At 39.9% G+C, this 259,204-nt stretch overlaps 2 protein-coding genes and 1 long non-coding RNA gene across 11 annotated transcripts; all 3 read left to right on the plus strand.

Annotated features, from left to right (window-relative positions):
* Positions 1–3,213: 3,213 nt before the first annotated feature.
* LOC114501971 (40S ribosomal protein S27-like) lies at positions 3,214–3,407 on the plus strand. The gene has a single exon (XM_028518760.2). It carries the CDS (start codon positions 3,225–3,227, stop codon positions 3,381–3,383), a length of 159 nt encoding a protein of 52 aa, XP_028374561.1. The 5' UTR covers positions 3,214–3,224; the 3' UTR covers positions 3,384–3,407.
* Positions 3,408–33,139: 29,732 nt separating this feature from the next.
* Positions 33,140–228,040, plus strand: TMCC1 (transmembrane and coiled-coil domain family 1). 9 transcript variants are annotated; one of them, XM_028517818.2, is made up of 7 exons: positions 33,140–33,347; positions 48,318–48,570; positions 69,893–69,948; positions 73,458–74,157; positions 206,126–207,060; positions 221,538–221,673; positions 224,066–228,040. In XM_028517818.2, the coding sequence occupies exons 4-7, from the start codon at positions 73,585–73,587 to the stop codon at positions 224,378–224,380; spliced, it is 1,959 nt and encodes a 652-aa protein (XP_028373619.1). In that variant the 5' UTR covers positions 33,140–33,347; positions 48,318–48,570; positions 69,893–69,948; positions 73,458–73,584; the 3' UTR covers positions 224,381–228,040. The 9 variants fall into 9 exon arrangements, with proteins under 9 accessions (XP_028373619.1, XP_028373620.1, XP_035886657.1 ...); XM_028517819.2 differs by having other exon boundaries at positions 33,204–33,347; positions 73,886–74,157; XM_036030763.1 differs by having other exon boundaries at positions 33,235–33,347; positions 48,315–48,570; positions 73,886–74,157.
* LOC118501624 lies at positions 93,200–96,381 on the plus strand. The gene is made up of 2 exons (XR_004904260.1): positions 93,200–94,460; positions 96,301–96,381. It is a non-coding gene; the product is annotated as an uncharacterized LOC118501624 (long non-coding RNA).
* Positions 228,041–259,204: the final 31,164 nt, after the last annotated feature.

The following is a 259,204-nucleotide window of genomic DNA, read 5'->3' on the forward strand; positions in this document are numbered from 1 at the left end:
GGTGGAAGACCGGATATGGACTGGGGGTCTTGTGTTTGCCACCCGTGCTGTAGACAATTATAACACAGTGGTAAGTATTGTGTGTGTAAACATACCTAACACAGAAAAGGCACAGTAAAATATACTATAAAAGATACAGTGCATATACATTGTAGGTGCAAAGGCAGGGCTAGGAAGGGAAGCGCCAGTTGGAGAGAGCGAAGAGGTCAGGAGGAGGGAGAGTGACATGGAGGAAAGGAGAGTGAGTTTGCACTCATGAGTGTGCATTGGTGTGCAAGTATACAGGTGGGTGTGCAAGTATGCGAGTGTACAGGTGAGTGCACAGTGAATGGATGGCATGCTTTATTTAAAAACCACACAGAACTAGCAGTAAATTCAACATTGTAGTGAGGTACAGCCTTTTCTTTCAACATTGCCAACAAATCTTTTGCTTATAATCCATTGTAATTTTTTAAAAATATATTTTATTGAGTATGGTATTACAGTTGTCCCATTTTCCCCCTTTTATTCCCCTCAGCTCCACAACCTCCTCCCACCAGCATTCCCTCACCTTTGTTCATGTCCATGGGTTGTACATAAAAGTTCTTTGGCTTCTCCATTTCCCATACTATTCTTAACCTCCCTCTGTCTACTTTGTACCTATCATTTATGCTCCTTATTCCCTGTACCTTTTCCCCCATCCTCCCCTCGACCCCTCCTCACCAATAAACCCTCATGTGATCTCCATTTCTGATATTCTGTTCTTGTTCTAGTTGTTTGCTTAGTTTTTGTTTTTGCTTTTTAAAGGTTCAGTTGTTGATAATTGTGAGTTTGTTGTCATTTTTCTGTTCATAGTTTTGATCTTTTTTTTCTTAGATAAGTCCCTTTAACATTTCATAGAATAAGGACTTGGTGATGATGAACTCCTTGAACTTGACCTTACCTGAGAAGTACTTTATCTGCCCTCCCATTCTAAATGATAGCTTTTTTGGATAGAGTCATCTTGGATGTAGGTCCTTGCCTTTCATGACTTGGAATACTTCTTTCCAGCCTTTTCTTGCCTGCAAGGTTTCTTTTGAGAAATTATCTGGTAGTCTATGGGAACTCCTTCGTAGGTAACTGTCTTCTTTTCTCTAGCTGCTTCTAAGATTCTCTCCTCTTTAATCTTGGGTAATGTAATTATGATGTGCCTTGGTGTGTGCTTCTTTGGGTCCAACTTCTTTGGGACTCTCTGAGCTTCCCAGACTTCCTGGAAGTCTATTTCTTTTGCCAGATTGGGGAAGTTCTCCTTCATTATTTGTTAAAATAAGTTTTCAATTTCTTGTTCTTCCTCTCCTCCTCTGGAACCCTATGATTCAGGTGTTGGAATGTTTAAAATTGTCCCAGAGGTTGCTAAATCTCTCCTCATTTTTTTTGAACTCTTGTTTCCTCACTCTGTTCTGGTTGAATGTTTATTTCTTCCTTCTGCTCCAAATCATTGATTTGAGTCCCGGTTTTCTTTCTTTCACTGTTGGTCTCCTGTACATTTCTTTTCATTTCACTTTGCATAGTCTTCACTTTTTCCTCCATTTTGTGACCATATTCAACCAGTTCTGTGAGCTTCCCAATTACCAGTGGTTTGAACTCTGCATCTGATAAGTTGGCTTCCTCTTCATCACTTAGTTCTATTTTTGGAGCTTTGATAAGTTCTTTCATTAGGGCCACATATATATTGTTTTGTCTTGGCACACTCATTATGCAGTAAGGGGCAGAGCCTTGGGTATTCACCAGGGCAGGCAATCCACATGACTGCATGGTGGTGCTGTATGTGGGGGAGGGGTCTGAGGGGGAAAGTGGCTTTCAGTCACTTCCCCAGCTACCCACAAGCAAATTGGGCCCTTCTGGTGCTGATTCCTGGGTGGGTGGGTTTGTGTACGTTCTAGGACCCTGCGAGTCTCTCCAACAAACTCTCTTGTGAGGCTGGGAGTGTCTCCTGCCACCTCAACCTGCTCAGATTTTTACAGCTAGAGGTTTTGAGGCTTTATTTCCCTACACCGGAACCCTGGGTTGCATGGTTTGTCTCACTTCCCAGTTGTTCATCCCACTTTATCTGCACAGAAATGTGGGACCACCTGGTCTGCTAGCCACCGCCTTGCCCACTCTGGCCCTCCAGCTGCCGCCTTGCTGTGCATCCTCTGTGCGCAGGCTGCCCATCTCCATCTCTCCTACCAGTCTGAATGAATGTTTCTTTTTTAATCCCTTGGTTGTTGGACTTTCACATAGTTTCATTCGTCTCCAGTTCTGGTTATTTTTTGTTTTTAAATTTGTTGTCCTTCTTTTGGTTGTGTGAGGAGGCAAAGTGTATCTACCTACGCATCCATCTTGGCCAGAAGTTCCTATAATCCATTATAATCTTATGAGGCTACTGTTGTATATGCAGTCCATCATCAACCAAAACATTATGTGGCATATAACTGCATATATGTATATATGTAATACATGTGTGTATATATTTATATGTGTGTATATGTGTGTACATATATATCTACACACACACACATATATTTATATGAGAGAGAGGTATTTCTCATAAGCAATGGGCTCACATAATCTTGGAAGCTGGCAATTCTAAAATCTGTAAGCTGGGCTGGCAAGCTGGAGATCCAGGTGAACTGAAGTTCCAGTTTCTGTCCGAAGGCCACCTGCTGCAGAACCAGGAAGAGCTGGTGTTGCAGGTGCAGTCCAAAAGCCATCTGCTGCAGAATTTCCTCTTGCTCAGGGGAAGCTGACCTTTTTGTTCTATTTAGGCCTTCAGCTAATTGGATGAAGCTCAATCACATTATGAGGGCACTCTGCTTTAATCAAAGTCCCCCAATTTAAATGTTACTCTCACCCCCAAACACTCTAACAGAAAGACTCACAATAGTGTTTGATCAAATATCTGGGTACCCCGTGGCCCAGCCAAACTGACACATGAAATGAACCACCACACCTGGGGATAATCAGATCCAAGTTTGCACCAAGGGACAGAGGTAGAGCTTCCTCCGCTGCATTTTAAAAAGACATTGGGAGACAAAATAAATTTTTGTGATTGTACTTGTCAAACAAACTCAAAAAGAGTCTGGAGGCTTTGGCTAGAAATAAATGAAAGATTTACTCAAGGGACTTAGGGTTTGCAAACTACAAACACTAGGTGAGACCCAGAATGTTGTTAAGAAGAAAGGGGGCTTCCCATTAGTGACGACCTCTCTACAACATGCCTCTTCATGGATGTGAAATGCCCAGGATGCCATAAAATCAGCACCACCTTTAGCCATGCACAAATGACAGTCCAGTGTGTTGGCTGCCCCACTGTCCTCTGTCAGCCCACAGGAGGAAAAGCAAGGCTTCCAGAAGGGTGCTCCTTCAGAAGGAAGCAGCACTAGAAGCACCTGAATCAAGATGAGAGGGGAACCATCTCAATAAACACATTTCAGATTTAAAAAAAGAAAGGAAAGCTGAGGGTTCTCATAGTAAAAAAAGTGCATTCTTGAGAAGGATCAGTCCTGCATTCTTAGCCTCTGGATGGTCCAAGATGGTAATCCTCCAGATAACCAGTGGCCTGGATAGTGGGTGTCAGGTGGTCTGGGTGTGTGAGCATTCTCTCCCTAGTCCTTTGGGGATAATCAGAGGGTTATCCGGAGGTTTGATGTATATCCAGGCATTGATGCAGAACTAGAGAGACCAAGAGTTCCCCAGAATAGTTTAAACAAGAATAGGGTTATTTCCTCATTCCTCAACTTAGTTGATTTTAGTAATTTAGCAGCTTGACTTTAGTGACTCCATTTAATTTCTTCCCTCTATTCTTTACACCGGAGGTGTATATTGCTCAATGTATACCTCTTACTTGTGTTTTTGTCAGGAAATGGAGAGGGAGAGCTGCTCCTAATAGGAGCCCATTTCTTTGGTGGCAGTAGAGTTACCCTTTGGGCAAAGATTGCTCTTTTGTTTGGAAAAGCATGTCACAGGGCTTTCTGTAAGGAAGTAAGGATTCCCAGATGCTGGCGAGAGAACAAGGGATTCCGTGTCAGGTCTTCCTACTGAAGTGAGAGGCAAAGGCTGAAGAGAGAAGCAGCAGGGGGGTGGAGGGGGGTGGCAAGGGCAGGGGCATGGCCAGTGCAGAGGTAGCTGCTGACTGGGTTTCACTTTTCCTTTCACTCCCTCAGACTTTCAGCAAAATCGTGTAAGAACTTCAGCCTAGACTCCGGTTACTTGAAGGAATTTGGGGAGAAGATGTGAGAAGGTCCGAAAACCTCCGGCAGGGCAGCCCAGAGCAGCAAGCAGGTCAGAGGCAACTGGTGAATGGGGTGGGTGGACAAGCAATTATTCTATTAATAATCACTCTGGGACAGCAGGTGTCCACTGTATGTGCGCAACTTTAGCTGTCGTGGGGCGGGGGTTGGGGTGCCGTCAGGGCCACTTCAGAGGAGTGGTGCCTTGGTGTCCAGTGGCATGGAAGGGCGCCAGACTTCGGAGAAGTGGCGCAACATGGAGGTTAAGTTTGTTCTCTGGAGCCAGACTGCCTGGTTTGAGTCCTGACTCTGCTTCCCACAGCCACAGGCAGGTTAATCAATCTCTGTGACCTCCATTTGCTCATCTGCGAAAATGGGCTGTTTGAGAATTAAATGAATTAATATTAGAAAATGTTGAGAGTAGAGCCTGGAATGTAAATGTCTGTTAAGTAGATCAGTGGTACCAAGGTAGGATAGGTTTGGGAAGCATGGCCAGTAAGTTCGAGAGGGTGGATGGGAGGAAATTCCTGGCTCCCAGATGAAGTGTTTGCAGGAGTGCCAACCCCGTCAGGGGTCCTGGCTTTGCTCCTGTCTGCTGAGAGAAGAGGGAGCAAAATAAATCAAAGGCTGTTTAGATTTTTCTCAGTCTTTTCTTCCCCTTGCTGGAGTTATCAGGCCAAGCAGAGGTCATTTCATTTTTGTTTTTCTCTAATCTGCTTCCAGCCCATGGGCAGGAGCATAGAGGCCTAAAAATACCCTGAGCTGCCAGGTTAGATCACTTCAACCTCTGGCCAGCAGGCTGCCTGTGCCTCTGCTCAGCACTCTGTCCGCGGGCTGGGTTCACTAGTAGCTCCTGGGCACCCCTTCTCCCCTTGGAGACTGAGAGTGGAATTAGGAAGGACAGAGCCTAAGATATGAGGCAGATACAAGACAGAACGAGGCCCAGCGTTCTTCTTTGTGCAGATGGGAACACTAAGTCCAGAAAGCGGAGGCTTTGTGGTTTTCTGAGCTGAAATGCCTGCCCCTCTGCCTCCTCCCCAATTCTATTCAAAGTTCTTATCTTGAAGAAAAACTTCCAACGATCCAGAGGAGAAAATGCCCTGGGCTGGGAGTCCAACGGTCTGGCTGTAGTCAGGACCTAAGAGGAGTAGTGGGCCAGTCACTCCCCTCTGGGCCTCAGTCCCTTCATCTGTAAAACTGAGGGATGTGGCCTGAGGGGTTCTGTAAAGATGTGAGGGGGAGTGGCCAGGAAGCTCTGGGTGGACTGAGTCCCCCTGAGAGCTAGCCCTACTTCACCCAAAGCTCACCTGCTTTCATCTATTTTCTGTTCTAGGTTTTATCTGAGAAAGAGTTGCTACTAAAATAGGAAGAGAGGTTTCAAGGGTGTGAAGGTTCCTTCTGGTCCCCCACAGTCTATGACAAGCTTCAGCTGCCATTACACCCCGAGTTATACTATATGGTCATCTGCCCTAACAGCTTGCTGTTCCCCCTAGCGTGTCTCACTCCCAGGCTTTTGCATATGATCCCTGCACTTGTCCACTTTCTCCACCTGCTCACCTAGTGAACTTCTGCTCGTTCTTTAAGCCACACACAGCTCAGGTGCCATCTCCTTCTGGGAGCCTTCCAGACCTTCCTCAGACCTGCTTAAAGGCCTCCTTAGGGCTGCCACACTTTCCAAACTCCTTCCTAAACAGCACTTAGCCCCTCTGTAACTGCCTTTATACTGTCTATCATTAGAGAATATTCTGGTTTAAATCCCAAGTCTGCCACTTCCCAGGTGTATGACCCTGGCAAGTGACTGGGCTCTCTGTGCTTCGGGTTCCACTTCTCTGAAACAGTATCAGCAAACACGGAGCGGTGGTTGCTCTGTGCCAGTCCCTGTCTTACGCATTCACTCATTTAATCCATATAACACTTCCGTGAGATTGGTACAAAAACCCTTTATTTTATTTTGCTTTAAAAAATGAGAAAACTGAGGCACAGAGAAATTAAAGAGCTTGCCCAAGGTCACGTAGCTTATAAGTGGCGAGGCCAACATTCACACCACACAGTCCAAATGCAGAGAGATCCTACTGCCCTTCTGCAGCCACACACCTCAGACGGTGCAGTGAAGGTGACATGAGTAAAATACATGTTGCTTGACACATACAGGGTGGGGCAAAAACAGATTTTCAGTTGTTTAGATGGAAAATAATATAATAACTAATGTATATAATAAGAACAAACTCTGTGTTTCACGTACTCACAATTGTAACCCTACTTTTGCCCCACATATACTAAGTACTCAGTAAATGCTCATTACCTGTTTCCCAGGGTCCCCTTCTTTGTCACTCAGTGCTTAAGGATTTAAATCTAGATATATAAAATAGAAACAAAGCATATTTTATAGTTTTTTTTCTTATTGTGCTGTACCATTTACTATGAGGTCTGTCCAGAAAAAGTCCAGCCATTAATATAATGAGAACAGTTTGTGCAATATCAATGTAACCTGGCAGCAAAGGAGAGTGGACTGGAATGTGCATGTGTGAACAATGACGACTTCACTGTCCTAGTCAGTGGGTGCAGTAGATGCTATTGAGTGAGCACATGTACTGTGTGGCTGTGGCATTCAAAATGAACGAGTAGACCAACTAATCTGCATCCAATTTTGCATTAACATTGAACATTCCTCTGTAGAAACTATTCACATGATTCAGAAGGCTGCTCCTATGGGCCGCTGGTGATCGGCAGCTTCGTCATGACAATGGGCCCATTTGTGCCTCACATCTTGTGCAGAGGTTTTTGGCGAAACATCAAATCAACCAGATGACTTAGCCCCTTTACAGCCCAGATTTGGTATCCTGCGACTTCCGGCTTTTCCCAAAACCATAAGCACCTTTGAAAGGGAAGAGATTTCAGGCCATTGATGAGATTTAGGAAAATACAACAGGGGAGTTGATGGCAATTGGGAGAACTGTGTGAGGTCCCAAGGTGCCTACCTTGAAGGGGACAGAGACATCATTGTCCTATGCACAATGTTTCTTGTATCTTGTATCTTCTTCAGTAAATGTCTCTGTTTTTCATATTGCAGGGCTGGATACCTTCTGGACAAACCTTGTATAGTATAGGATCACTGCATGTCAAAGCTAGATAGGACATATGAAATAATTATAATATAATAATGGGGACTTAAGATGAATACTTATTATGTATCATTGTGCTAATGCAGTTTTAAAATAGATTTTACTTTTTACAGCAGTTTTGGGTTTCATAGCACAGCTGAGTGAATGTTACAGAAATTTCCCAGATACCTTCTACCCCTGCCCCCACCCCAAACTAACCCCACTATCAACATTCTCCACCAGAGTTGTACATTTGTTATCATTGATAAGCCTACATTGACACATTGTTATCACCCAAAGTTCATAGTTCACATTAAGGTTCACTCCTGGAGTTGTACAATCTATGGGTTTTGACAAATGTATAATAACATGGATCCACCATTATAGTATATAGCATATTTTCATTGCCCTAAAATCCTCTGTGCTCTGCAGATTCATCCCTTCCTGCCCTTAACTCCCAGCAATCACTGATCTTTTACCATCTCTATGGTTTTGCCTTTTTTAGGAAGTCATATATAATAGTTGAAATCATATAATTATATAACCTTTTCAGATTGGCTTTTTTCACATAATAATAGGCATTTAAAGTTCTTCTATATCTTTTCATGGCTTGATAGCTCATTTCTTTTTAGTCTTGAAAAATATTCCATTGTCTAGATGTACCACAGTTTAAGTATTCATATTCACCACCAAAAGGATACAACATATAATATCCTGGATGGGGGTGCATTACCTGAATTTAACCATGAGGAAACATCAGACAAATGCACCTTCTAAAATAATTATATTTTATTCATTATGCTATTACAGTTGCCCCAATTTTTTCCCCTTACCACCCCCCCAGAGATCCTCCCCACCACCCCACTCCCTCAGACAATACCCACATCATTGTTCACATCCATGGATCATGCGTACATGTTCTTTGGCTCCTTCATTCCCTGTTCTTTACTTTACATCCCCACGGCCATTCTGTAACTACCTATTTGTACTTCTTAATCCTCTCACCTCTTCACCCATTCTCCCCCACCCCTGTCCCATCTGGCAACTATCAAAAAGTTCTCCTTATCTATGATTCTGTCCCTGTTCTTGTTTGCTTAGTTTGTTTTTCATATTCAATTGTGGATAGATATGCATTTATTGCCATTTTATTATTCATAGTTTATGATCTTCTTGTTTTTCTTAAACAAGTTCCTTTAACATTTTATATACTAATGGTTTGATGATGATGAATTTTAGTTTTTTCTTGTCTGGGAAGCTCTTTATCTGCCCATTGATTCAAAATTATATCCTTGCTGGGTACAGCAATCTTGACTGTATAGGTCCCTGCTTTTCATGACTTTGAATATTTCTTGTCAATCCCTTCTAGCCTGCAATATTTCTTTTGAGAAATCAACTGACAGTTTTATGAGAACTCCCCTATATATAACTAACTTCTTTTCTTTTGCTGCTTTTAAGATTATCTCTTTATCTTTAACCTTTGGATTTTGATTATGATGTGTCTTGGAGTGGGCCTCTTCGTACCCATATTGTTTGGGACTCTCTGTGCTTCCTGGACTTGCATGTCTATTTCATTCACAAAATTGGGGAAGTTTTCTTTGATAATTTTTTCAAATAGATTTCCAATTTCTTGCTATTTCTCTTCTCCTTCTAGCACCCCTATAATGCAAATATTGGAATGCTTGAAGTTGTCCCAGAGGCTGCATACACTAACCCCATTTTTTAATTCTTTTTCTTGTTGTTGTTCTTTTTTAAAGTATTTTTTATTGATTGTGCTATTATAGTTGTCCCATTTTTCTCGCCTTTACCCCCTCACCCTGCAACCCCCTCTCACCAGCATTCCCCCACCTTAGTTCATGTCCATGGGTCGTACATATAAGTTCTTTGGCTTCTCCATTTTCTACACTATTCTTAACCTCCCCCTGTCTATTTTGTACCTACTATTTATGCTTTTTATTCCCTGTAACTTTCCCCCCAATCTCCCATCTCACCCTCCCGCTTATAACCCTCCATGTGACATCCATTTCCATGATTCTGTTCCTATTCTAGTTGTTTGCTTAGTTTATTTTTGGTTTTGTTCTTTTTAGGTTCAGTTGTTGATAGTTGTGAGTTTGCTGTCATTTTACTTTTCATAATTTTGATCTTATTTTTCTTAGAGAAGTCCCTTTAACATGTCATATAATAAAGGCTTGGTGGTGATGAACTCCTTAAACTTGCCCTTATCTGGGAAGCATTTTATCTGCTCTCCAATTCTAAATGATAGCTTTTCTGGATACAGTAAACTTGGATGTAGGTCCCTACATCCATTTCACGATTTGGAATACTTCCCAGCCTCTTCTGGCCTGCAAGGTTTCTTTTGAGAAATCAGCTGGTAGGCTTATGGAAACTCCTTTGTAGGTAACTGTCTCCTTTTTTCTTGCTTTTAAGATTCTCTTCTTCTCTTTAAGCTTGGGTAATGTAATTATGATGTGCCTTGGTGTGTTCCTCCTTTGGTCCAACTTCTCTGGGACTCTCTGAGCTTCCTGGACTTCCTGGAAGTCTATTTTCTTTGCCAGTTTGGGGAAGTTCTCCTTCATTATTTTTTCAAATAGGTTTTCCATTTCTTGCTCTTCCTCTTCTACTTATAGCACCACTATGATTCAGATGTTGGAATGTTTAAAATTGTCCCAGAGGTTCTTAAGCCCCTCCTCATTTTTTTGAACTCTAGTTTCTTCATTCTGTTCTGGTTGAATATTTCTTTCTTTCTTCTGCTCCAAATCATTGATTTGAGTCCCAGTTTTCTTTCTTTCACTGTTGGTCTCCTATACATTTCTCTTCATTTCACTTTGCATAGCCTTCACCTTTTCCTCCATTTTGTGACCATATTCAACCAATTCTGCGAGCTTCCTAATTACCAGTGTTTTGAACTCTGCATCTGATAGTCTGACTATCTCTTCAAAATTTAGTTCTTTTTCTGGAGCTTTGATCTGTTCTTCCACGTGGGCTATATATATATATATATATATATATTTTTTTTTTTTTTTTGGTCTCAGCGCATCTGTTAGAACTAAAGGGAGGAGCCTTAGGTATTCACCAGAGTGGGACCCACGTGGCTGCACTGTGGCACCATATATGAGTGAGGGGTCCGAAAGGGAACAATGCTGCTTACTCAGCTCTTGGCATTCACTTCCCTCACTACCCACAAGCAAATTGGGCCCTTCAAGTGCTGATTCCTGGGTCGGCGGGCTTATGTATGTTCTAGGATCCTGTGGGTCTCTCCAATAAACTCTACTGTGAGGCTGGAATTTTCTCCTGTTGCTTCAACTCTTAAAGATTTTTATAGCCAGAGGTTTTGAAGCTTTAGTTTCCTGTGCTGGGACTCTGGGTTGTGTTGTCTGTCTTGCTCCCCAGTTGTTCACCCTGGCTTATCTGCATGCAAGTGCGGGACTGCTCAGTCTGCTGGCTGCTGCCTTACCTGGTCCAGTTTGGTCACCTTGCTGCATGTCCTCTCTGTCCCCCACTGCCCATCTCTGCCCCTCCAACTGGTCTGGATGAATGTTTCTTCTTTAATTCCTTGGTTGTTGGACTTCCATACAGTTTGATTTTCTGACAGTTTTGTTTGTTTTTGTTTTTTAAATTTGTTGTCCTTCTTTTGGTTGTATGAGGAAGCAAACTGTATCTACCTGTGCCTCCATCTTGGCCAGAAGGTCTTCTTCTTGTTCTGATTAGCTGTTTTTTGCTTCTTTATGTTCCAAATCATTAATTTGATTCTTGGCTTCATCCACTCTATTATTGTTTCCCTATAAATTATTCTTATTTCAATTAGTGTATCTTTAATTTCTGACTGGCTCTGTTTTATCTTCTTGAGGTCCTCACTAAGTTCCTTGAGCATCCTTATAACCAGCGTTTTGAACTTTGCATCTGATAGATTGCTTATCTCCATTTTGTTTAGTTCTTTTTTTCTGGAATTTTAATCTGTTCTTTCATTTGGGCCATGTTGCTTTGTCTCCTCATCTTTCAGCCTTCCTGTGTCTGTTTCTATGTATTCGTTAGAGCTGCTATGATTCCCTGTCTTGGAAGCATGGCCTAATGTAGTAGGCGTTTTGTAAGGTCCAGTGGCACAGCCTCCCCTATCACCCAAGCTGGGTTCTCAAGGTTGCCCTTTGTGTGGACTGAGTACACACTCCTCTTGTAGTCGAGTCTTGATTGCTGTTGTCAGGTCACTGGGAAGGATTTACCCAGGCCAGCCAGGTACAAGGACTTCCTGTGACCACTGACCACTGCCCTCTGCCCTCTATGGAAGATCAGCTGTGTAGAAGCAGGGTGCTGGTGCTCCTACATGGTCTGTAGCTGTCTACTGTGTGCACAGGCTCCTGGGTGGTATAGGCCAAGGTCAGCCCTCAGTTGGGTTCTTCCCAGGGGTCACCCTGAATGAGCTATATAATCATCAGAGATGGCTGCTGCTTGTGCTTGGCTTGGAGAATCCCAGGCAAAGCCAAACTGTGAATCTAGGCTGGCTGCTGCTATTGTTGAGCCTGGGGCCAGTTATCTGGAGGTATGGGGACTGAGAGCTGTTGGATATTGAGGCAGGCTGGTGCTTGTTTGATAAGATTTAGGAAGTTGAAGGATGAGCCAAGCCCAGCCATCTGTATCTCAGGGGATCTCCCAGGTGGGGTAAACAGAGTTAGCCTGGTTGATGGAGTCTCAGATATGGCACCCGCCTGCTGGCTCTGTGGCTCTGTTGGGGGAGTGTTCAAAAAAGGGACAGTGGCTTCTGCCTGCCTTTCTCTCTGGGAGAAATTGTCCCTCAGCTCCTGCCTTGATGCCAGACATTTCATTTCCTCCCTGTATGCCACTGGTGCCTTTCAAGCTGCTACCCTAGTGCTTGCAGCTCAGAGAGAGTGAATCTGAGTAAGACTGTGTGTGGGTTCTTTAAAGGGAACTGCCTGGGACTCCAAACGCTTCTTCCACTGAGTCTATCCCTGCTGGTTTTTGCAACCAGAAATTATGGGTCTTATCTCCCTGGCACTGGAACCCTGGGCTGGAGAACATGGTGTGGGGCTGGGACTCCTCACTCCCGAGATATCCCTCGTGAATTTTTATCCACCACACATGGATGTGGGGACAAGCCCATTCCTTGTCTCCACCCCATCTACCAGTCTGGATGGATATGGTTTCTTTAATTCTGTAGTTGTCAGACCTCCATTCAACTCAATTTTTGATGGTTCTGAGTGATAGTTGTTCTATATTTTAGTTTTAATTTTGATGTGGTTGTGCAAGGAGGAGAGCCATGTTTACCTATGTCACCATCTTGACTGGTAGTCCCACGTTTATTATTATTATTATTATTATTATTAATTGAGAGAGAGAGGGAGAGAAACATCAATTTTTTATCCATTTATTTATGCATTCATTGGTTGCTTCTTGTATGTGCCCTGACCAGGGATAGAATCTGCAACTTTGGCCTATTGGGACAATGTTCTAAGCAAATGAGCTACGCAGCCAGGGCTCTGACAAACCCACATCGAGAGACTTTCCATTAAACAGTTGGCCTGCATTCTTCAGTAATGACAATGTCATAAGAGATAAGAAAAGGTTAAGGAATTGTTCCACACTAGAGGAGGCTAAAGAGACCTGGCATCTACTAACTTAAAAATTAGAAAGCCTTTAAAAGTGAGAGGCAAATAAGCACTTATTTGAGATCAATAAGGATAACTATTCCAGAATCATTAATTCAGGTGTAAGTCCAAATAATATCTGATTAGGAGACAAAGTCAAAGGGTATTTATGAGAAAGGGAAGGGGAACAATTACATCAATAGAATGAAGGCATTTCTATTAGTGCAGATAACTTAACATGGTGATATTAATCCTAAATAATGTTTTGAATTTTCAGTCCAGTAGTCATCAGTCCAGTAGTCATAATAAATGCTTTCTCATTATCTTAGAAAAGTTTTTAATTTTTCTTTTTAAGAAACAAGCTTGCTTAGGCCACATACAAAGGTTATTTTGTCCTATATTAACATTCCAAGATTTGAGACAAGAGGTGTGTGAGGCAGTTCCTCTGGCCTGGAAATTCTGGCTCAACTTGAAAATGGCTCCATTTATACTATTGTTTACACAACTAATTGCAATTCGTGCTCCTGGCACTTGGCACTGAAGGGGGGGAATCTATAGGGATACTGAGACAATTGGCAACATTGGGATACAAACTGTTGAATGGGAAGTATTGCCTCAAATTTACTGAATTTGATAACTGCATTGTGCTTGTGTAAGAGAAAATCCCTGTTCTTGGGAAAGACAGCTGAGAAGAGCAGAGCGGCAGAGTGAAGAGTAAAGACGTATGCAAAGTATTCTTCAGTGGTTGAGAAAAAAAGAGAGAGAGAGAGAGCAATGACTAAGTAAATGTGCCAACATGTTAGAAACAATTGAATTTGGGTTCAGGTATACAGGAGTTCTTTGACTTTTTCTTGAAAATATTCTGTAAGTTTGAAATTATTTTCAAAATAAGAAGTCATCATCATCATCCCCAAGAACACACAGCTGCTGAGGGTAGAGCCGAGATTTAAATCCAGGCTATTTGGGCATTCGGGGACTGCTGTCTCTCCAATCAGTTAACTCCATCAAACCCATTTTACAGAGAAGGTCACTGAGGCGCAGAGAGGGAAGGGGGTTTACACTTGGCTGTGACTACAGCTTAAGGAACAGTCTCTAGGATCCCAACCTGGTGAGCTTCCAATTCTCTGTTGCACCTGTCCTGTTGATAGAGCTTAGTGTCCTGCCTGGAGAAGGGACCGGTGTTTCTCTGGAAAATCCTCTGACCACTTTTGAGCTGGGTGGATGTCAACAGTAGGACCCTGCTGGCCTCCCTGGATCCCTGGAAAATGGGGATTGAGAAGGTTGTGTTTAATTGGCAGAGTAGCCAGACCAGTCCGCATGAATTAAATTTTGCCCTTCTCTGTTCCACCATTGTCCACCCTGCTCAGCACCGCTTCTTTTGGGAACAATACCTCCTTCGAGGCCGTATTCCTTTCTACCTTCTAATCATCATGTGTTTCTGGTGGGTGTTGCCTGTCACAATGTCCCATCCTCTGGCCAGTTGATTGGTATAGGGGTGGGCATCAGACTCGGAATAAGCCAACCAGAGCCTTCTCCTGAGATCTTCTGGACTGGATTTAAGGGAAGCAGGATGCAGGCATTCTGGTGTGAGGCTATTGTGTGTGGGGCTCAGCAACTGATGGCAGCCACATTCTCCATCATGAGGAGAAAACTGGTCTGACGCAGTAAAGCTCAGAGAAGCAGAGAAGAGAAAAAGTGCCACGGGGTCCGGGTGTCTCTGAGGCCCTGCCATTTCCATGGTTATGTTTTGTAAATATCAGCATCCTTCCAGTACATTGCTGTGATTTTACAGAGGCCTATTTGCTTTGGATTTCTAGCACATGGGACCAAAATAGACCAATACACCTGAGATTCTGACCACTAGCGATGCTGACCATGAGGTTCCAGCATGGAAGTTGTCAGAGTTCTGTTCTCCCAGAACTGACTACACTTTTGGCTCTGCTTAGATGGGGTGGGGACCATGGGAGTTGGCACTGAGGACTTATCCCACTGGCAGCATCTGATTCCCAGGGAGGGCCATGGTGCCAATACGATGATCAGGGCCTTCTGTACTCACACCTCTACCTTACCCACTGCGCCTCCTGGAATGTGGCCTTGTCTTACCCGTTTCAGGGTGAAGGCCAGTCAGTGAGAGGAATATGGTTTATTGGGTGTCAACAGAAAGGAACATGGGTTTTCCAATGCATGGGGGTTGGCACCCTACACCCCACACTGTTCAAGGGTCAACTGTATTCCTTTACTCCTCTGGTCATTTAATTAAAACTCATCAAGGCTCCCCTCTGAGGTTCTTGATGGGAGGCAGACAAGGAGTTAGGGGAAGTCTTCTATGCCAAGATAGGAGATTGGTCACAGGTCTTTACTCCTGCCTAAAATTTTAAGTGAGGTATAAATTACATGCAATTAAACACACACATCTTAAGAATATAGTTTACTCACTGTGTAACCACCACTCAAATCAAGATACAGAACATTTCTGGTACCCAGAAAAATTGCTGCGAACCCCTTTCCAGTGAATATCATGGCCCCCACCCCCTCTATTCTAAACTACCTCAATCATCATAGCTTAGTTTTGCCTGTCCTTGAATTTCCTGTAATGGAATCACACAGTATGTGGTCTTCTGTGCCTGGCTTCATAATATTGAGGGTGTCTAATCTTTCATACTGGCCCCAACACTCTTGATCTTCATGGTACTCCTATAATAGCTAACATTTGTTAAGTGCCTGGCACTGTTTAAAGTGTAATATAATATAAATATATATATATTTGATATAAATATATATATATTTGACCCTTGAACTACACAGGGTTGAACTGCACAGGTTCACTTATACGTGGACTTTTTTCTTTCTTTTTTTTTTTAAGATTTTATTTATTTATTTTTAGAGAGGGAAGGGAGGGAGGGAGGAATGGAGGGAGAGGGAGAGAGAGAGAGAAACATCAATGTGTGGTTGCTGGGGGTTATGGCCTGCAACCCAGGAATGTACCCTGGCTGGGAATCAAACCTGGGACACTTTGGTTCCCAGCCCGTGCTCAATCCACTGAGCTACGCCAGCCAGGGCTGACTTTTTTCAATAAATATAAAATAGGCTCTCTATATCCCCAGGTTTTGCATCCATAGATTTCCAACTGTAGATTGAAAACACTGTTTTTGATCCACGGTCAAATCCACAGCTATAGAGCACCAACTGTATACATTGTGCTATACCATTTTAACTTCAGCACCAGTGGATTTTGGTATCTGCAGAGTCCTGAGGGACCAAGTCCCCGAGGGTACCAAAGGATGACTATGGTTAAATTTTTGGAAAGTCAAAAGCTATACATGGATTTTCAAATGCATGGGGGTTGGCATCCCAAACTCCCATTGTTCACAGATCAACTGTATTCATTTACTCCTCACAATATACCTATGAGGTAAATACAAACAAGGGACCTGGGGCATGGAGGGGTGGGGTAGCTTGCCAGAGGCACATATATTGAGGATGAACTGGCAGAGTTAGGACTGGAAGGCAGGCAAGCCACCTGTAGACCATGCTTTTATCTAGGAGGTAGGTCTCTTATGGATTTAAGGACTGAGAGAGGCTAACTAGGCAGATCTGGTCTTCAGAAGCTCAAATGGGATAACAGAAGTAAAAATGTGTTAAAAAAATAAAAGGTTGTACAAATATAAGGCAGGGTCATACTTCATTTAATATAAACAGAATCGTCATTTATTTGTTTCTTAATCCAATAAACGCTTACAATCATACCTCATTTTATTGTGCTTCACTTTATTGTGCTTCACAGATGTTGCACCACAGACCCTCCCCCAGCAAAAAATTACAACTTGCTTTTCTGTGGTGGTCTGGAACCAAACTCCCAGTGTCTCTGGAGTATGTCTGTATCAAGCAACCTAAAAATGTGAGTGGGTTCAGAATGACAGAGACAAACTCTTTGATGGCACTCACAGGCCAGAGAGTAAAGCAGATGTTTAAAGGGGAAGTTACATGTATGTTGGGCTAAAAAACGGAAACCTCAGGATGCTTTGAGTGTTTGATAGAAGCTGACCTTGACTATGCGGTCAGGGAAGGCCTCTTTGAGGAAATGGCATTTCAGCTGAGATAGAAAGGTCAGCAGAGTTGAAAAGGAAGGTGTACCAGGCACCAGAAATAGCAGAAGCAAAGGCTCTGAGGTAGGAGAGAGAAACCAGCACAATAATTGGAAATTCAGAGCCACTAGCATATGATAACACATTATAGTACAGCAATTACTTGTCATCCTTTCACAGAAGTAAAATCCCCTACGACAATTTCAATGCTGACTTGTTCCAATATGTGATTGTCACTTCATGACAGTCTTTTTTGCTCACTCTGGACCTTCATAATTTTTTACTAAATTTTAATTTTGTGAAGCTGCATTTTCTACTGGTTATTTATATTAGCAAAGTTAAACACATACTGAAACACAGATTATTTGGAACTGTGATAAGTTATTACTATAAACATATTGCAAGACTTTAACAGAAGTTATGCTAGATTTTACAAAACAACTAAAGGTTTTTATTTCCTCTGCATTCATTTACCATCAACAATATCACTAATATTCATTAATCAATTCCAAAGGTAAATTTTAACAGTTGTTGCAGTTCACGTTCATTTTAATTCTTCAAATTACATGCGTTATCTGGTCCAGTGCTTTTCAAAGTATAATATGCATACAAATCTCCTGCAGCTTATGTTACATAGTAAAGACTGACTGAGGTGATCTGGGACAGGGCTGAGATCCTACATTTTTAACGAACTTCCAGGTAAGCATTTCGAAGAGTAAGGGTCTATCAATAGATTAGAAGACCAAAAAGATCATTATTTTCTTTCAGTATTGTAAACTTTAATTTTTAAAGATTTTATTTATTTATTTTTAGAGAGGGAAGGGGGAGAGAGAGAGAAACATCAATGTGTAGTTGCCTCTCACATGGCTCCCACTGGGGACGTGGCCTGCAACCTAGGCATGTGCCCTGACTGGGAATCGAACCTGCGATGCCTGGTTCGCAGCCCGAGCTCAATCCACTGAGCTATGCCAGCCAGGGATAAACTTTAATTTTTAAAATGACATTGCAGTTCCCAATGTAGGCTAAAAAAGACTATTGTTTGTTTGTTTGTTTGTATGTTTGTTTTAGAGAAAGGGGAAGGGAGGGAGAAAGAGAAGGAGAAAAACTTTGATGTGTGAGAAAAGCATCGATTGGTTGCCCTCCCCCACAAATGGGGACCTGACCCACAACCCAGGCATGTGCCCTAACCAGGAATCAAACCGGCGACCTTTTGCTTTTCGGGACAACACCCAACCCACTGAGCCACACCAGTCAGGGCAAAAATAAATTGATTTTAAAATTTGGTTTTGGATTCTAGATGTGTTGTAATATTTGCAACCAAACTCTCTTTTTTCCTAATATTTTCTATGTTGGAGAAATTGAAATCAATGTCAAGAGACTCTTCAACTAATGTAATTTATGTAATAAATTAATTTTTAAGTGAATTACAGTTGACATTTATTATTATATTAGTTTCAGGTGTACAACATAGTAATTAAATATTTTTATAATATGAAATGATTACCATGATAAATCTAGTTTTATCTGTCACCATACAAAGTTATTATATTATTGACTACATTCCTGATGCTGTACATTACATCTCTGTGACTTATTTATTTTACAACTATAAGTTTGTACCTCTTAATCCCCTTCACCCATTTTGCCTGTCCCCCCTGGCAACCACCAGTTTGTTCTTTGTATCTACTAGTCTGTTTCTGTTTTCTTTTTTCTAACACAGCTAATAATAAGTGCAGATACTAGCCATCCAACTCTGTACAGAGGGGCTGGTCTCTATTGTGTATCTTTTAGATTTGCATTAAAACAAAGAAAATATTTTCCAACTTTCTTATTTTATTAATTAATTTATTTACTTTTAATTTATATTTTAAACTTTTAATTGAATTTATTGGGGTTACATTGGTTAATGCCTGTTTTGTTTTGTTCATTTATTTTGTTTTTCAGAATCCACATGTATGTGAAATCATACAGTGTTTGTCTTTCTCTGTCTGACTTGTATCACTAGCAAACACCTATAGGGCCATCAATGTTGTTGCAAATGGCAAGATTTCATTCTTTTTTATGGCTGAGTAATATTTTATATGTATTCTGCAACTTATTTTAAAATTAATACTTTATTATTTAAAGAACCATCTAGTTTTACTTAAAATAATTTCTTAATTCCTTTGAATTTTTGAGAGCATTACGTACATCAACATTTTTTTGTATATTGAATTTTCTGTATCATTTTGCTTAAACCATTAATTTTATTTAAAGCAGGGGTGTCAAACTCATTTTCACCGGGGGCCACACCAGCCTCACGATTGCCTTCAAAGGGCCGAATGTGATTTTAGGACTGTATAAACGTAACTACTTCTTGACTAGGGGCAAGGAACTTGGCGCTGCTGCTGGGTAGAAACAAGATGCTGGGCTGGATTTAGCCCGTGGGCCTTGTGTTTGCCACCTGTGATTTAAAGACTCATGCCAAGTCAGTACTAAGGTAATAAATTCAGGCATGGATATGTTTGAAAGTAGAAATTTGTCTGGTATTTTAGAACCCATTTTCTTTATTGATCTCTTCATAAAAAGATCACTGTATACCATTTGTAATTGAGTTTTTACAGGTATGATAGTATCAACTCAATTTTCCCGTCACCTATCTATCAGTTTCAAATTTATATTCAGGGTATTCAGTACACCCAAATGTCTAACTGAAGCTGAAAAGCAATCGTATAGTTCTTGGAAGATATTTTTAAAATTTGATAATGTCAAAGGAGATTTTGATGGCATTGTTCACCATCAAATTTAAAGAACGCTTAAAAAAAGAAATATAGGACTTCTGGCAAGATGGAGGAATAGGTGGACGTACTGTACCTCCTCGTACAACCAAGATTAGAAAACCAATAATTTACAACAATAATTTACTATCAGAATAACACCGAGATCCAGCAGAGGATTTATCTGAATGGAAGTCGGGCAGCCAAGAAGTTGAAGTAGACGCGTTCATCCGGACTGGTAGGAGAAGACGAGCCGGGTGGGTGCGGGGCTGGCTCGGGTCGGCGGAGTGCGGAGGTCGGGGGAAGGTTTGGCGCGAAATCGGCGCGACAGCCATCTGGGGCGCAAGAAGGCAGCGGTGATCCCTGAGTACGCAAGCTGCGGCTGGCAGACCCAGAGGGGTAGCGATTGTGGACCAGGGCAGAACTCACGGCCCAGAAGCCCAGACAAGGGTCTGAGTCCAGGGGAACGGAACTACCGCCATTGTTTGCTCCCGCCCCGCTCCCGCTCCCACCCCGCCCCCACTTATAACGTCACAATCTAGCGACTGGGGTGCCCAGCCCCGGTGAGCATCTAAGGCTCCGCCCCCCACCGTAACTAGAGCAACCAGATCGGAAAAAAAGGAGAGACAGGGGGAAAAAAATAATATGTTTTCAACAGAGCAGATCAGTCCCCCAGGACTCATCCTTTTGAGCGACCAAGAATTAGCCAATCTATCAGATGCACAGTTCAAAACACTGGTGGTGATCAGAAAGCTCACGGAACTGGTTGATTTTGGACGAAATTTAGATGAAAGAATGCAGATTACCATAAAACAGATGCAGGAAGACACGCGGAGGAGAGCCAATAGTGAAAGGAAGGAATATGAGTCTCAAAACAATACAGTGGACCAGAAGGAAGATAGACTCAACCAAGCAGGAAAGCATGATGAAATAAGAATTCAAAAAATTGAGGAAAAGCTTAAGAGCATCCAAGACACCTTTAAACGTTCCAATATCCGAATTATAGGGGTACCAGAATCGGAAGGGGGAAAGCAACAGATTGAGCACGTATTTGAACAAATAATAAAGGAGAACTTCCCCAATCTGGCAAAGGGAACAGTCTTCCAAAGAAATCCAAGAAGCTCAGAGAGCCCCAAAGAAGTTGGACCCAAGAAGAAACACACCAAGGCACATCATCATTACATTAGCCAAGGTAAAAACGAAGGAGAGAATCCTAGAAGCAGCAAGAGGTAAGGGGACAGTCACCTACAAAGGAGTTCCCATCAGACTGTCAGCTGATTTCTCCAAAGAGACCTTACAGGCAAGAAGGGGCTGGAAAGAAATATTCCAAGTCATGAAAGACAAGGACCTACACCCCAGATTGCTCTATCCAGCAAAGCTCTCATTTAGAATGGAAGGGCAGATAAAGTGCTTCTCAGATAAGGTCAAGTTAAAGGAGTTCATCATCACCAAGCCCTTATTTTATGAAATGCTAAAGGGACTTATCTAAGAAAAGAAGATAAAGAAAAGACATGTATAGTAAAAGGACAGCAAACTCACAAATATTAACAACCACACCTAAAGCAAAACCAAAAGAAACTAAGTAAACAATTAGAACAGGAACAGAACCACAGAAATGGAGGGTTAGCAGCAGGGGGGTGGGAGGAGGAGAGAGAGGGGAAAAGGTATAGAGAATAAGTAGCATAGAATGTAGGTTGAAAATAGATAGGGGGAGGGCAAGAATAGTATGGGAAATGTAGAAACTAAAGAACTCATAAGTATGACACATGGACATGAACTAAAGGGGGAAATGTGGGTGGGAGGGGGGTATAGGGTGGAGGGGAGAGAAGGGGGGAAATGGGACAACTGTAATAGCATAATCAATAAAATATATTAAAAAAAGAAATATAGAATGGTACATAATTTTTTCAAAGATCTTCTATTGCAGTGTTACATTTTGCACATATACTTACACTATTGTCATAATTCTAGCTTCTCAAATTATTTTTGTCAAGTTCAGTGTTTGTAACTTTTAAATTAAAATGTAAAAATAATCTTTCTTCATTGTGACAAAAATCCCTCAGAATGTTCACGTATAGAAATATTTGAGTTTAGAAATCTATAAATCTAATCATAATTATTACCTATGCTATATACATACATTAGATTTTGAGCCTAAAATAATGAGTAATGTTTAGTGCTTCTTACTTCATTCCAAATATTTCTTTTATAGCATCTTCTAACATTTTAATAAGTGAGTTTTGTATTTCATCCCCAGAGTAATGTGTAAATAGTTTTTTGGTGTTGATATTTGATTTCTGTATAAATGTTCTGTCATGACATATACACCCAAGTGAATAATATTCCAGTTTTCACACTCAAAATTAACTGTTATCTGACTGGTATATATTGCCTCTCCAAGAATAGAATCATTTATAAAATGTTTTCAATATTTTTTCCACTTTATATAGTGTCTGTTCTGCAGCACTGCTTTTCACTATATCCCATATGTCTCTGATGTCCTTTTCTGTTTTTACACCTTTTTTCTTTCTGTGCTTTAATCCAAATACTTTCTATAAGAAAACACAATCCACACATATGCTGCCTACAAGAGATCCACCTCAGAACAAAAGATCTATACAGAGTTAAAGTGAAGGGCTAGGGAAAAAATGTTCCAAGCAAATGGACAGGAAAAAGAAAACTGGGATAGTAATACTTATATCCAACAAAATAGACTTCAAAACAAAGGCCATAAAAAGAGACACAGAAGGACACTTCATAACAATCAAGGGAAGAATCCATCAAGAAGATATAAATATTATAAACATATATGCACCCAACATAGGAGCACCCAAATATGTAAGGAAATTTTTGGAGGACTTCAATGACAATATAGATAGCAACACAATTATAGTAGGGGATTTTATTTATTTTTTATTTTAAAAATATTTTTTTATTTATTTTTAGAGAGAGGAGAAGGGAGGGAAAAAGAGAGGGAGAGAAACATCAGTGTGCAGTTGCGTCTCACATGCCCCTACTGGGACCTGGCCTACATCCCAGTCATGTGCCGTAACTGGGAATAAAACCAGTGACCCTTTCGTTCTCAGGCTGGTGCTCAATCCGCTGAGCTACACCGGCCAGGGCTCTATAGTAGGGGATTTTAACACCCCACTGTCAACAATGGATAGATCTTCCAAACAAAATATTAACAAGGATATTATGGAACTGAACAATGCATTAGCTCAAATGTAGTTAACTGATATATATAGGCCCTTTCATATTAAAGAAGCAAAATACACATTCCTTTCATATGCACATGGAACATTTTCAAAGATAGATCACATGATAGGACATAAAACAAGCCTCAACAAATTCAAGAAAATTAAAATCATATCAAGCATTTTCTCAGACCACAAGGGCTTGAAACTAGAAACCAACCTTGACAGAAAAATTCAAAAATATCCAAACTCATGGAGACTGAATAGCATGCTATTAAACAATGAATGGGTTAATAATGAGATCAAGGAAGAAATCAAAATGTTTCTGGAAACAAATGAAAATAAATACACAACAGTCCACAACTTATGGGACATAGTGAAGGCAGTCCTGGGAGGGAAGTTCATAGTGATACAGGCCTACCTAAAAAAGATAGAAACATTTCAAATAATAAACTTAACCCTACATCTACAAGAACAGGAAGGCAAACAACAAACAAAGCTCAGAGCCAGTAGAAGGAAGGAAATAATCAAGATCAGAGCATAATTAAATGACATAGAGATTAAAAGTACAATTCAAAGGATCAGTAAATCCAGGAGCTGTCTCTTTGAAAAGATAAAGAAAATTGAAAAGCCTTTAACCAGATTCATCAAGAAAAAAAGAGAGAGGACCCAAGTAAATAAAATCAGAAATAAAAGAGGAGAAATTACAACTGATACCACAAATACAAAGGATTGCAAGAAATTAATATGAACAACTATATGCCAAGAAATTTGAAAACCTGAGTGAAATGGAAATTTCTAGAAAAATATAACCTTCCAAAACTGAATCAAGAAGAAGTAGAAAGCCTGAACAGACTGATAATAGCCAGTGAAATTGAAGCAGTATTCAAAAAACTCTCATCACACAAAAGCCCTGGACCAGATGGTTTTACAGCAGAATTTTACTAAATTTTTAAGGAAGAGCTAACTCCTAGCCTTCACAGATTATTCCAAAAAAATCAAAGAAGAGAGAAGACTCCCAAACTGTTTTGATGAGGCCAGAATCACTTTAATCCTCAAACCAGACAAAGACACAACAAAGAAAGAAAACTACAAACCAATATTGCTTATGAACAGAGATGTTAAAATCCTCAGCAAAATATTGGCAAACTGCATCCAGCAATATGTTAAAAAGGTCATACACCATGATCAAGTGGGATTCATCCCACAGATGCAAGGATGGTACAATAGTCACAGATCAATAAACATAATATATCACATAAACAAAACAAAAGACAAAAAACACATGATCGTATCAACAGATGCAGAAAAACCATTTGATAAGGCACAGCACCCACTTAAGATAAAAACACTCAGCAAAGTGGGAGTACAGGGAACATACCTCAACATAATAAAGGCCTTATATGAAAAACCCACAGCCAACATCATACTCAATTGGCAAAAACTAAAAGCTTTTCCACTAAGATCAGGAACCAGACAAGGACATCTACTTTCACCACTTCTATTCAACATAGTATTAGAAGTCCTAGCCACAGGGGTCAGACAAGAAGAAGAAATAAAAGGAATACAAACTGTAAAGGAGGAAGTAAAACCATCATTATTTGCAGATGACATGATAGTGTATGTAGAAAACCCTATAGACTCCACCAAAAACCTACTTGACCTAGTAAGTGAATTTGGCAAAGCAGCAGGATACAAAGTCAATATTCAGAAATTGAAGGCATTTTTGTATACCAACAACAAAATATCAAAAACAGAAATCAAGAAAAAAATCCCATTTGATATAGCAACAAGAAAAATAAAATACCTAGGAATAAAGCTAACCAAGGAGGTAAAAGACCTGTACCCAGAAAACTACACAACACTGAAGAAAGAAATTAAGGAAGACATAAATTGATGGAAACATATACCATGTTCATGGATTGAAAGAGTTAACATCATCAAAATGTGCACACTATCCAACACAATTTATAGATTCAATGCAATCCCTATTAAAATACCAACGACAAAAAATAAAAAAAAAACACCAATGACATATTTTGCAGATATAGAACAAAAATTTCAAAAATTTATATGGAACCATAAATGACCCTGAATAGCTGCAGCAATTTTGAGAAAGAAGAACAAAATAGGAGGGATCACAATACCTACAATCAAACTATATTACAAGGCCATGGTATTCAGAACAGTCTGGTACTGGCATAAGAACAGACACATAGATCAATGGAACAGAACAGAGAACCCAGAAATAAACCCAAGTCTCTATGGTCAATTAATATTTGCCAAAGGGAGAAGAAGCATAAAATGGAGTAAAAATAGCCTTTTCAACAAATGGTGTTGGGAGATCTGGACAGCTACAAGCAAAAAAATGAAACTTGACCATGAACTTATACCATATACAAAAATAAACTCAATATGGATAAAAGACTTAAATATAAGTCATGATACCATAAAAGTTCTAGAGGAGAACATAGGGAGGAAAATCTCAGATATTCCCTGCAGCAGTATTTTCACTGCTATGTCCCCTAGAGCCAGGGACATAAAGGAAAGGATAAATAAGTGGGACTTCATCAAAATAAAAAGCTTCTACATGGCCAAAGAAAACATCAGCAAAATGAAAAGGGAACTGACCACATGGGAAAATATATTTGCCAATGATATCTCAGACAAGGGTTTGATCTCCAAAAAATATACAGAACTCACATGACTCCACTCCAGGAACACAAACAACCCAATTAAAAAATGGGCAAAGGACCCAAACAGACACTTCTCTAAGGAGGACATACAGATGGCCCACAAACATATGAAAGAATGCTCAGCATCACTAGTCACCAGAGAGATGCAAATTAAAACCACAATGAGATACCACTTCACACCAGTCAGAATGGCAATCAAAACTAAATCGACAAACAAGAAGTGCTGGCGATGCTGTAGAGAAAAGGGAACTGTAGTGCACTGTTGGAAGGAATGCAGACTGGTGCAGCCACTATGGAAAACAGTATGGAATATTCTGAAAAAACTAAAGATGGAACTGCCTTTTGACCCAGCAATTCCACTGCTGGGATTATACCCTAAGAGTCCTGAAACACCAATTCAAAACAACCTATGCACCCCAATCTTCATAGCAGCACAATTTACAATAGCCAAGTGCTGGAAGAAACCCAAGTGCCCATCAGTAAATGAGTGGGTCAGAAAATTGGTGCATTTGCACAATGGAATGCTATACAGCAGAAAGAAAGAAGGACTTCCTACCCTTTGCCACAGCGTGGATAAATCTGGATGGAGAACATTATGCTAAGTGAAATAAGCCAGGTGGTGAAAGATAAATACCATAAGATCTCAACTATAGATGGAATCTAATCAACAAAACAAACAAACAAGCAAAACATAACCAGAGACATTGAAATAAAGAACAAACTGACAGTTACCAGAGGAGAGGGGAAGGAAGATATTGGGGGAAAGATGGGAAAGGGTCATCAAGGTACATGTATAAAAGATCCAGGGACAAAGCCAAAGGGGAATAGAATTGAGAGTGGGAGGTGGGAGTGGGTGAAGGAAGGGAAAGTGGTGATGGGAAAATGAAGGCAACTGTATTTGAACAACAATAAAAAAAATGATTAGTAGGACTTCTGGCCAAGATGGAGGCATAGGTAAATACACTTGGCCTCCTCACAAAACCAAAAGAAGGAAAACAACAAATTTAAAAACAAAAAAGAAATAGAACTGTCAGAAAATCTAACTAGAATGTTGAACTGTATGGCAGTCCAATAACCAAGGAGTTAAAGAAGAAATATTCATCCAGACTGGTAGGAGGCACAGAGATGAGTATCCATGGCAGAGAGGATGTGTGACAAGGCAGTGGCTGGACGACAGGGCAGGTAAGGTGGCAGCTGGTGGACCCAGTGTCCCACATTTGTGTGCAGATAAACAGAGAGGAACAACTGGGGAGTGAGACAGACTGTGCAACCCAGGGTTCCAGTGCAGGAAAAGGAAGCCTCAAAACCTCTGACTGTAAAAACCTGTGGGGGTTGTGGCAGCAGGAGAAACTCCCAGCCTCACAGGAACATTTGTTGGAGAGACCCAGAGGGTCCAAGAAAGTACACAAACCCACCCACCTGGGAATCAGCACTAGAAGGGCGCAATTTGCTTGTGGGTAGCAGGGGAAGTGACGGGAAGCCACAGAGAGAGCTGAGCAAGCAGCATTGTTCTCTCTCATATACCTCCCCCACATACAGCACCACAATGCAACCACATGGGTTGCCCCACCCTAGTGAAAACCTAAGTCTTCACCCCTTACAACGTTAACAGCTGTACTGAGACAATAAATAAATAAATAAATAAAAATACAGCCCTAATGGAAGAACAGATCAAAGCTCCAAAAAAAGAACTAAGCAATGAAGAGATAGCTAACCTATCAGATGCAGAGCTCAAAACACTGATAATCAGGATGCTCACAGAAATCGTTGAATATGTTTGCAAAATAGAGGAAAAAGTCAAAGCTATGAAAAGTGAAATAAAGGAAAATGTACAGGGAGCCAACAGTGACAGGAAGAAAACCAGGACTCAAATAAATGGTTTGGAGCAGAAGCAAGAAATAAACATGCAACCAGAACAGAATGAAGAAACAAGAATTCAAAAGAGAGAGAGAGAGAGAGAGGGAGAGAGAGAGAGAGAGAGAGGCACTTAGGAACCTCTGGGACATCTTTAAATGTTCCAACATCCGAATCTTAGGGGTGCCAGAAGGAGAAGAGGAAGAGCAAGAAAGTGAAAACTTATTTGAACAAATATGAAGGGAAACTTCCCCAGTCTGGCAAAAGAAATAGACTTCCAGGAAGTCCAGGAAGCTCAGAGAGTCCCAAACAAGTTGAACCCAAGGAAGCACACAACAAGGCACATCATAATTACATTACTCAAGATTAAAGAGAAGGAGAGAACCTTGAAAGCAGCAAGAGAAAGGGAGACAGTTACCTACAAAGGAGTTCCCATAAGACTATCAGATGATTTCTCAAAAGAAATCTTACAGGCAAGAAGAGGCTGGAAAGAAGAATTCCAAGTCATGAAAGGCAAGGACCTACATCCAAGGTTACCCTATCCAGAAAAGCTATCATTTAGAATGGGAGGGCAAGATAAAGTGCTTCCCAGGTAAGGTCAAGTTCAAGGAGTTCATCATCACCAAGTCCTTATTCTATGGTGTTAAATGTTAAAGGGACTTTATGTAAGAAAAAAAAGAAGATCAAAACTATGAAAAGTAAAATGACAGCAAACTCACAACTATCAACAACTGAGCCAAAAAAAAGCGAAAACAAAAACTAAGCAAACAACTAGAACAAGAACACAATCACAGAAATGGAGACCACAGAGGGGTTTATCAGCAAGGAGGGGTCGAGAGGAAAATGAGGGAAAAGTTACAGGAAATAAGAAGCATAAATGGTAGGTACAAAATAGGCATGGGGAGGTTAAAAGTAGTATGGGAAATGGAGAAGCCAAAGAACTTATATGTATGACCCATGCTGGTGGGAGGTGTAGTGCAGGGTGGAGGGGAGTAAAGGGGAGAAAAAATGGGGCTACTGTAAAAGCATAATGATGTAAAAATGATTTTGAAATAACAAACACTTTCTGCTGTTTTTCAGTTGACTAACCTTCTGTTATGCTATTTTTAATCTGCTACGAATCCCATCAAATAAATTCTTTAGGGAAATTTTACTAAGGTATATTATACAAGTAATAAACTATACCTATTTAAAATATACAATTTGACAAGTTTTGACATATATACACACCCATGAAATTGCCACTATAATCAAGATTCAGATAATTCTCATCACCCTTCAGGGTTGGTTTGTGCCCCTTTCCCTCTCATCTCTTGTCTCAGGCTGTTATTATATATTACTTTGCATTTTCTAGAATTTTATGTAGAATTGTACAATATGTATTCTTTTTTTCCCAGCTTCTGTTGCTCAGTGCAATGATTTTGAGATTCACCCACGTTGTTGAGTGTATTGGTAGTAGTTTGTCTCTTTTACTTGCTGAGCAGTAATCCACTGTGTGGATTTAACCCATTTTGTTCATCCATTCACCTGTTGATGGGTATTTGAGTTGTTACTAGTATTTTGATACTGTGCATAAAGCTGCTGTGGATATTCTTGTACAAGTCTTAGCGTGGACATGCATTTTCATTTCTGTTGGGTAAATGCTGATGTTATTGTCTTTTTGAGGTGGCAACTTGGCTAAACTATAGTTCCAAGTTATTCTACACTGTTCAAAGCTAACTTAAGTGTTGCCTATGAAAGCATTTTTGTAGATATGATTAAAGTCCATAATGAGTTGACTTTAAATTTTTTATTTCATTGACTGATTGATTTTAGAGAGAGAAGAAGAGGAGAAGGAGAGAGAGAGAGAGAGAAAGGAGAGAGAAAAAGAGACATCAATGTGAGAGAGAAACATTGAGCAGCTGCCTGCCATACGCACCCCAACTCGGGATCAAATCCACCACCTAGGCGTGTGCCCTGACCAGGAATCGAACCAACAGACTTTTGGTTCATGGAACAGTCCTCCAGGCAACTGAACCACACAGCCAAGGCATAATCAGTTGACTTTAATAAGGGAGATTATCCTAGATAATCTGGCTGGGCATGATTCAATCAGTGAAACGTCCTCAGAGGTGAGGCTCTCCTGAAGGAGAAATTCTGCCTTGGGACAGCAGTGTCAGTCAGCTCTCCTCTTGACTTGTAATTGCATAAATCAATCCCTTGAAATAAATCTTTTATTATATAATTCCTACTTATTCTGATTCTCTGTTTGAACCCTAATGTAGATTTTGGTACTAGAAGGGTTCTAGAGGAACAGATTCTTAAGAATGAATTTTTTAAAATTGGTTGTGGGTATTCTTGAATTGGTTCTCTAACCTGGTTTAAAGTTACTAATGACTCTATTTCCAGGGGTGCCGAGGGCACTGGTAGTCCATGGCATGATGAGGCATTGGATACTCCTAATCAAATGCCTATAGAAGGCGAGGTCATGAATGACCATGTATTTTAATATTTTAGTCCAGCTAAGGAATGTAATGGGTTTGTTGGTTGCCCCTAACTGAAGAAAGAAAGTAGAGAAGGAAAAGGGTGAGCTCAGAGCTTCAAATTCCCAGCTCAGGCTATGCACAGATGACCTGAAGGCTTCTATTTCTGCCTTGAAAGAAACCTTTAGTGCCATTATTTCTAAAATGAAACCCAGAACCTCATTCTGAAAGTGGCTAATAGAGATTCTATTTCAAGTCTTTGGCAGGCCCCTATACATGAATCATAGCACAGACATTTAAGATTTTGAAGCAAAGCCCTGCCATTCTCTGTGATAACCACTCTTCTTTGTAGAAACAGCTTTTGCCTTGCTACTGAGCCTTAGTACATACTGAACTCATAACCATAAGTCATGAAGTTACCATGTGATCTGAGCTACCCATCAAGAACTGGGTGGTGTCTGACCCACTAAGCTATAAAGTTGTGAACACACAGCAGCACTCCATTATCAATGAAACTATATTTATAGGATTTGGCTTGAATGGGTTCTGAAGGCATAAGTAAGTTGTACAATATGAGGAAGTGGCCCAAATGCCCATGGTCCCTACTCCTGCTACATTATCTTCCCTCAGCGCACACCTATACTCTCTTGGGGCATTCTCCATGACTGAGGAAGAGAAAATCCAGCCTTATTTAACAGCCTGGCTTATGATGGTTCTACACAATATGCAGACACTGGTTAAAAATAAACTGTTGCAGCACTACTGCCCCTTTCTGGGATATCCTTGAAGAAAAATAGTGAAGGAACACCTCCCTGTTGGCAGAACTTCAAGCAGTGCACCTGATTGTTCATTTTATCTGGAAGGAGAAATGGCCAGAAGCTCTGCTGGTCTAGAGGTCTTAGTTCCAAAGGAAGGGATGCTTCCAACAGGAGACACAACAACGTTTCTGTTGAATTGGCAGTTCAGACTGTCACCTGGTCACCTGGGGGCATCTCATTCCTGTGTGTGTGTGTGTTTTAATGAAGGTGCTTTTTTATATAAAAAAAGATTTTGTTTATTTATTTTTAGAGAGGGGGAAGGGAGGGAGAAAGAGAGGTAGAGAAGCATCAATATGTGAGAGATATATTGATCAGATGCCTCTGGCAAGCCCCCAACTGGGGACCTAGGCCACAACTCAGGCAAGTGCCCTGACTGGGAATTGAACCAACAACCTTTCAGTTTGCAGGCCAGCACTCAATCCACTGAGCCACACCAGCCAGGGCTCATTCCTTTGAATAAATAGGTAAAGAAAGGAGTTACTGTATTGGCTGGTGTGATTAGTCCTAATTACCAAGGAGGGAATTCAATTGCTACTACACAGTGGAAATGTATTAATAATAGTTAACTTCATAGCAGAGTATTAAGTTACAGAATGTCAAAATTGGAAAGAGAAGATCAACCAAGGTCTTGGCACCCTCTTTTTGGGAAAGAGTTAAGCATTTCTGGTTGTGTGTAGGTTACTTGTATGTTAGGTAGATGTATGACTTTGTTTATTTGGAACTTAAATACAGTTAAGGGAATGTGTAGGAGTGGGACTGCTGGTTCATCAGTCTTTTTAATTTTAGCAATCCTAACGAGAATGTAGGAGTAGATCATTGTTGTTTTAATTTGCAAATCTCTGGATTACTAAATATGTTGAGCATCTTTTTGTTGCATATTGGCCATTTTTGTATCTTCTTTGGTGAAGTGTTTACTAAAACCTTTTTCCCATTGTTTTATTGGGTTGTTTGTTTTATTATTCAGTTATAAAAGTTCTTTATATATTGTGGATACAAGTCTTTTGTCAGACATATTGTTTCACAAATTTCTCCTTCCTATCTGTGCCTTGCCTTTTCATTTTCCCAATGATGTCTTTCAAAGAATAAAAGTTTCAAATTTTGATGAAATTACCCTTATGAATAATTTCTTTTATGGTTCATGCTTTTTATGTCCTAAGAAATCTTTGCCTACCTCAAGATCACAAAATTTTTTTGTTTTCTTCTAGAAATTTAAAGTTTTAGTTTTAAGTTTATTTTCCATTTTTGTTACATTCCTCAGGGGTCTTCTTCAATGCTCCTGAGATCTATAACTGTATCTCCTATCTACTTCAAATATAACAGTCAAACTTGCCACCTCCCAGGCCTTCACTCTTCATCTAATAGATCATCAAGTTCTGTCCATTTTACTCCCTAAAAAGTGGTCTTCTCTACCACCACCAGTTTACCTTGCCTTAAGTCTCAAATCCTTACCACAGTTATTGCCTACACCTCCCCACACTCACCCTCTACTCAATTCTGTGGTCTTCCAGTGCCCCATTCTGGCCATGCCAAGTTCTCAGCCCTTGAACCTAACTATTTCCTTCCAAGGCAGCAGCCCTCAGATTCCAGCCTGAACACCCTTGACTAAATCAAACTCTACCACCCCACCCCCACCTCCCATACAGGTTCTCTTAGCATCATGTACTTACTTCTCAGAAAAGATTGTACTAATTGTAATTTTTAATTTTGTGTGATTGTTCGTTTAACGTTTCTCTTCTCCACCAGATCTAACTTCATGAGGCCAGGATCTGTTTTATCACCACACTGTACTCGCAGTAACTCGAACAGGGCCTAGTACAGGGAGGAAGCCTCAATACATCAGTGATGAATAAATAAATGAATTAGGAAAATAGAACAAAAAGGTTTAGGTTGATGACTGCTTGTGGTCCCTTCAGTGGTAATACTGGATGCGAAATAGTAATAGCCTCTGCCGTTTTCCTAGCAGCAGATGGAAACCTGACAGATCACAGAAGAAATGAAGGCCTTTGGATTCAAGGTAGGAAGAACAGGTGTATGATTCGGAGCGGCAGCCAGAAATCCGCTCAAACCTGCATTGCTTTGAGCCCTCACTTCCCAGAAAAAGGGGCCGGACCACAGGAGCTCGGTTCCTGGAGCTTTGGCCAAGTCCAGCCACACCTGCAACTGCCCAGCTCTGCTGCCGGGAGACCGCGAGGGTGGGCACTCGGGCTGGGGGCGGGGCCACGCCTTGGGGGGCCTGTTTCCGCCCCTCTGCTGCGTGCGCGCGCTCGCCTCAGACCCGCGCGTGCGCTGCTAGCCGGGGGCGGATGTTGTGGGCGGTGGCGGCGGGCGCACGCGCCGTCGCCTACTCAAGCCGGTTCGCGCTCCCGCGCAGAGCTGAATCGACGGTGGCGGCTGCAGCGGCGGCTGCGGCGGCTGAAGTGGCGTGGGGGGAGGGCCGGGAGGGAGGGTGGCTGGGGGGGATGGACCCGGCGCGGCGGCTGCAGCGGCAGAAGCCGGCGCCTGAACTCGAGCGACGGCGCTGGCGGAGACGCCGGCTGCTCCTCCCCTCCCCGCCGGTGAGTGAGTGCCCCCGCCCTGAACTCTGGTAGCGGCCGCGTTCCCTCGCATTCACTCGCGGCCCCTCCGCGTCCCTCCGCTCCGGATGAGGAGAGTTGTGCGGGGGAGCGTGGCCTGGCGGCTCTGTCGCCTCGACCCCGGCCTCCTACTCGAGGCCTGGAACGGCTTGGACCCTCAGTTGTCCCCGTTCGGGGCTTAAGCCCTGGGCCTAGGACTTGACCCGCCCCCACACCCGCCTCAGCATCCCTCCGGGCCTTTTTCTTTCCCCGCTGGTTCCGCTGTCATTTTGACCCTGGGGTTTCTCTCCCCAACCCCCTCTCCTCGCCCCCTTCCCAGCACCCCATCTCCAGGTCTGCGGAGAGGGAGGGGCGTATGAGGAGTTGGGCCGAGGCCCGAGGGGCTGTTTGGGAGCTAGCTTTGGTTGGGGGGTCTGAGGTCCTGTGAGCCCTCGCTTGGCCTGTCCCCAGAAGTTGGCCACTAGGGCTCAGCCAGTGCCACCTGAAACCAGTTTTGCACCTTTTGTTTTGATTTTGAACTTGTTTAAGGGGAGGAGTGAACCTGCTGTACTGGGATCGGGAGAATAGGTGGGAGGCTAGGCTGGCTGGGTTCTGAGTGCCTTTTATTAACCCTTTTAGGAAGGGAAAATGGGCCCCTAAAGGGCCAGAAATCCATTTACAGCTTGCAAATACCCCTTTTCAGCCTAAGCAAAGGTGTGTGTAGTTTTGTCCAGTGGTTAGTTTGATTCATTCCTTAACAACATTGATGGTGAGGACCTCCCCCCACCCCCCACCCCCCACCCCTTGAATCTGCAGCAGAGTTTCTGAAGGCAGCCCACTTGAGCTGTTGGTTAATTTCCACCCCCCTTTTTTGGTGACACCTTATACATTAGTCTTGGTAGATCCTTACCCAATAATTTTTTAGGGTGCTTTTTCAACCTGACTTCTCACAGAGGAAAGGAAGATGAACACATAGACACTAATCCAAAATGGATGCTATAAGTCTGACATACTCATCAGAGGTACCTGTACCATAAGCATTTCTATGAAAGGGCTGATTTCCTAAATTAGCTAATTATTTTTTAAAGGCATCCAGGGCTTAAAAAGCAGGTAGCTGTTTTAAAATAAAACAAAACTTTGGTTTATGTTTTCTGATCAGTATCTTGAATTTTGGAAGTGACTGTTTAATTAAATCCTTGTTTTGGAAGTACCCATGTATAGAAATTGTTGCAAAGCATGGAGGAAAGAACCTTATGAAACTGTTAATGTGTTACTGGCGAGATTCCTCCAGGAGGTAGATAACAGTTTTTCCCCACTGTATTAGGAGAATGAGTATCCAAAAGGTGATAAATATGAAGGGATTAAGAAGTATACATTAGGAGTTACAAAATAGTCATGGGGATTTAAAGTTCAGCATAGGGAATATAGTCAGTAATACTGTAATGACTGTGTATGATGCCAGGTGGGTAATTGAATTATCGGGAAATCACTTTGTAAATTAGGTAATTGTCAAACCACTATGCTGTATACCTGAAACTAACATAAAATAATATTGAATTGTAATTGAACTGTTTTTGTCAATTGTAATTGAAATTTTTTTAAAAGGTGAGACTCCAGTTTTGAGTAGGTAGTAGTTTTACTAGTATCATATAACAAATGATGCTTATAGATATGATTTTCAACTCAACAGTACCTTGTCCTCTACCAACAAAGTTGGCTTCTATTTTTTTGAAATCACACACCCAGTATCTGGCTAGTATAGAAAGATTAAAAAGCTGCTTCTTATTTGTGGGTGGTAACCTTTTAATTTCCAAAGAGTTTTCAGCTGTTTACAGAGTATATTGCTGATCAACAACACAGGAAAATTTTAGATATTAGAAATCATTAGCGTGTGATCTAGATCTGTTAAAATTATGCGCATTAAGATTTGGCATGGTATGGGTGCTGTGTACAATGTGTAGGAGATGAGGTTTCTCAGAGTATTTGCATCTTAAGGTAAATAGCATAGTCAGCCAACAGACTGTTTTGACACCTTGAGTAGTTGAGACAATCTTTTATGAGTGCACACACACCCAAACTAGACAATTTGATGAAGAAACCCAATGATTTGGGCTAGTTGGTAACCACCATTACTCTAAGTTGTTTTCTACTAGAATATAGCTTGCAAGAACTATATTCCTCTCTCCTGCAAGAGGGTTGTTTGTTTTTTTTTTTTAAGATTTTATTTATTAGAGAGAGGGGAAGGGAGGACAAAAGAGAGGGAGAAAAACACCTCTCATGATGGTTGCCTCCCTTATGTGCCCTGACTGGGTCGGAACCCACAACCCAGGCATGTGCCCTGACCAGGAATTGAACTGGTGACTTTTCGCTTTGTGGGATGACACCCAACCAACTGAGCTACACTGGTCAGGGTCTGCAAGAGTTTTTTATGCCTGTCTCATGTATAAAACCTGTCATGACTGAGGACTAAAGCTTAAACTCCTTGATGAGGTTCTTATGGATCACTCATTAAATTATTCTTCAAATATTTTTGAGGCCTCAATTTTTGTTTCACGATTTCTTCTAAGTACTGGGCCATAGTGGGGGAACAAAGCAGACAAAGGTCCCTGCCCTCATGGAGCTTTATTCTGTGTGTGTGAGAATTAGGATAACAAATAAGCAAGTGGACAAGATAATATTAGGTAATGCTAAAAAGTCAGCAATTAGCAAACTTTTTCTGTAAAGGACCAGAAAGTAAATGTGGGCCATATATTCTGTTTCAGCTACTCAGCTCTGTTGTTTTAGTGCAGAAACAGCCACAGGCAATATAAACAAGTTTGTCTATGTTCTACTTAAACTTTGGATACTGAAATTTGAGCTTCATATAATTTTCCCACATCAGAAAATATTCTTTTTTATTTTTTCAACCATTTAAAAATGTAAAAAACATTTTTACTTCATAAGGCCATACAAGAATGTGGGGCAAGCTGGATTTGGCCTGCAGACTGTAGTCTGACCCTTTGTAGAAAAAGTTTGCTGACTCCTGATATAAAGTGTGAAGAAAATAAAACAAGCTGATGTGATAAGTGAGTGAGTGGTTGGGGTGATGGAGAGGCGGCACTAAGGAGAAGATATTTGAATTGTGGCATAAAAGATGCAAAAGCTTTCCTAGCAGATGAAGCAGAAAGTGCAAAGGTTTACAGGTGGAAGTGAGCTTCTCCTGTGTTCCCTAGCCTTGAACTTCCCCACATACCATGACATTTTTTCCTTTGTGTCTTTTCTTTTTATTGTGTTGTTCTTAACTAGGTTGTCTTCCTCCTGTCTACCCATAATAGAATCTAGATTTGGAAGACATCTCAACCTACCCACCTACTCTTTAAAATGTTCTCAGTGATTTTTCAGCCTCTATTTCAACACCTTTGATGACAGAAAATTTATTACTTTGAGGTAGCTTATGCTATTTTTAGGTAGCTCTAATTGTTAGAGTGTTCTTCATGTTGTTAGGAATCAACCTCTCTACCTCTTTCCCATGGTGCTACCTACAGGGAGTAAGTCTGCAGTGGGGTTGCACCGCATTCCCAGGATTGGTTGTAAAGTCATTGCATGAGACAAAAATCATGTTGAGATGAAAGCTATACTTGAAAATCCCTTACGTTGCTTAAAAAGTATAGTGTGCATGATACATAATTGTATATCATTCTTATGGACTCCACAGACTGAGAGCCATTGAGCTTGACTGAAGGAAGGAGCAAGAGGAAATAAAGTATTATGTAGATATGTAGGCCTTCTAACAATTTTGCTTTTTAAAACATCTGTCAAATCCCTATCAGAGTGGTAGAGGGTGGAGAATTTTAATGTGTTCCTATTTCCTTACAGGGTTTATTTTGTTGTATTTTTACATTAAGCCTCTATTACATTAATAAATGTTTATAGATGTGTTGTGAATATTAAATAAGATCATATATAAGGAAGCACCTGGCACATGGTAAGTGGTTAATAAATGCAGGATTTGAATCTAAATTTGTGCGTCATTGGGCTCACATGCACACTGTCCTTTGGAAAGTTGCAGAGAAGAACTAGGCCACCTGCTTCCTGCCTTTCCAAATTGACATTTCCTGTTGTGACTCTACTGAACAGCTGTCACTCTCTGTGTCCTTGAGTGGTCGCATTTTAGCAGAGGTCAGCTAGTAAGTTAAATGGATATATATGATGTAACTCTTAGCTCTGCTTCGTGGTCTTTCAGGTATTTGAACATTGCTAATATGTCTCCCATTGAAATCTTCACTTTTCTTAGAGCTAAATTTCACTGCTTTTAGTTTTTGCTTATTTCTTTACCCTTCTGGCTAGTGTAACTGTACCAATTTATTGGTCCTTTTACTTTGATACCCTGAAGTATATTCAAGGTACACACACTCAAGTTTCATCTTCCTGATGAAGTCTTCCTTCATAATTCTCTACATTCTCTGTATAGTGGAACCTTGGTTCTTAAACTTAATTTGTTCTGGAAGGCTGTTCAACAAGCGATTTGTTTGAAAACAATCTTTTTTTCTGTTAGAAATACTGTATCAGCATGAAAGGTCAAGAACTGTTGTTTTGTTAACTGAGACATTTTTTTTCTGTGAACAGCGTGGTCAAAAACCAAATTGTTTGAGGTGGGAGACTTTGAGAACTGAGGTTTGACTTTATTTCCAATATATTTTTATCTGTATATCTCAATTTAACATTTCCTTATTCTTGTATTTTATACTTTTTCATGAGCATTTGTCTTACCTCACAACAAGACAACAAGCTTATCGAGGGCCAAAACCGTGTTTTAGGCATCTTTTATGTCCAAATGCACTGAGTAAAATTTTAGGTAATGTAATAGATCATGAACACTTTATAATTAAAAAATAAACTTTTAAAATAAAATTTTAATTTTCGAGCTCTTAGATTTGCTGAATTACTGTGAAAATAGTACAGAAAATTCCTGTCTCACACTCAGTTGCCTTTATTATTAACTTCTTACACTAGTGTAGTACATTTGTCATAGTGTACCAATATTGATACATTATTACTAAGTCTGTACTTGCTTCAGAGTTCCACAGTTTTTTCCTAATGCCCTTTTTTGGTTCCAGGATCCCATTCAGGATGCCACATTACATTTAATAATTATGTCTCCTTAGCTCCTTTTGGTTGTGACATTTCTCAGACTTTCCTTGTTTTTAATAACACTGGCAATTTTGAAAATAATTGATCAGGCATTTTTGTACAAAGTCCTTTAACTGATATTTGTCTTATGTTTTTCTAAGGGTTAGATTGAGGTAATATGATTTTGAAGGAAGACCTCAGAGGTAAAGTGTCATTCTTATCACATATTGAGTACATATTATTGATAGGACTTAATAAGTGTTAATGTTAACCTTGATTACCTAGCTTGAGGCAGTATTTGTTTTCTTCACTGCAAACTACCCTTCTGTTCTTACCTTTCTGTACTCTAGAATAAAGTCACTACGCAGAGCCCACACTTAATGAGTGATGCTCTACCTCCTTAAGAGTGGAGTATCTATATAAATTTCTTTGCTCAAATTGTTCCGTTTTGGTCATTGGGAGCTTTTTCAGTTGGCTTCTATATTCCTTCCCTTTGACATACTCCAATGATTATGTGTGTGCGTGAGTACTTTTGTTTCTGACAACGTAAAATGCTTCTGGCTCATCTTTTGTGATTGGTCCTTTTTCCAAAGAGCCCTAGTTCCTCTTATTGGAAAATGGTGTTAGAAACCAAGATCTGGGTGCTAAATGTGCTAGTTGCTACTAGAATATTGTTGCTTACATGGTCTCTGAGTGAGGTAGCAAGGAGATACAAGTGTATATGTTAACCTGTGTGTATACATAATATCTATAAATAGTTCTGTAGGTAACCGTTTGTCTCTCTAGTAAGCTAAACATGAATTCATTCTGATACCTCCAATTCTCATTCCTTAACACATTGATCATTCTAACCTCTTTCACTTTACCAGTAAGAAATTGGCCATCCATTTACTTATTTCTTCAAGTCCAGTATACATCTACAGTGGTTTTAGAATGGTAAGTCTGTGCCCCTGTGGGAAACAGCTACGTATATCAACTCGACTACAGTGCTCATGGGTTCTTTGTTTTCTCTTTAGTTTTACAGACTCCACTCATTTCCAGCATTACCTAGGTCAGCACCATATTCTTCTACCTCCTCTGTGAGGTGGTTTCATATTTGTAATAAATTCAGATTGTTTTGTCACATTCATTCCATGCTGTCCCTTAACTTCTTAAATGATTATATAAATTTACATACATTGTTTATTCTTTGTGCTTTAAATTTATATAGGTTTTGACAAATCTTTAATATATTCAACATTACAGTATCATATAGAATAATTTCATTTCTCTAAAAAATTTGCGCCTCACCTATTTAACTACCTCCCCCCACCAGCCCCTGACAACCACTGATCTGTTTGCCATCTCTACAGTTTTGCCTTTTCCAGAATACTAAATTTTATAAAGTATTTTTTAAAAGCACTTTTTTTTAGATTTCATTTCTTTATTTTTAGAAGAGGGGAAGGGAGGGAGAAAGAGGGAGAGAAACATCAATGTGCAAGAGAGAAACATGCATTGGTTGCCGCTTACACACTCCCAGCCAGGAACCTGGCCCTCAACCCAGGCATGTGCCCTGACTGGAAATTGAACCTGCAATCTTTTGGTTCACAGGCTGGTGTTCATTCCACGGAGTCACACCAGCCAGTGCTTTAAAAGTATTTTTTTGAATTATTTTTAGGAACACAACATTTTGTTAAGTAGTGGGAGATACAGGCACCCACTAACACTTGGAAACATTTTTGTATTGAGGTAAAATTCACATAACAAAATTCATAATTTTAGCCATTTAAAATGTACCATTCAGAGGCTTTTAGTTCCTTCACAGTGTTGTACAACGACCACCACTATCTAATTGCACAACATTTTCATCACTCCAGAAAGAAACCCCATATACATTATGCAGTTCTTCTCATCAAACCTTGGCAATCATTGGCCTGAGTTTTGCTCCTACGGATTTGCCTATTTTGGGCATTTCATTTAAATGGGGTCACATATGGCCTTTTGTTTCTGGCTTCTTTTACCTAATGTTCTTTAGGTTCATCCATGTTATAGCATGTTTCAGTACTTAATTCCTTTCTTATGGCTGAAGTCAGTGAATGGATATACCACATTTTGTTTATTCACTCATCAGTTGATGGGCATTTGAGTTGCTTTCATTTTTTGGCTATTGTGAATATGCTGCTATGAACATTCATATGTGTTCAGTTTTTGTTGAACACATGTTTTAAATTCTCTTAAGTCAATAACTAATGTATTTTTTTGCTAAATTTTATTTTATGTTGAAAAGAAAGTTACACAATGGCTTATTTCGGGTAAAGTCCTGAAAGAATGCTACTTTGTCTTGGCATCGGTGAATATTGAAATCACACAATTTTCCCATTATAATTACAGAGTAAAGAATTTTTGGTCCAGATGGGGTAACAGTAGGTAGCCTTCCCCTAGAATTCTGTTAGAGGAATATCCTGAATTATGTTGTATATTGTTCAGTTACCTTTCTGAGAGTAGCAAGTAGTCTTGCACTACTGTGAAGCTGGATAAGATCTGCTTGTGGTCTTAAGGAATCTCTGTCTGAATTATGTTCCACTTTATGTATTCAGAGGGATAGTAGGCAGTATTCCCATTCTGTAGTCTGTTTGCCATCAGTGATACTACCGAGGTTTTCTTCCTACTAACCACATTCCCTCTGAGGTTTGGACTATAATGAATTGGCATTAAGTATTAGTGTTTTCTTTTTCTTATGTTGGCACCCAATCCTGAAGCTTTGTTTTGCAGTTACTGCTTTGATACCTTTGCTTTAATTAATTTGTTTTCCGCAGGAAGACTTGGCAAAAGTTTTCTTCTTTTGCCAGTTTAGAGAAACCTGACCGAATTTGTTTAAACCTAATGTTTTTCAGACTTCTTCAAAGCAAGGAACAATCTTTGCTGTCTATTGCTTACTTCTAAGTGACTTTAGAGTTTCCTGGAAGCCATGGAAAATAGATAAATTGTATATTAACCACCATCATACTTTATCCCAAGTATTTAAGGGTTTATGTAATAAACACGGGGCTGGAACCAGGATTTAAATTTTACTTTTCTAAAAGACTCACTATTACTGGACAACTAGTTTGTATTTGGGCCTCTTTTTATAAAAAGATAATATTGACTTCAACTTACAGGAATGTTGTGATGGGAAATGTGTTCTAGTAAGGTATTTTTTTTAATATACAGACATTTGGGAGGATGTATGTATTATGGAAATACTTGTTAAGTGCTTTTTTCCTCCATTATTTTAATAATGTAGATGAATTTGCCATCTCATTATAATAAAAGCCTCTGTGAAGTACTGTATGTGTAGTCTATTCACACCATTTTCAGTATTTTTTTAAAGATTTTATTTATTTATTTTTTAGAGAGGGAAGGGAGGGAGGGAGAGAGAAACAGAGAAACATCAGTGTGCGGTTGCTGGGGGCCATGGCCTGCAACCTAGACATGTGCCCTAACTGGGAATCGAACCTGCGATGCCTGGTTCTCAGCCCATGCTCAATCCACTGAACTACGCCAGCCAAGGCAGTATTCTTAATTTTTCCATATAGTTCCAGATTTCTACCTCGTACATTTTCCTTTTGAATAAAGAAGTTCTTGCCCTGGCTGGTGTGGCTCAGTGGATTGAGTGGCGCCGGACTGTGAGGCAAAGGGTTGCTGGTTTGATTCCTAGTCAGGACACATGCCTGGGTTACGGGCCAGGTCCCCAGTAGGGGGTGCATGAGGGCAACCACACATTGATGTTTCCTTTTCTTTCTCTCTCCTTTTCCCTCTCTAAAAATAAATAAATAAAATCTTAAAAAGAAAATTCTTTTAACATTTCTTATGTAGGCTTGCTAGTGATGAATCTTTTCAGCATTTGTATGTCTGCAAAAGTCTTCAATTTGTCTTGATTTATAGAAGTTATTTTTACTGGTTATAGAAGTCTAAAGCCTAAGTTGACAATCATTTTCTTTCAGTTCTCTGTCTTCTGTCTTCTATTTTTTCCATTGAGAAGTTGGCTATCATTCTTGTCTTACCCATTCATTTGCAAGTAGACATTTGGGTTGTTTCCATGTTTTAGTTATTGTGAATATTGCTGCTACAAACATAGGTGTACAAATATCTTTTTGAGATCCTACTTTCAATTTCTTTTTAAGAAATGGATGCCGTTTATTTATTTCAGAGAACAATTTCTTTTTTTTTTTTTTCTTAGAGAGGGAAGGGGAGAGAGAGATATCAATGCATCAGAGAAGCATGGAATGGTTGCCTTCCGTACATGCCCAGATGGGATATAGTATGCACCTGGACCAAGGGTGGGAGAGAGTTTTCAAACCCACACCCTTTTGGTTATGGGATAATGCTCCAACCAACTGAGCCAAATTGGTCAGGGCCTGCTTTCAATTCTTTTGGCTCTATACCCAGAAGTGGAATGGCCAGATCATATGGTAATTTTATGTTTAAATTTTGAGAAACCACCATACTGTTTTCCACAGCAGCTGTACTGTTTTGCATTTCCACCAGTAGTGCATAAGGATTCCAATTTCTTCGCATTTTTGCTAATGTTGTTATTTATTTATTTTTTAATAGTGATTATCCTAATGAGTATGGGGTTGGTATCTCACTCTGGTTTTGATTTGCATTTACTTAATAAATAGTGATGTTTAGCATCTTTCATATGCTAATTGGTCATTCATATATCTTCATTGGACAAATGTCTATTTAGGTCTTTTGACCCTTTTTTAAATCTTTAAATCATTTTTAGTTTTCAATTACAGTTGACATATACCTAATTATATCAGTTTCAGGTGTATATCCCAGTGTTTAGACATTACATAACTAAGTAATCATCCCAATAAATCTTGTACCCATCTGACACCCTACATAGTTATTAGAATATAATTGACTATATTCCTTATGCTGTACTTTACATTCCCACGAAATTCTGTAACAACCAATTTGTACTTCCCAATCCCTTCACCTTTTTTACCCATCCTCCTAGGCCCCTTTCATCTGGCAACCGTGAAAATGTTCTCTGTATCTATGAGTCTGTTTTTGTTGTAATCGTTAATGTATTTGGCTTTTTATATTCAATTATTGATAGATATATATTTATTGACATTTTATTGTTCACATTTTTTATCTTTTTCTTTTTAAAGAAGACCCTTTAACATTTATATAATACTGGTTTTGTGGTGATAAACACTTAGTTTTTTCTTCCCCAAGAAGCTTTTTATCTGTCCTTTGGTCCTAAATGATAGCTTTGCTGGGTAAAGTAATTTTGGTTGTAGGTCCTTGCTTTTCATCACTTTGAGTATTTCTTACCAATCCCTTTTGGCCTGCAAAGTTTCTGATGAGAAATCAGTTGATAATCTTATAAGAGCTTCTTTACAGGTAACTAACTTCTTTTCTCTTGCTTTTACTATCTCTCTTTGTCATTAACGTCTTGCATTTTAATTATGATGTGTCTTGGTGTGGGCCAGTTTGGAATCATCTTGTTTGGGACTCTCTGTGCTTCCTGTCCTTGTATGTCTATTTCCTTCACCAGGTTAGGGAGGTTTTCTGTCATTATTTTTTCAAACAGATTTTCAATCTGTTGCTTTCTCTCTTTTCCTTCCAGCACCCACATAATACGAATGCTGGTATGCTTGAAGTTTTTTGTATATTTTTTAAAGATCTTATTTATTTTTAGAGCAGGGAAGGGAGGGAGAGAAACAACAGTGTGTGGTTGCCTCTTAAGCGTCCCCTACTGGGGACCTGGTCTGCAACCCAGGCATGTGCCCTGGCTGGGGATTGAACCTGTAACCCTTTGGTTTGCAGGCCAGCACTCAATCCACTGAGCCACACCAGCCAGGCCTCTTTTTTCTTTTTGCTGTTCTTACTGAGTGTTTGTTGTTTCCTTATCTTCCAAATTGCTGATTTGATTTTTGGCTTCTTCTACTCTACTATTGATTCCCTGTAAATTATGCTTCCTTTCAGTTAGTATATCCTTCATTTTTGACTAGTTCTTTTTAATGCTGTTGAGCTTCTCACTAAGTTCATTGAGTATCCTTATAACCAGTGTTTTGAACTCTGTATCTAGTAGATTGCTTGTCTCCATTTGGTTTAGTTCTTTTTCTGGAGTTTTGTTCTGTTTTTTCATTTGGGACATTTCTTTGTCTCCTTATTTTGGTAGCCGCTTTATGTTTGTTTCTATATATTAGGTAGAACTTCTAGGTCTCCCAGGCTTAGTAGACTGGCCTAATGTATTGGGTTGGCCAAAGAGTTCATTAGGTTTTTTATGTATGATGGCTCTAGTAGTGCTTAGTTGTCTTTAACTTCATTTGAAACAATTTTGTTAGATTTTATTGTGACAGCTGTCATATCAGTGTGCATTTAAAAAACATCAAAATTGGTGAATTTTTGTGCAGCTATTTTAATATCGAAGATGAAAGGAATTATGCAACATTTTTGGCATATTACAGTTTATTATTTCAAGAAAGGTAAAAACAACTGAAACACACGAAGAAGGTTTGTGCATTGTATGGAGAAGGTGCTATGACTGGTGGAATGTGTCAAAAGTGGTTTGTGAAGTTTCTTGGTACTGTTGCCATTTTGGCCAAATAATTCTTTGCTGTGGGCGATGTTTAGCAGCACCCCTGGCCTCTACCCACTAGAAGCCAATAGCAGGAGATAGCCAATATATTCATAATGTCCAAATCAATAAAGTTATTCTTGGAAATGAAAAATGGGTCTTTTTTTGGCCAACCCAGTAGTGGGTGTCCTTCCTGATCAGTGGCACAGCCTCCTTGGTTACCCAGGCTCAGTACTCGAGGTCCATGCCTATCCTCCTGTATGCTGTGTATATCCTCTTGTAGTTGAGCCTTGATTGCTACTGTCACATCAATGGGAAGGATTTATCCCCAGGATAATCAGCTGCAAGGACTGGCTGTGACCACTGACCTCTGATGACTGTGGAGGATCAGCTGGGTAGGGGCCCACCCCACAGAGCAGGTCTTACTTTACTGTGGTTCTGGTGCTCACTGAATCTATCCCTTGAGTGTGTTGTGTGTGGAGGTGGTTAGGTGGTGATGCTTTGGCATGATGTGAAGCTTTCCACTGGGTGTGCTGGCTCTTAGGCCTCCCAGGAGGGGCAGGACAAGGTCAGCCACTACTGGGTTCTGCCCAGAGCCACCTGGCATGAGCTACAAAGCAACCTGCAGATGGCTACTAGTTGTGCTGGGCTTGGAGGTGCTCAGGTGAGGCTAATCTGTGAACTGAGGTCAGCAGTGGTAGGGCCTGGAGACATTTAGGAGAGGTTATGAGGTACACTGAGGCCAGTTGCTGCCTGTTTGAGAGATTTTAGGAAAATCTGAAGCATGAGCCAGGACTGGAAAGGACATGGGTGGGCCTGAAAGTTGGCAGAGCCTCTTGGAATCACCAGTTTGGGGTTAAGAGTGTTAGCCAGGGTGGTGGAGACCGAGATACGGTGCCTGCCCTCTGGGATGTTGGGGTAGGGTCTCAGAAAAGGAACAGTGTCCTCTGCCAGGACTTCTCTCTGGGAGAAATCTGCCCCTCCAGCTCTTGACCTTATGCAAGACAATTCGGTTCCTCCCTGTATTTCCCTTGTGCCTTTCTAGCTGATACCCATCACTGGAGTTCAGAGGGAGTGAGTCTCAGTAAGTCTGTGCCCAGGCCCTTTAAGAGGAGCTGCTTTGGACTCCAGAAACCTCTTATTTCCCTCAGCCAGAAGTTATGGAGACTTCTCTTCCTGGCACTGGAATCTTAGGATGGTGGTCCTGGTATGGGGATGGGACTCCTTGCTTTTTAGGGGGTACCTCCATGGCCAAGATATCCCTCCTGGTTTTCATCCTCCACACCTAGGTGTGGGACCAGCATGTCACATACTTCTGCCACTCCTACCAATGTTGATGTGGCTTCTGTTTTAATTCCCTAGTTGTAGGACTTCCATTCAGCCAGATTTCAAGGAGTTCTGAATGATGGTTGTTATATGTAGTTTAGTTGTAACTTTGATGTGGTAGTGGTAGGAAGCAGGTACAACATTTATCTATGCTGCCACCTTGCCTGGAAGTCCTCTGCCCATTTTTTGAATTGGGTTCTTTTTTTTTATTTCTTTTTTTTATTTTTAAATGTTCAGTTCAGTGTTTTGTTTTGTTTTAAGGTTTTATTTATTTATTTTTAGAGAGGGAAGGGAGGGAGGGAGGGGGAGAGAGAGACACACACACACACACACACACACACACACACACATCAGTGTGTGGTTGCTGGGGGTCATGACCTGCAACCCAGGCATGTGCCCTGACTGGGAATCGAACCTGCGATGCTTTGGTTCGCAGCCCATGCTCAATCCACTGAGCTACGCCAACCAGGGCGGGTTGTTCATTTTTTTGTGATTGAATTGTAGAACTCCTTCCATATTCTGGATAATAATTACTTATAAAATACATGATTTGCAATTATTTTCTCCATTCTGTATTCCTCTGGCTGCTTTTAATATTTTTTCCCTTATGTCTGGTTTTAAGCAATTTGAATTTGATGACTCCTAGGTAGAGTTGTAATTTTCTTCAGGTTTCTGCCCCTTGTGTTTGTTGAGTTTCTTGGAATTTTGGGTTTATAGTTTTCATCAAGTTGGAAATTTTTTGGATATTATTTTTCCAAATCCTGTCTTCCTTCCCTCAAGATTCGAATTACACATGTATTATTAGCTCTTTGAGTTTGCCCCATAGCTCAGTGATGCTCTGCTCTTTTTCTCCAACTTCTTGTATTCCAGGTTTCATTTTGTATAGTTTCTAATCTTATGTCTTTACATTTCACTAATCTTTTCTTCTGCATTGTTTTATCTGCTGTTAACCCCATCATTGTATTCCATTTCAGCCCACTATATACAGTGTTGGGCAAAAGTAGTTTTACAGTTGTGTTGTGCAAAACAGTTTATTCTTTTTTTGTATGAATATCGTCTTTTATTTTTAAAGATTTTATTTATTTATTTTAGAGGGATGGGAGTGGAGGGAGAGAAACATTGATGTGCGAGAGTTACATTGATCGGTTGCCTCTTGCATGCCCCCAACTGGGACCTAGGCATGTGCCCTGACTGGGAATCAAACCTGTGACATTTTGGTTCACAGGCTGGTGCTCAATCTACTGAGCCACACCAGGGCAAACAGTTTATTCTTGTGTGTGTTATTACTTATTAATTATTGTACTTTACATATGAACAACTGTAAACCTACTTTTGCCCCACCCTGTATTCTATAATTTTCAGTTTGGTGGAAATGCATCGATTTGGCAGGTATCAAGAAATATTGCCTTGTTTGCCCCAAAGTATAACATTCCTAAATCTGTAAGATATCTAACAAGAGTACACAAAGCCACCCAATATATCACATTAACTTTGATGTCCCTTCATTTCCACATTAACTTTGTTTTTCTGCCAGACCCCAATTTATATTTTTGTATGGTTATTCTATATATTCTGCTGACATAGACATCTTCATTAGTAGTTACACAGTATGTGTTTTATAAGGCACCAGAGTGCTTGGTCTATTTGGCAGACTACCTAATATTTGTGTTTGTTTGTATGATATGATATGACTATCATCTTACTATAAAAATATGAAATAGATTTTTATATTTTACTATACTGCTTCTTTACATTAATCAGAGATCTGGATCACCTGCTGAAGTGTACCTTTCACTGCTGTTGTCATTGATAACCCCATTGTCAGTTGGTCAGCCCACTTGTATTTACCTCCATGTAATCTGTTAATGTTCACCAATACCAACTTGAAAAATTTCAAGACTGATGACTGGTGATTGTTTGCCAGCCAGTCATTTGTATTCAGTAGTATTTCTTTTCCTTCTCTTGCTCCTTTGTCCCAGCAGGTATTGCTATCTCGAGAAGACATAACCACAGTTAGTACTTTCTTCAGATGCTGACACTTGGTGAACAGCTGCTCTTGATAACAAGATTTAGAAGACACAGTCTCCATCCTCCCACATTGGATCTCTTTTCATATGGATCTTCTATTTCTATGTCTTTTTAAAAAATAACTTCTTGGGAAACATTTTGGATTACAACTTTTCATCCTCATCTATGCAAAGAAAAGGAAAGCTGTTGTGCTGGGATTTTGAGGAGGTATGTTTTTTTTCTTTTATTGCAAAATCGCATCACTTAGGCATGGAGAGAAATAATAAAATAATGTTACAGCCTTGATTCTTTCCTCAGTAGAGTTCAGTTCTCAATTCACTTGCCCCATCTTCTTTTCTATTCTCTCTTTTTTCTAGCAATTGTCACAGCTTAGTAAGAACTTTCTTGATGTACATTATAACAACTAATTAAAAAATATTTTTTTTCTTTTATTGATTCTAGAGACGGGGGAAGGGAGGGAGAAAGAGAGGGAGAGAAACAACAAGGCGAGAGAGGAACATCTATCTGTTGCCTCTCGCATGTTCCCTATCAGTGGACTGAACCTGCAACACAGGCATGTGCCCTGGCTGAGAATTGAACTCACAACCTTTTGGTTTGCAGGATGATGCCCAGCCAACCGAGCCACACTGGCCAGAGCTATAACAACTAATTTCTTAAATTCCTCCTAAATGTCATTGGACCCTGGGTTAGACTTAATAAGTAACAGGAAGAAAATTGAAGTTTTATTCCTCGAGTTGAGATGTGACTTTATTGAACTGAGTTTGTTCTCATTCTGCATAGATACTAAATGGTTTGGGTAAGTTTAGTATCTTCAGCATAATATATGGCTTTATGATTTTATAGTCTGTTTCAGTACTATTTGCAAGAGGAGAAATGATATTGTAGAAATAACAGACTTCAGTCTCAGTTTTGACATTATTGCTATCATGCTTTGACAATTAAAGTATATTTTCTCACCTCTAAAATGGGCTTTTTGTTACTTGCTTGACAAAGACGTCTAGGGATTGTTGAGGATCAGATGAGAAAACTTTGTGTAAAAGACTATTTTGTTGCTATACAGCAGCAATATTCAACTGGTATGCTGCAAGAATTTTTAAAACATGCAATACCTATTTTGTCAGGGACGCTGACCTCTGTTCCCTTAGATTGTCAGATAAAATAATGATAACAGCCAGCACAACAGTAGTCCAGTGTGAATGCCCTGTCTGAACCATAAATATATAGGTCATATAATAGATGTGCATCTTATTGGTCATGTTGCATAATTAGGTTGTGTCTGATTGGTTAATATGTGGTGTCAGAGATCACTATATACAAATCCAGGCACCTGATTTTTTTAAAAAGTAACTTTGGAGCTAAAAGAGTAGGTAATTCCTTTTTTTTTTTTCAAATCAATCAAAATTATGCCTTTTTTTGTCAGGTTGGCAAAAAATACATATTTTTTTGGTGTGCCACAGAATTTTAGTGATTAGTTTTTGCTTGCCATGAGGTGGAAAAGGTTGGAAGTCTCTGATATAAAGAATTGTTTTTGCATTGTGGAGAGCTGTAAAGCATATCTCTTAACTCAAAGACTCAGTTTTTATTTTTGAAAACTTTTATGATACAGTCCCATCATGAATCAGATTTTTAAATTTCTATCCTTAATCATTGGTGAACAGTAGTGTTTACAGTGCCTAAATAGGGCACAGTATATTTTAAAAAGTAGATTTGTTGAATGTGATGCTGAGAAAACATCAGTTTGCATGGTAAGAACCCATTTTACTCAGTCTATTGGATAGTGTTTTGAAGAGAAACCTTATTTGTTTATTGTTTTATGCATTTAAAAATAATTGAGTCGGTACTGGGGAAGAAAACTGACAAAAATCTCTGCCTTCATAGAGCTTATTTTATATATCATATGGGGAGATAGACTAAACAAGATAAGTATACATTCAGTTTTTTAACCTATAATGACAATTTCTAATGAGACAAATAAAAGTAGGAAAGAGGAATAGGGCATATTGAGGTAGGGACCAAGTACTCACAGCCAGCCTCATAGATGAGGAAACCTTTCAGTAAAATCTTGAGAGGTGAGAGGATATAAGAGAAGAGCATTCCAACCATAGCAAATAGCAAGTGCAAATGTCCTGAGACATGAAGCTTGCCTGAGGAATGGCAAGGATTGAGGAGGATGGGTGCTTCTATTGTGTTGCCTTATGCAAATACTTTTCAAACTTTTATATGCCAGTAAATAACCTCAGATGTTCTTGTTAAAATTCAGACCAGTAATTTTGTAGACCTGAGGTGGGGCTCATTTCTGATAAACTCCCAATTGCTGCTGATCCTGTTGTTCCTTTTCAGGACTTAAGCTGAGTGAAACGGAAAGTGAAATGGAAAGTCTTTGGAGGGTTTTGGGCCGTGATACGATACGACCTGATTTCCATTTTGACATTATCATTACTCTGGCTGCAGTGTTGGATAGACTGGTGGTGGACTGGGCAAGGGCAAAAGCAGGAAAAGCAGTTAGAAGGCTATTGCTGTAATCCAGGTGAGAGAAGATGACAGTTTTCATTAGGGGTGGCAGTGAATACGGTGACACATGGTCCAATTCTGGATATATTTTTCAAGTAAAGACAGCTAGCTTTGCTGATAGATTGAATGTGTTTTGGAAAGAAAGGAAGGAGTTAAGGACAACTCCAGGGTTTTTGCTTGAGTTTCTGGAAGAATGCCACTGTCGTTTATTGAGATGGGGAAACCTGATAGAGGAACAAGTGTGGAGAGAAAGAACAGTAGCGTAGTTTTGGATATACTGTGTTATAGATGCCTATTAGACTTAGTAGAGGTGTTGAGTAGGTAGTTGGGGTTATGAATTTGGAATTCAGAAGAAAGGATCTGCTAGAGGTTTACCTCTTGGTGGTGGTGTCAAACAGATTGTATTTAAAGCCAGGAATCTGGATGATATCACCAAGTGAGTGAGTTGAAACAGAAGAGGTTGAAGAACTTTAGTTAACCCTGGAGTAGATTAGAATTTAGAGGTCTTATATTATTATTTTTTTCAACAAGGCATATCTTTTTTTGTTGTTTTTTTCTCCTAATCCTCACTTGAGGATATGCTTATTGATTTTAGAGAGAAGGAAAGAAAGGGAGAGGGAGGAAGAGAAACATGGATATAAGAGAGGAACATCTCTTGGTTGCCTCTCATATGTATATGTCCCTAACCAGGGCCGAACCTACAACTTAGACATGTGCCCCGACTGGGAATCAAACCCACCACATTTCATTTTATAGAACAATGCTCCAGCCAACTGAGCCACACTGGCCAGGGCACAACAGAGCATCCCTTAAGGCAAGTATTTCAAGGGCATAATTTAAGACATATTATCCTGATTGTTGTAGAGTTTATAATTTTATAATAAAAAATAAAGCTGACTATAATGTAGGAATATATGTGTTAAAACTAGTTTTCGTCTTTAGCTTTGCCACTTTTTGTGTGCCGTGGGAAATTTAATTTTCACATCTTCTGTTAGGAGCAGTATCTACATTTTAGACTTATATACCCTGGAAATAATTTATCTTAAGCTTAGAACCTGGCATAAAGATGGTACATAGGTGGCATAAGTGAATGCTAATTATTATTAGTACTGTTTTGCAATATTGCTTTAATTTTGGGGGTCTTCATGTGGGGCAAGTTAAATTGGGAGTTTATATTAACAAATCCATTTGTATCTCCGAGCTTTGGAAATATAGACTAGGAATTAACTACTGGTGTGTGTATTCTTTTTCTCACACCACAACCGATTGTCCATTTCTGTAACACCAAGTGAGTGTCTAAACAATTCAATTCAGTTCTGACTCTACCTGTAGTTAGTGTTGGATCCTACAAGTTTAAGGGCTCAGTTCCACAAGACTGCCCCCATTGTAGATACCCATTGCAAGCCCTGAGCCACCTGTAATTCACAACAAATTTTGGCTTCTCTATAAATTTGGGGTTCTCATGACCCCCTTCTCAGGTTTGATAATTCTCTAAGATGACTCACAAAACTAAGGAAAACCACTTTACCAATGTTTACAGGTTTATTATAAAGGATACAACTCAGAATCAGCTAAATGTAGGAGATGCATAGGGAATGTATGGGAAGTTTAAGTACTCATCATCCAGAAGCTTTCTGAACTCCTTTGTTTTGGGGGTTTTTGTGGAGGTTCTATGAACTAGGAATGATTGGTTAAATCACTGGAGTTTGCTATTAACCCAGTCTCCAGCCTCTTGGGCTTTCCCACATTGGAGGCAGGGCATGAAAGTTCTAACCTTCTACTCATGTGCTTGGTTCCTCTGGCAACCAGCTCCCATTCTGGAGCTATCTTGGAGCCCACCAAGAGTCACCTTATTAGCATAAACTCAGGTATGGTTGAAAGGGATTTTTCCGGATAACAAAAGACTTATCCCTCAGGAAATTCTAAAGGTTTTGGGAGTTCCATACAAGGAACCAGGGACAAAGACCAAATATATATCTTATTATACCCCACTACTATTACATAAAACCAGATCTTGTTTTTAGAGCAGAGGGCTGAGTTCAGAACATCAGTGTTGAATTCCCTCTAGGTCATTGATATGTTTCTTTATTGGGCCGTGGTTTTGATTCTTGGTAATGTAAATAACATTTGTTTTGAGATCTGTGGATGAAAGGTGCCATTGAAACAACTAAATGCCATATTCCTGAGTGGTCTTTATCAAATTTCAGTATTGTTTCTTTTTCTGCCTAGACTTTTGTCCTCAGATGGCTGTACTTTAATCCTGTGACAGAGCTAATTCTTTAGTGTGATGTGACAAAAACAGATCATTTTCCCAACAGGATAAGGCTTATTTTTCTTAAATGATTGGGTCATGAAATTTGGGTAGAGATGTCTTTTGGTCTTGTTCTTCTTAATGGAGGGAGAATGAAAGGGAGAGAAATATGCATGTGCCAGAGAAACATCGATCAGTTGCCTCTTGCACGCCCCAACTGGGTACCTGGCCCACAATCCAGGCACGTCCTGACCAGGACTCCAGTCAGCAGCCTTCCATTAGTGGGACGGTGCCTAACCCGTTGAGCCACACTAGTCAGGGCCATCGTGTGCATTTTTATAGCCAGGACAGGAAGGGTAAATTGTTGGGAATTCCAAATCCTTTCCTGCTTTAAATTTTTTTTCTCTGCTTATTTTAACATGCTTGTTAGACCCGTGGATACTGTCTTGTCCTAGTGTAGAAATTTGCTTAGAGAAAATTTAAGTTTTAAATGTTGAGCATCTATGGGAAATATCGTGGGACACAAGAGTGGGCACTTGCCTGACATAGCATCTAGCACTCAGTAAATATCTGTTGCTTTTTTAGGAATTAGAAGCTTCAGTTCTAGCCTCTGCTATCAGCTACCTGTGTGACCTAATTAGAACCTCATTTGTCATCTTTAAAATGATTAGAATCCCTTCTAGCTCTGATTCAGTGACTTAGTTCATTCTCAGCCCCCTCACCCTCTTTTTTTAAAATTTAGTTCCAGTATGGCCTTGAAATCAATTTCTTGAAAAGAAATACATAGTCACTGGATAGGCTGAAGGGCAAGTGTTGTGAAATAACCCACTCTCTGGCTTCAGTTATTTGCTTGGCCATGTGTTCTTTCTTTACTCTGGTAGAGTTACCTTAGATTTTTCTGTTTGAACTAGTTTGCCGCTAGATACTGATCAGTGAGCACATTTCTTAGCACCTACCCAAAGACTATGAAGTGGGAGCTTCATGAAATGACTGATCATTTTCCAGTCATGTATATCCCTAAATGGCATAATATGCAGTATAGTTCAGGTTTGGAAAAGTAGTTAAGCTGTAGTTTTTTTTAAAAAATGTTTACTTGAGCAGGTTTAGAAAAAACTGGCTGGTTAACCAAACTTTTTCAAAATGTTCATGTATTTTCCTCATGTTTTAAAATATGTCATGTTTTGACAATGAATGTAAGCATATTGAAGAAGTATAATATTAGGATTGTCACATTTCTAATCTGATTTTATTTAGAGTTTGCTTAATATCTTTTTGTAGCTAGACAGATTTGCATTGCCTTTCAAATATTTTAAAGTAACAATTGCCTTTTTCTCTTGTACTTTACAAAAATAACTGTTTCTTTTCCACGGTTTTAGTAATTAGCCTTTTGTTTCTTGTGGTCCTGAAATGAGATGATAGACTTGGCCATTTAAAAAGTAAAATCAACTTAAATTTAAGATTGATGTCAATATTTACTGGTCCCCAAATTTTTCTAAATGGTCTAATATTTGCTAGTAAAGTGAGAAACAAAATAATGTATATTTTTTCTGGTATATGGCAATGCGGAGGCAAAGGAGGATTAGAAGGCCACAAATCAAGGATACGTATTCAGACCTGCAATTGAGTTACTAAGTATTTGTTGAATGCCAGCTGTGTGCTTATTTCTACTGATTTTTTAAATTTTAATTGTCATTCAAGTACAGTTTTCTGCCTTTCCCCCCACCCCAGCCCAAACCCCCAGCCCTCCCCACATCCCTCCCATCCCCCCCACCCCCATTATGGTCCATGTGTCCTTTATACTTGTTCCTGCAAACCCTTCACCCTTTTCCCCTGAAATTCCCTCCTGTCTCCCCTCTGGTCACTATTAGCCTGTTCTCAATTTCTGTGTCTTTGGTTGTATTTTGCTTGTTTGTTTGTTTTATTGATTAGGTTCCTGTTAAAGGTGAGATACATATGGTATTTGTGTTTCACCACTTGGCTTATTTCACTTAACGTAATGCTTTCTAGTTCCATCCATGCTGTTGCAAAGGGTAGGAGCTCCTTCTTTCTTTCTGCTGTATAGAATTCCATTGTGTAAATGTACTGTAGTTTTTTGATCCATTCATTTACTGATGGACACCTAGGTTGCTTCCAGCACTTGGCTATTGTAAATTGTGCTGCTGTGAACATTCGGGTGAATAGGTTCTTTTGGGTTGGTGTTTCAGGGTTCTTAGGATATAATTCTAGCAGTGGAATTGCTGGGTCAAAAGGCAGATCCATTTTTAGTTTTCTGAGGAAATTCCATACTGTTTTCCACAGTGGCTGCACCAGTCTGCAATACCACCAACAGTGCACTAGGGTTCCCTTTTCCCCACAACCTCTGCAACACTTGTTTGTTGCTTTGTTTATGATGACCATTCTGACCAGTGTGAAGTGGTATCTCATTGTGGTTTTAATTTGCATCTCTCTGACAGCTAGAGATACTGAGCATCTTTTCATGTGTCTCTGGACCCTCTGTATGTCCTTCTTGGAGAAGTGTCTGTTCAAGTCCTTTGCCCATTTTTTAATTGGGTTGCTTGTCTTGGAGTTGAGTCGTGTGAGTTCTTTATATATTTTGAAGATTAACCTTGTCTGTGGTATCATTGGCAAATATGTTTTCTCATACAGTTGGTTCTCTTTTTATTTTAATACTCTTTTCTTTAGCTATGCAGAAGGTTTTTATTTTGATGAAGTCCCATGTGTTTATTCTTTCCTTTATGTCCCTTGCTCTAGGGGACATAGCAGTGAAAATACTGCTGCATGAAATAGCTGAGATTTTCTTGCCTATGTTCTCCTCTAGGACTTTTATGGTGTCACAACTTATATTTAAGTCTTTTATCCACCATGAATTTATTTTTGTATATGGTATAAGTTGGTGCTCAAGTTTTCTTTTTTTTTTTTTTTTTTTGCATGTGGCTGTCTAGATCTCCCAACACCATTTGTTGAAGAGGCTATTTTTACTCCATTTTATGTTGCTGCCACCTTTGTGGAAAATTAATTGACCATAGAGACTTGGGTTTATTTCTGGGTTCTCTGTTCTGTTCCATTGGTCTGTCTGTCTGTTTTTATGCCAGTGCCAAGCTGTTTTGATTACAGTGGTCTTGTAATACAGTTTGGTATCAGGTGTTGTGATCCCTCCTACTTTGCTCTTCTTCTCAAAATTGCTGCAGCTATTCCGGGTCGTTTATGGTTCCATATAAATTTTTGAAGTGTTTGTTCCATATCTGTGAAATATGTCATTGGTACCTTAATAGGGATTGCATTCAATTTGTAAATTGCTTTGGGTAGTATGGACATTTTGATGATGTTAATTCATCCGATCCGTGAACATGGTATATGTTTTCATCTATTTGTGTCTTCCTTGATTTCTTTCTTCAGTGTTGTATAATTTTCCGAGTACAGGTCTTTTACCTCCTTGGTTAGGTTTATTCCTAGGTATTTTACTTTTCTTGTTGCTATATCAAATGGGATTTTTTTTCCTGATTTCTACTTCTGATGTTTCATTGTTGGTGTACAAAATTGCTTTTGGTTTCTGGATATTGACTTTGTGTCCTGCTGTTTTACCAAATTCATTTATTAGGTCGAGCAGTTTTTTGGCAAAGCCTATAGGATTTTCTGTGTACACTATCATCTCATCTGCAAACAATGCCAGCTTTGTTTCCTCCTTTCAGATTTGGATACCTTTTGTTTCCTTTTCTTGTCTGATTGCTGTGGCTAAACTTCCAATACTATGTTGAATAGAAGTGGTGAAAGTGGACAGCCTTGTCTTGTTCCTGATCTTAGTGGAAAAGATTTTAGTTTTTGCCCATTGAGTATGTTGTTGACTATAGGTCTCTCATATATGGCCTTTATTATATTGAGGAATGCTCCCTTTATTCCCACTTTGCTGAGTGTTTTTATCATAAATAGGTGCCGTACCTTATCAAATGCTTTTTTCGAATCTATTGATATGATCATGCGATTTTTGTCTTTGCTTTTGTTTATGTGATGCATTATGTTTATTGATTTGTGAGTATTGTACCATCCTTGCATCACTGGAATGAATCCCACTTGGTCATGGTGTATGATCTTTTTAACATATTGCTGAATTTGGTTTGCCAATATTTTGTTGAGGATTTTAATGTCTAGGTTCATCAGCAATGTTGGCCTGAAGGTTTCTTTCTTTCTTGTGTCTTTATCTGGTTTTGGGATTAGGATGATGCTGCCTTCATAAAAAGAGTTTGGGAGTCTTCCATCATTTTGGATTTTTTGGAATAATCTGTGAAGGATAGGGGTTAGCTCTTCCTTAAATACTTTGTCAAATTCTCCTGTGAAACTGTCTGGTCCAGGGCTTTTGTGTCTCGGGAGTTTTTTGATTACTGCTTCAATTTCGTCTGCTGTTATTGGTCTGTTCAGGCTTTCTGCTTCTTCTTCATTGAGTTTTGGAAGATTATATTTTTCTAGAAATTTGTCCATTTCATCTAGGTTTTCAAATTTCTTGGCATACAGTTCTTTGTAGTAATTTCTTACAATTCTTTGTATTTCTGTGGTGTCAGTTGTAATTTCTCCTCTTTTATTTATGATTTTATTTATTTGGGTCCTCTCTCTTTTTTTCTTGATGAGTCTGCTTAAAGGCTTGTCAATTTTGTTTATCTTTTCAAAGAACCAGCTCCTGGATTCATTGTTCTTTTAGTCTCTATGTCTTTTAATTTTGCCCTGATCTTGGTTATTTCCTTCCTTCTACTTGCTCTAAGCTGTCTTTGTTGTTGTTCCTCGAGTTTTTGTAGGCGTAGGGTTAGGTTGTTTATTTGAAACGTTTCTGTCTTTTTTAGGTAGGCCTATATTACTATGAACTTCCCCCTCAGGACTGCCTTCATTGTGTCCCATAAGTTTTGGGTGGTTGTAAGTTCACTTTTGTTTCTTTCCAGAAACTTTTTTATTTCTTTCCTAATCTCATTCTTGACCTATTCATTGTTTAATAGCATACTATTCAATCTCCATGATTTTGAGTGTTTGGGTTTTTTTTCTTGGGGCTAGTTTCTAGTTTCAGTCCCTTGTGGTTGGAGAAAATGCTTGATATGATTTCAGTTTTCTTGAATTTGTTGAGTCTTGTTTTGTGTCCTATCATGTGATCTGTCTTTGAAAATGTTCCATGTGCATTTGAAAAGGATGTGTATTTAGCTTCTTTGGGATGAAAGGCTCTATATGAGTCAGTTAAGTCCATTTCATCTAGGGCATGTTCAGCGCCACATTATCTTTGTTGATGTATTGTTTGGAAGATCTGTCCATTTTTTACAGTGGGGTGTTAAAATCCCCTACTATAATTGTATTGCTGTCAATATTTTTCTTGAAGTCCTTCAAGATTTTCTTTATGTATTTGGGTGCTCCTGTGTTGGGTGCATATATATTTACAATGTTTATGTCATCTTGGTGGATTCTTCCCTTGAGTTTATGAAGTGATCTCCTGGGTCTGTCTTTATGGCCCCTTTTTTGAAGCCTCTTTTGTCTGGTATCAGTATTGCTACCCTGGCTTTTTTTTTTTCCTGTCCATTTGCTTGGAGAATTTGTTTCCAGCCCTTCACTTGTAGTCTGCATAGGTCTTTTGTTCTGAGGTGGGTCTCCTATAGGCAGCATATATGTGGGTCATGCTTTCTTATCCATTCAGCTATTCTGTTCTTTTGATTGGAGCATTTAATCCATCTACATGTAAGGTTATTATTGATAGATACTTATTCATTGCCATTTTTTCATACCTGTGCTCCTCTCTCTCTCTTTTCCTTCCTTGCCTTAAAACAGCCCCTTTAGCATCTCTTGCAGAGCTGGTTTGGTGGAGGTATATTCTTTTAGACCTCTTTTGTCTGGGAAGCTCCTTATTTGGCCTTCTATCTTGATTGAGAGCCTTGCTGGGTAAAGTAGCCTTGATTGCAGGCCTCTAGTTCTCATTATTTGGAATATTTCTTGCCACTCTCTTCTGGCTTGGAGCATTTCCATTGAGAAGTCAGCTGCTAACCTTATTGGGGCTCCCTTGTATGTTACTTCCTGTTTCTTCCTTGCTGCCTTTAAGATTCTCTTTTTGTCTTGGAATTTTGCCATTTTAATTATGGTGTGTCTTGAAGTGGACCTCTTTGGGTTCCTCTTGATTAGGACTCTCTGTGTTTCCTGGATTTGTGTGACTTTTTCTCTTAGCAATTAGGAAAGTTTTCTATCATTACTTTTTCAAACAGGTTTTCTATCCTTTCCCCTTTTTCTTCTCCTTCTGGTATCCCTATTATGCGGATATTATTACATTTTATGTTGTCCTGCATTTCTCTTAATCCCTCTTCGTTCTTTCTGAGCCTCTTTTCCTTTTCTTGCTCTTTCTGGTTATTTTTTCTACCTTGTCCTCCAGCTCACTGATCCAGTCATCTGTTTCATTGAGCCTGCTTTTGATTCCTTCAGTGTTCTTCAGTTCAGAAATTGTATTCTTCATTTTCTCTTGGTCTTGTTGATAGTTTCTATTTCCTTATGTTGATATAGTTTCCAGTGAGTTCATTGTAGTTTCCCTGTAGTTTTTGGTAATTCCCTGTGAGCTCATTGAACTTCCTGATAACCATTACTTTGAACTCACTATCTTACAGTTGACTTGCCTCTGTTTCATTTAGCATTCTTTCTGAGGCTTCCTCCTTTCCTTCATTTGGGGATTGTTTCTTTGTCTTCCCATTGTTTGTGAGACTCTTCTTGTTAGACTCTGCTTCTTACATTGATCTGTTCTGACTCCTTGGGTTTATGGTGTGAACTTCTGTGGTAGAATACCTGTGAGATTCAGTGGCGCAGTCTCGTTAATCTCCTGAGCTCACTGGTCTTGGGCTGTCGTTTATGTTGGCTCTCTGTATATCTTTGGGTTTTGATTGTTGTTGGATCTTTCTTTGGTGGGTCTTTCCCTCCAGCTGGTTAACTGAGTATCACTCCATCCACTGTGTCTTGTATTCTGTTGTGCAGGTGTGGACAAGTTGTGTTGAAGCTGATTCTTCTCTGTGTACAAGGTTTTGAGGCTTCTCTCTTGCTCTTGTTCAGTTGTTTGTTGTGGGTAATTTCTCTACCTTCTAGTTGTATTTCTAGATTGGTCCTGGATTGAAGTTAGTGTGGCTTCTACTCCTTCCTTCACCTTCCTCCCAACACAATTCTTAATCATGTGGCCAATTCAGGAACGTAATTATTATTTCGATATCATGTCCCTCATTCCATGAGTGAAAGCCTGAGGCTCAGAGAGGTCAAATAACTTTATTTAAACATCTGTGCGCCTGTAAGCAACAGAGCTGGAATGCAGGCCTGTTCTTACAGTATTTGCTGATGCTCTTTCACCATGTGGCCATTTGAGTCTGTGTGCTCATGATTGTTATGAACTTTGATATGACACCTCTCTTCAAGAAGCTTCCTTTCCGAAGGAGCTCCTACCCTTTGCAACAGCATGGATGGAGCTGGAAAACATTATGCTTAGCAAAACAAGCCAGTCAGTAAAAGACAAATACCATATGATCTCACCTTTAACAGGAACCTAAATAACAAAACAAAGAAACAAGCAAAATATAACCAAAGTCACTGAAATAGAGGACAGGCTGACGGTGATGGGAAGGGAGAGAAGAGGGAATTTAAGGGGACAGTGGGAAGGGTTCACAGGAACAAACCTAAAGGACTCATGGTCATAAGCTAAGGGGAGGGTGGTAATGGGAGGGAAGTGGGGAGGGTGGGAGGGGGGACTGGATTGGGAGTAAAAAGGAGAAAACTGTATATGAAAAAAAAGAAGCTTCCTTTCCAACATAGAGGAAAACATCTAACTTTTGAAGGTCACTTAATTTGTATTATGGAAATTCAGAGAAGGGAGACAATAGGTGAGTGCTGAAATGGTTAGAGGTGAACTTGGTCTTTGACCTCTATTTGGATAAATGTTGGAAAAAAGGGGTAACATTACAGGTTGAAAAATAACATGAATGGAAAGCATGGAGATAAATTAATCTTATATTGTACGTTTCTGCATTGATGAGACTAACCTATCTTTCTCTTGATGTTTTGAGCTTAGTTTTAATTAAGGTCAGTTTAAGATGTAAAAGGATGGATTTGGAGAGGTACGTTATTACCCCCATCCCCCTGCCTGCCAATTCATAGGTAGAATGAATTGGAGGGGGAAGAGACTTGTGCATAGGTGAGGACAGTTGGAAGGATCATGTTGTAATCCTGGAATATGGTCTCTCAGTCTATAAAGAACAGTAGTTTCATATTAGTATTAGCTGTACCTTCAGTTTACTGACTCTCCCTGCTTCCTGTAAATTTGTTTATAATTAGGCTCCATTGGTGATTTCTTCTTTCTTTTTTCTTTGTATGTTTTTGTTGACTGGTGTGACTTTTTCTTATTGACTTGTGGCTTTTTGTCCATTAAGGAGGTTAGCCCTTTGTAAAATGAAGTGCAGATTAGTTCTTATTAATTTGTCTTTTGACTTTGCTTATGGTGATTTTTGCCCTGATATATGCACGCACATGGACACACCATGTATGTGTGTGTATATAATTTAAATTATATGCACATATTTATATGTAATTTAAAGTAAATATATGTCATTGCTTAAAAGGCCTCTTCACTTTGTGATAATAAAGTAATTCTATTCTAACAGTTTTAAGATATTTTCCCACCACATTTAAATATTTGATCCATTTATAATTTATCCTATGTAATGTGTAAGATATAGATTCAGCTTTTTTTTTTCTAGATAGTTTCTTGGTATCCCCAACTCTCTTTCTCTTTTTTAATCATGGTAAGTTTATTTAATAATCATTTCCCTGTTTCTTTTTTAAAATATATTTATGCTATTACAGTTGTCCCAATTTTTCCCCCTTTAACCCCCTCCCCCCGACCTGCCCTCCACTCCCATAGTCAATCCCCATACTGTTGTCCATGTCCATGGGTCCTTCATATGTGTTCTTTGACTAATCCCTTCACCTTCTTTCAATAAGTCTTTGCCTCCACCCGCGCCTCTTATAGCTGTCAGTCTGTTCCATGATTCTATGCCTCTGGTTCTCTTTTGCTCATTAGTTTATTTTGTTCATTAGATTCTTCTTATGAGATCATATGGTATTTGTCTTTCATCACTTTTTATTTTTCAGTTACAGTCGACATACAATAATATACTAGTTTCAGGTATATACCCCAGTGACCAGATACCACATAACCCACCAAGTAATAATCATCCCAATAAATCCTGCACCCATCTGACACCACACATAGCTACCAGAATACCATTGACTATATTATATCCTATGTTGTCCCTACATTATACCCTATAATACTATACCCTAAAGGGTTTTTTTCTAAGTTTGATGAGAGTATTTGCTGCATTTCACATTCCCATACCCATTCCCTAACAACCAGTTGTACTACTTAATCTCTTCACCTTTTTCACTCATCTTCCTGATCCCTCTCCCATCTGGCAACTGTCAAATGTTTTCTGTATCTATGAGTCTGTTTCTGTTCTGCTTGTTAGTGTATTTTGGTTTTTTTTTTTTTTTTCAATTCAACTGTAGGTAGATATGTATTTATTGCCTTTTTATTGTTTGTATTTTTTTATCTCTTTTTCTTCTTAAAGAAGACCCTCCTTCAACATTGCATATAGTACTGGTTTGGTGGTGATAAACTCTTTTAGCTTTTTCTTGTCTGGACAACTCTTTATTTGTCCTTTGATTCTAAATGACAACTTTGCTGGGTAGAGTAATTTTGGTAGATCCTTGCTTTTTATCACTTTGAGTATTTCTTGCCACTCTTCTCTGGCCTGCAAAGTTTCTGTTGAGAAATCAGCCTTCAGTCTTATGGGAACTCCCCTGTAGGTAACTAACTGCTTTTCTCTTGATGTTTTTAAGATTCTCTCTTTTATCTTTAACCTTTTGCATTTTAATTATGATGTGTCTAGATTTTGTTTGGGACTCTGTGCTTCATGTATTTGAATGTCTATATCCTTCATCAAATTAGGGAAGTTTCTTTCATTATTTTTTTCAAATAGATTTCCAATTTCTTGCTCCTTCTGTTCTCCTGCTGGCACCCGTGCAAAGCTGAAATGCTTGAAGTTGTCCCAGAGGCTGCTTACACTATCCTCATTTTTTAAAATTCTTTTTTCTTCTTCTTGTTCTGACTGGTTGTTTTTTGCTTCCTTATGTTCCAAATCATTGATTTGATTCTTGGCTTCATCCACTCTACTGTTGTTTCCCTGTAAATTGTTCATTTCAATTAGTGTATCCTTCATTTCTGACTGGATCTTTTTTATGTGTTGAGGTCTTCACTGAGTTCCATGAACATCCTTATAACCAATGTTTTGAACTCTGCATCTGATAGACTGCTTATCTCCATTTTGTTTAGTTCCATTTTTGGAGTTTTGATCTGTTCTTTCATTTAGGCCATGTATCTTTGTTTCTTCATTTTGGCAGCCTCTTTGTATTTGTTTGTATGTATTAAGTAGAGCTGCTGTGACTCCTGTCTTGGTTATATGGCCTAGTATAGTAGCTGTACTACAGTGGCACAGCCTCCCCTATCACCCAAGCTGGGTACTTGAGGTGTGCCCTTCTTCTGGGCTGAGTACACTCTTCTCTTGTAGTTGAGCTGTGATTGCTGTTGTCAGGTCAATGGGAGGGATTTATCCAGGCCAGTCAGCTACAAGGACTGATTATGACTATTGACTACCAACCTCTGTCCTCCATGGAGGATCAGCTGTGCAGGAGCAGGGTGGTGGTGCTCCCATGTGGTCTGTAGCTATCCACTAGGTATGCAGGCTCTGGGGTTTCCTTGATGATACAGGCCAAGGTCAGCCCCTACCTGTGTTCTGCTCAGGGCAACCCTTTGTGAGCTATAAAGCAGTGTGAGATGGCTGCTACTTGCACTGGGCTTGTGCTTTGATATGGCCTGGCTGGCTGCAAGGTTGCTGCCTCTAGGGCCTCACAGAATGTGGAAGCCAATGTCAGCTGCTGCCTGTGATCTGGCTTAAACTACATAGTGGTGATCTGCAAATGACTGCTACTTGTTCTGGGCTTGGAGGTGCCTGGGAGAGGCCAAGCTGCAAACAGAACCCACTGCCACTAGTGCTGGGCCTGGGGCCATTTAGCAAGAGGTCTTTGGCCTACCTACACTAAATGCTTTTCTCATTTGGGGTTTGTGAATCTTTGTGATATATTAGGATAGTCTGAAGAAGAAAAGGCCACTTGTATGGAAAAGTCACTGGAAGCTGTTTTGAGTGGGCTTGAAAGTTGGATTGGGTGGGGTCTCAGGATTACAACAGTGGAGCAAAAGGTAGTAGATTGATGGATTCTCAGATTTGGCACCTATCTGAGCCTGCAGGGGCAGGGCTCAGTAAAGGAACATTTTCTGCCACCATTTCTTTTTTTGGGAGAAAGTTGCACCTCCAGCCTTTGCCCTAAAGCCAGACAAATTCAGTGTCTCCTGTATGTCTCTGTTGCCTTTCAAGTTGCTGCCCCAGTGCTGGAGCAAGGGTCAGAATGAGTAAGTCCATTGAATAAATTTCTCCATGGGCCCTTTAAGAGAAACACCTGGGACTCTAGAAGCTCTCTGTCTCAACCTCAATCCCCACTGATTTTCACTGCCATACGTTATAGGGACTCATCTACCTTGCACAGAACTCTGGACTGGGGTGTGCTGGAAGTCTTCAGTCCTAATGTAGGGCTGGGCCCCCTCACTCCTCATGGTCGTCCTCTGAAGCCAAGGTCCCTCCCATTTTTTAACCACCATGGATGTGTATGGGATCATCCTGTTTTGCATTTCTAACCCCCCCCCCCCCCCATCATTCTTGTCATGGCTTCTTTTGTATATCCTTAGTTATAGGACTTCTGCTTGGTCAGATTTCATGTGGTTCTCAATGATGGTTGTTCTGTAGTTTAGTTATAACTTTGATGTGGTCCTGGGAGGGTGCCAGTACTGCATTTCCCTACTCTGCCGTCTTGACCAGGAGCCTTCCAGCTTGCTTTGTTTATTTATTTGTTTTTGTTGAATTTATTGGTGCTACATTGGTCAGTAAAACTGTAAGTTTGAAGTGTACAGTTCTACAATACATCATTTGCACATTTGCTGCATAATTTATCCCTCGTTTACTCTATTCCACCTGCCACCACTTCCCTTCCCTCTGTAGCTTTGCTTTTAAATAGACTATCCTCTAGATATGCTGAGTAACTAGCCTCATACACATCCTCCTCTATCATTTGATTTTTGTTTCCAGGAGAAAAGAGGATATATCTTCACAGTTAACAAAGGAGTCTAGTTTTTAGATTATAGGTCACATCAAAGAAGGAGCTATTTTGAAGGTTAAGAGCTTTCATTCTTGGTAGTTCTTGAGCAAAGTCAGGAAGCTAAAATAAAGGATTCAGTGCTGTACTAGCTCTCTCCTTAGACTGGACTTTTGGGGTGCAGATAAAAACTTGCAGGTTTTTAAAAGACCGTGAGTTTTATTAGAAACAAAATAGAATGATCCAGGACCTTTCTTGTAGATACCCTTCAGGAGTGAGAGAAGATGAGGGAGGCAGGGAAGACAATGTAAAACTACCAGTGTCAAGCCTGAATTTAATTTTTAGGTTCCTGAAAATGAAGTTAAATTAAAAAATCTAATGTGGTATACAATCTGAAATTATTCCTATATTTGCATTATATGCATAGGATTCATAGGTCTCAAACATTTCAATTATTTCCCTGTATGTACAGATGGATCTAATATAAACTCTGTGTAGGTGCTAAATGATGGGTAATCCACATTCTGTATATCTGTTATACAGGATGTATGTACATCGAGAGACCTATACCTGTATCTTCATTTGGTCCTAAATTCATGGTCATGTTGTATTTACCTGCATTATTTTCTAGATTTTTAAAAATATTTTATTTATTTATTTATTTTTAGAGGAGAAGGGTGGAAGAGAGGGAGATAAATATCAGTGTATGGTTGCATCTTGTGTGCCCACTACTGAGGACCTGGCCTGCAACCCAGGCATGTGTCCTGACTGGGAATCGAACCGGTGACCTTTTGGTTTGCAGGCTGGCACTCAATCCACTGAGCCACACCAGCCAGGGCTATTTTTCTAGATTTTTTTTGTGTATTTTTCATAGATACCCTATATTATACCTTATAATACTATACCCTAAAGGATTTTTTTCTAAGTTTGATGAGAGTATTTGTTGTAAGTAGACGCAATGAATGTATCTTATTATAGTCTGTCTGTTCCTAATTCTTTCACTGTCACTGTCATTATACTTTTCACTACATATGCTATAAATGCCCAATGTATTGTTACTGCTTTAAACAGTCATCTTTCTGGGCAGTTAAAAATATGAAAAAGAAAATACTCTATTTTGCTTTTATTTATTCTTCATTTCTTTGTTTAGATCCAAACTTCTGACCTGTATCATATTCCTTATATCTGAAAAACTTCCTTTAATATTTTATAGGGTGGATTTGTTGACATTGAATTCTCTCCTCCTTCTTCTTTCTTCTTCCTTGCTTCTCCTCCTCTCCACCCCCACTGCCCCCTGGTTTGGGGAAGTCTTTTTCACTCATGAAGGATATTTTTACTGGATATAAAATATTGCTCTGGGTTTTCCCTTTGTGCTATTTCTCAGAGTGAATCTTGTCTCTTGCAGCTGTATTCCACTGTTAGTTTTGCTGAAAGCTTGTTAGCATGGTAGTGAAGAATGAGGGGAGTTCTCTGATGATCTGTTAAGCTTCAGATTTAGGCAGGTATTAGAATCTGGGTCTTGAAGTGTAGCCTTCACAAGACTTTCCACTTCACTGCTGGGGTGGAACTTCTACCCTTCTTTCTTTTACCCAACTGCATTGTCTAGGATAGGTTTTTTAAAGCCCTTTGTTAGCCAAGATTTTTAAAGACCTTTTAAAGGTCCTTCCCTCCTCTGCATTAGGTTATTTTTACTTTAGAGAGATAGTGAAGATTGGGTATGTCAGTCTCCTTTCCTCTAGCTGTAGTAGGCTTTTTACCTGTGTCCTCAAGGTACAGGCCTTGATGAATTTTTCCTTGAAAATTAAGCCTTTTATTCCATAGGGACAGAGGGGAAGTAGCTCTGGGTTGATTGGCATTTGGCTGCTGTTCCAGTCTCAAACTCCGCAGGGGTGGGTGAGGACTGGAACAAGGGGCTTTCTTTGATTTCTCCCAGATTCTAACACCACCTGCATACACTCATACATTAGAAAGCCCTTTGAGGTTCCTGGAGGAAAAGCCTGTAATAGGGTGGGAACTCTTGTGATTGCATCCTCCAGGGACTTCACATTCTCATGTTAGCCCATATTTAGTCTCCTGCAATTTGTCAAAATTTCTGGTTAATATTCCTAACTGCAGTGGGATTCATCCATGCTCTTGTGACTGTATATCCTTTAGTCAGAGAGAAGGCTTTTCTTCCTTCAGGGTTTTAGATGGAGCCACTGTGTTGCTCCATCTTGGCTGTATTGCCTAGCTAGAGGTTGGGTTAGGAGAAAGTAGGGGAATGGGAGAGTGATTCCCTCCACTCTCTTTAAACCTTAGGAATACACATTGTGGTCGGAGAATAACTTGTGAGACTTAACTAGGACTCAGCATATGATCAGTTTTTATAAATGATCTTTTTGTGCTTGATAGAATATTTATTTTGCAATTACTGTGTACTTGTCATATGTCTTTTTAGGCCCAGTTTGTTAATCATACTATTCATATCTGTATTTTATTTTTGCCCCTTTTTTGAGTCATTTGTTCTATCAACTACTGATAGTAATTTCCTCATTTTGCTAATGGATATTTTTCACTTGTAGTTCTGCTAAGTTTTGTTTTACATATTTGAAGGCTATATTATATGAATATGGATCTTAAATTTTTATATCTTTCTAATGAAGTATACATTTTTATCTTGTGAATTATACCTCTATTAATGCTTTTTGCATTAAAGTCTACTTTGTGTACTATTAATATAGCTAGAGCAACTTTAGTTTGTGTTTGTATGACTTTTTCTATGTTTTTTATTTTTAGGTATGATTCTTGTAAGCACCATAATAGTTGAATTTTGTTTTTTTATTTTAGATTTTTTGTTTACTTAATATATTTTTTCAATTGCAATTTATATTTAATATTATTTTGTATTGGTTTCAGATGTACAGCATGGTGGTTCGATGGTCATATACTTTACAAAGTGTTCCCCCTCATATTTGCAGTACCCATTTTATTTTTTACTTAGTATAATAATTTTCGTCTTTCAGTCCAGTTACATTTTTTTAGTATTTTATTTATTTATTTTTAGAGAGGGAAGGGAGGGAAAAAGAGAGAGAGCGAGAGAGAGAGAGACATCGATGTGCGGTTGCTGGGGGCCGTGGCCTGCAACCCAGGAATGTACCCTGGCTGGGAATCGAACCTGGGACACTTTGGTTCCCAGCCCGCGCTCAATCCACTGAGCTACGCCAGCCAGGGCCAGTCCAGTTACATTTAATATATTACTGGAATATTTGGATTTTCATTTGACATCTTACATTTTGTTTTTTATATGTTCTACTTTTTTGTGATTGTGCCTTCCTTCTTTTTGGGTTTATTTGGGTATTTTAATTCTATTTTTACTTTCTATTAGCATAGCAGTTATGTACACTTATACTATTTTTAAATGTTACCCTAGATATCAAAACATGTATTTTCTTTCTTTTTTGAAATATGGAAGTTTTTTTAATACATAACACGATCATAAGGCACAAAATTCAAAATATACAAAAGGTTATATGATAGAAAATCCTTTCTCATATCTGCCTACAAGCCCAGTTCTCCAGATAACTCAAATATGAATCCACCAGTACAGTCATCTGGCCTCTTTACTGGCCCCCCAAACATACTGTATTTATTGCTCTCTAAGATGAAAGTCTTGGTTTATATCTTCTTGCTTATTCACCTTATCCTTCAAAGCTCAGGTAAAGTCTCTTTCTCTTTCATAAAGTTTTCCCAAACAAATCTTATCTTAACTGATCTTACCAACTTCTGGTGATGATTGCAGTTTATTCACCCATTTTAGCATTTGTGTTATTTTGTGCTGGTTTCTTTAAGTTTAAAGTATGTAAATCTTACTTGCAACACTAGATTGTGAGTTCTTTGAGGGCAGGATAACATGCCTTATTTGGTCTATAGAATGCTGAGCACATAAGCAGATGGTCCCCAAACAGTTGTTGAATTAAATTGCTTCTCTAGTAATGGCTGTCAGAAGCTAGTTTTCCAGGAAGATTTCAGTTTTGGTGCATCTTGATTCTCCATTGTTCCTGGTAGATAATAGTTTTTAGAGTTGCTTTTGAATGCAAAATTACAGGTGCAGGATTGGAAGCCACTTGAAAAAGTGTTTATAAATTATTGTTTTTTATGAACTTGTTTTACATTTCATGTTACTTTAAGATTAGAATTAATAGAATATCCACTTCTAATTCCATATCATAGTGTAAAAATCTTCATTGCTACTTGTGACATGTGCCACTTTCTTTTAAGTATTGACAAGTTAATATTCTTTTTTTCCGAAAATATCTTTTTTGATTAAAAATTTTCTTAATCACATTTTTGAAAATGTGATCAGGAGTTAGAAAGTATTGAAAAGTTAGAAAGTATTAAAAAATATTGGGAAAATTGTCTTACTTTTTATCAGTGAAAGATAAATGTTAACATTCTATGTATACTCTGTTTTTTTCTGTGTATATGTAATAAGTTCTCCCCTCTAAGTTTCTCACTTTTTAATTATTGATGTTTGCTTTTCAGCTTTTCCTAAAAGGATTCCTGTATTTGTTAGAAGTGCTTGAGGAAGAGTGATAAAGGCAAGTATCCAACACTTTATAGTCAATGAAATAACTTAGTTCATAGCCAAACAAGAAAGCTTTGGTTACCGTATCTATCAAAAAGACAAAAAAAATTGGAAAGAAAAACTTAAAGGAAAAAAAAGAAAAAGATTTTCTGTATATTTTAGTATGGTTTTTACAACACCCTCATAAACATTTCACAGATTTTAAAAACATAATTTTTAACTTTTCTGATATTAATTTAGAACAACTAGTTTCTTGAATATGAACTTATGGCATATTGTATCTTTGGCAATACTCTTGTAGAAAAATTGTTTAAAATTCTGAGAGTGTAACAAAGTTCATTTCAAATGCCTGGTCTGTTGGTGGCTTTTTCTCCTCTTCCCCCTTTTCACTCCTTCCCCCTACCCCCTTTCAGCCATGTCCTTCTCTTCCTTTTTCTTTCCCCACTTCCTCTGGTTTACTCATAAGAACTCTCTACTTTCAGCAAAGTTGAGTAAATAAAAGAGAAGCTGACATTTCCTTCTTACAAAAGCACACTTACTTTGCAGTTGAACTTGTGTTAAAACCAGGGGTCTCAATATTTTGGGAATTTTATAAACTGAGCAAGAGTTATTATTTGTTTGAATTTTATAGAAGAAAATAAGGGATTCCTAAAAAACTTTGCCAGTGTTGAATTTCTTTAGTGCCTGCGTTTTTACTGTCAACAGTTTTATAGAGTAAATTATTACAACATTACTGTCTTTGGTATTTTTGGCACAGCATTTGATCTTCCATAAAATTTGGCTTATCTTGAAAGGTGGCCTTAAAGATTTTCTGTTGGCCTACAGAAAATTTTAGCAAGTGTCAAAATTTTGACCATATTTCATGTTTGTCACATGTAGCAGATGATAGCTACAAGTGTAAGTACCAGATTATATTTTATTATCAATGCAGTAGGTTGTTTTTTAAAATTCTTATCTTACCACTTGATGTTTCAAGTTCAACCTGGGGTGCCATGTTAGGTAAGCCTCTGCTGGTTAGTATGGTTATGTCTTGCCTTTAGAAATCCCAGAATTCATTACTGTTCTACTACGTAATCGTTGCATTTGTGTGGATAGCCTGTGCAAGCTTTGGCTTGGAGATTGACATCCTATTTCTAGGTTTTTCTGGAATGCTGGCATATCCTTGTAATCAATCAAAACTTCGAATTATATGAAAATAAATGATGTCCAAATGCTAGTGAAATCTCAAATGAAGCTATTGACATATAAAATGTACCATATTTTTCATGAAATAAAATGAGAAGCAGGTGGCCACTGATTAATTTATAACACTGTCCAAAGAAGTAAGTTTGCTGAGTAATAAATTCCTTATCCCTTTATATATGAGACAAGTAGGTTTTCCAACTAACCTTGACATTGTTTCTTTATTCATATTTTTTACTCTCATGGGAGATATTTACTTTATATATTTTACTTTGAAAAACAAAAAGAAAATCATATTATTAAGGTAATGAAATACAAATAAGGAAAAAAGTAAATTACTTCCTCATTATTAGCCTGATGCTTTTACATCCTCCCTTCTTCTTAGGGTCTAAATAGCCCAGTGCAAGAAGATTTATTGATGTACAGTGTTACTGGATTATTTTGGTAAATTTTCCCCGAGGAGCTTAATGTTTTACATAGTGGAAATAATTCAATAACTATCCATCTGTTCTACAAATTCATGAGGAAAGATGAAGATAATTAAATACATACACTATAGCAACATTTTTGTCCACAAGAAGCCCCAGAAAAATCCAGTGGAACCCAAGACAGTCTTTAGTCTAATAAGGATTAAGGGTTTCTTTCTTGGCTTTCCTGAAGAAAAAAGGAAAAACAAGCAGTATACAGTACAGTCGGGGAAAGGGTATGATGGGGTTTTAATGTGGCCATAAAGAATTTGAATGAAAAGTAGTGAAATTTCCCATTCTCATGGCTGCTACTCATTTACCTCATTTTGGAGCAAAGAATTTTGTGGTATTTAGAAAGAGGAAGATACTAGTGAGAGATGTTATCTTTTACTTTGTCACATTATTTATGCTTCTGAGTCACAAAGAGGTCAGGAGATGGGGAAATAGGCATGTAAAGGTATGGACAGCAGAGCCGCAGTGACAGTGCCCATATACGTGGTCAGAAGGTCTTCTGAGAGTAGTTACCAGGAAGAAAGCTCTAGCGAGTTTGCATTCCTGTCCCTCTGAACTCAGTAGTCTTGAGTCCATTGGGAACTTGTATATCAGGTAATTTATGCCTTCTAGATTATTATTTTGGCAAGGAGATCTCATTTCCCCAGATCATAACCACCATAGTGCTTTATTGATAGTGACTTAGATTGTTCAAAGTACTTGGTAGTGTAGGGAGTTTTAAAGCCCTTTGGGCCAAAAAAATTGAGGGAAAATATAGACATAAATAAATTTTTCCTACACCGTATTTTGTCCTCTCTAGCAGGTTCTATGCATTAATGCAATTTTTTTATATTTGCAGAAACTCCATATAAAAATAAACACTTTCTATTATGAAAAACCTCATGCCTACCATCTCCTTGCCTCTCTTTTTGCATGTGATTTCCGTAACCATGACGATTATGCTGACCTTACATTTCTAGGTTTCAACTTTCTTTTAATTTCCTGCATTTAATATTGGTGCGTGGTTGCTATCTGACCTTTCTTTTCCTCTACTCTTTCATTAAACCGTGTTTACTGTGTTACTTCTTTACTTTTGAATTTTTGTGGATATATGGGAAGCTTCTGTCAGGAATGATACTATTCAGAGAAAGAGAATTCTTAGAAATATCTTTCCTTGATAGCTGGTACCGAGCAAAGTCTCTGAAGACAGATGGGATCATTCACTCATGTGGTACCAAAAAGTCATTTGTGCTTCAACAGATAATTCAACTTACAAGATTTTACTTATATTTTCTTATTGAAAGAGCAAACCTGTCACCCATAGTTACCAGTAATCTTGATGAATATGAATAGTAACAAGAAATTCCTTTTTTCCATAAAATCCACAAACATTTAAGTTAGGATATCTACTTATTATTACTGTTTGAATTTACTGAGTTCCATCATATGGATAATTAACTGTGGTTATGAATGAGAGGAATTAAATTGCCTCAGCAAGACTATATGTATTGAATTTTCTGACCTCTCTTGATTTCCCAAGCAGTGACTATTTGTCAACTATTTTGGGGGGTTTCCATTGTTCCGATATTCAGTTCTTCATACATTGAAACTTGTAGGGATTTTTTTTTAAACATTGCTGTTTTCATTTCCTATGTACTTGTTTTGGAGTTTTTTTTCTCCTGTTCTAGGAAATAATCATTATCCACTATCTAGGAAACTGTTCTTTAATCCTCTGATTAAAGATTGCTTAATGATAGTGACTATTTGTTTGGCTAGTGGCATGTTTTTCTTTGTTTTTACACTGGAGTTTCTGCATGGATTTATAATCTGAGGTTTTTTTTTGTTTTTTTTTTTTGTTTTTGTTTTTGTTTTTTAACATTAGATAGGCATGAAGCCTCCGTCTCACAGCCGCATGTGTAGTTACTATTGAAGCAAATGTCTACCTAATTTGACAGTCTTGCTGTGTTTAAAATTTTTTGAGTTTGCAAATAAGCTTATTAAGTCTACTGATGGAGCCTTCGGGCAGTGAACAATTTTATGAGGACCCTGATCCTGAAGGCAAATCCCAAGATGCAGAGGCCAGAAAGCAGACAGAATCAGAACAAAAGTTGTCTAAAATGACCCACAATGCTTTGGAGAACATTAATGTGATTGGCCAAGGCTTGAAGCATCTCTTCCAGCACCAGCGCAGGAGGTCATCAGTGTCTCCACACGATGTGCAACAAATTCAGGCAGATCCAGAACCTGAAATGGATCTGGAAAGCCAGAACGCTTGTGCTGAGATTGATGGTGTCCCCACCCACCCCACAGCTCTGAATCGTGTCCTGCAGCAGATCCGAGTGCCGCCCAAGATGAAGAGAGGGACGAGCTTGCATAGTAGGCGGGGCAAGCCAGAGGCCCCAAAGGGAAGTCCCCAAATCAACAGGAAATCTGGCCAGGAGATGGCACCTGTTATGCAGTCTGGCCGACCCAGGTCTTCATCTACTACTGATGCTCCAACCAGCTCTGCTGTGATGGAAATAGCTTGTGCTGCTGCTGCTGCTGCTGCATGTCTGCCAGGGGATGAGGCACCTCCAGAGCGGGTAAGTCTGTTAGAGTTTCTTTTCCTGTTAACGTACTGTTCTTTGTTTCTAGGATTCTTCAGTTTTTTTCTTTGGTAACTAAAAAGAGAGATCTCTGCAAGAGATACCTCAAAAAAGTTGTGGTAAAATATAGTTTCCATTTTTGTTAAATAAAGGGGCTGAATAATTATGGCAGCTAATATAATTATATTTCTATTTGCTTCCTAATATATTGCTATCTTTTATTTTACCCCTTTGCTAAAACCTTCAACATTCTTTATGTGCTCTTTATGTCTTAAACTCTCAATTTTATCAGAGGAACAAGGCGCTTTGTTTACTGTTGTTTTGGTTTTACACATGAATTGGCTTTCTTACCTTAATGAAGGTGATGGCTCAAGTTCTAGAATCTGGGTGTGTCTGCCTAGTGTGGAAATATAAATTGCTTATAATTTTCATACACACTGTACCATTCAATATACATTTTGCTTTCTGCAATAGAGTATATATCCATTCTTTTAATTTACTTCTAAACAGTTATTGTGGGGTTTGCCTTGATAGGAGAACTAGGCATAACAAATTTAGGGAGAACTCTTTCCATATAACTCTCACCTCTCAGTTATAGTTAGTTAAAGCACAAAGAAGAAATAGTTCTGTTAGGGTTTGAAAACTCAGGTACATGTAGCCAGGCAGGAAGTAAAAACAAATAAACTCAAGTGTAATGGGTCTTGGAGAAACAGAAGAGTCCGTGCCTTGTCTAAAGGGACAGTGTCTTCTTAGCTTTAGCTGATTGTTGTAATTTAGGATTGTGAGTCCAGTCTTGCCAGGGCTTCTAATTTTTCAAGAGAAACTTGAAAGCTTAGGTGAGTAACCTCTTTGATTTTTAATATATTATGTTATACAAGTCACACAGAACACATTTGTGGGCCAGGTCTGCCCTGTAAGTCACCGCCTTGCTATCTTTTGGCTTTATTTTATGTATTCCTTGAGGTTTGTATGCTAGTCAGTCACTTTCGTTCTATGTCAGTTCTGTCACACGTAAGTTATTTCATTGGAATTTTAGCCTGGAAATTTAATCTAGTATTGAATCTAGTATTGAACCTGGGTATTGAATCTAGTTTTAAACTTCTACTACCTAATTGTGACTTTAAAAATAAACAGGTAATGGACAGTAAATGACTTTAAGAAATTAAACCTGTCAGAGTAACAGATTCACTAGAATAACAGAATCATCAGATTAATGATTCACATAATTAAAATTTAAAAGTATAAATGAGGAAAAGTAGCATGTATTTATGTGTGTAATGGGAATCTTTGAAATAAAAAGGACATTTGATCATGGTTTGCATAATCTGGTTGGCAATAAAAACTAACAATGCAACTATATTATTTGCTTAATCCTTACCAGAGAACATTAAGTAATTCTGGGATTATAAACTTTTATGTTAAAAAATATAAGTAAAGTATATTTTATGCACTTACATATTGTTTGTTTTAGAAAATTTTATAGAAAGAGAGCCAAAGGTGAACACTTTTTCCTAAAATTGTTTCTTTAATGCTGTTTGTCAACTTTACTGACATACAGTAAAACTCAATAATTTTAAATGTGTAATTTGATTAGTTTTGAAAAATGTATAGTCATGTAAAACAATCATGATATAGAACATTATCATACCCCAGAATTATTTCTCATGCCCCTTTGTAGCAGTTAGTCCTCTTTTCCAACCCTTAGCCTTTGACAGCCGCTTACTGGCTTTCCTATCAATATTGTTTTGCCTTTTCTAGAACTTAATATAAATGGGATCGCACAGTATAGTCATTTCTGTTGTTCACCCATATTGTTACACTATTCCTTTTTTATTGCTGAGTAGTATTCCATTGTGTATCTACTTGTTTATCCATTCACCAGTTGGTGGTGGTTTGGATTATTTTTGTTTTCTGGCTATTATAAATTTAGCTGCTATGAAATTTTGTATATAGGTCTTATAGACATTTTCATTTCTTTGAGTTATATGGTAAATGTATCTACTGTTTTTACCCACAACAGTTTTGACACCAAATGTGTAGGGTTTTTTTACACCAGCAGCCAGTTGTGACACCAACTTGGTGTCCCATAATTCAGTTCTGACAGTAACTACCTGGAGTTAACATAGATCCCACAGGCTAAGGACTCAGTCCCACAAGACTGCTTCCACTTCAGGCATCAGTCACAAGTCCCATGTTGCCACCTGTACCTCTGACCAACAGCTATGTATCATGTGTTTTCATGACTTCCTCCTCAGGTTGGTAATTTGCTAGAATGGCTCACAGAACCCAGGAAGACACTTTACTTCTTTTACAGGTTTATTATAAAGGATGCAACTCAGGAATAGTTAAAAGGAAGAGGACAAAGAGTAGGGAAGGGAGGAGGTTGGTGGTGCACAGGTTCTGTGTCCTCTGGGCACATGTGTTCACTAACCTGGAAACTCTCCGAACCCGGACATTGAGGAGTTTTATGTGGCAGCCTCATTACATAGGCCTGGTTGATTAAATCATTGCCCATTGGTGATTAGCTTAGATTTCCAAATCCCCTGTCCCAGAAGTTGGGAGTAGGGATGACCATCCCTCTAATCATGCCTTGGTCTTTCTGGCTACTAGTACCCATGTGAAATCATCTCACTAGCATATAGAAGTTACTCTTACATTTACATTCTGCAGATTCCAAGGATTTTAGGAGCCCTGCCAGTACATGTTTAACTTGTAAAGTGACTACACCATGTTGCATTTCTACCAGCAGTGTATGAAAATTTCAGTTTTTTCATCCTTATCAGTATTTGGTAGTGCCATTATTTTTAAACTTAGCCATTCTAATGCGTGTGTAGTGATATTGCTTTGGGGTTTTATATTTGTGTTTCTCTAATGACATGGAAAGATTATGGGCAGCATTTTTAAATGTAGTTTATAAAGATTGGCTAGTGATTTAAAAGAGATTATTTCTAAGAATTGATGTGAATTTTTCTTAGATGTTTAAATTATCTGACAGAGATCTTCTGAATTAGAGTAATCATTTATGCAAAGTTTGCTGTTTGTTTAATAACATTAAATATGAAGAACCTAGTTCTTAGAGTTTTATTGATTTTTATTTATAATTATCAGTCTGGGAAATAAAGCTCACGTTATTCATGTGTAAGAATCAGAGTATAGTATAGCACCAATTCTGATTTATAAAATTTGACAAGTCTAGGTATAGAAGGCACTATGTTTTGGTTTGCTTCTTAGAAACATTTAGATGATATTCTCTTTGTTAGGTTAGGTTCATTGCTAGGACCTAAGTACTATACTTACCTTCTTAGCCAACATAATTTGATACCAAATAGTTTCAGTTAATCAAAAAGTCAGTTAAAGTTTTTATTATTACAAAAACTATCAAAAAGTCAAACAATATATACTTTGAGTATTTTATCTGACTTAAAAGTAAGGTTTTTCATTTTTAATATGCTAATTGAACTTCTGTACCTTTCTTGTACTCGTTGCATGGACTGCAGTTTCTAGTTTTAATTTTTATAAAGTGGAGTGATAACCTAATGACACTTATGAAGCAATATGGGGTAGGATCTTAGATTTTAATAATCTCTTGAAATGCCTAACTCACCTTAAGTTAATTGTTCTTAAAAATAACATGCCTTTATCGAGTCTTTTCAAACTACTTAACTTAGTTTTCATAGATATAGTAGCCCTGTTTGTACTTGATCTGATTGGTTTATATAGTATTTTATTTATTTAAACTTTGATTATAATGAATATTACTAAAAAACTGATGTGGGAGCAAGATGTATGTGGAAGCACTAGCTGTGAACATTAATTGTCCTATGGACATGAAGTCCACATGTCTTTCAGAGCAAATGGAGAGTGTAAGAATAATGTGGCAAGTCGGTTAAGTGAAGATTAGTCTAGAGAGCATCTACTCTGCTGTATCTTAGTATGTGAGATTGTTTCAAATTCTAAATATTGACTCTTCTATTTTAATATCTTTTTCCTTTAACTCAAAAGGCTGAGGATGAAAATGTTTTAATGCTGGTAATAAACATTTAAGAATACTGCTATTTCTATACCATTTGGTTAGTAGCATTTTACAGACTTGTCTGTGTTTGTGCCCTTGTACACACAAAACCCTAAGACTAATGTTCAGTTGATTTTTTCCAATGTATCCTCTGTGTTTGAAAGCCACCTGCTTTTGCCTCTGCCACATAACCAGTCTAGCTTTTAGAGTAAATTCTTGGCCCTTAAGTTAGATCCCATTTTTAAAAATTACAGATTTGGCAAATATTTATTTGTGCCTAATATGTGCAAAGCATGGCTTTGACCTAATGATAGAAAGGGACCTGGTTGAACACAAAGGTTCAGCATTTCCTTCCTTTTCAGGTTTACTAATGTCAGGTTTTTTCCCCACAGAAAAATCTTATTGATGCATCCAGTCTGCTGCAGTACTTGTATTAAAGTGTTTTCATTTCTTACAGTAAACGTTCATATATGTACTTAATAAATAGATGTCATATATATCTGAGGCCAAATTACATCATTTAAAGGATCATATTTATTATTTTTACACAGATTTTATTTATTTATTTTTAGAGAGGGAAAGGGAGGGAGAAAGAAAGGGAAACATCAATATGTGGTTGCCTCTCACACGCTCACTTCTGGGGATCTGGCCTGCAACCCAGGCATGTGCCTTGAGTAGGAATTGAACCAGCAACCCTTTGGTTTGCACACTGGCACTCAGTCCACTGAGCCATACCAGCCAGGGCTAAAGGATCATCGTTAAATTCACAAAGGCAGATTTTTTTTCTATAAATACTTTTTGATATGAAAGTTAAAAAGTTAAAATGTTTTGAATTTGAAAGAAGTATGCTCAGTGCAGAAAACTTTGAAAATACAGAAAAGTAAAAGAAGAAAAAAATAAAAATAATTACTGCCAATATTTTGGTGTGTTTTTCATTCAATATATTACTTATATATGAAAATATGTAGAAGAAAATTTAAAGTTATTTTTCTTTAGTTTTATTAAGATTAACATTTAAAATAAACCAGGATATTATTAAATGCACAACTTTGTATTTTTTTAATTAAAATTCTATCATGAGAAATTTTAGATATTCATAGATATTCTTTATAGAATTTTACTGATTGCATAATATTACAGTATATTTTGTTATAATACCATAATGTGTTAACCATTTTTATATATTGAGTTGGAGATGGAGAATGAAAATATTTAAATTTCTGATGTAATTTCCTTTCCATAAAACAGTATATGAAATATTAATCAAGAGATATTTAAGAGTACTTAGTTGGTAGTGATGAAAATGATAGCTACTTATATGGCCAGTAGTGTTGTGTTTAAATGCATTATGCAACTTTCTCACTAATTCTAGAATAGCCCTATTTTTTGTATTTTCTCTTTTTTATTGGTGAAATAGCAAGGGCAGAGAGAAGTTAAGTATGCCCATGGTTTCCCAGCTAGTGTGTTTCCCAACTAGATTGTTTCAGAACAGAAGTAATAAGTCTAGGCCATATTTATTTTGATTATCTAGGTTTTAATAACTACTATATGCTAGTTACTATCTGATTCAGAAAGTACTCTTACCTACTATGACAATGTGTCTTCATTTTTATAAAGTGGACATTGGTCTAAGTACTTGCGACATACAAAGAATGTACAGGAAATAGTATATGTTTTTCATTCTGGACTTTAAAATGTTAACAGTTTCATTTGTATGTATAAAATGATAGAACAATCAGCTATTGGCATTTAATTTATGAAAATTGAGGGTTAGCATTTCACACGTAATATGTTCTTATTTTAGATCCTTCTGTCAGATTTTTAAAAATGACCACCACATAACATTGTTTCTATTATACTTACTGTTCATATTGAAAGTTCTCCAGGGTATCTGAAAACTCTAATCCTAGACTCAGTGAACTTACAGTCTAGTTAGTGATATGGCAAGCAATATAAAACTATGTATATGATAAATGGTACAAACAAGTTGAGAAGAGAAAGATCATTCTGGGTTGAAGTGAATAAAAAGTTAGGAGAGATGGGTGCTTTGATTCGAGTCTTGCAGGAGAAATAGAACACCAACATGTGAGATGTGAGGGGTAGAAGAAGGGGTTGCTTCAGAAAGGGGAATGATATGAGCCAGGAAAATTTATTGGGGTGTTAGAGTGGTCAAAGAAGCATGCATGCATATCAGCCTGCCTTGGATCCTTTTTGGAATGAGGTAGGGCATAAATTTGCCTCTCTTTTTCATCTCATATCATCTGTTCAACATATTTGACTAAACTTATGAGTGCCTGTTATATGCAGGATATCCTGAAAAATGCTGTGGCAGGCATATAGGTTCATAACACTTGAACCTAGTTCTTAAGATTTTTAAGCTAGTAGGAAAGATGCACATAGAGAAAATAACACGAGAATTTTGATAAAGCAGTTTAACATGAATTATTTTACTTGATCTTGATAATTCTATAAGATGGCAAGGAAGGTTCTTATTGTCATTATTTCACAAACTAGGAAACATGAGTGATGTCAGCATCATACAACTTATAAATAAGGGATGAAGCTTTTGATTTCTGTAGGCTGCTTCTCTTTCTACAGCACTGTTTGCAATATTATACAGGATGGAATGTGATAAGTGCCACAGACATAAGAATGTATTTAGGAGTAATTAATTTTGTTCAGAGGAATCTTTGAAAGTTTTGAAGGAGGGGCTTCAGGATGTTGTTGTGGGTAATAGGGAGTAAGTGTATAGTCTTAAGTTGAAGACTTCGGGAATGAAACTAATTAGTGTTTTCTTAGTAAACTTATACTTTTTCAAAGTGTATTTATGGACTTAAATGATAAGTCCATAAATACACTTTGACATTTTGGCAGATGTATTGAGAGGCCTTGAACTGTTCCATAGGGCTTGCAAGACTGGTGCCATGTATTAGCTTTATAGTCTTCCCATCACCTACCAGGACAACATTTTGCACACAAATACCTTATGCAAAAAACAAAACCAAAACATATTAGGGTATTTATTGAATAATGAACAAATCATCTTCTCTGTTGACAACTTAAGTGTTGTGCTCTTTGGAGTTTTAACCATAGCCCATACCACTCTTTTTACTCCTTTGTGATCTTAAATGTTATCCTACTTTCGCTTCCACCAAATTTTGATCTCCAGCCTGACCAGTCAATCCTATGATCCTCAGAATTGGGTAACTATCTTTTGATTGTCTGCATAGGCATTCATACTCACCGTTTCCAAATTTAAACTCATTATCATCTCTTGTAATGTCTTCTAGTACATTCTCTATCTCAGTTGTTTTTAAATTTGAGTGAATACAGCAGAAATCATTTAGCACAACAGTTGAAAACAAGCTTTGCATGCCCCACCCCAGAATTTCTGATTTAGAAGGTCTGATATGGAATCCAGAAATGTAATTTTTAATCTTAGTTTTTTAAATTGATTTGAGGGGGTGGGTAGAGAGAAAGAGAAACATCAATTTGTTGTTCCACTTATTTAGGCATTTGTTGGTTGATTCTTGTATGTGCCCTGACCAGGAATTGAACCTACAACCTTGGTGAATGGGAAAAACACTTCAACCAATTGAGCTACCTGGCAAGGGCTAGAAATATGTATTTTTTAAAAATATAGGCAGTAATTTTTTAAAATCCTCACTTGAGGATTTAAGAAAAAAGAGGAAGGGAGAAAGAGAAAACATCAATCTGTTCCCCATTACGTGCCCTGACCCCGGGGTTGAACCCACAACCTAGGTATGTGCCCTGACTGGGGATTGAACCTACAGCCTTTTGGTGTTATGGAACAATACTCCTACCAACTGAGCCACCTGACCAGGGCTAGAAATATGTATTTTTAATCAAGGCCTCAGATGATTCCAGTGCAGTCAGCCCATGAGTTTGAGAATCACTAGATATGACTCTCTGGAGCCACCAGTCATCCAGGCTGGCAGCCTGAGATTTTCCCTGACACCTTCCACTTTTCACGTCCATGATCCCCAAGGTTGCCTTATTCTCCATTTTAAAATTGGTGTCCTAGTTTGGGCCTTTATTCATCTCATTGCCATTTTAAATCCTTCATGCTGAGAACTATCTAAAATACAAAATAATTATACTTTTCCATGGCTTAAAAACCATTCACTGGCTCCATCATCAACTGGGGAGTAAAGAAAGTTCCTTTAAATGACATGCAAGGCCTTCCATGACTTAGCCTTTATGGACTTCTCTACCTTGTGCCACTTTCTCCCTTATATAGCAACTAACACTTATTTTCCACGTTTTTTATTCTTCCTCTTTTCACATTTCCATATTTTGGTCTATGCTTTCATTCATTTATTCAGCCAATATATATTGAGTATTTGATAATGCTAGTCATTGCAGATACCTGATGAACAAAACCGGATATGATCCTTACTCTCATGGAGTTTGTAATCAGATGGGAACCTGTGTTAAAGAAACAGTCATTTGAACAAATCTAAATTTTCCAGCTGTGACAAGTGCTACTGGAGCCTTTTATAGGGACATTTGATCTAGTTAAGGAAGTTAGGGTAGTCTTCCCTGAGGAAGTGACAGAGATCTAAATGATAAGCTTAGGTAATTAGATGATAGAAAGAGAACTGCATGTTGGAAGGCCCTAAGATGGGAGGTAGTTTTCCAAGTTGAGGGGTAGACTGGCAGGTGGGTGTGTGTGTAAGTATACACCAGTTAAGTCTGGAGAGATACATAGGAAGCATATCAAAGGTTTGCAGGCAGTATAAAGGATTTTTTCTCCATCTGTGAGGAATGATTACCATCAAAGCGGTTTAAGCAAGGGGGGAAATACTAACTTTGTGATTATAAAGTATCACTACGCTTATAGCATAGAGAATGGACTGGAGTCGGTTCAGATCGAACGCAGGTAGTTGAGTCAGAAGGCTGTCATATCAGTACAGGTGAGATCAAGTCCCAATTTGGATCAGGAGAAGTGATGGTGGAAATGGAGAGAATTACGTAAGGGCAAGGGTTGTCTCTTAATCATATTTGAAGTCCCCATACCTAATACTTTTTGCCTTTGGTTTATTTTTTTTCAGTGAATTAGTGAGAGTAGGAGACATAGGAAGTAAGAAAGGATGTCTAATTAGTGAGTTTGAGAATGTACATGGATAAATTTTTGAAATGGAGTAACATTCCTTCAATCATTCATCAATATTTATTAAATACCTTTTAAGTACTAGGCAGTGTTCTAGCTAGATAGGATACATCAGAAAACAAAACAGGCAAAAATTTTTGCGCTCATGGGCAGAAACAATAACAACAAATAAGTTGTATGTTATATTGGAAGGTGATAATTACTATGGAAAAATTAAAAAAAATAGAGTGAGGTATGTTCTGAGACCCCCTTACCCCCATGGACACCTTGAAACCATGGATAGTAGCAAACCATATATTACTCATATACTATGTTTTTCCCTATACATACCTATGATAAAGTTTAATTTATAAATTGGACACAATGAGATTATTAGTGTAACAATGACTAATAGTAAAATAGACCAGTTACAACAATATATTATAATGAAAGTTATGTGAATGTGGTCTCTCAAAATATCTTATTGCACTGTATTCACTCCTCTCCTTGTGTTGATGTGAAATGATTTAAAAACTCCTATATGATGGGGTGAAGTGAAGTGAATGATAGAGGCATTGTGACCTGACGTTAGGCTGTTATTGATCTAATGATTTCATCATGCTACACTCAGAATGGTGTACAACTTAAAATTTAAGCATTGTTGTTTTTTTTTTTACTCCTCATCCAAGGATATGTTGTTATTGATTTTAGAGAGACAGAGGAAAGGGAATATGGTGGACGGGGGCAGAGACATCAATGTGAGAGGAAAACATCTGTCGGCTGCCTCCCTTACGCACCTCAACTGGGGATCAAACCTGCAACCCACTCATGTGCCTTGAACGGGGATTGAACCCACAACCTTTTTGTTGTATTGGATGATATTGCAATGAACTGAGCCACCTAGCCAGGACTAAGCATTGTTTATTTCTGGAATTTTCCATTTAATATTTTTGGACCTCTGTTGACTGAGGGGTAGCTGAAACTGTGAAAAGCAAAACCATAGGTAAGGGGGGACTGCTGTACTGTAGTTAGAGATGAGATGAGGGGTCACAAGTAGCCAGATCAGGTATGGCTCCACGGGCATTGTAAGGACTTTGGCTGTACTCTGAATGAGATGGGGGTCATTGAGGTTTTCAGCATAGAAGTGACATGTCACTTGTTTTTTAAGAGGATCACTCTGGCTGTTGAGCAACCAGTTAAGAGTCTTGCAGAATCTAGGCAAGAAGTGATGATGACTGAAACCAGGGTCTTAGTAGCCTTAAATCGGAGATTTCAAACAAAGAGATCAAAACAAGAAATTGACAGTGGTCAGTTTGAGTGATCAGAGGTCCTGATAGGATTTCCCCAGAAGGCATGTGGAATTTATTAGCAGTATAACAGTATATTGCACCAAGAAAGGGGTCCTCTATGAGGAAAAGAATCCTAAACCTTGATAAAGATTTTGTTTATTTTTTTGAGAGAGAGAGAGACAGACATCAGTGTGTGGTTGTCTCTTGTATGCCCCCAACTGGGGACCTGGCCCACAACCCAGGCATATGCCCTGACTGGGAATCGAACCGGAAGCCCCTTGGTTCACAGGCCACCACTCAGTCCACTGAGCCACACCAGCCAGGGTAAGCCTTGATACAGATTTTATGCAGCAGCATGTTTATGCTTAGAAGAACTACTAAGTTATTGCAACAGAGGCTCAGTGAAAGAATCTTAAGATATAAACTTGAGGTTGCTATTGAATACATGTTTTTACGAAAATAGGTTAGAAGTAGGCCATGTTTTGAAGCAGTAAGATTCATAGTCGTCCAGAAGTCAAGAGTATATTTCATGGTAAAATTGAGATTATTTAAGGTAAAAGCTTTGAAAATGTCAATGTAGTATGTAAATGTGCCACAGTATTAGGATAGTGTTAGTGTTTAAAAATACAGTGATAACGTCAAGGGAAGACATGTATGATAGAATTAGAGGAGAAGGGAGATCTGTGAATTTAGAGTAGGTTTGGTTTCCTTAGGGTTGTACAATATTAGAATTGTGGTTTTATGGTGAATCAAACTTTTAAACACTCAGATTACTTGTAACATTATAAAGTCAAATTTTATAACTCACCCTCAAAGAGTGGAAAAAAATTGTTTCACTAAAATTGGTTTGATTATAATGGAAAACAGTTTTGTTTTTTAAAAAGGGTTCTGTTCTGGATTTACCTTTACTAGCTGAATGATTTTAGGCAAATCATGTAACTACCTATGTGATCTTTATTGTTCCTGCCAACCATGTTCTTTGAGTCTGATGTGGAATATGAAAAATTGGTACAAATGAAAGTGCAAACCTGGTTAAGTGTACCGAAAGCTTTCACGGCAGTATCTCAGTTTACCTGTTCTTCTGTTATGTCTTTTATGAATCACATGGGACCAGAAATGTTTTCCCCAGTGTTTGTTCACACATGTGTTAAAATGTTTACTAAATGTTTGATCTAGCATTGTTTTAGGTCGGGGATTTGCAAACCTTTTCTGTAAATAGCAATAGTAAATATTTTTGACCATAAGATCTCTCGCAGCTACTCGGTTCTTCATCAAAAGCATGAAAGCAGCTGCTCACGATGTAAACCCAGCTGCCCTGGGTTTAGCTGTGGTGGACAGTATCTGAGCTGTAGTCCATACTTTGCCCACCTCAGTTTTAGATAAGAGCTGCATATAAATTATGTTACAGCCTTATTCTCAAAGACCTTACAGTCTTGTCAGGGTGGCAGGATTTACCTAAGTGGCAATTAAAGAAGCAGTGTGGTATAATGAAGCCCAGAATCCAGAAGCCTGCAGTTTTAGATTCTAAGAATGTCTTATATCTGTTATTAAATATCAGGGTGACCTTAAACAAATTAAATTCTTTAGATTTCATTTCCTTCAAGATGAGGTCATTGTACTAAATAGTATTTAATGTTACTTCTAATTTGAAAATTCCACAAATTAAACTTGCTGTACTTCCCAGTCTTTTTCATGACACACATAGAAAATTAAAATATCTGTACAGCATAGCAGGGTAAAGTGATGATTATGTTCACAATCAGGTAAGTCGTTCCCGTCACCCCAGGCTCTGCTCAGCTACCTGGAGGGCTGAGATGATCGATGTCTATAGCACACTTATAATCCATTCGTAGCAGTTAAAAGCTTTGCTAGAGAACAAAATGTAATCAGATGTTAGTGAAATGAAGGGCAGAAGCAGTTCAGGAAAGGGAGAGCCAAGTAGGTCAAGTTATTAGCAGGGGCTTTGTAGAGAATATGCTCCTTGGAAGGACGATGAGGCACAGGCAGTGCAGATCTTCATCATCATAAGACAGTACAATACATGCAAATGTCAAGTTTAAAAATAGCTGATATTTGCATTAAAAACAAACAAAAACAAAAGAAAACCCCAGTTGTGAGCCCCCGGAGAGCTAGGACCTTGTGCTAGTTACCTTTATTCATATCTCACATAGAACCATCGAGCCTAACCAGTATGAGGACTAGTAAGAAATTAGAGGAAGTAATGAAAAATGAAATTGGAATAGTATATGATTATATATAGCTGTTTATTAAAATTTCAGTTAGTTTGCAGTGTCTTTGATTTAGCATTTGGAATGTGAAATTAATTTGTATGATGTGATCGGATGTAGGGAGCCCTCATTACAGATGTTTAAAAGGGGTTTATATATTGAAAATACATTTGATTTTTTTTAAGAGTTATGTTCAAAATGGAATAAAATAGGAAAAAACAGTTAAGGTACTAGAGAGCTGAGCTAAGTTACTGTCATGTAGTAGAATCATCCACCAACGTATAAAAGAACATTCAATTGTTTATTTCTATGGGAAAAGACGTTTTGAATTTCACTGTTAGAAATGGTTTATAGGTTCCCAGGCTAGGCCCAAAATTCCATTCCTCCAAAATACTATACATTATTTCACAATTACAGTGCTAACTATACAGTAATATAATACCAATCAATGCTGTTTAGTAGTCTTATTTTATAAAATAGTAACAATGAATGAATTTTTTTGCTATGAATTCTAAAGGAAAGAAATAAGTGTAATTAGAGGGAAATGAGAAGATATATGCAAACTTTGGAAGCTTAAAGGAAAGGTTGACATTAGTGATCCTGGTACCCTGTTAAGGCTACTATCACCTCAGAGCCCACCACGTCCTTTTTTGTTTGTTTATAAATTTAGAAAAAGGAGAATACCTTTATTAGGCTGCATTTAGGGAAGTTTTGTGGGTTATTTGCAGTTTGGACCGAGGGAATTTTTTTTTTGTAATGTTTGGCTGAATCTGGAAATTAAGAGAAAAGAAGAAAGGGTTGGAAGTTAGAGAAAAAAGGCAGGTAGGGTAGAAAGGAAGTAGGATTATTCTTCACCAAAATTCTCACTTTTGGTGGCTAAGAGCCCAAATGTTAGGATGATTTTACACCGAATAGGCTGAATCACACTTGATAGAATCATGGTTTCCAGGTCTGCACGTGAATTTTCCACACAGCCGAATTGGATTAGCTGTGGGCAGGAGATGGGAAAGGCACAACCTGTCAACTTTCTCGTGCACTGGAGGTCCTGTGCAACACGGCATCGGCTGCTTGCTTTATCTCCAGGCTGGCGCTCCAGAAGCAGGTGTGGGAGGAACTTCGGACTACTGTTTCCACTGGCCTGTAATCTTCACAAAGTGGAATTGAGCCAGGCCTGCTTGGAAGGACTTCCCACGTAAAGCCAGCACTGGAAAAGGCACACAGAGCTTTGTGCCTGCTGCTGTCTGGAGTTCATCTTTGAAGTATCTCTCAAAAACCCACTCTTTCTTCTTCTTCCCCTGCTCCTTCTTGTAAGATTTTATTTATTTATTTTTAAAGAGAGGGAGAGAAACATTAATACGAGAGGGAAACATCAATCGATTGCCTCTGGCATGCACCCTGACCAGGAACCTAATTCACAGCCCAGGCATGCACCCTGACTGGGATTTGAACCAATGACCTTTCACTTTGTGGGATGGTGCCCAGCCATCTGAACCACACCGGCCATTCTTTCTATTCTTACTCAGTAACAAATAATTTGTAGTCTTAGAGTTTGTGGATTACCTAGAGTTTATAAATGAGGGACTCTGCCCTCCATGGTAAATCACAGCAAGATGGTATCCTGCTTTGTTCAAATGAAAGAGAAAGTTCTAAGATTGAATTAGTTGATCTGTGAACAAAACCAGAAAGCTCATGAGTACTGTTCTCCCAAGAGGGAAGAAATAAAGTGGTAGGAAGGATAGTTCCTGTCTCTGACCACCAGGTGGTGCCATAGGCCAGAATCAGTAGGCAGAAGGGAGGCTATGACAGCCCTACTAACAGAACGTTGATAAATAGGGGATTATAATTTGAGAAGTAACTAGTACAGGAGAATATGGACTGGATTGAGTACAGTGACTGTGGTATAGTAGTACCAGATTTTCAGCCTTTTTCATTTTATGGCCCACATAAACAAATTACTAAAATTCTGCAGCACACCAAAAAATTACCTTTTTTTTTTTGGACAATCTGACCAAAAAAAAGGTATAGTTTTGATTCATTCACAGTGGATAGCTATTGTGGTGTTCCTTGTTGTCTTTTAATTATTTATTTATTTTTGACAGCCTGAGGAAAAAGAAGTTGGTGTTGCATATTTTAAAAATTCTTGTGGCACAACATGTGAAGATTGCTGTAGTAGTAGATGCTCTTTGTAAATATTGAACTGAATTGGTAAACTGTGCATGTGGAATAAACAACAGAAGCATCGGTAGGATTTAACTGCACTGTTAGAATAAAAAAATAAAGGTAAACAAAAGTTAAAATCCAAAGATTTCCTTGGGAGAGTTAGTAAGAAAACGTTCATTGTTCCACAGAACAGGTGAAAAGTTGTAATTTTTTAAATGAAAACCAGAAGATATCTTTATTTTCTGTATATTTAGAATAAGTTAGATAGGTGATAACATCAAGGGAATATTTTATATCCTGTCAAGGGAATAATATAAGACTAGGAAATGGGACTAAGTAGAGATGAAGGTATATTTTGGCTTTGTAGTTTTCTCTATTAAAAGTACTTTATAGAGCAAAACTTGGTTACCAAAGCATGTAACTTTTAGGTTTTTATTGGCCCCAGCTCAGAGGTCCAGAATGTATGTTTACTTTAATATACAGGGTGGGGCAAAAGTATGTTTACAGTTCTGAGTATGCGGAACACAGTTTATTCTTGTATTATTATTTATTAATTTTGTATGATTTTTCCATACAAACAACTGTACCTACATTTGCCTTGCCCTATAAGTATATGTTATGGCCCAAAAGATATTATGATTATCCTTGTTTTAGGAGTAAAATGGAAAGTACAAGTAGGGTGATCTTGACATTGTTAAATCTGTCATGTGAAGTTGATAATCATAGGGATGCTTCTTAAAGTTTTTGGTTGTTTTGTTTTGTTGTTGTTTTTTAAACATCTGAGTTACACATTCTTTCTGTTCCAGGCAGTGGTTTTTATGATGAAAGCTGAATATAATACAAAGTCAAGTTCACTTTTTAAATTTAACTTCCTTTTCCTTTATATTTTAAAATAGATACAGACCATAGAATAATTAGACCTCTAAAGGAATGTAGTATGTGACCTAAATTCCCCTTTCCCCTTTGTATACTTTTGTTCTGTGTACTTTATCAGTAGCCTTGACCCTTAGGAGTAAGGGGAGAGAATTTGGCATCCAAAGTCTACTCTTTTGTTTAACCAGGACAGTGTTACAGGGTCTTCTTGTTTTGTGACTGTTAGCTTCCAGAGACTCATAGGTAGATAGAAAGATAGACAGACAGGAGGACATACCAGGGTTACGTATTATACAAGGTAATCATTAGAACAGATTCATTTTTTCTTTCAGAGATCATAGTACATCATTTTATCTCAAGAAAGATGACTTTGGCAAGTTAGCACAATTTGGATTTAGTAAGTATCTATTAAAAATTGACTTATTTTGATGTTATATCATCATGACCTATGATCTTATCTGTCAGTGGAAGCAGACTAAATTTCACTTTCAAACTTTTATACTTCAGAATCTGTATATGTGCATTAATTTATTTTTCATTTTATATATAGGTTGGTTTTTGGAAATATCTTTTTCTTTAATAGAATCCTTTTACATATAAAATGATGCTAGATGTTTAAAATCAATCTAATGACAAATCTCTTTGCAGAAAGAATTAACAAGGACTTGTTGGTTTATAGATTGTAAAAATATTCATATTTCCACCCAAAGATTAAGTCTAATATTATTAAGAACCGACAAATACATTTTGTTTATTGTAGTAGCATCTTGCTGGGATAAGGAACCCTGACACATTGCAAAATTGCAATAATGAGGAAGCTAAGAATTAGGAAACCTTGGGTTACAAAATGAGTCCCTTGCAACACAAATGATTTTCAGCCAGTAGAACACTGGCTGTTGCCAAATGATTAGCAAAAACTCAGAGAGATAATTCTGATCAAACTCCTCATTTTACAGGTTCAAAGATGTTAAAACCTGCCTGGGGTTATATAGCTGATTTTGAGTGATACCACGGATCCCTGGGTTACCTCTGACATGTTCAGCATTCTTGCCTCTTTACCCTGTTGACCACTTCAAAGGATTGAAGAACACCGTTTTTGTCAGGGGACAAGAAAAGGGGAAAAGAAAGTTTTTCCCTTTTGCAAATATTGGTAACTAGATCAGCTTGTTCGAATGAGAGCAGTGACAAAGGCTGATTTTATCACTACTTCTGGTTTATTTTCTCTTTTGGGGGGGTGGTTCTTATGTTATTTTTTTAAGTATCTTGGCCTCTTTTTCCAAGGAGTAGCAGTGGAAATAAAATACTGTAATGATTCCCTAGTGTTATTTTAATACTGTTCATCATTAAAATATAAGCAGTGACATTCTGGATTCTTGATATCTAAACAAAATAGTAAGAAAAAGGAATAATTATTTACAGTATCTAAGACAAGGCCTCTTCTGTTTAATGAGGTAGCCAGTTAAATAAACAACCTCCATGGAGTTATATCTGCATCAGGAGGTTGAGGGTGGGTGGAAAAGAGAGCTCAGATTAAAGTCTCACACTGACCACAACATAATGTTGCATAATTATAGTTAAGAAAGGGGAATAAAGGTGAGAACCATCCCTGTATCATTTTTCTTATTGCCATAAAATACCAAGATGCCTTTAGAATATTGAATTTTACTGACTAATTTGATAACAGAGAATCTTTTCCACGTGGTTGGTAGTAATCTTGCAAGAATGTTTTGTGGAAGTGAATTTGTTACAATATCATTATATGATACTGAATATGTAGTATATGCAAGACATGCATGCATGTGTGCACATACACACACATGCATATATGTCTTGCATACATTATATATTCAGTACCGTAGAATGATATTATGGTATTACATGCATGTATATGTAATGTAATTTAAGTTTCATGTCAGCTTTTTGAGGTAGGTCTAATCTCCATTTTTACAAATTAGATAATTAGGGCTTAAGGAAAATTTTAAATTTACCTAGAACCAGAGAGCTAGTATGTGGCTGAGTCTAAATTCTTTACTCATTCTACTACAGCACAGACGAGATGCCTCAATATTGTAAGTTTTATCATGTATTTAGTGGGAAAAGTGTAATATAGGCAGAGAGTGTAGAAGATCTTAGAAGGACCTAGGCGGCCAAAAAGTTGGTAACCTGTCAACTGGTTGGAAGATACATCTAATAGACTAATTTTCCTAAAACACCTAAGAAAAAAATTAAATACTTTGCCTTAACAATTAAAGCAAGATTGAAACCCTAAAACTCATTCTTGTAGTAGAAATTAATGAAGTAGAAGTTTAGATAGAAGAAAATAAAAGTTTCCCTTTGCTTTCCATATCTGTTTTCAAAAGGCTGCAATGAAATTGCTAGGAGTCCAGAAGTCACCACAGTCTTCCTACCCTCCAACTCCAAATAGTGCTATAAAGTAGGAAAAGAGAGGTGAACGGCTGATTTATCCTTGTTTTTAGGTAATTTGACTGGCAGATCATCTGGCAGTTAGTAGCAATTATTATTCTGTGTTTTTGGTTATTTTTTCCCTGCTGGAACATTGTCCTGAGAAAGTTACACTTTTTTCTGAGCCTTTTATTAACACATTTTTGGTTGGGAGGGACTTCTATAATCATTTTATTCAGCTGTGTAACCCCAAGTGGTTATCTGGCCTTTCAAAGTCTTTCAAAGAAGGCCATTCTACTTGTGGTTGCCTCTGTTAGACAAATCGAACATGTAAGTGGGACCCCCCCAAAAAAAGAAAACCGGAATTATCTTCTGGAGGGCAAGCCCCTTGTAGTACAGGCTTCCCATGTCAGGTGAGTGTTCTAGGAACCCATCTGTATCAGTGTACCAGCTGTCATTGTATTGCAAAAGACTGCATTTGGCTTCAGTGAAATTTTTTTTTTTTTTGAAGACTTTCAGCACATTTGCCCATTACATGATGGAAAAGCTACTGGGAAGCCACTTGGGTGGGCCCGCTGGTTGGACGGGGCAAGGTCTCAGGGAATCACCCAGGTGGGGTGAACAGTGTTAGCCAGGTTAATGGAGACTCAGGTATGGCACCCGCCTGCGCCTACACCTGTGAAGGGATGACTCAGCAAAGGAATAATGAATGGCTCCTTCCAGCACATCTGTCTGGGAGAAAGCTGCCCCTTCAGCCCTTGCCCCAAAACCAGACAATTCAGTTACACCCCTTCCGTCCCTGGCAACCTTTGGAATTGCTGCCCCAACGCTGGAGCTCCGAGTAAGTACGTTCCTTAGCGAGTAAGTTCATGCGTAGTTCCCTTAGGAATGCCTGGGACTCTGGTAATAATCCTCTGTTTCACTCAGCCACAGTCTCCACTGGTTTTCACAGCCAAAAGTTATGGGGACTTTTCTTCTGGTACTGGAACCCTGGGCTGGGTGGGGGCCTGGTGTAGGGCTGGGACCCCTGGCTTCTCAGGGGGGACCTCTGCCGTCAAGATTATCCTTCCCAATTTTTAACCACCATACCGGGCTGTTTCAAATACCTGCCCCATCTACGAGTCTTGAGGGCACTACTTCTGTCCAAACGCACATTTAAATAATTACCTTATCATAGTGTGAGAGTGAAATATCTTAAATACAGTTTTTTGGCTTAAAAAAACTCACCAGAGGCTTTCCAACATTAAATTTGTTTTTGGTGATTATAGATTGTTCAGGGCCCAACTGTACATTTCTTCTATGCAAAAGTATGACAGCGTCCAGATTTTCTACTCCTTGGAACTGCTGTTTGTTACAAGGATGCAAAACAAGTGAAGAAAACAGTTACCCAATTTCGTTATTTGTAAGTGTGATTATTTATGACTTGAAATATTTCTTTGTTAAGTTTCCTTCCATTTTCCACATTCCTTGGGTATCATACATTGGCCTTACATAATTTGTGATAAGTTATACCAAACACAGACTTAAGCAGTAAATACTTGTGAGATTAACATATCCTTCCTAGGCATGTTTGCCCAGAAGACTTTAGTGTATTAAGTGATCTTGCTTAAATTCCTCTGCATAACTATGTAATTCAGGCAGTTATCTATTGTCAGATGTTTAGTGTTGTGAGAATGGGAATAAAGGTTTTATGATTTCCGTTGTAGCTCAGAGGAATTTAGGCCACAGTGTAAATTACCTGCCTTAGGTCTGCATGCTAGTTTGTGGTATGTATCCCTTGTTTTTTGCTCATAGTTCTGTATCCTTATCCTTAGTGTATTGATACAATAATCAAGACTAGCTTGACTTTTACTTCTTGTTTTTATCATTGTGAGGGTATGTAGCTCTAGTGTTTTGCTATGTTTACTAATGAGTGATTGAATCATTGGCCTATGGTGATTTGAATGCAATCCCTAGTTCCTCTGTCCTTTCCCCAGGGGCAAGGTAGAAATGAAAGTTTCAATCCTCTAATCACCTGGTTGGTTCCCTTGGCAACCAGTCCCCATTCTTAGGTTACCTAGGGGCTCTCCAAAAGTTGCCTCATTATTGTAAATTCAGGTGTGGTTGAAAAGGCATTTGTTATGAATAAGGCAACGACCATGTCACCTTTATACTCTGAATATATTTCAAATATTATAACAAAATATGCCTCTATTGTTCTTACCCCTTAGGAAATTTCATGAGTCTTAGGAATCATTTTTTTAATATATTTTATTGATTATGCTATTACAGTTGTCCCATTTTCCCCCCTTCACACCCCTCCACCCTGTACACCCTCTCCCACCCATATCCTTCCCTTTAGTCATGTCCATGTGTCATACTTATAAGTTCTTTAGCTTCTACATTTCCCATACTATTCTTATTCTCCCCCTATCTATTTTCAACCTACATTCTATGCTACTTATTCTTTGTACCTTTTCCCCCTCCCTCCTACTCCCACTCCCCTGTTGCTAACCCTCCATGTGATCTCTGTTTCTGTGGTTCTGTTCCCGTTCAAGTTGTTTGCTTAGTTTCTTTTGGTTTTGCTTTAGGTGTGGTTGTTAATCATTGTGAGTTTGCTGTCCTTTTACTATACATGTTTTTCCTTTATCTTCTTTTTCTTAGATAAGTCCCTTTAACATTTCATAAAATAAGGGCTTGGCGATGATCAACTACTTTAACTTGACCTTATCTGAAAAGCACTTTATCTGCCCTTCTATTCTAGATGAAAGCTTTGCTGGATAGAGTAGTCTGGGATATAGGTCCTTGTCTTTCATGACTTGGAATACTTCTTCCCAGCCCCTTCTTGCCTGTAAGGTCTCTTTTGAGAAATCAGCTGACAGTCTGATGGGAACTCTTTTGTAGGTTACTGTTTCCTTATCTCTTGCTGCTTCTAGGATTCTCTCCTTCATTTTTATTTTGGCTAATGTAATTCTGATGTGCCTTGGTGTGTTTCTTCTTGGGTCCAACTTCTTTGGGGCTCTCTGAGCTTCCTGGATTTCTTGGAAGTCTATTTCCTTTGCCAGATTGGGGAAGTTCTCCTTTATTATTTGTTCAAATACGTGCTCAATCTGTTGCTTTTCCTCTTCCCCTTCTGGTACCCCTATAATTCGGATGTTGGAACGTTTAAAGATGTCCTGGAGGTTCCTAAGCTTTTCCTCGTTTTTTTTTTTTTTTGAATTATTATTTCTTCATTCTTTCCTGCTTGGTTGTTTTTTTCTTCCTTGTGGTCCACTCTATTGTTTTGAGTCCCAGTTTCCTTCCCTTCACTCTTGGTTCTCTGTGCATCTTCCTTCATCTCTTTTATGGTAACCTGCATCTTTTCATGTAATTTGCGCCCAAAATCAACCAATTTCGTGAGCTTCCCGATCACCAGTGTTTTGAACTGTGCATCTGATAGATTGGCTATTTCTTGGTCGCTCAAAAGGATGAGTCCTGGGAGACTGATCTGTTGGAGACATCTCTCTCTCTCTCTCTCCCCGCTTTTTTTTTTTTTTTTTGGTCTGGTCGCTCTTGTTACGGTGAGGGGCGGAGCCTTAGGTTGTGCTCTGGGCTGGGCCCCCCAGTTGCTAGATTGTGACGTTGTATGTGGGGTTGGGGGCGAGTGCAGGGGCAGGAGGGAACAATGGCGGTAGCTCCGTTCTCCTGGGATCTCAGTCCTTTCTATGGGATCCTGGGTTGCGCGCTCTGCCCTGGTCCACAATGCCGCCTCACTGGGTCTGCCAGCCGCTGCTTGCGTACTCAGGGTCCACCGCTGCATCCCAGAAGGCTTACATGCTCCTGGTTGCCTTATGTGCCCAGTTCTCCCCGATCCGTGTGCCGCAACCCGCGCGCCACGACCCACACCCGTTCCTCCTCTCAGCCCCTCCTACCTGTCTGGATGAAAGGGTCTACTTCAACTTCTTGGCTGTCCGACTTCCATTCAGATAAATTCTCTGTCATTTCTGGGTGTTATTCTGGCTCTAAATTGTTGTTCTAATCTTGGTTGTGCGTGGAGGTACGGTGCGTCCACCTATGCCTCCATCTTGTCGGAAGTCCCCCGAGTCTTAGGAATCTTAGGAACTATGACAAAGGAGCTAGGACAGAAGACCAAAATACACACATATTATAAATCTCAGTATTACATGGTCAGTATGAAAAATATCAAAAGACGTTCTTTTAGTGTAATTTGAATATTTTAAATATATATTTTCCACATATACTGTATTGTTCTTGTTAAAGATTTTTACCCTTATGATTTTTTCTTCCTGTTTGTATCTTACCATTCACTGTCTGTGGCTTCACAATTCTGTATTGTCCTAGTACCATTTTTGAAATCACAGCTGGAAACTCTGAAAAGCATTCCGACAAAGGAAGACTGAATTGTGACATTAGGCCAACAGTAAGCTACAAGAACAAAGAAGTTAAGGAATTAGTATTATTTCAGATATGTGTCTGTTTGCTTAGTTCCTTAGAGAATTATTGAAACTAAGAATTCAGAAGTCATCTCTTTCTTTTCAACACAATTAGAAGTGTAAAACATTCCACTTGCTTGTGAATATTCTATTTTTAAGTTTTTGTGAAGTTTTCATAAACTCATGCTATTTACCATCTTCTTGGGTTCTCAGAGCTCTGACAAACAAGTATTTTCTTCATATCTAACCCAAGGAAAATTTATTTTAATTTTTATGTTTGTCACATATTATAAAACATTTTTAAAAGCTACTATAAGGTTCTAATAACCTGAAGTCTTTATCCTACTTCCCCCTTCCCTCAAGCAAGCCATATTTAAACTTTTAACTTTTTATTCTGGAATCTATCTAAGTATTTTCTAAATATTGTGTGTATGCTATATTTTTCTGTTTTAGATATCTGTTGGTTTCTTACAATGAAGGTAATTATTTTAAAAAAGATTTTACTTATTTTTAGAGAGAGGGGAAGGGAGGGAGAAAGTGAGGGAGAGAAACATCAATGTGTGGCTGCCTCTCATGTACCCCCTATTGGGGACCTGGCCCACAACTCAGGCATGTACCCTGGCTGAGAATCAACAGGCAACCCTTTGTTTCACAGGCCAGCACTCAATCCACTGACACACCAGCTGGGGCTGGAGGTGATTATTTAGATCTCTTATTATCTCTACTGCCCACATCTCACTAATTTTAGTTAACCTTCAATATACTGTTTATGTTATGCCAATGCAAAATCTTTACAACTTGCACCATATAGTATATCGTGATAACATTTTCCATTTTATTCATTTCTGTTGTCTCTGGAGTTAATTGCTCAATTTTTATTGTTCTATATAGCTATAATTGGGTCATCTTCAAATTCTGAAAGAACTACAAATCTTTTTCAGAAGATTATATAAAGACTTTCAGAAACATCATGTGGTCTTATCAGTTTCATCTTTTTCTTAGTGATACATCTCATGGAGCCCTCACTTCTCCTTTGGCCTGAATTGATTGCTCCACGCGTCTGTTGCATACCACTTGTCCTGAGAGTCCTTCATCTGTTAATAAATACCAGGTCTCTGTTTCCTTGGTTTCATGTCATCTTCTCTATTGGTTCATTCCTTTCTTTTCATGAAGCACATTCTCCAGGAGCTTATGAAAAAGGATGCATGGGAGATAATGCCCATTTTAAAATATTTTTATTTTACTCTAATATTTCATTATTTTAATACTTCATTGACCAGGTGTGGAATTTTAGATTGGAAATGTCTTTCTGTAGAATTCTGTAAAGCATCATGTCTTTAATTTCTAGCTGCTAATATCGCTATTGAAAAATTTGGTGCCATACTGATTGCTTATCTTCTGGGTAGCACCTGTTTTCCTCTCTAGTATTTTAAAAAGTCTTCTCATTAGCTGTGTTGTCCTGAGGTTTTACAATTATGTGCCTTGGTATGAGTCTTGTTGGCACTTGTTGGGCTGAGTACTTGTGGGTCCTTTCAATCTGGAAAACTTGAAGACTGGATCTGGAAACATTAGTTTTAGAAAACTATTATATTAATTTTTATTCCATCAAAACCCCAAAATTTATTTTCTCTCCACCTCCCACTAGCCTGTCAAGTGCTTATCTGACTGGAAGAAGGCTGGTTTTGTATCAAATTTTTTATTATATAATATTTATATAAAAATAAATTTTATTTATGTATGCTATGGCACTACAATAAACAAGAATGGGAACATTATTATATCCAGAGGTGGGGAAAAGTAGGCTTACAGTTGTGAGTACATGAAACATAGTTTATTTTTGTATTATTTATTAATCATATTTTCCATATGAACAACTGTAAACCTATTTTTGCCCACCCCTGTATGTGATTCTTCCAGTGTACAGAATTTTGCATTTCATTCACTTTTTTTTTTTAAGATTTTACTTATTTTATTTTTAGAGAGAGGGAAGGGAGGGAAATAGAGAGCGAGAGAAACATCACTGTGTGGTTGCCTCTTGCGCACCCCCTGCTGGAGATCTTGCTGCAACCTAGGCATATGCCCTGGCTGGGAATTGAACCAGCGACCCTTTGGTCACGCTCAGTCCACTGAGCTACACCAGTCAGGGCTTGTGCACTTTAAAAACAGTTGGTTTTACTTCTTCAGGAGCTTTAGAAAATGGTTTTATCTATAGATTATGTAGTCTTCTGTGACTTTATTTTTATGCAAAAATGTTTCTAAGATTAATCCATTTTATTCTGTGTAATTGTAATTCATTTATATTTATTTAATTTACTCCCCCACTTATATTTCTTTTTTTTTTTTAATTACAGTTAGCACACAGTTCCCCCTCCCCCCCCCCCCCCCCCCCCCCCCCAAATTTCTGTTCTCTTGTTGTTAGTCAGAGATTGGATCTCCTAACATGACCTTTAGTTTAATTTTCTTTTTTTTTTCCCTTCCCTGTCTCTGTCTTTTATTCTCATTTCTGGGAACTTTTCTTAAAACTTATTTTTATCATTCTAGTAAATATTTCCATTATATTTTTCATTTCTAAGTGTTTTTTCCTCTTCTGTGAATTTTCTTACATCCTTTTCTTATTTAATGCATTTTGTTTTCTTTTGTTTCTGAGGATATATGTATTTTTTTGTTTTCGATATTGTCTCTGTCTCTTCGGAGTTTCTTTTTTCCTGGCTGTTTGTTTTAGTCTCTCTCTTTTGTTATAGAGGCTTTTCTCAAGTGTCTGTTTATCTATCCATGGCTTTCTTTTCACATTTGAGGGAAGCTTTAAAATGCTGCAGGAAGCTGTCCTTGGTGTGGGGGGTTGTAGCTTGATGGTTTTTACTGTAGAGTAGTTGGGCAGAGACCCTCTAGACTGTAGGCCCCTTCCAGTTGTCAGTATCTGTAGGTCTTTTCTTCTGTCAATTTTTCCAGAGGAGTTATTCAAGCTCTTGGCCTTGGGGGTTGGTGAATGATGTTGGTGGTAATAAAGCTGGTTGTCTGTGTTCTAGAAGACTAAGAGGAAGAGGACAAATTCTCATTTATTAGTTTAATTCTCTGTCCTCAGGATGTGACTTTACCCTACCCCTTAATTATGTCTGGAATCTCTCAGTCTAGAATCCTTCTGGTCCCTGGTTTCAGTCTCACAGAAAGTCAACTTCTGGACTGATCTCCTTGCTGTGTGTTAGAAGAATGACGCTGATCTAACTACTCATTAAGAACTTGAGCCATTCCTTCTGTTTTCAGGCTTTATGTCTCTTTTTTTAGAGTAGCCCCTGATACTTCCAAGTCCTGACCTTTGTATAGTTTTGGCATAAATTGGCTGGCTTCTTATCAATTTCCCCACACCATTGCTACCCTGCCAAGCACTTATCTGACTGGAAAAAAACTGAAAGCTTAAGTCATTTATTACTGGACCATTTATTTTTCACTTTCCAAAGTTCTCTATGCCTTTGTGGATATATACCTTTCATTATACAGTTTTAGTAGAGAGCCAAGATAATAAGTTCAGTCCTTCATGTTTAATCCATTAATTCTCCTCGAAGGAAGCTTTTATTAGAATAGAAAATTCGTGGACTTTTGATATAGACTTTTTTGTCCCTAAAGTCTTTTTTGTCCCTGAAGTAGGAATAACAGAAAATTTTATTTGTATTCCTCTTTTCCCCTCAGCACATACAGAGCCTATTGAAATAAAGCGAGCCACTGTTGTGAAAGAAAAAAGACAAAGGACTAGAATCCATTTGTTTCTTCTTATAGCCACTGAAAGAATAGCATTTCTATAGCAAAATTACTTTTGAGTTATCTTCTGTCTCAAATTCTCTTTGCTGAATAGCTAAACATGGACTTCATTCTTTTTTTATTGGCCTAGATTGTCATGGACAGAATAATCTTTTTAAAATTTGATTTTAGATATTAAAGCTTAGTCTTCCAATTTTTGATTTGGATAAAGGGAGCCTGGATTAAGTTTGACTAAACACTGATTTTTTATTAGTCTTACACTTAAATATAACATCGAACCATATGAAATTGCCAATATTTGAACAGTTTTTTGACTACAAAAATGGTAATTTTATATGATTTAACATGATTTAAAAGACATCAACAATATAGTTAATAGACCCTTCTGTCCAATGAAAGAGTCCATTCTACAGTATTCTTGGAAATATTGGGGGTTTGATTCTTCGTCAGGGAACATACATACGTAGGTTGCCAGCTTGATCCCCAGTCGGGGTGTGCACAGGAGGCAACCAATAGATGTTTCTTTCTCATATCAGTGTTTCTCTCTCTCTCTCAGCATTACAAAACATATCCTTGGATGAGATTTTTTTTTTTTTAAGATTTTGTTTATTTTCAGAGAGAGAGGAAGGGAGGGAAAAAGAGAGAGATACATTAATATGTGCTTGCCTCTTGCACACCCCCTACCAGGTGTGAGGGAACCTGGCCTGCAACCCAGGCATGTGCCCTGACTGGGAATCAAACAGCAACCCTTTGGTTCACAGGCCCATGCTCAATCCACTGAACTACACCAGCCAGGAATAGATGAGAATTTTTTAAAAAAGAGCGTGAGGGGAGAGTTGAAGTTCCTGTTCAGTATAACCACTAGAGCTACATCAGGGTTCCTGTGATATCCTAGAAGCTACATACTGTTAAGCTGGAGGCTGTAAGTTCCATGGAGTGCCAATTAGATGCAGGATGCCTGTGAATTTGTACACTAATGCATACTCTGAGCACCTGTTTGGCTGCCAAGGTATATGTATCTGTGGGGGATTCAGAAAATATCAACTTAGTTGAAATAACATTACTTAACTTTATTTACTTTGTATACATTTTTCATATGTTTCCCTAGGTTAGTTAATAATTGAGCTTTAAAATTATAATATGGTTATCACTGAGGTTTAACACATTGTGGAAATAAAAGGTACAATAGCATAAAGGATGAAGGGAAAGTTAATAGAGTTAAATTGTTACTAAGGTCTTGGTTTGTTCGGAATGTCGTTAAAGTATACACTGGTAAGTTAACAGTGTATATTATAATTTGCACAGTAACCTAAGGAATAACAGAAAAATGTATAATAGACTAATATAAGAGATAAAATAGAATATTAAAAATGCTTGATTCATAGAAAAGAAAAAGAAAACATGGGACAAAAGAAACACATTTCCCAACATGCAAGATATTGTAGAAGTTAAAAAATAGGAAAAGATAAGACCATGGAACACTAAACCAAAGAAAGATGATAAAGCTATGTTAATATCATATTTGTTAGGTGTTGAGGCTAGATACTAAAGATAAAGAATGACATTTCATAATGCTAAAGTGGTTCTCTCAATAGGAAGACATGGCAGTCCTAAACAACCTTCTCTTGTTACTTGCTTTACTCACCATTCATATGTGTGGTCTTTGGGTCTTTTGTCCAGTGTTATCATTTGATGTCATTTTTCACTGCCTCTATAGAGAGGTTTTTGTAGTCTGTGAGGGCAGAGTTGTCCTTGTGCCTCTCTGGCTATGGTAATGCTCGTGTTCAACATACTCTGCGCATTGTAAACAATGGCATGGGATACTGCTTGAGAGAACAAAACTTGGACTTATAATTACTTCATTTAGTGTTATTTTTAATGTGATTATTGTTCTTTTATAAATGCCAGGTGTGAGAAATAAAATTTAGATGAGGGCAAAGAATTTGATTATATTTTAAAGGATTATTTCTTAATATTGTGTGCTAATGAGTAAGGTATTATAAAGCACAGATCAGAAAGGAGCAGCTCTTTGTTCATTTATAAGGATTCTTGGCAATAAGCCATTTTGGGGGGGTATTAGGTCTTTAAAGCTCTGCAGTGATGTGTCATTGTCAAAACTCTTCATTTCTATCTGGAGAGAATGCTCTATTATTTAGAGAATATTTCAGTTTTCTGGAAAAAGACAGCTGTTGGTGGATCTCCATGTGTAAACGCAAGAAAAGGAGTGGGTTAAGGAAACAGTGCTGAATCCAGGGGCATGCTTGGAAATAGAAATGTGATTAGTTTAACTTTTTGAAAAATCATAGTAAAATACACATAACATAAAATCCACCACTTAATTATATATTTAAGTGTACAAATTTATTAGAGTTAAGTGTATTCATAAGGTTGTGCAACACAGCTCTCCAGACTTTTCATCTTGCAAATCCGAAACTCTATAACCATTACAGATCTCTCCCTTTCTTCTTTTCCCCAGCCACTGGTAACCCACCATTCTACTTTTGTTTCTATGAATTTGACTACCTTACCTAGCTACCTCATATAAGTGGAATCATACAGTATTTGTCTTTTTATGACTGGCTTATTTCACTTAGCATAATGTCCTTAAGGTTTATCCATTTTGTAGCAGGGAACTCCTTCCTTTTTAAGACTAAACGATATTCCCTTGTATGTATATAACACATTTTGTTTATCCACTTATCTGTTGATGGGTACTTGGTTTGCTTCTGCCTCTTGGCTATTGTGGATAGTGCTGCTATGAACATGGGTGTGCAGACATCTCTTTGAGACCCTGCTTTTAATTCTTTTTGACCTATGCACAGAAGTGGGATTGCTGGATCATGTGGTACTTCTATGTTTAAGTTTTTGAAGAACTGCCATACTATTTTTCCACAGCAGTTGCATTGTTTACAATTCAATCAACAGTATGCAAGGGTTTTAATTTCCCTATATCCTTGCCAACACTTATTGTCTGTATTTTTTAAATAATAGCAATTCTAATGGGTTGAGGTGATATTTCATTTTTTTTACATGTTGACATCAGATTTTTAAAAATAATTTTTATTTTTTAAATTATAGTTGACATACAACCTTATATTAGTTTCAGGTGTACAACCCAGTGATTAGACTTTTATACAACTTACAAAGTGGTCACCCCAATAAATCTAGTACCCATCTATCTCACATCATACATACCTATTACAGTATTATTAACTGTGTTCCCTATGCTGTACTTTACATTCCCATGCCTGTTCTATAACTACCAATTTGTACTTCTTAATCTCTTCATCTTTTCCACTCATTCTCCCAATCCTCCTCCCCTCTAACAACTGTCAAAATGTACCCTGTATCTATGAGTCTGTTTCTGTTCTACTTGTTCATTTATTTTGTGTTTAAGATTCCACATATAAATGAAATAATATGACATTTGTCTTTCTCTGTTTGACTTAATTTCACCCAACACAGTATCCTCTGGGTCAATCCATTGTTGTTGCAGATTGCAAGATTTCATTCATTTTTTAAAAATGTGGAGTCATATTCCTTTGTATATATGTACCACTTCTTCTTTATCCGTCACCTGTTGACAGACACTTAAGTTGCTTCCATATCTTGGCTGTTGTAAATAATTCTGCAAAGAACACATGAATGCATATGTCTTCTAAATTTAGTGGGTTTTTAAAAATATTTTTTATAAATATTTCATTTATTTTTTAGAGAGGGGTAAGGAAGGGAGAAAGAGAGGGGAATATCAATATGTGGTTGCCGCTCATGTGCCTCCTACTGGGGAACTGGCCCACAACCCAGGTATGTACCCTGATTGGAAATTGAACCAGCGACCCTTTGCTTTGCAGGCCGGCACTCAATCCACTGAGCCACACCAGCCAGGACTACATTTAGTGTTTTGAGTTTCTTCAGGTAAATACCCAGAAGTAGAATTGCTGGGTCTTTTTTTTGTCTCTTGTTGTAGTGTTTGTTTTAAAGTCGATTTTGTTTGGTATAAGTATTGCTACCCCAGCTTTTTGTTGTTGTTGTTTCTATTTGCATGAAATATCTTTTCCCATCCCTTTATTTGCAGTCCCTGTGTGTGTGTTGGTCTGAAGCGAGTGTCTTATCCAATGAGCCACCCTATGTGTTTTGTATGAAGCATTTGATTGATAGGTATTTATTTATATCATTTTATTTATTCATATTTTTTATTTTATTTTTCTTCTTAAAGAAGCCCCATTAACATTTCTTTTAATACTAGTTGCTGGTGATGAACTCATTTAGCTTCTTCTTGTCTGGAAAGTTCTTTTTCGGTCTTTCAATTTTAAATGATAGCTTTACAGGGTAGAGCAATCTTGAATGTAGGTCCTTGGTTTTCATTACTTTGAATATATTGTGCTAGTCCCTTCTTGCCTGCAAAGTTTTTGTTGATAAGTCAGCTGACAGTCTTATGGGAGCTCCCTTGTAGGTAACTGTTTCTTCTTTTGCTTTTAAGATTGTCTCTTTGTCTTTAATCTTTTGCATTTTAACTATGATATATCTCGGTGTGGCCCTCTTTGGGTTCATCTTTTTGGGATTCTGCACTCCTAAACTTATATGTCTGTTTCCTTCACCAGATAATGGGTGTTTCCCATCATTATTTTTTCAAATAGGTTTTCAGTTCCTCACTTTCTTATCCTTTTGGTACCCCCATGATGTGGATGTTGGTGTGCTTGCAGTTGTCCCAGAGTCTACTTAAACTATCTACATTTTTTTGGATTCTTTTTTATTTTTGCTGTACTGATTTGGGTGTTTTCTGCTTCCTTATCTTCCAAATCTCTGATTTGATCCTCTGCTTTATCTACTCTCCTGTTATTCTCTGAGATATATTCTTCATTTTAGTTATTATATTCTTCATTACTGACTAGTAGTCTCTTCGATCTCTATTTTTTCCTCTCTCCATTTTTATGTTTCCTGTCTCTCTGTTGAAGTTCTTAACTAAGTTCATCTACTCTTCCCCTAAATTCAGTGAACATCCTTAGAACCAGTGTTTTGAACTCTGCATCTGGTAGCTGGTAGATTGCTCTTTGTTTAGTTCATATTCTGGAGTTTTGTTCTGTTCTTTTATTTGAGACATATTTCATTTTCTCTTCAGTTTGGCTTTCTACCTGTGTTGTTTTGTATGTATTAGGTAGAGCTGCTATGTCTCCTTGTCTTGGTAGAGTGGCCTAACATTACAAATTACATTACTTTTGTATGTATTAGGTAGAGCTGCTATGTCTCCCTGTCTTGGTAGAGTGGCCTAACATTACAAATTACATTACTTTTGTATGTATTAGGTAGAGCTGCTATGTCTCCTTGTCTTGGTAGAGTGGCCTAACATTACAAATTACATTACTTTTGTATGTATTAGGTAGAGCTGCTATGTCTCCTTGTCTTGGTAGAGTGGCCTAACATAGTAGGTGTCCTGTAGGGCCCAGTGGTCAGCTGAGCTGGGTGTGCTTCCCCCACTACAATGTTGGCTGGGTGCACTTTCCTGTTGTAGTTGAGTCTTGATTGCTGTTGGCAGGTCAGTTGAAGGGATTTAACCCCAGGCTGATTGATTGTGAGTTCTGGCCACAACCTTAGCAGAGGATCTGCTGTGCTGGGTCTGAGCCCACAGAGGGGGACTCAATTTAGTGGGGCTCTAGTGCCTAATTAGCTTACCCTTTAAGTGTGCTGCTTGTGGAGGTTGTTGGGTGGTGCTTTGGCATGGTGGAGCTGTCCATCAGGCACACTGGCTCTGGGGCCTCCCTGAAGGTATAGGTCAAGGTCAGCCACTGCCTGTGCCCTGCCCATAGCTACCCAGCATGAGCTGCAAAGTGATCTGTAGGTGGCTGTTAGTTGTGGTGGGCTTGAAGGTGCCCAGGAGAGGCCAAGCTGTGAACCAGGTTTGGCTGCCACTAGTGTGGGGCTTGGGGCTATTTAGCAAGATGTACCATGCAGAGGCCAGATGCTGCATGTTTGGGTATTGTGAACCTTTGAGAGATTTTAGGAAAGTCCATAGATAAGCCAAGATAGACTCTATGTAAAAGACACTGGAAGCAGCTTGGATGGGCCCCCAGGATAGGTTGGGCAGGATCTTAGGGAATCACCAGGGTGGGCTGAACAGTGTTAGCCAGGTTAATGGAGACTCAGATATGGTGTCCACCTGGTGGTTCTGTGGGGGAAGGGCTTAGCAAAAGAACAGTGGCTTCTGCCAGCACTTATGTGGGGGAGAAAGCTATTCTTCCAGCCCTAACTTGACAATTCACTTTCCCCCTTTATGTGCCTTTCAGTATGCTGCCCCAGAGCTGGAGCTCAGAGCAAGTGAGCCCAAGTAAATTTGTGCAGACCCTTTAAGAGAAACACCTGGGACTCTAGAAGCCATCTGTCTTACTCAGCTGCAATTTCCCGCTGGTTTTCACAGCCAGAAGTTGTGGGGACTTCTCTTCCTAGCACTGGAATCCTGGGGTGAAGGGCCTGGAGTGGGACTAGGACCCCTGGCTTCTCAGTGTAGACCTCCCATAGCTGAGATATCCCTCCCAATTTTTAACCACCATATGTGGGTTTGACCAGCCCCTTTTGAGTGTCTCCCCCTTTTACCAGTATCAATATTGCTTCTGTATATTCTTTGTTATAGGACTTCTGCTCAGCTGAATTTCAGGTGGTTCTGAATGATGGTTGTTCTGTAGTTGAGTTGTAATTTTGATGTGGTTGTGGGAGCATGCAAATACCAAATTTACCTACTCCACCATCTTGACCGATGTCATTTTGGTTTTTTATGCATTTATCTGATGTTTATTGATGGTGAGCGTCTTTTCATATGCTTGTTGGCCATTTGTATACCATCTTTGGAGGAATGTCTGTTTTAGTTTTTTGCCCATTTTTAAAATCAGGTTGGTTATTTTGTTATAAAATTATAGTTCTTCATATATATACTATTTTGGTCATTAACCATTTATCAGATACATAATTTGCAAATATTTTCTTTCATTCTGTAGGTTGCCTTTTTCCTCTGTTGATTGTGTGATTTACTACACTGTTTTGATTATTGTAGCTATGTGATATATTTTGAAATCAAGAATTGTTAATCCTCCAACTTTGCTCTTTTTCAAAATTGTTTTTGTTATTTGTAGTCCTTTGAGATTCCATATGAATTTTAGAGTGAATTTTTCATTAATGTAAAAAATGCTTTTGGGATGTTGATAGGGAGTTTGTTGACTCTGTAGATTGCTTTGAGTAGCATGAATATCTTAACGATATTAAGTCTTCTAATCCACAAACATGGGATATTTTTTGTTTTTTAAATTTTTTATTTATTGATTTTTAGAGAGAGAGAGAGGATAATAGAGAGAGGGACAGGGAGAGAATATTATCAATTTTGTTCCACTTATTTATTCATTTATTGGTTGCTTCTTAATATGTGCCCTGACCAGGGCACAGAATCAAACCCACAACCTTGGCATATCAGGATGACATTGTAATCCAGGTGTCCCCAACTCACAGTCCGAGGCCTGCTAGGAACCAGGCTGTACAGTAGGAGGTGAGCAGCGGGTGAGCAAGCCAAGCTTCGCTTGCATTACCACCTGAGCTCTGCCTCCTGTCTCCCCTCAACCCTGTACCCCGCCTGCCCCTGCCCATCCCTGGACTGTGGAAAATTGTCTCCATGAAACTGGTCCCTGGTGCCAAAACGTTTGGGGACCACTGCCAACTGAGCTACCCAGACAGGGCCAGGATATTTTTGCCTTTACTCATGTGTTCCTTAATTTCTTACAGCAGTGTTTATAGTTTTCGGTGTATGAGTATTTTTCTTGGCTAGGTTTATTCCTAAAGATTGTATTGTTTTTGATGCTATTTTAAATGGAATTGTTTTCTTAAGTTCATTTTTGGATTGCTTATTATTTTTACTCCATTGAAGTCATCTGGTTGAGGACTTAAATCCATTTAACTCTTATTTTTTTAATGTATTTTATTGATTATGCTAGTACAGTTGTCCCATTTCCCCCCCCTTCATTCCCCTCCACCCTGCACACCCTCTCCCACCCACATTCCCCCCCTTTTAGTTCATGTCCATGTGTCGTAAGTTCTTTGGTTTCTACATTTCCCATACTGTTCTTGCCCTCTCCCTGTCTATTTTCTATCTACCATCTATGCTACTTATTCTCTGTACCTTCCCCCCCCCCACTCCCCTGTTGCTAACCCTCCATATGATCTCCATTTCTGTGGTTATGTTCCTGTTCTAGTTGTTTGCTTAGTTTGTTTTTGTTTTTGTTTTTGTTTTAGGTATGGTTGTTAATCATTGGGAGTTTGTTGTCATTTTACTGTACCTGTTTTCTATCTTCTTTTTCTTAGATAAGTCCCTTTAACATTTCATAAAATAAGGACTTGGTGATGATGAACTCCTTTAACTTGACCTTATCTGAGAAGCACTCTATCTGCCCTTCCATTCTGAATGAAAGCTTTGCTGGATAGAGTAATCTGGGATATAGGTCCTTGTCTTTCATGACTTGGAATACTTCTTTCCAGCCCCTTCTTGCCTGTAAAGTCTCTTTTGAAAAATCAGCTGACATTCTTATGAGAACTCCTTTGTAGGTTACTGTTTCCTTATCTCTTGCTGCTTCTAGGATTCTCTCCTTCATTTTTATTTTGGCTAATGTAATTCTGATGTGCCTTGGTGTGTTCCTCCTTGGGTCCAACTTCTTTGGGACTCTCTGAGCTTCCTGGACTTCCTGGAAGTCTATTTCCTTTGCCAGATTGGGGAAGTTTAGTTCATCTTTATTATTTGTTCAAAAACTTTTCCACTTGTTGCTCTTCCTCTTCCCCTTCTGGTACCCCTATAATGCGGAACATTTAAAGATGTCCTGGAGGTTCCTAAGTCTCTCCTCATTTTTTTGAATTCTTGTTTATTCCTTCTTTCTGTTTGGTTGTTTCTTTGTTCCTTCTGGTCCACTCCATTGATTTGAGTCCCAGTTTCCTTCTCATCACTATTGGTTCCCTGTGCATTTTCCTTCATTTCACTTAGTTTAGCCCTCATTTTTCATCTAATTTGAGACCAAATTCAACCAATTCTGTGAGCGTCCTGATTACCAGTGCTGTGCATCTGATAGGCTAGCTATCTCTTGGCCGCTTATTTGTATTTGCTGTGGAGCTTTGATCCATTCTTCCATTTGGGTCTTTTGTTTTTTGTTTTTGTTTTTTTGTTTTATCGCTTCTGTTACTTTGAGGGGTGGAGCCTTAGGTGTTCACGAGGGCAGGTCAACCCAGTCACTGTTGTGACACTGTATGTGGGGGCAGGGGCCAAGAGGGAACAGTGGTGCCCACTCTGCTCTCTGTCAGATCCCAATCCCCTCCACCGCTTCCACCAAGCAAACTGGGCCCTTCTGGCACTGATTCCCATGTGGGTGGGCCTGTGTACGTTCCAGGTCCCTGTGGGTCTCCCCAGCGAACTCTCCCATGAGGCTGAGAGTCTCTTCCTGCACCTCAACCCCAACAGGTGTTTTCAATCGGTGTTTCAAGGCCTTAGTTCCCGGTGCTGGGACCCTGGGCTGCGCAGCCTGTCTGGCTCCCCAGTTTCGCCTGGTTTATCTGTGCTAGAATGTGGGACCACTTGGCTAGCCAGTTGCCTTGCATGCAGTGCCTCACTTCACAATCCCGCCTCGCTGGGTCTGCCCATTGCTACCCCCCCACCCGGGGTGTGCCAGCCGTGCTTTGGTGCCCAGGGTCCACCCAATGCGGTTTTGTGCGCCTGGGGTGCCTTGTGTGCCCGGTGCCACCACTTTTTGTGCTGCGACCCCTCTCCACTGGCTGTCCAACTCTGCCTTGCCTACCGGTCTGGATGAATGTGTCTATCTTAATTCCTTGGTTGTCGGACTTCCATACAGTTCAATTTTCTATCAGTTCTGGTAGTTATTTTGTTTCTAAATTGTCCTTATTTTGGCTGTGGGAAGAGGCATAGTGTGTCTACCTACACCTCCATCTTGGCCAAAAGTCTGACTCCTATTTTTTGAAATAGATTTCTTTCTTAGAGCAATTTCAGGTTTACAGCAAATATTGAGAGGAAGGTATAGACTTCCCATATACCACCTGCCCCAACATATGCATAGCCTCCCCCATTGTTACCATCCCCCCACGGGAGTTGTACATTTGTTACAACTGATAAATCTACATTGACACATCATAATCACCCAAAGCCCAGTTTTTACATTAGTATTGTACATTCTCTGTGTTTGGACAAATGTATAATGACACGTATCCATTATTAGAGTATCATTCAGAGTATTTTCTCTGCTCTAAAAATCCTTGGTGCTTTGTCTGTCCATCCTATCTCTAACCCCCAAACCCTGACAACCACTGATCTTTTTATTGTTTTTATAGTTTTGCCTTTTCCAGAATGACATAGTTGGAATTGTGCAGTATTCAGCCTTTTAGGATTGGATTCTTTTACTTAGTATCAATAATATGCATTTACGTTTCCTCCATGTGTCTTCATGGCTTGATAGCTCATTTCTTTTTAATGCTGAATAATATTTTATTGTTCGGATATACCACATTTTATTTATCCATTCACTTACCAAAGGATATTTTGGTTGCTTCCAAGTTTTTGGCAATATATATCTGGGCTCAAGTTTTTATACGGGTCCATTTTAATTATTTCTGAATATCTTGTAGCTTTTTTTCCCCTTTATACCCCTCCATCCAGCACCCTCATGCGCTCAGGCACTCCCCCCAACATTGTTCACATCCATGGGTCATGCATGTAAGTTTGTTGGCTCCTCCTACTCTGTGGCTATTCTGTAACTACTGTATTTTGCCATGTATAATGTACTGCTATGTATAATGTGCGCCCATGCTTTTGCCCCAAACTTTCAGGAAAAAATCTTTCATTTTAATTTTTTAATTCACTTATTTACCTATTTATATTTAGAAACAAAACCAGTTATCATATTCCAGGGTATTATATTGCATATGGATATAGTTATTGCTTTCTAGAGTTACACTTCAACACATAAGCATAAATAAAATAATTAAAAACATTTATATAGATACAGAATTAGTACTACCAATGTATAATGCACATACTTATTTGTCAAAAATTCAGGCAAAAGAGTGCACATTATACATTGACAAAATACAGTATCTATTAGTACTTCTTAATCTCCTCATCTCTTCACCCGTTCCCCCACACCCCACTCTCATCTGGCAACCATCAAAACCCTCTCCGCATCCATGATTCTGTCTCTGTTCTCCTTGTTTGCTTAGTTTGTTTTTTAGATTCAAATATTGATAGATATGCATTTTTGCCATTTTATTGTTCAAAGTTTTGATTGTCTTGTTTTTCCTACATCCCTTTAACATTTCATATAATAATGGTTTGGTTATGATGAACTTCTTTAGTTTTTTCTGGCCTGGGAATTCTTTATCTGCCCTTTAATTCTAAATATCTTTGCTGGGTAGAGCAGTCTTGGCTGTAGGTCCCCACTTTTCATGACGATGAATATTTCTTGCCAATCCCTTCTAGCCTGCAGTAGTGCTGGGCCTCAGGCCACTTAGCAGGAGATACAAGGACTGGGGTTCAAGGAGGCTGTCTGTTGCTTGAGAGGATTTAGGAATTTGGTGAAGCATGAACCAAAACCAGCCATTCTTATGGGGAAGTCTCTGTTAACAGTTTACAGTTTAAAGGTTCAGGTTTTTAAAGTAGAATAATTATTCAATTTACAGAAATATTTACTACTTGAGTATTTTAAATAGTGTTCTCTTTTTTAGCACATTTTAAGTTATAGAAAATAGGAGGGCGCATGATATAATGGAAAAAGCAATGCAACAAAATCTTTGGGGGGCATTTGCAGTTCTTTTCCTTCTCTATAAAAGTGTAGTTCATAGTGTATGATACACAGTAACACAAAACTTTAACTTCAGTTTATCTTTAAAATGTATTTATAGAGAATTTTAATAATGAAGCTAAAACAAAGGGAGTTTTCCAGCAAAATTGGGATGATTATTTAAATTTCGTAAGTATTCATCCAAGGTACTTGTGATCTATTTTTTTTAGTGATAAAGCAGAAAACAGTATAGCCCTAGTTCTGTGAAACAAACATATATATGTTTATACATGTGCAGGAAACCATACAGTAAAGATAAATTATTAGTGTTCTGTCTTGTGTGGGGATATATACAATGGCTAAAACAAAGAGAATAAAATAATATTTTCTCTTTTTTTCTACACAATGAAGAAAAACTAAAACACAGTTAAAAGACCACTTCATAAATATCATTTGTGGCAAAATATATTGGGGTTGTGGCCAACATGTTAAAGACAGGCTTTTGTTTTGTTTCTTCATTTCTTTCCCAGTTTTACTAAGAACTGTTGCCTGTGGTAGAAAGCAGAAAACAACTTAGTGATTGATGTTTCGGTCTTCTTTAGTCATGCCCAGATCAAGGTTCTTAATGTGGTGTCTATGGATGAGCTTTAGGGGAATCCATGGGCCATTTGGAATTGCATCAAAAAGACTGTATATCTATTCATGAGTTTCATGTGTCACTTCAGTGACTGAGTCCATAGCTTTTAACAGATTCATATTTGTGTCATGCACTATTTTAGATCATTCCAAAAAAGGACTAAAGAATCCCACAGACAGCTCTTTGCTTCCACATGGAGTGTAAGAGTATGATGTGGACTTTTGGTCACAGACTGCTGAAAATGACATTGTTTACTTGGGTCCTAGAGTAATAAGAGAATGATTTCAGAGTTGTTGATTTTCCTCTGGGTTATATACTTCTACCTTTCCTGCTGTTGTTTTGAAACTTCTGACCTTGATCTACTGTTTTCATCCAAAAAGCTACCACACTCCCTCAAAATGGAAAAGAAAGGATCTTTTCAGTTTTTTATCATGATTTTTAACAGATTTTATACCTTGTAAACAATTAGTTTTATCTTTGTTTTTAATACACAAAAAAAATAAGTATGTTTCTTCTATAATGAAGGCATCATCCTTCTAATCCATAAGTCTTTGTATGTGTATATGGAGTTGAGGCTTTATATCCTACTTAGTTTATGATTAATACCTAATGTGTATTGGGCCTGTGGACTTTTGACTTTTTTTTTTTTTCCTAATTCCTTTTATTTTCCTCTTTCCTTTTGGGAGATGGGTACAGTTAGAAAGAACCTTGCAGCAATGATGTAGGATTCTGGTTACTTATCAGAAATGTCTCCTGTTTATGTTTAAAGGCAATATGTCTTTTTGTAAGGAATTTCATTATTTCCACAACAGCATCTCATTAATTCTTCCTGCATTCCCAGAAGTTTTCTGAGTACTTGGTTTCATTCTCTGTGGGGAAAAAAATGGAAGTGTACTGGTACTCTTACCATTAAAAAGAAACAAACCAAAAAATCTCCACAGAACTCAGGTTATCTGCCAATGTACTTTACACTTAGGATAAATTTTAATCAGTTTAAATATTAGGTTACATCTCATACTCTGAACCTAGAAGTTAAGGAGTCTTCACCTTCCATTATATTTTTTTATCTAAAAGTTTTTTTAGCTTTGGAATTTCATTAAATTATTTAGTTTTGTTCACTCTTTTTCCATTTAAGGTTTTTTGGAATAAAAATTTTATATACACATTTTGTTTAAAGTAATTATTTTGGAGCCTTGGCATCCTATTCGTTTGAATTTGGTATATCTTTTGTATCTTCCTAAAGCTGTGTGAAATACATGTGTCATATTTTAAGTGAATTTTTAAAAAGTGTACATGATATTTGGTGATAACTGGAAACCAGTAGTATGTGATGTGAACATAATTGAGAATAACTGTTTCATAAAGGTCAATTTTTTTTCCACCTTTTTTCACTTTTCTTGCCGGGGGGGAAAAGGTATCACTGTGTAGTTTACTCATAATAACATTGAGGATTTAGAGAAAAGAGCCTTGTTTTACATAACTGAACGTTGGGATATTACACGTATTTCACAGGGTTATTTGAGAAATCAATGGGATAACAGATGTGAAATGCCTAACACACCAATTGGACATAGTAGGTTTATTCCACCAAAGGCTATATGCAGCATAAGATGTAATCATGGTCGCAGGGAATTGAGAGTCACTGGAGCAGGGAAAAATTAATCACAACAAATTCCACCGTGGTCAGTTATTCATTCAGAAGTAATGAACAATTTAGAGAGAAGCATGAAGAGTGCAAAGTTGCATTAAAATGAAGCTTTATCCTTTCGTTGGTTGTCTGGAAGTAGAATCAAATAGGAAAAGGCTGGCAAATGACAGCAAATTTTTTTTTTATCTTTAGAACTGCCCTCACAATTGCCATTTTTCATACTTCTTTGCTTGCATTAATTTACTCTGAGCTGTTCCTTTTGTGAAGATTTTTTAAAAACTACATTGTTCTAATGAGAGAAGGCAGCTTTAATATGTTGAACTTCCTAATGAAGTTGAAGTCACCCTTGAAGTATGCCTGTCTGCACCTGACATTCCTTCCTCGGGCAGGACCCCTCCCTGTGAATAAGAGGAAAGGCTTGGCCAATTACCATAGACAAAGCCGGACAGCTGCCGAGCCCAGCTGGGAGGAGTTTCCTTCTCTGAGCCAAGCTGGTACAGTCTCGGGGCAAGGGGGGTGGGCTGTTGCCAAGTCTTTCTGTTCACACTGCCTCACCCAGTGGATTACCTGAGTTGGAGGTGGGAAAAGGGATATTGCTCTTTGCATGAGATCCTCCTCCACTGAGAGGACTTTAGGGTGGGAGGAATTGTTGCAGTTGCCAGTTTTCTACTAGAGGCAGAAGCTTTCGGAGCCCTTGCACCATTCCTCCTCCCACACAGACCAGAACATCAGGTCGGTCGTCCCAGGAATCGCAGGTGGCACCACAGCGGCATCCTGAGATAATGGTTTGGTGGGAAGGGAAGGGGTGGTCCTTCTGTGTGGACCCCTTACGGCTGACTCACAGGAAGTGCTAGCAGAGCTTGGCAATGGGTGAAGCCGCTCCAGGATTCCACCCCTCCCTGCCTCGGCCGGCCCGCCCTCTCTGACAGAGGCTTTGCAGTATCTCCCCATAGAACAATGAAGTGGTTACAAGTCTGTTAAGACTCTCAAGGAAATTCTTTGGACTACTATGACAGTCTTCAAAATGTTTTGCCACCGACTTTTCCAAGAAGCTGTTTTTTAAAACCTCGTCCCTTCGTGGATTGCTTTGTCTGAAGATTGCTCAGGGTGACCATGGTCCAGCGCTTTAGCCTCAGGAGGCAGCTATCCAAGGTGGGTAGCTTGGGAAGCTTTGTGTGTTTGTTTAAGGGGAAACTCACTAGCTTCGGCATGGCTTCCTTTTTCTCTATAACTATTCTGTCAAGCCTGCCTTCCTCCAGCGTTAAGGAGGGGCTGGGGAAGGAAGCGCTGCCTTTTGTTCTTTCCTCTGACAGACACAAAGGTTTAAGGCTGACTTCACTGGCAACCCCAGACTGTGTGCCCCTAATACTAAAGCTGTCATCTTTGAATACGGAGGAAGTTGTGGTTTGCTTCTCAAGTACAATTTCTAGAGGGTATGCTTGAAAGGCTGAACAGTGGGTAAAAAGTGCATATTTAATTAGCAGTTAATCTAGCAGCTTGTTGACCAAGATGAGAAACCTTATTGGTCCGTGGAATCAGTGTTTTCATACAATATTTAGTGTTAAACTGGGGAGAAGTACCATAAAATAGTTCAATGTGCAAGACCCACATGAAAATGTTAAAATGAGTGGTTGTATTAAGAAACTTGCATACTTAATGAAGGAGTGTATGAAAAGCAGTAACCATAGGCTCACAAGTCAATTTTTACAGAGTTCTGCTTGAAAAATGGGTTTCCTGTGTGCAGCTTTGGAGTGGGGGGATTTTTTTTTTTATCTAAGAAAATTAAACAAAATTTTTAAATAAACTAAGCTCTTTTTGAAGAGGGGCTGCTTTTATGAGCCAGCCCTGGCAGTGCTCAGCTTTTTCTTGATTCAGTCACTGAGCTCTCTTTTTAGCAAGTGCAGAAACTAGTTTGGGAAGAGGTGTGCTGAGAATTGAGCTTTATTTCAAAAACAATTTTATTTTTTAAAAGCTCTATTTTAAAATGTAGCAGTTGGTGGCTAAATTGTGTCACAGTTCACTCCCTGTAGACAGACACTTAAACAAATAGTAAATCAGTAGTCATTCTTCACTTCCTTGGTTGTTAGTCAGAATTGTTAAATCCTGAAATGTGTTATTATCTTAAGGAAAACCTTTAGTTACTCACAGGTGACCCTCAGCATAGAATGTGTGAATTCAACCAAAAAAGAACAAAGCTCTGGCCTCCATCCTCACGTCAGATTGCATCTCTTTTCTTGGATCTCCAAGCCCAAGAGGAATTCCTTAGGCATATTAAATAAATTTCACTTCTTTTTTATCCCCTTACCAGCTGGGGAGGGAAGGAGATAGGAAGACCCAAAAATTTCTCCTAAACAATAAAAAATGACTTTAGTTTCTCCTTCGACATCCTCTAATTCATATATTTCGTATGTGTAGTACATTTAAAGTGCAGAAGATGTGTAGATTGTCAGGGCAGTGACATCTCTGCACAAGCGTGTACGAAATAGTTGGGAGCCAGGTGATGATTTTCTAATAAGAAAATTACTGCATTCTAGGTATGTTACTACCAGAATTTCTCTCCAATTACTTTTTGAACTTTACTCCTTCACTCTATATTCTGTGTATTACTGTGATTTATAGAAAAGATAACTTTTGGAGGAGTTAGGAGCACATCTTCTCTGTAACATGAAGAAATAAAAGATACATTATATAAAAACACTCAGAGACAGGTAACCTCTTTTGGTGTTTTTTTTTTTTATAACATCCCTCTGCTCCATTCTAACATGTTTGGGGGTCCTGTACTGGAGGACTAAATCTAAGGAAATTTGTTTTCTGTCAAATGTTCTTAACATAGTGTACAAGTATGTTTAGTAATGAATTGGAAAAAAATATTCTTAATTGTTTCAGTCTGTTTGTCACTGAAATATGAGGGAAACCAAAGTCATGTAAGGAAGTTTTTTAATTGCAGTGAGTGCACCATGCCTGTCTTCTGCCTTTTTCCGCTAAATCCATATGTTACCTGAAAACAGAGGACTTGTAGTATCCCAGTATGTGGTATTTCTGGCACACATTCAACACTCATAGGAGATTGTTTGTTTGTTTTTTATACAGTTGAACACTGTAATTTCATATGATTCCAGCTTCACTAACAAGTTATTTTTGCCAATAAATAATCTTCCCACAAGTATAGAGTGGGTTTAAGATGATCTCATATTCTAAAGCAATGGCCTGTTTGGACAAAAAGAAGTACTCATGTGGTCATCTTTAAATTCTGTTGGAAAATTTCTGAAAGAAAATATTTATGAATGTTTTTAGTGTTTTTAAACCTAGTATCTAGTTTAGATACTTTTATGTTAAATTTGACAGCCATGTTTAGTTACACTGGATATTTTCCCTAGAATAGTCAAATGATTCTACTAGGCCAGTGATTTTCAACCAGTGTGCTGCAAGAATTTGTAAAACATGTGGTACCTGACTATTTTGTCAGGGGCAGTGACCTCTTTTCCCTTAGATTGTCAAATAGAAAATGACAACAGCCAACACAACAATAGCTGTCTGGTGTGAATGAATCAAAGTGATACTTTTTTTTTTGTCAGATAAGCAAAAAATATATTTTCTGGTGTGCCTCAGAGTTTTAGTATTTAGTTTATGTGTGCCATGAGATGAAAAAGGTTGAAAATTGTTCTGGGATAATGGATGTTCACATCTGAAATAAATAAAAAGGAGGAAGTGAATTAAGGGATAAATAAAATTTTTAATTTTAAAGAGAGATGCTTTGTTATTCTCTTTGACTAGATCCCAGTTACCTGACTCCCAGAACTGACTCTTTACCTTTCATTTTAAATTATTTTCTTCCTGTATAGTTTTCTCACATGTGACTTCTAAGATACTCACTAAGGAAATCCTTTTCTTTCTGCCCTAAGTCATCTGCATAAGCCAGCCAAAATAGTCTGAAACCTGACAATGTGGACATTTTATTAATTCTCCTAATGATCCTTCAAGTTAGATGGTATCACCTTCATTTTGTCATTAAAGAAACAGGTTCAGAAGAGTTTTTTGCCCAAGATCAGCAGGAGGTAGAGAGTCAGGTTCAAACTTAGGTGTAACTCCAAACCCATAGTTTCCCCACACCAATTGCCCTCCATAAACTTCGGTATATTAATCATTTTACTGTTGTGGTCTCTGATATTGCTTCATATGTTTCTTCTGGAGAGCGGGCCCCTCATAGTACAGGTTTCCCCCTACTAGAAGTATTCAGGGACCCATCTGTATCAGTATACCAGCTGATGTTGTGAGAGGCTGCATTGGGCTTCAGTGACTTTTTTTTGAAGACTCTTTCAGTGTGTTTGCTCATTTCATGATGGGTGATTTATGAGTGCACCTGCACACACCATGCTGAGTGTTCAACAGTTTTTGACCAAAAAAACAACATGACCCCTGTGCCCTACCTTCCCTACCTCACCCCAAGCAACTCTTTTTGTTTCTGGAATGAAAATGGTCCTCAAAGGGAAACGTTTTGCTGAAGTAGAAGAGGTGAAACAAAAAACAGCAGAAGCACTAAGAGGCATCAAATCTCTGAGTTCAAAACTGTTTTGAGCAGCCCTGGCTGGTATGACTGAGTGGATTGAGTGCTGGCCTGCAAACCAAAGGGTCTCCGATTCAATTCCCAATTAGGGCACATGCCTGGGTTGTGGACCAGGTTCCCAGTATGAGGTACGCAAGAGGCAACCACACACTGATGTTTCTCTCTCTCCCCCTCTTTCTCCTTCCCTTCCCTGTATCAAAAGATATGTAATATGGAGAGTAAATTGAAGGTGACTGAAATTTAAACATGTAAGAATAAATACACAGTTTTTCATAAATAAATTCTGGTTTGGGGGAGTCCCCTCATATTTGATAGTGTCCTATTGTTTGGTATCAGCTTGGTATCAGCCTAAGAAACTTAAGATTCAGAGAAATGTTCATCATAATTTGAATTCTTAATAAAACTGTTTTTTCCAAAAGTAGTTTCCTTTGAATTTCTACCTGATTGCTTTTGGTTTCATGACCTGTGATAATACACATGACTGGCTTAAGCTTTCTGTGAATATACAGTGTGGGGCAAACATAGGTTTACAGTTCATATGGAAAATAACATAACAATAAATAGTAAACTTTGTGTACTCACAATTGTAAACCTACTTTTGCCCCGTCCTGTTTTCTTACTAGTAAAAAGAATAAGTATCTCTTTATTTCCATTTTAAGTAAATTATTAATAATTAGGGTTTTGTTAAAGTATTTTGATGGCTAAAATGGTAAATTTATGTATATTTTACCACAATTTTTAAAAAGTATCTTGAATCTTTTAACAATAAGTACTGTATAGCTATAGAAAAGTAGTATTTTATATAATTAACTCAAATACATAGATAGGCAAGGGAGTCAGTACCAGATGGATACATTTAAATAATAAAAATGTATACACCATCTCTTTTTTAATTTCTGTCTTTATTTAATTAATTTTCTCAAAGTTACTTCAGACATCAACTAGCTTCATACTTGGAAATATTTTTTATATTTATGTTTTGCCAGCAGTTAAATGTTAAATCTTCCATTCATCATTACCCTATTTTTAGGAGGCTTAAATTAGGTAGTAGTGTCATCAGCATTATAGGATCATTCAGATCTACTACATAACCAAAAAGGAAGACTGATGTCTTTCCTTTGTCGTATGAAATGAGACCCTTAGTAAGATGAGTTATTATATTATTATAGATGTGGTAGGGATGGGAAGGAATAGAGAATGGCATATTCCTATTCACATATATTGGCAAAAATAGGTTAAAATAGAGAAACAAATTTAGAAATATGTGTATTATAACTGAAATATTTTTGTGATGTTGGTATAGTGTGAATTTTTAAAATATCAAAAAGTTACTATAGATCTGAGAATGAATATATCTTCTTCTGAGAGAAGATAGTTAAATTTACTTAGAATTGTGTTGCTTTTTTGTTTTTTAAGTATACAACTATTATTTGGTGTTGTTTGAGTATCATTTTCTGGAGAGGGATGACTGAAACAGATGATTCTTTGAAGTTGAAATATGATTACCATGGGCTATTAGTTTTTGAAGATCAGTGAGCTTATATACTTGAAATGCTTTGAAAAGTATAAGGTACTATATTAATTTCAGAATTTAAGGTGATATTTTCACTACAGGTCCATGTCATAAGTATTCTTGAAAAGAGGTGATTGTTTTTAAAACTATACTGTTGAAACACACTTAGGCCACAGCGTCTGCCCCTGGGAAGAGGATGTGGGAGACTTGATTTGGAGGTGGGAGTGAACTCACTTTTTATTGAAACTTCACGATGTAGAAGTGAATTTTAGGCTCATTCTTACTCAGTGAAAACTGTCACCAAAATTTGCTTAAAGATTAGTGATTGGAAGATGATATTTCTGGGCTTGGTACTTTTTCCCAACCATCCATATTGTTCACAGATTGAAGATAATCTGTGTGTGTAACACATTAGTTTGTGGTGTAGAATTACTAACCCTTTAAATTCTTTAAATGAACCTCTTTGGAGCAAGTTAACACTACTACTCTGAGAACACATTCTGGGACCAGTGTATAAAGGCAGGAGGAACACATTTCACTTACTGTATCTATATATAGAATCTGCATGTAATACTTAATAATATTCTGATTTGTTCTTAATCCTTTTGGCTTTCATAAGAAAATGAAAAGAATTTGTTCTTTTAGACACCCTGGCTTAGTTGCGACTTAACCTCTCCTATATACCTGGACCTGTGACAGGATCCTGCAAAACATGTTGAATAAGAATAAAATAATACAAATAGAACTTGCCTTGTGGTAACACAGGAAATCTCAATTAAATCTTAATCTGTTCCATCAAATTTTACAAGAAGCAGAACACTTTGTCTTTACTGGAAATTTCATGTTTGAAAAGAACCCTTATTAAAGTCAGCAGTATCTAAATCCATGTTAAAGTCAGCGGCATCTAAAGTCCAAAGATAGTACAAATAATAAACATTTCATAGCCTTCCTTTTCATTTAATAAAATTTATCTCAAAGGTGTTTGTCACAAAAATTGAGTAAACCATGGCTGGATATATCTTAGGACAAGTAATTTGACCTCTATGGAGCTTTCTTTGCATTTGAAAATTGTTGTCTAGGATCCCTTCAAAATCTGTCTAGGATCTGTTGTGTGTGGGCCAGGTTATAGTTCTAAGAAAATGACTTTAGATAGCAAACACCAGAGAAAACATCCAGTTTTATATTAGGAGGGATCTAATTTTATATAGTCGTTCTTAGCAAAAGTGAATAAATTCATAACTTCAGTGGAGCTTAATTTCTAGCCAGTTCTGATAATTCAATTTGAGAATAGCAAGTGAACTTAGTGAGTTAGTCATACACTTACTATATTAGAGTCCAGGTGCTGAGAAGTTACACATTTCTTCTACATCTTCCTTTTCAGGAGAACATTTGAAATTCCTCTATGAAAATAGACATTCCTGCCAATGGAAATTGACCTTACATGCAACATGAACTTTTTCTTCATGTGATGTTACATTGGAAGCCGTGTCCGTTTTCTTAGACAAAAACCACTCCTCATACTCTTCAGGAAAAGTTAATCATACTGGGAAGATAAGAGACGTAAAAAAGAAAATAAACTTTTTATTTTTATGAAATTAATGATAAGTAATACACATTTTGAAGAGGGAATTAATTCCTCCTTTGAGCCTAAGATGGGTTTGAAAAGCCCCGTAGAGGAAGTGAGATTTTAGCTGGACCTACAGGATTTAGATCAGTGCTTCTCAACTTTTCCTTTCCCTGACACCCCCAATATGCCCCAAGAATGTGACTTAGGATCAAGGTGGTAGTGATTTGGGAGGTGACTTAAAAAAATACCTCACAGTCTGATGTATACTCCTGGAGGAACCTCATTCCTTTGCAAACCATTGATTTAGATGGAGGACATGAGGAAAATATTACAGCAAATGGGGCAAGATCACCAGATATGTTTTTGTTGAGAGGGAGAGGCATGTCACACTTAGTATCACATTTAGGGAGTTATTTAGGGAGTTCTAATGTGAATATCCTTTCAAAATCTAATCTAAGAGTTAGTTTATATTTTCTTTGGGGAAATTCAGCAAGGTAATGGGGGTTGCCAAACTACATGCCTTATCTTCTGTGGAGTGAACAACAGGATAAATCTAGAAAACACTCTTCTAGATAGTATATGTGGGCTGTTTAATATTACTTCTTATATATGGAAATTTAACTGCAAAGTTCCAACATACTTGTCTAACATTTTTTTTGTCTTCTAATAATTTGAAGATGGATATTGAAATGATATAAACAACGAGTATAACTGCCTGTTCTCTTTTTTGGTGCAGTGTGTGTGTATATGTTGAGACTTAAGAAACTAGTCACAAAGTTTAGTCTCAATTAACAAATTCTCATCTGATAAAATTGGAGGTGTAACCTAATATATTTACTATCTGTTCAGTGGTGAATGATTGAGTTTTGAGTCTTATGAAGTAATGTTATTGATCACTGTTTTCAAATCACACCCAACCATTGGGACTTCAAGACCTTTTAGAGGATATAATATAAAGTGTATATATGAGGTCTGTCCAGAAAAAGCCCAGAGAACGATTTGCTGACATCATGTAACCTGGCAGCCAAGGAGAGAGGACTGGCATGCAAGAATAATGACATCTTCACTGTACTAGTCAGTGGGGCAGTAGACGCCCATTGATTGAACATGTGTACTATGTGGCTGTCACATTTAAAATGACTGAGCAAGTAGAGCAACGAATCTGCATCCAATTTTGCATTAAGCTTGAACATTCCTCCATGGAAACTATTTGGATGATTCTGAAGGCCACAGCTATGGGCAGCTGGTGATTGACAGCTTCATCTTGACAACATGCCCATTCATGCATTACATCTTATGCCAGTTTTTTGGTGACACATCAAATCACCCAGGTGGCTCAGCCCTGCTGCAGCCCACATTTGGCGTCCTGTGACTTCTGGCTTTTCCCAAAACTAAAATCACCTCTGAAAGGGAAGAGATTTCATACAGTCGACGAGATTCAGGAAGATACAATGGGGCAGCTGATGGCAAATGGGAGAACTGCATGAGGTCCCAAGGTGCCTACTTTGAAAGGGACTGAGGCATCATTATCCTATGTACAGTGTTTGTTGCACTTTGTATCTTCTTCAATAAATATATCTATTTTTCATATTGCATGGCTGGGTACCTTCTGGACAGACCTCATATATTCTAACTTGTAGAGAAATTGGAACATAGTAAATGGAGATAGTAGGTTGTGTATAAAGATAAGTACTGCTTTATTTCCTACTATTCTTTTCTTTATCATAGCATTCAAACTGGACCTCTTCCTTGCTGTTTTTAAAGTGCACCACAGTTCTGCCTTAGGTCTGTAGTGCTTGTTCTTCCTCTGCCTTTTTCTTCAAGTACCTGCATGGATTGCTCTCCTACACTCAAGATCTCAGCTTGGAGGTCATTTTTCAGCAAGGCTTTGACTGATTTTTTACTTTAAAATACAAAACCACTTCCTAAACACACACTTTCCCCCAGCATCCATTATCTCCTGTCTTCAGTTTTTTCTTTCTTCTCCTCCAGTATATTTATCATCATCTCATATACTATATTTCTTGTGTTCCCTGTTTCTCCCCAGCTAAACTTTATGAAAAGGACTTTTATCTATCTTGTTAACTTCTATATTCAGGAACATAGAATAGTGTCTGGTACCTGGTAAGCATTAAATAAATACTTGTTTAATGGATGATAAGTGGATCAATAAATCAATGTTTCTCTCTGTCTCCTCCCCCTTCCTCTCTCTAAAATCAGGTTTTTAAAGATTTTATTTGCTTATTTTTATAGAGAGGGGAAAGGAGGGAGAAGAAGGGAAACATCAATGTGTGGTTGCTTCTTGAGTGCTCCATGCTGGGGACCTGGCCTGCAACCCAGGCAGTGCCCTAACTGCGAATTGAACCAGTGACCCTGTGGTTTGCAGGCCAGCACTCAATCCACTGACACACACCAGGCAGGGCTAAAATCAGTTTTTTTTTAAAGTGGCTAATATCCTGTCTACTTTCTTCCATCTGTTCCCATACTACCTACTGCCAACATCCTCACCTCTAGCTACTTCTAACTAACCCAGCTTCCTTCCTGTTACAGAGTAATCTCATGTCTTATAAAACTCATTATTCACTAGACACCAAATAAATATTTATTTAAATCTCTGCTAATATTCTTTCTCAGATAACAGATAAGTCTAAAAATCAAAAATGGCAATAAACTGGCAGCCTCACTCTTATTCTTGAATTATAGGTATCCACATTTCTAAACTAATCTTGTTGATGTGATGAAAAGAGCCAAGAGCCTAGAAATAGAAACCCAGAGTTCTTCTATTCTGTATAATTTTAGACAAATACTTCTCTGTATTTCAGTTCCTGAATCTTAAAATGACAATGATATTTACACTTATTGTCTCAAAGGAACAAGTAAACAATAGATGTGACTGTTTGAATGGTATTTAAAACTCTTAAATACAAGGTAATATTCCAGACCGCATTTTACAACTATCAAGTACTTTTAAACAGTCAAAGCCACTAAGTGGCTTTCAGTCCTTTTCTTCTGTTTGGATACATGTTGGAAAATAGAGTTCCACCCCACATCCCAATTATATAAAGCTCTGTGTCAAGGAGTGATAACCTACCACATTTAATAAGTGCTATATCTTATGAAAAAATAACACAAAATAAATTCTAGAACTGTAGTGACTTGGAACATTTGCTATATTCTGACTGAATTTTTCTAGAGTTTGAGATTTAGGAAATTGTTTTCTATTGATTTTGTCATTTAGACTCCTGCATAAATAAGCATCACTGCTTGGAAACATTTTAATGAAATTTCCTTTCTGTTATTCAATGAAAAAACATTTAGATATTTAGATAATAGAGACTGTTAGGGATCTAACATCTTTCAGAATCTTGAACTGAGAAAAGGAGTCATACTTCATTCATCTGAAGAGAATAGTACTCAGTATTTAAGTTGTCACTGGATTTGACAAACCTAACCCAGTTATCGTGTTAACAGTACGAACATGTTTGTGTTTGACTTGGTGAAGTTTAAAATACATATAGTGGTTTTAAGAGCCACTTTGCCTGTTTGTTTGTTTTTTTTAAGTTAAGGGAAAGGTCAAAAGGCTGCTATAAAATAGCTTAAGGGACAGTCTAAGTGGAATTCCCCATTCTAGTTTCAAAATCAGCTGACTATTTAGACGACTTTTCATCTTTTATCATTAAAGTTGTCAAGGATAGTGCTTTAGCTGATAAATGTAAGCTCTTTCTACCAAAGCTTCCAACTGTTTCCGGTGTCTATCCTGAAATAAAACAAAAAAGGAAGTAACATACCATAGCTCATATAATAAACAGTTTTCAACAACCACCTAAGAAGTCATAGAAAAGATAATGGCACACATGCCCAAGAGATGCCCCTCTCCCCTTTTTCCAGTTCCTTCTCCAGTAAAAGTGTTCCCCAAAAGAGTCAAGAAGGACTAAGCAGTGAGAAGAGACAGTTGTGTCTCTGAGTACTAGTCTAATTTTACCTTTGAAGACTTGAAAACACAGACCATTGCTTTGGTAGTGTTGTTAATTTCACCTACATCGCTCCTTTGCATATGCTTTGCCAAGGTCTCTACTGTCTTCCATATTGCCAAGTCCAATGATGAGTTCTTAGTTCTCAACTTGATTTTCAGCAACATTTGGCATGTTGGTTGGCCTATCCTCAGTGAAACACTGAATTTCTAGTATCTTCTTTCCTCCCTTGTTCTCTTGGTTTTCACTCTTCTCAGTTAATTGCACTTCCATCTTTCAGGCCCCAAATCTTTGAGTCATCTTGGAGGCCTCTCTCACTCTCAATGTGTCTGCAGGTTCTGTTGGTCCACTTTTAAATGTATCTAAAATTTGCCTATTTCTGGTCAATACCATCCTCTTTCACCTGTATTTTTGGATTAACCTCCTAACGAGTCTCTCAGCATCCACTCTTACCCCAATAGAATTATCCTTGTCACAAGAAACAAGCCAGATGGTGTCATTCTTATGGTCACAACCGTCCAGTGTTTTCCTTTTTCACTAATTTTTAAATGGCCTTTTGGGCCCTACACAATTTGTCTGTCTGTGAACTGTTCTGACCCTTGCTCTCCTCTCCCCCTCATTCTATTCGAGCCACACTGGCCCCCTTGCTGTTCCTAGAACATACCAAGTGTATTCCTTCTTCCCTCAGAACCTTTGCCCTACGCCTGGAACACCCTTCCTCCAGATAACTACCTATGTCACTCATTCGCTCATTGCTTTGAAGTCTTTGCTTAAATGTCATCTTCTCAGATGAGTTCAATGAGACTTTCTCTGAGCATTCTAAAATATAAAATTACAGTATCCCCTTTAATTTTTTTTATCTCCAGAACCTATTACTTTCTAATATACTATAACTCTAATATAATTTACTAACTTATTTTGTCTGTTCACTCTTCATATCCCAGACCAGGAGTGTAAACTCTTGGACAGTTTTTGTCTGTTTTGTTTATTAATGTATCCCCAGAACCTAGAATATAGTGGATGCTTAGTTCCTCTTTCCTGAACACATGAGTGAATCATTTATTTGAAAAAAAAAAGTGGAAGGGGAGAAAGCCATCCCAAATTAAGACTATAATATTCCATGGAGCATTGTATTTCACTATCAAATAGGAATCTTAGTGTTGAACTGTTTGGAAGTGATTTCATCATTTCCCTTGTATGTAACAACAACAAAACCCTAATCTTTTGCCTAGTCTTTATTTTTAGCTTATTTTTTAAATAAATAATAATCCCTGGAGATTTCTTCTTACCAACAAGAAAAGTCAAAGTAATTCACATCTCGTATTCTGTTTGATTCTATAAAACAGAATAAATGTTATTTTTCCAGTTTGTATAAGATTTCGATATTTTTATAACTGATTTTAGTTAAACTTAATAAGACATTAACATAGAACTATCTCCTGTTTTGGTAGCAGATACCAAATTCCTTAAGAAGCCTCAATTTTAGTTGAGAAGTCAAGCACAAAAAAAGACAAAACTAAGTTCTAATTAATTGAAGTGAAATATGGGCTATATACTGTTGTGCTCTGAGAACTTAAAGGTAAGCTAGGAGAGCTTGAAGGAGATGGGCCTCTGTAGATAAATGGGCGGAGAGCTAGTGAGAGAAGGGGAAACAAAGAATCAGTCCGAAATTGTCTGTTTTCTTCTCTGCAGTATCCCTAGAACTTGGAAGGGTCACACACATGGTCTGTTTACTTACCAAATGGATGAATGATAATGAGAGCATAGTGCCCTACATGATCATGAAGACAGCTAGGCCAACAGAGTACGAGTATGTGCTGGGGAAAAAAATGTACAAAGATGTTTCCTGGAGTGAAATCTGGAGTGTTTCAATGCCAGGATAAAGATTTCAGGCCAATTTGGTTAAGTGTTTGCAGTCCAGCCCATGTCCCAGTAGGACTTTATGCAAGGATGAGACTGTAGCTGCATCTGTACTGTCTAGTATAATTCTAGTTTAATAGTCACTAGCCACATGTGGCTGTTGAGCACTTGAACTGTAGCTAGTATGACTGAGAAACTGATTTTTAAATTTATTTAATTTTAATTTAAATAGCCACCTGTAGTTAGTGGCTACCATATTGAACAGTGCAAGGTAATATTGGGTGGTTTGGAGACTGAGCAGACTAGGATTAAAAGAACAAATGTAAGCCCTGGCTGGCGTAGCTCAGTGGATTGAGCGCGGGCTGGGAACCAAAGTGTCCCAGGTTTGATTCCCAGCCAGGGTACATTCCTGGGTTGCAGGCCAGAACCCCCAGCAACCGCACATTGATGTCTGTCTGTCTGTCTCTCTCTCTCTCTCTCTCTCTCTCTCCCCTTCCCCTCCCTTCCCTCCCTAAAAATAAATAAATAAAATCTTTAAAAAAAAAAAAAAGAAGAGAAGAACAAATGTAGATTTTTAGAGTAAGCCAGCCATTAATAATGAAAAGGAAAAATGACCATTATTTAGAAGGAGGGATCAACAGAATTTAATAATAATCAGTTGAAAGGTTTTATTTTAAGCCAAGACTGTGGGTAATATGGAGTAGAATTGTTAAGAAAATGGAAATTTGGAACAAGCTGAAGGGTGGTTTATTGGTTTGGATGTAAGTTCAAGTATGGAGTATGTCTTTGGTGACCGCCTGGCTAAGGAGCGCGCTTTTTTTATTTGGACCTCGGAATTTGGGGTTCGGCCCGAGCCCTGGTGGTGGTCTTGTCCTTGCCTCCTGACTACCGGCCGCGTTTTGCAGCCGTCTACCGGCCTGCAGGTGGCCGTTCGTGTCAGTACCAGAGCCCTGAAAGCTGAAGACTGATGAATTTCAGCTATAAATTTAGAGGATTGTTTTCTAATCCATGCATTTTACAAATAAGGAAAGTGTTGCTCAGTCATGTAAATTAAATGCTTAAATACACAACTTGTTAATTAATGTCAGATTGAGAGCTTGAACCTAAATTCTGCCAACCCCTTCAATTTATTGCTTTCCCATTGTGTTGACAAAACAGTAAAATCTTACTGAGAAATGTTAAGTTCAGTAGAGTAGGGTGGAAGCTAGATAACAGAGTGATAAGAAAGTGGTATATGCTGTGGAGAAGTGGAAATGGTAAGGGTGGGCAGCTTCCTTTGAGAAGCCTGGCAATGAAACGAGGGAATGAAATGAGATACACTTGGAAGAGGCAGTAAAATCAAACCAAAGTTTCCTTGGTTCAGAAATATCATTGAATAAATTGTTCTGGCATGACAGGCAGGGATGAAAGTGACAAAATGTTATCTTCCTCTTACTGCTGCCTAGAAAGATGAAGCTAATTGACTCGAGAGTATAGGGCATATCATCGTGGAGCCGAAAATAGCCCTTAGATCTACTGAAACTATTTAATGTCCAAACCTTTTGACTGTGTGTGTATGCAGGAAAACTCGTGTCTTAATTGCACATTTTTCTGTTTTGGTTTAAAGTATAGATTGCGTGATTGGCATTTTACTTGAAAATTTATGACTTTAAATATTTACTTTTATCTTTAGGCTGCTTGATTTGCTAAGATATAAAAGAAATTCAGAGAGGCATGTCTTTAGCAGGAAGACTTTAAGTAGGTTCTCTTTATATTTTTTAATTACCTACCCCCTCCCACTCTTTGAGGACATTTATCATTATATTAAAGAACCATCTGTTTTGTAAATTAAATGTGCCACAAATGTGTCAGGTATATCTCAATAAAGCTGGGATGGGAGAAGGAGAAATCCTGATTCCTCTACACCCTAAAAAGCTACCAGAAATAATACTTCTTTTATATCTTTAAAATATGTGATATTGGGGACTTCCGGCAAGATGGAGGAATAGGTGGACGCACCGTACCTCCTCGCACAACCAAGAATAGAAAAACAATAATTTACAGGCATAATTTCACTCAGAATGTCAGAGGATTTATCTGAATGGAAGTCGGACAGCCAAGAAGTTGAAGTAGACCCGTACATCCAGACTGGTAGGGGACGATGAGCTGGGTGGGCGCGGGGCTGGCGCAGGTCGGCGGCACGCGGAGGTCAGGGGAAATTTGATGCAGAATCGGTGTGACAGCCATCTGGGGCACACACAGATGGGGCACTGGGGGAACCAGTGGGCAGCGATTCCAGACCAGGGCAGAGCTTGCGGCCCAGGATCCCAAGCAAGGAAGTGTCTGAGCCCAGGAGAATGGAATTGTCGCCATTGTTTCCTCCCGCCCCTGCCCCTGCCCCTGCCCCGCCCCCACATATAACCTCACAATCTAGCGACTGGGGTGCCCAGCCCCGGTGAACACCTAAGGCTCCCCCCTCACCGTAACAGGAGCGACCAGACTGGAAAAGGAAAAATAATAATAATAATAATAATAGGAGAGAGAGGGAAAGACATAAGATATGTTTCCAGCAGAACAGATCAGTCCCCCAGGACTCATCCTTTTGAGCGGCCAAGAAATAGCCAATCTATCAGATGCGCAGTTCAAAACACTGGTGATCAGAAAGCTCACGGAATTGATTGACTTTGGGCGCAATTTAGATGAAAGGATGCAGTTACCATAAAAGAGATGCAAGAAGATACTCGGAGGAGAGCCAATAGTGAAAGGAAGGAATCTGAGTCTCAAAACAATACAGTGGACCAGAAGGAAGATAGAATCAACCAAGCAGGAAAGCATGATGAAATAAGAATTCAAAAAATCAAGGAAAAGCTTAAGACCATCAAGGACACCTTTAAACGTTCCAACATCCAAATTATAGGGGTACCAGAAGGGGAGGAGCAACAAGTGGAAAAGTTATTTGAACAAATAGTAAAGAACTTCCCCAATCTGGCAAAGGGAACAGTCTTCCAAGAAATCCAAGAAGCTCAGAGAGCCCCAAAGAAGTTGGACCCAAGAAGAAACACACCAAGGCACATCATCATTACATTAGCCAAGGTAAAAACGAAGGAGAGAATCCTAGAAGCAGCAAGAGATAAGGGGACAGTAACCTACAAAGGAGTTCCCATCAGACTGTCAGCTGATTTCTCCAAAGAGACCTTACAGGCAAGAAGGGGCTGGAAAGAAATATTCCAAGTCATGAAAGACAAGGACCTACATCCCAGATTGCTCTATTCAGCAAAGCTCTCATTTAGAATGGAAGGGAAGATAAAGTGCTTCAGATAAGGTCAAATTAAAGGAGTTCATCATCACCAAGCCCTTATTTTATGAAATGCTAAAGGGACTTATCTAAGAAAAGAAGATAAAGAAAAGACATGTATAGTAAAAGGACAGCAAACTCACAATTATTAACAACCACACCTAAAGGAAAACCAAAAGAAACTAAGCAAAACAACTAGAACAGGAACAGAACCACAGAAATGGAGGGTACATGGAGGGCTAGCAGTAGGGGGGTGGGAGGAGGAGAGAGGGGGTAAAGGTATAGAGAATAAGTAGCATAGAATGTAGGTTGATAATAGATAGGGGGAGGGCAAGAATAGTATGGGAAATGTAGAAGCTAAAGAACTCACAAGTATGACACATGGACATGAACTAAAGGGGGGGAACGTGGGTGGGAGAGGGGGTACAGGGTGGAGGGGAGTGAAGGGGGAAATGGGACAACTGTAATAGCATAATCAATAAACTATATATAAAAAATGTGATATTGGAACGGTAATTTTTGGGAAATGGTAAATACAGGTGATGAGAATGCAACCTGGAGAAAGAGGAAAAAGTAAGATTGTTAAGGACCCAGGAGATTGTTTTATATTATGGTTGTTAGTAGAAAAAATTATCTTAAGAGACTTCCTTCACTTAGCTCTATGTGGAAAATTAAATGTTAAAATATAAGAGATCTTTTAATTTTGTAATGATGCCTTAGCAATAAGATTAGACAAGGGAGTTTAAAGCTGGAAATTACATCTTGGTGTTTAATATCTGCTATCAACTAACTCATCTCTCAGAGCATGTGACCCCACTCTCCCTTAGTTTGCTGTTAGGTAGTCTCTATATTATGGTAGAGAATGTTGTGCTTCTGCTGTAAGTCATTGAATTCCAGATGAGCTGCCAAATCAAGATGCAGTTATTTAATGCAAAATTTTCAAGAAAAAAAAAAACCCGTAAGTTATAAAACAAAACCCAGTTAGGATGGATTTAAGCTGTTTTAATAATTGTTTTTTAAAGGAATTGTTTTTTTCTCATATTACTTGAGAAAGTAGTGTGCTTCTGAAAATTACGCTGTTCTACATGAAGATCAGATATTATGAAATTCAACCTATATTGAAAAAAGAAAATGAAAATTATCTTTGACCTGTTTCATCAAAGAGTAAACAAAGGCACACGCACAGATGCATAGTGATAAAATCATGAGTAGGATATGTTGCTTGCTTTTCAAATTCATGTTCTTTTGGCCTTAATATTAAATGTAAACGTTGCTTTGTGTTTAAATTTTGAATTGGTTAGTTTGTATTCCAGAGCCCAGTCTATTCATATACTCTACTAAAAAGACTGTTTACCTAAGAATATTGAGAAACTTAAATGTTATAGTTTGTTTTTAGAATAGTTAGGTTTAGAAGAATGTGCCTTGCTTACTTTTTGCTTGCTAAGCAGGACCTTGAGCCCTGCTGCCCACATGTTAACAAAAGAATTAGCTAGTCTGTTAGAGAAGAAGAAAGAGAGCAAGGAAAATAATTTTCCTTTGGCCAGAAGATAAAACTGGAGCCTTGATAGTTAGGATTTAGGCAGCAACTGAACAGAGGGAAATCAATGGAAAGTAGTGTGTGCTGGTAGGAAGGAGGCATTTGGTTGGGGTTTGGATTGCAAGGCATGCAAAACAAAGGTTCCTGTTGGTTGATGGTATTTCAGTCTCATGTTCCCAGTTGGAATTTAAGTGAGAAATACTGTGGTATTTTTCTCTTGTTGAGTGTTTCTGAGGAATATATGGTCTTCCAGCTCCTTCCTGCTTTTGTTTATTTAAAAACAGGTAAACCTCTTTGCTCTCATTGAGATAACCAAAGAATATAATCTGACAGAATAAAAGCACAAAAAATGAGATGTAACTGGCCTGTGATACTGTGCTAGTTTTAGAAAAGTCAGAAAGTCTTGTTCTGGAATAAGATATGCCGACTAGCTTGTTTTGAGGGGGAAGCAGGTATGAGGTCTTTCTCTGAGTCATATTTGGGGAGGTGGGGAATAAATGAATAGCTGTGCACTGAAGTGAGTCTGTTGGCCTATTTTAAGTCAGTTAAATGCTTCTGTGCCTGTGCTGAAGCCAAACTGGAATCTTGGGAAAAAACCTTGAGATAGTACCTTTCAGTAGTTTCCTCTTAAAGAATTCCCCTTTTGCTTGTTTTATATTCTCAGAATACATATACATTTTTAAAATCAGTTCTCCTTGAAGATTACTATAAATTGCTTTATAGCGTGCTGTTATTTTTTGTACTTTTTTTTCATCAGGGAAAGATCGTTTTAGTAGTAGCTGTGATTTATTGGGTGCCTATTGTGTTACAGATATTGTACTCAGCACTTTATGAACAAGATCTCATTTAGTCCTCTCGGCTAGTTAAGATTCAGATTGAGACTTGCTCGTAGCACATTTAGAGAAAATTGTATTAGTCTTTGAACATTCGTTAGTGTTTGATCTGTTTTCTTGTTTAATTTTATGTCCCATCTAACATAGTTCCCTGGCACTGGTAAGTACTTAATAAATGCTTGTTGGACATATATCTGACTTTTTTGACTACATACTTCTTCTTAATGCTGAGCTGCTTTTCTGAGAAAGCATGTTCTTCTACAGCATCCAGCACTTTGAGATTTTCTGCTTTTTCTCATTTTTCTGTGGCCCTTCCTCTTCGGGTGCCCCTCATCCTCTGTTCATCCTCTGTTAGATGTTACTGTCCCTCTCAACACTGGTGTAAGCCTTCTTTTATTCTCTCTATACTTTCCATGGGTAATATCTATTTCCTTGGCATCATTTGCCATTCACATGTGGAAGATGCCCAAATCATATCTCCAGTTGAGATTTTCCTTCTGAGCTGAGCTTCAGTTCTATTCATTTTATATTCATTTACTTATCTGTTAATTTATTCAGTAAACATTTATTGAAGATCAACTCTGTACCTTCTACACAAAGTATAGCAGTGAAAAAGATAAACAGGGTTTCAGTTTTCATGGAGTTTTTATTGTAGGGAATAAACAAGATTACAGATTCTGGTGTTATGAAGACAGTAAATCAAGGTAATGTGATAAAAGTGGTCAGAAAAGGACTCTCTGAGGTGATGCTTGAGATGAGATTTTAAGGCAAATAACAAGACTGTGTGTATTAAGGGTAGGGTGGGATGGGGAAAGAAGGGAAGTGGGAATAGTTTCCTAGTCCAAAAGTTCTAAAAGCACAGGAGAACTTGACCAGTGCAGGTAAGATGATTGAAAAAGATGAATAAGGGTGCACATCCTAGAGAAAGTTTTTGGCTGTGCTAAGGAATTTCATTTAATTCTAAAATTCAGTAGGAAGCCCTACTGAATTAACATGATCCGATTTATATTTTTTAAAAGTTCATTCTGGTTACAGTATGGAACTAGGTAACAGAAGTAGATATACATGAATTCTATGGAGGGACATAATGATGTTTTGCAATAGGGTGGTTAACAGTGAAGAGGTGGACAGATTTGTGCTGTATTTTGAAGATGGACCTGACAGGATTTGGTGATGGATCAATATGGGAAATGAGAAAAAGATCCAGTTGCCCACTTCTGGAATTATCATAGTTGCCCAATATTTAACATGGTCAAAACTGAACTCATCTTCCCCTTCCTTTTCTTTTCCTAAACCTAGTTTTTCCCCAGTGTTTTCTTCTGCCCCTTCCCCACCCGAGGACATTTTTTCATTGCTTTTAGAGAGAGTAAATGAGAGAGAAACATCAAACTGGTTGCCTCCCATACACACCTGGTCTGGGGATCAAACCTGCAACCCTTTCAGCTACAGGACAATGTTCTTGATCAACTGAACCACAGTGGCCAGGGCTTCCTCACTGTTTCTTATTCAGTGTTTACCCAGTTGCTTAAGACAGAAGCCTAGACATTATTCTTCAATTTCTTGTGTTCTTCTTTGTATCCCCCCAACTTTAATAAAAGTCATTAATTCTATTTCCTAAATATCTCTCAAATAGCAAACATTTGAATGCACACATCTTCGGCCCCAGTGTCACACCTAGATTTCTGTAGCAGTCTTCCAACTGGTCTCCTTGCCTCCTGTAGCATTCCCCTTATGTAATCCATTTTGGATGCTGCAGACTGATTTAATTAAGGGTTTTCTCTCCTGAAAATTCTTCATTGGTTCCAGCAGGATAAAGTTAAAACCCCCTTAACATGATCTGTAGAGATTCTTTATGGCCTGGCCTCTGCTTACCTCTTTAGCCTTACCTCTCATCCTTCCCATCATTCCTATCTACCACCCACACCAAATTACTGTTTGTTCCTCAGTGAGTCATGCATGCTCTTGCTGCTCACTCCTCACTACCTATCCCCCAACAAACAAGCAAACACACAAAAACTCCTGAATGTCCTTGGGTTTCAGTTTAGATGTCATTTCTCCAGAGAGACCTTCTGACCCACCTAAGTTATTGCCCCATTTTGTGTTCTCTTAGCACCCTGAACTGCCTCCCATAAGGGCATTATCTCAGTATTTTGAATTGTCATTGTTTTCCACTACACTATAAGCTTCACACTATCTTCCATTATACTTCCATTTTCTATGTTACTAATATACACTAGTATATTAAGGTGGTAAGAAAGGTAGTATATTAATAGAACATTCATAGCAGTTATAGATGTGATAATTTATTCAGCGACTGGCATTTTTATGGAAAGAATATTCAATATGTATAGTTCATAAATAAACGGATACCATTGGCTAAATAGTATACTGATCACTGCCCAAAATAATGTCTTATTCTGGAAGTGTTACTCTCAAAGACTTTTTGACATGACCCCGGAGTTCTTACATAATCACAAAAACCAAGAAAGTTTTCTCTCCAAACCTAGAGTCAGGTATCTTCTTTCAAGGAGACCTGGTTCCTTTTAGTGAGAAATAGTATTTAGAAACAATTTAGAACACTGTAAAGTCTTTGCTGTTGAGACAGCTAAAACAATTTAATGTTTCTTTGTAGTTCTGATATACAAAGTATAGTAAACATATGTCTTAAAATCACCTGAAATAATTCTCTTTTCTGTATTGTTGATAATACCAACTTGATATTGTTGGGCTTATTTGTTTCATTTTACTTCCTATAGAGTTTTTTCCATTCTGATTTAATTTGATTTATAAAACATTTATGTGGTTCTAAAGTCAAATCTGCAAAACAAGGTACTTTCAGAGAAGTCTAGCTTCTTTCCTAGTCCCTTCCACCTATTTCTTTCTTCCCTCCCCTCCACTAATAATTTGGGGTGGGGGGATGGGGGGAGAGCTCTTGCTTTCTATTTTTTTAAAAGCATAAATAAATGTGTAAATATATTCTTATTCCCTCCCCTATCCTCTCTTTCCCACTCCATCTCCCTTACTCCTCCTCTCCTCTTCTGTCTCTCATGCATACACATTCCTCAGAAAAAAAGTCAGCATACTATTCTAGTACTTTTTTTATTGATATTCTCAAAATCTCACTATCCAGAGACAATCTTCATTCCTTTGTAAAGATGCATGATATTCTGTTATGGGATTAGACCATAGTTTATTCCACCAGCTCCAGTTTTTAGGACATTCGAGTTGTTTCCAGTCTTGTGCTGTTACAAACACTGTTGCAGTGAATAGACTTACTTTTTTTTTAATATTATTTACCAGTGTGTGTTTGGACTAAGTTGCTGGAAGTGAGAATAACTTTGCTAGATTCTATGATATTTTCTTCCAAAGACGTTTTACTAGTTTGCATTCTCACAATGCCTGAGAGTGTTTGTTTCCTCACTATCTTACCAACATTTGTGCCAGCCTAATAGGTCAAAAAAAAATTATTGTGAGCAATGTTGAACATCATTCATATGTTTATAGCCATTTGTATTTCTCTTTCTATGAGTATTTGTCTTTATAGGGTTATGGATTATTGTCTTTATATAGAAAGGATAATCATTTTTCTTGTAAATAAGTTGTAATTTTTTTGCATGTTTAATATTTTCTTGTCTTATATGTCTCCCACACTTGAGTGTTTCTAGTTTTGTAACTAAAACGTCTTATAAATCTGTACTTTCTTATCTGTTCCCATTAGCACTAGCTTAGTTAGGCCAGCGTCACTTCTCACGAGAGTTACAATAGTTTAACTATTTGTCCCCTCCATCTCCAACTTTGCCTTTTCCAAACCTGTCTTTCCATACACCACATAAATCTTTCTAAACTATGTCTCTTGTAGTCTTTCCCTTTCCATACAACCTTCAGTTGTTCCCTCTGTACTCAGTGAAATTCATACTACTTAGCTCATTGTTAAGCTCCTTCATGACTTAGTGCCAATTAGCCTAACTTCATCACCCAGTTATCCTAATGTTCAGCTATACCTAAGTGTTTATTGTTTCCTGTACAGACTCCATATTTGTCCACTCTGTTTTTCACTTAGGTTTTTCTTACAGCCTGGATCACTTTGTTCTCCCTTACCTGCACAGCTCACCGCCAGCCACCTTATCCAAATCTTATCCATTCTTTAAGCCAAGAACAGATGCCTTCTTCCTATAATACCTCTTCTTTATCATTCCCACAATTCTCATTAAGGTCAAGTTGATTTCTGAAAGTATTCTAGTTGGGGATCATTAAAATTAAGGAAGTATTAGAGAGATGGCCATCAGAGATCCAGAGATTTTGAAAACATATATTCTGGTAGTATCACATTGATAGAAAACTGGTAGCACACACATTTTCTTAATTGATTCAGCTAATTTTCCAATGGCAGTGTCAATGCTATTTCTGTTGTCCACATCTCTTCATTTTTACTACAGTAATAATTGTAGTTGCTTAGGGGACCAGAAATTCTATTTTAGTTTTAAACTAACTATACTCTGTCTTTTTCTTCAAGTATACAAATATGCATTGCACATTCAATTTTACTGTGTAGAAACCCTAAGCCCAAATTCAGAGTGTAATTTCCTATGGATTTGGGTACATTTTCACTCTATCTAGATTCTTTAAATTGATGAGGTTTTAAAATTAAAATCTGTAGCTTAGGAGTGTTTTGATAGTGTTTAAAGTACAGTTGACCCTTGAACACCACAGGTTTGAACTGAGTGGGTTCCCTTACATGTGGATTTTTTCAATAAATATTATAAATGTATTCTCTTCCATATAATTTCTTAACAATATCCTCTCTAGCTTACTTTATTGTAAGAATACAGTATATAATACATATACCACACAAAATATATGTTAATAGACTGTTTATGTTATTGGTAAAAATTCTAGCCATCAGTAGGCTACTAGTAAAGTTTTTGGTGAGTCAAAAAATTATACATAGATTCTTAACTGCCGTGGTGGGGAGGGGCAGTGTCTGTACCGCTAACTGCTTTCAATTTGTGTTGTTTAGGGGTCAGCTGTATTATATCAAACCTATTCTTAATGCCTAAATAAATGTATAGTTTTTGGTCTTTTATTTTTTTATTTTTTAAGTATGGTTTATTGATTATGCTATTACAGTTGTCCCATTTTTCCTCCTCTTTATTCCCCATTGCCCTGCTTTCCCCCACTTAGTTCATGTCCATAGGTTGTACATTTAAGTTCCTTGGCTTCTTTCCTATACTATTCTTAACATCCCCCTGTCTATTTCATACCTACCAATTACGCTTCTTATTCTCTGTACCTTCCCCCCCATTCTTCCCTGTCCCTGCCAATAACCCTCCCAGCGATCTCCATTTCTGTGATTCTTTCCCTGTTCCAGTTGTTTGCTTAGTTTGTTTTTGTTTTTTAGGTTCACTTGTTGACAGTTGTGAGTTTGTCATTTTATTGTTCATAGTTTTGATCTTTCTTAAAGAGATCACAGAGATCTTAGATAAAGAGATCAAAACTTTAACATTTAACATTCTCTTTAACATTTCATATAATAAGGACTTGGTGATGATGAACTCCTTTAACTTGTCCTTTTCTGGGAAGCACTTTATCTGCCCTTCCATTCTAAATGATAACTTTGCTGAATAGAGTAATCTTGGTTGTAGATCCCTGTATTTCATTACTTTAAACACTTCTTTAATACTTTAGTCTTGGGTAATTTAATTATGAGGTGTCTTGGTGTGTGCCTCCTTGGATCCAACTTCTTTGGGACTCTCTGAGCTTCCTGGACTTGCATGTCTGTTTTCTTTGCCAGATTGGAGAAGTTTCCCTTCATTATTTTTCAGTTAAGTTTTCAATTTCTTGCTCTTCCTCTTCCCTTTCTGGCACCCTTATGATTTGGATGTTGGGACAATTTAAAGTTGTCCCCAGAGGTTCCTAATCTCTCTTCATTTTTTTCTGAATCTTCTTTCTTCATTCTGTTCTGGTTGAATGTTTCTTTTTTTCCCTTTGTTCCAATCATTGGTTTGAGGTCCCAGTTTTCTTCCCTTCACTGTTGGTTCCCCTGTAGATTTTTCTTTATTTCACTTATAAGCCTCACTTCTTCCTTTATTTGTGTCCATACTCAATCATTTCTGTGAGCATCCTGATTACCAGTGTTTTGAACTCTGCATCTGAAGGTTGTCTATCTCCTTGTTGCTTAAGTTCTTTTCTGGAGCTTTGATCTGTTTTTTTCATTTGGGCCATATTCTTTGTCTTGGCACACCTGTTATGTTGTAAGGGGCGGAGACTTAGGTATTTGCCAGGGCAGGGCAACCCACTTTGTTGTGTTGTGGCACTGTATGTGGAGGAGGGGTCCAAGCAAGAACAATGCCACTTGCTCAGCTCTTGCCCCACTTTCAGTCACTTCCCCTGCTACCCACAATGCAAATTGCACCTTTCTAGTGCTGATTCCCAGGTGTGTGTGTACTTTCTAGGATTCCATGGGTCTTTCCAGTGAACTCTCCTATAAGACTGGTAGTTTCTCCCCTCTGCCCCAACCCCCCACAGTTTTTACCACCAGAGGTGTTGCGATTTCAGTTTCCCGCTCTGGAACCCTGGGTTGTGTGGTCTGTCTAGCTCCCCAGTTATTCCTCCCAGTTTATCCACACTCATATGTGGGACCGCCTGGTCCTGCAGCTACCTTGCCGCATGTCCTCTCCACCCCAGCTGCCCCTCTCTACCCCTCCTCCCAGTCTGGATGAATATTTCTTCTTTAACTCCTTGGTTGTTGGACTAATGTACAGTTCAATTTTCTGGCAGTTTGGGGTTTTTTTGTTTTTAAATTTGTTGTCCTCTTTTGGTTGTATGAGGAAACAAAGTGTATCTACCTATACCTCCATCTTGGCCAGAAATCTTCTGGTCTTTCATTTGATTAGACCTGAGGTGATTACAGAATTCTTTGGAGCCTCCCAAAATTGTGTTCAGACAAAATTGGGTGCTTGTCAATGAAAGAATGTTCCTCTTTAATAATATAAGGGAAGTAAAAATTTCATTTGCACTAAAATGTAATGCAGGATAGGCCCATTTGAATTATGACAAACATAATAAAGTGAGAAAGTAAAGGGTATGTTGGCTAAAATAATCTTTTAGTAATTGTAACCTTAGAAAGACTTTTTAAATTGCTGAAGGAAAAGGGTAGACAAATATTTTCATTGTGTCTGATCTAGGCAGAGTTTATAATTAATTATGAAAAGCATTTAAAAAAATAATTTTGTTATTTTTACTGCTTTTTTTAAAACCTTTTCTTTTTCTTTTTTTTTTTTTTAAGATTCTATCCATTTATTTTTAGAGAGGGAAGGGAGGGAGATAGTAGAGAGAGAGAACCATCAACGTGCAGCTGCCGGGGGCAATGGCCTGCAACCCAGGCTTGTACCCTGGCTGGGAATCAAACCTGGGACACTTTGGTTCCCAGCCCGTGCTCAATCCACTGAGCTACGCCAGCCAGGCTTTTACCTGCTTTTTAAATCCGTATAACTTATGTGCCATAAGAAAAGAAACTTGGTTTTATTCTTGGTTCATTTTTACCTCTGGTTAAGAATAAAAATGTAAAACTTCACATCATTTTAGATGCCAGTGTAAGAACAGAAGTGTATGAGGCCTAAGCAGGTTGCTTTATGAAATAATCAGATTTGACACAGTTGTGAAGGACTTGAAGAAGAAAGAACAAAATTTCAGCTTTTATCCCCTCAGCTTCCACTTGCTTTGTCTCTCAAACTCTGTCACATCCATTACTGTCACTTATCTTTCCTCCCCTACTAGACGTGAACTCTTTGTGAGGTCAAAGCTGAATCTCACTTATCTCTATATCCTCAGTGAATACAAGGATAAATCTGGAGTCTAATCTTAGCCATGCTGACAAGCTTCTCTTTTAACCCTAGGCTAATCATAGTATAACTGTTTATGCCAGTTTTCAAAAGAATTAGAAAATCATAGTCTCTTGGAGATGGAAGAGACCGTAAAGGTTACATAATACAACCCCTTATTTTACAGATGAAGAAACCTTGCTTGCCTGGCTCTTCAAAATGTACACTAGAACTAAATAAACAAGCAGTGTTATAATTTTCCCCTGTAGGATAGAGTTAATTTCATTTGGGACTAAGTTTAAAGTCTTCAGTCAGATCTACGTTTTTCATTGCAATTTAGTTCTCAAATCTCATTTATGAACTAGAAAAAAGAATGGATGATTTAAGTTTCTCAGGGCAGATGACAATAAGAGGGTGAAAGAAACATCTAATCAGTGGGATTTATGATAAATAGAAACCAAACACCTAGATCAAGTTGCTTAAATCCTTTGTCTCTCACCAGGAATTTCTCGCTAACCTAGTTTTTGTTTTATAATAAACTCGTGGATTCATTGAAGTCCTTATCTAAATATTGGCCAGGTGGCTCAGTTGGTCGGGAGCATCATCCCCTGCACAAAAAAGTTGCAGGTTTGATCCCCAGTCAGGGCACATACCCAGATACTGGGTTCAATCCCTGGCCAGGCACATAGGGGGAGGCAGCAGATGGATGTCTGTCTGTCTCCCTCTCATTCTCTCCCTCCCTCTCCCTCTCCACCCCACTCCCTCTCCATCTTCCCCCTCACCCCCTTTCCTTTCTCTCTAAAATAACTACATGTATCCTTTGGTGAGGATTTAAATAAATGTGGGCATTTAAATTGATTTTTAGAGAGCAAGAGGGAGAAAAAGGAAGAGAGAAAGAAACATCAAATTGTTGTCTTACCCATCCATGTATTCATTGGTTGATTCCTGTATGTGCCCTCACCAGGAATCAAACCTGCAATCTTGGAAATGGGGACAGTGCTCTACCAACAAACCAACTGAGCTACCCAGCCAGGGCAATATGTAGGAGACATTTTAAAAATGATTTCAGAAGTTGTTTGGATTTGGGGACTGTAAAATTTTTTATTTTGTAGTAAAATACTGTTAAACTGGCTTATGAAGGAGAGCTGTGTCCTGGCATCTACTATACCTGGCAATTTGAATTATTTACTTATTTATACAATTAGAAAGTGATAATTTGCTTTTCAAAAGAAGGCTTCATTTTTAAAAAGCATTCAAATGAAGTACTTATATATGCTACAAGATAGAACCTTAAAAATAAATGAAAAAAGCCAATCACAAAAGACCACACATTACATGATTTCATTTATATGAAGTATCCAAAATAGGTGAGTCTATAGGTTAGTGTTTTCTTAGGACTAGGAAGGTATGGGGATACAGGATGATGGCTCAGGGGTGCAGGGTTCTTTTTAGAGATGAAGATGTTGATTGTGGTGACGGTTGCACATTTCTGTGACTATACTAAAAACTACTGGATTATACACTTTTATACAGGTGAACCATGTGATGTGTGAATTATATCTCAATAAAACTGTCTTTAAAAAGCATTTATGAGCCCTGCCAGTGTGGCTCGGTTGGTGTATCATCCTATAAACCAAAAAATCTCAGGTTAAATTCCTGGGACCTTAAGTCACATGCCTAGATTGTAGTTTGGTTCTCGGTCAGGGTGTATGTGAGGCAACCTACTGATATTTCTCACATCAGTGTTTCTCTCCCTCTCCTCCCTTTTTTCTAAAATCAATAAGCATGTCCTCAGGTGAGGGTAAAAAACAAAGTAATAAAAATTAAAAATGAAAGGCATTTATCATAATTGTTTAGGGAACATTATATCATCTAAATACCATTTTATTTTTGGTAACAGTGGCTGACATTTGTTGATAGCTTATTACGTGCCAGGCATTGCACTAAATTCTTAAAGCCTGCCTACATGTTCTTATATTAGGCATTAGTTTCCATGCAGCCTTTCAGCAACACAGTCATCTTTATATTCTCCAAGCATATTATCACAGAGCCTTACAGATGCCAAAAACTCCAAATATTTGAATGAATGGCTGTGTATGTTAATGTATGAATGAATGAATTTAGCAGTCTAGCATGGCATCTGAGCACATCAGGGTATTGCTTTCTCCTTATCTTTGTATCAGACTACTCTCAGACTCACTAAGCAATTCTAGATTACATATAGGGATTGGTGGTTGTATCAAATAGAATTTTTCTGACTTTGTCTTGCCATTTCCATAGAAGTAAGGAAACAGAAGGAAGAGGGGGGAATTTACTGTATTGTTCTCCTTCTCTTTGCTTCTTTATTTCAAGAAGTCAGCAACTCATCTTCAGCTTTCAGTCTATATTTACTGTTGGTAGGAGTGGTTTGATCTTCCTGCAGTCTTCTAAAGAGAACACTAGCCCAACAAATTTGACTTAATGTAGTATTTACAATAGCCAAGTATCTGTTGACAGATGAGCAAAACGTGGTCCAAACATACAAGGGAATATTATCCAGCCTTTAAAAGGAAGGACTTTCTGATACATGACACAACAGCCTTGAGAACATTATGCTAAGTGAAAAAGCCAGTCACAATACAGTAAAAATATTCCACTTAATATGAGGTCCCTAGAGCAGTCAGATCTATGGAGACACAAAGTAGTGGTTGCCAGGAGTTGGGGGTAGGGGAAAATGAGTTGTTTAATGGGTATAGAGTTTTAGTTTTGCAGAATGAACAAGCTCTGGAAATCTGTTGACAACAGTGTGAATATGCTTAACACTATTAGACTGTATGTTTAGAAATGATTAAGATGGTAAACTTTATGTTATGAGTTTTTATCACAATTTTCAAAAACTGAAAAAAACACCGACATACACTTGTTAATTTGGGAGGACACAACATGAAATCTTTTGGAAAACTAATAGATTAAACCCTGCTAAATTAAAAACAACCAATAAAGTAAACTCTAAAACAACTCTTTAATTACATTTCAGAGAGGCTCACTAAGCAAAACAAACCATTGTCTTTTCAGTGAATCTGCTTTTTAGCCATGCTTTTATGCTAAAGGTACTGGGAAATTATTTTAGATTCTTAAGAAAGGGGGAATTATAAAAGTTATCTTTGAAGATGTTAGCTAGAGGTCAGTAAGAAGGAAGAATTAGAGACAGTTCATAGAACGAGCACCCTAAGCTGGAATAGTAGTCTAGGGAAGCTTCAGTGAGGAGTTATTTGCAATGGTTCTTAAAAGACAGGGTTTAGATGGAGAAGAGGCAATTGTATAGGTGGTTGGTGAGAAGTGACAGAGACAAGTGAGGTACAACTAAGTAAGACAAAATTTAAACACCTGGATAAAAGATTTCAATTTGATTGTAAGCCTGAGAGATTCTAAATAATCATCATAATTAACATTTACAGAATAGTGTCATGTTCAATATCCTGTGGGAGGAAAGCACTCCCACTGTACAGATAGGGAACTGGAACCTCCTAGATCTAGACAGCAGATCATGTTAGGCTCATACAGCTTTGAGCAGTATGATGTAGAACAGGGGCGTCAAACTCATTTTCACCAGGGGCCACAACAGCTTCGAGGTTGCCCTCAATCCCTCTAACCCCATCACCCAGCTCCCCCACCCCACCCCCAGCAGCTGCCATCTTGCTCTCTGATTGCATTGTCTATGGCTAACATTGTCTGATTGCATTGTCTAGGACTCTCCGATTGTCATTGTCTGATGGCATTGTACTGTGTTGAATAACAGTGGTGAAAATGACATCCCTTTCCTATTCCTTATCTTAAGGGAAATTCTTGTAGTTTTTGTTCATTTAGTATGATCTTGGCAATGTGTGTGTCATACATGGATGGCCTTTATTATATTGAGGTATGTTCCCTCAATTTCAACTTAGAGTTTTTATCATAAATCGGTGCTGAGTTTTATCAAATTCTTTTTCTGCATCTGTTGATGTGATTGTGTGGTTTTCATCCTTCATTTTGTTTACATAGTATATCACAGTTTATGTATCATAGTTTATTGATTTGTGGATTTTGTACCAACCTTGCATCCCTGGAATAAACCCTACTAGATCACTATGTGTGATCTTGTCAATGTATTGCTAGATCCGGGTAGCTATTATTTTGTTGAGGATTTTAGCATTTGTTCATCAGGGATGTTGCCCTATAATTTTCTTTCTTTACAGTGTCTCTGTCTGGTTTTGGAATTCAGTAATGTGGGCCTCGTAAAATGAACTTGGGAGTCTTTGTTCCTCTTGAATTTTTTGGAACAGTTTGAGAGGGATGGGTGTTCTTGAATGTTTAGTAAAATTCACCTGTGAAGCCCTCTGGTCCAGGACTTTTGTGTGTTGGGAGTTTTTGATTACTGCTTCAATTTCAGTAGTTCTAAACTGTCTATTCAGATTCTCTGATTCTCCTGATTCAGTTTTGGAAGATTGTATGTTTCTAGGAATTCGTCCATTTCATCCACAGTGTCCAATCTGTTAACATGCAGTTGTTCATAAAATTTTCTTACAATCCTTTATATTTCTAAGTTCCTTTCAATGTAAAGTTAGATTGTTGATTTGAGATTTTTCATGTTTCTTGAGGTATTCATGTAATGCTGTGAATTTTTATCTTATGACTGCTTTCTCTGTGTCCCATAGATTTTGGGTTGTTGTAGTATCGTTTTCATTTGTTTCAAGGTATCTTTTGAGTAGTTCCTTAATCTCCTTATTAACCCATTCATTGTTTAGTTAGCATGTTACTTAGCCTCCATGTATTTGTGTATTTTTCAGTTTTTTTTCCTTATGATTCATTTCTAGTTTCATACCATAATGGTCAAAAAAGATGTTTGATAAGATTTAAATCTTTTTCAATTTATTGATACTTGTTTGGTGTCCTGACATGTGGTCTATCCTAGAAAATGTATGTGTTGAAAAGAATATATATTCTGCTGCTTTGGTGGTGAAATGCTCTGAAGATAGGAATTAAATCCATCTGATCTAGTGTGTCATTTAAGGCCGCAGTTTCTTTGTTGATTTTCTATCCTGGAAGATCTATATCCATTGATGTCAATGGGGTGTTACTATCCCCTACTATGACTGTGTTACTGTCAGTCTCTCCCTTTATATCCATGAAGATTTCCTTTACATATTTAGGTGCTCCTATGTTGAGTGCATATATATTTACAAGGGGTATATCCTCTTGTTGGATTTCCTCCTTTATCATTATGTAGTGTCCTTCTTCGTCTTTTATTGTAGCCTTTGTTTTAAAGTCTGTTTTGTTCCATATAAGTTGCTGCCCTAGCCTTTTTTTTCCCCCATTTTTATTTGGATAGAATATCTTTTTTCCATCCCTTTACTTCTAGTCTGTATGTATTTTTGTTCTGAGGTGGGTCTCTTGTAGACAGCATATATGTGGGTCTTGTTTTCTTACCCATTCAGCTACCCTTTGTCTCCTGAGTGGAGCATTTAATACATTCAGAGTGATTATTGATAGGTACATATTTGTTGCCATTCTATTCTTTTATCCATGTTCTCTCTTTTCCTCCTCCTTCTCTTCTTCCTCCTCCTCCTTTTAACATTTCTTGTAGTACTGATTTGGTGGTAACAAACCCCCCTTAACTTTTTCTTGTCTGAGAAACTCTTTATTGCTCCTTTAATTTTAAGTGATAACCTTGCTGAGTAAAGTAGTCTTGGTTGCAGGTCCTTGCTTCTCATCACTTTGACTATTTCATGCTAGTCCCTTCTGGCCTGAAATGTTTCTGTTAAGAAATCAGCTGATAGTCTTATGGGAGTGCCCTTGTAAGTAACTGACTATCTTTCTCTTGCTGCTTTTAAGATTCTCTCTTTATCTTTAACCTTTGGCATTTTAATTATGATGTGTCTTAGTGTGGGCCTCTTTGGGTCCATATTGTTAGGTACTCTGTGCTTCCTGAATTTGTGTATCTTTTTCCTTCACCAGGTTAGGGAAGTTTTCGGTCATTATTTCAGATAGGTTCTCAATCCCTTGCTGTCTCTCTTCTCCTTCTGGTACCCCTATGTTGTAGATGTTGTTACACTTCATGTTATCCCAAAGTCTCTTAAACTGTTCACATTTTTTAATTTTTTTTCTTTTTGCTGCTTTCAGTGGATGTTTTTTTTTTTTACCTTGTCTTCCAAATTGTTGATTTGTTCCTCTGCTTCATCTAACCTGCTTTTTGTTCCTTCCAATGTATTCTTCATTTCAGATACTGTATTCTTCGTTTCTGATTGGTCCTTCTTTATGGTTTCTGTGCTTTTTTTCATGCTGTTGAGCATCCTTATAACCATTACTTTGAACTCTATATTTGACAAATTACTTGCTTCCATTGCATTTAGCTTTTTTTCTAGAGATTTTTCCTATTCTTTCACCTGGGGCCTATTTCATTGTCTATCCCCATTTTGTCTGTCTCTTTGTGTTTCTTTGTGTTTCTTTGTATTAGATAGATCTGTTGTCACTCCCAGTCTTCATGATGTGGCCCTACGTAGTAGGTGTCCTGTGGGGTCCAATGGTGCAGTCTCCTTGATCTCCTGAGCTGGGTGCTCCAGGGATGTCCCTCTGGAGGTTATGTGGGCCCTCCTGTTGCAATTGAGTGTTGATTGCTGTTAGCCCCTTCATCAGTGGGATTGACCCTCAGTCTGGCTGTGACACTTATCACCAACCACAGGTGCTAGCTGCTGTGAGGGTGCTAACCGCACAAAGCAGGATTTGCCTCAGCAGGGTTTGGTGCCTGCTGAGATTTCCCTTTAGATATACTGCTTGTGAAGTTTAATGGATCTTGCTCTGATGTCTGAAACTGGCCACTGGGTATATTCTGGGAGAGTATGTTTTGAGTATGTTCTGGGCCTCTTGGGAAGGACTCTAGAGCAGACCAGTATAAGATGCTGCCTGTGATTGGCCTTCAGCAAACTGTTTGGAGCTACAAGTGATTCACAGTTTGCGGCTGCCTCTGCTGGGATTGGGTGTACTCAGGAAGGACCAAGTTGCACACAAAGGCCAGCTTTTCCAGCACTAGGCCGAGTAAGCATGTCTGCAGAAGTCCCAAGGCACCCCAAGGAGATCCGTTTGTGGCTGCCTGTTTGGCTCAGTCACTGAGAGCCTCTAGCTGTATTCTTGAGTAGGGCATGAGCACCACAGGATGGGATTAAAGAGAGTCTAAATAGTGGGGCTCTTGCTTTCCCCCAGGCTGATGCCACATATTGGCAAGTGCTCCACCTAAGAAAGATGGCCTCTGTGGTATGGCAGAGTGACTCAGCATAGGAATCCTAGCAGCTGTCCTTTCCTCCCTCTCCAGAGCCACAAACTCCTCATACAACACTAGTCTACGCCCCCCCCCCCCCCCCGGCTTCATCAGAGCCTGGGCTGAGTGGCTGCAAATGAAATTTTTTACATTAGTTTTGGTGGGGGGTGGGGGGATGAAGAGAGGGAAAGAAACATTGATTGGTTGCCTTCCGTACATGGCCTGACCAAGGGTCAAATCTGCAACCCAGGCACATACTCTGACCAGGAATCAAACCGACAGTCTTTCAGTTTGCAGCACGATGAACAACTAACTGAGCCACACTGGCCAGGGCTCTGCATTGGCTTTTTAGAGGGTTCCTGTGTCTTTAGCAGATTCCTCTCTCTCCCTGGCAGACAGAAACCCCGCTACTATTCACAGCCAGATACTATGCAGGTGCTTCTTCCTAGTTCTTGTGCTCTGGCCTGGGGAAGCCGGCTTGGGGTTTAGGTCCCATGCTTCTCAGGGGAATCCCCTACAGCTGAGGTATCCCTCCCGAACCTCAGCCACCACCCATATAAGCAGGGCCAGCTCTTTTCTCATCTCCACCCTTCCGGCCAGTCTCAATGTGGCTTCTTCTGTAAAACCTTGGCTTTGAATTCTCTTCAGCTAGTCTTCTGTTTGTTATTCAGGATGATTGTTCTGTAATTTAGTTGTAATTCCATTGGTCCTGGGAGGAGGTGAACGTAGCTTTCACCTGTGCCACTGCCATCTTCTAATGTCTCATAAATAGTATTGTTTTTTTTTTTTTAATTTGAGATTCTAATTGCTCTGTGCTGTGCATAGGAGTACAGTTAACTTCTGTATATGGACTTTGTATTCTGGGACCTTGGTAGACTTACTTTTCAGTTCATGGAGTTTGTATATTTTTATTATTTGTGCATTGGCTTTGTTGTTTGGGTTTTTTTTTAGTGGATTTTTTTGGATTTTCTAATAGGTTGTCATGTAATTTAGGAATAGAGACAGTTTTCTTTCTTTCCAATTTCTATGTCTTTTATTTCTTCTTCTTGCTTTATTCCACTGGCTGGGACTTTTAATACAATGTTGACTAAGAGATGTGAGAAAAAACTTCCTTACCCTGTTTCAGATCTTATGGGAGGGAAATTATTCATTCTGTCAACATTAAGTATGATGTTACCTACTGGTTTTTCATAGATACCTTTCTTTAGCTTAGAAAGTTCCCTTCCCATTCTTAGTTTGCTGAGAGGTTTGTCATGAATAGATGTTGAATTTTAATTAAGACTTTCCCTGCATCTATTGATAATGATACCTTGTTTTTATTTATCCTGTTGAGATGGTGAATTGCATTGTATGATTTTCAAAGGTTGAACCAGCCTAGCATTCCGGGAAGGAATCCCACTTGATTGTAGTACATTAATTATGTTTTATATATTGTTAAGAGTCAATTTGCTAAGGAAGTTTTGCATTTTAAAAGTAAAAATTGACTTCGAGGATGTCTCATTTTGATGTGGATTATGAAAATATCTGCCTTAGAGATCATGATTTCTTTGTAACTCCCTTCCTAAAGTTTACTTTTTTTCTACATTTCACAGTTTGGAAGATTGGCTCAGTGTAGTTACTGCTTTGATAAAATCTAAGTCATTTGGAAGATTTTTAAGTAATTAACCAAATATGTAAGGCTGTTGCCTCTTTTAAGAGATGGTATTTGGCTACTTATTTTACAGGGCAGTTTAGGTGGTGGGTTTTTTCCCCCATTTAGGCATTTGGAGCTTACTGTTCAATGAATTAGATTAGCCTTATTAATATATCTTTTGAGCAGTCACTGATGATTTCCAAATGGCTGAAGAATTGGGGTACATCAGGTTCCCTCTTCCTCTCTCTCTGCCTGTGCCTTCTTCCTTTAGGTGTGTCTCTTTGCTTTCTTTCTCCTAAGCTCCAAGGGCCCTTCCTTTGCCTTGGTAAGTTGTTTCCTGAGCCCACACAGCCCAGCTGACTCACTTCCTCCATGGCTGTACCATGACTATCTACTTTCTTTGACCTCTGACTTTCTAAGGAAACTGTTGCTGTATTTTTTTAAAGAAGTGGGGTGCATCAATCCAGAATGGAAGCTTTAAAGAATGACTTCCCAAAGAAGAACACAGTTTGGGTTGATTCTGGTGATGAATGATTTTTTTGTTTGTTTGTTTCTTTAAACCTCTGGAGGAATATATGTAATGAATCACCCACAATTCTGTGCTAGTGAATATAGGAATGTTTATATTATGAGTGATGGGTTTAACAACCCAAATCTATGTTTGAAGTTAAGAGATAGGGTCACATAGCTTAGAGAATGATAGATAGCATCCTTGCTGATATGATCTTTTCTCCTTCCACAATGAAGGTGGCACAGTTTTACTGGTGACAGCTGGGTAATAGAGGATTGCTGTGTTGTTGGGTCAGGATTTTAGATAGTCTTTTTGTAGTGTTAATAATAACTTCTATGTACAAACTTTTAAACTATGTATAAGTTAAATAAATACCTTGTACTAACATCTCCCTTATATGCAAAAGCAATTTGGTTTCAGGAACATGGGTATCATGGTCTCCCAAGGGTAAATAATTGAAGATAGGCAGCTTGAAGTAAGTCTTACAGAGAATTCAACTTGAATATTGAGGATGGAAAAGGTATTATGTTTTGTTTTGTTTTTTAATTTTTTCTGTATTCTTTTAAAAAAATTATTGTTTATTACAATTGTCCCCATTTTGCCCCCATTATTCTCCCCTTGCCCCACCCACCCCCACCTTCTACACTCAGTCCTACCCCCGCCTTGGCTTTGTCCTTGGGTCCTTTATACATGTTCCTTGACAGCCCTTCCCCTTCTTTCCCCCATCACCCCATCCCCCCTCCCCTCCAGTTACTGTCAGTTTGTTTTTTATTCCCATGTCTCTGGTTCTGTTTTACTCGCTTGTTCATTTTGTTGATTAGGTTCCACTTACAGGTGAGATCATATGGTGTTTGTCTTTCACCACCTGGCTTATTTCATGTAGCTTAACACTCTCCAGTTGCACCCATGCTGTCACAAAGGGCAGCAGTTCCTTCTTTCTTTCTGCTGCATAGTATTCCATTATGTAAATGTACATTTACACGATGTTTTTTAATTTCTTACGTAAAATTTTTAAACATTTAGATTTATTTTCCTGGGAAAGCTTCTAAAGAAATAGACTTTCTGGTACAAAGGGTATAAATATTTTTAAATATTTTGAGACAAGAAATATCCTTACATCCAAGAGAAAACAATCTGACCTATAAAGGAATAGGTAATTCCTTGGATATGTCTACCTGAAAAAGTTGAGTGACAGTTTGGGTCTGGAGTGTTCTGTTATCCAAAGCAAAAAGTTACTTATGGGGATTTTAATCTTGGGTCCATAAATTTCTTAGGATTATAAGTAAATTTGTGCATTTACACATTTTTTCCTAGAGAAAGAATGCATAGTTTGCATCAGATTTTGAAAGGGGTATGTGATTTGAACTGTCGTATTTGTTTTAGTTGAACTGTTGTGTTGTATTTGTTTTAGACAGAACAACAGACACACACCACACACACACACACAAAACTCTTAGGAACACTGTCCTAGAGGCTACAAGATTAGAGTTTCAGAAAGTGTGAGTTCATGTTTAAAATTGTTGGGAAAATGTTTTCTCTGTGTTTTTGCTTTTGTACTCCTCAGTAAAAGAATTTAACTACTAGATGCAGTGCCTCCAGCAATGACGTCTACATTAATTTGATTTAGCACATTAAAATGAACTGCATGTTTTCTAAGAAATTGTATTCCCTTTATTATTGTGTGATAATAGGAAAGTCTCTTGAAAGTTCTTGATACACTCCAAGTGATTAACAAAAGTTATTATAAAAGTAGTTAAAGACTCAGGAAGCCTTTATAGGCTGAAAAACCTAGTTTCAAATCCCTTCTTTATTACCTATCAGTTCTGTGACCCTGAGCAAGTTTTATATCCTCTGAGCTTCACCTTTGAGTTAAAGATAGTAGTAGTAATAACTTCCTCCTATAGCTGTTATGAGGATTATATTGAATATATATAAAACTCTCTGTGTAGTAATATAGTAAGGTTACACGCATATGCTATTTTTATGTTCTTTAGAAAGTGGTGAAGATAAATGGGTTGTATCTCAACTTAAAAACACTTGGTTTTTATACTCCTGCAACAAACCAGCCTCTGTGCTACCCTCCTACATCGTCCCCTGAAATTGCTGCAAGAGCTCTCTGACCTGTAGACAACTACTTAGTACCAATGTAAAGTTATATGGTAAAATAGTAAAATATAAATATCTTACCAGCAATGTAAGCATGCATCTTGCATCTTCACTTGGTACATGGAGTACAATAGTAGTCAGATTAACCTAGAAACTTAGATTATTTCAAAGAAACTCTTCTAAAGTCTTACCCTTTGGTGTCATAAGAATTGAAGAGGCTTTTCACTGTGAGAAGTTTCATTAGATGCTGTTATAGCTGATTGTTTTTAAAAACAACTGAAACATGATGATTGAAGCCTATCAAAATGGGGGGGAAAGCTTTGATTTGTGTTTTGTGAAAGAGTGAAGGTATTTTTTTAAAACTAGCATTGGAAAATAAGTTAATAAATAGCAACCAGGTTGTGAGTGTGAAGTGTTTCTTTTAGAGTTTAGAAATGAACTCAAGACTGTGTCTCCCACCTTCAAGTATCTTTACTTTTGAAACCATTAGTCAAGATTTTTTCTTTAGCAACACAGTGCATTTACAGACAGATTCGCCTATTTGCAAGTTTTTATACAGTAACTGCAATATGCATACAGTTAACTTCCTTGGTCTGTAATATATAGCAAAAGAGTGAATCTTAAAACTAACTCAGTGCCCATCAGAGTGTCTGGCTTAGCGTATTTATGAAATGAATGCTACGAGAGTTGAGAAGAGGAAGAGTATTTACACAAATGAAACGCAGAGAAAATGTCATATGGGCAATGGCATTTGGGCCTTGAAGATCATGGTAATCTTGGATATATGTACAGAGGTAGGACAGTACTCTAGGGTAAAAGCTGTAGGTGCCAAGACCCAGAGGCAGTACCGTGTGGGTGTTATCTGTAGTTTAGAAGCCATCCAGTTCTGTTGAGCTACTGTTACAATATGATTCTAAAGAACAAAATGAAGCTATTGAGTTTCCTTTAGGATAAGTTGAATACAATGAAACATCTCCCTTGTGATTTGATTTATCATTTTAGGTAGGCCAAGCTATAAGAACATCAAAGATAGGTTGAATAGCAAAGGTAAGCAAGGTGCTTACCATCTCTAAGCCTTAATTTTCCTCATCTTTAGAGGTGAAGCCAATAAATAACTATATTGTAGGATATTTTGAGGGTTGAATGTGTACATTTACATATACATAATTATGTATATGTAAAACCTGGAACATAAAAAGTCACAGTTGTTTTGGTGGTTACCAGTAGTATCTGTAATGAAAATAATAATACATTGTTTAGGGTGAAGAGCTGTTTTGTTAGCCAAAAGAATCCATGGTGCAATGCTGTGTAACAGCTTTATAAGTATTTTCAGTTCTGTTGTCAATGACACATTCTCCACAGTGCCATTTGTGTAATGTTACTATGACTTTGTATTTGCATGTCATAATTAAATTTTTTGCTCTGAATATTTCACATAAATGTATAGAGGAGTAGCTCCTTATTCCACAGATTCACCAAAGCAGATACCATACAGTACAGATGACACTTTTTTACAAAAGACTTTTATGGGAATGTTTAATTCCTTCTTTATCCCTTACCACCCTCCCCCCCCCAGTTCAAATTTGTGTAAATTTCAAGAAAATCTTCCTAAGAGAGTTGAGTGAGCCCAGAATTTTATCTTAAGAGGCTTTAAAGTTAGGGAGACTGGGGCTTGGTAAGACTTGTCTTTACAGGTAATTGGTGCCAAAACTGGGTGGGATTCATTCTGTTTTCTTCTTTCTTCGATGAGGACTCTTTCATTAGAATCTGCCATTCTGTTTCTTATCAAGTACATCTATGCAGTCAGCCTGTATTGATCTTAAGAGTTGGGATGACTGAGGAGAGAACGGGTTCTATTAGAAATATGACATGGAGGAGTGATTTTTATGTTTTAACAGCTTTTTAACAAGTTTTAACAGCTTCTTACAGTATAATTCACATATTATACAATTCACCCATTAAAAACGTACAAGTCTATGGCTTTTACTATATTCATAGTTTTGCAACCATCACCACAATTGATTTCAGAACATTTCATCACCCCCAGTAGAAACCCCTCACATGTTAGCCATCACTGCCCAATCCCCCCATTCTCCCCAGCCATAGGCAGCAACTAATCTAGTTTCTATCTAGCTAAGTTTTGTATGTTCTGGACATTTTATGTAACTGGAATCATACAACATGTGGTACTTTGTGACTAATTCTTTCCTTTAACACACTGTTTTCAGGAATCATTGGTGGTGTAGTATATTGGTATTTCCTTTTTATTGCCGAATAATATCCCATCATATGGATATATCACATTTTGTTTATCCATATCCATTTGGTTGTTTCCACTTTTTGGTATTATGAATAATGCTTTCGTGAATATCTGTGTGCAAATTCTTGGGTGGACATATGTCTTCATTCCTCTTGGGCACGTACCTAGGAGTGGAATTGCTAGATCATACAGTAACTCTGTATGTAATCAATCATTTGAGGAACTGCCAGCCTGTTAACCAAAGGGACTTCATCATTTCACATTCCCACCAGCAGTCTAAGAAGGTTTTATTTCTCCACATTCCTACCAACTCTTGTTATTTTTTGTCTTTTGTATCAAGGCCATCCTAGTGCATATGGAGGGGTATCTCATTGTGCTTTTGATTTGCATTTTCCCAAATGGCTAATGATATTGAGTGTCTTTTCATGTGCTTATGGGCCATTTGTGTATCTCCTTCTGAGAAATGTCTCTTCAGGTCCTTTGCCCATTTTTAAAATTGGGTTTTCTTTTTAATATTGATTTGTAACAGTTCTGTACATATTCTCTGTCAAGTCCCTTACAAGAAAAATGATTTGCAATTTTTTCCCCATTCTGTGGGTTGTCTTCGCTTTTTTGATACTGTTCTTTGAAGTCTGATTGCCTATTTTACCTTTTTTTTTTTTTTTTTTTTTTTTGCTGTTGCTTATGCTCTGGGTGTCATACCTAAGAAACCATTGAGTAAATCCAAGGTCACAAAGGTTTATATCCATATTTTCTTCTAAGAGTTGTGTAGCTTTAGCTTTTATATTTAGATCTTTGGTTCATTTTGAGTTAATTTTTGTATATGATGTGAAGAAGGGTCAGCCTCATTCTTTTGCATGTTAATAGCCACTTGTTTCAGTACCATTTATTGAAAAGACTATTGTTTTCTTCATTCAGTTGTCTAGGCAAAAGGAAATGATTCTTAACCATTGTTTTCAAAGGAGAAATAGAAATGGCAGAAATGAAAGCATTGTAGGTTGTTATGCAGAAAATGTGAGGTCAGGTTGTTTAGATGAGAGAGTTCTTTGACTGTGGCTGACAGTTGGAAACCATAAGTAATAAATCAGACATTTGCCCTAAAAGAATTAATTACAGTGTGGAATTAGAGAGTGAAGTTGTAGTGGTAGATGCCTATCCAGAAATGATCTGATGGTCTCACCCTCTTCTGTTGAATTAAGTCATGAAAGCTTCAGTTAATAGGATGAGTATATAGAGAAACTTTGAGAGAAGTTTAATATGCAGAACTGCTGTGAACTTGTAAGATAAAGAAAGCAGTTGAGAAAGTGTAAAAAATACAAACTATAATTTTATTTTCTCCAAATAAACACAGAAGCACAGTATAGGCAGTGGACTGAATGGCAAAATATTGGAAAGAGACAGAATTCCTTGGTTCTGACTCTAGATGTTTAACCTTGTATAAGTCACTTACCCTTCAGAATAGTGTTTGACATTTACTGAAGCTATACTGTATTGGGGACCTTGTGCAGGCCTCTCTCATAATCTCCTCTCATATGTGTCCTCTCTCATAAGATGATGATGATGATGTCAAATTAATTACTTCAAAAACTTTGAAAGAATCATGTACATAGAAGGGATAATTATGCTTGAAATGTGGAAATTCAGAGGAGGAGGAGGAGCTGATAGTATGTGTGCCTGTGCTCAAAAGAATTCAAGGTGTGTTGTATCCTTATTTTTATTTATTTTTATTTTTTAAATATATTTTATTGATTATGCTAATACAGTTGTCCCATTTTCCCCCTTCATTCCCCTCCACCCTGTACACCCTCTCCCACCCGCTTCCCCCCCTTTAGTCGTGTACATGTGTCATACTTATAAGTCCTTTAGCTTCTACATTTCCCATATTATTCTTACCCTCCCCCTATCTATTTTCAACCTACCATCTATGCTACTTATTCTCTGTACCTTTTTCCCCTCTCTCCTCCTCCCATTCCCCTGTTGCTAACCTACCATTTGATCTCCGTTTCTGTGGTTCTGTCCCTGTTCTAGTTGTTTTGCTTAGTTTCTTTTGGTTTTGCTTTAGGTGTGGTTGTTCATAATTGTGAGTTTGCTGTCCTTTTACTATACATGTTTTTTCTTTATCTTCTTTTTCTTAGATAAGTCCCTTTAACATTACATAAAATAAGGCCTTGGTGATGATGAACTCCTTTAACTTGACCTTATCTGAGAAGCACTCTATCTGCCCTTCCATTCTAAATGAAAGCTTTGCCGGATAGAGTAATCTGGGATATAGGTCCTTGTCTTTCATGACTTGGAATACTTCTTTCTAGCCCTTTCTTGCCTGTAAGGTCTCTTTTGAGAAATCAGCTGACAGTCTGATGGGAACTCCTTTGTAGGTTACTGTCCCCTTATCTCTTGCTGCTTCTAGAATTCTCTCCTTCGTTTTTACCTTGGCTAATGTAATTATGATGTGCCTTGGTGTGTTTCTTCTTGGGTCCAACTTCTTTGGGGCTCTCTGAGCTTCCTGGATTTCCTGGAAGTCTATTTCCTTTGCCAGATTGGGGAAGTTCTCCTTTATTATTTGTTCAAATATGTGTTCAATCTGTTGCTTTTTCTCTTCCCCTTCTGGTACCCCTATAATTCGGATGTTGGAACGTTCAAAGATGTCCTGGAGGTTCCTAAGCTTCTCCTCATTTTTTTGAATTCTTATTTCTCCATTCTTTCCTGTTTGGTTGTTTTTTTCTTCCTTGTGGTCCACTTTATTGTTTTGAGTCCCAGGTTCCTTCCCATCACTATTGGTTCTCCATGCATCTTCCTTCATCTCTTTTATGGTAACCTGCATTTTTTCATATAATTTGTGCCCAAAATCAACCAATTCTGTGAGCTTCCTGATCACCAGTGTTTTGAATTGTGCATCTGATAGATTGGCTATCTCTTGGTCGCTCAAAAGGATGAGTCCTGGGGCATTGATCTGTTCTTCTTTTTGACACATGTCTGTCTGTCTCTCTCTCTCTCTCTTTTTTTTGGTCTGGTCGCTCCTGTTACGGTGAGGGGCGGAGCCTTAGGTGTTCACTGGGGCTGGGCACCCCAGTCAGTAGATTGTGACGTTGTATGTGGGATTGGGGGTAGGGGCGGGAGGGAACAACGACAGTAGCTCCATTCTCCTGGGACCTCAGTCCCTTCTCTGGGATCCTGGGTTGTGCGCTCTGCCCTGGTCCACAATCGCCTCACTGGGTCCGCCAGCTGCCACTTGTGTACTCAGGGTCCACCCGCTGCGATCTTGTGCGCCCCAGATGCCTTACGTGCTCCCGGTTGCCTCATGTGCTCAGTTCTCCCTGGTCTCCCCACACCGCAACCCCGCGCCCGGCTGCTCCTCTCCGCCACTCCTACCGGTCTGGATGAACTGGTCTATTTCAACTTCTTGGCTGTCCGACTTCCATTCAGATAAATTCTCTGTCAGTTCTGGGTATTATTTTGCCTCTAAATTGCTTTTGTTCTAATCTTGGTTGTGCGTGGAGGTACGGTGCGTCCATCTATGCCTCCATCTTGCCGGAAGTCCATATCCTTATTTTTATAATGAAGAAACTGGTGTCAGTGGTTATGAAAATTGTACAGTTAGTAATAAGTAGGACAGTTATCCTACTCCAGTTCTCCATGATTACTTTGTACCACCCTGACTTTGATTTGAAAGATCCTAGTGTGTGAGGGGGGAGTTGGGTAGCACCAGTGAGATTTAAATGATTAGACATATGTAAGATTAAGATGTAATTTCCAAAGGGTTGATGAGTCCTGAGATTGGTGATCTCAGAGGTGATGTGGAACAGTGTCATATGTTAAGGTCAAAGGTATATCCATTTGATTAACTTGTAAGTCCCAGAAACAGCTAGATGTTAGGAAGCACAGTCGTATAATAGTTTCTCCTTGTGTCTGCTAGAGTCTTAGAAATTTTTGTTCAGGAAATGTGGGAAGACAGAACACTAGTGAGATAATGAAGTCAAGGTGGAAAGCAAAGGTAAGTACAAAAGGTCAAAATAATACTACAGTTGTAGAGATGGGGAGACTTTGCCTTGACTCATAAGGCAGTCACTTCTTAGAATTAATTCTCATATTCATATCCCTGAAGACCCTTTTCATCTTACCAGTAAGGTGTGTGTGGCTGATTTCTAAATGTCATGTAACTAAATATCTCTTGAGTGCTTCATAGCTCTGATCTCTCAGTCCCTTGCACTCTTCTTCTCTTTTTCATGGTCAAGTTGAGAAACATTATTATTTCGGAATATAAAATTAATAAATGAGAAAAAGAGTACAAGAAAGCAGAACAATTTTTATTCCTTGATTTATCCTGTGCCATTAACTTCTTAATTACAGGTACAAAGTTCAAGCTTTAGTTGTTATTAGACTTGCTTCTCTTTGATAGAGTTTAGCTGTTGGAGATACTGTCCTCTGGCACAGGGGAAGGAAAGAACTTTGAACACTAATTCTGATTTGTAAACTCTCAAGTTTTGCATAGAAATCCATGGTGATTTGTGTCTGTGAGAATAGATGTGTGATGGATGGATATGTGTATGGGAAAGGTAACTAATATAGAGGGTGTGGCAAAAATAGGGTTACAGTTGTGACTACATGAAACATGGAGTTTATTCTCAGATTATTAGTTATTGTATTTTCCTTATGAACAATTGCAAACCTACTTTTCCCCACCCTGTATATTGAACCTATGCTTTATGTGAGGTAGTCTGAAACACTTGAAGATGAAGTAAGAGTCTCAGAGGTCACAAAGGCCTGAGCTGTTTTGTTTATATATACTGTTCTACTTCTCAGAAAATGATGACAGAACTGAGATTCAGAAGATAGGACAGTTGAGTCGAGAAACATTATTTTAGAGAAAGGTAATGCTGTGTGCTAATTATGCATGCTCATGTGTGTGCGTGAATATTTAATAAATGATGGGGAGTAGGAAAAGAAGACCAAATATATGATTCTTAAATCTTGTTTACCTCTCTCCTATGTAGTAGTGTACAGGACTGGAGAATCTAAAATTAGACTAAGTTTCCAGCATCTTTCTTCTTTTACCGCTTTCTCCAACAAGGGGATGCCAGACTTCTCACCCCTTGTGAACATGGGACATTGAACCTATTTAGTTTGAAGGAAATCTGGAATTGGGAAAAAAAAATATTTATAGGCAGTTACTCCATGGAAGTTACAAGCTGATTGTCACACCCACTTCCCCATGACCTCAACCTTGTAGTGTGTGCTGACCAACTTCTGTCAAAAACCCAGGTTAAATCCTTGATATTTGGCACCAATATGCTAAGGGGAATGCTACCCCTCTGTCCCTTATACTCTCCCAGCCCTCTTTCAATATCAAATCAGATTATCAGAAAGCTGCAGGCCTGAACTGTGTTCATTTTGCTCCTGTAGAACCTCACTCACTGAACTATGATTTTATAATAAGCCCCTGAGTTTTGTTGTAGATGGAGGTAAGAATCATTGATGAACAATGTTTCTACATCTTTTGTAGAGGCCATTAAAGATTTCATTTGTTAGTCAGTTTTTCTTATATAAAAGTGCAAATTTCTTTTCCAATTAAGTGTGCTGATAAATTCTTAAGCACTTTTTAAACAACTAATGGAAAGGTACGGAGTATTTCCATTTTTGCTTTAGTTCCAGAAAATTCAAAAGAACTCAGTTGCAGTAAGTAGTCTTAGTTTATGTTTTTGATTCAATCATCTGTCACTCTCTCCCCCAATACATATTTTGTTTTTTAACTATAATTTTCATTGAGTTTATGAAACATACATAAATTTTACAGGCTATTTTTTGGAATAAGGTAGATTATTCATTAGTAACTGGTATTATACAGAATTGAGTGATAATATACAGAGGTCCATTCTAGGCCTCAATTTTCCTAGTGAATGTAGCACTTGAGCAGAAAAGTACCTTTTGTAATGTGTGTGCCATTAGAACTGAGGAGCAAAACATGGAAATTAATTTTTTTTTTTTTTTTGAGAAAGAGGTATAGTTCTAGAGTTTAGATCTTTTTTTCTTGGCTTAAGGCATCAATCATAGATCTATGGTTTCCAGCCTATAGGCTTAGATCCTTGCAACACAATAACTGTTTTGAGTAGTTCAAATGTCCCATATGTTTTTGTTTTTCAAAAAGTATTTATTAAAATTATATTCTGTCATTTGGGAGTTTGCATATTTTTAACTTTTAATATCACTGGTTATTAGATGATGTTAGGAAATTAAAGTAAAGCTTAGTAGGCTTGATGATAATATAATTATTTAGGAAACAGCCTCAAATTTTAGAGATATATGCTGATATCTTGGTGTGGAGTATCACATGTAATTTAAGTGATTTAGCTCTGTGTGTGTGTTTTTGTAAAAGTGAAGGAAATATGGTAGAAGGCTAACAGTGGTTGAATCTAGGTGGTTAGAGACATGGGTGTTAATAATAGCCTTTTTTCTTTGGGGGGGGGGTTTTACTATATATTTGAAATTTTTTATATTCGAAAGTTAAAAGAGAAAGGGCGCACATACTTAAAAGAGTGGTTATCAGTACTTAGTGCCGTCTTCATTTTTTAAAGGAGAAGTTTCATCACAGTAATTCAATCATGTAGACTTATTTTTGCCCAACATTACACTGCTAGCATTAAGAGATAAGTAACTAAAGTATTAGACAGTGGTGTGCTAAAATTACCACTGCGGTCTTTTCTTCTCTATAGCATAGCATTCTGGCAGACTACCTAGTGGATACAGATGTCCTGCCAGTCAACAGATGCAGAGGAGTCAGCAGTAGAATTAATAGTTTGTCATTCATGCTAGTAGATACAAAGTAAATATGGAGCATGTTATCTGCTCACGCTTCCTTGTAAGAGATTCACAGCCTCCATCCAGGTGACCTGCAGACTTCTGGATCATTTATAAGGTTAGAAAGACAGATTCCCAACTTCTGTCTCCACCAGGAGTTACATTAGAGATAACAGAACAAAGTATAGAATGAGTTACACTGGTTTCTGCTCTTGTCATAGTACACTATGTGAGTTCTGCAGACAGGAGCAAGACTAGATTGCTGAGTCTAGTCTTACTCTTCCCAAAGGTTTCAAGAGCACCTCCACATATTAGACCATATTCCCATCGTTGAGGAGAATCACTGCCAGACTACAATATGTGCCAAATAACCTGCTGTGTACTATGTTGTAGCAGATGATGTTGAGGAAAGCAGAAGGCTCATAGCTACAGCTCTCCTTGCTCATGAGAGCCTTACTTAGGATATAACAGAAGCTAGCCTGCTCATCAGCTTTTCCACACATGCTCGCATTCAGTCACTCTCTCATGTGCATACTTTTGAAATTTACTTAAACTTTCATAACCCCTGGTTCTCCTTCTTAAACAGTTTTTTGTTGTTGTGTATGTATGTGTGTACAAGTATATACCTGGGAATGTAAAATTACTGGATTTAACAGTATATTTATCTTCAGTTTAACAAAGCATTGCCAAATTGCTTCCAGAATGAGTGTACAAATTTAAACTCCCATCAACAATGCCTAGAAGTTTCCATTGCGCTGCATCTTTAACAGCCACTTGAAATTTTTGCCTGTGTGGGTGTGAAATGATACCTACACAGCTAGTTTTTTCATAGTGACTGGCTTATGTTGGTTGGGCATAGCTTATGAAAAATCATTGTTTGATTATGCAAACAGTGGGCTATTCTGAATGAAATGCTGCTTGCTGTTGAAATACTTTGTTTTCAGTAGTGTAAAAAAAACCCTTCTTTTAGGAATTTTAAGAAGAAAAACCAAGGTAATATACTTCCATAGGGCACTTTTGACTTCCAAATTCGTTATTCCATTCCCCTCTCCCACTGCCCCTGATTCTCTTAACTCTTCTGACCAATGATCAGTAAGGATATGAAGGAATGAGATGTCAGGATCTTTGTTGACAAATTACATCTGACAGCAGAATAAACCCACCTCTAATTAATAAGCTTCATGGTTTTATTGCTATCCTTTTGATTACTCCAATAATTAAACTTGAATCTGTTTCTTAGGAGCCAATATAAGAAAGCAGAGAATATTCCACTACTTAGTTTGTAGCCACTACCTTATAATTATCTGGTGACTTTTCTAGAAAAAAAATATTGTAAAGAATGTGTTATTTCATATATATTGCATTTAAATGATTGCTTCTTGAGTTGTATTCCAGTTATTTATTACTGTGTAATAAACCACCTCAACACTTACTGGCTTATTTGATTCTGGATAAGGTGAAGCGAGCACATTTTGCTTTGTCTCTCACATTAACTACAGCTATAAAACCTGGCATAGAGCAGCTATTTGAGGATTCAGAAAGGTAGATTGTAACAGATAGATTAGGAAAGAGCAGATTTTGAGGAACTGTGGAACTAAGGTTGAATTTATCATTTTTCCCTCTCTGGTGTCCCTAGGCCTGAATTCAGCACAGTTTAAAACCCAGAAGTGCAGATAGAGAACTGCAGGTCTGGTGCAAAGAATAAGAAAGGGATATTCTAATGTTCAGAGCAAAGTACAGAAACCTTTTACTTTTCTTTTTTCTTTCTATTCTCTCTGTTCTCTTCCACCATAAATCTCTAGCAGTTCTGTGGTGGCAGCACATTGGGGTTTGTCAGGAGCCTAAAGCGGTGAGGGCAGGGAACCTTTCTGTCTGATTAGTGGAGCTTTGATACCAAAAAAGGTAGAATGAACCCCCAACTGTTTTTTTTTTTCTTTCTCCTTCAGCTGCTTGACTCTAGATACAGGCATTATTATGGAAACTGTATAGCAATCAAGTAAATAAAGCCCCAGCTTTCTGGCTTGACAGTAAAGGGGAACCCTAGAAAACTAGAGAATAACTGGGGAGATTGTGAGAAGGAGGAACATGGGAAGTAAACTCTTTAAATTTTGTTACGAACTCCTTGGCTTACTTATGTGATGTGCATGCACAAGACCAGCCCCAAATAGTATACCTACTCTTCAAAAAATGAAGTGTGGATCACCCTACTGCCCAAGTACCCATCTGGCAACAGGGTGGTGCACCTGTGGGACAGGTCCAAATAGCACTGCAAAAGTTCTGTAAACTTAACTGAATTTCAAGAACCACAGTCCACAGAAGGCCAGTTAGAAATTACGGCCTAAAGAGAACTGGTTTGACTGCCTGCTAAAATAAAAACTCTCCATAGAATTTTAAGATAAAACAATAAAACATTACTTGGTGCACAAGGATAAAGTCAAAGATGCTAGTGCCAAGAAAACAGACATAAGTATATGGCAAAGACTCTAAAGCAGTTATCATCAAAATGTTCTAGCAAGTAAGGGTAAACATTCTTGAAATAAAAGAAAGAATGTTTCAACAAAGAAATAAGGGATATAAAGAACCAAGTGGGAATTGTAGATCTGAAAAATACAGTAACTGAAAAAGAATTCACTGGATGGGATCAGTAGCAGAAAAGAAGAGAGAAGAGTCAATGAACATGAAGATAAAGAGTAATTGTCCAATCTGTGGGGAAAAAAATAGAAAAAAACTGTTGAAGAGAAACTTAGCAACTTGTGGGGCAATTACAAAGGTCTAACATTTATGTCATCAGAGTTACAGAATGAGAGGTAAAGGAATGGAACAGAAAATTGATTTGAAAAATAATACTTGGAAACTCCTCTGATTTGGCAAATGAGGTAAGCCTATAGATTCAGAAAGCCCTACACAGGATAAAGACAAACCTACACCCAAACATACTGTAACTAAAATGATTGTAACACCAAAAGTAAAGACAAAGAAAATATTTGAAAACAGGAAGAAGTGCCGCAGTGCTTACATAAAAACAGTCATTCAAACGATTACATATTTCTCATCAGAAATCTTGGAGAACAGAAGGAAGTAGAATCACATTTTTAAAGTGGTAGGAGGAAGGGACAGGACATCAGCTTAGGTTTATATCCAGCAAAAAATATACTTTAGGGATGAGGGTAAAATAAAGATATTCTCAGGTGAAGGAAAACTAAACTAATTTGTGGCCAGTAGACTATCCTATAAATTGCTAAAGCAAGTTCTTAGGACAGAAGGAAAAGTAATCAGGAATAAAGGAAGAGCAACAGAAATTGTTAATATCTGAGTGAATATTTACATTTCTCTTGAATTCCTCAACTGACAGTTGAAAGCAAAAAATTATAACACTGTTGATAGGATTATGTGATACATAAGGAGGGAGGGTTAAAGAACTTATAATGGTGATAAGGTTTGTATCTTCCATTCAAAGTGATAAAAATAACGATTCTACATCTTTGAAAGTTAAACACATATATTGTGATCCCTAGAGCAACCACTTAAAAATTTTCATTAAAAATATAGTAAAAAACACAATAGATAAATTAAAATGAAATCCTTTAAAAAAAAGTTCAAGTAATCCAGCAGAGGCAGGAAAGGAGAAAAACCTCTGTCCTTATTTTCTGTCATTCCCTCTCTTATCCATTCAGCCTCCTTGGCATGCCTTGTTCACACCAAACCCATTCCTATCTCAGGGCCCTTGAACTTGATATCTCTCTCTGGAATGCCCTTCTGGTTTTATTCAGATCTCTGTTCAAATGTCATTTTTTTATCAGAGAAATCCTATCATCCTCTGTCCCTTTTATTCTGCTCTATTTTTCTTCATCACCAATGAATATATTAATATTTATTATATTTGTTTATTGACTGTCTTTACCAGCTAGAATATAAGGCTTAATCTGTATGTTCTCTGATGTTTTTCTAGAGCCCAGAACAGTGCCTTAAATTACTGACTAAACAGCTCAGCTCAAGTTCTTCCTTTAACTTTGAAGCTTCTTCCAATGCATAGTAATATACTTTCCTCACTTTTTCTGAATATATTATAGGTACTCATGTTCTGTCTCATGTGATAAGAGTTCTATCTTTAAAGAATAGAGCTATGAGCTATATAGTGTGGCTTTCCATCTCAGACCTGCCATGTAGCCATAGAACTCTGGCCACGTTACTAACCTCTCTATATTCCATTTCTTTGTATGTAAAATGGCACTGATGGGTAGTTCAGTGACTGGAAGACAGAGGAGACAGAATGGGAACAGTGGGGCAGGGACCTGATCATTATTCCCTTTGTGTAGTGACATGGTTGTTTGGACTTTTTCACATAAGTAACAGAGAGCTTTGACAGACTTTTTTTCTTTTTTTTTAAGCAGTTGTATGACAGGATAAATTTTCAGTTCACATAAAATTTGAACTTACAAGTTTACCTTTCTGTTGTGCTGTCATGGAGTTTTTGTTTCATTTCCATATCCTGTATTTACTGCTGTTTCACAGCTAAATTTTATTTGTTAAAAAGATTGGATCACTTTTGGTCTAGAGTATATGGTAACTTTTATAATATAAGGGTAACCACAAAAGTCATGGAATAATCTTCATTGCCCTATGTTTTTCTCTTGGCAGAAATTTCATGTTCTGGTTCCTTTTCCTATTTAGGACCTTTTTAGGGTTTCCCTAATTTCAAGGAAGAATTTCCACTAGTACATTTACATACTTTCTTGGTGATCTAAAAAGAAACAATAATGTACATTAGGTTTGTTGGCAAACTTTGCCTTTTGGATACATGTGAGAAATGAGATTATTTATTGTATCTTCAGTTCTGGCATGTCTGTTGCCAAACATATTTTTTAAGACTATTCTCCCAGCTCTATTGTAAAGGCACAGAACGTTTGGGGTTCATTAGCTAAGTCACAGTGGCTGGAAGACTGTGTCTCATCTCAGATTAGAATCCGTATATTATATATGATACAAATCAAATTAACCAAGTTCTTCAAATTTTTTATTTCCTGTTTATTTCCTCCAGACACAAAATAGATTCAGGGAGAAAGGTTATTTCCTAACTTCTAATATTTTGAGCTGCCTATGTTTGGGATTCAAACTATTTTTGGTGCTTATTGCTTAACTAGGCTGAAGATCACCTCATGTGACAGCAGAGATCTCTTGTTTTGGAATTGCCATTACTTTCTAGAACAGCCATTCTGTACAGCGGCCAATATGCCCTGGATCCTCCTGCTTCATATTACAGAGATACTGCTTTGTCAGGGTAGAATTCAGCCTCACAGGGCTGGAGTCAGTCTCTGCTGACCTCCTGCCACAGTACAGCATGTTCAAATCTGGGAGAAACCCGAGGGTTATTCGGCATATTCCTCCTCCTTCTTCCTCACAAGCATGGAACCCTCACTCTCTTCGGAAACCGTATGTTGTATATGTGTGTGTATCTGTCTTTTTTCTTTAATCTCTTACTTAATGCTATAATTCTACAGCTTTAAGTGGGGGCTGGTTGAATAGACAGACATAGGAAATGCTTTGAGCTGCTGAAACTTAGCATTTTTCAGCAGTAGATTTCAGCAACGGGCATGTGCTATTTTTGGACTGACTCATGTGAAGTTGAAATAATCGAGAAGCATGCTGTGTGTTTCCTAATAGTTCATTTTACCCATAGCTATTTGGACAGAATGTACAGAGTAGATCTTTGGCTGTGTGGGCATGCTCAGATCATACTGGACTGTCCCGACTCTCCTGTATGATGAGCTGCTTCAGTGCAGAGTCCGTGTTATCCTCACCAGGCTAAATAGTTATCAGAAAATAAGTGTTTTCTTCAAGGAACAAAAGAGTTTCGTTTGGCTTTTGCAGCTTGGGAAAGTTTGGGTTAAATCTGAGGGTGCCAGGCATGGAGAACAAATAAGACTTTGGATTAGCGCCATTTGAAATATTTCTCTCATTACAAAGAGGTTCTTACCATTGAGCTACTAGTTTTCGGTGTATTTTTCCCAAAGATTTGGCAGTTTTCTGAATTGTAAAGCGTATGCATATATCTCAGTGCTGTATGTCTCCAGATCAGCAAAACAGGTCCCAGAGATACAACTGAATAGGGGATAATCCAACTTCATGCAACATAACCACCATCCTCATATTTCATTCATATTCTTGAGTAGATAACAGCCTAAAGCTGATTTTACCATGCTTTTTAGAGTTGATTTTATAAATGATGCATACATATTTCTAAGAGATAAATGCTAAAGCAAAGCAGATTCTTTATAGTTTGACCTGATTCTAAAATTAATGTACATTAATGTTGTTTGCTATTAAGCCCTTAGATTTAAGATCCAAACAGATTTTTTTACTCTGAAGTTTGATATTAAATTACTCTCTTATCCGTTGTGGTTGATAATTTAAATGCCAACTTTGTTAACAGATTTGTGCCTCTGATATGTACCCTTTTTTCTGTTGTTTGTTCCGTCCATGTCTTGGATTTTTAAATCATAGCACATCTCTGCTTATTCTGAGGTTATAAAAAGTCAGTTTACTTATCTATGTTTTATTAAGAATGCTAGCCCAGGTTGAATGAGGTGATCAGAAGGAAAGAATTCTTAGGAGAGCACTAAAAGGATATTGGGGTAGAGACTGATAGTAAAACAGAAGTTAACTCTTTTTCTCCATTATTGACAGTCCAAAGGGAGGGGGAAAATATAAAACATTCTTTAAACATTCTTAGTTGATTTTATTTTTTCTCCATTGATTGCATTAATTCATGAGAAGATAAATTTGCTTTAAAAAAAAATCCTTAGTGCCTGAGTAAATGATTGTAGACTAAGCTGTTTCCTTGCTTCCCTCCCCACATCTCTCTTGCTCAAATTGTTATCAACTCTGGTGAACTAAAATACTCTCATTGAAACAATGTTTAAAATGTTCAGAAATGACATACTGCCTCCAGCATCTAGAGTTCTTAAAAGACTATCAAGTATACCAAACTGCTCTGGATTGAGGTTCACCTGTGTCCTCTTTGTATGAAATTGCAACATGCTTTGTGAAGAGTTCATTTAAACTACAGAATGACCATTTTGAAGAAACACTCAAGAAGAGAAAATGTATCCGATTCTAGGAAATGAGAGTTTTAGAAAAGTGGAACACTATAGAACCCATTTTATTAATACTGAACATATCTATATTTTAATTTTTTAATTTATCAGTTTTAGAGAGAGAGAGGAAGAGACAGAGAAATATCAATTTGTTGTTTCACTCTTATATGCATTCATTGGTTGATTCTTGTATGTGCCCTGGCTGGGGATTAAACCCACAACCTTGGCATATTGGGACAACACTCTTAACTAACTGAGCTACCTGGCCAGGGACATATCTATATTTTAAATACATAAGATTATAATATCCCCAGATGTGGACCAGTTCTAAAAATAAGTAATTCCTTTTACCCTTCCATAATAACCCTGCAACATCACATATATGTTAGTTATGTTTGTAATGCACACATTCCAGATATTTCCTTGTCAATGTTGACATTGCCTAGGTTTTCTGTATAAATGCCCAGCATTTACAATGGCAATTTAGAAAATGAATGTGTAGTCACTTGGTCATTTATAGATGCTGCGTCTTTTGAATAAGTGTTATTTACATTGGGTTGTCACTTTATTCAACAGTGTACTTTTGAAAGATAAAACTCCCCTCACATCTAAACCTTCAGACTGCTGCTTGACCTAAATCTTATCATTCTATAGGGCTCAGAGTATCAAATCCCATGGGAACAATGTGAAAGTCTGCCACATTATTTTGTAATTGTAAGATTTCTTTTTAATTGAATTCCATTCAAAAGAAATAGCTCTAGCCCTGGCCATTGTGACTCAGTTGGTTGGATGTCACCCCACAGACCAGAAGGTCGCAGGTTCGATTCTTGGTCAGGACGCATGCCTGGGTTGTAGGTTCAGTCCTCAGTTGGTTCTCCCCTCTCTAAAATCAATACAAGGGAAAAAAATTTAAGGTTTTATTTATTTACTTTTATTTATTAAAATTTAAGGTTTTATTGTATTAAGGTTGAGGGGGAGGGAGAGAGAAAGAGAGGGAGAGAAACATCAATGTGCAAGAGATACATTGACAAGTTGCCCCTTGCCTGCCCACAACTAGGGACCTGGCCCATAACTCAGGCATGTGCCCTGGCTGGGAATCAAACCAGCGACCCTTTGGTTCAAAGGCCAGCACTCAATCCACTGAACCACACCAGCCAGGGTTGAAAATAATTTTTTTAGATGTGTCTCCCTCCTTTGGTTGGAGCCCACATTCCATGGATGGATGGACGGACGGACGGACGGATGGGAAGAAGGAAGGAAGGAAGGGGCTAGAATAGTGATTTGATGAGAAGTATACAACACTACATCAAGAGACTGTTTCAAGTTGTAATGTTTCCCTACTTCCAGTGCTCAAAATGCCTTCAACTCCTCTTTAAAATCAGTGAACTCATGTAAATGTATTACCATATATCCCTAAAGAGTGATGGAGGGAAAAAGGGCAAGAACTCCAACGTAAAACTTAAAAGCATTTTGTCATAGATTAGTTTAATTCATATCAGAAATGAATAAATGCCAGCTCCAATACATTCTGTCTGAAACAGAGGGTAGTATAAACCAATCATTTGTTCATTGAACAAATTTTTGAGTCTGTTCTATATTGGGGTTTAGAGTTTGAAATGGGCTTAAATCATTGTATAATACAGACCTATTCTTTGCCCTCATGCAGCTAACATTCTAGTTGGGGAAGATGACAACAAATATAAGCCTAATGAACTGTGAAATATGTTAGAGAAGGATGGGCTATACAAATAACAAAGCTGAGTAAAGGAGCTTGGAAGTGGTAGGGGTAGACTGCCATTTTTAATGTGATAGTAAGTGTAAGCCTCATTTAAAAAAAAACAACACTTGAGGAAATGCTTGAAAGACAAAGTAGGAAAATTTGAAATGTATAAGCCTAGATTATGCCCTTTAATTCTCACTTGCTCTTAATGAAAAGTGTGGTTGTTTGAAGTCTGAGTATAAGTAGAGTATACACACACTGTTTAGTTTGATATTTGGGTGGGACAGTATTTTATGTTCAGTGGAAATTTGTGAGGAAAGATTTATAAAGGATCATTTCTGGGAAGTGTAGAAGCCTAATTCAAGTTGTCTTTTCTTTTTCCTGGTGGTTCCCCATGCACATTGCCTAATTTGAAAAATCAAGGCATGTTTTAATTATGCTCTGATTCTAACTTCAGGGAAGAGATTCTTAAGGAAATTCAAAGAAGTTCACAGGAATATGTATGATCAAGTTACCTATCAAACCATTGTCAAGTTTGCCTTATCCATAATTAAAGGAGTGCAGTTGATAACTAACATGAGATCTTATTTTCCTTATCAGATAAATTAAAATACAAAGGTGTGATACTTAGTGCTGGCACAGTCTTTCACCTGCACTATTGATAGTAGTGTAAATTGCTATAATTTCTGGAGGGCAATTTGGTAATCTCGATCAAAGTGTAAAACAGATATACTCTGTGATACACTGCTAGGAATTTATATTATAAATATTCCAGTATATTCACAGAAGTTTTCCAAGATAAACATAAATGTTATAGAATTGTTTGCAATTTCAAAAAGGGAAGAATTTATTTTTGATGCCTAATTGAAGTTCAATACCTTTGTCATCCCTCTCTCCCGCCAAAGATAGTACAACCTTCTTCCTTGCTGAGGAACTGGGTCCCATATTACCCTCTTTTATGGTTATCAAGTGGGTTTGCAGGAAATTTTTTACCTTTTCTAGAGATAAAGACTTTTCATTTATTCTCCTAATTGCTGTCACTGGTCATATTCAGAGTGAAAGATCTAATACCCGAGATGATTCTCACAAAAGAGCTATTAGGAACAGAATGAGCAACAGTAGGAAGCTACTTATTTAAAAACAAATCTTTAAGAAGTAAACATTATTAGTATGTGAGAATGAAATGGGGAGTGGATAATCTAGAGAAAGTTTACCATAACTCTGCATCTATAGTAATTCTTTTAATTTCTAAAATCTCCGTTTTCATTTTGAAGAACAAAACTGCCAACTAGGTCACAAAATTTAAGAGGAAGATAGAATTTTTTTAAAGATTTTATTTATTTATTTTTAGAGAGGGAAGGAAGGGAGATAGAGAAAAACATCAATGTGAGGTTGCTGTGGGTCATGGCCTGCAGCCCAGGCATGTACCCTGACTGGGAATCAAACCTGCGACACTTTGGTTCGCAGCCCACACTCAATCCACTGAGCTACGCCAGCCAGGGCTAATTTTTATTGCATACTTATTTCTAAAATAATGCTGCTTTTACATTCTGCATCATTGCATTTACACTTATCATACATTTTAGTATAACTATTTTTTAATCAAATATAAGTTCTTTTATGAAACAATCCAATTTTTGCCTGTTTAATCTTATTTACCCCGGTACAAGCTGTGGTGAATTGCTTGACTCAGTGTTATTCTCCATTGAATTAATTTTTAAAATATTTTATTTATTTTATTTTTTAGACAGAGGGGAAGGGAGGGAGAAAGAGAGGGAGAGAAACATTAATGTGTAGTTGCCTCTCGTGTGCCCCCTACTGGTGACCTGGCCTGCAACCCAGGCATGTGCCCTGACTGGGAATCAAACTGGCAACCCTTTGGTTCACAGGTCAGTGCTTAGTCCACTGAGCCACACCAGCCAGGGTTCCAAATTAATTATATGCCAAATTACCCTTGAGTTTTGGAGCTGGGTAAGGAGAAATAGGAAGGAAATTCAAGTCAGGATATCCAGGGGCATCTGTTCATACCTCAAACAATGAACAAGATCTAAAGAACTACATTCAATTAATTCATTTGGGGTATAAAAGCTGGGTTAGAGTAAGCAAAAATGTTGTTGGTTCTCACTGACCAGATTCTTTTTGAAGATTTTATTTATTTATTTTAGAGAGAGAGGAAAGAGAAAGCAAGGGAGAGAAACATAGATCAGTAGCCTCTTGCATGCCCCCAAATGGGTACTGGGCAGCAACCCAGGCATGTGCCCTGACCAGGAATTGAACTGACAACCTTTTAGTCTGCAGGCCTTCGCTCAGTCCACTGAGACACACCAGCAGGCATAGCATATCTTAATGTACATGAGATTAACAACTGGGGCCTACCAATTAATAAATTGAAATTTTAAATCAGTAAAAAATGATATTACTGTATGGTATATATGTGTGTATACTTTTAACATTTACTTGATGATCTAAAGTTTCCCAAACATTGTCTTAAGGTAAAACTGTGATACTTAAATTTAGTTTTTTCATTAATGTTAAAATTAGGTGTAGAAAGGTATTTTCTAGGTACTGTTAATTCTTGGAAAACAGACACATTTTCAGTCTCCTTAGCACTAAATTGTTACCATTAAAGACCAGTGGTGTTAGGAGTACATAAATAAGCACGAAAGGGCCCCCCCCCCCCCCCAAAAAAAAACTGGAATTACCTTTTGGAGGGCAGGCCCATGTAGTACAGGCTTCTCCCACTAGGTGAGTGTTCCTAGGAACCCATCTGTATCAGTGTGCCAGCTGACATTGTTGTGAGAGGCTGCGTTTGACTTTGGTGAATTGTGGGGGTTTTGTTGTTGGGTTTGTTTGTTTGTTTTGAAGACTTTTTCTGTGTATTTTCCCACTTCACAATGGGTGATTTATGAGCACACCTCCCACACCATGCTGAGTGTCAGCAGTTTTTGACCAAAAAACAGCATGACCTCCATTCCATCCCCCTATTGACCCAACCTCACTGCAAGCAGCTTTTTCTTCCCCCCACTGAAAAGGGGGGAGAAACATAACCCAATATCCTCAAAGGGAAATGTTTTGCCAGTGTGGAAGAGGTGAAACGAAAAATGGCATTGAAATCAACAAATTCAAAAGCTGTTTTGAGCAGTGGTGGAAAAAAATGCCTCAATATGTGTATTACACCAAATGGAGAATACTTTGAAGGTGACTGAAATTTAAGCATGTAAAAATAAAGACATAGTCTTTTATAAATAAATTTCATTTGGGGGGAATCCCCCTTTGTACTTTAAAAAAGAAGCCCTAATTACTAAAGTGATAAATAGATTTTCTAAATTTAAGTTATCCCAGACTAATTTCCTTTTTTTAATAGGATCATCACACTAGTGAATGAGAGGTACTCTGAAGACATGGTATCTAGATTTCAGCAGTGCCTTTAACAGAGTTTTTCATTATATCTTTGGGGGGAAATTATAACTCGTTATTCATAACCGAGTGAGTGAAATGAGTGAAAAGGGCACTAACTCAGCCCTTACTGGTGTGACTCAGTTGGGCATTGTCCCACAAAGCAAAAACTTACTGGTTTGATTCCAGGTAAGAGCATATGCCTGGGATATAGGTTTGGTCCCTAGTCAGGGCATGTACAAGAGGCAACTGATAGATGTTTCTCTCCCTCTCTTCTTTCTTTCCCCTCTCTCTAAAAATAAATAAATAATTTTTTAAAAAAGAAAGAAAGAAAAGAGTACCAACTCAGATAAATGCAGCCTGGAACAAGGTCTCTGACAGTTTGCTGCAAGATATTTCTGTACTGTTCAACCTCTTCATTAATTCCTTTTTAAAGACAAAAATTGTATTGTACATAATGTAAAGGTTAAAATAAAGGGAAATAATGAGCATCTGTGAATAATGAGGTATCATTTTTGTATAATCTTGAATGGCAAATAACCCAATAGCTTGCACACCAGAGACATCTGTGATTGTTTTATTCCTTGAATAATCTTGCAGTCCTTTTTTGTTTAATGTTTGCAATTATCCAGTTTTAGAAGAGAAAGACTTTGATGCCCTTATCTGATTACTTGTTTTATGCTGTAATCTAGTTTCTTTTATATGTATATTGAATGCTTTCCTTTTTTCTACCTGCCATAAATAATTTGGCAATCAGAATTAAAAAGAACTTTTATTAAAACAATAAAGACATTGTACACTTAATCAGAGTTGAAGATGTCAAGCAGCTGAAAAGAATATTTAAAATTTTGAGCCATAGAATTGGAATCCAGTGGTGTTCTCAAATGAAAAGCTGAAGTCAGCATATTATGTGATTAAGCTGTACCATATTAATGTGATTTATGGAAAGGACAACTATTCTTTTCCTTTTTAATTTTTTAATTACAATTGACAATATGACATCAGTTTCAGGTATATAGTAGAGGTTAGACATTTATATAACTTAAAAAGTGATGCTCCCAGTAAGTCTAGTAGCTACTCGCACCATTCATAGTTATTATTGCAGTATTATTAACTATGTACCCTATGCTGTACTTTACATCCCCCTGACTATTTTGTAACTGCCAATTTGTACTTCTTAATCCCTTCACCTTTTTCACCCAGTTTCCCTCCCCTCTGGCAACCATTAGCTTGTTCTGAGTATCTATGAGCCTGTTTCTGTTTTATTTCATTTATTTTGTTTTTTAGATTCCACATAGAAGTGAAATCATTTAGTATTTCTCTTTCTCTGACTTATATTACTTAGCATAATGCCCTTTAGGTCTGTCCATGTTGTCACAAATGGTAAAGATTTTATTCTTTTTTATTGCTAAAAGTCCAGTGTATATATGTACCATATTTTCTTTATCCAGTTATCTTTTATGGATTCTTAAGTTGCTTCCATCTGTTGGCTATTGTAGATAATGCTGCAATGAACAGAGGGATGCACATAATCTTTTTGAATTAGTGTTTTGGATTTCTTCAGATAAATACCCAGAAGTGGAATTGCTGAGTCATAATGTAGTTCTATTTTTAATTTTCTGAGGAACCTCCATACTGTTTTCCATAGTGGCTGCACCAGTCTGCAATCCCACCAACAGTGTATGAGGGTTCCCTTTTCCGCATCCTCCCCAATGCTTGTTATTTGTTGATTTATTGATGATAGCCCTTCTGATAGATGTGGTTTTAATTTGCATTTCTCTGCTGACTAGTGAATTTGAGCATTTTTTCATGTCTGTTGGCCATCTATGTCCTCTTTGAGAAATGTCTATTCGGGTCCTCTGCCCATTTTTTAAATTGGATTGTTTTTTGGTGTTAAATTGTATGAGTTCTTTATGTATTTTGAACATGAACCCTTTATCAAATACATCATTGGTGAATATCTTCTCACTTTCAGTAGGTTGTCTTTTTCTTTTATTGATGGTTTCCTTTGCTGTGCAAAACTTTTTAGATTGATGTAAGTCCATTTGTTCATTTTTTATTTTGTTTTCCCTGAAGGGCTACTATTTTTTAATACCATTTTCAGTGAAAGAGAAAGCAAACACGGGAGCTAAATTAAATGCTGTTTACTTTGGTAGGTTTTCTAGCAAATCTCTAACTCTTAGCAGCATGATTTAGATACTACACCCAGGTCTGCCTGGTGTGGGATTTTAACCTGTATCAGACAGAGCTCTTGATACATTGCAATACAATTTTAAAATTAGGATGTCTTAGTCATTTTTGAAATTAAAATTCGAGAAAGGAAGCATTATTAAGGTATTCTGCTAGAAACATTGTTAATGTAATTACAACATAAAACACTCTAAGAGAAAACAGTTCCTAGTAAATGAAAAGAATAAATGATATGCCTAACAATATCCCCACCTTAATTGTGTTTACAAAGAGACACTGAAAGAACTGTTATCAATTGACCCTGGACAGATTTCTGTTATCAAACTTTTCCCCTTAATGTGCAAGATAAATCAATAAGTTATTAGAAATTTTAATTAGAACCTTTCCTTTCCAACTACCTAACTTAGTGGTTTACAAATTCTTTCATCTCAATTTTAACTTTAAAATGTTTTACAAATTAATTTTTATCAAATCATAAGAACATAAAAGTAATTTTGTCAGAACATATTTGTGGGAAGATGGAAAATATTTATTTCCTGAATGGCTGCTAAAGTCGGGAAGAAATGAGAAACAAATGCCATAGTGATTTTCTAAATAATGGCTTGTAAACAGAGGTCTTTCATATTTATTGCTTCTTAGTCCTAAATGAGAAATTCGTCTCCTTTTTAATTATGAATTACTTTATTTCCACCTCAGACATTTCTAATAAAGTTTGCTTAATTGTAGGGTAGACTATCTTTTTTTAAAAGTTTACCATCAGAATTAACTTTTATTTTCCCCTCTTGTGTTACACTTAATGTTTTTCTTTATTGTTGTTCAAGTACAGTTGTCTCCATTTTCCCTCCACCACTGCACCCCCAACCCCAGCCATCCCCACCTCCTACCCCTCTTTGGCTTTGTCCATGTGTACTTTATACATGTTCCTTGATGACCCTTTCCCATCTTCCCCCCATTATCTACCTTTCCCTCCCCTCTGGTAACTGTCAGTTTGTTCTTTATGTCAGTGTCTCAGGTTATATTTTGCTTGTTTGTTTTGTTGATTAGGTTCCATCTATAGGTGAGATCATATGGTATTTGCCTTTGACTTCCTGGCTTATTTCACTTAGCATAATGCTCTCCATCCCGATCCATCCATGCTGTGGTGAGGAGTAGGACCTCCTTCTTTCCTTCTGCTGCATAGCATTCCATTGTGTAAATGTACCAGTTTTCTGATCCACTCATTTACTGATGGGCACTTGGGTTGCTTACAACACTTGGCTATTGTAAATTGTGCTGCTATGACTATTGAGGTGCATAGGTCTTTTGAATTGGTGTTTCAGGATTCTTAGGGTATATGGTCCCAGCCTTGGAATTGCTGGGTCAAAAGGCAGTTCCATCCTTAGGGGTTTTTTTGTGTGTGTGTTTTTTTGTTTTGTTTTGTTTTCCAGGAAATTCCATACTGTTTTCCATAGTGGCTGCACCAGTCTGCATTCCTACCAACAATATACTAGGATTCCCTTTTCTCTACAGTATTGCCAGCACTTCTTGTTTGTCGATTTAGTTATGATTGCCATTCTGACTGGTGTGAAGGGTATCTCATTGTGGTTTTAATTTGCATTTCTCTGATGGCTGGTGATACTGAGCATTCTTTCATATGTCTGTGGGCCCTCTGTATGCCCTCCTTGGAGAAGTGTCTGTTCAGGCCCTTTGCCCATTTTTTTAACTGGGTTGTTTGTCTTCCTGGAGTGGAGTCATGTGAGTTCTGTATATTTTTTGAAGATCAAACCCTTGTCTGAGATATCACTGGCAAATATATTTTCCCATATGATTGGTTCCCTTTCCATTTTGCTGATGTTTTCTTTGGCCATGTAGAAACTTTTTATTTTGATGAAGTCCCATTTGTTTGTTCTTTCCTTTATGTCCCTGGCTCTAGGGGACATAGCAGTGAAAATACTGCTGCAGGGAATATCTGAGATTTTCCTCCCTATGTTCTCTTCTAGGACTTTTATGGTATCATGACTTATATTTAAGTCTTTTATCCATCTTGAGTTTTTTTGTGTAAGTTGATGGTCAAGTTTCATTTTTTTTTTGCATTTAGCTGTCCAGATCTCCCAACACCCTGAGCAAAAATAGACATTTGTTGAAGAGGCTATTTTTACTCCATTTTATGCTTCTTCCCCCTTTGTCAAATATTAATTGACTCTAAAGACATGGGTTTATTTCTGGACTCTCTATTCTGTTCCATTGGTCTATGTGTCTGTCTGTTCTTATGCCAGTAGCAGACAGTTTTGATTACCATGGCCTTGTAATGTAGTCTGATGTCAGGTATGGTGATCCCTCCTATTTTGTTCTTCTTTCTCAAAGTTGCTGTGGCTATTCAGGGTCATTTATGGTTCCATATAAATTTTTGAAATGTCTGTTCTCTACCTGTGAAATATGTCATTGGTATTTTAATAGGGATTGCATTGAATCTATAAATTGCTTTGGGTAGTATGGACATTTTGATGTTAATTCTTCCAGTCCATGCACATAGAATGCTTCCATTTATTTGTGTCTCCCTTAATTTCTTTCTTCAGTGTTGTATAGTTTTCTGAGTATAAGTCTTTTACCTCCTTGGTTAAATTTATTCCTAGATACTCTATTTTTCTTGTTGCTATATCAAATTGGGTTTTTTTTTCCTGGTTTCTGTTTCTGATATTTCATTGTTGGTGTACAAAAAGGACTCTTGCAACTCTTAGTTTGGAATTCTGTGGGGGAGGGGTAATAATTCTGAGGTTGTAGAACCTCAGAAACTCACTCAGTCCTTGGAGGATTAGTATCAGTTCATAAACACTTTCTAGCAATCATAGGTAGCTCTGTAAAACATACAAAAAAAAATAGAAGATTCCAATTGAGAAACCATCCACAACTAGCTGTAGACTTAAACAATGTAATAAGCATGTATTTGAGGTGATAGGATTTTGTGTTTTTATTTCTTCCCAATTCGTTTAACAGACATGTATTGAGTCTGTGCTGTCTACACAGTCCTGGAGAACCAGAAATGAATGCCGGGCCCTCATTATGATCCCTACCTCTGAAAAAATAATTGTAATGAATTGGTCTAATATAACTTCAGGGAACCTCATTTTATTTATGAGTGGTTTCACTAGAACCACAGATTGTTTATCTTATTTTCACTGTTTAGAGATTAGTGATTTCTTGTTAATTTACCCATATGAATACTATGGCAAGTGTGTTTAATGAAAAACTGAAATCTCAGAACAAGGTTTCTTCTCTCTTCAACTTTGGAACATGTCATTTTATTATGTTAGATGTTTTTAAGTATTTAAAATACATGAGGGGGACCCAAAAAAATGGAATTACCTTCTGCAGGGTAGGTCCCTCATAGTACAGCATTCCCACTAGGTGAGTGAGTGTTCAGGGACCCATCTGTATCAGTGTACCAGCTGATGTTGTGAGAGGCTGTGTTGGGCTTCAGTGACCTTTTTTTTTGAAGACTCTTTCAAAACGTTTGCCCACTTCACAGTGGGTGGTGTATGAGTGTACCTGCTCACGCCACACTGAGCATTCAGCAGTTTTTTACCAAAAAAACCAGCATGACTCCCATGCTCCACCCTTCCTATTCACCCGATTTGGCCCTGAGCGATTTTTTTGTTTCCCTAATGGAAACAAAAAAATCCTCAGAGGGAAAAGTTTTGCTGATGTGGAAGAGGTGAAAAATGGCAAAGGACTTCAAAGGCATCAAAATCAGCAAGTTCAAAAACTGTTCGGAGCAGTGGAATAAGTGTCTCAATAGGTGTATTGCACCAAATGGAGAGAGTATTTTGAAGGTAACTGAAGTTTAAACATGTAAGAATAAATACACAATATTTTATAAATAAATTCCATTTGTGAGGGATCCCCCTTGTATGTTGAGCTTAAGGAAATCAGGCCACTGAATGTGACAGCATCTGTTACTGGATTCTGGCAAGTAAAATCAAGGTTGAAGGTTTTCAGGTATTTAAAGAATGAATCATGTTTTGTGAAAACTCTTAATTTCTGAAAATCAGATGTCCAGGAAATTAATCAACCCACCCTCCGCCCTTTAGTTTTTCATTTCTATCCTCAACCCTGCAAGCTCCAGTTCTATTTCTTAGGTACTAAACCTTGATTTATTTTAAGTTTCATAAATCACACAAGTCCCATAATTATGAGTGGCAAAGCAAGGACTCAATTCCATTTCCTCGGCAGACTAATAGCCTTCCAACCCCATTTTACTAGTATGATATGCCCTGTTGTTTAAGCTTAATGATGTGAAACTATATATAATATTATGATATCTCAAGAGAAAGGGTAAAGGAATGAGAAACTGTCCATTTGGTGGTTTTTTGATAACAAACTTAAGTTTAGAAGGAGGTATGTTTCCATGATTAGCCAGTTAGTGCCTATAGCATCAGTCTCCACTTGCTTTCTATGCTTTCTTGATTATATCTCTATATTGTTCACATGGCTATTCTTAGAGAATATTTGGAACCGCTAGAGCTCTATGCAGTTTAGTAGGAAATTAAATAGTAAATAAAAATGAAGCCAAGTTATTTTCAATTAAAATAGCTTTGTATCTGTCTCCCACCCCCAAAGCCATCCAAGGCTGGTAATATTTTGAAAAGAATACATTGAGATAAATTCTTGTTCATCTCTCATGGACTTAAAATAGCCCAGTGGGTGCCATTTTTCTTTATTTTATCAATTTTCATATTTCCCAGGCTGTGGAAAATTGTGTTTACTTTTTTCGTGAGGGCCTCCAGTGTGGGCTGCTGTTCACCTGGGGTTTGGGAGTTGTAAAGTAGATGAGTAAGGGCTTTCAGGAGATAGCCTGTGTGGCTTGGGCATAGTCACTGTGGTGAATAGCATTTTCCAAATCACTATAGCACTAACTGTATATTACCCCCAGGTGGTAGTTTTCTAGACGTGGAATATGGGAATATAATGATTTACTTTATACTTTTCAAATTTGAATGTTTTTTTTTTAACATTGACGGTGTGATCTGATTTAGAAAATGAAACTTGTATCAACCTGGTCCACCAAAGACTTTTTTTCCCTTTATATGCCTGCTATTTTGAAAATGTTTGTTTACAAACAGCAAATACTATTTTTCCTTAAAAAAAAAACGAAAGAATTAGGGACCAAGAGCCAGTCAGCATTTCTGAACAGCACTAATACAGTGATACTACCTGCAATGGTTATAATTCCAGACAAATTAAATATTTGTCATTTTGATCTGCCTGTACTATGCACGTTTATTATGGGGAATGTACAGCTTCCATTGGGCCTTTGGAAATCTTGAAAATAACTTCACCCTTTTGTGGACCTGAAATTGGAGACCACTATTCGAAACTCCCATCTCATGGCATTGTAAAAGATTATTTTATTATACTATTTCATTTTATGGACTCAATTTTATATGATTCCACAGTCACTTTGCAGGCGGTACTTGGCGTTTACTTGGCCCTTATTTCAATAAGGGGGCAGTGTTCCTGTCATGGCTTTATGGTACTTCACAGTCGTAAAGGAGCTCCCTGCAGCCCCTTTGAGCGATAGATGACACTGTGGTACATGATTCATTTGAGGTAGGCAGAGCCTGAACAAGCAACTTCCGTTGCTAATTGTACTTATTCTGTTAAGTGTCTCACATACAGGACAGGTAATCAGCTAAGTTTCTAAAGAAGGTCAGTGCCTACATTCTCTCTTCCTAAAACCTCATAATTCTTTTATTGGCTTTGGCACCAAGTAAAAGCATCTGTTGCTCTCTTTTCTGAATTAATTGGTTCTAAGCAATAAAAGAAAGTACTTGCCTTATTTAAAGGTTCCTATGACCATATTAATCTCAAAAGATTTCAAAACACTCCCAGTTCAGCCTTGCTTTGTCATTTTTCTGTACCCTTTGGCTACTTATGGGGATTTGCTTATGCATAAAGAGAGCTGCTGAAATCAAACAAAACCTACCTCTTACTGAATCCCAGTAGGAGGTAAATGCAGTTAGGGACTTTTTAGCTGAACTGGTTGCCATGTAGAGGAGGGCAGGAGAAGAAATTCCTCGAGGAATGTGCAGCCAACTGATGCCACACATTTTAAATTTAGTGCCTTTCTTGCAAATCTGTTCTTTGCCATCTAGGACTACAGATAGTAATTGATTTATTAGACTTCTTCTTTTTGTTTTTTTACCTTGATTCAACTTTATTTTGCCCATCTTTTTCCACTTTGGGAAAAATTTATCTAGTTAGTCATCAAGCATCAACATCAAGATGGCCAGTCTATAGAAACAGAGCAAGATCGATGGTCTTTGGACATTCTTCCACAGTGGATCCTTTATGAATATGATATAGTAAAGGGTAAAGAAAAGGAGAACATTAGGCATTTTATCTGAAAAATAAAGTAGCATTCATGAAGTCTGACAGCTGAGATGGGCTTTAATAATATGGGAGAGACTCTGGAACTAGCCTTGGTTTTTATAAAGAACATCTTTTGTCTGGGATTTGCTTGCAAATAATTGCCGGGGAGGGGAGTGTGGACCATGAGTTAAGCTAAATGAAAACTGCAGGATTCATTATCTTCTCTGCTTTTATATATGTTAATAAACAGGTTTTTAAAAGGCATCTTTCCCAGGAATTTTGGAAGGAAAAAATCTATTTTTTAAGAAAGGCTTTTTTTTTTTTAAGATTTTATTTATTTATTTTTAGAGAGGGGGAAGGGAGGGAGAAAGAGAGAGAATCAGTGTGTGGTTGCCTCTCACATGGCCCCCACTGGGGACCTGGCCTGCAACCCAGGCATGTGCCCTGACTGGGAATTGAAGAAAAAAATCTATTTCTTAGGGAAACTTTCAACATCCCCAAACTCAACAGTATTGAATACAATAAAGATGCTGTTGTAGGTTTGTGTTACTGAGGGGGGAAATCTTTATGTCAGACATAATTCTGAATTTTGTAGGGCATTTTTTATGTTACTGTCTAGAGTATGTTGTATTTATTCAGCACTATGTAAGTTTATTTCATAAATGAGATTCTAATGAAACTTGTGTTCAGTTTTATTTCTGTCCAAGGGCTTATTCAGTAAACTTTAATCAAGGCTGAGAAGTTGGAAAAATACTAAAAAAAAAATATAGTATTAAACAGTTTCTTTATAAAGTAACAGTTAAATTTTTTAGATTTTTTTTTAAGGAATCCCTTTGTGTCATCAAATAAAATATCCCTGATACATCTCTGGATAGCTCCATAATTAGGAGCCTGTCTTCTCAGTCTCATCCTAACTTGACTTTGCTGCTAAAATGCTGACTTAATTCTTAGTCTCTTCTATATTGTTAGGTTGATCATTCATATTAAGGTATCTGTGCCAAATGAGATGCTATAAGTTTAAAGCAACTATTGACAAACATTTTTTGTAAAGGGCCAGATCATATTTTAGGCATTGAGGGCCACATGTACTCTCTCTTACATAGACTTCGGGTTTTTTGTTCTTTACAAATCTTTAAAAATGTAAAAATAGTTCTTCACTCTTTTGTAAGCTTTTTAAAAGTAGTCAGAAGGCTGTAGCTGGCTAACTCCAACTACACAATTATTTTTTAGTTAGATGCTTAAAGAAACAAAAGGTAAATATACAAATACTATTTTTATAGGTAAAAGTATGGCTCTCATGCAATATGAACATGTGTCAAAGGTTTTTTTAAACTCACTAATTAACCAATTATTAGGAACCAATAAGATGTTAAAATTAGTCTAAATGAGAATTGGACTTAAGGAAATTTATATTTTCCACCAGGCAAAATTTATTAGCATTGCATTACCAACAGTATCCACAGGGTAATTTCCATCTCTACAGGACTTCAAAATAACCTAGCCAAAGACAAAGGGACAGACCTTTATACAATCCTATAACCCTAAAGAATCCAATAGACACCACTGGGTATTCCCTTTAAAAGACATTTAAAATCTTTTTACCATTTTAGTTTTTTACAATTTTTGCTGAAACTCTTCTATCCTTCTAGTGATCATAAGTAATTTCCAAAGGTTACTCTTGATCACAAAATGATTAGTCTCATTAGATTTGACCTGATTATTTATGTAAATGCAGTAAGAGTGTTAGTTGATCACACAAGCATTCTTAAATTTTCTTTGCAAATCCAGAGCCATACAGTTTTGAGCTATTAGTAAAATTACAAGATTAACTTCTTTGGGGAAGTTTTCATAAAGAATTTTAGATTGAACTTTTAAACACCTCTTATTTACTATTTCAAGGTTAGGAAACCATGCCTAAGAAACTCTCACTAGATTTCCCCTGCAATGCAGATAAATTTGGGTGAATTAATTCTCATCTTCAAGGTTCTAACATTTGCTAAGATTTATCAGAAAATAATGACCTTCCTTACCACCTGTAATCCAGGGACCTGGTAAATCAAGCATCAGGTCAGCTTTCCTGGGAAGGGCTTCTTTATAGGCATTGACTCTGTATATAAAAATCAACTATGGTTCTTTAATGTGGTTCTCTTTTGGTTTCTCACCCAACAGAAAATAAATATCACTGTTCAACAGAGACCATCAAATAAATGGTCAGCCATAAAAATCAAATTCCCTCAATCACTGCTGCCATCAATGAAGAGTAAGTTATCAACTGTGCATAAACCAGAAGGAAAAACAAAATCAGCAAGAGAAAATTTTTCAAGAGAACCAGAAAGTCAGCAAAATCAAAGTTCTATTTTCATGTGAGATTTACTTTGGGAGCCAAGAAGAGATATGCCCAGGTTTATGCAGCCAGTGAGGGGCACTTCTCCAGCAACTCATAAGTCCATTGGTATCTCAGTGGAACTTTGAAAACTATTTTAGGAAAAGTTTTTAAAAGGTAAAATCGTGACTCACAAATAGACAGCTTCTCACAAGGTCTGCTTGAAACCCAGGCAGCTCTTAGGGCTGCTGTCTTCCATATGGTAGCTCATCCAGTCAAGGCAGTTTTGATCTTACAGCACTTGATCTCAGCATATGCCTCAAAGATCTCTGTCTTAAGGAAAGAGGATAAAAGAGCCTTATGCCCTGGCCAGTGTACCTCAATTGGTTGGAGCATTGTCCTGTAGACCAAAGGGTCAAGAGTTTGATTCCTGGTCAGGGCACATGCCCCTGTTGCAGGTTTGAGCCCTGGTCAAGGCGCTTACCAGAGAGCAGCTGATCCATGTTTCTCCCCTGTCCCCCTCCCTGCCTCTTCCCCCACCCTTTTTTCACCCTAAAGGCTAGGAAATGTCCTTGGGTGAGGATAAAAAAAAAAAAGCCTCATAATAGTTTCTGGTTTGGCTTTCTGTGGGCAGTAAGATTACAAATAATTTTTGCTTTCTTTAATGCCCATTCATGTTTTCAAAGTTTTCTACAATGAACATGATTGTCTTTTAAAAGAAGTTATATTAAAATGCTAATAAACAGAAATAAGCAAGCCTCAGCTAGTATTGATGCCAGTGGTGCAGGATTGGTTTTTTGTCATTGTTTTTATAGAAACAAATATTTACCCTGTTAAAAGCAAAGACAAAAATTTGTATTAAGTCAGAAATTTTTATTAATTTGGTCTGGAGAGTCAAGATCAGAGTTCTGTTCCTTGGGAGACAGAAAAGGAATTCCTGGAACCATGATTTCAACTCAGAATTTTCTTCAAATGCATTCAGAGTGCTTTGGATTCCATTCAGAGGGTTTCATCTGATTTAAATGAAAGAATGCTATATGAAGCTGGAAAGTGCTGTTTGGAAAGACTTTCTTTGACCTTTCAGTACAGTGATGGCCTGAGCTCCCAGTCCCATGCCTAACTAGAACAGAAATTATCACAGCTTTAGGCTCACAGAAAGGACTGTATTTTGTCAAACTGTCTTCATGTATAATTCTTTTCTGCATATTAACCAGAGAAAAATGTTACTATATATTAGACACTGTACATGCTATACTATATTTTATAAGCATGTAAAATCTCCCTATGTGCATTCCCCAAAACTACTTTTACAAATGAAGAAATAAAGCTCAGATCCGATAGCTTGTCTAAATCCCCAAGTGACATTTTCAGGGCAGGAGTAGTATCTTTAAGATAGTCGGGTTTTTCATGTAGTATCATATTATTCAATAAACAGCATATAATCATACAGGGACTGAGTCTGGGCTTACAATCGTGGTGTTTTAATCTGTTGCTTAAACTCCACAGAACTCCAAAGCCTTTCCATTCAGAAGCATTTGTTTTCCTCTTTATGGTAAGACTAGGGTGTCAGGCTCAATTTCCTTTTTCTTACTCAGTGTTCATTTAAATTATTTGGGAACCTAATGTGAAAAAGGACAGAAGAAACATTAGAAAAGCATGGAAGAAATCCATTCTGACCATCTTTTAGTCCTTTATCAAAATATGGGTAGATTGTTTTTTATTTGTATTTATTGAACCTAGCTATCGGTGTTACTTTATTTAGAACATTTTTACTTTTAAGCTGTTCTCTAAATCTTATCATATTTTAAATGAGAGGACAAATATGAATGTTGAATTAATGTCCTGTAGCTTTAAATTGAACCACTTTGGTGCTTTTGTCTTTTATAAAAGATGCTCACAGCTTCAGAAGAGAGGCAGATACTGTCTGTGATCTCCATGCTCAGAGTCAAACTTCATTTGCATTAGCAGCTATAACAAACTATACACCGCCCCCAGCCCCCCCACCCCCTACACACACGGATGCTTGTTTGGCAGAAGCTTTCTGTTTATTCAGCACTGAGTCCTCCCAGGCTCCCAGATGTAGAAAGCTCTAAGAGTTTGGTGCAGGAGACACAACCAGAACTGTGTGTGGGCTGATGTGAGCACTGCGGAGGATTGGCTATGCGGGATGTTGATGTGGTGCGGCTGTACCTGCTTGTTCTGTGAAAAGCCTTTCTCTGAGGCTGTGAAGGTGAGAGGCCAGGGATCTGCTAGAAGCTTCATTCCGGCTGGCTCTTTTGTGGGGGAATGCATTCCCAGTGGTAGCTGTCCTCATTTACAGCGTTATTCTCGGAAACCAATATGTGCAGCAGTGACAGACTATGCCACAGCTCCTCTGCCGTTTGGAAGCTGGGACAAATGGAAAGAGCTTATAGCCAAAAGAGATTGTGATTTGTTTTCACGATCCAAGCTTGCTCTGACAGTGCACAAAGGAAGGATGAGCTTTGTGGCAAGCAAAATCAGCATACTGCCTGACTGGGGGTTTTGGTAAGATAAACATGTCGCTTGTGTTTTCGGTTTTGTTTTTTCTTGTTTTTGTTGCTTGTTTGTTTTACTTTTCTGTATCAGCTATGTAGAATTGTGTCTTGGTGATAACTAAAACATTTTGCAGATTCATATTTGATTGAAAGGAATGGCCAACAGAACCAGAAAGGAAAACATTTCTCGTCATTCAGTTGTGACCTTCAGAGATATTATCAAGTTTTCTCAAATATCCATGAACAGGCAGAACCCAAGAATTTACAGAGCAAAGAATGCTTTCTAACAGATATGCTTTCCCTTCTTTGAACAGTCATAATTACATCCTTTTTTCCCCCCTGGCTCTTTCCTATGACCTGAAGTGGAGAAGAAAAAATAAAAGCTTTTGGCTCTTACTCAGTTGTTGCCATTTGGACAGTAAGAGGCTGAGAACACAAGTGTGAGGGTAGAGGAAGGCAGGATGAGGAGTCTGCTGTTTTCATAGCTGTGCACCGGTGGCTGTTTGTTTTGGAATCATTGTCATTGCAATTCAGTATCAAATGGTTGTTAATGCTGTATCTCTTTTCCTGTACTGTCATTTAATCTCTTTTATGTTTTATTTTGTACATTTTTTGTTTACAAGACCCAGTTCTATCATTATGAAGCCTTTTTCTGTTACTGTTAGAGTCAAGATAATTGTAAAAAGTAGCCCTGACATATTTATGGACCCCTAAAAAAGATAAAGACCTTTTCTCTTTAAAATCTAGCTTTTGCTTTTAATACCTTTTGGAGTCTTGATTTTGTAATCTTTAATAGACATTTTATTACAAGTTAAAGAAATGCTTAACATTAGATCTGTGAAATTTTACCAGAATCAATTTGTTCTAACCTCCTTTAAGTTTGATCCTGTTTCTTATGTTTTTCTAAGCATGAAGGTTTTTACCTTTCCTCATAAGAACTTAGGCAAGTATCGCTGGGAGGTACGGTAACTTTTATTAGCCTACCTCAGATCTTGTTCTTGGGCCCCTCTTCTCAGTAGAGAGAGCCATTGTCCTAGGTGTTGAAAATGGGCACACAGGAGATCCTGTGCCCTGACTTTTTGCTGACTCATTCGTTATGTAAGCCTTGTAAATACAACTGTCCATATACTCCCATTAGGTTACTGGGCAGGTGGTCCTCTTCCTGATTACTGACCTTTTCCTGTCTCAGCATCCTTCTGCTTCTTTCTTAAGTATTTTTGGTAACTCAGTCTCAACCTTTCACCAAGCGAATTCTCAGAAACAGTGAACAGACAAATCTTTTTCTTTGATCTTTTATTGAATTGCCATGTTAACCGTGTATTTTCATCTTGCTTATGATAAAATTCCAAATTCTTTTTTCTCTTGACTCATGTAACATTGTTACAATACTTTTTTCTTCATTTAACACCTGATTTACTAACAACTTCCTTTTCTAACTTTGAAAGCTCAGTTCAAATACCCCTATTTAAAGAATTCTTCCATGACCTCCCAATCTAACGTAGGTTTCTCTCCTTACTTTATTCCTTTTCTCATATCACTTTGTTCTTCTTCATAGCACTTTTTCAACAATTTATGAGATTTGATTACTGGTTTTTCTGTCTCCTACTTTTCTCTCACTCAGCCTTAAGCCTCATGAAAGCAGAGGCTTTCTTTTGTTCATCAGTATATGCCACAGCGTATAGTGAAATGCCTGCCTGAGAGTTGAAGAAAGGACAAGTAGGCACTTCTGCACATGCAGAGACCCTGTGGTAAGAATAGGATGAGCAGGATGGGCTGAAAAAAGCCCGTGTAACCAGAATAGGGGAAGCATGCTCTAAGATGGAGCTAGAGAGAGATCCAGAGTCTAATCATGTAAGCCCTGTTCAAATTCTTATTCTTGCTATATTTTAAGAGTTGTAGGAAGCTACTAAAAGAATTTAAGCGTTGGGTGTTTTAGGATTGCTTTGTTTAAAAAAATTCTCTAGTGTAACTGAGAGTCTTAGTGAATGCAGATAGATCAGAGTGAGTGATCCAGAAGAGAGAAAACAGTTTGTCCTAAGGTGGTAGCAGTAGAGATCATTAGAGGTAGATGAAGAATATTATAATTCGATGGGAATTTTCAAAGTAAAATAGATAGAACTTGGTGTTGGATTTGATAAAGATAGAAGGCATGTGTCAAGAATGGTTCCTGTGCCTTGACTAGTGTGGCTAAGTTGATTGGGCATCATCCCACAAAGTGATGGGTCTCTGGTTTGAGTCCTGGTCAGGGCACATGCCTGGGTTGCAGATTCAGTCCCTGGTCAGGGCACGTGTGAGAGGCAGTTGATTGATGTTTCTGTCTTGCATTTGGTGTTTCTCTCCCTCTCTTTCTCCCTCCCTCCCCTTCTCTCTAAAAATAAATAAATAAAATCTTTTTAAAAGGGAAAGGAAGAAAAAAGAGTGGTTTGTGGGCTTCAGTTTGGTTTGGCTTTGGCATATTTAACCTAATGGATAGTGATCCTCTTCCTGGGATATAGAACACTTTAAGAGGACCAGGGTTAGAGGATCACAGTGTTTCGTTTGGACATATAGATTTTGATATAGTCAAGTAGCCGTTTGGATCTATAAATCTAGATTCCAAAGCAGATAATAGTGCTTTTACCATTGGGAAGCCTTCAGTGGTATCCTTGGAATAAAATCCAAAACCAGTACTTCAGGCCTACCTTCAGAGCTCATCTCCCAGCAAAGCCCTCTCCTATGTCATACTTTTACACTCTCAGGAACCGTTCAGTTACCTTGAAGATGTTACTGCATTTCCTCTTTCAGGCCTTACCTCATAGTAGGCTATCAACCTTCTCTTTTTATTAAAAAAAAAAGTCTTCCTTCAAAGTTCACTTCATTTTTTTCACCTGCTTCAAGAAGCCTTCTCTGTTCCTTTTCCCTTCTTCTGAATATATGGCTTCTTTCTGTGTTCAAAAAGTACTTTGCATTGCTGTCTAACATATCGTTTACTTAATTGGACCCGTATTTCAGTTGATCCTTTCCATGTCTTACTAACTAGTTCATATGTTTTAAAAACAGGGATTCTACCTTAATTCAGTGCTTTATATATGCAAAAGAGAAGATAGTTGCACAATGAATTATAGAAGCCTCCATCTTTTCTACAACCTGCTTCTTTAATATCATATATTACTGTGATATTCCTTCCCCCTTCTGCTCCCAATTTTCTCTAGACTGTCCTACATTTTTACACTGTAGCCACCTAGATACATAGTAGAAGTGTTCTTCCTTTCATATGCAAAGTCCCTGAACTAGATTACTTTTCTACCTTTATTTCTCATTTATCAGAAAACTGAAATCTTTCTATTGCTCATCACGTGAAAAAATTGGTCAAGACAGGAAGAACCAGCATCCATAGTGGGTCTTACTCTCTGTGTCTCCTCTTTTCCAGTTTTCTGGAACAATTCCAGAACCCATGCAGTAGTTTTTCAGTAAGGTCACTATTGGCATTTAAGACTAGATAATTATTAAGGCTGGCTAAGACTGTACATTGCAGGAGGAATGCCTCTTGTATTTCCTAGTGTTCCCTGATAGAATAGTACTACCCTTAGTGGAGCCTCCCCCTATACCCTAGTAGGGTATAGAAATGCAGAAACAAGTTATGAAGGTTGATTCTTTCTCAGTTAAGTAATTTCTTTACAGAGCTATTTGCCTTTTTGAATACCTTTCCAGAAGTCTTTTTTAAAGATTTTGTTTATTTGTTTGTTTTTAGAGAGAAGGGAAGGGAAGGATAGAGGGACAGAAACATCAGTGTGTGGTTGCCTCTCGCGCACCCTCTGCTGGGAACCTGGACAGCAACCCAGGCATGTGCCCTGACTGGGAATTGAACTGGCAGCCCTTTGGTTCACAGGCCTGTGCTCAATCCACTGAGCCACAGCAGCCAGGGCTCCAGAAGTCTTTGAGTAGTTGAATTTCCTTATCTCAGCTAATATTGATAGGCATTGATTCCCATTCTTTAGAGCCTGAATTTCAGTGATTTTTTACCCCTTTCAGGAGTTATAGATACATACACTTATTTTTTTAATTATTTTTTAAGATTTTTTAAAACATTGTTATTTATTTATTTTTAGAGAGGGAATGGAGGGAGAAAGAGAGAGAGAAACATCAATATGTGGTTGCTGGGGGCTGTGGCCTGCAACCCAGGCATGTGCCCTGAGTGGGAATCAAACCTGTGATGCTTTGGTTCGCAGCCCGCACTCAATCCCCTGAGCTACGCCAGCCAGGGCGATACCTACATTTAAAAACCCAAGAAACAGCACTCTACCTCTCAGGAGCAGGCCCATGCCTTTCTTCCCTCTCAGGCATCTCCTGAACTCTAAGATTTACAACTGGGGGAGCAGTGGGTTAGAGCAGCTCCTCTTGGGCTTACCCCCCTAACCTGTCTCTAAGTCCCCTTTTCTCTTGACTTTCCAGTGAGCCAAAGCAACCCCACCCTAGGCTCTCTCCTATTACTTCTTCTATCCTAAGCCCTTCCTTTTTTCTCTTTCCCCAGTTTTAATCAACATTCTCAAAATTAAAAAAAAATAAGAACGAGAAACAGTTGGAGTATCATCTGAAATCCAAACCAGTCACATGTTTATGCTAATTCATAGATGTGCTTAATTTAGTCCTTTTTTTAGTCACAAGCTGTCTTGTTGTCACTTGAAAGTATAAACTAGATTATATCCTTTACATTCTGTTTGAGAAAATTGGTTTATATATTATACTTTGCATTATGGATCTTGAATTACAAAAATCTAAACAAATTTATACATTATAATTGCAAAAGAATGGCTATAATTCTAACATTAATTGGCTGTGCACAACTAAATAAAAATTATTTTTTTTAAAGATTTTATTTCTTTCTAGAGAGAGGGAAAGAGAGAGAGAAAGAGAGGGAGAGAAACATCAATGTGTGGTTGCCTCTTACACACCTCCAACTGGGGGCTGAATCTGCAACCCAGGCGTGTGCCCTGATTGGGAATTGAACCGGTGACCCTTTGGTTTGCAAGCCAGCACTCAATCCACTGAGCCACACCAGCCAGAGCAATTTTTTTAAGATAAGTTTACTTAAACAGAGGGACAGATCATTATTATACTTTTGATAAACCCTTCTCAATAGATCAAGTTCATTTTAAAAATATAAAGTCTTATGCAAGTGATATTCCCAGATACTAGCTTTTTTAGAATCTGCAATTTTGAGAACATTGCTGCTTCTTTTTACAATAGAAAAAAGCAGATACACTTATAAAGTTGGTGTGTATACCTGCTGTGTATACTCTTTCTCTTAATACTGAAGAGTCATGAGTTTTTAAAGATCCTGGAAATGTTAAGTTACTTTTTGCCTGTACTTTTCAGTATATAAGCCGCTTTTGGACAGTTCCACACTACTGCCACTTTCATAGCTCCTATGGTACCTCACTTCATGATACATATATTACTCATTCTGAACAGTCTATCTGCATTCACTCAGGCTCTCACTGACGCTGGAGAATTTTTTTTTAAAAGACGTAAATCACCCAATGCTTAATTTCTTGTAGTAGCTTCCCAGAGTCTAACTTTGTATAAATCATCAATGTCTCCTTTTTCTGTTGCTCCAAGTGGTGGTTGTAGTGACATATTTAAGAGCAAGCACTGTGAAGCCAAATCCTATGGGTTTAAGTCCTGGTCCTACTGCGTACTGGTTGTTTGACCTTGGGCAAGTTCCTTAACTTCTCCTGAACCAATTTTCTCAGCTGTAAAATGACAATTATAGTAGTATATATTTCCTAAAGTTGTTTTGAGAGTTAACCAAGAAAATACAAGGAAAGCTCTTACAGTAGTACCAGGTACATAGTAAACACTCATTTACTACTACTTTTGTTAGGGCCATCACAATCATTATCATTATCATCATCATCATCAAATTTACATATAAATTAGATTGATCCTTGAGTTTTTGTAGCCTGAAAACCTGTCCACCTGAGGAGTAAGCCTAATAAGACAACCCTAGAAATAATCAAATAGTTCTCTTTGGAAGGTATTAATGTTGGGCGTTTAACTCACATTTTAAATAAAACAAGATGGGGTACAAATTGTATTAGCATGATGTGTACAAACAACTTAAAGTATAAACCAACTCTAAGCTTTTTAAACTTAAGAACTATCTGATTTTTGAGCCAAATATTTTTAACGTATGAAGGTAAGATATTTTAAGGATTGTTAGAAATCAGTCTCTTGATTTAATAAGATCCCGGTATAACACAAAGTTATAAATAACCTTGTTAAGACCTCTTGGTAATACACTAAACAAACTCTTTAGATTGTAATGAAAAAGATTTACAAATAGCCAGAACCCAAAATATCCTCTGAATAGATAACTGAATAGGAAATACTTTTATTCATTGAACAAATATTTGAACACAATTTTAGGTGTTAGAGAAACAAAATTTTTAGGTGTTAGACAAAGCACACATCAATATTTTCATGGATCTTATTACAATCTAGTTTTTGGTGATAGACATAAGAATATGTCAGAAGTTAAAGGTTCTATGTAAAAAAATAAAGGCAGGAAGAAAAATGGGAAATTCATAATGGAAATAGAAATTGCAGTTTTAAATAAAGTGTCAGAGAAGTCCTTGCTGCTAAGGAGGCATTGAAGCAAAGACTTAAAGGAAATGATGACTTATGCCAGTGTTGTCTGGGCAAGAGCATTCCACACACAGAACACTAAGTAAAAAGCTTTGAAGTGTGTGCGTGTCTGGCACATTCTATTGTAGGGATTAGTAGTAGATATAGTCAGAGAGGTAATGGATGTGATGCAGGTGCCAGATCATGGTCATTTAAGTCGTAGTAAGGATTTTGGATTATAAAACTCTGACTTAGATAGGGAGCCACTATAAAGTTTTAGGTGTAAAAGACTGTTGTGAATTTTTTTTTAATCCTCTACCCAAAGGCATTTTTTTTTTTCACTGCTTTTAGAGAGAGAGAGGAATGGGGGTGGGGAGGAGGGATGGCAAAGAGAGTGATGTGAAAAAGAAGCATAGATTGGTTGCCTCCCATATGAGCCCAGACTGGGAATCGAACCCACAATGTAGGTATGCACCCTGACTAGGAATCGAACCCTCAGCCTTTAGGTTACAGGACAGTGCTCCAGCCAACTGAGCTACACCAGCCAGGGCATGACCTGACTTATTTTTAAAAGGGCTACTCTGGCTACTCTGAAGGTAATTGATTACAAAACATTACTGCATTAATAGTTAGAGACTATTGCAGTAGTCTAGGCAAGAGCTGACGATGGCTTAGACCAGGGTGGCAGCAGTGGAGATTCTGTGGGAGGTGGTCAGATTCTGCTTCTCTTCAAGTAGAGCCCAAAACATTTGTTGAGGCAATATAGTGTACATAGGAGGTAAAAGTGCAGGTTCTGTAGCCAGACTGGGTTAAAATGTTGTCTTTGCCACTTCTTTACGTACCTTAGAAAACTTAAATTCTTAATGCTTCAGTTTTTTTAGCTACAAAATAGAGATAATAATAATACCCATCTTGTAGTACCATTGTAAAAATGAAACAGTTTAGTAAACATACAAAGGGTTTAGAACATTGTCTGGCACATAGTGCTATACTTACATGTAGTAGCAGCTATGAATTATTATTGTTGTTAACTGGATGGGATGTGTGAAAGAAAGAGGAGTCAAAGGCTTTTTGATTTTTTTTTTTTTTTTACTCCAGGGCTTTGGATCTGAGCATGAGCATCAGTGAAATAGCCATTAGCTGAGACGGGAAAGACTGCACAAGCAGCAGGTTTGGGAGAAATCAGGAACTCTGTTTTGTACATAATAAATTTGAAGTGGCTGTTAGACATCCAGAGATACTGAGTTGATAATGGGATATATGAGTTTAGAATTAAGGGCAATATTGGTTGGAGGTATACATTTGGAAGTTGTTAGCAAATAAGTGATATTTAAGACCATTTTAAAAGAAAGGATTGATTGCGTCCTAAAATGAGATTAAGGATATATACTTCAGACAGCCCCTTCTTAGAGCCTCTACTCTTCATAAGCTACCTAACAAGCCATTTTGGGAGAGCCAGATTATTACAGACCCCCACGGAGCATTCCAAAATCTTTCATTGCTTTAGGATTTCATATTATCAAAATTGCTTGAAATAAATAGTATTAACTGAGTCTTAGAAACCTTTTGTCTTGCCCTGGCCAGGTAGCTCAGTTGGTCAGTTGGTTAGTGCAATGTCCCAATATGTCAAGGTTGCAGGTTCCATCATCTGTCAAGACACATAAGAATCAACCAATGAATGATGCATAGATAAGTGGAATAACAAATTGATGTTTTTTTCTCTCTTTCTCAGATCAATTTTTTTAAAGAAATCTTTCATTTTAATGAGATGTGTCATAAGAAGTGTTGGTAGCAAGTTAACTTGTAAAAGGGAGCCCATTGGTGGTAGTTTTATAAATTGGCTTATCTGCACATGGATTTTATTGTATTTTTAAATTCTCATCAGTGAAATGCTTAAGCTTAATGTAATCCAGCTTTAATTAATGCTTATGGTAAGCCATGTCCATAGGAAGCATTGTGTAAACTTTTGTTAAAAGAACAAAAAATCATCTGGCCAGGCTCATGTGGATCCATTAAGTTTAAACATCAAGCCTGAAGTACATCTGCCAGTGGTAATCCTCAGTGATGTTTTTCACGTAAACCAGGAAATCAGTCATCCAGTGACAAAGCAATTCTGAGCAGCGACCCTAGACCCCATAATGGATATGCATTTGGCATTGGGTTGGAGCAGGGTGGGCCAGATACGATGTTGATGATCTAAACTGATACTCAACTCAGTCAGCAGCCTTGGAGGGATGAGTATTATCTACTGGAAGCTATTTTTCTTACAAAACTTCTGGCATTTGTTCCATTCATGGTAACATTGCTCAGTTGCTGCACGGCATGTGGGATCTAAAAGGATCGTGTTAAGGAGATGCTGGTGAGCATTTATATTAAATATACATTCACTGGTTGTCTTCTTTGTACAAGGCCTTGTGTTAGCTTCTTGTGGTCCAAAGATGAATGTGACATGATCCCTGCCCTCAGGAACTGTCAGTGGAGACAAGACAACAAAATAATCATTTCAACATAATGTGATAAGGGCAGTGATAGAGATGTATATGTAGATATGTGTGAATTTAAAGGAAGAGCTGGGGAGAGAGGTTGTCAGGGCAGACTTCCTAGAAGAGGTTACACCTGAGCACTGGGTCTTGAAGGATGAGTAGTAGTTAGCCAGAAAAGGGAAGGAGAACATGCCCTGAACTTGCTGAGAAAACCGTACGGGCAAAAACCTGGAGGTTCCAAACTGTATGCCACATCAGAAGAACCAAATTACAGTTGTGACCCTTAGCACATATGGATTTAAATTGAAGGTTTTCATTATTCCCACATGATCCATGATAGAGTTCAGTGTGGGGTTTTTTTCTTTTCTTTTTCTTTCCTTTTTTTTTTTTTTTTGCTGTAGCATATGTAAGATCTTTAACTACAAAGCTGGTGAGCAGAACCCCACCAGAATTCACATTTCAGCAAGCTTGTCCTCTGCTCATTATTACATACGCAATACACCCATGAAATGATTTTAAAACTTTGTTCTTTATGAAGATAGTCCTGGAAAGTGCTGATGGTAGAAAAGAGAACAGGGCCTTAAGTGGTTTGAGAGAAACTAGATTGCAGTTCCAAATTCAGAAGTGACCAGGATTATTATCATGAGTATTATTTTTATATCAATGATTTTTCAAAAATTTTTAAATTACAATAAAACTTTTACTTTTCTAAGCAAAGTTTTTCCAGCATCCTCATATAAAATAGATGAAAGCAGAGATAATCTGGTTTCCAGGAACCCTGTTTACTTGGCTCCACTGTTCTGCTTTGTGGTGGTTCAGACACATCTCCATAGAACCTAGTATTGTTCTGTGTACTGAAGTTCTGTGGAAAAAAAAAATGATTCCTAGGAAACACTACGATCTGTACAAGAATTATTTATCAAGTGAGAAAAAAAAATTTGTGGCAACTGAAAAGCCCTGTTTTTTAGACTGTAAGCTGAATCTTAATTTTAGCTCTAGCATAAAAAAAATGGAATGCTAAGAGAATAAGCTCGCTGGCTGTGGAACTTAGTCCATTTTTATTCTGCGTCCCCAACTTGAGATCTCTCTGTTCCACAGCACAACAAACTAAATGTTGGTCAGAATTGCACATGAAAGAACTGATCAACAGAGTGAGAAGGGAAGGGCATGTCATTTCCACAGTGAGACAGTGGGGTAGGTAAAAAATACTGTCATGATGAAGATATACTTTGTGCACAAAATGGTCATAGATTGTGGGGCTTCTTTTCTTCGCCAGGGATGAAGTGCGGGGGAGTTGGCAAAGGCAAGCGTCAAGGAGATGATATCACAGAATTCAAACCCAGAGCTGTCTGATTCCTAAGGCAGCACTCTCCTCTGTTTTACTTCCTCAACACAGTCTGCCTTGGGGTGGGGGTGCAGGGAGAGGGGGAGCTCACAAGACCAACCAAAGAGCATCTTGGGGTTTATTATTGATTAGAAGAAGATTCCCCCCACTAAGTGCACTTGAATTGAAACACAAGTTCCAGTTGGTTCAAAAACATGGTCAGAATATCTCTGAGATAAAATCTGTAGCAGAACAATGGAACGGGGTCTGCAGCATCAGTTTACACAAGGCCACTGCATAGCCCGTTCTATGAAATTGGCCCTGGAAAAGATCCACTTTCAGAAAAACCAAAATAGTCAAGCTCCTGTTTGTTTTCAGATTAATTGCAAAGCCCCTTCTCTTACTTTAAAATGTCTCCTTTATTTTCTCAGAAATGTTGTGGATTAAATTTAGTGTGCAGAATATGAAATTTCCTGAAAGAGCCAGTACTCTGTAAAGCATACATAAGATAACTTCATCACACTAAGTAGGGGCTGTCATCTTTTGAAGATAGTAATGTCAAGTCATGTATTTCTGAATCTTTTCTAGTTACATATTTGGATTTTGAGTAATGAACTAGGTAAAGAATTTTTTTAAAGGGTAACTTCTTGAATTTTACCATGTTTGTCAGGCATCTGATTTAACACACATTTAACACTTTTTTCAGATAATTTCATGAGACAATGTTAACTCCATTGTGTAGATGAGAAAATTTAGGCTCAACGGGAACAAGTAGGTGGTCCAACAACACACAGCTAGTAAGGTGATAGATACAAAGGCAGGTGTGAACCTAGGTCCTTTTGCTTGTCTTTTTCCACCATATTACCTTTATACATGATTGTTCTCAAAGTCGGGTGCTGCCATGTTCTGACACTTTCATTCACTTAGAGAACGTCAATAGATTTTTAGTGTTTGCAAATGAAAACTGTAAGCCATTATAAAGCTTACCTAATACTCTGCCCTAGATGGCTCTATTCTGCCCCTGATTAATTTGTTTTGAGGTATCTCTTTTTCTGTTTAAATGTTCTCCTGGGCTGCTTTCTGATCAATTAATTCAGGTCAGTTAATAGATAATTGAAGCCTGGCAAATGAATTCTTAATGAGAATTCACTTCTTATTAAGAATAATAAGAGAGAAAGTACAAACAAAGCAATATAGTCTGCTTGTTACAGCAGCAGTTAGTTAGACATGAATCATGGCTTTGACCGTATCCCTGGCTTTGTAGCACTTTGCCTAGCCTATAAGTAATCAAAATATATTTAACTGACAGCTTTATGATCCTGGGTTTTTTCTATACAAATTAATTCTAGCCTCAGCCATAAGTGTCTTCAACTTGCTGCTGCACTGATGGTTATGATCAGAGCAGCCGTATCGACTGGGTGATGCTGCTTCAACTGTCATCAAACTGCCTTGTGCTAAGGTGGTAGGAGGTACCTCAGCAGTCAGTTCATTTGTAAACTAGTGACAAAAATGTCTGCTTTTGGGGGTTGTGAGAACTGGAAGATTACCTAGCCAGCTGCCTAGCCACAAGACCCAGCTGGCTGTTCAGAAAGGTTATTATTTTACTGTAATATTGAATTACATTATTCCTTTTGTTCAGACTCTCGACATATGTATCCCTTGTTTGTGCCCGAAATGTGAAGTATCTTGGAAGGAAGTATATTTTGGAATCTTTTAATATTTGAATATTTAAAAGAACAACTTATGTGGTACAAAAAATAATAGACAGTAGTAACAACCTACTCTACCAGATACTGTTGTGAGCATTGTTACGTTTATTGACTCATTTGGTACTCACAGCAGTCTTCTGAAGTGGGCGTTAGTATTATCCTCATTGTACAGTTGGTGAAATGAATACAGATATTAAGTAACTTGCCTGAGGTCACATGGCTGGTAAGTAATAAAGCTAGATTGGGACCCAACCATTTTATGCCAGAATCCATGCTTCACTACTGTGCTAAATATAGCCAGATTCAATATTCTTGGTTTTTTTTTTTTGACCCTTGCCTTTTTGTGTATGTTTAAGAAAATCCTTCCCTGTTTTCCAATACTGCCTTCTAAAAGGTTTAAATTTTGCTTTTCACATTTGCAATTTAGTTGTTTGGAGTGAGGTAAGAACCTAATTTTGTGTTATATATTGAACGGGACCGAAGTTTTACCACCCCAAATGGGCCTTTTGAGATATTGATTTGAAGATGGTTATTAAGAAACAAAAGGCTCAGAAAGAACCTTTGACCCTCCGCCCCCTTTCCTGCTTATGGGAATTCAAATGGAAAACCCTGCTTTGGGAAGGGAGTCTTAGCATATTGACCTTAAAGATTTTCACCTTAGCCTGTCTGAGTTAAGTTTGGTAGGTAGGAAGGATCCAAGCAGGAGCTTGTTAGCTATATCTCCCTTTGTCCTGTTGTTTCTGGGTTGCCTTGCAGGAACTTATTTGCCCTATGTATTTTACTCTTTCTCAGCTACCTGTGACTTGCCTGTCTCCCCTTCAAAATCCCAGACCTCTGTCCCCTTTTGTCCTTTGTCCTTATGACATATAAGTCTCTACTACCCAATGTGTTTCAGGTCTCCTTATTATGACACCCCGATATAGGTAATAATAAATCTTGGAGTTTTTCTCCTTTTAATCTGTCTGTTAGTTTGATTATTAAGTCCAGCTAAAAAAAACTTAGAAGGTGGGAGAAATACTATTTTTTTAGCCTCCACAATATGGATAACCTAATATGCTAGCACAGGCTGTTGGTAGAAAGAACCACTTTTCAGTTGCTTTACTCATAACTCATAGCTAAGCCATGCCCTTCTGTTGCTGAGTATTTGTACCTCTAAGTGATTTGTTCACAGCTGGCCTATAATGCTATATATAGTTCATTGTATCTTCCTCTTTCCTCCTCCACTGCTCTCCCCCTCTCCTCTTCTCTCCTCCCTCTACTCCCTTCTCGAAATTTCTTCTGTTCTTCTCTCCTTTCTTTTTGAGAATAGTGCCTGCCAAAAGTGGGAGTAGTTACTGAGTAATCCAGTGACTCATGGTTTCAGGTGTTAAACTATCCTCCTTCTGAAGTTCTGGGTCACTTTTCTGTGGAAGCTGAGGACAATGGGTTCTGTCAGCTGTGTTCATGCAAGGTGACCATGCACTGGAAGGATACAGCCCAGGTAGGAGAGAAGTCAGGTTAAGACAGGCTGGTTTATTTGTCCAGTTATTTTGTAGCAAAATAAACTCACATCTAAACTGGTCATTTGTAAATAATTACATTGAAAGTTTGTTGTTTTTTTTCCTTTTCTTTTTATTTTCTTTATATTTTATTGTTTATGCTATTACGGTTGTCCCAAATCTTCCCCTTTTGTCCCCCTCCACTCAGCAGCCTCAACTCCCTCAGGCAGTTCTCACACCACTGTCCATGTCTGTGGGTCCTGCATATATGTTCTTTGGCTGCTCTGATTTTCTGTGCTGTACTTTGCATCCCCATGACAATTCTGTGACTGCCAGTTAGTACTTCTTGATCTCATCACCTTTTTCACCCATCCCCCGATACTCCCTCCCATGTGGCAGCCATCAAAATGTTTTCTGTATCTGTGATTCTGTTCTGTTTCTGTTCTGCATGTTTATTTGGTTTTTTAGATCCAGTTATTGATAGATATGTACTTGCCTTTTTATTGTTCATGTCTTTTATCTTCTTAAAGAAAGCCCTTTTACATTTCATATAATACTGGTTTGGTGATGATGAGCTCCTTTAGTGTTTTCTTGTCTGGGAAGCTCTTTATCCTTCAATTCTAAATGATAGCTTTCTGGATAGTCAGTCTTGGTTTGTAGGTCCTTGTTTTTCATCACTTTGAATATTTCTTGCAAATCCCTTCTAACCTGCAAAGTTGTTGTTTGTTTGTTTGTTTGTTTGTTTCAGAAATCAGCTGACAGTCTTCTGGGGGCCCTCTTGTAGGTAACTGCTTTTCTCTTGCTGCTTTTAAGATTCTCTTTATCTTCAACACTTTGGCATTTTATTTATGATGTATCTTGGAGTGGGCCTCTTTGCATCCATCTTGTTTGGGACTCTGTGCTTCCTGGACTTACCTGTATTTTTTGGACCATAAGATGCACCTAGGTTTTAGAGGAGGAAAATAGAAAAAAAATTTTGAAGCAAAAAATGTGATAAAATATTTAATAACATAATATTTCACCAGTGTAAATGTAAACAGAACTCAACAGCAGCATTGACAACTATTATTCCTCCCTTGGGGGGGGTGTATCTTATAGTCTGAAAAATATGGTATATGCCTATTTCCTTCACCAAGTTAGGGAAGTTTTCTTTCATTGCTTTTTCAAATAGATTTCCAATTTCTTGCTTTTTCTCTTCTCTTTCTGGCATCTGTATGATGCTAATGTTGGTATATTTAAAGCTGCCCCAAAGGCTGCTTACATTATCCTCATTTTGGGGGGGAAGGGGGGTCTTTTGTTGTTGTTGTTGTTGTTCTCATCAGTTGTTTTTTGCCTTATGTTCCATATCATTGATTTGATTCTTCATCCACTCTACTGTTGTTTCCCTAAATTGTTCTTTATTTTAATTAGTATATCCTTCATTTCTGATGGGGTCTTTTTTTATGCAGCTGAGGTCCTCACTAAGTCTCTTGAGCATTCTTATAACCAGTATTTTGAACTCTGCATCCAATAGATTGTTTATCTCCATTTTGTTTAGTTTTTTACCTGGGGTTTTGTTCTGCTCTTTCCTTTGGGCCATATTTCTTTGTCTCCTCATTTTCCCAAACTCTCTGTGTTTGTTTTTATGTATCAGGTAGAGATACTATGTCTCCCAGGCTTGAAAGAGTAACCTAATGTAGTAGGTGTCCTGTAGGGTTCAGTGGCACAGCCTCCCTTAGTACCCAAGCTGGGTACTCAAGGTGCATCCACTGTGTATGCTGTGTATACACTCTTCTTGTGGTTGAGTCTTGATTGCTGTTGGCACATCCAAGGTCATTCAACTTGTGTTATCTGGGGTCACACAGCATTAGCTACAAAGCAATCTGCAGATGGCTGCTACCTGTGCTGGGCTTGGAGGTGCCCAGGAGAGGTTTCACTGTGACCCACTGTCAACTACTGCTAGTGCCTGGCCTGGGGCAACTTAATGAGAGGTTCAGGGCTCACCAAAGCCAGAAACTGCTTGTTTGAGAGAATTTAGAAAAATCTGAAGCATTGGCCAAGACAAGCCATTCATATGGAAAAGCCACTGGAAACAGCACGGTGGGCCTGAAAGTTGGGTGGGGCAAGGCCTCAGGGAATCACCAGATGGAGCAAACAGTGTGAGCCAGTTTGATGGAGTGTCATATCTGGTACCTGCCTGCTGGCTTTGTGGGGGAAGGGCTAAGCAAAGGAACAGTGGCCTCTGCCAGCACTTCTGTCTGAGAGAAAGCTGCCCCTGTTCTCATCCTGATGCTGGACAATTCAGTTCCTCTCCATATGTCTCATGCCTTTCTATCTGTTGCCCAGCACTGAATCTCAAATGGAATGAGTCTGAGTAATTCCGTACATGGCTCATTTAAGAGAAACTGCTTGGGGTTCCAGCAGTTCCTGTCTTCCACAGCCTCAGTCCCCACTGGTTTTACAGCCAGAAGTTTTGAAAACTTATCTTCCTGGCACTGGAATCTTGAGCTAGAGGGGCTGCTGTGAGGCTGGAATTCCTCAGTCCTGATATATCCCTCCTGATTTTTATCTGGCACACGTATGTGTGGGGCCAACCTGTTCCATGTCTCCACCCCCTTCTACCATTCTTGATGTGGTTTCTCCTTGAATTCCATAGTTGTAGGACTTTCATTCAGTTCAGTTTCTGACAATTCTGAATGATGGTTGTTCATTTTCTGTGGTTTAGTTGTAATTTTGATGTGGTTGTACAAGGAAGCGAGTTGTGTTTATCTGTGCCTCCATCTTAACTGGAAATCAAGTTTTGTTGTTTTTTGTTTGTTTGTTTGTTTTCAATTCCAGAGATGTATTAAAATCTTGATTCTAGTCTAAAAGCCATCTTTTCACCAGGATAGTCAATTTTTAATCTCCCAGAGTAATAGTTAAACTTGATTTTCCATATCTGTATTTCTTCAGATAAAAGATTGTACATAAGTCAATGTTCAAATGAATAACAACCTAAGAAAACGAGACCATACATAACCTGGTAGTGTCGGATCTAATAGTAAGTCATATTTGCCTTACTTTTTATTATGGTATGGTCTCATTTTTTACATGATGGTAGATTTTATATTATGGTAGATTTTGAACTATCAATCATTAACTACACAGTCAGGGTCATATTATATACAGTAGTTTTGGGGTATGAAAGCCCATTTAGAAAGAAAATCACATAGTGGGAACCCTGTACAACCTAAGTGAGTGAACCTAAGGCACTGAAGAGAGGAGGCTTCCAGGAGCTACTGCTTAAACTCTTGGCAACCTTATTATGTGGGACTTGGACTCATCCTCCCTTCTGGTGGCTGTTTCCGGTCCTTCTACTGCTTCTTAGCATGTACCTAAATGAATGGGGCAGATGGAGGGAGTGATGCAAAACAGTTATTGTGCTAGCCCCTAACTATTTTTTTATTAGTGGAATATGATGTCATTATATTATTCATTTCAGTTTTAAATTACCTGTTGACTTTATTTAAAGGCATAATATCTCTTACGTGTTCATCTAAAAAGAAAATAATGTTGTTTTTATTCCCATAAAAAGTAATATATTGAATCTAGTGATGAACTAAATGTGTTTTAGAGTTAGAGATCAGCATAATTCTGTTCAGACGGCAAGCTAAGGAGGTACAACCCAGATGAAAAAAAGAGAATGCCTGTCTAGACTGGCATTCTCTTTTAGTATTTATTAGTATTTCGTGAATATTTCAGAATTAGTATATTACTGTCGTCACAAAAATGTCAACTTTTTTTAAGATGAGGCTAACCTATATATAGTTCTTTCTACCGAAGTGCTGCTGCTGATAGATTAGGGATGGGAAGCAAGGAAAAGGGTGTGCTCTTAAATCTCCAAGATGGTAAAATTGTATTTCGACATGCTTACTGGGCATTTTAATGACCCTGGGGTGGTGATTTTATTATTTATTTCTGTTACTGCTCACTAGAAAACAGTGCCTGAAGCCTTTTTGCATAAGTCCTACTCTTAATTCACCACCACAGGCCACACCCAGTTGCAACTTGTGGAAGGATTTCTCCTGAGTTAAAACTAACCTGTCCCCTGCTTTGGCTAACAGCTTTTGAAGTGTGATAGTTTAAGTTTTCAGATCTGAGCAGCATGTCTTCAACTCTTTCTAATGGTTGCTCGTCCGGGTGAAAGAGTAATCATCGCATGTATGTTTTAGAGTCCCTTCCCTAACAGTAAATGTTTCCTGGATAGAACTGACAATATTTGGCCTCCAAAAGTCCTGAACTTAGTCATTGACTTGTTTACTTACTGACCTTTATTGTCCCTAATGTTCACATAATGTTGCCCAAGTTTATCACAGTTACTTGTGTTTGGGGATTTTAACTCTCAAGAGTATATACCACATTTGTCTTTGCCATTTCCATCAGTACCTTCTCTTTCCCACATGCACTTGTCTCCAGCTATTAATGTGTCCCTTTTAGAATAGAAACAAATTCTATCACCCTTGACATGGTTGGGACAAAAAAATTACTGTGATAAAAATTTGGATTTTCATATCTAGCCAGTAAAATACCTGTTCTCACCAACATTTTCAAATGACCATGATCTGAGAACATGGGTTGGAATTACAGTGATGTCTGAATACTAAAATTATTTTTATATAATTAAATTGTAATGCAGAGAACCTTGTTTTACATATAAATGTTTATAAACAAAAGTATATATGAAGAATATAAATTAATTTATGCTTTAAACCCACTAGAGGGGCTGTTTTTTCAAGATATGCTGTACTAAATTCTCTACCAAAAGAAAAATACCCCAGTTTACATCTTGTGCGAATCTTGTTTCATACATCTGTTTTGCTTAAAGCAAAGTATACTTGATTGGCCCATTGGTTCTAGAGAAGCAGTATTCCTTGTGGGCTCCTTTTAACATCCATCCACCTTTTGCTTTTATGCTAGATCGAGCGGTTGGAAGTAAGCAGCCTCGCCCAGACTTCCAGTGCAGTGGCCTCCAGCACCGATGGCAGCATCCACACAGACTCTGTGGATGGAACACCAGACCCTCAGCGTACAAAGGCTGCTATTGCTCACCTGCAGCAGAAGATCTTGAAGCTCACAGAACAGATTAAGATTGCACAAACAGCCCGGGATGACAACGTTGCTGAGTACTTGAAGCTTGCCAACAGCGCAGATAAGCAGCAGGCTGCCCGCATCAAGCAGGTCTTTGAGAAAAAGAACCAGAAATCTGCCCAAACCATTCTCCAGTTGCAAAAGAAGCTTGAGCACTACCACAGGAAGCTCCGAGAAGTGGAACAGAATGGGATTCCCCGGCAGCCAAAGGATGTCTTTAGGGACATGCATCAGGGTTTGAAGGATGTGGGGGCAAAGGTGACTGGCTTCAGTGAAGGTGTGGTAGATAGTGTCAAAGGTGGACTTTCCAGCTTCTCCCAGGCAACCCATTCAGCAGCAGGAGCCGTGGTCTCAAAGCCCAGAGAGATTGCCTCACTAATTCGGAATAAATTTGGCAGTGCAGACAACATCCCTAACCTGAAGGACTCTTTAGAAGAAGGGCAAGTGGATGATGGGGGGAAGGCTTTAGGAGTGATTTCAAACTTTCAGTCAAGCCCAAAATATGGTAGTGAGGAAGATTGTTCTAGTGCCACTTCAGGCTCAGTGGGAGCCAACAGCACCACTGGAGGCATCGCTGTAGGAGCATCTAGCTCCAAAACAAATACCCTGGACATGCAGAGCTCAGGATTTGATGCACTACTACATGAGATCCAGGAGATCCGGGAAACCCAGGCCAGACTAGAGGAATCCTTTGAAACCCTCAAGGAACATTATCAGAGGGACTATTCATTAATAATGCAGGCCTTACAGGAAGAGCGATATAGGTAAGTTATATGGAATTTAAATCCTAAATTATGTTTGGGGTTCCCTTTCCTTTGGATATGGGTGGTGACTTTTAAAGATCTTCATAGAGTGCCTTTCACTGGAATGTCCAGAGCACTTAGATGTCATCTGATGACTGCACGCATTCCTATCATTGAGTGCAAACGACAGGCACAGCAAAATGAGGGACTCCCAAGATTACACACTGAGGAAGCTTTGTAGTCAAGGAGTGGTAGTTATTGTACCTCTCCAGTCTTCCATTCCAGTTTAAGACTTTCAGGTGAAGTCCAAGCTTTCTGAGGCCATTCGTTCATTCATTCATTCATTATCACAGAATCACAAGTCATTACAGTCTATAGCTGTACTACATTGAATTCAAAAGGTCTGTTATAACCCTCTGAAGTCTGTATAAATCATAGATAAAACCCGGCCAAAATGTAATGAACCCTGCAGATATTTGGCCTTAAGCACATTTATCTAGGCAGTTGGTGTAGAAAGAGTAGACTAGAAGTAAATCTAGACAAGCTGTCTATTACCTCTAGTATGAATTGGCAAGCATTTGAATGGGAGTGTACTAAAACATGTAAAATGGTTCTACAAAGTTAGAGAATTCCCAGAGAACTAAATGCATTGAGTTACAATCTGTGCTAAAGGTAGAAGCTAATATCTTTTTTCTTTCATATTATACTCCATATAATACTAAATAGTATACTCCACGTAAATATTCCATATTCATATTAGACCACTTTTAGTTGATCTCCAAATGTATGTCTTTTCCCCTTGTTTTTATCACATGCAAATAGAAATAATATCCCCCATGGAGTACTTATTCAGATCCAAACTTTGTCAACCAGAGACAGACCACCTCACTGATACACAGATTAAGGGCTAATTTTATGGGAGCCACAGGTTAGGTTAGGTTTTGAAAGATGTGAGTTCTGAGCCCTGGCTGGCGTAGCTCAGTGGATTGAGTGTGGGCTGGGAACCAAAGTGTCCCAGGTTCGATTCCCAGCCAGGGTACATTCCTGGGTTGCAGGCCAGAACCTCCAGCAACCGCACATTGATGTGTCTCTCCCTCTCTCTCTCTCTCTCTCTCTCTCTCTCTCTCTCCCTCCCTTCCCTCTCTAAAAATAAATAAATAAATAAATTAAAAAAAAAAAAAAAAAAGAAAGAAAGATGTGAGTTCTGCTTTTGTCCCAGTTACTAACCAGAGGGAATCCTCAGTAATTCTACTACCTCAAGAGCTGAACAATCTCTTAAGGTCCCTTTCACCTCTCTTATTTTTCATTGTTTTTTTTTTTAAGTTTGCTTTTATGAGATAATCTCAGGGCCTGAAACAAATTATTCATGTGTATCAGTTAGCTCTGAAAGGACTTACAGCAGCAAGCTCTTTCACATGTGAAAATACTAATCAGTAATTCAGTCCTACCTCTGACCGTCACTCTTCAGTCTTTCAGTTCTAACGAGAACTTTAATGGAAAAAAAAAAAAAGAAGTATGGGCGAGAGAAGTGAAGTTCTAAAAGCAAATACATTACTTTTATTAATTCAGTATTTTGTATATACTTCAATATATGTAGAAGACAATATCTAAAGCAGTGAGCAATCTAACAAATATTCAAATGGACTCTGAAAAATAAAACACCTGGCCCTTTGTACCCTATTATACCTAACTCTTAGGTTCAAATTATAGTTCTGCCAGTTACTAATCTTGAAAACTGGGTGAGTTTCTTACATTCCTAAGTCCTGGTTTCCAGGAAAATAATAGTCCTTCATAAGGTAACTGTGACATTTAAATGAACTAATTTATGTAAAGCACTTAACTTGGTGCCCAGCCCAGTAAGCACTCTGTTGATGTTAAGTAGCAGCTGCTACTGCTGCTATTATAATACACCCCTCTGAATCATGGAGACCTGGGTGTTCCGTAGTCAGTTGCTTGAAAAACCAATTGCCTGCTTCAACCCTTTTATTTTAAATGGACAAATTCCAGTCTTTACATTCTTCTAGAGTTTAAAATTCAAGTAGAGCTGTTAAGTCTTCAGGTCAGATGTAGGCCAATGTGAGAAAATTAGAGAGGAAAAACAGGTCTCCCAAGGCCAACCTTTGTGTCAATTTCAAATAATTCAGCCCTGGCTGGTGTGGCTCAGTGGATTGAGCACCAGCTTGCAAACCAAAGGGTCACCGGTTCAGTTCCCAGCCAGGGCACATGCCTGGGTTACGGGCCAGGTCCCTAGTAGAGGGGTGCACAAGAGGCCACCACACATTGATATTTCCCTCCCTCCTTTCCCTTTCTCCCTCCCTTCCCCTCTCTCTAAAAATAAATTTTACAAATAAGTAAAATAATTAAGAAAAAGGAGAGAACAGAACTCATTGTCACCTTATTAGAAGAACATAGTCTGAATCAACTATGAGCTAATAAGAAGTGCATTTCTTTCATTGACTTTGGATTCTCTGTAATAGGCAAATGACTAGTTTTATGCAATAAAGAGAGAATAAAGAAAACTTTTGAATTTTCAAAAATAGCTAAAACCTGGGAGGCAGGAAAAACAGGATATAATGTGTAATTTGACTTATGTCATATCACTTCAACTTTAGAATAGTCTTTACTTAAAACAGAATTTTGAAGAAAGAAAGCCTTTCCCTCCAAAAAAAAAGCAGTGGAAAAGTCACAAGCTTTCTCAACTGCTGTGTTGCATCAGTATTATTAAGTACAGAACAATTAGAGATTTCTCCTTCATTACATATGCCTTTATACAGTAAATCTAATTTTATTGGTCTTTGAATTGAACTGTTTCACATAAGTGAAATTTTTCCCACAGATTGAATCTTACTCTTTTAAGCACCAGAACTTTTTACATTGTAGTGTAAGGTTACCTGCCTCTACAATGAACGGTCCTACACACTTTTTATAAAGTTCTTTTGTCTGCTTTTTGTGGTATGTTTTTTCCCCTTTCACATCACCACACTGTTAGTGAGCTGCCCACAGAAGTCTCTCTTTACTATTGGGCTGGCCAAATAGTTTGTTTAGTTTTTTCCATACAATGGTTTTAACAGTGCTTGTTGTCTTTGACTTCATTCAAAGCAATTTTGTTAGATTGTATTGTGATAGCTGTCATATCAGCATACAGTTTTTTTAAAAGGCAAAAGATTTATATGATCTGAAGAGAAACCAGAGTATTCAGTGTACACTTTTTAAAAAGCTTATCAAAACTGGTGAATTTTTGTGCAGCCATTTTAATACTGAAGATGGAAGAAAATACACGTTTTTGGTGTATTATGCTTTGTTATTTCAAGAAAGGTAAAAACACAACTGAAGCACAATAAAAGATATGTGCAGTGCTGTGAAAAGGGGCTGTGACTGATTGAATGTGTCAAAAGTGATTTGCAAAGTTTCCTGTACTATTGGCATTCTGGCCAAATAATTCTTTGCTGTGGGGTTGTCTTATGTATTGGGAGATGTTCAGCAGGACCCCTGGCTTCTACCCACTAGAAACCAACAACCAGAGATAGCTGACATACTCAAAATATCTAAATCAATAAAGTTATTGGTGAAAATGAAAAATATGTCTTTTATTTTACAGAAAAAATGTAATGGATTTTTTGGCCAGCCAGTAATTTCTATTTCTGCTCTCCTATAGCTTGTGTTTTTTGTCTAGGAAGGAAGGAGGCTATGGATGGACATAGGGACTCTTCTCTGATCAAGAACCAGTTAATGCGTACACAGCTGCTCTAGGCGCATTTCTGGTTATTTTCTGTGCTTTGGTCTATTTTACTAATTACCTCAGTTGACAGGAGGGAGGCCATACACAGTGTTGCTGCTTGTTATTTAAGGGATGAGGAGGAGGACACCACCATGTCAGCATTTACTAAACTCCTGTGATGTGCACAGTTCTTGGTGCTCTACATATGTAGGGTTCAGCAGAAGTAAGGCCTGCTCAAGTGCTGGTGGTAGGGTAGTAATATGGGTGTAATAATTTATAGTTTTAATTTGAACAGTTCACCTAAGTGTCATATGGCGGGCTTGAGTATGATGTTGTTATGTTACAGAATTACTTGCTTATGATTTTGTAATAAAAAATGGGAGGCATTATTTATGCCAGACCCTGTATTTGCTAATCCTCACAATAGCCCTGCAGTTGGAGTGTATTATCCCCATTTTACAGATAAGGAAATTTAAACCCAGTGGAGTTTTAAAATTTGCCAAAGTTTGTTTGCTTGGTAAGTGATGAAACCAGGAACCAAACCCAGTTTTATCTGACTCCAAAACCAGTGTTCTTTTCATACCAGGCCAGGTTTGTTTTATTTCCAAGCTTACCCCTAAAATCTCTGTGACTGAAAGACTAGTTAATACTCTAGCTGTAAGAAACCTTGACTGCACTGGCAGTGGGTTTTGGGGGCCTTTTACATGTCAAAGTATGTGTTTCACTAAAAGTCAAGTCACTATTTTTAACATATTTTAGAAAATTCTACATATACACAAGCTCTGGAAAGTTTCCTCAAGCTAGAACAATAGTGTAGTTATATAACAGGGGAGAGCTACTTAAGGAAACCTCCATTCCCATTCTTATTCTCCTCTTTCCAGAGTCGCTTCGCAGTAATGTCACTCACTGACTGAGTAGTGCCAGGTTAGGATTTTTGCTCAAGACTGTCTGCTTGCTCTGGAATAATCAGAAGCGTTAAGGAGCCTACAGAGGACAGTCTCTCTTCCTTCTCTCTCTCCCCCCCCCCCCCCCCCCCCGCCTCCACTCACATAATTGTGCCAGACTGGATAGTAGTACTTCAGCCACCCACATGCACTTAGCCCTGGAAGCCATTGTAGCAGAGCTTGGATCTAAACTCCACTCCAACTTTCAACTAATAACTATGAGTTTAGACTTTGAGCTTTGCATTGGACACTCAAATATGAGTGAGATTATGTATTTTGGGAAAGTAGGAGGCAGGATTTAAGGATTTAGACATCTTTTAGTGATGGGATCTGGACTGACTTCAGATTCTTCTTGTATTGCTTCAGTCTCTTCATCTGTTAAAGTATTATTGCAGATATGTTGGTGGCAATGGCATCCGCTTAGTACTTCAGAGATAGAAGGAGCCCTCAGGTGTCTAGTTTAATCTTGTTCTACAAACGAGTACACTGAGGCCTAGAAAGTTAAAGTGACTTTTGCCAGATCATACAGTAAAATGGTTTAACTTACATTTAATTTGCTGTTTAAAAATTGAAGGACTAGTCCTATTTCCCTAGTGAATATAATACATTAATGACTAACTGCAGGAAGAAATTCAGCTGTGGCAAAATGCTTTGAAAACAGAAGAGAATGAGGAAAACAATTCATGGACAGTTTTACAGGTTCCTTTTATAGTTTTTCCCTTAGAGGATCTGACCCAGAATCATACTCAGCTACTACCTACATAAAGCATTATCATGTAGGGCAGGCTAAAAACCCTTCTGGTGTTGATGAACAGTAATGCCATTTTGAACACTTCTATTTTAAGGGGATTACTGTCCTTTGAAAACTGGCTTTTGAGATTGTATTAAGCCCAGAGATATTTTAAATTGCATTGAGTCATCGGAGTAAAAATACAGAGGGAGGCAGTCACCACGAGCAGCCACCACAGGCAGACCGGTCAGTAACTAGGCTTACTCACTTAGCCATAGACCAGTGGAGCTCTAGCTAAACAAATTGTTGTTTAAATATAGTTTTACTTTATTTAATTAGTACTGGGCATAAGACAGATATAGCCATGTTAGCCCCTTTATTCCAGATTTTAGCCCTGTTTGTCATCTAGTAAATTGATCAGAGAATCTCCAGAGGATATGTAGACTAGGCTTAGCCAAGATGTTTGAAATAGAAACTGAAAATAGTGAATCAAATTAGCTCTTTGTTTACAAGAGAAAAAAGCCTAATTAGGAGATGCTGTTAGGAAAGGTAAGTTCCTTTCATAAAAGAGATTTACAGATGAGCTTCTCCCACTTTAGCCACTAAACAGGTAATGGAGGGAAAACAGGAAGGAGGACGGCTGGAATAGGGAAGAAAGGAAGAGAGACGAAATTCATTAATGAGTTGAGGTTAGAGGAACCTGAATTTTCTTGCCAGTTCTGACACTAATTAGCTGTGTGACATTATGTTGCTCATCTAAGCCTCAGTTTCTTCTATGAAAACAAGATGATGCCTGTTGTACAGGATCGTTGACATTATTAAATGAAATAATGTGTGTGGAAGCAACTACTACGGTCTGGGGTGTGCCAGGATGTTACAAAGCTGTCATTACCAAGTTTCCAAACTGCCCAGAAAGCCCCTCTAGGCTTTTATTTATTCCCTATGTGCTGTAGGCATCTGCTATCTGTTTAAATGATGCACTACCCTGAAAGTTTGGGGAACTAATTGTCGACTGGAGACAGGTTCTATACTTTTTGTTTTTCAATGGAAGGCTAGTTCAGTGTTTCTGAGCCTCTTTTCAGGCTTCAGCACAAATGAGGTAACAGAAGGTACAAGGCAAAATTCACTTTCCACAGCTCAGCTAAGAATGTATTCAAGCCCCCACTGCACATCGTATCTGCTACCCCAGCTGTGTCTCTTCATTCTGGTCAGGCACTAGCAGAAGCTACCTTAGATCCCTGGCAAGTCGTTGGGGAATAACAGAGTAATTTGCTGCTGTAGCTGCCTATCTGTGTCAGCCCTGGGACCTAGTTCTCTCTGTTTATCTTAATTCCTGCTCTGCAAGATTCTTCACCCATTCTGTCCTAGTGACCTGTTACCCAACTAGGGAAGCAACACTGGTTCTCAGAGATGACTCCAAACTTTTGAGCCACACCCAAAGAGTGGTGCATTAGGTGAAGCATTCCCAACCAGTACACACCCATTTTCTCATTCCTCAGGAACTTGGCCCAAAAGAGCCCTGGCTTATCTTTGATCTAGGAACCTAACTACTGTGTTGATTAATCCAGTGGAAGAAACTTTTTCAGGATCAGTATTCCTTTATGAATTGTTTCCCTGTAAGAAAATCTAGATGTGTTTTAGTACTTTGTAGGTAGAGCAGGTTTTAATTCTGGTTTGTTGGGGGGGGGGGGGGGGGATTTCACCTGTCCAAATATGACCTAACCTACTTTTTTAAACAAGATTCTACAGTGTTAAGGCTTTCTGTTTGCTAATAGTTACACTCAAATCGTATTTAGGTGTCTGTGCTTCCTTTGAGTTGTAATGATTTAAGAAGGCCCTTCGAAGCCCTGGCTGGCATAGCTCAGTGGATTGAGTGCGGGCTGCGAACCAAAGTGTTGCAGGTTCGATTCCCAGCCAGGGTACATGCCTGGGTTGCAGGCCATGACCCCCAGCAATCGCACATTGATGTTTCTCTCTCTCTCTCTCTCTCTCTTTCTCCCTCCCTTCCCTCTATAAATAAATAAATAAATAAGTAGCCCTTCAAGTAAAAATTCTCAGACTGAGACTATTAATCTCATGCTGCCTTGTGTTCCAGACGGAGTCCCATGAAAAGATGCGCCAATCATACCCTAGTAAACTCAGGAATCCCCCTTCTCATGTCCAGAGGGCTTTAGTATCAGATGAAGGGGTTAAAATTAAAATCCCTTTCAAGAAGTTCTTGGCTTAAAAAAAAACACATAGGAAAGGCTGTACACAATTGACCTTCCTTTTTTTACTCCCTAGTCTTTGGTTTGGTGTTCATATTTAATGAAAAGATAGAGATGTTCTTTATATGAATTCCCTGTGTATCTGGCTTCTCCATTTCAGAATTCAGACAGGAAGTAAAGACTAGCAAGTGAAGTAAGCAAAAGAGATTATAATGTTAATAATAATGGGAGTGATGGGAATTCTGTGGGAACTGGAATGTGGACATTTTCTTCCTTTTTGTTCTTCTTCAGATTTTGCATTTGATTAATAGTACAGGAGAAAGGTTTTTAAAAAGCAACAATAAAAAGCCTTGGCTGGTGTGGCTCAGTGGATTGAGTTGCCGGTCTGTGAACTGAAATGTGAACTGAAAGGTCACTGGTTTCAATTCCCTGGTTAGGGCACATGCCTGGGTTGTGGGCCGGGTCCCAGTCAGGGGTGTACAAGAGACAGCCCGTCAGTGTATCTGTCACACATCAATGTTTCTCTCTCTTTCTCCCTTCCCTCCCCCTCTCTAAAAAATAAATAAAATATTTTTTTAAAGCAACAATAAAAAATCTAAAAATAAAAGGCATGAACCAAGTGGTTCAGATCCTAACTACACCTCACTAACAGGGAAAAGTTACTACATCTTTCTTGGCCTCCCATTTCTTTTTCCTTTTTTTTAAGATCTTATTTATTTAAAAAATGGTTGGCTCTCACTCCCCACCCCACCCCCCCAGCCCAACTGGCAACCCTTTGTTTCACAGGCTGCCACTCAATCCACTGAGCCACACCAGCCAGGGCCTTCCATTTATTAATTATAAAGTGAAGGTACCTTCTGGGGAAGAAGGAGGTGAGAATTAATGTAGAAATGTCCTCATGAATCTAAGTTCCTCAGAGGCAGATGATACATGGAAAAAGGCATAGGGGGAGATTACTTACCATTGTTCTTGTTATTTTGGGTGCTAGTGTTTAGATGTTTTGATGCTTATGGTGATTAAAGAGCTTAGACTGAACCCTAAATTCCTTCCCATATGCGCTTCTGTACCCAAAATAATACCACATCACTTTTAGTGGGCTCTTTGTGTTAGCCTGTTTTGGGGCCATAATTTCACATGTGGATTACGTAAACCACTCCAAGGCTGATGGCACTGAAAAAATGGTTGACTGGAATTGCTAAGTATGATCAGGTCTGTTGAGTTTTGTGAAAAAACTGAGGAACAAACTCCCATGACCTAGGTGAACAAAAGAGGGAAAATGTTTTAATAATGACAGGCCAATAATGTTCTTTCAAGGCAGTGAGGCAACCCAGAGAACCTACGCTCCAAGACACTAAGGGCATCTTGCCAGCCTCTTTGTTCATCACATTTTAGAAAAGCCTGGAGGTTTATGGCTTTCTCAGCTTCCTCCCTGATGTTTCCTGCTGATTGGAGGTATTTACTATGGTAACCCAAACACAACTATTTGTGTAAGAGGGTTTCAGTTACACAATGACAGCTGTGACTTCTTTTTCAGAAAATCATAATTCTCTAGGTAATTCTTAATTGTGTTCTGCAGTTTATGAGCAGGAACCAGGACTTAAACCCAAATGTTCCTGGCTATAACAACTATAATCATCCCCCCCAAAGTTTATTATTTTTTTACTTTCAGACACACTGCAAACTCAAAAAAATTTTGCAGTGAATGCCAATTCACTTACCTCTTAGATTCTATATTTTACTATATTGTTTTATCACATATCTTTCCATCTACCCCATCCTACATCTGTCTTATATTTTAATGCATCTAAAGGTACATTACCAACATCCTTAATCTTTCTTAATAGCTTTATTGAGATAAAATTCATATACAGTTCACCCATTTAAAGTATACAAATCAATGATTTTTAGTATATTCACAAATATATGCAACCATCACCTTAATCAATTTCAGGACATTTTATTTTTTAAGATTTTACTTATTTTCTAGAGGGGGGTAAGGGGGGGACAAACATCAAGGTGTGAGAGAAACATCCATCAGTTCCCTCTTTCACATCCCCAACCCAGGCATGTGCCGTGACTGGGAATCAAGCTGTGACCCTTTGGTTCTTAGGCAGCGCTTAACCCACTCAGCCACGCCAGCCAGGGCTTAGGGCATTTTCATCAGCCTTTAATCTTCCCAGTCCTGTTCAGCCCCTGGCAGCCATTAGTCTTTTTGTCTCTGTAGCTCTGCCTATTCTGAACGTTTCACATGTGTGGTTTCATACAATTTGTAGTCCTTTCTGACTGACATCTTTTACTTAGCATAGTATTTTCAAGACTCATCCATATTGTAGCATGTGTCATTACTTTTTTTCTTTCCAAATAATAATTCATTTTATGAACATACCACATTTTATTTACCCATTCATTAGTTGATGGACATCGAGTTGTTCCACTTTGTGGCTATTATGAACAATGCTGCTATGAACATTTGTGTGCAAGATTTTGTGTGAAAATAAGTTTTCATTTCTCTTTTTGTATACTTGGAGTAGAATTTCTAGGTCAGAAGTTTAGCGTTTTGAGAAACTTCCAGACTGTTTTCCAAAGCAGTTGTACCATGTTACATTTCCACCAGCTATATGCCAGGGTTCAAATTTCTATGTATCCTCACCAACACTTGTTATTACCTTCTTCTTCTTTTTTTTGAAAAGATTTTATTTATTTATTTCCAGAGAGGGGAAGGGGAGAAAAAGAAAGGGAGAGAAATATCAGTGTGCAGTTACCTCTCAAGCGCTCCCCACCAGGGACCCCATCCACAACCCAGGCACGTGCCCTGACTGGGAACTGAACCAATGACCCTTTGGTCCTTAGTCTGGCACTCAATCCACTGAGCAACACCAGCCAGGGCTGTCACTATCTTCTTTTATTCTGGGTTCATGATCTTTTTATTACACCCTTCCTCCCATTGACTCTATCTTGCCATCAAGCTCCAAACCATCATGGCAGTACATTATTTTACTTCTCCCTTTGTAACTATGTGATTTGGATTAGCTATAGACCTGAGATTTCTTATAAAGGGATGGACTTAGCTTATCTGGGTGTCTTGAGTAGCTTGGAAATGACATCACAGTGTAAAGGTTAAAAACTTGGGTTTTGCCCTGACTGATGTGGGTCAGTGGGCTGGGCATCATCCGTCAAAGTGAAAGGCCACCAGTTCGATTCCTGATCAGGACATATGCTTGGGTTGCGGCTAGGTCTCCAGTTGGTGGTGTGTAAGAGGCAATGGATGTTTCTCTCACACATCAGTTTTTCTCTCCCTCCTCTTCTCCCTCCCTTCCCCTCTCTCTAAAAATGAATAAAGTAAAGTAAAATAAAATCCTTGAGTTTTAAAGTCAAACAAACCTGGATTTAAATCCTAACTCCCTTACTTAATTTCTCTGTGCCTTGGGCAAGTCCCTTTACCTCACTGAGCGTCAGTTTCCTCATCTGTAAAGCGAAGGTAATACCTACTACCTTCTTGGGGTTGTAGAAATTAATTTGCATAGAAAGCACTGAATAAATGGTAGCTCTGCTATTGCTGTTGCTATTACTTTTTAATTTGTTCTAATGTTATATGTGAGCCATGTTTAATATCAAATAAGATTCCCTAGCATTCCTTACAGACTGTACAATTTGTGGGCCGAGAGGTTGGGGCCATAGCCTATGGAACACATGCCAAAGATGTCATGTGGGTCTGCTTTCCTCAGCCACACAGACTGGTTGCTACCACCACAGTTCCCTCCCTGCTACCAACATCAGTTCTTAGCTTGGGAGAGTTATTCGCTGCTAAGCCCAGCCTTTCTCTTAAATACTCTAGTGAAGAGAGAGAATGAAGAAAATCATCAAACACTAAAAACATCATAACCCTAGCCAGATAGCTCAGTTGGTTAGAGTGTCCGCTTCGTCCCAATACACCAAGGTTGTGGGTTCAGTCCCTCAGTCAGGGCACATAACAAGAATCAGCCAATAAATGCATAAGTAAGTGGAACAGCACATCATTTCTCTCTCTCCCGCTGTCTTTATCCCTCTCCCCCTCCCAGCCTTCTCTCTTAAATCAATAAATTCTTTAATTAAATTTAAAATCGCCATAAAACAGTGGGCTTAATTTCACTAAAAGACAATATGTTAATCTCATGACATTCGGTGAACTTAAAATTTGGTGGAAAAAAGTTCCAAAGGTGGCACCTGTTTTCGAGCACATGCCCTGAGCAGCAGATGACGTGAAAAGTCAGGGTCATAGACAATATTAGCCCTAGTTACAGACAAAAGGTGGGGATGCTTTTTGCTCACTCTGTACAGTCACTGCAGTAACAGTTTCGTCATGAAAGAAAGCAGTACAGATCCCTGTCAAGGATAAAGGAGAACTAAGTAGGATTCAGAAACATAGTAAAAAGACTCAGACTATAACTTTTTAAAAAAGCCCTTGTTTCTTAGAGAAAGAATGAAGTTTAGAATATAGTTATTTTCCACATAATTTTTATATAATTATTAGAGCGAGAATATTGGTGATGCTGCAACAGAAAAATTTCCTTAAACAAAGAACTTGTGTGTTTCTTTTTTTTTTTAATCCTCACCCAAGGATATGTTTATTGATTTTAGAGAAAGAGGAAGGGGGTGGAGAAACATCAATTGGGTACCTCCCATGCACACCCCAACTGAGAATCAAACCTGCAGCCTAGGTGTGTGCCCTGCCTGGGAATCAGACCCACAGCTTTTCGGTGTAGCCCAGCCAGCTGAGCCACCCGGGCAGGGCTCCATGTATTTCTTAAAAGTTTGTGTACTATAGGTGTATTTAAAAACAAGGGAAAGAGGAGAGTAGTTTTAAATGTTTGAGTTTGTTCTGGCATTTTTATTTTTATTTTAATATAATGTCCCCTGAGGCTCACGTGCTAGTGTTAGGTATGTGCTTGCCTGAGTAGTGCTCAGTGGTAATATATTCTTCTGTTGGGGTGAGCCCTTTGTCTGAGAAACAGCCTTCCATTCTAGTCGCCATAAGCTGGAGATGTGTTTATTCTTTCCTTTCTAGTCTTTTTTTAAAAAGACTTTATTTTTAGAGAGAAAGGAAGAAAGGGAGAGAAGCATCAAAATGTGAGAGCTACATCTGTCAGTTTCCTCTCGCACACCCCCACATGGGGACCTGGCCTGCAACCCAGGCACATGCCCTGACTGGGAATCAAACCGGAGACCTCTAGGTTTGTAGGCCGGTGCTCAATTCACTGAGCCACATTAGCCAGGGCTCCTTTCTAGTATTTTTAAATGTGTAGTCTTCAGCCTTCCTACTAACTGTGTAGCTCTTTGATTCCTGGGACTTGACACACAACCTACCTCAATCTGTCCTCCTCACCACTACCTGTTTTCCTAAACACTGTGTCCATCATGTCACCCTCTCCCCCTTCAGCAACCCGCTTTGGACCAGGTACTGTTTATTCCAGAATCCCCACTCCCCTGCCTACCTTTTCATAGCAAATTTTCCTTTTTTCCTCCAACATAGACCCACTGTTTCAGTTATTCTGTACATTCTACCTCCTGCCATTTACCCATGTTCTTTTCCACCTGGAATCTCTGATCTTAGCCTTTAAACCTGCTCCAGTCCTATTGATCCTTAGATGCCCTGCCCAGGTTCTGTCTTTATGTAGAATAAACTTTCTTATATGTAGTCCTCTAAGTGCTGCAGATACAAGGTGAATTAAAATGATCCCTCCTTCCACCCCGACTGGGTGGCTCAGTTGGTTAGAGTGCCATCCCATACACCAAAAGAAAAGGTTGCCAGTTCAATTCCAGTCAGGGCACATACCTAGGTTGCAAGTTCAAGTCTCAGTTGGGGCACATATGGGAGGCAGCCGATTGATATTTCTCTCTCAACCTCTCTCTCTCTCTCTCTCTCTCTCTCTCTCTCAGGACTAAAAATATACCCTAATAAAATGATCCCTGCTTCTAAAGAGGTTCATTTTCCCTCATTTTTATTCATCTATGAGGCCTGCAGCCTGTCCCTCAAACCTGCCAAATTTGTTCCCATCTTAAGAACTTTATACTTGCTCTTCCTTCTGCTTTGAGATGTCCACCCACCCCATCGCCCTAGCACTTATGTCATCATTCAAGTTCTACTTCTCATTGTTGACGAGTGTTGAACAGGAAAGAGGCCTTCCCTGATCATTCTAGCTTAACCAGCTGCCAGGCAATCTATTCTGTACCCCTAGTGATCTTATTTGGTTTACTTTTCCATATCTGCAAGCATTTTGGTTTTTCTGCCTCTCCCCCGTCTCTTCTATCTCCTTCTTTAGAATGTAAACTCCTGAAGGCAGGATCTCTATCTTGCTTACCATGGTATTCCCAGTACTCTGAACATACCTGACACACATCAGGCTTTCAGTAAATATTGTTGACTAAGATGTCCCAGGTACTGTGCTTGGCCATGGGAACGACGGGCTCTGAACCATGAACATCCAGGCCAGTGACCTGTCCGGTGTCAGAATAAGCTAGTGGTGAATTCTTGGTCATTTTCCATTTGTGTGTTGTTTATCTTTTGATGAGACTTGCTTAATTATATTCTGGTTTTTGCCTCTCCCATGTGCTGCTCAGAATAGAATAGGAACTGCCTCATTTATTATAGGTATGCTCAAAGCTAACCAGGGCTGCTGGCATCATGACACATACTGTGTATGAAGAAGAATGTGGAAGAGTTATGTTGCCGCTGTGATATGGCCTTGTGATGAGCTGTCCATTCCAGGGACGTGCTGTTCCCACCAGCATGCCCTGTCACCCCAGGCCACTCAGTTTCTTTGTGTTTTTATTTTCTTCCTTTGCAAAATGAGTTTGGATGTGAATAATACCAGAAAAAAATACAGAATGCCTAAACGTTTAACTTCTCCCCTTCTTCTTAGATGTGAACGACTAGAAGAACAACTAAATGACCTAACAGAGCTCCATCAGAATGAAATCTTGAACCTGAAGCAGGAATTGGCCAGCATGGAAGAGAAAATTGCATATCAGTCCTATGAACGGGCCCGGGACATCCAGGTTAGCATGAAGGATCCAGGTGTAAAAAAATTAAAAGAAAGTAGAATGGTTGTCACCAAGGACTAGGGATTAGGGGTCTTGGAGGGATTGTTATTTCATTGGGTACAGAGTTTCAGTTTACAGCATGAAAATAGCTGTAAGATGAATGTGGGTTGTACAACGATAGGAATGTATTTAATACCACTGAACTGTACACTTAAAAATAGTTAAAATAATAGATTTTGTTATATGTGTATTTTACCACAATAAAAAAAGAAAAAGAAATGAAGTGCTGATACAGTTTTACAACATGGGTGATGCTGGAAGCATTGTGTTCAGTGAAAGAAACCAGTCACAAAAGGCCACATAACATATGGCTCCATTTATATGACATATCCTGAACAGCCCAAGCTTTGAAGGTGGAAAGTAGATTAGTGGTTGTTGGGGCTGCGGGAAAGGGGAATAGGAAGTGATAGCCAAGGAGTTAGGGGTTGCTTTTGGGGGTGGTGAAAATGTTCTGGAATTTTGATAGTAGTGATGGTTACATGGTGAATTTACTAAATGTCATTGAATTGTACACTTTAAAATGGTAAATTTTATGTTATGTGTATTTTATGATGGTAAAAAAGTTTGGAGGAAAAGAGGAGGGTAGAGTATCAAAAGAAGCTAAGACCAACTGTAATAGACCTATTCTTCAAATGAGGTGCATTTCTCAGAAATGTATACCATTTGGAAGTGATATGCTTGCTTCAGTTCTTGGGTAATGTTTCTTGAATCACAGTAGTCTCAGTCTGTGGAGAACCACGAGCATTATTCCGTCTGCCAGTCAGTGCTTCAGGTGCTGCTCTGGCAGTCTCGGGGCCATCTGTCCTTTCTACTGCTGTGGCAAAGGTGCTTTTGTCCTAGCTGCTAAGTCCAAGTGTTTGTCAGGCATATTGCCAGGGGGGTTGCAAGAATGCCACACGCAGTAATATTTAAGGTTAATAGTAGCCCTCTGGTGTATTCTGTGAGAAAATAGAATATTTAACTTTTGCTCATCCCAGTTGGGAAGTATTTGTAATGGAACAGTTGGTGGTTTCATATGAAGGCATCTTAAAACTAGTCTTAGTTTTAAGAAAACTTTTTTAAGAAAACAAGTTTCCAGGAAACTTGTATTGCAGTAGCATAAAAGAATCAAGATGATGTCTACATTATTTGTCCAGCAGCTGTGTTCTGTTGGCCCCTAGAATTCTGTTTATTGTTTTTTCTCAAGTCACAGTGGACTAGGAAGTATCCATTGTCCATTCTCCAGCTAACTTCAGTCTGAAGTTTCTGGCCTTCACTTCAAATCCTAGGAAACTAGGACCCATTGAAACAAGACCGGAAAAACCCAGGGTTCCACCACTGCTGAACTTCGGAAGATACCTGACCACAGCTAAGGGAATAGATTCTGTTCTCTAAATGTTACTGTAAATTTCATAAGAACTTATGGCTGAAGGTCATGGCCTTAAGGGGAGCAGATCACTTCTAAAGTTTGGTCTAGCATTTCAACATAGTGTCCTCTTTACAGAGATCAACCTTAAAAAGGGGAATGTACTTAAAAGACAGAGCAGAGAGCCCTTTCCCACCAGCTGTTGCTTGTTTGATACGATTTAGGAAGTCGTGCAGCAGGAACCTAGACCAGCCATTCATATGGAAAAGAAGCTTGGGTGGGCCCTTAAGTTGGGTGGGGTGGAGTCTCTGGGGATCTCCAAGGCTGATCAAACAGTGTTAGCCAGGTTGATGGGGTCACAGATATGGCACCAGCTTGCCTGCTTAGTCTTAGTGGATGTGGTTTCTTTAATTTCATGGTTGCCAGACTTCCACTCAGCTCGATTTCTGACGGTTCTGAGTGATGGGTGTTCGATATTTTAGTTGCAATTTTGATATGGTTGTGCGAAGAGGTGAGCCATGTCTGCCTACTCTGTAGTCTTGACTGGAAAAAAACCTTTTTTAATCCTCACCTGAGGATATGTTCATTGAATTGAGAGAGGGGGGAAGGGAGGAAGATGAGAGAAACATCGGTGGGTTCCCTTCTGTAACATACTTATGTGCCCTGACTGGGGACCTGCAACCTGTTGGTGTACGGGATGATGCTCCAACCATATGAGCCACCCAACCAGGGCTCAGTCTTCTTTGCCTGCCTCGTCAGATGTTTTAGGCATGTGTGCATGTCGAGCATGGGATCCTTTGTTGAGTTACAGTTATCCAACTTGTAAATGTAAGGGGAGAAACAAAGAAGTCTTCTCATTCCACCATGATACTGTGGTCACTCTCTAGCATATTTAAAATCATTGGCATAGTTCAAGATGCATCTGGCTTGCCCAAGGGGCAGGTCAGTGACTCAGATTACTTGTGTGCAAAAGGCTTAACTATTCCCTGTTCTGGCCCACAGGAGGCCCTGGAGGCGTGCCAGACCCGCATCTCCAAGATGGAGCTGCAACAGCAGCAGCAGCAGGTGGTACAGCTGGAAGGGCTAGAGAATGCCACTGCCCGGAACCTACTGGGCAAACTCATCAACATTCTTCTGGCTGTCATGGCAGTTCTTTTGGTCTTTGTCTCCACAGTAGCCAACTGCGTGGTTCCTCTAATGAAGACGCGCAACAGGACGTTCAGCACTTTATTCCTTGTGGTTTTCATTGCCTTTCTCTGGAAGCACTGGGATGCCCTCTTCAGCTATGTGGAACGGTTCTTTTCATCCCCCAGATGATGCTGGCAAAAGAAGGCAGTGCTCCCCTACCCTCTGGCGAGTGCATGCAGCAAAGAATTAGACAGCAACTTACCTACTCTGAAGTTTTCTACAACAACAGAAGAGTTGAGTGAATCTGTTTACATTTAGAATAATGTTTTTTTTCTTCAAGAGACGCAATTGCAATAGTATTTTTTAGATTTTATCCAAGAAGTTTTTTGGGCGAAAATCTTGGATCATTTTTATGTAGCATGATTTTCCTTGGGATGCAAATCTTAAACAGTCCTTTAACATGAACCAACAATCTGGAGCACACTGAAGGGCATCGAAATTGTGGCTTGAAGGACTGCACTAAAACCCACTAAAAAGATGTGAAACCTGATTAGGGAAACTGGTTAAACCTAACACCCTGCCTTGTCTGGGCTCACCACCTCTTTTCCTCCCAGACTAACTCTACTGTGAAATTGTACCACATTCCATGTCTGAATTTTTGAATTCAGGGTGGATTTTCCTTGTCCATGGAAGAACATATGAATCTCCCTGGCTTTTTCACCCGAGTTGGCCGCTCACACTAACGCTGGAAGTATGATCGCTTTTGAACCTGGTCCCTTAACCTTTGCTAGGATGCAAAAGTGAGAACATCGTGCCCCACAGGATCACCACACAGTCCTACTACAGTATTTTGAAGTAGCCCTCCAAATACTTAATTTTAAGCAAAATCCCATGGCCGCACTTTTAAGTTGTTTTTTTAATATGTGTATAGTCACCAATTTAAAAAAACAAAAAGTCCAAACAGCATACTTGAAGAATGTACTACTCAAACTCTCAGTGCTTCCTTATGGTTTCTAATAGGATTTTTTTATTATTGTTATTATTATTATTGGGTTTTTTGGGAAAGGGTTGGGAGGGTCTTTTATTTTTCCTTTGAAATAAAGAAGTGATGTTTTTAAATGAAGAAACGTGTGGATATTTAAGTGTGCTGCTCCCTCCTGTCATGAAACAGTTTGAGTAAGGGAAGACTCGCTGTAAATGCTGCCCTCCAATACCCTTGTTTTGCGATGCAGCTTAAACTCCCTCTTCTGGCTGCTGCTGCTGCTGCTTTTTGGTGTTTGCCGCCCCTCCCCCCACCACTTCCTGGGCTTGGCTTGGTTGGAGAGGGAAGGGGTGTGCAGGGAGAAGCTCGGTAGGGTAGACATTTTTTGCCCCGAGTAAATGATCAGTCTGACTTTGGGCTGGGGTTTGGCTTTAGGAAAAAGCAAGACTGTTTAAGAGAGTCATAAATAATTCCTTGTGTTTCCTTAATTTATTTTTTAACACCCTCTAATTACTGAAACCAAAGTGATTTTGAATCTTCTGTCTACATTTTGGCCTCTGCATCCTTAATTTCAAAGCTTTATTTTGTCTGCCTGAGAGAATCCACTGAAGGTGATTCTCATTAAAGAGCAGAGGAGATATCAGGTTAGAAGGAACCAAGTTTGGGGTGTAAAATGCTGTCAGTTTTCTATGTATATAGGCTGACTTATTAACATAACTATGCTCAGTGGACTTTTATAGACAGTTCTAAAAAATGGACTGAGACTTCTTCCTTATCCTATAGCCAGTTCCACCATCCTGGTAGAACTTGTGCTTTCAGAGCTTATTTAGAAAGTCTGGCTAATCTTTTCATGTCTGTAGTGTTGAATCAAAATGTTGTTCCCTCTTGGCCTCAGCCCTGTGCAACCAAGTGATGAGCAAGGGGCACAAGATGTGCCCTCAGAATAATAGCAGAACATGCTTTGCCTATTTCCCCCATCCCCAGGAAATTCCTTTGAAACCAGATTAGCATTGCCTTGCCCCTCTGAAAGCGTGGTTTACACGACAGCTCCAGCCTCCTGGGGTTTGGCAGGCTGGCCTTCTCAGAGTCAGCATGTTGTTACCATAATCATTTCGATATTTTAACTCAGGTACCCCAGACTTCATTCCATTCCCAGATGACTGTAGCACACCTGTTAGTTCTGTTGACCTCTCAAAATTAGTGCCCAGAGCAGGGACCAGGGTTAATTTTTTTTTTTTTAATCACGGGGTGATTTTTTTTTAATAATTGGAACCATTTCGTGTTCAGCCAAAAACAATTGTTCCCAAACATGTGTATTTAAAATGTTAACTTTGCCTAAAAATATTGCAGTGACTTTAGAGAGGAGTGCCAAAGGACACGTGACCTTGCTGAACTAGCAGTTGACCCTTTCTGCCGGAACTTACTGCTCAGAGTAGAGAACCCTACAAAGTTATTGAAAAGATTCTCTAGCCACAGTCCTCCAGTTTTTCGAAGATGGAGCCTTTGAGTCCTCTAAACTATGTCGAGACTATTAAGTTTTGTGGGCACTTGAAGTCACTGTGATAGATGAATTGTTCCAGATGCCCTGGAATGGTTTCAGTCAAAGGAAGGTTTTCACCTCCGGAAAGCCCCCTGAGCTCCCAGCCAAACATGCCCTTGCTAACTCTACATCTTCCTCTGTCGTGCCGTCTTAGGAAGGCCCTCCAGGTTGGGTCAGGCACAGCAATGGCCTTCTGTCTCTTGATTGTTCGCCAGGCCAAACAGTTGTCTGTTTTTAATGCTTTTTGTGACCATGACTCTGTTTTGATGCCTTTCCCCATTTTCCGCACCTATTACCTTTGAGCTTCTTTGCATCATGGCTGTTCTTGGATTCTCTCATCTGTTCAAAGCTCTTCTATAACTTCGCTCTAATGATTTAACAATTTTTCTGTGGGTGGAAAATTCCCCTCATTTTAATGCTTCTTCTCTTTTAAAAGACTACATGCATTCCTTTTGAAATGAAGCATTCCTGGATTACTTGTTAGTGGTGGTGCAAGGCTGGCTGTGGTGGCCTGGGTGACTCTTCAGGTTGTAGAATGCTGATACTTTACTGGTTTATGATCACTGAAGGATATGTCTGCTCCAATTTCAATTCTTTGGTATATACTCAGTGCATCCTAGCAAGGAAGGCTTTCTATTCCACAGGCTCCTACAGTAAAAGTAGGTTGAATTTTATCCTTCACTGATGGTGGTGCCCTTCTCTCCCCTGTACCCCCTCCACCCAATTGAGGGAAAAATCAGATACCAAGAATAGTACTGGGATCAAGCCTTCCTTGCTAGCCATGTCCTATTAATAAGCATATTTTTATGTGGTTTTCACTGCATTTGGTTTTGTTGGTAATTTCATATTCCTTTGAGGTACAGTCAGATGAAATGCTGAGTTCTGAGCAAGTTCCAGAAAGGAGCTGCCTTTCAGCTTTGGAAAATATGCATCCAAAACAAAACCAAATATTCCACAAATTCAGAGGCAAAATTATGGTTCTCACCCCCAAATGAGACTGGGGATTTTGAATGTGGCTCTAAGAGTTAACATTTCTGTCTGTTATGTATGCTAGGTGATACCCTCAGTAGGATTGACTACTAGACTGTAAGTGTGTTTTATCAAGGTGTGTAAGAGTAAAAACTCACTTGCACGAATTGAAAAGTACAGAAATGACACTTGTGAACGTGTGAACGTTAACACTGTAGTTGGTAGATCTTAAGCTGCTAATTGTTGAGAGAGAATTACGTTTGCATCTGTCTGGCTGCTGCAGACCTGCAGCAGCACTTTCACTGTACATACGAATTGAAATAAAGACCTCGGCTGTTAATGAGGTGGTTGGACTCGGGTTTGTTTTGCTCTTTATTTTTTCATACTCGGTTTCCAGCGACAAGTTTGTCAGTCTGAAAATTTCCCACTAGTTTGTGCATTAGAAACTGTGTGTATATTTTCACGTGTGAGTGTGTGTGTGTGCGTGTGTTTAGCCAGTATTTTGAAACGGTAAATGGTAGCTCGGTGGCTGTCACTCTCTCCCTGGATTTATACACATCATTTCAGCTGTGGTACTTTGCCACAATTTTTAGACTGGTAAGTAAGACTGCCTTTTAATCCTTTGGAAGCAGATTTTTAGAGGCAGAGCCCCCAAATTCAGCATCCAAAAACCCCAAAATCGGTATAATAATCCTTGTCCATTCTTACAACGCTTTGTTAATAAACAGATGTTATGTTGGGTATATGAATATACTTTGTAAAACATTTAACATTTGAAGTTTTTTAATATATATATACGTAAGAGGTTACCCAGCCTATTCCATCTATGGTTTTGTTATAGAAATAGTAGTTTCTACTACAGCTTTTCCTTGACAATCTCCGGGAGGCCTCTGGAAATCCAGAAGTTTAATCTCGCCTTTGAGAGGGTACCGAACAGGGACCTGATGTCCTAGTCTTTCATAGCCCCAGTCTACATTTCAAGATATTTGGGGCCACACTTCTGACTTACTGGCTCTGTGCCTCCTACCATATCTATAAATTAGAAATGTTGCCCCCATCTTGATCCTACCTAGCAGATGTGAAACTAAGAGGCTTCTTGTGAAAGCTTTTAAAATTGCTCTGAGAATGCCCCTTAAGCTTTTTGAAACTGATGTGCAGGTTGTACATTGCTCAATCCCGAGGGGCTTGGTAAGTAAGCCACACTGGGAAGAGCACATCCTAGTGTTGTACGGTGCACGGCGGGCACACCGAGCAGCCCTGGTTATAGGTGATACATAATCTCAAAGCCTGCTTTTTTTTTTCATTTGTTAAAGACTAGAGAGTGGAAGACTATACCATAAATCTGAGAAGCTGCGATGTAGAAACAGATTGAGGAGGTAGAGGAGGGTATGGCCAACTAGAAAAAGTATGCCTCACCTAAAGTATTCAGATGTACTTTTTTAAAACTCTATGGGCTAACCTAAACACCTCATCAACTTGCAACCTCAAGTGTAGGTAAAGAAGAGTAGCTAACATTTGTTGAGTACTCACTGAATGCAAGGCTTAATATCGGGTTGGCAAAAGTCCATTACGGTTTTTTCCATACTATAGTTCTAGTGCTTGGTTGTCTTTAATTTCATTTGAAACAATTTTGTTAGATTATATTGTGGACAGCTGTCATATCAGTGTGCATTTAAAAAAACTTACCAAAATCAATGTATTTTTGTGCAACCATCTTAATATTGAAGATGGAAGGAAATATGCAATGTTTTTGGTATACTATGCTTTGTTATTTCAAGAAAAGTGAAAATGCAACTGAAATGCAAAAATAGATTTATGCAGTGTATGGAGAAGGTGCTGTGACTGGTAGAACATGCCAAAACTAGTTTGCAGAGTTTCTTGGCACTAACACCGTTTTGGTCAAATAATTCTTTGCTGCAGGGCTGTCTTAGGCACTGGAAGATGTTTAGCGGCACCCCTGACCTCTACCCACTGGAAGCCCATAGTGGGAGATAGCTGACATACTCAAAATATCCAAATCTATAAAGTTATCGGTGAAAATGAAATATATGTCTTTCATTTTACAGGAAAAAAGTCATGGACTTTTTGGCCCACCCAATACTTGGTCCTTGACATGCAGTTCTAACGTAATTCCCCCCAGTCTCCCACTGGCAGCGTCAGCCTCATTACAGGCGTAAGGCTCCTGAAGCTTGAGTGAAACGGCTGAGAGGGACACCGGTGGGCAATGGCGAGTGGATGTGATGGAAAGGAGGTCTGTGCAGGATATGTAACGAAAGATGGGTGTCCCCAGTGTGTCAGTGTAAGAGTGAGTACAAACCAAGAAGAGAAGGCAACTTGGTAGAAAATGGACAAAGATTATGAAGAAATAGTTCACAGAGAAAGAAATTAATCACCAATAAGCATTCAAAAGAAAGCATTCGGCCTCGCGTAAGCCAGTTGTGAGAGTCCGTTGAGCAGAGGTGGAAAGGGTTGGTACTGTTCCTAGTGCCAGATAATAGACCATCTTTTGCTTTAGGGTTGTTTGGGAAGGGGCTCTGGGCTCAGTTTGGACCACCCATTGGGCTTTCTTCCAGCCCTGGGTTTCTGGGCCTAGGGGTCAGATGAATATCTTGCTGCCAGAGGGCACGCGTGAAAAGGCGTGCTTGCAGCAGACGGCACAGCCTGTCCAGCTCAGCCCTTCATTCATCCGACAGCGTTTGAGACCCATTCTGTGTACAAGAGAATGCTACGGAGAGGTGCTAAGTGAAGGAAAAAGGAATGTGGTAGAAGAAATGTTGTAACCGTCAGAAGCCGTGTGTGGGAGTGAAGAGTAGGACGCAGTCCTGAAAGCAGTGGGGAAAGGGCGGGTGGAGGAGGGCGTGGTCTGGGCTGAGCAGTGGTGGGTTTTTAATGAGCGGGGGAGGGCAGTCCATGTCGAAGGAACAGTATTGGCAAAAACATGGATGTGAAAAAGGCCGACATGAGTGGTTCAAGCACCAGATGCAAGTGAGCCTTGGATGGCAGGTAGGCTGCCTGGAAGAAATGCTAAACAGTAACAAAGTTAATAATGGTAGAAGGGGGACAGGTTTCAAAAAATCTTGAGTGCCATGCTAAGGTTTACCCTATGGCTACAAGAGAAGCCATTAAAGGTATTGGGAGGTGTAATGACCCAGCCTTGTGTTTAAAGATAATTATTATCCTTTCGAAAGGAACCTGTACCCTTATTTGTGTCATTTAAGTCGATTGGCTAATTGAGAAATGCTGTTCAAGGTATTTGGTCTTTTGCCTTTTGATCCTATAATTGCGGGAGCTGAAAAACTTGGATATTTGGGAAGTGAGGGTATAGGAAGCCCAGAGTTCAATTCTTATTGAAAAATCAAACAAACAAAAAAAAAGCCTTGTCACCTTTGGCATTAAAATTCTTTTATTAAACAACTTCTTTTAATTTTTATTTACTTGTTTTAAATAAACCAATAGATGAAAAGAGAAACATTGATTTGTTATTCCATTTATTGATGTATCCATTGATTGATCCTTGTATGAGCCCTGACCAGAGATTGAGCCCGAGACCATGGCATCTCCAGACAACACTAATCAACTGAGCTAGCCAGCCATGGCTGGCATTAAAATTCTTAAATGCTAGAGCAAACAGACTTGACAAAATTTATTCAGGTTTCTGTCTTAATGTTTAAACTATCCAAAGGAATATTCTTTTTTTAAAAGGCTGTGTATATTTTCAGAGAGACGGGAAGGGAGGGAGATAGGGCAAGAAACATCAGTGCGTGGTTGCCTCTCATGTGGCTCCCACTGGGGACCTGGCCTGCAACCCAGGCATGTGCCCTGACTGGGAATCAAACCGGCGACCCTTTGGTTCGCAGTCTGTGCTCAATCCACTGAGCTACGCCAGCCAGGGCAGGAATATTCTTTCAGAACACTTCATTTCAATGGTTATTAAGGCTCCTCTATTAAATGTACAACAAAACATGATGAAAATAAATGATAACTACCATACTTTAAAGAGAAGATTCAGAAAAATAAATGAAATAATTACACAGTGTCTTGCCCAGCACCTGGCCTAGAGGAAGTGCCCCACAAATAGTCTTGATTATTAACATTATCAATAGACTGAAAAGTCCTTAAGGACAGACTTGTCTCACTCACCTGGATCTCTCCAGAATATATCATGTCTCCTGTTCTTTCCTGAGGAATGGCCCAGTAGCCAAAATTTGAGCTGTCCCTGGCCATCTCTGGCCCTTGAGTAGTTTGGGGACACCAAAAAAATCAGTACAGGTCAAGAATACCCTGACCACAGAAACAACAAAAGAAAGCATCCCAATCATTGAGAAGGAAGACTTACAGGTGGACACACATACAGTTGGCTAGTAATAGATTTTACTGGTGATTTCTTAACCACAGCAAGGACCTTGTTATATCCGTGGCTACGTCCCCAGTGTCTGAAATGGGGTCTGGTATCTAATATGTGCTTGTTGAAAAGTAGAATTTTAAAACATTTTATTGAGTCCCTTATTCTATACCACACACAGTGCAGCTTGTTTCACATCGAATTCTTACAACTCCTCTGAAGAGGAGGTGGCATAAATTCCACATTGCAGATGAAAACAAAAGCTCAGATACGTGCTTGGTTTTCATTTTGTGGACAAGTCGTTTCACTAGCAAACAGCAAAGTCAGCTTTTGAATTCAGCTAAGTTTGCATTACGGCCCTATTTCTGCTATTCCACTTCGTTGGACAAGGAGTCAGATTTGCAGATTTCAGACTGTGAACATGAGAAGGCAAATCAGTTTTTTTTAGGCCTCAGTGTCCTTATTGGAAAGTCAGGCACCTTAGTTGGGCACAAAAATGATACTCTTCGTACTTGGTGCCCAGCGCACAATCTTACAAGCATAAGCTGTGACCACTGAGAGGACTGGATGCAGGACAAATGGGAACATGTGGCTGAGGTGTAGTTACGACCAAAATGGGATTTGTGGAGGGAAGGAAGGGAGGAGGGCCCAGGGGAGGATGTTTGAAGCAAATGTGACAAAATGCGTAATAGTGGGTTCGTGGGTGTTCTGTTCCCTTACTATGTGAAATATTCCACGAGCCCCAGCTGGTGTGGCTCTGGATTGAGCGTGGGCTACAAACTACAAACCAAAGGGTCGCCAGTTAGATTCCCAGTCAGGGCACATGCCTGGGTTGCAGGCCAGGTCCCTGTGGGGGACACGTGAGAGAAAACCACACATTAATGTTTCTCTCCCTCTTTTCCTTCCCCTCTTTCTAAAACTAAAACAGTTTTTAAAAAGAAAAATATTCCATGAGCTAAAAGAAAAATAAAATGAGGTGGTATGGCAATGATGGCACATTAATGGGAACATGAAGGGGATGGTAATTGGGCAAATTCCCTTCCGTGTCATGAAATCTGTGAGTTGTGTTCAACTAGTGACAATTCTTAGCACATCAATGCATCTGTGTTGCTGCATAAACCAATGTTCAAAAAATGTAAGAGCTCTGTCCAGAAGGTATCCAGCCATGGATTATGAAAAATAGAGACATTCATTGAAGATACAAGAAACGTGAATAGGACAATGATGCCTCAGTCCCCTTCGAAGTAGGCACCTTGGGACCTCACACAGTTCTCCCAGTCGCCATCAGTTGCCCTACTGTATTTTCCTAAATCTCATCAATAGTCAAATCTCTTCCCTTTCAAAGGTGATTTTAGTTTTGGGAAAAGCCAGAAAAGTCTTAGGGTGCCAAATCTGTGCTGCTGAGTCACCCGGGTAATTTAATGTTTTGCCAAAAAAAAAAACGCACGAGACATGATGCATGAGCAGGTGCATTGACATGATGAAGCTGCCACTCACCAGTTACCCACGGCTGTGGCCTTCTGAATCATCTGAATTGTTTCCATGGAGGAATGTTCAAGCTTAACGCAAAATTGGATGAAGATTTGTTGCTCTACTGGCTGAATCACTTTGACTGTGATAGTTACACAGTACACATGCTCACTCAACGGCATCTACCACCCCCACTGACTAGCACAGTGAGGTCATCATTGTTCACCCATTTACATTCCAGTCCACTCTCATTGGCTGCCAGGTTACATCAATGTTGTACAAACCATTCTCATTATATTAACAATGGCTGGACTTTTTATGGACAGACCTCTTATATTACCAGTTTTATCCCATTTAATTATTTATTGTAATGACTAAAGGCTCATGGGTCATCTGAAAGCAGTAGCTGTAAACAGCTTAAAATTGTCTTGTGCCCTTTAAAAAATAGGTATTTATTTTATTTTTAAAGATTTTATTTATTCATTTTTAGAGAAGGGGAAGGGAGGGAGAAAGAGAGGACGAGAAACATCAATGTGTGGTTGCCTCTCGTGCACCCCCTGCTGGGGACCTGGCCCCACAACCCAGGCATGTGCCCTGACTGGGAATTGAACCGATGACCCTTTGGTTTGCAGGCCAGCACTCAATCCACTGAGCCACACCTGCCAGGGCAAAAAAAATATAGGTATTATTTTCAATAGTTGATTTTTCAAGCACAAAAAGTAAAAATTTTAAACATCAGATCACAAAGTTTTTGTGATTAAAATGGTTTAATGCCCTATCACATAGTTTTGATTTTTCTTCATTTTAAGACCCCTTTATTTGATTCCCAATATGTGTATAAATTTTGAATTTCTCAATGAATCTTTCTCTTAGACAATTAAAAAGTATGTGCAATTTGTGAATGTGAAAACTTGACTTCACAAGTGTTACCACTCAGTGCAGCTGACAAAGTCCCTGAGGCATCTTTCTGCCTGTCCAGGCAATTCTTCGCAGCCTCCTTTTAATAGAGACCCTGAGTCACACTGCGTTAAGCACTGATGTAAGCATCGTTTCCCGCTTACTCATCCTCAATAGGTGTCTTTCAAAACATACATGACACACTTCCTGCTGAAATCCATTTAATCGCCATGACCAGGTTGTCAGCCTGGAGAAGTCCAGTCGGGTGGTTGGAGTGTGATGCTCTTTGCCCCCGCACTAAAATGACCCAGACTACTGTGCTTGTATTCTTTTTTTTTAATTGCAGCTTTACTGAAGTATAATTCACACACCATACAATTTGCCCATTTAAAATGTTCTCTTCAGTGGTGTATTCAGAGTTGTACTCCAGCATCACTAATTCCAGAACATTTTCATCACCTCAGAAAGGAGCGCTGCACTCCTTGGCTGCCACACTGATATTCTCCTATCCCCCGAGCCCTAAGAAACTAACCAACTTTCTATCTAAAGATCCGCCTCTCCTGGCCATGCCATATAAATGGAATCGTGCAACATGCAGTCTTGTGTCTGGCTGCTTTCACTTAGCACGCTTTCAACCCTCATTGATGTGGTGGCAAGTTTCAGGGCCTCGTTCCTTTTTTATCACTAATACTGGGTTGTATGGATGGGCCACATTTTTATCCATTCATCAGGTAGCAGATATTTGGGTTGTTTTCACTTCTTTGGTTGTCAGGAACAGTGCTGCCATTAACATTCATGTACAAGTTTTTGAATGAATATGTTTCATTTTTCTTGGGCATATACCTCCGAGTGGAATTGCTGTGTCATACAGGAACTGTGTTTAACCTTTTCAGAAGCTATCAGGCTGTTTCCAAAGAAGCTGAGCCCCATGACAGTCCCTCCAGCAGTGTCCACATCCTCAGGCACTTGTCATTATCTGACTTCATAATCACACCCACCCTGTGGGCTTGAAGGCATATTTTATAGTGGTTTTGATTTGCATTTCCTTGGCAAATGTGTGTTTTATCCTAATCTCTTTCCACAAACATTCCTATCTGTGTCCTCCTGACCCTGGCTGTGGCTGCACATTTCATTAATGCTAGCATTCTGCCTTACGTAAAAAGCCTTTCGTTTTCCTTCTAAAAACTGCTTTTCATCTACTATGGGTCAGGATTCCATATAAGCCAGTGTGTCAGAGTTAGTCCAAAGGGAGGTTAAGTGGGTTCTGAATTATGCCCCGACCATAACTAAGGAATGTGCTTGGACTTTGTGACCCTTGATCTAGCAGCTTTGAGACTGTTCTGCTCAAAACCAAGACTTTATGAAAAAGAGTAAGAATGACAGAAGCAAAGAGAAAGAGAGAAAAGACTAGAAGGAGAAAGAGGGTGGGAAGGAAGAAGAAGCTTGGCTTTCCACTCGTGGAATTGGTCAGCCCCAAGTCTGTTTTTAATTGATTTTTGTGTTGTTGTTTTAGAGAGAGAGAGAATAAGGGAGTAAGCGAAACATTGATGTGTTTCTCCACTTATTTATGCATTCATTGGTTGATTCTTGTATGCGCCCTGACTGGGAATCAAACCTATAACCTTGGTGTATTGGGACGGTGCTCTAACCAACTGAGTTACTGGGCCAGGGCCGAACTCTTTATTAAGGAATTTTCAAACATAAGCAAAAAGTGAATGGTGTAATGAACCCAGTCACTAACCGGTGGCCAGTCTTACCTGCCTCCACTGCCTGCTCCCCTCAAACTGGGTCCTTTTGAAGCAAATAGTAGAGAGCATACATTATTTGTCCTCTTTGATAATTTTATTCATCTATTTTTAGTCAAATGTTCTTTTTTGTTATTAAGATGAAATTCATGTAGCATAAAATGAGCCACTTTAAAAGTGAATGATTCATTGGCATTTGGCACATTCACAAGACTGTGCCGCCACCACCTCTGTCCAGTTCAAAAGGGTTTTCTCACCCAAAAGGAAGCTCAATTCCTGTTAAGCAGGTGCCCCCCACTTCCTCCTTCAACCCAGGTCACCTAACCACCATTCTGGATTTTTTTTCTGTGGATTTACCCATTCACATAAGTGGAAACATTTAATATGTGACCTGAGCATAATGCTTTCAAAGTTCATCCATGCAGTGGCATGTATGATCACGTCATTCCTTTTCATGATGGAACACTCCATTGTGCACATACACCTCATGCTGCTTTCCCACTCATCAGCTGACAGCCACGTGGGGTGCCTCCACCTTTGACTCTAACAAATAAGGCTGCTGTGCACCTGGGTGTATGTGTACTTGTTTAAGGACCTATTTTCAGTCCTTCCGGAGGTATATACCTAGGAGTGGAATTGCTGAGTTATGTGATAAGTCTGAGAGAAGGGGTAATTCTCTGTGTAACCTGTGAAGCCTGCCCTGGTTTCCTCATATGCGTTCATGAGACCCCGCCTTTGCTGCTCGTGCGCACGCTCTCTCTCTCTCTCTCTCTCTCTCTCTTGCTGCACGGCACCCACCTCGCTGCAGGGCTTCTGTCGGGTGGTGTGCAGTTTCACTGCACGATTTCCCTTCTCCTGATAACTGAGCCCTCTTTCAGGAAACACCCTCCCTCATTCTCACATCCCAGAGTCAGGTGAAACTAATGCCCACAGGACTCCCGGCTCAAGAGATGGACAACTGCTCCAGGTCAAGCCAGCCAGTCAGTCTGAGGCTCTTTCGGGCTGCGTTGAAAAAGACAGACTTTCCCCGCTAGGTGTGCTACCTGCAAGGACCCTCTGTGCTTGGAGCTTCCAGGAGTACAACCTGCCTAAGCATGAGGTCGATAAGGAGGGAGGCCACGCCAAACCAAGGGAGCTCCTGATGAAACCAGACACACTCCTGGACGCAGCAGGCATGCTTGACACTCCCAGTGTCAGGAGCCAGTTGGATCTGGGTTTTATCATTTGCAGCCGGGAGACACGTGTGATGGCAGATACGTGATGGGTTTTCTGCCCGTGCCTTTCCTTCTACCTCCCCTCACTTCAGCATGCTGTCTGCATGCGAGTGCCTGTGTTCTCACAGCCTGGGACTGTCAGGCTTGGGACCAGAGAGGGGGTCAGCCCTAATTCTTGGATCACAGGAGCAGGAAAGGATGAAGTTTGTAAGTGAGAGCTGGCAGCAGAGAGACCCCAGGCTGGCAGGCAGAGGTGAGACAGCACCCACTGGAGCCCCGGCTGCAGTTGCTCCTACGGCCAGCCACACGCTGTCCTCGCCTTGGTTTGATCATGTAACGTGTGCCAATGTACTTCTAACTAAATTCTCCTTTCTGGTCCAATCGAACGCAGGCTGTATTTCCGTAATCTATTTTCATGTATCTCTCATGGCTCCTTAAGACACACACTTCTTTTTTGTTTTTTTAAATACCTCAATATTTTATTTATTTTTAGAGAGGGGAAGGGAGGGAGAAAGAGAGAGAAATATCAATGTGTGGTTGCCTCTCACACTCCCCTGCACTGGGAACTGGCCTGCAACTGGCCTAGTCAGGGGGACCAAGGCGTGTCCCCTGACTAGGAACTGAACCAGAGACCCTTTGGTTTGCAGTCCACGCTCAATCCACTGAGCCACACACCAGCCAGGGCAAGACACACACACTTCTTACTTCTCCGTCCTTTATGCGAGCATGGCACTCTGCCTGGATGCCTGCATGGACACGCAACAGACAGTGTGGTGAGTGCTTGTGCCTTATAGGAGCTGTGCTGAGTTGCTGTGTGCAGTGTCTTATTTACCCCCCCGCCCCCACAGTGTCCTCCTGCTGGTAGAGGAACTATGTGAAATTTCACATGGCCCAATCTAATACAAAGGGGATTTTTCTGATGAAGCCAGAGAGATTGGGGTCTTGCCTGAAGTGAGCCAGGGGGAAATGGTGGACTTGATGTACAAGTTACGGCTTCGTTTTTAGACAGCATGAGTAAGTGAACAGAGAAAAGTCCAGAAACAGAGCCTTAGTCCCTGCCGGTCTGCCCTCTGCTGAGTGGACAAGAAGCAGAGGGCCCAGGGCTACAACAGATACACAAGGGGTGCCCTGCTGGTGTGGCTCAGTGGATTGAGCATGGGCCTCTGAACCAAAAAGGGCCGCCGATTGGATTCCCAGTCAGGGCACATGCCTGGGTTGCGAGCCAGGTCCCCAGTAGGGGGCGTGCAAGGGGCAACCACACATTAATGTTTCCCTCCCCCTCTTTCTCCCTCCCTTTCCCTCTGTCTAAACATAAATAAATAAAACCTTTAAAAAATAAAAAACAGATATAAGAGGGAACAGTGAAATTGCTTCAGGCTTACTACAGTAGGGCCACCCACCGCTTTCTGCAAGGGCTTAGTCCAACCACCGTAGCTGGGTGACAGCACCTCTGCCACCCCTGGAACTCAGTATACGTGAAGAGCAGAGCTCACTGGGAGCCTGGTTTGTTCTGCAAAGCCCTGAGAAGGGCAATGTGTGTTCGAAGTCCCTCAGAGGGGTCAGAACAGGCATCCTGCCTTCTGCCCAAGCATGATGCCCAGTGACGTCAGGCAAATCACTGCACCTCTCACCCCTCTTTAACTCAGCCAGACAATGGAAGTAATAATAGGACCAGTTTCAGGAGGTTCTTTTTTTAAAAAAAATTTATTGATTGATTTTTAGAGAAAGAGAAGAAGGGAGAAAGAGAGAGAGAAACATTAATTTGTTGCTCCACTTATTTATGCATTCATTGACTGATTCTTGTATGCACCCTCACCAGGGACTGAACCCGTAACTTTGGTGTTCAGTGCTCTAACCAATGGAGCTACCTGCCCAGGGCTCATGAGGTTCTTACGAGGGTTCCATGAGTAAATCCATGTAAATAACCTAGAACAGTATCTGACACAAAATAAATGCTCAATTAACATGAACTGGTATTGCTATTATTTGGAAGCCCTGCCCCCATGTATATATCCTTTGCTACAGCAGTGACGAAATGTTGCCATTCCTACTTGCTGTCACCTTCCTACCTTTGCACATGCTGTTCCCACTGCCCCTCTGTCCACTTCAGAAAGTCTATTCTCCCTTCAAAGACCCTCTCCTCTCAGAAGTCCTCCTTGACCAACCTTTCTCCCCTCACCATGTTCCCCAAACAGAGCAGCAAAGCAGCTTCACAGCGGTGCTGAGCCTTTGTAACAACTGCACAGTGCGCTGTGGTGGCGCAGCCCTGCAGGACTGGGAGGGGAGCTCAAGGAGGGCGGGGCTCCTCTCCTCAGGGACCCCACAGGCCTGATGCCGCAGGTAATGACAGGGGCTCAGGGGCATCTGTCCACAAGGGCACCCCAGGACGCTTCCAGCTTTGGAGAGGGAGATGCCAAGTGTGAAACACTCAGTGACTGGGTAGAAATCTGCTTTATGGGAGAGGTACCCAGAAGAACCTGAGTCTGGAAGGAGGCCAGTGACCCAAGGGTTCCCCACCCATCAGACCCAGCTCTCTGGTGCCACCTGTTGGAGAACCGCAAACTCTTTTACTGATGGGCACCCCAAAAGAATCTGGGAACACCGTGTATCTTCTTGCACATTTTAAAATTGACATTTACAATATAAAAGTTTAAATAGTTGCAAAGGATGTACTGTCTAGGATATTTCATTATTTTCATTTTTATTTTTTATCCTCACCCAAGAACATGCTCACTGATTTTTTTAGAGTGAGGGGAAGGGAAGGAGAAAGGGAGAGAAATATCGACCAGCTGCTTCCCACACAGGGTCTGAACCTGCGACCCAGGCATGTGCCCTGAAAGGTAATCGAACCCGTGACCTTTTGGACTATGGGACAAAGCTCCAGTCATTGAACCATACCACTAGGGCCTGTCCAGAATAGTTTAAATATTGACATTGTAAGGTTTAACGGTTTCATCACTATAATATGGCCAGTGGATCTACAGATAGTGACTGGATGCCCACTATCACCCACGTGAAAAGTACAGGGACAAGCTCTTCTATATCAATGAGGTTTTACCTCATCTTTTCTCTTTGAACTTGTGTTCAGTTCTACCGTCAAAGTGTTAGCCTAATATAATATATCCTTGTGCCTATTGACCACACCATCCTACTCCTCTGTAGCAAAAACTAGGGAGTAAACTAAAATTTAAAAATTTAAATTTTCTCTTTGAACTTGTGTTCAGTTCTACCACAAAGTGTTAGCCTAATGTAATATATCCTTGTGCCTATTGACCACACCATCCTACTCCTCTGTAGCAAAAACTAGGGAGTAAACTAAAATTTAAAAATTTAAATTTTCTCTTTGAACTTGTGTTCAGTTCTACCACAAAGTGTTAGCCTAATGTAATATATCCTTGTGCCTATTGACCACACCATCCTACTTCTCTGTAGCAAAAACTAGGGAGTAAACTAAAATTTAAAAATTTAAAAATTTTAAAAATTTAAAATTTTCTGTGACCATAAGTCAGTAAGTGTTTATACATGTTATTCTGAAAAGTTTTAATTACAAATATTAATTTACAATTGATCAAAACAACATAAATAGCCCTGACTGGCGTGGCACAATGAGTTGAATGTCGACCTGTGAACTGAAAGGTCGCCGGTTTGATTCCCGGTCAGGGCACATGTCTGGGCTGCAGGCCAGGTCCCTGCTTAGGGGTGTGCGAGAGGCAATGGACTGATATCTCTCACCCTCTCTCTCTCCTCACCTTCTCTTCTCTCTAAAAATAAATAAAATCTTAAAAATATATATATATTACAAATGTTGATAATCAACAAAATATTAGAATGTATTTGATGAGTTGGTAGGATTTCTGCCATTCTGTGTGCCGACAGATACATGTTTATTTCTACGATGAGCATGTGCAGCCTCATCTCCTCCCAGTCCGCTCCCTCCCAGGCCCCACACTCGGGAGTCTTGTCACATAAATAAGCAATGGAAAAGATCAGGGGGAGTATGGGGCCATGTCACTCAGGTATTTTTAACTCCCTTTAGAGTTTTATGCTCTAGAGGGAGTTTTTTATACTCAAAAATTGATAGTAATCTATCATAATTATTTTTTGTTGCAACTGGGTGACAGGTAAATGAGCGTTCATTATACCAGTTCCTCTGCTTTTGTGTGTTTCCATTTTACATTGTAAAAGTTAGAGAAATTATGATTAATCTCTAGTTGACAAGAGGATTGGGCCCTCCTGCAATTTTGCTACAAGTCAAAAATGACTGGCAGGAGGATTTATTTCCCAGTCTTTGCAGCCTGTAGAGCCTTTCTGCCTCTCCAGACCTAGAGCAAGACTTCCAGCAGGCCTTTTGTCAGCCTCTGGCAGGCTGAGGCGTTTGCCTTTCTTTCCCAAAGCGAGAAGCTGCTTTCTTCAAGTAGTCAGTCCGTTTGAAGGCTGTGGTGGGTGGCTGGAATGGACCCCTTGGCCAAAGGCCTGAGGAAATGGGTCAGGCCCAGAAGGAAAGAAAGTCCATCCATCTCAGAATGCAAGTTCACTCTCTGTCCTCTCCAGCCCCTTCCATGCACCCTGCCCACAACCTGACCCTTCTCAGTGGTGAGAATCAGGGACCTGCCCAGGGTCATGTGGTTAAGAAGGATGAAGCTGGGACTCTTTTAAAAAAAATCAATTAAATTTATTGGAATGCTTTATGTTCATCTTTTGCAAGATACTTCAGCCCAGGAAAGCTTAGCAAATTAATTTCAATTAAAACAAAAACAGACAACTAAATTTGATCCTGGAGTGGGATAGTGGGGTAGGGGTGGGGGGAACACTATAAAAGATCTCCTTGGGACAATTGACATCATTTGCATAGGTTTTGCAGATTAAGTAATGGCCTTATTATTAAATGATCCGAACTTGAAAACTCGGCTGTGCTTGTGCAATACACACTGAATGGTTTAGCGTTTGAGGCATATCATATCTGCAACCTCCTCTTTGATGTTTGAGGGGGACTTGAACATGCCCAGAGTGGGGGTCAAAATGCTAAAACTTGGTGGATTAGGTTAAGAAAAGTGTCCAGGAATTCTCTGTCCTCTTCTCACAACTCTGCAACTGAAGTTATTTCAAACTCTGACTCGGCGAGCCTGGTCTCTGTCACCGCCTGGTGGCTGTTGCGGGAAGCGCACCCTCAGCGTCCGAGACCTGGAAACGCCCCGCCTCCCGCCCCGGGTCAGACAAGAGCCTCCCGCCCCAGTGTCCCGGCCGGCAGGGTTTAATTTTCCTGCACGTTCAGGGCCGTCTGACTTTGTGGGCCACTTCGGGCGCATTTCCTGTACAACCGAAGTAAAGGCACATCAATCTGAGTTTGAGAAGAAATCAGACTTTCAGGGCTTCCAACCCAGAAGCTTTCTGCCACAAGGGAAACTGCGGCGCAGGGAGGCCAGTGCTGGGCGCCACTAAACACGGCGTCTCCGGCCTCCTTTCGTCCTCAAAGCGCAGCCGGGCCGAGGTTCCCGACCCCGCCCTCCCCTGGAGTCCGGGCTCCCATCGCCTCCCCTCTGACCTCACCTCCTAGTCCCCGCGCCTGCACCCGCGGGGCACGTTCTCCCGCCCTCGGGCCGTGTCCACGCGGTTCCTCTGCCCGACTCACCGCCTCCCAGGGCCCTGACGCCCGCCGGACTCCGGGATCCCCGCCGACTAGTCTCCCCCAGCGCATTCACCCGTGAGGCGCCGACTTCTTGCTGTGCACCCTCGGCCCCGGGACAGTGCCGTCTGCCCGGGTTCCTGAGCGCAGGGCAGGGGCCTGGGCCCGGAATGTTTGGACCTGGTTCCTTTAGTCCCCAGCTTTGCCCCCGGGCGACCATCCGCCGGGGAGAATCCCCTCCCGGGGCGCCGGGGGTTCACAGGAGCTCGGGGCCCCAAGGGAGGAAATGGGCGTGTACTGGGGGTGCTGACGGTGGCCGCTCTCTCTGCTGACAGAGTCCCGCAGGAGTCCCACATCGTTAGCGGAGCAGTGTGACCCCGCGGAGCGAGGGGTGCTGAGGGGCTCCCGGGCACTCGGAACACGGACGCCCGGGCTCCGGACAACCGCGGAGGGCCGGTCCCGTCCAGTGCGCTGGCCTCCCTTTCCAAGCCACCGGGGGCGGGGCGGCGCTGGCGGGAGATATCCACCCCCCCCCCCAACCTATAGCAACCTAGGGCCCCACCCGGATCTCCCTCTCAGCCCCCCTCCCTCCCGGGCTCCCGGGCTGAGGGTCCCACCCTTGGGACAATGGCAGGGGCGGAGCTGGAGCGGACGTGCGAACAATGGCCCCCCAGCCCACCCTGCCCCGCCAGCTTCCGGCCTTTCCCGGCCTGGGCCGCCGCTGGAGCGGAGGGGACCGGAGCCAGAGCCGCCGTTCCGAGCCAGGCGGGGTGCCGGTGCCGTCCCCTCCCCTGGGGCGCGCCCCGGGGCGCCTCGCACAGCGGCTGTCCCAGAGGCCGGGGGTCCACGCTGACCAGCTCTGTCCCCAGCGCTGCCTACCTGGAGGCCTGGCACAGGTGGCCTGACAGGCGGAGTGGTTGCTTTTAAAAACTTTTTTTCCTTTTTTTTCGACAGAGGGGAAGGGAGGGAGAAAGAGAGGGAGAGAAACATCTACGTGAGAAATATCAACCTCTCCTACACCCCTGATGGGCACCAAACCCACAATCCAGGCAGGTGCCCTGACCTAGAATCGAACCTGCGACCTTTACAACCAACGCCCAACCAACTGAGCCACACCTACCAGAGCTAAAAAAAAAAGAAACATTTTATTTTTCTAATTGAGGCATAATTTTCAAAGAGGGAAACGGACAGGTCTCATTGTGAAGTTTGATGAGTTTTTACACCTTTATACCCTGTAACCAATTCTCAGAACAAGGCTGCCCAGAATTCCCTGGTGCTCCCTCCCAGCCAATTCCTGCCGGGGGGGGGGGGGGGGGGGGGGGCACCCCCCCCCATCCCAGCCCCTAACAGCCCCTAACGACCACTGATGATTTTTTTCTCTACAGCTTTGCCCTCTCCAGGTCATCTAACTGGAACCACACAGGATGACGACTTTTGAATCCGACTTTGAGACCCATCCCTGTTGTTTTGTGTAGCAACAGTTCATCCTTTTTTATTCAGTTGTATGACCATATTGCCTACAGAGGGGCACTGGGTTGTTTCCAGTTTAGGGCAGCTATTAATCGAGCCAGCTGAACATCTGTATACAGTTTTTTGTGTGTCCCTGTGTTCTCGCTTCATCCCATACCTAGCAGTGGGATTGCTGGGTTGCATGAGCCTACATTTGACTTTCAAAAGAAACTGCCAAATGGTTTTCTGGGGTGGCTGCACCGCTCCGCACACATACAGACATACCCCCAGTGGTGTGTGAGGGCTCCCGTGGCTCCACATCGTTGCCAACACTTAGTGTGAGTCTTTTAAACTTCAGGCCCTGCAGTGGGCGTGGGGCTGTCTCAAGGGGGTGTTGACTAAACAGGTGAAACCCGCCCAGGGCACTGCCCACCCGCAGGAAGGCCCAATAGCTTCCCAGGCTTTCCCGGTCTTCCAGGCAGTGCTTAGGTGCAGGCAGGGGTTCTGGGGCCAGAGTCAGCCCGTGTACAGACCCTAGGTGCACAAATGCCTGTCCCCATCATGCCTGAGGGGACATGAACCTACCGATGCTCTGCCCCTTCCCAGATGCTCAGCCTCCAAGGGCAGTAGCTGGCACTGAGTCCCCAAAAGTGACGGGGGTGGGTTTCACTCTGGGTCCCATCTGCTCTGTTGGGGAGGGCCTATTTGAAGGGGGATGTTTCAGCAGGGACTTGAATGATGACATGGCAGCAAGCAGCCCTGGGGAAAGGGCATTACAAGCAGAGGGCACAGCAACAGCAAAGGCTTAGAGGTGGGAGCATGCTTAGTACACAGAGACAAAAGTGAGGAGGCCAGTGATGCCACAGCAGAGAGCAAAGGGGAGGGTAGAAGATTAGTGAGGTCATGGGGTCAGATGGTGTCTCAGTCTGTTTCAGCTGCCATAACAAAATACCACGGCTTAACCACAGGAATGTCTTTCCTTGCAGTTCTGGAGCCAGAGGTCTACAGTCCAGGTGTCAGCAGGTTTGGTGCCTCTGAGGTCTCGCTCCCTGTCCTGGAGCTAGCCACCTTCTTGCTACATCCTCACACGGTCTCTGTCCGTCCATGTCTGTGTCCTCATCTCTGCTTATAAGGACACCAGTCATATTGGACTAGGGCCCATCCAGACAACCTCATTTTAACTTAATCACCTCTTTAGAGACCCAGTCTCCACATGCAGTCACATTCTGAGGTACTACTGGCTGGGATTTCAACACCAAATTTGCAGGGGGACTCAGTTCAGCTTATCACAGATGGCTTTTGCTCCTGGGGTTGTTGGGGCCTGGGTGAGTGTTAAACCAGAAGAGATAAGATATGATTTGCATGTTAATGGCACCCCTCTGGTGCCAAAGGCAGGAGAAGGATAGTTTGCAGGGGGTGAGAGGGAAACCAGTGAGGAAGCTACTCCAACAGTCCAAGCTGGAAGCTGGTAGCTGGACCTGGGTGATAGGTATCTGGGTGGTAGGTGGGGGACAGGGGTCAGACTCTTAGGTTTGAGAGGTGGAGCCAGTGGGCTTCCCCAAGGAAGGAAGGATGGATGGGAGGGCAGAAAAATTGAGAGGGATTAGGTTGGGGCTGAGGGAGATGCCCTCTCCTCCTTCCTTCCGGCCCATTCCTTGCCCACTGCTGCCTGTCGTGTGCAGCCTGCCCCTGGGAGTGAGGAAGGCCGGGCCTGGGGGTGAGAATCCGGGCCACAGGCCATGCTGACTCAGGCCTTCTGCTCCTCCTTCCTCCTGGTGGCGGAGTCTGACCCCCACTTGGACAAACATCTTGTGGCCATTTCCGCCTCGCCTGACCGGAGCCCTGGCCTGGCCTGAACAAACACTCGGGACCTGTGCTTCTGGCCTCAGCTCTGGGAAAACGCAACCAGGGGCGGTTCAGGTCAGCCCGGGGAAGGGAGTGGGAAGGAGGAGGCACCCGGACCCGGCTCCTGCTTCTGCAGCCTCCAGAAGAGTGCTCGGGCTTCAGCTTCCCCACCCATAAAATGAGCCTAATCAAACCCACCTCAGAGGACTGTAGGGCGATGGAAAGCAAGCACCTCAGTTCTATGAGGGGACGCTGCTCTGCTTCCTCAGCTGCTTGGGGTCTGAGTAAAGTGGGTAGGGAAAGAGCGCCGGCACCCACAGCGCCTGGTCACTGTGGAGTTCTGTGGAGGTGCACGGAGGTACTTGCCCCCATCGTGGCAGAGGGAGACCTGGTCTCCCTGTCCCCAGGCACTGGGTGTCCTGGCTGGGTGTCCACGATTCAAGCCCCCTACTTGACACTTTTGCCAGATAAAGCTCCCTGGGCTAGGATTTGATTTTGTTTTTGTTTTTCAGGCAGGATCTGGGAGCGGAAACAGTGGGATTAATTTTTTTTCCTTCCTAGCAGTTTCTCCTCATCTGAGAGCTGTGGGGCTGGGTTCCCACCTCCCCTTCTGCCTTCCGGTGTTGGTGTTCTAAGGAGCAGCCAGGAGAGGATGGGCGTGGGCAGAGGAGGTCAAGGCCGAGGGATGGGGGGAAGGGGAGGACTGGGTAGGAGGTGTAGGCAGGGCAAGCATTAGGAGAGACTGGTGTCGGTGTCGGGTGGGGGTAGGTATAGGCACAGAGTGACAATGCACAAGGAGTGTGAGTTCGGGGGTAAATTCTCCCTGAGCTTGTTTCCTTCTGTATAAAATGGGGATAACAGCACCCCCTAGCGGACTTAATTTGAACGGTCCCAGCGCAAGGTCTAGGGCAAGGGTCCCCAACTGCCCTCCCGCCCCCCCCCCCGCCCCGCGCCCCCCACCCCTTCTGAAAACACTCCCCCGCACCCCACCCCTGGCCATGGCCTGTTAGGAACCTGGCAGCAAGAGAAGCTCTCCTGAGCTCCGCCTCTTGTCTCTCCCCTCACCTGAGCTCCATTTCCTGTCCCCTGCCCCTCCTGTCTTCCAAAAAACTGGCCGCTAGTGCCAAAAAAAAGTCAGGGGCTGCTGGTCTGGGGGTACCCTGCAGGTGTTTTAACCAGCTTAGCGAGGTTGAGAGCTGGGGCTGGTACCGAGGTGGTAGGGTCTCTTGGCTGGAAGGGTCCAGCGCATGGAGGGGAAAGCAGAGCCCTGGACCCATAAATCACTTCTGGTCACTCAGCTACTAATGCTAAAATTAGTGAGACAACCCCACTCCTGCCTTCTCCCAGCATCCTCCGCGAGAGGGCCAAGGGTCCTGCAAATGGAAGTGAATTATAGGCAGGGGGGTACTCAAACCTGCTGTAAATCACACTGTGGCAGCAGCATTTAAGAGCCTTTTCTTGAGGCTCCTCACTTAACCTCTACGCCCCTCACCAATCACACGGGACCAGCGTTTGGTGGGTACATGGGGGTCCACAGGGTCAGGGCTCCGTCTTAGGCTCCCCCATGCCCAAGCTTCATTTGGCCTTACAAGCAGGTGAGGAGAGAGGGACTAGAATAGGGGAGGAGGAGGCAGAGGAAAGCACCTTCTGGACAACACCTGGGCCCTTCTGGCTGGATAATAAACAGGAGGGCTTGCCTGTGGATGGTACCACTAACCCCCATCTCCCACCGACCCCCTACGGTGGTGCATGGCACTGAAGCCCAGTGTCCCTCAGATAGCAGCATGTTTACATAGTGCTTGTCGTGTGCCTGCCTCAACCTGAGTTAATGCTCCAGGACCATTGGGAGAAACTGAGGCACAGAGCAGGGCAGTGACTTGCTCAGAAATTGTAGAGCTGGGGTTCCACCAATGCTTTCAAAGGGCATGCCTGATGTTCACGCAGGTGAGACCAGCCTCAAAAAATGCATGGACAGGAGGGTCTGGGATGGGTGACTCTGAGTGGATTACCTCAGACAGGCAGCCAGACACTACACGTCTGTCTCCCAACTGCAGAGTGGAGCTGTGGGGAGGCGACAGGTCCTGCGTGAATGGCTGTCTGAGGGTCCCCATGCCAGCCCCTGGGCCCCACCCGCTTCCCCTGGCAGGTGCAGCTGCAAGCGGATTCCCCTTGGCCTCTGATTCCCTGCAAAAACCCACCAGCACCCACTTCCCCCAACCCCTGGCTTTCATCCATGTTTATCTTTAACACAAATAATACACATTGTTTGAGGAAAGTTAGAAAATTCAGACACACACAAAAAACTTCAACCCCCACCCCAACCAAAAGTCATAACCCTGCAAGGCAAGGCATTGGGGGTGCACGCTGCCTAATTCTGCCTCTCCTTGACCTTGTGAACTGGGGTGCACAACTCGGTGGCTGCGCCCAGGCCCAGGGTGTCCATCTGCAGCTGCACGGCCTGTTCAAGACCTCGACCTGGGGCTGGAGCTCGAGCTCAGGCCAAGGAACTGTTTGGCTCCTTTTTGGTGGGAGGGTGCGTGACTCTGCCCTCAGGCACCAAGGCGGATGTGAGAATGAAGGGGGCAGGGACGGGGTGACTCAGGTCCAGCAGAAGAAGTGGAAGTAACCCGAGTCCTCCCCGATCTGACAGACCTGCCCACAGGAGGCCAGCACAGCCCCTTGTTTGGAATGGAGGTCCCAGGGTGGCGTCCCCCCACCCGCCCTGTCCACACCGTTCATGGGGTTCCTGGAGTCCCAGGCTGAGATGCAAAAAAGAAGGGGGTCCCCTGGCTTCCTGCCAGGGGAGCTCCCACTTGGGGACATCTTCCAAGCTTTAGACTGCTAGTTCTGACCCTGGCCCAGCCAGCCATGCCCCCTGAGTGGGTTCAGAGACATTGAGGCTGGGGGAGAGGCACCAGATTCGGCCTTTTTTCAGGGAGGGACTGAATCAGGACCAGACCCCCAGCTTGTTCTAGCCTGGGCCTCCGACACCTGCCTCAGACTCTCTTGGTGGCTGCCCCCCGGCCACCGTGGAGTCCCCTGAGTCTCCTGTACCCCCTGACAGATCTCCATAGTCCTACAGAGCTGCGTTCAAATCCTGTCCAGCCCAGCCTTGGCAAGCCCCAGTTACTTTTTGGCCTCTGTAAAATGGGACCTTGAGACTCTATGCTTGTGTGGGGAGCAGACGAGATAGATCAGTGCAGGCCTGGCCTGGAGCAGCCCAGGGCGGGTGTCGGCTGGGTCGGAGGGTTTGAACGTGCGGCCGCTCCTGCCCCACTGGCCAGGTGTGGCCAGAGAATGGGCTGGGTGGCCGAATCCACACTGACCTCATCCCAGCCTTCCGCTGGGGCCCCACAGGGCTGCCTATTTTGCCGGAGTGAGGGTCTCTCCTCCTATCCTCTTCCTCCAGGCCTCCTTCCTGCTTCCCTGGGCTGAGGCTGGGCCCTTCCGTCCAGGCGCTCATCAATCGCACCCGAGGTGCCAAGCGTCCGGCTGGCCATCTCAGCCATGACTCACTTCCTGTTTCCGGGAGCTGAAATAGCTTCTCCTGGATGCTGGGCAGGCCCTGGGGAGCTCCCTCCCTAGACAGCTGCTCCAAGTCTCTATCAGAGTCCCCCTCACCCCACCCCCCCGGCCTGCGCCTTCACCACTGACTACCCAAGTCCGTGTTGTGTTGGACACCAAACCAGCCTGCGAATCCACTGGCTGCTCATTTAGGGACCTGGGAGCACTCACTGGGTGTCTGGCCGGTGGGGCGGGGCGGCAGCAGTGAACAGGAGAGAGGAGGACCTGCCCGCGAGCATCTGTGGGCATTAACCAAATGCTCATACAACCAGCGTGCCCAGAGGACTGTGCACAGGGAGAGTGTGAGCGTGTCTGACCACAGAGCTGAGCCGGGAAGCAAGAAGGACAGCCAGCTGGGTGGAGGGAGCAGCAGGATGGCGTGCGTGCCTAGAGTGTGGCCACGGGCCGCACAGAGACTGTATGAGGAAAGAGGGACCGGGCTTTATCCGGAGAGCTTTTGCAGGGTTTCTGGTTGGAGAAAAACAGCATGAACAGATTTGCAATCTGAAAATCTCCCCCAGGAGGCTTCACGGAGAAATGATTCAGGAGAGGCGGAGGGCACCGGGAGAGGCGGCAGGAGGGGTGGGACTTGGGCCCACGAGGTAGTCTCCCACTGGTGGGGTGCCTAGGGGGTGGCTTCTAGATGGGCGGGAGAAAGGGACAGGGTGTTGGGTGCCTCCCAGGTTCTGTCTTGAGCACAGTGCAGTGGGGGCCTGGGGCTGGGCCCAGGGGGCGCCACACTCATTTACTCTGTGACTTTGGACAGGTCACTTAACTTTGCCATGCCTCACTCCCCACATCTGTGAAATGGGTATAGTGAAAGCACCTCCCTCTTAGGTGGTCACTGTGAGGGATGAATACAAAAATCCATGCAAAGCTCTCGGAATGGTACCTGCTCCTTGGCAGCCTCAATAAACATTAGCTGCTTTTATTCCAAAAATATTTTTCTACATCAGGTCTTGTAGAGCTTGGTCTCCTGCAAGGAATAACGCGGCTGCCATGAGTCAGAGATGTGCAGCTGGGAGACAGGCTGGGAGAAGCAAGTGCTGTGTCCAGCGTTCCACGGTTGGGAGGCGGTGATGCGGGACATGAACTGGGATCCCTCCGGACCCACAGCCTCCCGCCCTCGGGGTGCCTATTCCCCGCCCTGGCCCTAGGTGGGGGAATCGAGGGGAGGCTGGCATGGTGGCCCTGTAAATTTCAACCCAGCCAAGCCGTGTCTTCACAGGAAAACCTGTATTTTAGACATACAAACTCTCCCCAGTCCAGGGCAGGTGGGGACACCTGTGAGGGGAGAGTAGTAGGGGAAAGGGCCCAGGATGCCCTGGAGCTGTGTGGAGTGGATGCCAGCCCAGAAAATGATGGAGAACATTTATCTCCTCTCCTGTTCCTTTGTTCCTTCCTTCCTTCCTTCCTTCCTTCCTTCCTTCCTTCCTCCCTCCCTCCCTTCCTTCACCCTTGTGAGCCTGCTGTGAGTCCAACCTGCTGCCTGGTGGTGTGGAGGACACAGGGACGCCCCCAACAACAGTCAGCTCCTGAGATGCCTTCTGGCTGGCGAGGGAGTCAGAGCAACAGACACACTGTCACCTGGCATGGGTGTTCTGCTGGTGGCACCGTGGGGCACCGTGGAGCACCGTGGGAGTCCAGAGGAGGGAGTTTAACCCAGCCTGGGAGGTTGGGGAAGGTTGCCTGGAAGAAGAGAGGCCAGGGCCAAGTCCTGGAGACATAGCCGGGGGACAGGGCAGGAGGGGAAGTTCAGGGTTGTGGCGGGACTTAATTTACATACCAGGGACCTGGGGACTGCTGGGCCTTTGGGGCTCATTCTGACTAGGTGTGGGGAAGTCTGGAGAAGTCCATGCAGAAGACTGTGGTTCATCGTGTGGTCAGTAAAGGCTGCTCTTGAGTAAGATGAGGGATGGCGTCACCCAAAAGTCCCTAAAGAATCAGTTCCAAGTTCCTCAACAGGGGACTTCGGCTAGGCTGACTCATAGGCTGCACTGCCCAAGGTTAGGGGCTGGCCCATCCAAGGTTAGGGGCTGGACCATCCAAGATCAGAAGCTGGCTCCCAAGGCCAGGCTGAACCCTACAAAGCAGAGATCGTGCTATTGAAGGTTGATCATAAAAATCACAGAATTTCATAAGGAAATCCTCTATCAGCCCTGAGGGCAGCAGGCCCAGGACCAGTGGCCTTGACAGAGGTCTTTGGCCTCTTGCAGCCCGAATCCCAGTGTGAACCACAGACAGGTGGTCCTCGGCAGCCTGCGTGTCCAGCCCCTCACATCAGCCCGCTGTGCCTGCAGACTTTTGCATGTACCTTCATCCCCTACATGTACCTGGATCCCCATCTGTGTACACGTGACCCTGGCATGCACTGCATGCACACACACACACACACTCACTCCCTACTTACATGCACGCCTCCCACCTGTGCTCATCCTCCCCGCCCCACCTGCCCTGCACCCACACTCACTGGGAACAACCACCAGGCAGGGGCTCCTAGAGGCTGGCGCTTTGGGGGAAGCTTATTACCAGGCAGCTCCACGGGGCCCCCGATGCCTCTTTCCTGGCTGCTGGGAGCTGGGCCACGTGGTAGGCCCCATCTTCCCTGGCAGCCGCCTGTGAGAAGGCCCTGCTCCCTCAGAGGTGCCGGCCTGGGGTGGTCCACGCCACCCTCAGGGAGTGTGCAAACATGGTTGAGAATCTGTGTGGCAGGCTTCAGGGTGGGGTCTGCACCCCATGACCATGGGGACCCCTCAAACTTACCACCTACAAAGCGAGCCCTGGATCCCACCCCCCACCTGCTTGTCACCCAGGGCGCTCTGACTCAGAAAGGGGCCCTCTAGGCTGGTGAAGCCCAGGACCTAGGAACTCCCCACCTGGAGCCTCCCTCTCCTCGCCCCCACCCCTCATCCAACCGCCCAGTCCTGGTGAGCCACCTCCTAAGTAGCCTTCCAGCCAGTCTTCTTCCTTCCCTGCCCCCACCTGTCCAGGCCGCCATCATCGCCTGTGGGGACACCTGCAGAAGCCCCCTCCCTGGCCTCCCTCAGTCCACTTGGATCCCGCTCCTTACTTTTGAAAGCCACCGACAGTGTCCTAAGTGCCCAGCATGGTTCAGAGGATCCTCCCTGGCCCCACCCTCTAACCCCTGGGCAGCCTGCAGATCTCAGCTCAAAGGTCTCAGCTCAAGGTTTGGGGAAGTCCTCACTGACACCAGGATGAACTCAAGATCCCCTAGGAGAAACTTTCCTTGAACCACCTGGTATCGCCCCTTCATAGAACTAGTGGCCCTTGGCCATTATGGAATGTCTTGAGTTATTTGATTAAAGACAGTCTTCCCCATGAGGCTGGGCTGAGGACAGGGACCATGCCTGTGGAGTCCCCATAATATCCCCAGTTCCTGACACATAGTAGGTACTTAGTCAATGGTTGTGGAAGGAAGGAAGGGAGGGAGGGAGGAGCTGTGTTCCAGTGTCTTATTGTGCCTGAGGTTTTGCCTGGAGCAGGCAGGACTCTCGGAACTGCACCAAGAATCAGGTGTGAGGGGTCGCCTTGAGGGCCAGTAGGTCTCCCAAGTGAAAACAGGGTAGGATGGCCTCATGTGGCCTGGTCCTGTGAAGGTGCGCGGTCAGAGTGACTCCCTGGACAAAACGGGAGTTGAGAAGGCAGCTTTGGCAGAGCCGTCTGGCATTGCCCAGGAAGGAGGTCTCTGGCAGCCAGCACGACCACCCCGTGTGCCTGGCAGATGTCCTGAGGTGGTGGCACATCCATCCATCCCTGCATTTATTGGTAGTGACTACGGGCCCCACCCGTAAACACACCCTCATACTGTGCGGTGAGCAGTTTGGTAGGAGAAGTTTCTAATGCTGCTTCAGGATTCAAAGAAGAAGACTTCTTAGAAGAAGGGCCCTTTAGATTGGGCTCCGAGGGATGCCTAGAAGTTCATTAGGGAAGACTTTCCAGGGGAGGAGACATTTGGTCTGGGCCTTGAGGGATGCATACAAGTTTACCAAGAAAACAAGAGAGGAGACATCTTCTCTGGACGCTGGGTTATCTCTAGCGACTGTAGGCCACAGGGCCAGGAATACCCGGGCCCTGCTCATCCATGCCAGCCTCTCCCACATGCCCCGTGTGTGACTGGACGGAACCTAGTGCCTCGGGTGCCGGTCCTGGAGCAGTGACCCTGATCATGCATGTGCTCAGCCAGAGTGGGGGCCATCTCAGAACTGATTCGGTTTCAGGCCATGCCCCTTTTGGGGCCTCCTGCTTACACACCTCCAGTAATGGGTCCTCGCTGTCTTGGAAGGCAGCGCTTCTCCTTCCAGACCCAGCCGAGTTTTCAGATCAGTGGCCCCGGCTGCTGAGCGGCGAGGGTTAGCAGCCGCCGGAAGGCCTGGTGCGGAAACAGGCGCACCTGGATTTCAGCCCACAGCTGCCTGTCCATCCGCAGCTCTGAGGCTTCCGGGAATGGCTTCCTCCCCACCGCGGTCTCCCAGGGAGCATCGCACGTGGGAAAAGTTCTCAGAAGTTTCTTGGGGCCTAAAGAGGGTCCAGGCTTTTGCAAGGGTTGGCTGGGGAGTGTGTGGAGCACCGTGGGTGCTCAGCCCACGTGATTCCCTGTCCTCCTCAGCTCTCAGCTTTCCTGCCTCCCCCTGGCTCCCTTCATCAGGGATGCATTCACGGATCACCTACCGTCTGCTCACTGGCTGCCTGCTCCCCAGCCCGCCCTGGGTGCTGTCCCCTGGAGATGGCGGCAGCCTGGGAATGTGGGTGGGGACCCCCGGGGCGGAGGCTGCTGGACAGAGGCCTCAGTGTGGAACTGCCAGGGTCCTCTCCCGGGCCCAGACCCATGACTGGATGTCTGAGAATGCCTCCTATTATCTGGCTCACAGAGCACAAAGGGGCCACGCGGGGGCTCGGCGGGCCAGGCGCCTGCGATGGGTGCACGGGGGCTCCGGCTCCCCACCACAGAGGGCACGGATGTGCCCAGAGTCCAGAGGGCAGCTCTCGCATGCAGGAATAAGAACCATTTCCTCCAGCCCCCGGGAGACAAAGACAGAGAAATGACAAGGGGACCCCTCAGGCAAGGGCAGCCCACTCCTCCTGAGCCCTGAAACCAGACCTAAAAGGCTATTACCCTCTCCTCACCCCTGGGGGACACCCAACGAAGGCAGGGGGCAAAACACTCCAGAATTCCAGAGGGCGGCCAAACCCCCTGGTTCCCTGTGGCATCTGCAGTGGGGAACACAGCACTGTGACCGGTGCCCTGTCTCCAGCGAGTGCTGCCATTCGAGGGTCACCCCAGCTCCTCCTGGGCCACTCAGCGGGATGCAGTGGCGATGACAGGTCTGGTGCGGAGGGGCAAGGTGAGCCAGACAGGGAGTAGGGCTCAGTCTGAGCCTCCTGTTTGCTGTGTGACCTCAGGCACCAGGCCTCTCGGAACCTCGGTGTCCACGTTTTCGAGAAGAGAGGGGGGAGAACCAATGGAGGGTTAATTACACAAGTGATCTTGTGCGTCTGAGCCCTTGATGGGGTGGCATAGATGCCCTGTCCCAGGGGCAGCTGCCGTGAGGCTGACATCATTATCTGGGTCCAGGGGGGCTCTCCCAAGTGGAGTACGGATGGTCGATTTGAGGAGCTCAAGGGAGAGGGGCTGGTGTTTTGGAGCCGGGAGGCAGTGGGCACCATGCTTCCTGACACACTGGGTGCTGTGACCTGTGCCTGTCTTTCCAGCCTCACTGCAGCCTTGTACGGTGAGTTGCACTCCCCTTTTTCCAGGCTCAAAGGGGGTTGGGGTCACCAAGGCCACACAGGTAGCTAGGGCAGAGCTGGGTCTGGAACTCAGGTCTCGACTCCAAGGCAAGGTGTAGGGGGAGGCAGTGGTCAAGAGCAGGGTTTGGAGGCCAGTGGGCTGTGTGCCTGCAGGCGAGTAGTGGTACCACCCTGATCCTCAGAGTTCCCATCTGTGAAATGAGGCCAATAAAACCCACCTCTCAGGCTGTTCCCAGGAGCAAACAATACGGCTAAAGCCCCAAAGAAGCCTCAGTGATGGCTCGTGGCCGTACAGAGGCCCAGGCTACAGGTGCTGAGCTGTCCCAGAGGATTCTGTTTCCAGAACCTTCCTGTCACCCAGACAGCGGTGCTGAGAGCAGTCAGCATGTCAGCAGCACTTCCTGCAGGGGAAGCCTTCTCTGAGGCCAGGCCTGAGGACAGAGCCCCCTCCTCCCCACACGGCCCTGGCCCCACTGTTATTTTTTCCAATTGTAAAAGAAAAACATTTCCTCCTTCTCACAGCTCTGCTCTGCGCAGCCAGCGAGCTGACGATGGACAGGGCAGGATGGGGCGACCCCCACCCAGGCGGGGGGAGGCTCAGGCCTGTCTTCTCTGGGCCAGTCTGACCGCGGACCCCGCCCCGTCTGAGCCCCCATGCCGTCGTCTGCAAAGGCACTGTGTTGGGTCGGCATCTCCTAGCTTTCAGGTGCTCCATACCGCATGGACTGGGACCTACTGCATATTTGTCTTTAAATTAATTCGTATTTAAAAACCTTCAATGAGTGCGTTTATGAAGCAAACTTTACATCATTATTGTACATGGAAAACCAGGACCACTTGCCAAAACCAGAAAATAACTGCAAATATCATAAAGAAAACAGGAGCTCTGAGTGTATTCTACAACGCTGATGGCGACAGCGGTGACTTTGAGACCCTACTGCTGTTAACTACGGGCCACGGCGAGCGTTAGGCAGGCAGGCACTGAAGCTCCACACAGAGAGCTGCTCTTCGGCACCATCGCGAGGCTCGAACAAAACCTGAAAACGGACTGAGTCTCGATATGACTCGAGGGTGGCTAGTAGTTAATCCAGGGTTGGTTAATCTGAGTTAGTCAATTCAGGTAGTTCACACTGCCTCAGTCTCTCCTTCTTTCCCTCTTAAATCCCTTCCGGGAAGACACCCCACCGCATCTTAGCCAGGGTCAGCGTGGGTTCTCTCCCCCCTCCCTCCCTCCCTCCCTCCCTTTCTTCCTTCCACCAAGAGTGGTCAGCTCCTCTTCTGCCCAGCCAGGGGTTTAGGGTGGCTGTCCCCGTGACCCACTTTAGCCTGAAGAAGCGCCCAGCTAATTGGTAGAGAGGAGAAAGCATGGGATCTGCAGACAGACCTGAGTTTCAACCCTCACATCACTAATGCTCCTCAGTTTCTCTGTCTCTGAAAGGGGTGCGCTAATCCCAGTTTTGTCAGCTGGCCGTGAAGATGGACTGCCCAGAGCAGTGCTGGACCTGGGTTGCTGCTGTGGGACTGAAGACAGGCGGTGGCGCCCGCTGCGTCGTTGCTTAGGGCAAGCGGAGAGAAACTGGCATTTGCTCAGTGACTGCGACATGCCTGACACTGTGTCTTCTTGTGTGTTATACGGCGCATATCTCACAGTCTCCCATGGGCCAGGTTGCTATCATGATTATCCTTATTTTACAGATGAGGAAACTGAGTCTCAGAGAGGGTAAATGCCTGGCCCTAGGCCACACAGCACTTCAACTTCCAGCGTACTCCAGGACACCGAGACCCTGGCCAACCCCTTTTCGGTCTAAACTGGCCCTGCATTCCCCCAGCCCCGGGTGGCTCTAGTCCTAGCACTCAGGTTGGTAGTTTCATGTTCAAAGTGCCCAGAACCATCTTCCAACAGGCGCCAGGCTGAGCTTCGAGGACACAGAGCATTATCCTCAGGGCTCAGTGGGGGGAGCTGCAGGATGCGGCAAGATGAGCCGGAGACAGGAAGGAAGCTAGGAGGGGCGAATGAGGAAGAGAGGGGTGGAGGATAGGGAGGGAGACACAGAGAGAGAGACAGACAGAGAGACAGAGACAGATAGATACTCACAAACAGAGAGTGGAAACAGAGGGGGCTAGGAAGAGACCGGGAAAGAGACAAAGAGGGAAAAAAAAAGCTGGGAGGAGCAAGAAGACAGAAACAGAGATGGAGTGGGGAAGGCTAGAGAAAGATATGACTTAAGGGAGACAGACACACAGATGGACTGGTGGGGGAGGGCTTGAAGGAGAGGTGGGGTGAGGCTGGGGGCAGGCTGCTAGACTCCCCAAGTCTACCTCTATAGATGGTGCAACACGAGCCCTGGAAGGGGGACATGTGTCCCAGTGGGCTGTCCCCTGAGTGGCCTTGAGCCCAGGGGAACAGGGTGCCAGAAGCAGAGCATCAGATTTCCTGCACCTGAACACTCCTGGCTATCCAAGCAGTGGCAGGACCTGGGACAGGTTGGGGAAGGGGGAGGGGTTGCAAAAGGCAGGCGTGATGGGCAAGCACTGATGGCAGGAAGACAGGAAGGTGAGGATGTTGGGCTAGGGAAGTGGAGGGGTGCTGTAGGCCTGGCTTTTCCTGCCTGCCCTGTTGGACAGGGAGAAACCCCTGCCCTTCCTTCCTAGCTAGGTGGGAACAGGCCAGCCCCCAGAGCAAAGGGCCACAGGGTACCATGTGGCAGCCAGGGGTTGGGTAGGAGTCCCCCTTCCTGTTCTGAGAGGACAGAGCAGGCCTGGGGATGGGGACGGGTTGAGGTGCTTTCAAAGCCAACAGATTTGGGCTTTCCAACACTGCAGGTCTGCTCCTCATGAGCTGTGACTCTCCAGCTGGTCCTTCCACCTTTGGAGCCTCAGGTGCTGCATCTATAAGGTGGGACCATAACAGCACCAGCCTTAGAGGACAGCTGTGAAGAGGAAGAAATGAATTAATTCACGTAAAGCTCTGGGCAGAGAGGCTAGAGCAGGATGAGCCCTGTCTGAGCACCCACCATGGCCAGGTGCCATACAGGCTCTTCACATGGGCTCTGTGACCTTAGAATCATGGATGCCTGCCTCCCACCCCAGTGCCTAGCTACACTTCCAGGTGGCTCTGTGCTGGCTCACATGACTGATCGAAATCTGAGAGGATTTTAGGACCTTCCAGAGTCTCCCACAAAGGAGAAGTGCCTCCTGGTGAACTGTGGTGGGCAGGAGAACAGCAGCCCACAGGACTGGGTCTCCACAGGAGGTCTCTGGGAGCAGTCACCCCCAAACCAAGGCCTGACTGGGTGTGGCCAGTCCAGCCCAGACTACCCCACAGCCTGGCACGTGCCTGAAATAGTTCCTCTCTCCATTTTCTCGAATTACGTGTCTGATCCTTGATCTCTGTCCCTGTGTCCCACCACTTATAAAACCCCTTTTATAGGGCAGGGTTTTGATGGGGCAGATCGTGGGGCCTGAGGGGGTGGTGCCCCCTGCCCAGCTGGCTCTGGAGATGCCCAGGCCTTGGGGGGAGCCTAAGGCCTGGTTAGTGTGCCCTGCAAAAGGGAGACTGTGGGATGCAGAGAGGGAGGGCTGTGGACGAGGAAGGCAGAGGGAG

The sequence above is a fragment of the Phyllostomus discolor genome, chromosome 7 (assembly GCF_004126475.2).
Source record: "Phyllostomus discolor isolate MPI-MPIP mPhyDis1 chromosome 7, mPhyDis1.pri.v3, whole genome shotgun sequence".
Lineage (NCBI taxonomy): Eukaryota > Metazoa > Chordata > Mammalia > Chiroptera > Phyllostomidae > Phyllostomus > Phyllostomus discolor.

What these genes read in the sequence shown, in the direction of transcription:
- LOC114501971 (XM_028518760.2), top strand. Translation starts at nt 3,225, where the DNA reads ATGGATGTGAAATGCCCAGGATGCCATAAAATCAGCACCACCTTTAGC.
- TMCC1 (XM_028517818.2), top strand. Translation starts at nt 73,585, where the DNA reads ATGGAGCCTTCGGGCAGTGAACAATTTTATGAGGACCCTGATCCTGAA. An exon ending in ATGAGGCACCTCCAGAGCGG is followed by an intron (nt 74,158 to 206,125) that starts GTAAGTCTGTTA and finishes CTTTTATGCTAG; the next exon opens with ATCGAGCGGTTGGAAGTAAG. An exon ending in AACGGGCCCGGGACATCCAG is followed by an intron (nt 221,674 to 224,065) that starts GTTAGCATGAAG and finishes TCTGGCCCACAG; the next exon opens with GAGGCCCTGGAGGCGTGCCA.